The sequence below is a fragment of the Melanerpes formicivorus genome, unplaced genomic scaffold (genome assembly GCF_026170545.1).
Source record: "Melanerpes formicivorus ecotype bairdi unplaced genomic scaffold, bMelFor1.0.p_v2 SCAF_33, whole genome shotgun sequence".
NCBI lineage: Eukaryota > Metazoa > Chordata > Aves > Piciformes > Picidae > Melanerpes > Melanerpes formicivorus.
Window position 1 is genome coordinate 3,487,226 of NW_027142385.1, and position 257,978 is coordinate 3,745,203.

The 257,978-nt window shown below is 43.2% G+C and overlaps 4 protein-coding genes across 9 annotated transcripts; 1 reads left to right on the forward strand and 3 right to left on the reverse strand.

Moving 5' to 3' along the window:
• Positions 1–4,277: 4,277 nt before the first annotated feature.
• Positions 4,278–97,804, reverse strand: RALGPS1 (Ral GEF with PH domain and SH3 binding motif 1). 4 transcript variants are annotated; one of them, XM_068155695.1, is made up of 22 exons: positions 97,619–97,804; positions 92,113–92,233; positions 88,373–88,463; positions 84,598–84,724; positions 83,691–83,798; positions 81,375–81,425; positions 78,215–78,298; positions 77,653–77,742; positions 75,525–75,617; positions 73,008–73,134; positions 38,726–38,863; positions 36,681–36,774; positions 26,526–26,593; positions 16,742–16,868; positions 15,669–15,820; positions 14,368–14,419; positions 13,966–14,046; positions 11,785–11,890; positions 10,879–10,971; positions 10,603–10,708; positions 9,445–9,536; positions 4,279–8,075 (listed from the first exon to the last, which is right to left on the reverse strand). In XM_068155695.1, exons 4-22 carry the CDS (start codon positions 84,652–84,654, stop codon positions 8,046–8,048), a joined length of 1,749 nt encoding a protein of 582 aa, XP_068011796.1. In that variant the 5' UTR covers positions 84,655–84,724; positions 88,373–88,463; positions 92,113–92,233; positions 97,619–97,804; the 3' UTR covers positions 4,279–8,045. The 4 variants fall into 4 exon arrangements, with proteins under 4 accessions (XP_068011799.1, XP_068011796.1, XP_068011797.1 ...); XM_068155696.1 differs by lacking the exon at positions 88,373–88,463; XM_068155697.1 differs by lacking the exon at positions 13,966–14,046.
• Positions 52,281–69,749, forward strand: ANGPTL2 (angiopoietin like 2). The gene is made up of 5 exons (XM_068155699.1): positions 52,281–52,705; positions 61,698–62,554; positions 66,747–66,940; positions 67,173–67,443; positions 68,079–69,749. Exons 2-5 carry the CDS (start codon positions 61,747–61,749, stop codon positions 68,276–68,278), a joined length of 1,473 nt encoding a protein of 490 aa, XP_068011800.1. The 5' UTR covers positions 52,281–52,705; positions 61,698–61,746; the 3' UTR covers positions 68,279–69,749.
• Positions 97,805–103,950: 6,146 nt separating the features above from the next.
• Positions 103,951–118,278, reverse strand: ZBTB34 (zinc finger and BTB domain containing 34). 3 transcript variants are annotated; one of them, XM_068155703.1, is made up of 4 exons: positions 118,180–118,278; positions 111,794–111,916; positions 109,507–110,566; positions 103,951–109,224 (listed from the first exon to the last, which is right to left on the reverse strand). In XM_068155703.1, the coding sequence occupies exons 2-4, from the start codon at positions 111,832–111,834 to the stop codon at positions 109,045–109,047; spliced, it is 1,281 nt and encodes a 426-aa protein (XP_068011804.1). In that variant the 5' UTR covers positions 111,835–111,916; positions 118,180–118,278; the 3' UTR covers positions 103,951–109,044. The 3 variants fall into 3 exon arrangements, with proteins under 3 accessions (XP_068011804.1, XP_068011801.1, XP_068011802.1); XM_068155700.1 differs by having other exon boundaries at positions 103,951–110,566; XM_068155701.1 differs by lacking the exon at positions 111,794–111,916 and having other exon boundaries at positions 103,951–110,566.
• A 1,724-nt stretch (positions 118,279–120,002) lies between these two features.
• On the reverse strand, positions 120,003–130,450 carry ZBTB43 (zinc finger and BTB domain containing 43). The gene is made up of 2 exons (XM_068155704.1): positions 130,348–130,450; positions 120,003–126,687 (listed from the first exon to the last, which is right to left on the reverse strand). Exon 2 carries the CDS (start codon positions 126,662–126,664, stop codon positions 125,270–125,272), a length of 1,395 nt encoding a protein of 464 aa, XP_068011805.1. The 5' UTR covers positions 126,665–126,687; positions 130,348–130,450; the 3' UTR covers positions 120,003–125,269.
• Positions 130,451–257,978: the final 127,528 nt, after the last annotated feature.

The following is a 257,978-nucleotide window of genomic DNA, read 5'->3' on the forward strand; positions in this document are numbered from 1 at the left end:
GTTTTGCTCTAGGACCCTAGGAATCTCTCTCTGGCTGTGGATGGGTTCAGTACATGTGATGCTTCTGCAGAAAACAATCTATCCAAGCCAGCACACTAGATGAACTTTCAGATACAACATGTGAGGTGCTCAGCTTCACACTGTGGTCCCAAAACTGGCTGCAAAAAGGGTGTGGGTTTGACTCCAAAGCTTTCATAATCACAGTATCACAGTATCACTTAGGTTGGAAAGGACCTCGAGGATCATCGAGTCCAACCTATCAACACAGACCCCATGACTAGACCATGGCACCAAGTGCCACGTCCAATCTCCTCTTGAACGCCTCCAGGGTCGATGACTCCACCACCTCCCTGGGCAACCCGTTCCAATGACGACCGACTCGCTCGGTGAAGAACTTTCTCCTCACCTCGAGTCTAAACCTCCCCTGGCGCAGCTTGAGACTGTGTCCTCTTGTTCTGGTGCTGGTTGCCTGGGAGAAGAGGCCAACCCCTTCCTGGCTACAACCACCTTTCAGGTAGTTGTAGAGGGCAATGAGATCACCCCTGAGCCTCCTCTTCTCCAGGCTAAACCCAGTGGTTGTGCTAAAACATGCTTTTATTCTGCCACCTGTACTCCTCTCCTCAGGATCTAAGGATCAGTCCTCCTCAGCAGTTCCGAACGTACCCTCTCTGAGGCTGGTGGGTGAAACAGCCACCATTCCCTCTGCCTTTCCCAGTTGTTGAAAGAATTAAAATTAATTGCACTATACTAAACAATGCAGCCAGGACTAATTGAACTTCCAAGTGTGCTGCCCTTGGAAGCAGCAAAGAACATCTTGTGATTCAATGGAAGTGCTGGGTTTTGATGTTTGTTGTTGCTCCTTTTTAATCTGCGCCTGCTCATTTCTGCACCAGCTAGTTGCCCCTTCCCTCGATTTCCTGGAGGTTTTTGGTCTCTCTGCCCCGTGAAAGAGTATGACCTCACCCTCCCAAAGAGGAGGCTTACATTCATTATGTTCCAGTCAAACAGGTTCACATCAACAGCTTTGTATTATTCTGAGAAACGGTAACCAATTTGCTACACCTAACGTCAGGTGTTTCCAGGATTCTAGGGTGTGCCTATGTGTTCAGAAATTAACCCAATGTTGTATTAAGATAGTGGTGTCAATTAAATCAGATAGCACATAATTTTCATAGCTGTTCTGCAGAACTGGATGGACCTTCCTCTATATGCACACTAGGACAAATATATTTTTCTTCTTACCTTGCTTGTTTGCTGTATATTCAGTTGCCTCAAGCCTGCAAACCCAAAGCATGGATCATCTGAAGGAAGTAACCACTTGGAACACAGCTTGACTCTTCCTTAAAGCTGATTTCTGACAGTCAGAGCGCGGCTACAGACAAGAGTCTGGAAATATAAAGGATACTTCCTCCAATTCATTGCTATCTGCACTTTCTTCTGTACAACTGTGTTTTGCTTGACGCAAAAGGGGTGTTTTCATCCTTCCTAACAGGCTTATCTGCATTGCCCTCATATCTGAGCTCTGCTGAGACCTGTAAACTTGGACTTATTTTCTTTTCTCTTTACACAGTCCCTGAGGAAAGGTCCGGTGTATTTTCAGAGTTTGACAAACAAATATTCACAGTAATGGATCACAGCTATGGAAATACTCTAATAGCCATCACTGATTCCAGAAGCAGAACGAATGCAGCTTGCTAGTGCCATCGCTTCCAGCACAGCCTGGCGTCTGCAAGCTACTAACCGTCTGGTTTTGGGTGCTCTCTCCCAGGTTACAAAACAAGATGCTTGGGCATAATGAGCATTTAACGAGCTCTTCACAACGAATCTTTGTGCTGTATCACAAAAGCCTGTGCCTTCATTGTGAAATGCGGCAATGCAGGCAGTACTCGTCTTCCTCCCCAGCATTTTGCCTCTGGAACAATAATGGCAATTTGGACTGCTGGGATTGTTGCTTTTCCTGCCTAGTGTGCTCGCTTTGTTTAATTTTCTGTCTGGAGGAGAGGAATTCCACTCAGTTTTGCCATTTAAAAAGATGCTATCAGTGGAAAGAACCATTCTGTAGATGGAAGAGACACTTACTGATGCTTCCTTTATAAAATATTTAGTGAAATGCTGGACATGACCCTGGAGGAAAACTCTACAGATCCAAGTGATTTCCAAGACTGCAGAGTAATAAAAGAGTCTTGCAACAGCCTTCCTGTTTCTGAGGCATGACAGGAAAAGGAGCTCATTTCAGGAAAGGGATATGTGTGTATTTGGTTTTTTTACAGCTCTATAAGCAGCCATTTTATGTTAGTTCTGCTCTCACCTTCACATTAGGTAACATTTAATTTCTCTCTCAGGCAACTGCTCATGAAATGGTGTTTCTGCAAAAATCAAACCACCCTCCTTGCCAGTCATAAAGTGGAGCTTACTTACTTTGAATGAGCACAGCTCCATGGAATGATTTGGGTGGGAACGGTCATTTAAAGGTCATCTAGACGACCCCCCTGTAGTCAGCGGGGACATTTTCAACTACATCAGGTTGCTCAGAGGCACAAACAACCTGACCTGGCATATTTCCAAGGCTGGGTCATCTACCACATCTCTAGGCAACCTGTTCCAGTGCCTCACCACCCTTGCTGTGACCCAGCGGTGCATCGATGCGTGTGACCTTGGATCACCACTCATGCAATTCCTTCCTGAGTAGTGGGTGGGTTTCTGAATTTTGTTTGTCAAGGCACAAAGTAAGCTGTGGGTACACACAGCCTTGTGCATGCCTTTCCCATTGTGTGCAGTTTGACTATGAGCCAAACACTTCTTTCCCTAAATATGACAGTGAACCTCCTCTGAGCTGTCCCTGCAGGGCAGTGTGGCTGCATGGTGGTGATCTACCCTTGAGCCACAGCAGCTCTCAAGTTTGCTCCATGAGGCAAAACCTTTTTTAGATCTTTGGATGAGCCCAGTTTGAGTTCTCCCTATATTGCAGTCGGACTGCATGCCAGGAGGCTCTCCCTTTGAGTGGGGATACCTCTCAAGGTTTGGGATTCCTTACCTGAGACGGAGATCCTTCTTCACCCTTCAATAGATCCTTCTTGCAGGACTGATAGCAGGATGAATCTATGTAGTTAATTCCATCAGGTGTAAATCATTGACCAAGTCTGGGACTGTGTCTGGACCCAGCAACAGCTAGACTCCCCTCGGTGTAGTTCAGAAAGCAAGGGGGTTTTACTCTGAACCTCCTGACTCAATGTGCAGGTATCCCTTACCCTTTTGCCTCTTTGGTTGCTCATGTAAATCATTCTCACTTGATTCTAACTCGATTTGCTTTTTAAATGTTTCTTCCATGTAGTAACAGCTCTGTTAAGATGTGCTTTTACAAGCTCCTGGTTAACCACACTTCTGCTAATGCTTTGGCAGCATCATTCCACCACACCCAGTCCCTGCCTTGCAGTCCACCTACTTGAGCAGTGTGGGAAGAGGCTGCCAGTGCAGACCAAAGCAAAAACATGGAGTACTTGAGTCTTCCCTTATTAATGTTTACCAGTCAAGATCATTGATGGGTCAACACTTTCTTTGACCTTCCTTTTCTAGCTGACACACCTATAGCAGCTTAGTTAGTCCCTTTCAAATTCAGCTCCAGCTATGCCTTGGCCTTCCTGACCCCATCCCTAAATAACTAACCAATGTCCCTATACTCTTTCCAGCAGGTCTTTGCTCATCCTTGCTGGTCTCTTGCCTTCCTTTCCTCCTCTCTGGAGGTCACTTCCAACCCCTATACTCTTTCCAGCAGGTCTTTGCTCATCCTTGCTGTTCTCTTGCCTTCCTTCCTCCTCTCTGGAGGTCCCTTTCCAACCCCTACCATTCTATGTTTTTTTACCCCTGGGGATCAAAAGTCAGTATGTCTAAGAAGTTATCAAAGAACATGGACACTGATTGTTGTTTCTACATCCATCTTTCCCAACAGAAAGTTCTACTGAACACCTGATGGCTAGACTAGTCCTGTCAGCTGTGCTCAGCACTTCAAGGTTCTGACTGAACCTTGAATTCAGTACTGAAATCAGAAAGGAAACTTCAGGTTTTAATCCCAGCAGATACAACTACACATCTGCACTGCTGTGCTGTGTAAGGCAGGGCAGATCATTTCAGCAGGGGATGAAACACTTTTTCCTCGTGCTTTCCCTGGGTGGAGTTGACAATGTGAGTATGCAAAAAAGCTTAACTGCAAGTGCAAAGAACCTCACCTGGCTTTTCAAGTCAAAGGGCAAGTTTGCCAATGGTAAAATACTTTTCTTGGGAAAACAATAGGATATATTAATCTTTTCTTCTTTGGACTTACTAAATCCCACTTGAAAGAACTGCAAATCAGAGGGGTTTTCAGTTTTCTGCTAGAAATTTTGATTCTGTTGTACTTATAGATGATTCATAGAATGGTTTAGGTTGGAAGGGACCTTGAAGATTATCTACTTCCAACCCTTCTGCCATGGGCAGAGACAACTTCCACTAGACCAGGTTGCTCAAGACCTCATCCAACCTGGCCTCGAACACCTCCAGGGAAGGGGCATCCACCACCTCCTTGGGCGACCTGTTCCAGTGTCTCACCCCCCCTCACTGTGAAGAATTTGTCCCTAATCTCCAGTCAAAATCTTCCCTCCTCAAGCTTAAAGCTGTTCCCTCTTATCCTATCACCATTTCACCCAAAGGGTCCTGTTGCAGTAGGTCAATCAACACCACCAGCTAATTTTAATAGCTGGGGGGTGGGTCAAACAGCTACACACTGTGCACTGAAGTCTTGTTCAACTCCTTTATTGATCTGTCAAGTGTGTTCAACTCATTTCTTTTATTTGTGAGGACCATTCAGTACTCACAAATAAAACTTCTGCTGCCTTTGGGCTAAAATGTTCCTTCTGCCTCTCTGCTACTCCTCTTTTCCAGAGTGCTTTATTGGTCAAGAGCATACATACTCTGCACAGCTTCAAACTTACAACCAAATGCGACTGCAGCTGAAGTAAACAACCTTTTTTTTTTTGCCTTTTTTATATATTTTCCTTTTTTTTTTTTTACATTAAAGTATTTAATTAGTGAAACAATCATTATCAATGTAACAAACTGAAAAATACAGCAACTTGATACAAGACTGAGGTAACAAAATACTTTGCCAGAAAAAACCTAGGTTCCAACGCCGGGGTTATTTATGGGTGAGACAGTTCACAAGAGTCATAGAAAGAATCCTTACACAAATGGCATGCAGTGGACTGCTGGAAAATAACAGCCAAAAATAGTGCAAACCAGTTTTTCCACACATAAACAAACCAAAAAAATGTTGAAATCAGTTTACATTATGTGACAAGGAAGTCACCGTCTGGGGACTACTTTCTTTGCCTCGTTTTAGTGCTATTTGGAAAAAAACCAAACCCCCATGCATTTTGGCACTGAGTTCCAGCAACACTGCACATCAGCAAGTTCATGATATGGCCCTACAGACATTGATTATCTTCACAAGTCTGAAGAGAGTTCTGAGATCCTGTTTGCTTTCCCACAGTGGCTTCAGCTATTCTCTCTGAGGGATGAGAAGCTCCACGGTTTGTGGTATTCCTGTGAGAATGCTGTGTTGATGGGCGCTGATACGCAGTTATGTTGTACTTCAACAGCAGCTTTAGAGGTACCAGGTGACAGCAAATGGTACCAGATAACAGCATAAAACATTACATTGGCAGCTACTAACTGTTTAATACTCGTAATCCACATTTAAAATGGGTTTAAGGTGTTTTAGTAATAGCCCTACACAGCCTACACCGGGTTTCTGTTTTGCAGCAATTTCACAACTGTGCTGTACTGACAGATGCTTACCTGACTGGTGTGTAAATACTATTTGTTGTGTTCATCTCTCCCTGTGTAATGCTTTTTACATTCAAAAAACCCACCAGTGCTAGGGAGGTGAAGTTAATTTTGACATATTTTCCAAACTCCAAGGTTTTGAGTAGGATTTGAGCTTGAGGACTGAGTAGAACTGGAGGGTTTCATTCTTCACAGATTCATCTTCTGCCAGTGGTAAGTGCCTAGGGGTAAGAGTAATTCAGAAACACTGCTGCTCATTCCTGCCAGGCTGTTTTGGAGCCCATCAGCGTTGCTGGCGAAGATGCTTCCATTCTGTTGGGACTCTGTTTTACAAGAGAGTGGAAATGGACACCTTTATGGCTGCTCCAAGAGCATCTATGGGTCATAGTTTTGAGTAGAAGTATGTTTTTGAAGGCTGGAAGACTACCTTTTGTACATACAGTAACATATATAATGCTTCAGAGACCCTTACATTCTAAAAGCTATTCAATTCCAAGTGTACAGGATCACTCCACTGCTACTCTATCAGCCAGCAGTTACTGCTCCTTCCAAAGGAGGCTTGTTAAGCATAACTGGACATGGTTCCAGCACTCATTAGTTTATCTCAATTACAATATGCTGGAAACCATCTCACAAGTCCTTACTGGTGTTCCTTTCCACTACATCACATGAGTAAGCATTTATGTGTTTCTAATGCAAGTTCATTTCATGCTAGTAAGGGATCCATTTTAAATGTCCTTTATATTGAAGACAGATCAGGTTATTCCCTTTTAAAGGGGAAAGTTACATTAAGAAAACCTTAGTAATGTTACATTAAAAAACCCTCTTGACTTGAGCAGCTCTGGTTAGGGTGGCACCAACTTGGTCACCTTTCTGCACATGGTTCAAACCTGATGCTACTAATGCCAGGGAGTTTGTTCTAATAGAGGTTCTGTTCAAGGAAACCGATTTCCAGCTTTCTACAGTGTGTAAGACACAGGTTGACTTGCAAACTTCTCCTCTAGGCAATCTTGGGAAACTCAGATGAGGTTTTCTGGATGAATTCTGGTGCCTCATGGCAAAAAGAGTTTCAAGCAGAGTAAGTGCTGAACTTAGTATGGGAACAGAAAAAAACCTGACCACAGGAGCGCTAGGGCACAGCTGAGATACAGCTATGGGTGTAGAGAGTTCTGTCAGAGGAAAAGGCTCAGTTACATTCACTTTCTCCAGATGCTTTTGTGGAGGCTTCTGTGAACTTGCTCCGCTGTCAGTCTTCCTTAGCTTCCACTGCCAGCAGCAGTGGTACCATGTGCTAGTGCTGTGTATCACAAAGGTGATCATGTATGGAATTGAGCAGAGCAGAGTCAGCTGCAGAAAGACAGAACAGGAGCATCAATCTCCTCCTTCTGAGGAGCCAGGGCCTCGTGATACATAACACCCCAGCACCTGCTTCACTGCACCAAGGCATTTAAGATGAGCAACATTCAAACTGAAGAACCCCCAAACTTGTAAACAACTATGCCTCTAAGCGAGAGAATGAAAGACAGCCTTTAGCACAGCCTATGTTTAAATGGCCTTAAATCCACTGCCAGAGCACCCCCAAGAACTGAAGGAAAAGAAAACCAACTGTCCTGTGCCAAAATACATTTTTCCCAAATAGCTCAAATGTGAACAGCAGAAGTGTCCAGAGATTTGATACAAAATCTGAGGCAGCCACATTGCCAAGCAACTCAGTGCACTTAAGATTATAAAAATGTTGTTCCACAATTTTCTATCCTAATTGACACTTTGCAGCAAGTTAACACTGTCAATCATTCTGTGCATTAGAAAGAATTGAAACCCAACATGGGCCAAATATTGTTCAGTCACACAAAGCAGCTTAACAATAAAAAGAACCGTTTAAAAAAGAATTGGCAGAAGATGTGATGCTCAGTTCGTGGTCAAACGTCAGTTCATGGCAGTCTCTGACCACAAAAAGTCAAGGGCTCTACAATCCTGCAGGAGTCAGGATTAATCTTCTGTCCATCTAACTTGTCTGTTTTCACTCAGTGCATGAGACTACATCTGGTCCTAAGGACAACATTCACTTTCTGCTTTTAAAAGCGGTGTCAGAATCACTTTCAAGTTACACAGGAAAGTGCTGAAATATTTGTGGCTGGCTCATGTCAGGAAAACCATTCTCCTCTTCCTCCTCAGAGAACAACAGCCTGCAGTTTGGCACTTGAAGTCACACCAGGCAGGAGAGCAGATTATTCAAATGACATTAGATTAGCAGGTATCTGGAAGAGAACAGAAATTACTCAGCAACACAATGCTCCCGAGCCTCTTACAGCACAGAGAAAACTATCACAGTATCACTTAGGTTGGAAAGGACCTCGAGGATCATCGAGTCCAACCTATCAACACAGACCCCATGACTAGACCATGGCACCAAGTGCCACGTCCAATCTCCCCTTGAATGCCTCCAGGGTCGATGACTCAACCACCTCCCTGGGCAACCCGTTCCAATGACGAATGACTCGCTCGGTGAAGAACTTCCTCCTCACCTCGAGTCTAAACCTCCCCTGGCGCAGTTTGAGACTGTGTCCTCTTGTTCTGGTGCTGCTTGCCTGGGAGAAGAGGCCAACCCCTTCCTGGCTACAACCACCCTTCAGGTAGTTGTAGAGGGCAATGAGGTCACCCCTGAGCCTCCTCTTCTCCAGGCTAAACAATCCCAGCTCCCTCAGCCTCTCCTCACAGGGCTGTGCTCAAGGCCTCTCCCCAGCCTTGTTGCCCTTCTCTGGACACCTTCAAGTGTTTCGATGTCCTTCTTAAACTGAGGGGCCCAGAACTGGACACAGTATTCAAGGTGTGGCCTAACCAAAGCAGAGTACAGGGGCACTATGACCTCCCTGCTCCTGCTGGCCACACTATTCCTAATGCAGGCCAGGATGCTATCGGCCCTCCTGGCCACCTGGGCACACTGCTGGCTCATATTCAGGTGGCTGTCGATCAGCACACCCAGGTCCCTCTCTGTTTGGGAGCTCTCCAGCCACTCCGACCCCAAAAAACTGCAAGGTTACAAACCAGAGAGGGCTAATAATTTATTATCCAATGTGGAAAATTTAGTCAGCCCCAAGAAGATCCAAAAGAGGGCTAATCCCATACCAGAAAGGTAGAGACTAATGATTTTTCTATTAATGGACCAAATCCAGCCAAAGTATTCCAAGATGGCATCAGCATGCTTGGGGGCAAATGTGAGTGTGTGAAGATTCTTACGCTGCATCCTGGTTCAGGTTCTCTATGGATCTGTATCCTATTAACATAACCTTTGTAAATCCTTTCAAGAATGAGCATTTGCCTCCAGAGGACAAGGAGGCTGCTATGTAAAGGACAAAGAGAACATTTTATAGGATCCTCTCTTCAGTGGCACTTACAGCTTCAGTCACTGGAGTAAATGCAGGATGTGTGCTTGCTTTGACTGTGAGAAAGCCTCTCCTGACGTACAGGTGGGGTTACCTCCCTTGAAGCAGTGACTGTAGAGGTTATATGCTGTTAAGGTGATTGAATTTGCACAGGGCCTGATTTGTGTTACAAGCTATCTTTTTGTAGTAATGATTTTCTCGAAAACAGGACAGAAATGGGTAGAGAGAAGTTTCACAGCCTTACCTGAGGCTTGTTGCTTTTGCATGCATCATCCAAATGCTTATGCCATAATATTGCATGAAACCTTGAACCAGTCTGGAACTTGTAAACATTGCCTACAAAAACAAGAAAATCAAAGGCTCTAAATTTGCAGGCAGACATGTAGTGTAGCTTCAAGGGATTACAATTTCTGTGCAGAAACCAAATTAACAGTTCAGTCCAGGGCTTTAATTTGCACCTCAAATGCTCAAACAGGCTCTGCTGCTCATATAACAGAGTCCATGTGAGGCACATTATCCAACAGTCCTTGGGTGAAGGGAGTATGAGAACATCTGTGGCCTGCAAAGCTTAGGGGAGCATATAGGCAGAAGCCAAATTGCAGCCACAGGAAAGAGCACTTAGGTCACAACTAATTTACTCCTGGTCAGTGCTAAACTTCTTATGAATGGTTTTGGTATTTGTGAACTTAAGTTTTCTTCAAAGTCCTCTTGCAGGTTTCCTCTGTGCCTTGTTTTTGTTTCTTGCACAAGTTGTGCAGTTTAGTCAACACCCATGGATGTTGGACTGCAAATTCAAATCCATGTCCAGCCTCAAAGTTGAAAATGTCAAAGAAAGGAAGCATCAAAAAATCTTTATTTAAGCACTCAAAGAGCAAAGTACCTCTGGGGGCTTTCTGATATTTTGAAGTTTTTGAAGTGTAATCCAGGTGGGAGAGCTATGGCCCTTCAAAATTAAGTACTGAAAAGTAATTAGCAATTACTTAAAAGGCTTTTTTTTTGGGCAAATGGTTTGATGTGTGAATACTTTTCGTAATACTTCTTTTGGCCTCTGGAAATGAAGATTTGACATTGACCAATTTTAAGAAAGCTGCTCAGAAAGCTGGAGATCAGGCTGTGCAGGCACAGGGACATGCAGGAATCTCCCATTGGTTGGGCAACTTCTGCAAAACTCACATTAACTGTCAAGATGCAGCACTGCCCCTGTGGGCACCACAGCACACTGCAGAAGTAAGTTCCATGTCATTTGTACGCCTCCTTGAAAATTCGTATCGAAAGTCTCCCTCTTCTGTCTTTCAAGTGAGTGTCACTGCAAGTTCTGCAACCTACAAACTCATTAACAGAGATGAAACTGCTCCCTGTCACAGAAACAGAACACAGACAATGTCCATCCTGCAACATCTACCTTTGTCAGGGTTATTTAGATGGAAAATATCAGGATGCTCAGGGTCGTCCGGCAGCGCCACCATCCAGCCCACGATGGAGACTTTTTTACCCGGTGTAGATTTATACTGGAAGAGACAAATCAGTCACAGCTCAGACTGCAGCAGGGATTCACTTTTGACTGTACATGTTATGCAAGCAGATGGCTTAGCCTGGAATGGCAGATGCACTTCTGACACCCTTCCAGAACTGCTTATGAATGAGTATTTTTCGGTCGTAGAACAAATGTAAAGCTTACGTGTTTTCTTTCAGTGCCTCTTAAAGATTTTGCTCCAAAGTACAGGAGAGTTGATCCTGAAAGCATAACCCAGTATCTAGTCCATGAGGAGAGCTGAATGAGAGAAGAAAAAGGTAGGAAAATCTCTACATATATCTCCAACATTTCAGAAATCTATTCACAAGCAAGTCCAAGTGCTATCCAAGTTAATTTCAGAAGCAAGGAATGGAGAGTTAGATAAAGAGTGTCTCCTGGGGTAAATCAGCTCAGACACCTGAATCTGGCTGGCAGGCTGTGAATACAATCCATCTTATTTGGGGATCTCACAAAAGTACCAGGACTGATGGCTTCACAGCAAAGCAGTGTGCTGCCTTCTAATGGACAGATCTTAGAGTTTAGCATTTGATCAGTAACATTTATTGAGATGCTAGCTCTGCAATTCTTCAAATCTGAACAGTAGGGCTGCACATAAAAAGTATGAATGAACTCTAAAGAAAACAAAAAAATTCAGCAAATGCACAGGGACCAGAAGCATGTGACACCTGTGAATTCAGGTTAAATATGGACTCTGCTGGGCTTTTTCTGCCCTGTAGCCTTCTCATTTCATCATGCTACTGAATTTCTGCCCTCACAGAAATCTGCTGATTTACAGAGCTGCTTTACCCTTGGCTTTGCTGTCAGGATGTAGGAAGGACTTTACTTGTAAATGCAGGGAGAAGCAAAACTGCTGCAGCTCAAATGCCATACAAAGGTTACAACCTTGCTATAACTCACTCCAACTCTGAACAGCAAATGGCCTGACAATTGATAATAACAAGGGACACTGTTTTGTGTGGTGTCAGGCTGCAGGTTCAATTCAATCTTGGGAATGAAAGCAGCTGGCACTGAATTAGAATCATAGGAAGAATCAGAATTAAAATCACTTACAGTAGGTTTCTTGCCTTCTTTGAGCAATGTTTTTCTTCTTAAGGGCCCTTCCATGGTAATGACTCCTGTAGAACTACCCAGTGTGCAGCTGCAGGCCCCTGTTGGGCTGGAGAGACAAAACACTGCCATAGGTATTTGAGCAGCCAAAAAAGGGCAAGAAGCAAGCGATACAATTTATCTCTAAACATAAGCATTGCCATACATATGTTGTATCATCTGACACTTGACTGTGTGATATGTATTTTGCAGACTTAGATATCAAACAGGAACCAGGATCTTTGAAAAACAGCAAATCAATAAAAGGTTCTACTCTGGAGGCTTAGACATGAAAAAATAAACCAGAATGAATATTGAGGCTCAAAGCCTAAGAGGAAACAGACTGTTTACTGTTTCATTCTGGTAAGTTACACAAATTATTTAGAGTTCTGGAAACTTATGGCTTAAAACTTTGGCAATAAGAGCTCCTACAAATGTAATTCTATCTTAAAGCAATCTTTAGGTATCAAAAAGAATGCAAGAGATTACAGTGGTTTCTAAGAACAAAGTTGAATAAACAAGGTCATAATGTCAAATAATTTATTGTACAGTGACTAAAAGAGTTTTATTTTCCTTTCCCAGGATGAATACAGAAGTTCCCACATACAACAGTGAAAAAGTGCTGTAACTGAAAGAACCCAAGCACAGGCTAAGTTAGAAAAGTAAACAGCCATCAAGAATATAACAACCAAAGAGTGATTGGTAAGTGCTGATCTCTCAGAATTACCTGCTGCTCTCTTCATCACCGTGTGATCCCAGCCCTGATATTCTTCTAAGGGACAATGAAGTTCACCAGAGCCAACTAAATCATGTCAAGTAATGAACACAAGGATAAAAGGCATGTCTGTGATCTACCGCTCAGCTGTGCAGTGTGATAATGTCATATAAACTCGTGCTGGTGGAAGTGATGCACACATCAACACCACCTATGGAAGAGAAGCATCTCAAACTGGCTGGTGCATCATCTTCCAGTAAATGGAATTGTCTGGTCTGTGCTGACCTGTAATGTTGTCAGCTCTAGTTTTCTGAGAAGCAGTAGAAGGTTCCAGAAAAGGAAGAATGAAGACAAGCATTAGAATTACCTGACAGTAGATAAGAAATGTGTTTTAGGGTGTATTGTCCTTTGTGAATTTTCACACTTGTACCTTCTTGTGTAATTCTACTTGTATAGCTTTGTGAAACAAATCCACCATGGATGGGTTAGGAATATTTTCCAGAAGCAGGTATAAGAGCTGAAATACTCTTCCAAGATGGATTCCTTTACTCATGTATAATGTATGCATTTTAAATCCTGCCCAACTTCTACCTGGTGCTGCTCTCAGATGTTACTGCTCAAGTGAAACACTGCACTTAACACGTGCACATTATATCAACATTTCTGCAATGGCTGAAGCAAACTGATTTATACAAAATGAGAACTGACTGGATTTCAACTCCAACTAAATCTCAGTACTTGCAGAAGACTGTTTCAGGGCCCTGTTTTCTGTACTGTTCATATACACTTCTTCACTTCCCACCGCCACAGCATTTATCAAGTCCAGGTCAGGTATGGATGCAATGAATGAGTTTTATCCCTCTAGCTATACATAATTCTGCACATTACCTCTCTTTGGCCTGTAAATGGGTTACCTCTGAGAGGACCATGTCTCAGTGACTAGCAACATTGGGAGTGCCTGCTACATACAGCACTGCAGACCCTCCCTCTCTGACTCAGGGTCCAAGGTACACCTTTTTACCCTACAAAATCAACTTATCAGATAGCAAAAAGATGCTATGGGTAGCTGACCTGTAAATCAGGAAATAAAATTCTTGAGACAGGGCCAAGAGGATATCCTTCTAATACCATTATTTATCACAGAAGGCAAAGGTGGCCTTCAAGACAAAACTGCTCCTGTGATGCCATAACCCCCAAAGTAAACGCTAGTTTTCTGCCACGTGGCAGGCAAATATAAACTAAACTTCATTTGGGTGGGCCGTAGCCTTGCTTTAGCAGGGATTTTTACAAGCAGGAGGGAAAGACTCCCATGAGTTGATATGGTCATACAAGGATGCTTTGGGACACAGAATGCATTAGGCTAGGGGAGCGTAGAGACCCAGATGGAAGTTTAGCACCATAGACTGAGCAAGGCAGACCCTGAACTGTACCTGTAGACACAGCTTCGACTCCTAGGAGAATTCCGGATCGGTACCCTCCAGTTAGGCCCCAGCGTGGCATATAAACGACCCCTGTTTGTGAATGCAAATATCTGATGAGGGAAATTCTAGTCTGAGACTAGTTACCAAGTTAGGGTTTGGTAAACATGACAGAGATAGTTCCCAATCTTTTCAGCTCCATGGGAAGTAAACCACAATAACTTTACAGTGCTGTATTTCAAAAGTTTTGCCTTTCTTTTTTCTCTCTCTTTTTTTTTTTTTCCTCCCCCTAACTAATCAATGATTTGGTAAAAATAACTATTGATTTAGGGCTTACCTATGTTAGGGATCATTCATGAATGTCTTAGCTAAGTCTGTAGAGTGCTCAGTGAGTGTACATGAAGTCTAACTCACCTTTCAAGCCCTGACGGCAGCTCCTCACTAAATTCTGAGCTTTCACTGCTATCTAGAAAGAGAGTAGTACAGAGAAGGAGTGAGAAAACCACCCAAGGGAAAATACAAAGCCAGTGTATGTGGATCACCAGCATAATCTTGATACAGTACCATGGAAATTGCTTACTCAAACCATGTTTCAAAGTTGAAGCCTTTATAGAGTTTCATGGTAAAATCTCAAATTGAAAGAACCTTCCCATTTATGACATCTCACTGATGAATGAAGCATTCACTGCTGTGTTTAAATACCAGACATCTACATGTTACTTCATCATACTGCTTTTCCATCAAAAGCTGAGCACTTCAAGAAGACAAAATCCACTTACTTTGTAAGGCAATATTTCTACCCCAAAATGTGTCAGTCAGTTACAGTTAACAGACTTTAGCATTGTTTGTTTTCAACAAGGAAGCACACCTGTAGCACAGGACATGGCAGCTGTATACTGCTGATAGAAGCCACAACAAATCAACATGATGGTCTTCACTCCTTACATCTCCTCCAAGCCCATGAATGATTTGTCCCTTCCTTCCTGGCACAGCTGTTTAGCTCACAATTTTAATTTGCCCAGGATTGATCTTTTAATGCTCAGTATAACACCACAGTGAGCCATGCCTGTACTTGCAGAAGTTTATAGATCAGCTTGGTGTCAAACTCTTCTTGACCAAGTAACTTGGTATCCTTCACAGTCTGTTTGCTACTCCAGAAACAGCTTGAGTCACTTAAAAGGTGGCTTTCCCTTGCTAAGAATACAGACTCTCAGTCAGTTTTTAATTACAGTAATTAGTTGAGTAATTATATTACCATAATGTAATTGTCATGACACCCTCATTCACGAGTTCATTTTAGGTTTATTTTGAAGTCCCAATATAGCACAACTGAACCACTCTCCCCTCTTCTAAAGCACACTGTTAAAACTGAAGTTTGCTTTGTGAAAAGATGGCTTTCAAAATATAGATCCACTTTTCAGCAGCACTTTTTTTAGCTGACAAGCACTCTGTGTGACACACAGAGCACATACAAAGAGCACACACAAAATCCCTTCGAGCCACTCTTACCAAAACCACCAGTAGGTAACTGTGGAAAGCTGAGATAAGGTTGACTCAGCAGCTGAGCAGCAGTTCTGATCTACCTTCCTCCATGAAAGGAGCCAGTCTTTGCACAGGAGCTAATGTTCCTAATTCCCTACTTCTGGCTATCTCAGTGAGTTTCCAGAGCACCAGGACAGAAAAGCAGGGCCACAGGCTCCCCACCCAGACTCTACCTATGGAGAGGCCGTTGGTGAAGAGCGAGCTGAGCGGGTGGCTGCGGGCTGGGCTGTGTGACTCCAGGACGCTGTCATCCAGGAGGTGGCGTGGCTTCTCCGTCGGGAACGTTGCACTTTTGCTCTCCACCACGCTGAACTGACACATCATGCTGGAAAATCGGAGAGAGGAAAAAGGCAAAACCCCCTGATGTCATCTAATAGCAGCCCTTGGCTCCTGATATTTCCACTCAGACTTCACCTTATCACTAGGTCGTTAAGTAGCAGGCAACTAAAGGGCATGGCTCACACTCTCCCTCTGCTGTGCATGTACTCCTTGACTACCAAGTTTCAGATTTTAGTGGTGTTTGTAAGCAAAAATTATTAAATTTCTATACATAGGAAGCTTTAAGTTTTTTGACTCCTCTCTTGTAACACCCTGGGTGGAGGCAAAGGTAGAAAAACCAGAAGAAACAGACCCCAGCTAAGCCCCTGCTTAGCAGTGCATCACTACTAACACATCCACAGTCTGTGACCATCCAGGGATGAGCCATGTGTGTGAACTTCTTTTTCCATAACCTGTTAACTGTGCAACTTGGTAGGTGCTGAAACTGGTAGATATGGAAACCTTAACTGGGGAGAGCAGGTGCTCTCACTTGGCTGGGTAAATCAGAGAGAAAAATGTTTCTAATCCATATTACCCTGGTAAAATAGTGCAAAAGGTCACAACTTTCCTCAATGATCAGGTGTGCCAAGCAGCCAGTAAGCTTCCTTAGATGTATTAGCAAGATGTTAAAAAAAAAAAGAAGAGGAAAAAAAAAAACCTCAGTTATGCACACCAGGACTCCACAGACCAAAGTGCACACACAGCTTTCAAGTACTGCCAATGTCTGGCACTAGCAGAGAATACAGCCAGCAGAAATAACAAAATGTCAAGAGAAAACCTAGAGAATGCACAGTAAAGCCTGAAGCACTCTTGCAGTACATGAAATGGCAGAGACAAATACCAGAGTGCTCTCAAATGCTGCTGCTGCTATCTTAAACCTTTGTGGGGCGTGAAATTGCCTGAATGCGAGACAGCCTGGAGTACTCACTTGTTTCCCAGGCTGTGGCTCTTCCTGTGCCTTGGTACAGGAGGTGTAGGTAGACTTGCTGCTACTGAGGCATCAGGGCATGTGGGTCTCCTGCTGAATTTCATAAATGCTGACACATCAGATGGACCTAAAAGACACAGATCATCAAACACTGAACTTAGGCAAAACCCAAGAATGTCATGGGCTGGTTAAGATGAATTGTTCCACATCATCAAAAGGCTCATTTCTGAAGGACTGTTTCTTGTGTGTTAGGCTTATTCCATCCATTTCTGTTATAAATCCATCTTCATATTCTTGAAGAACTATCTGGAAGTAATTTTTAAAACAGCTTTGCACATACTCTTAACAATGAACTCCTACAAAAAGTCTTGGCACCCTTACAACAGCTGGATGTGCCAAAGTGTAATATGCAGAGCCATAAAGTCAGTTTGTGCTTCGGGTGTGAGCAGGAATGCTCACACATGTTTTGAATTTTGTTCACAACTCCATGTTGTGAATAAACTGTAAACAATCTGCTCATACTGACTCACAGCTTGAGCATGTAAGAGAAAGCAGGGGCTTTTCATGTGTCTAATGGCCAGACAGATGGATTACTTCTCAATCATCTATGAGCTCTAAAGTGCTTCACTGCAATTATTCTTCCTCTCATTTTACAGATTTTATGAGGCCTCATGGAAAACATGGACAAGCTGTTCTTGTTGCAGTTCCTTGATGCTGTTTGCAAAAGGCTGGTAGTAAACTCTGCAATACAGTGGAGAACACCGTGGCCTATCACCATCCTCAGTGAACGCAAGGCTATTCTTGGCTTCACGGTATATAGTTGAGATTCCATTCAGTTGGGGCACTGGTGCTTGTAACAGAAGTAAGAATAGTTGTCATGAAAGTGGCAGTCTGCCCTATAACTATCTCCAGACTTGGTACAACCCAGGTAGCTGTGAAACATTTCCCCCTACATTACAGGAACCACTTTGTGGAGGTTCCAGCAACCTTAGCTTAGTCAGCTTCTGGCCTCTAACCTGAAACCACCCCGTACCAGACTGACAGAGACAGAAACTGTGCTACATGAAAACTCACATACAACTATCATCAGAATCCCTACAAAAAAAATTAGAGATGTTGTCTACCAACAAAAAACATTCTTTCTGAGCTTTCACTCTCCACTCCTTTGGGTTGTTGTTGTTTGTGGGTTTGTTAGTTGGTTGGTTTGGGGTTTTTTTTGTTCCCTCCCCCCCTGAAATTAGGTCCCCATTTAGGAAGCATGGAGTGAAATTTGCACCAATATGAATACAACACAAAAATATTTATAAATTCATCATTATAACTTGACTTTAGCAATAGATTTTATTACCTGGACAGCTTCAGGAAAGAAAAAGGTTGTTACAAAACCCCTGAAACAAATGATGTAATGTGTCTAAAAGGACTGCATATCCCAGGCTGAAAATGGAAAACTACAGAATCAGACTTCAGTTCAGGTTAAAACACTGCCTGGCTAAAGTGAGAGATGCCAAGGGCAATGGAATTTGTGGAAATGGGTATAGGAGCCTTGCAACATAAGCCAACAGTTCCAGCCTGGCTTCCTTGCTATTATACATGGCAATCACAACTGCTTTCATCAGTCCTGTGAAAGGAGGTAGTGGACTTACTCAGAGTTAGGTCTCTTTAGTGAAGATTCTGATGACATAAACCAAAATGCTTTGTGGGATAAAGTGAAGACAGAAAGATCAGCTGTGCTGGCATTACTTTGTCTGAAGTGGCCATTTTCTATGGTGTTCTGCACTCTCCTTATCTTCAAGGCAAGAGAAGGAAATAGAGGGTGTTTGGCTTTGTGAACCCTGTGCTAAGGTAAAAAGAATCTGAGCTTAAAAATCATTACAAAGTCTTTGCATCTGTTGTGCTGTCAAATGTCCATGAAGAAGACCTGTGAAGTTCAGAGTTCTCATTAGATGTCAGGACCTCTGTTGCAGGCTACACTCAGTTCAGCAAGAATTGTGGGGTGCAGAGGATGTCAGCCTAAGTTACGGGGCACAGGGGAGATGACCTAATTTCTGTAAAGGGGTAAGAGATGAAACAGCCTGTGCCAAGAAGGATGCCAAAGAGGGCAAGTGGTGAGATACTGATGAAAAGTGCACGGCCCAAGGGATGTGACGGACATACCAGACTGCTGAGCAATTAGCTGGGGAAGCCGTGCCTGATATTGCTGATAACAAAATTCCAATATTGAAATTCATTTGAGATTGAGTTATTTTGCACCCTTTTTTTTTTTCTCCTTTCCAATAAGTGAAGTCATCTGCTACTGCTAACTCTCCTCTTTACTCTCCTGGCTCCCCTCCTAGTGCATACTGTTACCATGATTGCTATTCTGTTATTTTGCCTTTCATGGAGACAAAGCGCTCTTAGCAGGATTTTCCAGTCAGCTGGCATGAACAAGGGTGAGTTTGGTTTTCATTATTTCTCAGCATCATTCTCAAGACTGTGCTGACATACACAAAACTAATGTATAAAAATATTAAAGCATTATTAAGAATTTGTTTGCATTAGGGAACGCGAGACAGCTTCATCGGAGCGAGCCGAGTGCTGCTCCGAGATCTGTGGCAAGAACATTTGGAAAAGTTTACACATATCCCAAAGGATCTCACTGTTTTTTCCTTTGCATAATTTTTCCATGAATAATCCTTCAAATGTTATAAATGAATGTTACTTTTGCAATCCTTCAGTAGAACATGTGAACAGCTTACAGTCTCCAGAGCTTTTCCAGAAAGCAGCAGGGTGAAGGAGTTACAGTTCAGATTTATTTATTCCCTCCCCCCCCCCCCCCCAGTAAAAAAAGCTATCAATAAACCAACCCTAAGCATCCAAACAGAAGACTGACAATCAGTTGTATGATGAAAAATGGAACAAGTTTTCAGGAAGGTGTAACAGTCTCAGCTATTGCCTATGTTCTGGTGAACAGCTAAGAAGTAGAACTAATACTTACCAGCTCTCTTTCTCAAACTCAATAAAGACATTCCAAGCCACAGACTCTCCAGTTAAATCTTTGCTGTGAATTTTTACTGCTCTGTTGCCATTGTAACCAAAGTCAGTGGGTGACAATTAAAACTTTCAAACAGAAAGACCTCCTTACAAAACACACATTAAAGAACTTAGGAAGATTTTCTTTTTGTTTGTTTGTGCACAGAATCAAGAATGCTGCAAAAAGAAATTAATAAATCTAGAATGATGGCTGTTGTGAAAGCATTGCTTTAATTTTTGGGAGCACTGCTTTACTATTCCACTAAAGGCTAGCAATGCATGCAGCATGCAAAAGACCTCTATGTTATGGCTGCTTCTGAGACAAGAGTAAACCAAGAACAAGAATCGGAGTCTTTGGCTACCCCTTTGTGTGCACTTCCCCCAACTCCCCAAAATACCAACCCCTCAAAAAACCCAAAAGGTGTATATTTAGGTGTTCAAAAAGAGATTGGACGTGGCACTTGGTGCCATGGTCTAGTCATGAGGTCTGTGGTGACAGGCTGGACTCGATGATCCTCGAGGTCTCTTCCAACCTTAGCGATACTGTGATTTCTGTCTGACAAATTGAAGTCTGCCTGCTCTCTCTCTGGAAACAGTATGCAAAGGGCTGTTGCTGCAGAGGCCAGAAAGATGATTTTGGTTATTGAATGAAATGACTCTTTTTTTTCCAAAGGATTCAGAACTAATACCATGCTCTGGGAATAAAGGGAACATAAAACAGATTTTTGTATTTCTGCCACATGATTCCTGTTGCTGTAATTACTGCCCTATTCTAACCTCCACCTCCATTCTAACAGCAAAAGATACAGATATATTTATAAAAAATAATTTGGAAGCCTCTGATGGAGTCTTTGATCTATGTTCAGATTTGCATTAAGAAAAAAACCCTAAGTTAAAGGTGAATGCCAAAAGCGTGGTTTTCAGTGAGGGAATAAACACTGACACGTAGGTCAACCTTTTGTAAAGTCCATCAGTAACAGCAGTTATGAAAAGCAGAACTTTCAAACACATGAGCATATTAACTTCTATTTTTTTCTTCCCATAAATTTAAGTACAAGAGTGAATCATGCTGAGTTGTTATCTCAAGGTCCCTTAGTGGGCAAGTAGAGCTTAAGAGAGGCAAAGCTCCATTCACCCTGTGTCCCTCCACTGCTGGGTCAATCTTCCTGCACCATTCAGTTTTGGCTTAGTGTTTTTGCTGTCATTGCCAGAAAAGGACCAATGAAGTGATGTATCATAGTATCATTCAAGGTTGGAAGGGACCACAAGGATCATCTAGTTCCAACCCCCCTGCCATGGGCAGGGACACCCCACACTAGATCAGGCTGCCCAGAGCCTCAGCCAGCCTGGTCTTAAACACCTCCAGGGATGGGGCCTCGACCACCTCCCCGGACAACCCATTCCAGGATTTCACCACTCTCATGGTGAGGAACCTTCTCCTCACATCCAGCCTGAATCTCCCCACCTCCAGCTTCATTCCATTCCCCCTAGTCCTATCACATGTAGACACAGAGGGAAGTTTGTTGATGTTAATATAAGAAGTGTCAAAACATACAAATGGACCTTAGAGGAGTTTGTCCATCAATGCTCTATCCAGCACCTCCAAGAGCAGCACAGGAGAAACACATTAACAATGTAGTGAAAGATGAAATTGCAGTACAGGAAAGATCGCAAATTTAATACAGTTAGCAAGGACAACAGCAAGCCAGACAAGTGCACTAGAAACCTGGGGCACTCTTGCCTGTGCCACTCTGTCAAGATCCAGTACAACCAACCATTATTTCCCACGTACTTCTGACTGCACAGTAAGCACACTTGAGCGAATTTCCTTCAAATGCTTCCTAAACAGAAGTGATACTTTCAATTTCAAGTGCTACTTCTACAGAATCACTAATTGTCAGCATTTATGTTACCTATACTGCACCAGGAGAAATGTGCAAAACTCTTGACTTATGCTTCAGCAAAAACATTTTTAGTTTCTTGCAGCTGGATCTGCAGGGTAGTGCATGAGCTTGGATAACATCCATGCTGGAAGTGAAGACATTGTTAGAGCATAGCTGCAGGAGAACTGTGCAGGTGGGGTTCAACAAAATACATGAACCAATTAATCAATAAAATAACTTCTTGCAGAAATAGTTTCAGGTGACTGCTCTGAAGAAAGACAATAGATAGATAGGTAGATAGGTAGGTAGATAGATAGGTAGGTAGATAGATAGGTAGATAGGTAGATAGGTAGGTAGGTAGATAGGTAGGTAGGTAGATAGGTAGGTAGGTAGATAGGTAGATAGGTAGGTAGGTAGATAGGTAGGTAGGTAGATAGGTAGATAGGTAGGTAGGTAGATAGGTAGGTAGGTAGATAGGTAGGTAGATAGATAGGTAGATAGATAGGTAGGTAGATAGATAGGTAGATAGATAGATAGGTAGGTAGATAGGTAGGTAGATAGATAGGTAGGTAGATAGGTAGGTAGGTAGATAGGTAGATAGATAGATAGGTAGGTAGGTAGGTAGATAGGTAGGTAGATAGATAGGTAGATAGATAGGTAGATAGATAGGTAGATAGATAGATAGGTAGATAGATAGGTAGATAGATAGGTGGGCAGATAGATAGGTGGGCAGATAGGTAGGTAGATAGATAGATAGGTAGATAGATAGATAGATAGGTAGATAGATAGGTAGGTAGATAGATAGGTAGGTAGATAGGTAGATAGATAGGTAGATAGATAGATAGGTAGGTAGGTAGATAGGTAGGTAGATAGGTAGGTAGGTAGATAGGTAGGTAGATAGGTGGGCAGATAGATAGGTGGGCAGATAGATAGATAGGTAGGTAGATAAAAAGAAATAGCCCCAGCAGAAAAGCCTCTAGCTGTTTGGCATGTTAACATTCTGAGGGACTATCATCTTGGTAGGTAAAATAAGCATCAGTAGATGTTAAAGAGACTTGTTTGGTAAGGAAGCCACAGAAAGTAATAGAAAGTGTTCAAGTTAAAAACTTAGCATGATCATTCTCTCTGATAACTTTGTATGTGCTTTGACAGAATATTCTTCTACAATTTCTGTGAAGCTTTGCTCTGCTAAGGGAAAAAAAACACAGCACATGAATTCTGGCTGGATTTAGTGGTTGCTAATAACATGTGAATCCCACACATTTGTCTGGTAATAATTTCTTTCAAAAGTACTCAAATGGGTTGTAAAAAAAATTGTAGGGAAAGTACCACAGAGGAAGAGACTGGAAGTGTTCAAAACAAAAGGGCAAAGTTTTCTGGATGTTCTGTAAACCTCTGTGAAGAAAACTTCCCTTTCTACCTTAAGCGTGGCGTAAGAAAAAGCAGACACTGTGCACATGAGGCAATAACCAAGCACTTGCAGGAGGATTAGACAATCCTCATATCCACAGAGCGATTGGCTGCTAAAGCACTTAGCACAAACTATTTATTAGTTACCAAAGCAACCAGTAAAACAAAGCACAAAAGTAAATGTCAAACTCAGTGTTTACATGGAAAATGACTGCGTGGGGGTTTTTATTCTAAAAAGCCGGGACTGCTGTACAGTGTAGTACAGCTACTACCAAGAGGCTTACAAATGTGCAAACATCCCAGCCTTCCTTCCTTCTCAGTCTACATTTTCAGTTTCTACACCTCACATACCTACATCCAGTAAATGTTCTGCTTCTAAGAAATCAAAACGAGCATTAAATCTTCTTTAGCAGCGCTCAGAGCTGGACGGGCACAGCGAACTGGGCTGAAGTTTACCCCAGTAACAAAAACACGGAATACACCTGTTTCAGATTAATTACTCCAGATTCCTGGTAGGGTGGGAACATAAAACCTTTGATCTGCTTAGTCTTCTCTTGAGAATTATACCATCAACTACTTGGGGGGAAAAAAAAACAACCCAGAAGAAAAAGAAGGGGTGAGGGTCCACTGTAAAAATAAGGGCTGCCCACAGCTGAGGCCTGGCTTTTGCTAAAACAGAACTTGTAGAAGTTAATTTTAACAAAGGGGTTCATTAAAAATCACAGAATCATGGAGATCACTCTTTGATCACTTACTATTGGATCTAATTTTCTGGGCCTGGCAGTTATTTGAACATGATTTTCTCTTTTTATATCGTTTCCAAGACAGGACAAGCATGGTATGTACCTGTAACCATTTTTGTGTTCTGGCCTGCACTTTGCTCTGAACTTTCCTACAGAACATTCAGATGTTAAAAGAACAAGCGTCAAATTTTCTAGACTGAGCTATGCTTGGTGTGCAAATTCAAAGGAACTTTAGCTGCCTAGAAGGTTACCTTATGTGCCATATATATTACAGACATTTTTTCCTTTTGTTCTAGGAAAAGGTATTAAGTTCCAAAACAATCTAATAGCTGTACCATAAATGCTGGGTACATCCTAGCCAACACTGCAGGAACACAGATGGCTTTTACAGCTAATTCATTGGAAACTGTGAACAGTTAGCATACTATAAGCTCTCCAGCTACTTTCTCTCTCTCCCTCTCAAACCATAGCAAGGCAGAATGAACAGACTTAAGCTGCTGCCAAGGAAGTTGTGTGAATCATACAGTTCCTGAAAGCATACAATTAAACTGGTTAGAGCTCCTTTCTAAATGCTACTTGCAGGAGACAAGCAGCTCTGCAGCGTTATGGAAGGCATGAAATCTTCCTGTGAAAGCACTATTCACAATTATACATGCATTTGGTAATTAAATGAGACCATCTTAGCCACTAATATACAAAACATAGCTTGTTGTGAGACATTCACTTTAATCAGATGTCTGCCTCCTTTTGAATTTACTGGAAAACCAGCTGGCAACCAAAGTGGAAAACGGACACATGGTTTTCTCCAGTTCTTTGCAAATAGAAATATTAAAGAATTTAACTTTTTTTATTGAGCCTCATGCTCATAAAGAAAAAAAAAAGAAACCCACAGTGTCTCTGGCTAAAGTAAACTGTTAATCTTCTTTTGAAAGAGAGAAACTTGAAGTTGGATGGAAGATAAAGTCACAATGCTTGGAAGGAAAATCCATTTCCAACATTAACACGAGTACTTGTACTTTAGGACATGAAGACAACACTGCTCCCTGCATCTAAGCCTGTTATAGGACTTCAGAATTATTACCATGATATTCAGCCTTTTCTCCTTATTTGGAAATACATGGACACCTATACAAAGGCGGAGTGTCACCTGCAAAACTCAACCAGACTTACTGCCATTAGTAACATACTAAATTTCTTGACTATCAAGAGAACTGATGACTCTCCTTATGGGCCAAAACAATTTATTCTACCTTAAAATTATTATATTCAGACTCCTGTGCCTTAAACTGTTGATTGGGACATCAAACCACAGCTTGAAATATTTTGAGACCACTGCTTACTGTTATAGCTTGCTGACTGCAAAGGATTTACTCCTGGCATACAATAGCTGAAGTGGAAATAATCTCAAACTATAATTTGAGTCCAAATAAAGTTGACTTTAATACCTTTGAATGGGTTATTTTTAACTCCCCACAGTCAAGTATTTCATTACTGATATTTGGGTATTTTAGCTTGGACTGATTCAAGACAAACATATGGCTATATTTCTACACATTAATGCTGTGAAATAAACAATAAATTATTGCCTTCATGCTTAGTTAAAATTCAATTTGAATTCATGCTAGCTTACTGAGCTAACCTTTTCCAGGAAGTCATGTGTGTTTTTTATTTAAATAAAGCACACTGGATTCCATTAGTAACATTTTTGCAGCTACACAGGTGCAGGTCACTGATAAATTCATGTGGGTGTTACAAACTCTTGGTGGCAGGCATTGCCCTGGCAATAAGTGAGAACTCTCCGTCTGAGCAAGAAATGCAGCAGTCCATGAGCCTGTCAAGCTGCTGAAGGAAATGCTAACAGAAGAATGGAGCAGTAAGAATGACTCAAGACTGTGTTTCTATCATCATATTAATTCTCCCTTTGAATAAACCAACATTACAGAGCACTGTAGGCTCTAGAGGGGAAGTTCACAGCAACACTACTGTGAGTACTGGTCCTCAAGGGACTCTGATATGGTAATAAGGTTAGTTAGACTTGGTATCAATACTGACAATTTGGCAGCTTACACTGGTCAATTCCAGGGATTAATTTTAGAAGTACTGCCCTGTAGCTGAGTTTTTAATCTCAGCAGAGGAAAAGTCCAACAGGTTTTATGCTACCTATGTGAAATCCACGAACAAACCATCTTAAAAATGCTCCCTTTTTCCATCCAGGTAAGCCTGTTCTCCCCAAAGGCAAATAAATGCACATCCCTCCTTAAAAAAATCTCTGCAAACTCTTACTTTTGAAATCTAATTGCATACATTCATTTAAGATCCATGGATTTGTTCTGCCTAGTCAAATGAAAGCTGATACGTATGAAATCAGTCTTGTTGTGTGGGCTAGAATTTGTTGCTGTAAGAACCTCCAAGGGTGAGTGTCATAACAGAACAGTGCTGACCCAAGTACAAGCTGGCTATGTAGACATCTGCAGTAAAAATCAGATCTTTTTACAACCCTCAGAGGAGAGGTGTTCTAGATCAAGGATGTTTTGAAACCAGGCATAAGCATGGAAAAGGATCAATTCTCTGACAGCCCTTACAAGGTAACTCTGCAGCAAAAGCCCACATTGGAAACAGAATAATTCCTCCAAAGCTCTGATATAAAATGGGAGGGGGGGGGGGTTCCACATACTCCTGTAGAGAATTGCTGTAATTAAAACTATTTCCTTATGCAAATTTTCAAACTAAATTTGATACCTGCAAGATCTTCTTTGGAGGAAACCAGTCGAGGAGAGCTGTTGCCTGGCTCAATTCTTAATGATAATCTGGAAAAAAACAGAGAAGTTTTTAGAGACAGCAACAAAAAGTTCTCAATAGAAGTTGAAAGAAACTGAAGAAAGCCATTATTTGGGCAGTGGTGAGCAGAAATTTTGCTCTATTGCAAGGGTAGTTATTTATTTTGTTATGTAACAAACAATACTTCTTTTTTTTTTCTAAGGCAAATGACTACCTGCTAGAGCCAAGAAAGAAATTGTGAAGTAAGACTATGAAAACAGAAGTGAAAATTGATATTTCATACTCCCTATCAGTGTAAAATCTTGGGTTCCTATAATCTTTCACCTGAATAAAACCAACCTTGTAGAAGTTAGTAAATTTAGATACAAATGCAACAACAAAGATCTTATTTCTTCAGTGGATGAAAAGTGAATTCATACAGTTACCATGTGAACATGTGCACCCAGAAATAGCTATTGAGAAATATTAGTACAGAGCAGAAGCATAAGTGGCTAAAGTGACCAACATTTTATAGTCAAAAAAGATAATCAGAAGAAAGTTTTGATATTATATGCACCTCTGCCTCACTCCATGTGTTTTATGCACTCACTGTTGCCTTATCTTGGCACTCCATCATATCTTGATCTTCCAGTGCACTTGACTTCTTCCACCTCTCAAGTTTATGCCCTCTTAAAACTTGACATTCATGGGTCCTTTGTTCTGTACCAGTTCAGCAAAAAAAGTATGGAAAGCTACAGTGTTAAGTAAATGTTAATGGAACAGGGATAAACCCAAAGGAAGTAACTACTGGCATTGCACAGCATACAACACACTGGGAAGGTTTCAAGCTAGAGGCTGCAGCACTGCTGTACACAAACACCAGTGGAAGTGATAAACTTGGGATGAAAGCAAGCAAAGGGGTGGGGAGAGGAACCTATGACAGCACTCCCAACGTGGCTCAGCTATCACTTTCCTTCCTACCTTGTCTTTCCTGTACACAGAAATGTAGGAGGAATAACTCCCAGCCCATTCTCCACAGTATTCAAACACTGACAACTATGTTTTAGCTTCAAATCAGTCAACAAACCCACGTCCCTTTTTCCTGCTTTAATTGCTATTCTTGTAACGGTACTAGATCCTTTCAGCTATCCAAAGTAATGTAATTCAAGTAGGTAATGACTCATTCCTTTCCAGACTGTCTTTTGTCAACATGATTTCCATGACCACGAAGTAGGCAACATACCTCTCCTAGAAGTCAACAATGAGAAAGTTATAATAATAGAACTCTCTCTGCGTGTGTATACACACAAATTCAAATGTTTATTGTAAGAGAATTCCTTTCAGTATGAAAAATGGCAAAAACCTTTATGAAGTCTTTCCCTGTAAACAGGGCCCTACAGTGTGAATTTATCTTCCACGCCTGTAGAAGTGTTGCTCTTGCATCCCTTGCACAGTAGTTCCTCCTTTGTTCATTTTTTAAGGCTGATTTCTTCCTCACTATATCAGAGATTCATTGTTCCCATCCTGTGAGCTTGATTTTTTTGGAGAAAGCTGGTTCAAAAAATCTTACTGGTTTTAAGGATCTCCTGCAGAACTATGCTATTTACACACATTGAGAAATCTGAGTGTTAAGCTCATGAATACTGGGTTAGCTCACATTTGATGAGCTAAAGTCCTTATGCAAAACAGAACACTCATTTCAACTTGTTTCACATAGCAGCTGCTCTCCAAACAGAAGCAGACAACCCTTTGCCTGCTAACCCATCACTGTTCCACAACTGCTGATTTTTTCCTTCCATTTCTGTCTGTACAAGGGAGCTGTTATCTATCCTTCCCCACATGGGATAACCACATGCTTTAGTTTCTGCCAGCTTCCAGGAACTCATCTCTGATGCTCTTTCCTTATCCTGTTATCAAATAAATTACTCATTTTTATTAGTCCCCTGGGGCCACAGCCACAATTTATTTGGTCACTGTGGAAACATTTGTCTAATAACCCAGGGCTAAAAGAGAACTGCAGTTCAGTCCACATGAGCAAACAGCTTCTTGCTTTTACAACAGTGTGATTCGTAATGCACTCCTGGAAATTTCCTCCTTCGTTAGACTAAAAGGAGTTTCTGTATATGTAAGGATTACAGAGTAGCCTCTTATTTCTAAGTGTGCTCATTAAGCAGTCTGTCATTTCAGGTAACTATTTACAAATGTTTTTCAGAGCAAGTGTGGCAGGACTACCTTGTGTGCCTGAGGAGGCTGCCTCCCTGGGCAGCCTGTTTCAGTGCCTCACCAGGATCTCGCTAACTTCTTTACTGTTGAGAGTGGTAAGGCATTGGAACAGGCTGCCCAGGGAGGTGTGGGTTGGACCAGATGACCTTTTGAGGTCCCTTCCAGCCCCTAACATTCTGTGGTTCTGTGTGTGTTGAAGTAGCCATCCCGAGAAGTGTCCAAGAAGCTGTAGATGTGGTGCTTCAGGATACAGTTTAGTGGTCATGGTACTTGGGTTGGACTCAATGATCTCAAAAGTCTTTTCCAGCATTAGTGTTATCAGTTTAATTAGCTCACTATGTACCAAGCTCCAAGACCCAGCAGAACTCTTACATGTTTGAAAACAGTCCAGGTGAAAATTCTGCTTACTAGTATGTACATAAGGGGAAGTGCCATCACCTACTGTCAGATTTAAGCATTCTTATACCTTCTTTACCTGTCGTCAAAACATCTGACAACAGCAGTTAAGATCAACTTGCATGCAACTACATGTATGATACTATTTCTCTCTGTATCATAGTATCAGTCAGGGTTGGAAGGGACCACAAGGATCATCTAGTTCCAACCCCCCTGCCATGGGCAGGGACACCCCACACTAGATCAGGCTGGCCAGAGCCTCATCCAGCCTGGTCTTAAACACCTCCAGGGACGGGGCCTCAAACACCTCCCTGGACAACCCACTCCAGGGCATGGTGTCAATATACAATGCAGAGGGCACCTGTGGCGTGTGTTGCATGTGTTGCACTTCAAAGTTCACTGACAGAACAGTAAGTGAGTCTTCAATGCTATAAAAGGAGTTTACATCACTCCCCACTGGTCATCTCTAGAAACTGGCAAGTTAAGAGAATGTTGTTTATCTCTCTGGTTATGTTAAAAGAACATTCTGAAGTCTCAGCCCTTGCTAAATCTCTGACAGTTTGGTCATTGACTTCAACAACCCTAAGAATGTTTTCAAAATGTCAAAAAATGCAACTTCAGAAAATACAGGATGCACTAAAGAACAGGAAATAAACATGAGCCTAAGTTTGAAGTTTAGTAAATAAAAAACACTCATGCTGACCTGTTGAACAAAATATTTCACACAAACGGTGAGAAAAGAGAATATATTCTGACAAGGAGATGTCATTCCTGGACCACCTTCTCTCCTCTCCCCCACAGAAGGCTGGAAACAAATCAAAACTGGTTTTATTTAAAACAAGAGACACTGACAGTGAGTACAGTTTCAACCAGCCCTGGCTTGTTTGTCACCACCCAAATTAATCTTTGCAATTCCTCTGACACTGCATTTTCCGTTGAGCAGCACAGGTTACACGCGTGCACACGCATGCTCGTCTGCTTTCTCTGTGCTACACGTGCCAGCAGCATGAGCAATGCCTCCCAAATAGCACTCAGAGCCAGAATCTTTGGCCCCTCAGAGGCTTTGTGTGATACTATCAATAGGTCTGTGCAGACCTCAGACTAACAGTGAAGCCTTCCCACTTCTTTGTGCCTTTGACAACAATTCTCAGTAGAAGAGGTCTAGGGAATACAGCTGCCTGGGAGGTCTATTTAAGATGGACTCTGGCCAAGGTTCACTGCTACAAGTACTGCTACTCTAAGCACCTGCCATACAATTCCTGTTACCATAAGACTAAAATTAGTACGTTGCAGCTGGAACTTTTATAGTGCCATCACTGTCAGGAGTAGGTACAATGTTTTAATTGCCTAGTAATTTCTCTTGGATGTTCTCCCACAGCATCATGCTTATCTGAATCTAAACAGGAACTGATTTTTCTGTAAAACACCTTACTGGGATATTGGAATATCAGTGCCTCACCCAACATGCTCTGAAGAATGGAACTGATAGCAACCTACAGAATAGGATTCCAATCCTGACTGTCCCATCCAGATAACACAGTAATACAAATAGTAAGGTCTTCATACTGGCTTTACTCAAAGAACAACTGGAGAATACGAAGGCCAATGTACACCAAAACCAGAGGAGGATACCAGACCTGACCCAACGACACCAAAAGGTCAGCCAAAAAATTTGCTTGGGAACCACTGCATGGATGGCATGGCAGTTTAGGAAAGGATGTGGTACGGTGCCAGAACATTTGGATAGTGCTGTCTAGCTCAGAGAAAAACTGCATACCTGGGGACAAGCACTCTCCTCAGATCACTCCTGGAGGAGGAAGAAGATTCTGCAGCAGCTGCATCACAGTCTCTGAAGCCCACTGTCTGCCAGTGATGCCCTGAGATAACAATATTTACCAATCCTTTTTGGGCATAATGGGAAGGAATACTGATGCTTCAGGTCCTATTTCTGCCCACTTAGTTTTCTAACTAGTGAATGTTACAATTTCTCAGCCTCTGCAGAGAGCAGCATATGGGCTGAGCAAGAAAGACCTATTATTTTTAGGATATGACATCACTGTCAGGGGTTTGCTGGAGTGTTTCTACTTGCTGACAAGCACGAACCCAAAGCAAGCAATTGGACTGGCACAAAAATTGCAGAGAAAAGCTTTGTTTATATAAAGTGGCTGCCAAATTTTCCTTTTCAATGTAACTGAGGTTCTCATTTGGAGAAATGTGTGTTGGGATCCAGCCAATACATTTTAGGGCAACTATCTAAAAGCTTCTTTTCCTGACAGCCTGGTACTGAGATAGTTCTGTTCTCCCTGCCAAAGGTCAAGCATACATCTCTTCAGAGCACACTAATGCTGTTCCTGGCTCAAAAAGAGCAGTCAATGGAAAGAGAAAGAGAGAGGAGATTCTTTCCCACTATAAAAACTTAGCACTCTTTTCCTTTTTAAGGCTTACAGTTTCTTCTGGCATGGGACCAGAAAATGCTATGAAACTGAAGATCCATGAGGGAAAACTGAGAGGAAAATGTGAAATCAAACATTCAACACAAAATTCAAGAACTTCCTATCACACAAAGACAGAACAGGATTAGGAGTTCTCTTAAAGGACAGATGTGATGAGTTTTGATCAGCACAGCCTTTAATTTGCAGCTTTATTCTGATGCAACAAACAAGGCAGAAAGAGGACAAAATTCTCCAACGTTTATGAACTGTAGCAACTTTACTGTGCCTAGAATCAAATCCTTCCTTGTTTTTAATACCTTGTGACTGCAGTTTTTCCTTGCCATAGTGAATCCCAGAATGAAAACTGCTGATTTGGACTGAAATAGTCACACGAATAACTAAATCACAAGTACTATGTGATCTTTAAAAACCAGCACCTACCTTCCAGCAAGGCTGCTGCTGCTGTTAAAATGGCTTTAAAACTTAACACTGGAATTATTTACAGTTTTTCCAAATATTATGCTATAGTGTCATACTTACAGAAACCACTTGTTTAATCTATTTTTCCTAAGAAATTACAGTTCATGAAAGCTATTGCAAATAAACTGTTAACACTGATGTATCATCAGGAAACTCCATCTAAAAATCAAATTAAACAACATGACCAGTTTCTTGAATCCAATCCAGGGGCTACAGAGCCCATATGAACTGCAAGTCTTTGCCATTACCAGTTACTGTGTAGTTTTATTTTTCTCTCTGTGATGTTAACAAAATATGGATGTAGGAAGTGAGTCAACAATGACTATGTGCTAAACTTTAACATGGAGTTTCATCATAGAATGGCTTAGGTTGGAAAGGACCTTAGAGATCATCTACTCCAACTGCCCTGCCATCAAGCAGGGACGCCTCTCAACTGGATTTGGCTGCTCAAGGCCTCATCCAACCTGGCCTTGAATACCCCTAGGGAGGAGGCATCCACAACTTCCTTGGGCAGCCCATTCCAGAGTCTCACCACCTTTGTATTGATTAACATCTTCCTAAGGTCCAGTCTAAACCTACCCTCCATCAACTTAAAACCATTCCCCCTTGTTCTATCACTAGACAACCTCATGAAAAGTCCCTCTCCAGCCTTCCTGTAGGATCCCTTCAGGTATTGGACAGCAGCTACAAGGTCCCTCTGGAGTCTTCTCTAGGCTGAACAGCCCCAGCTCCCTCAGCCTATCCTCATGGCAGAGGTGTTCCAGCCCTCAGATCATCTTTGTGGCCCTCCTCTGGCCTCGCTCCAACAGCTCTGTGTCCTTCTTATGATTTAGATGTCAGACTTTCCTTAACATGTCTTGGACTGCCTGACCTTTTCAAAAGGCTGTGTGCATGTTGATGCTCACTGTGCATCTGCTGCACAATGCCTGTTTGTTTTTAAACCCTACACACTGTCCTGAGACAGAGAAAAGGAAGCACATACGTATTCCATCAGCAGTACTCTGGCAGAAATCCTAATTCCATGAAGCAGATAGATTTTGCTATGAAAACATCACACACATTCTTTTTATCTAAGTAACTTTCCTACAGAAATATGACTATTCTTATTATCTGTGATCAACCATCCACAAAAGCACAAACCTATCAAGCCACAGTCACTTTTGCAGTGAAATACCCAATGCTGGTTCAAATTATTTTCCTGAAGTTTACTCTAAACAAGAGGACAAATTCTGGATGTTTTCTGTTTCAAGTATGTCTTGAAAGTACTTAGAGAAGTTCCAAAAAGAATACCTTGACTGAATGGTTGTGCTTTTGGACTTACTCTCTCAGGAAAAGCAAAGTTCCACACGCATTTATCACAAGAAACCACACTGACAGACATGGCTGAGGAATAGTGCTGTGTGCACGGTGGCCTGAACTGGAGCTAAGGGGAATGAATTATCATCAACTACAGTTATGTTCAAAATCAAAAAGACAAATTGCTTGACTCATGCTATGCTCAAACAAGTGGGGTTTTGTCTCTGTTGTGGTGTGAACCTTTTTTTTTTTGAACTGCCCCAGTAGGACTTTGCATCTGTATAGAAGTAACAGCAGTTGTAACTGCAGAGGAAGGTAGACTGGTTAGGGTAGGTCATTCTTGTGCCTGTATGTACATGTATGTACATGTACACTGGTGACACATGGGCTTCTGATTCACTAAGTCTGCTCTTTTCTTCTCACAAATTCTATCTGTTAGCTGTCACTTCATTAACTGATCGAGTTTCAACTTACAATGATCTCATTATTTGTCTCACTACACCACTTAAGAGGCTGTTCCAGAATTCCATTACTCTGATAGTTAGGAACCAGATTTCCAACATTCAGGTTCTACATTTTTGCCTTTGTTTATCCCTGTCCTACCATTACAATTTAAATTGCTCTCTACCCTCCCCAGTTTCCCCCAGTTGTGTTTCTACGTAGCGATTCTATTACCTAAACTTCTCCTTTTCTAGGTGAAAGCCAAACCTAGTTAAGTCTGGGGTTACAAGACAGACTTTATTCACCTGACTGCAGCAGTATTTTTCTAAGACCACTCAAAGCATGGATGGCCAGAGCTGTGTACAGTACTCCACAGAAGGTCTCACCAGCTCCTTTTGAAGCATTACTAACAATTTTAATAGAAACAGAATTTTTGACAGGGGGTAGGGATGAGTTTGTCTGCTCAGGGCTGTATTTCACTTCTGACAGACAATTACCAACCAACACCATAAATTATTGTTAGAACAAACATGTAACATTTAGATTTTTGTGTCACTACCATTTTGGTGATCAGGCCACCTGACCTGTCCTTTGTGACATCCAAATCATCTGCTGCTTCAAAGAACATTTCCAAAACTCTTTCATTAGCATATGGTCTACGTGCACAAATTCTGAGACCAAGTTCCTAACTGAAGTGTTTGATAAAACCAGTTACAAGATTGGTTTTAATGAAGTTCACGAGCACCTCTGACCTCCCAAACACATTCTGAAATCCTCCATACCAACATCATATCATCTGTTTGCCTTGAATACTTTTAATTCTTTTCACCTAAACAGAGGTACTGTATTTGTTTGATAGCCAGTTAAATAGCATTGTACCTACCTGGGTTGAGTTATTTAAAACCTTGGCTGCTAGACTTAAGGATTTAATGTGCTAGTTCTTTCCAAACCATGGCCAAAGATTATAACCTCCTCTAACTGGAGCTCATTCACACGTTGACCAGAGTGCTCTATGGTGTCTGTTTCACACCACCGTGTGGGTTAGCTCTTCTGCATATTTTTTGTAAGCATTGCTTTGACATGCTTGAAATCCCCAAATTGTCAGGTTTGTAATTTAAGTATTGAAAGTATTAAAACCAGTCATTTGAAATGGGAAGATGGTTTTCATGGGTTGTTTACAGTAGCACAGATTCAATACTGGACATCTTGGAGATGGGTTTCTTCATGGTTCCTGAACAGAATTCCCAGAATACAAGCATCATATAAAAGAATAAAGATTAGATGTTCATCTATTTTTATCTTTTACAAAGTTGTTTTAGAATAGAATAAACCAGGTTGGAAGAGAACTTCAAGATCATCGCGTCCAACCTATCATCCAACACCACCTAATCAACTAACCCATGTAACCAAGCACCCTGTCAAGTCTCCTCCTGAACACCTCCAGTGACGGCGACTCCACCACCTCCCCGGGCAGTCCATTCCAATGGGCAATCACTCTCTCTGTGTAAAACTTCCTCCTGACCTCCAGCCTGAACTTCCCCTGGCACAGCCTGAGACTGTGTCCTCTTATTCTGGTGCTGGCTGCCTGGGAGAAGAGACCAACCTCTGCCTGTTTACACCCCCCCTTCAGGTAGTTGTAGAGAGCAATAAGGTCACCCCTGAGTCTCCTCCTCTCCAGGCTAAACAACCCCAGCTCCCTCAGTCTCTCCTCATAGGGCTTGTGTTCCAAGCCCCTCACTAACTTTGTTGCCCTTCTCTGGACTCGTTCCAGCAAGTCAACCTCCTTCCTAAACTGAGGGGCCCAGAACTGGACACAGTACTCAAGGTGTGGCCTAACCAGTGCAGTGTACAGGGGCAGAATGACCTCCCTGCTCCTGCTGGCCACACTGTTCTTAATGCAGGCCAGGATGCCATTGGCCCTCCTGGCCGCCTGGGCACACTGCAGGCTCATGTTCATCCTACCATCAACCAGCACCCCCAGGTCCCTCTCTGCCTGGCTGCTCTCCAGCCACTCTGACCCCAGCCTGTAGCACTGCATGGGGTTGTTGCGGCCAATGTGCAGAACCCGGCACTTGGATGTGTTAAATCTGATGCTGTTGGATTCTGCCCATCTGTCCAGCCTGTCGAGGTCTCTCTGCAGAGCCTCTCTACCCTCTAGCAGATCAACTCCTGTCCCCAGATTGGTGTCATCAGCAAATTTACTGATGACAGACTCAATGCCCTCATCCAGATCATCAATAAAGATGTTAAAGAGGATGGGGCCCAGCACTGATCCCTGGGTGACTCCACTACTGACTGGCCGCCAGCTGGATGTGGCACCATTCACCACCACTCCCTGGGTTCGGCCATCCAGCCAGTTCCTAACCCAGCTCAGAGTGCTGCTGTCCAAGCCATGGGCTGACAGCTTGGCCAGGAGTTTGCTATGGGGGACGGTGTCAAAGGCCTTGCTGAAGTCCAGGTAAACTACATCCACAGGCCTCCCCACATCCACCAGGCAGGTCACCTGCTCGTAGAAGGAGATCAGGTTGGTCAGGCAGGACCTGCCCTTCCTAAATCCATGTTGGCTGAGCCTGATCCCTTGGCCATCCTCTAAGTGCTGTGTTAATGCACTCAGGATGACCTGTTCCATGATCTTGCCTGGCACTGAGGTCAGGCTGACAGGCCTGGAAATCTGTATTGGAAATCTGGTTATAGTTGTAAAGGAAGACTAATTCTGGCTTTTACTCAGCCATCCTGGTGTTATCAGCTCCATTAATAAAACATTAAGAACACCAGACAACCCCCAAAAGATTCTCAGCCAATGGCTTTATGATCAAACTTACAGCTAAGTGATGGCTTCCCCAAACCTGAGGAAAAGATTAGCACTTACTTGTAATTGTCATCTTCTACAAATTTCTGCAGCTCTTCAATGTAACGGACAGACTTCAAATACTTCTGCACATGAGGAAGTGTTGTAAGATGATCTGTAGAGAGTTCACACAGAACAAAAGATCAACATTCACATAATCCAAAATTAATTATTCTTTCATTTCCCCCCCCCCCCCCCCCCGCTTTTATGGTTGGCTTGAAGCAAACAGAATTCGAAACTTCCTAAAGAATAAATTGGGCAGAAACATTACTTTGATTCCAAGATTTTAAAGATTTGATTGAGCAAAAGCAATGCTTAGTTGTTAAAGAACACACAGATGCATTTCATCACCACAAAAGCCAGGGGAATTTATTATTTGCCATCTCACATGTGGGAAAGAGTTATTTGCTGAAAGCCCTGCTCACATTTTGTGCTCACTGTTCTGGGGGAAATTAAAGCTTGCAGCCATGGCTATTAATGATTCTCATAAGAACATGAGGTGCACACCCAGACAGATGCTAATTTCAGAATGACAGAAAAATCCTTTGACACATGGTGCATGGACAGGAACATGCCTTTTAGTAGCTAACTTGTATGCTCTTGTAAAGACAACTGTTTTGAAGACAGCCATTATTCCAGACTACTGTTTCTGCAAAGTCATCACTCTGGGTTTGTATGAAAGCACTCAAACCTAAACCAAAACAGCGCTGCCAAAACTGCAGAAAGGGCCAGTGAAATAATGAGGTTTCTTTGTCCCTCAAAATATTCAAAGACAAAATGAAACTCTCAATAAGAGCACGATAGCTGTGTAATCTTGCTGTTCATAATCACACATGATTATTATGTCTAGTCCCTAACTTTGAATACTTTATAATACCAAGTTAACAACAAAGGACAAGGGATGGAGACTTATGCGTACACAAGTAATTTCTCCCCTACTTTTCCCACAATCTAGCATTTAGTTTTTTTGTATTCAAAGCTCTCCAAAACTGTCATTTAAATGTTCTGAATTTATTCTGAAGGTTTTCCATCCTGTTTCATGTTAAAGCAATGAAAAGTCATGCTAAGCCACCAACAGTGTGACGAGTATTCATCCAGACCCCAAAATGGGCACATTTTTGGACAGAAGACTCCACTAACAGGGCTCCAATTGCAGAAATGAATTTGAGAGTAAAATCTTCTTAACAAAAAGAAGCAGCCCCCTCACGTTCCTCACTTCATCACCAAGTATGGTACATGGAAAAGCTGAACATACAATTTACCAACTGTTGCATAGACTGAAATATTTGTATTTAGTTTTGTAAACGTTTCATCAAGACACTAACAACAAAATGGTAATGCAGCTAACACATTCTATACTTCAAAGACATCATATCTACTGCAAAGGAAAGGAAACACATTAAGAGAATTATGACTGCCTCTGGCCAGTATAACCCAAACACAACAGCTGTACTTGAAAGCAAGGCATTTGCGGTCCACTTGTAGTACTAACTTCTGCACAACCTCTTTTACAGCTCTTAAGAGTTTAAGCCAGATGCTTATTTGCCTCATTTACTGATAAGATCGAAACTGCACAGAAATGGAGGCTACATCACCACAGTATCACAGTATAACTAAGGTTGGAAGAGGCCTCGAGGATCACTGAATCCAACCTATCACCACAGACCCCATGACTAGACCATGGCACCAAGTGCCACGTCCAATCTCCTCTTGAACACCTCCAGGGACGGTGACTCCGCCACCTCCCTGGGCAGCCCATTCCAATGACGAATGACTCACTCGGTGAAGAACTTTCTCCTCACCTCGAGTCTAAACCTCCCCTGGTGCAGCTTGAGACTGTGTCCTCTTGTTCTGGTGCTGGTTGCCTGGGAGAAGAGACCAACCCCTTCCTGGCTACAACCACCTTTCAGGTAGTTGTAGAGGGCAATGAGGTCACCCCTGAGCCTTCTCTTCTTGGACTAGTATTTGACTCATGTTCCCTTTACACAGGGACGAAGCCCTCTTTCGCTCTCTTGTACTAAAGCAATTTTAGTTAAGGCTTAAAGGATATAATAGAAGATACTAACCATAGTTACAGGAGACTTGCAGATCAGCTATTATTCGGAGAATATTGTTCATTTGGTTGGATCTTTGCTCATTCTCCATAATGCTGCCTGAAGAGGGATACGCTGAATCAATGTAGATTAAATCCAGGAGATAAATTCCTGAAAGAAACAAATCAATCAAATTGATCCAGTGGTTCAAACAGAGACGGTTGCAGAATTTTAAACAAATGCAAGAGCTAGCAACTACTCATCCCCACTGCGGTCTGGGCCCACTAAGCAAAGGCGAGCTTGGGATCTGCGTGTTGAACAATTTCCTCACTAGCACATGACTTCTTAAAAAAGGCCAGAAAAGGTTTTGCTCATTGCAATTCTACAGGCTAGAGTCTACTATGAGCAATCTGCAGGACCACAGCAAGGACACTGAAAACCAAAGAGTCACAGTGAGCAGCGCTCAGCCCTGCACTGTTGAGCCTTCTCCTGCCTTCTCATCTGCCACTCTTTACTGCATCCAGGATAGCGCAGCATGTTTTGGCTGAGGCTCCAGGCTGCATTTGCTGGAAGACAAGAGGAGATGATATTTTGGTTTTGATTATGTGATGATTTTTAAAAAAGGGGTTTATTTATGAATTTCTTCATTGAAAAACTGGCATAGTTGTTTGCTTAGGCCCAGATTTCTCAGTAACGACAGAAAGATGATTATTTGCAGTTGCCAAAACCACTGATGGTTCTTATTTGTACTGCACTTTTCCAAGGCACTGGCTGACCAGATAAAATGTCATTTTTGGTTGGTAAAGAAGTATATTATACACAGAGGTTGTGTGTTGCAAGATGTCAGCTAGCTATCTTCATCAAAACTTATACCCATATCCAGTGCCTGGCGGGCAAATGTTCTGTTGAGATAGTTTCTGCTGTATGATACTTTTACCCTTACAAATTATATATGAATGAAAAAGGTAGGCTTAAGGCTGGAATTAATTCATAATACAGTATAGCATTTCTTGCATTGTACCCAACTGTTTTTTTTCCACACATGCCATTCGGTTTCACACATACCTTATGATTTGTAGTGGGCTTCTTTTATAGCCCTAGGAGTGTTACAAAGCAATCACAAAATGAAGGGAAAACTACTAACTGGAAAGAACATAAAACACACATTCACCAAGTCTGAGAAAACGGAATCATCACTGAGATTGTCTAGGAAGTTTTAATTTTTAACTCTGGAAAACCAAAAGATCATGCTGCAACAGTATAGCAAAGCTCATGGAAGTACTGTGGAGGTGTAAAGCAAGGCTCATTTATTTATTTCAGAAACTAACTGAAAGCTTTTAAAAGAAGATAAGGAAGAGTAAACACTCTTGTCTTGTGTGAGGACACTATAAGCAGTTTTAGTATTTCAATGGTATGAATGCAGAGAAGGAATACAGAGACTCTGAGTGGGTGAGTGAATTTATTTTAGGACTTCTACCTATGCTCTCTGCTGATCAAGCCTTGGGTGTAGATTGATCACAGGAAAGAACAAAGTCCTACTGCACAGCAGGGATGTGGAAGAATTAATCTGCTGAGGCAGAGTTATAACAATACACTTCATCATCTCCAATGTGCCCTTGGCTACGTGGACACTCTGTGACTAAGACCTCCTGAAATAAGTGAGGGCAATCGCTGTATAAAGGAGACTTGCTGCTCTTTTGCCTCCTCACAGCGCCAGACATACCCAGACCAGACAATACAAGAAACAAAGTGCAGCTTCATCCATTCTGAACGTAAGTTTTACTTTCCTTATTAAAAAAAATAAATCCCACAACTGCACACCTAATCTGCAGGAATTACTAAGTGCTTCAATTTGCAATCATCTAACTTTGAGCACTATTTGACAAGCAATTTATACCAAATTTACACAAACAAAGACATTGGCAGTAGTGATAAGTAACAGTGAAGTGGATGCAACTTAAACTGAACGTAACAGAACACAGTCTTTATGTTTGAAAATGTTTGTAAATAGACATCAAGCTGCACCTTTTCAATGGTGTTCCTCTCCCTCTCTCCTTTTAAGGTTAAAAGAACTACTAGTGTTTTATGGTGTTTTTTTTCTCTCCAGTGTTACCAGCCTTCATCTGGGCAGTGGCACTTTGAACACGTCTATATATATTAGGTGACAATAGAAATTGATGAGAATCAGTTTACTTCGCTCAGAGGAATCACAAAATTACTCCCTTCAGCAAAAGACTTTAATTTCTGCTTCTCAAAGGAAAGGCTCAGGGTTGCCACATGCCAAAGAAAACACACAGCACTGGCTTTTCAAACCTTGGCTTACATTTGTGCTACTGTGCAATGAAAAAAACTCTCTAAGATGTGAAGCCATCAGGATATTTTCCAGAGGGTGAGCTCATGGGCAGCTGCTTCCACAGGCAAAACATTTTCCAGTGATACTGACTTTTCTCCATTGTTACTAGAACTAATTTTGCAGCTGGATATTGTATGCAGACAACACACTATTCATTAGTCTATGGTATCATGGAAATAATAACACAGACGAAGGAAAAGCATAGCCAAATAATCCAGACCTAAATTTATCAATGGGAGATCACACTGTGTGAAGGGGACTGATTATTTTTAAATTGGCAAGAATTAAAAAAGAACTCTCATAGCCCTGTCTGAAATATTAATTCCAAAGTTCAAACAAAGCACTAATACTGCTGACAGTTTAAAGACAGAGAAGCTGGAGTACAATAAAAAAGTGACCTGGAAATGCCACCCAGGTCATGCATTTTGCGTGCTCCATCCACCAGACCACAACTTCCAAAGCTAAATTTCATTGAAAATGTATTTATGGAAAACTGCAATGTTCAAGAGGATGCAAACCTAAGACTGTGTGTTTCTGCCTTGATTCACAGTCAAGCCCCTCTTACTATTTATTTGTTCAGCATTGGTTTCTGAGAAAGAGAAACCAGCACTAAGGCAAACAATAAATCAGCACTTTGGGAGCTGATGGGTACTAACGAGATGCTCTTACGACAGACAATCCCAAGCTTTCTGAAATCACCCAATTCTGATGAACCTTGCCTCAAGCACTGAACGAACAGCTATGGTGTGTGACTTGTCCCTCATTAAGAAAGACCGACATAACATGCTATGAAAGACAAAATACTTCCAGATCAATAAATCACATGTCCAAAAAAAGAGGTAAGCTGGGATGGCATTACTTGAAACCGCACAAACAGAAGAAAATGGAATTCTGTTTTTAAGGCATTTGCCTGGAAAGTCAGAAAAATCTGAGCTCCGATTTTCTCTTCTGCCACAGACTTTTTTTGACCTGGGCAAGTTATTGTTATCTCCGTTCCATGAGCTCAGTGAGAGAGGGAACATTTCCCTGTCAGAATATCTGATGAAAACAGATACTATGACTGGGAAGATTTAATGAAACTTGGGTTTAAATGCCTAATCCAAAATACAGAACAATGTGCAGCCTGCAGAAGCAGCAGCACCATTTATTCGTAGCAACTCAGAATCACAGCTGCCTTTTGGGAGTTTACAACCATTTCCTAGCACAAGATTGCAAAACTGATTGTAAAAATACAGTGCAGAAAAAGACTGAAAACTTGCATCATTCTCAATTGTGCCTTTGTTTTTTTCTTCCCTTTTTTTGGTTGTTTTATAAGCAACCCTGTGAAACAGTAAAGCAAACAAACCCAAAGCTACATGGTTAAAGCACCCCACTACTGTATACTTGACATATACTTTAGTGACCAGTGCTCTGCTAAGGGTCTGTTGCAGTTCTGCAAATGCCAAGGAAGTTATGAAATAGCTGCTGTATGGTAGCTTTGTTAGTCAGACACGGACTACTTTGCAACAAAGAGTAATTAGCTGATGAGGAAGAATTTCACCTTAGCCTGGGGACTTCAATTGTTATTCTTACCTAACATTCTGATCAAATACTATAATAACCTTCCACATTTGTTTGGTAAATCGTACTGTTGCTGTGACAACCACAAACACATGCTAGAAGAGAAAATTAAAAAAGCTCCATGTTTTCATGGACAAATCCAGTTTCCTACTTAACATCACATACACTTTGTAAAGATATTCACAATCCAGCAGCCCCTGAACACATATCTGTTGCAGGGGAATAACACGGATGTCTGGGTACAGAGCATTCTTTCAGTACAGCAAGCAGTGTCTACAAGACACGCAGTAACTGGCACACATAAAAGAAGGGAACCCATGGAAAGTAATTATTTTTCCCTCTCTCTCTTTTTTTTTTTTTTTCTCCCCAAAAGTTGAATAATGGCACTAGTTTGATAGGAAAACCAGGAGAGACAGAAACGTTTCCAATATGTAGTCAGCTATATTTCTGAAAGCTTTTTCCCACATACAGTAGTGTGGTTGTATCAGACTAAATAAAGAAGAGGACAGAGAGAGAGCAACTTATCAATTAAGTACGTGGTAGAAAGCCCAAATTACTCCAGTCAGCAGTCTGTAAAACCAAAGACACCATTCTTAGGAGATGAGCTCATAGACAGAAAAGCCAACAGTTTTGTGGTATCACTGGTTTCATGTCGACTGGATATTTTCCATGGACTAAGGGGCTGGAAAATTTTTCTACAAAACCAAATGTATATACTGGTTAACCTTGGTAGGACTTGGAGTACTCTAAAAGCAACTGAAGACAAATCCTTGCCAAGGTAACAACATGTGATTTGTAATACATACTGCCAGCGCAGCGGCCAAGTGAATGGGATCACTCACAAGGGAAGTCAAGGCGGGATTACAAGCAGATTTATCACTCGTCTCTGATGCCAGCTAGGCAGAACATGGCATCAGTGTTACACACGCACAGATGCAAAACTATAGTGAGGCTGAGTCCAAAAGGAAAAACACCCTCACACTTACAGAATCACAGAATGGTAGGGGCTGGAAGGGACCTTGAAAGATCATCCAGTCCAAACCCCCTGCCAGAGCAGGATCACCTATACCAGATCACACAGGAATGCATTCAGCAGGGTTTTGAGTATCTCCAGAGAGGGAGACTCCACAAGCCCCCCTGGGCAGCCTGTAAAATCATTTGTGTCTGGTGAATAAGCAAGCATGTATTAACAACTCTTTCAATTAGAGATAACACCAATGTTGTACCTGAAGCAGTGTTACATCTTATGCTGAGCAAAAAAACCCTACAGTATGCACAGCATGAAAACCTGCAGTGTTTTTTGACCTGAAATCTATCAACCAAAACTCCATAGGTGTTCTGTATAGGGCTGTTTTCTAGTTTACATGTAATTTCTTAACCAAACTAACGTCTTCTCATATCAATAATCTTGCATATGATACTACACAGTCGTCAATTCCTCTCCTTTCTGGTCTTGGAAACAGAAAACGGTACTGGAAGGCCACGTTGCCACTCTGGGCTTGTCTATACCTGGAAAGCATAGACAAACTATTTTGCAATATTTACTCTGGAAGAGACAGTCTATTACAGGCCCAGCATTCCTCAAGAATGATCACATCCAAATTGAGACACTCACTGGAATAACTCCTTCAGTAAGTTTTCAGTGCAGACAGTATTCACCTGAATGAAACTTCAGGACCGTTCAAATATACTTCATGGGTTCAAAAACTGTCTGAATTTAATACCTATGTACAGCATAACTTTAATCTACCACTCCACCTCCATTAGTCAAAGACAACCACACCAATTAATTCCACAATTGGTGTGAACATTCTGAAAGTTACTTTATTTCATGGCAAACAAGATTTAATTGCAAACAACAAATAGTATTATGTATAATGAATGGAAAAAAAAAACCAGGGAGAAATAGTTGTAGTCTGTCACCTCAGTCAGAAGATAACCTAAAACCAGTTTGTACTTTAGAGAAAGAAAATTCTGCCATAAAACATTAAAAGATTTGTTCCAACCAACACTTACAGTAGTGGCAAATACTTTTTTTTTTAAGTGGATAACAATAGTGATGAAAACAGCACTGCATTACTATTACAGTATGTGCATGAACACGAAACTGCTTCCACTCACAAGAAATAGCTTCAAGCTGGGGACATAATGAGCGGCTATGTTACTCCTAAACCAAGACCCCTGAAAGGCAGGAGCACCTTTAAAATCAAGTATTCAATTCAACAAAAATCCAAACAAAATTCCAGCACCGATACATCTTGTAATTCCAGCCTCTGCCAAGAACATCTCTTACACTGCCCTGTTTCCTCGAAAAAGAAATAATGGCTCACCAGGTCCAGAAAAAGGGAACATTCAGATCACACATCCTTCTCAGCAGCTGCAACACCTATTTAAGCCTTAGCTGCTAGACGGAATACATTAACTGTTTAGACATCCCTGACCTGACATACAAAGAGAAAAGTAACTCCCCAGCCAGCGATGACTTTTAAGCAAGCAACGTATCAAATTTAACTTTAAGGTAGATTATAAGATGTATGTTGCAGGAAAGCCCTATGAGGAGAGGCTGAGGGAGCTGGGATTGTTTAGCCTGGAGAAGAGGAGGCTCAGGGGTGACCTCATTGCCCTCTACAACTACCTGAAAGGTGGTTGTAGCCAGGAAGGGGTTGGCCTCTTCTCCCAGGCAACCAGCACCAGAACAAGGGGACACAGTCTCAAGCTGCGCCAGGGGAGGTTTAGACTCCAGGTGAGGAGGAAGTTGCCCAGGGAGGTGGTTGAGTCATCGACCCTGGAGGCGTTCAAGGGGAGATTGGACGTGGCACTTGGTGCCATGGTCTAGTCATGGGGTCTGTGTTGACAGGTTGGACTTGATGATCCTTGAGGTCCTTTCCAACCTAAGCGATACTGTGATACTGTGAAAGCTGCTTAGTGGTCACCAGGTGTGCAGAAGTGGAAGCCAAACAGAACATGGTTCACTTTCAAAAAGGTTTTAAAGAGAAGTGTTTTTTATATCTACTTGGCAGCAGGGAGGCCACATCTGGACCACTGTAGTACTGTGCTGCTGCCCTTCTCTACAGGACAGATGTTAATGGGAGAGAGGTCAGCACAGGACCACAAAAATGGCCTGGGAGCAGGAGCTCTCGACAGATGAGGACAGGCCCCAAGAACTGGGCTTGTGCAGCCTGGAGAAGAGATGGGGCCAGAGGTGAACAACACTACTGTGGTTATTTCCCTAACAAAAGGAGTGTGTGTGGGAGTTGTACCGAGCAGATCTTTTTCTCAGAGATGCAATGTGAAACTGACACAAGCTGCAGCAATGGAAATTCCAATTAGAAAAAGGAAGAAAAAAAAAAACGACTTCAAAAAAACCCAACTACCCACAAAATACTACTTTAAGAAGGGTCAAGCACTAAACCATTGCCCAGAAAGGCTGAGAATCCCCTTCTCTGGAGGTTTAAAAACTCAGCTGGACAAGTTCATGAGTAACCTAAGCCAGTTCTGAAGTGAGCCCTGCAGTGAGTAGGAGGTTGAACCAAATGACCTCCACAGGCCTCATTTTCTAAGAGAATTTTTTCCTATCCCCTGTAAGCTGCTGATGTGGATACAACACTGGGCTCAGTACTGTACTGTACACCGACAAAAACATACCTAGAGAATAGCACTTGTGAGAGAGATGACAGCAGATGATGCCCTTACTAAACACTCCACTTTTTAAAGCAACAGGAAGGTGAAAAAACGCTATTTGAAATGTGTATTTAGGTAAAACAAAAGTGTGCTGTGGGGAATCTTTTCAGCATAGGTCAACAAAAACAGCTGCACAGCACAAGAATGTACTTGTTCTTAACACAGAGAAATTAATTTTACTTTTGATGTGTGCATCAGAAAGGAAGCAGCAGTCCTTTCATAAAATTTACAGGAAAAGCACAAAGAAGACTCTAACTTGGAAATTAAATGCTAGTTTAACCCTTTCACTCTAGAGGTCTAGGTTAGTCAAGCCCCAACCCCACACTGAACTTCCCTCTCACTTTTTGAAGAGTAAGAAACTTGTAATAAAGTGATTGTATTGTGTAACAGAAGAGCTGTAACCAGTATCAATGACAACCAACACTTAACAGAGACTTACACAAGAAATATGCCTCGTGTCAATAATAACAACACATTTTATCAAGACAGATTCCTCGAGCTGCTCATTTGGGCAATTCATCAAATTGATTCTGGCCTTACTGGTCCTGAGTGAGAACTGCCCCATTAATTACAGCTATAAGAAATCAGGAAATACTTATATAGCCACCTGATGTAAACCTGAAGCCCACATGTACTTCATCCAGTCGTTAGTACAAGATGAATTGGTTTCTTGTCTCATTAAAAATAACTATAGAGGCAATAAGTAAATCAGTCTTTACAAAATGCTACTAACTAAAGATTCAGTTAGAGCACAAAAATCCATTCCAGGCCATGTAATAGGCTGCTTCCCTTCTACTAAGCATTTTTTTTTTCCTGCTCACTCTACCCTAACAACCTGCACACATTTGTATATTCTGAACTGCAAGGCTTTTTTTACGTTGAGATGTTAAAAATGACCTTGTACTAGACACTATAGCACACTGTTAGGCTAAGTTAAAATGAGACATGAAGACAAATTAATAGAAGGGAAAATAAGGCTGGTTCACTGGATACACAAAAAAAAATTCACTTTTTCATTGAAGCTGGAAGTTGTGAGGATCCATCTTGATTGAGTTTGGAAAGAATTAGTCCTTTCCCTGGTCCAAGTGTGTGACAATGGCCTGTTCCTTATTATAACTCTATCCACAAATGCAGATTGTATAATGCTTACGTTTTTCTGTCTCAGATCTATTTTGTGTTCTAAGTCATAAGAACCAAACCAAAGCATAACACAAGGACATGTGTTTCAAACTGTTCCATCTAGCTCTTCAGCTCTTCACATATTATCAACTAATAAATAAGACAGAGTAAGCTTGAAACGAATTATTTGTCATCAATTAAATAAATTAGCCAAAAATGTGGGTTTAGTCGTCCCCAGACTATTTGGGAATTGAGCTTAATTCACTGAGTTCTGGATGGAAGTTTTTCTTTTCCTGAGCCTCCTTTGCTAATTGAGAGAATTGCTTCTTTAATCAAAAGATCAACACCAAGACATTTACCTCAGGGAGAGCACTCTGCTACTTTACACCATTAAATTGCACTTCAGCTTTCATGTTTAACTTTGTTCTCTACAGCTTTGTCTTCCCCCCCCCCCCCCCCCCCCCCCCCGAAATAAAGGAAATGCCTTTCTATGAAAGAAGATACATCACTTACAAAAGTGGCAATGCTTTTAATTGCAGTGGCATTATGAGTCCTGCAGATACAGACTTGCTTTTTCAAACTTCATGAAACCTTCTCAAGGTTTCTCAGATCTACCATGGCAGCATTTATTTGCAGAGTCTCCTGTTCTCCAAAGAGACTTAAAACTAACCTAATAGGTAACATCAGTCCTGTTAGGAATTCAAAGACTCAAGGTGACAAGTGTTTTCTACTAATGCTTGGCAGAGACAGCAGGAAACATGAGTGCTTCTACAGTGACATTTCAGCATGGTTAAAAATCCACAACTTTGAAAGGAAATGAAAGTAATACAGTTTCAGTGAAGTGACCTTTCCGTTTGACAGCTGATTTAAAGAGCTTCAGAGAAAACAGAACATTCCTAAAAGACATTCATTCCTACCTCTTGATATATCAAATCCTCAACTGAGCAGCCTACCATCATGGGGATTCATGCAAAATTTTTTAAGCCTATCGTTACCCAGTGTCAGAAAGCACAGAATGCTTCAAAAGAGAGAATATAGGAAAAAAGGCAAAGGTACAGTAGTTGTTTTCCAGATGTAGTTTCCTGTCAGCAGTGAATTGTGGTTTAGGGACTTCCTGAGACAGATCTTGTATAAACACTTTTGTGTTTAAGTCTGGGTGGTATTTTTCCTTCAGAACATTTCTTCTCTGAATCTGCCTACTTGTTCTTTTTTCTGCTTTTTCGTCCACACACACATTTAGAAAAAAAAAAGTTGGTTTTGAACGATCTCGTGGCAAACGAATTCAGAGACTGAAGCTCTCAGTGTCTGAAAAACTCATCACTTGGATTCCTCAAAGTCTGCTTTCTTAAGATCAGCTCATTCTTATCTATTTTGTTTTCCTTAAGCTTCTGATCACTGACTCAAAGTTAACTTCTATGACCAGCTGTTTTACAGTATTTTCACCAGATTTCAAAGCCAAGTCTAACATTAGACCACTCCCTGCTGACTGAATTACACCAGCGAAGACAATTTTCAGCTTTCTCAGCCAGAAATAACTGGCTATTAGCATCCTACTATTAGTAGGATTTGTTATTCTCCAATCACAGATTTAAATATTAGCTGATCTTTGAGATTCTCGGCATGAAAAGCAAATGGAACAACTCTGAAATGCTTTGAAAATCTTGCCATGCAGCCTAAAGCCTTTAACAAAAGCAACAAACTGCACTTCATACATCTACAAAACCAAGGAGAAAGCATTCCCATTTGGTCTAAGCAGAGGGTCCACACAAAGGCTAACCTAATTTTTCTCTTCAATCCTTCCCAAAGGGCAAACACACTTGGTGTTATCCAAACAATTCAGATATCCTACAAACACTTGGCAGATCCAAACAAAAACTCCCTATCACCTATTGAGTTAACACAACTTTATTTTTCCCAACAGACAAAACAACAGACTGAAGAAATCAGGCAACGTTGTCATACACTATTTGGAAGGGCCCATACACAAAACTTTCCAGGGATGAGCTATTTGAACAGCTTTGAAAAGACAGAAAAGCACTCAGCACTTAATCAGCAAGTTGTTCTCTGTAATATGCTGTTGTTCCTTATTCAGAAAAGAGGGTGATCAAAGAAATTTGGTTTGGCTACTTTTGCTCTTTCAAATATTTGTTATTTATAATGTGATTATCTGTAACAGAACATTAATAAATAAGAAACATACCACAAGAGAAGTCTCTATTTAGTCTCCCCTTCACTGGGTAAAATTTTAGGCATTTCACTGCACTTAATTAAGTGCTCTAAAATTAATGGAGCGTAAATATATGTTAAAGAACTTAAAAGCTGTTGTGGATCATTTATAAGCATGTTCCTAAATAAAGCACTTTGTCCTTAGGAAACCCTCTGCTTCCAAGAAGCACGGTGCTCTGGGGCATAAGAGGGAGTTAGAAATCTGTATTTTGCTATAAAAGGAATAAATCTGAAAATGCTCCTTTTTAAATGACAATGAAATTCTCAAGTAGTAATCTGGGTAGGGAGTCACCTTTCTAGCACTATAAGTAGCCAGGACTTTGAGAAATTGATCACACAGGAATCAGGCACCTCAATACCTTGGCAAACACTCATGGCAACCTCCTGCTCTTCACTCCTCCTGCTCCCCAGTTCCCTCCCTGGAGAAACTCCATCTGTCTGTAGGTTGAAAAGGCACCTCAGAAATGAAGGAGTGTGAATCTTTTGCAAGTTGGAGAAAAGTGTAATGGGCTATTGCTAAATCTGTCAAAAATGAATCGCATTATCACATTCTGCTTCAATTACATCAACTTTTTCAGTGTCAATGTAGTGCTCTGGAAAAGCTTTACACTGATTTCATCCCAGGCATCCACTCTATACTACTTAGCAGCACTGAAATAAGTACTTCAGTCCCTGGTTTGGTGTTCTCTCCCTTTAGCTACAGGGGTAAGCTTTTGAGGTAAATTAGAAGATAATGTAACAGCAGGAAGTAATAAGAGGTGCTGATATTCCCTGCAAGGATAGCAGACCATACAGTAAAACTACAAGAAACTTAAAAAGCCCAAGGGGTACTGAATTATTAGTGTCACAGACTGAGACATGTGTTCTCCTGACAGAGCAGACATTCACTTTTATCATGGAAGTAATTTATTATTATAAAAGCCACTACCTGTACATGTTTGAACTTGAACAGGCAGTTTGATTTAATCTGTAAGCCTCTTTGCCTTTTGATTAACCCAAGTGTTCTCACAGTGATTTCCACCGTTTCTTCAAAACACTAAGATCTTAATACTGCTTGAAAAACCACAAACACACACATCTGTGAGTGGAATGACTCTATTATGAGGAAATTCTGAGGGAGCTGGGTCATTTCAGCTTGGAGGAGACTGAGGGATGATCTCATTAATGTTTATAAAGATGTGAAGGATGAGTATTGAGAGGACAGAGCCAGGCTCTTCTCATTGATGTTCAATGATAAGACAAGGGGCAATGAATGCAAGCTGGAGCATAGAAGGTTCCACATGAACACAAGGAAAACCTTTTTTACTCTGAGGGAGACAGAGGACTGGAACAGGCTACCAGAGAGGTTGTGGAGTTTCCTTCTTTGCAGACATTCAAAACCCACCTGGATGCATTCCTATGTGATCTATTCTAGGTGATTCTGCTCTGGCAGGGGAGTTGGACTGGATGATCTTTCCAGGTTCTTTCCAACTCCTGCCATTCTCTTATTTCAGTACCATACAGCTCCCTAAAGATGACTATGATATACAATAACACTGAAAGGAGTTTGGTTTGCTAAACTGATCAAAAGGTAGCTTGAAGGAATGACCCTGGTTCCATTAGAGGTTTCACTTTTGGCAATTTCTTTGCAAGATTTCCAGCAAGTCATAAGTACATCTTAGACACAAAGCTTATAGTAATTGAAAGAACTCTTTTGTAAGCCCTGAAGTGATAGCTAATTGCCGACTGGATTTCACACACAAAGCTCTGTAACAGCAAATTTTAGAAAGGTCTTAGGGGAATCAAATTCACAGCAAACAAATTAGGAACACACTGACACGAGTAGCAAGCAGACATTAAAAAATCCACTGGTGTACAGCCAAATGATGGATTCTCAATCTGCATTAGATTAAGAGCTTGCTTCAATTTGGACAGTTTGATTTTCCTTTATTTATTTTTTTGAAAAAAATCTCTTTTCTCTGGGAATGTGCTGTTTCCTGATAGAGATGACCTAGGAAGTGCTAAAAACAGAGAGTCTGAGCGCTGCTCTGCATAAGGCAGCCTTTCCCCGTTGAAGAGCAGTCAGTAAGCGAGCAGAGCCTGCTGTAGCGGCTGTGATGACAAACATCCCATCGCTCCACATCAGGGACCGCTGTGGAAAGATGATTAAGCAGGAAGGACCCCGTACGCCCCCTTCCCGGCATTCTGGGGACGGTGCCATGCAGTCACACATTCTAACAGCTCATTGGGTCTAAAACACCAAACCCACGCTGCTAACACACGGCCTCCAGAATCTCTTCCCAGCTCTGAAGCTGAACGTTTTCATACACGGCGGATCGATAGCTTCGGGTTAGATTATCGCTAATCACTGAATCAAAGCGGCTGAGGCCGGCCGAGCTCTCACACGGTGGTGGTGCCAGGAGCGAAGAGGGAGTCTCTGAGCCACCACCGCACCGAACTGCCGGGCGCTGGGCCCGGGTCCCCCCGCGCCGCCCCCGCCCCAGCCATGAGGTCACGGGCTGCGGGCGGGCCCCGCCGGCCCCACTGCCTGGGGGGCGGCGAGGCATGGGGGGTGGCGGCCGCCGCTGGTGGATCCCCGGCGCTAGTGGGAGGGGGAAGGCGGCTCCTCCAACCAGAAGTTGTCAGTTTGCTGCACGCTGTGTTTTTTTTTTCCCTTCCCCTACCAGGATGTAAGTCACCACAAAGGAGCTGAAGTTCAAATGAGGCTGCCCTAGCCTCGCGTGAAGCGATGGAATCCAGGCTTTGAGGGAGCGAGCCTGAGCTCTGCCCTCCCCGAGAGCAGCTGGGGCTCTGCCTCCGAAGCAGCACGGTGCGGATGGGTAGCTGAGCGCAGGGAGCCACGCTGTTTAAAGTCTTGAAGAAGAGAAAGGGAGAAAAAGAAAGACTTTTGTCGTTCACCGAGTTGTTTCTCTGTGTAACTCCAGTACAGCACACAGGGCTGTTCTGGGTAGGCTTCAGGTCACGGAAGAGGTAGGCTTTGGCTAAGTGAGATGTCACAACTTCTGCGTCCGAGCTCTTCTCAAAGCCTCTGGTGAAAGCACGCTCAGGACTGAACAAAAGCCAAAGGAGACCAGGTAAGGGCGGTCAGTACCGAGGGGTTGTGTTTAAAGAGTTTGCACAGCCAGCCAGCCGACTACTACGAGCGAATGCAAGCTTGCCAAAGACGTTACTGCTCCTTAACAGAAAGCAGCAAGCCTGCCCCCTCCCCACCCCCGCCTTATTAAAATATAGTTGTAAAGACAGTTGAGATATTTTATGATGCCAGGCAGTGAAAAGTCCTCCTGCTTTTATTTTCAAGAATATGGAATATTGTAAAATCCTGTGAAATTCTGCATGTAACTTTAGGCTTCATGCTTCCTCAGATGCCCTGAAAAAAAGCATGCACTTTTCTTCTAGGTCATGCTGATGCCTATAACAACTTTTCTAAAGGACTACCTGTAGGAAAAATTAACAGTTCTCTCTTACACTCATATCTGATCAAGGAGATATAAAATATTGGAGGAACATTTTTTTATCTGTAAAATAAATATTTGAATGATGCTGCCAAAAAAAAATCATGTAACAACTCAGCATTTATGAATACCTTTGTGTAAGAATTAAATATTTACTATATGACCTAACTACTCTTTTTCATGGGCAAAATGAGTCAGAGTTATTAAAATGTGCATCTGTGCAAGGGCTCTCATGGACAATGTGCAGGCTCACATGTGAGCACACACAGTATGAGCACTTTTTGGTAGTGATTGGATTAAGTGAAAATAAGGTGAGGCCGCTGTTAAGGGAAGCAACAACAAAAGCAGTGCTCTCTTTCAATAATTGCATTCCACATCTATGACAGAACTTTAGTAAAGCACGAAGAACAATCCACAAACAGGACTAAAGTGCCTGGTAATCCAGAAAGAAAATTTGTGCTTCTTTCAACTAAAAATGCTCTTTTGCCAAAACCTGAAAAAAAGAGTTACATGGCAGCAAAAGAGACACAATCTTTTGAAGTTTCTTGCAGCACTTGAATAGTATTTCAAAACAAAAGTTCTCCAAGAGCTAATTAAGCTACTGTCGTTCTGAAGTGTTGCTTTGGTGATCCATTCCCCTCAGTGAACAAAGTGTTTTCCTTTTAAGAAGGATAAACTAATGCTTGAACCAAAATTTCACCAGAGTTTTAAGCAGACAGAAGAGCTGTGTATAGAAAGCATTATAAAAATGTATCCAAAGCAATTAATTGCTCTGTCAGTGTGGCACTGCTTACAATGGAGTCAAGTAACTGCTGGCAAAATACCAGGAACCATTCCCCTCATAAATCCAGAGTTTAATTTTTCAACTTAGTTTTACATCATGTTTTCAATGCTGAAAGTGCATGCTATGATGTATCAGCCCTTCCTAGCCACTATATTTACTTTAAGACTTCAAACACAGCTTTAAAGCTTTTCTTACTACATGTGGCATGCATACTGCTGTGCTGTAATTTCACTGTGAATTGCTGTTCCCTTTTGCAAAACTGGAAAGGAAAATAAAAATCAGTGTTCAGGTTTTTCACCCCAGTACTCTTCATCTAAACATCAAAAAAAACTGTACCAGTGGAAGTTCCTCTCCGTAGAAAAGGGCAAAATTTAACAAATCACATTAAATATGAAGGCATACCTAAAAACTGAGAGGATGGATTAATGTAATTCCATGCAAGAGAATGTTTGGGAGAAGTTGGAACAGAGCAGGAGCTCTGAGAAACGGGGCAAGGAATAAGAAAGCAGCTTCAGAAAAATCCATGCTTATCTATCTTATCACAATGGTGTTGTGAAATACAGATCATATTACTGGCCTGCTGCCTGGAACATGCCAGCTAACTGTAAGTCCACAAACACTGACTATCAAAGGACTCTGCAGAAGCAAAAACTGATGTTTGTTAACAAAAAAAATATCCAAACCCTCTGATCCTTTTATAGCAGGATTTTGCATTTTTGACATCCTTTCTCCATTTGCCTTTAGAGTCCAATTAAAATGTAGAGCTGCACTAATCTAGAAACCCCTTTTAATATCAAAGGCAAAAGTCTCAAAGACACAGTGAAGATTTACAGCTAGTTTTCCATGCTGCTTCTTTCCAGTGAACAGTTACCAAACTTGTATGAATTCACAATCAAACAAAAGACTTTATCTTTTCAAGAATAAACACTGCAACAGCTACCAAACACTGTGCCTTTCTGCTTCATTCATCTCTCTAAAGGCTTGATGAATGCACAAAAGGTACCACAGGTATGTAGGAAAAGCCACCCCATCAAGTGACTGCAAGCTTCATTCTACTGAATATGCCCAGCACAAGAACTGATTAGCTCACTGACCTGAATGTTGTGCAGAGTGACAGCACAGCAAACCAAACTCATCCATACATAGCACAGCACTGCTGCTTTTTTCTAAGTCAAAACAACCATACAAGAAAGTGTCAGAAAGCATCAGTGTTGTGTAAAAAGTGTGAAGCTCATCCTTCTTATAGATGTTTTGTCGTCTAGCTGGGTATTTCTAAAAGCTTCTGGAGTTAGCAGTTTAATTATGGTGCATTCAATTCTGGCATGTCCAACTTAGACCCAGTCCCTAAACTATCAAGCCTTTCAATCACAGCAATTTACAAGGATGGGAAGAGATCGTAAGCGTCGGACCTTGCCTATCCATTCTTCAATCAAAGTTACATAGTACCAAAACCAAAACAAACCCCCCAACAACAATCACCAAACCAAAGAAAGGAGAAAAGACGACACATTCATTAACGTGGAATTTTATGGAACTCACTTTCTCAAGGATGTAATACTCTGGGAAACTTTTGAGGGAGGCTGAATGACAGCAAAGGAAAATGGTAGCAGTTTGTTGGAAAAATAACAGCTGTTATCCCAAAGATACAATGACTTAAAGGAATCCTATTTTATTTTGACAGCTTACTGAGCACTCCTGCTTAAGATGTCAGATAGGAAATGTACTCCCCCATCTTGTTTACAAACATCATCATAACTGAAGCCCCATAAAGATGCCTCTTTTAGTTCCTGAGCTGTAACACACAGGACACTAAAAATCTAACTTTCTGAAGTGAGAATTGATGCTGTATTTATCAAATACCAGCTTCTGATGTTTTAGCTCCTCAAATCTAATTAGCAGGATTTTTCTTCCTTTGATTATCTTTGCAATAAATTCAACTGCACTGGAACTCAATGACTTACTCAACTCCCCAGAAAACTCCTCAAGTAACATCCTAGTTCCAGCACAGAAAATTGCCTTCTCTGTAAGGCAGTCTCCAAGAGGAGACACAGTGTCACGTATCACTTGTACAAAAGCTTCATTTATATAGCTCAGTGCATCATATTTTCATACCTACAGTCCAGTGGCTTAATAACATTTTACTATATATAGAAAAACAAGAGCAGCACCAAGAAGCAATTCTACTGCTTTTACCTACTGGGTTATGCTCCTTAGCTGTAGGAGTAACCCACACCAGTGTTATTTAAGATACAAAATCCGTATTGTGCTATGACATTCAGGTAATCATTTCCCACATTTACCTTAGCTAAGGCTTTCCACACAAGATTTACATAGACAATGATTTTGCTTTTGTATTACTCTGAAATGCTATAGGAGAGGTGATTCTTCCTTAAATGCCAAAACATTTCCTCTTTCAACTCATTTGTAAGCCAAAGTAAAACATAATAAATCCTCAGCCCCTGTCCAGTGGTCTTCCTACAGCCTCAGCTCTTTTTCCTGCAGAATGCTGAAAAGTTTAGTTGTAAAAAGAACAAACTGCAAACTTAGAGACGAGATTCTACTCTCTGAATGGTGGAAAGATTCAAGCCTGCAAAACCACTTCAGATCTAGATGCAAGCACCGACAATATATTCAGGCTTTCCTAAACGCTTTTCTTTCTAGAGTAATTCAGAAATGTCTACTTATGAAGAAATTCCATCTGCCAAACCAGCCATAGGGTTGAAAAGGCTACTCTACACAAAAATCCCAAGGAGAGGTATTTAACAAAATCAGAGAGAGACACTTAGCTAGTCTGTTCTGTAAAAATGAGATCCTCTGAAGCACAAAGCTTAGAACCAACAAAAACCCCTGAAAAACATTGGAATATCCACACCGAAATGTGTGAAGTAGCTTAAAAAAGGGAAAGGCCACAGTGCCTTAAGAGGAATCATTAAAAGCTAGGAAACTGATTAAGAAAATGAACATTTGCCAAATCAGTATTTTGCATGTAGAAATATTTTGACCATGTGTCAATGCAGGCTCAAGAGGGCGATTAAACTATGGGACGCGAAACATCTGCTTGATTTTAGGCGGTAGAATATTCAAATCTTGTGGAAGTGTCACGTATAAATTTCAAGATATTTGTACCAGGGAGATACTTGTAATATTTTTTACTAACTAGAAGTCCCATCTAAACATGACAGAGTACAGGCCAGGAAAAAAATTTCAAAGCAAAGCCAAAGAAAGATTTTATTTACTTTTTCCCCTTTAGCCGACAGGAAAAAACAATCAAATACTGCAACATCTGATAGCCCTTTCAGAAAGTTTATTTCCTCCTTTTTTTTTTTTTTTTATTTTCACCAGATCATGGGAACATCCTCAGTTGGGCAAACAATGAATGAGCAAACAAACCAACTTATTATTACCTACTTCCAATTCTGCATACAGATAGCCAAACATTTGGTCTGCAAACTGTAATTTTAACCAAAGTACTTACGCTGGCTGGGAGTATGAAGAATACTGTGATTACAGCCCACACAACAATGCTGCCAAAAGTTTTCTTACAGATGCAGTTATACTGGTAAAAGACAAATGGAATAATACAAAAACAAGCATTTTTCCTGAATAATTTATAGTGCCAAGTATGACAAACACACAAACCTGGGTTTAGGTTTGCACGAGGGCAAGTTTGTCCCAACTCAACTCCCATGAAAAGTGCTTTCACAAATACACAAGTCTTGAGCAGCCAGAATCCAGAAATTAATTTGCTTCTAACTCTTTTTTTTCCTAATTACATGTTCTACTTGAGTTGTCATTTTAATTACAGCTCTTTAAGCATGCCTCTCTCTCTCCCAGTTTTTGTTTGTACATTTGTTTTGTCAGCGTGCACAAGGATAGCAGACAGGTATGCTGCACTTCCAGTAGTAACAAAATTTGTACCAAGCCCGCAGGGAAGCTTTTACATAATGTAGTTCTCTACAAAGGTGAGTTAGAACAATCTACAGCTACCTAAGTGGAATTTGGCAGTGGGGACAAATGCAGCCTCAGTCATACAGTTCCCTCCTAGTCCTCTGCAGAAGAGCTACTGAGAGGGATTGAAGATGAGGGAACCTGAGAAACAGGAAGAACCAAGTGATCAGCGAGCAACAGCACTAGTTAAGTACAAGGAATATGAGCAATTACTTGGCATAAGTGCAACAGAAAAACTGAAAGGTAGTGTATGTTAGACACTGAGTAAGTAGGATCTTCCTCTCCCATGGGAAGGAATTCTGCTGTTTTAAGAATCTGATGTTCTCCTACTCAGAAAGGGGAGGAAGAGCTTAAAAAACATTAACTACTTCCTTAAAATTGTTTCTCTGGCTTCTCTCCCCAATTCCTCCAGCAAACTTTTTCCTCCCTGAAAGATTAATCACTGAGAGATGCTCAAGCAAGCATGTTGGTTCTGAACTTCGTTTGAATCCATCTGCAGAAGAGAGGAAATGCCATTTATGTCATGTAGTCCATCACAACATGCAACAAACAGGCTGCATTCTGAATAATGATTTTTTTTTTTCAACTAAGCAAGTACAGACCATGAAAGATTTGGAGATCACTTCATAAACAGACTCTGCAAGAAGTAGTATATCTGAAGCCAGCACGGCTTTTGTTTCCCTTTTCACAAGAGCATTCTCTTACCAATGTACTTTTCCTTTCAATGCTTTTTTTCCCTTACAGGAAGAACACCTTAGAAAAGGTGACATGCAGCAAGATCATGTGAGAGACACATTTCAGCACAATCTAATCACACTGATGTCATTCAGTGGTGGCTTACCTTCTGCAAACAGTAGCCAAACCCCGGAACAGCCTTCCCTAGAGTGGTGCTCTCAAGCCTGTCAGCACTGAATAGGCATTTGGACAATGCCCTTAATAACATGCTTAATCTTTTGGTCATCCCTGAATTGGTCAGGCAGTTGGATAAGATGATCGCTGTAGGTCCCTTTCAACTGAAACACTCTTTTGTTTTGAAAGATGTTAAGATGAGGCTGATGAACTCTGTTCCATTTTTTTCTTAACTAGTTCTTAAAAAGGGGGAAAACACCAAACTGTTTTATGTTGCTTTGTATTTCTTCAGTAGGGAAGAATGTGCACCTTGAATCCTGCGCTCAGCTAAAGATACGAGATACGGTAACAAAGACACAAGTGAATTCTAAGGAAATTAGTTTCTTTTCAGTGGCCATAATAATTACAGTTTTTGAGGGGAAAAATAAAACCAACACCCCAACCTATTTCAAAGGGTGAAATAAAACTCATTTTACACCTACATGCAAGAGACATTTGCAAAAACAGTCCATCTGTGCAGAAATATGAGGCTTGGAAAACTGCCAGAGTTTCCAAGTGTGACCTGCTGTGCAAATGCTGATTATGCAAGTTAAAGCTGTCTGGGGTGAATTTATGTTCCCTGTTTTCCAGGGCTCCAAATAACATTCCTTTACTTTCAGAAACCAAACTCCAAACTTTTATCTGACAAGTTTTCAAGACTCTCAAGTTCCATAAGGCACAATTCCTTACTGCTTGCAAAACAAGAACAGAGTTTATTCTGAATAACAAAGTGAGGCAAAAATGTGCATCCAAAACCTGTAAGAAGGATCAAGTCCTGATCACTTTGGTTTGAATAAATAACAGAAGCATTTACAGAAAGCTCTATGGTTTATTTCAGAACAACAGAAAAAAGTGAATGACTGACAACCATATCTCATGAGTAATGTTTTCAGCATGCAAATCAATCACCTTGATACTCTTAAAACAAAGTTCTCTTTATAGTCAGCAGCTGCCTGTATGACAGAACCATTGAGACAGGATGGGACCTCACCTTCACCTTGCAAAGCAAGGCTAATTTCAACATTAAATCAGACTGCTCCAGAGCCTTGCTCAATTCAACACTTTAGGCACTTGCAGGAACAGTGATTCCACCACCTCTTTGGTTGACTATTTCAGTCCTTGGTCACCCTCCTTGTCAAATTCATTCTTTCTAAAGTCCAAAATAAGTTTTCCCTCAGGCAGTCTGTGACCATTATAAGTTCACTGTGTACTTATAAGAATAATCCATCTTCTCTGCACACACTCATTAAGTAGTTGAAGACAGCAGCAAGATGCCTCCTTCACCTTGTCCTCTGGAGGCTAAAACACCTAGTTCTTTTTGCTTCTCCTCATATATCATCTCCTCCAGCCTCTAGCTGTCCATGTTGGTTGTGCCCAGCTGGACTCATTCCAATTTCTGACAGCTGTTCCTATCATCATGTCATGTTATTTAAAGCATGCCATTGGACTAAGATGACCAAGCAGTAAGGTGACAGTTATTTAAACACTGAATGGTGAAATGGTTTCCAAGCAAAGACAAATACGATGGTAACATCACCTTGACTTTAAAAAGCATCAAGCAGGCCTTGCCCACTGACAAAGCTCCATGCTGCATTTCCTCCCCATTTTATTTATTTTGGGAAAACCAGGTTATTATATACACATGCCTATTTAAATTCAGTAACAAAAAGCTGTTAAAAATACATGATGTCAAAGTGCTGTTGCAGCAGCTGATATGAGAGTGATCTGTGATGGGGCATTCCTGGCAGCAGTGACAGTGTTCCTATTTCCAAGAGACTGTTGCCTAGGAAGTTCTGGTATTGACATTTTTAACAGAGATTGTGATGGCCTCAAATTTCCATCTTGAGTATGAATCTGATCTGAAAACTAAGTGTAATTTCTTAGATTCATAGAATCACAGAATGGTTTGGGCTGGAAGAGACCTTAAAGATCATCTAGTTCTGACCTGCCAGCCACAAGCAGGGACACATTCCTCTAGACCTGGTTGCTCAAGGCCACATCCAGCCCAGCCTTGAACACCTCCTGGGAGGGGGCATCCACCCCCCCCACCAGGCAACCTGTTCCATAGTCTCACCACCCTAACTATAAAGAATTTCTTCCTCATCTCCAGTCTAAATCAGCTTAAAGCTGTTTTGTCTCATCCTATCACTATTTCACCAGAAGGCTCCTGTAGCAGTATGCCAATAAACACTATCAGCTAATTTTAATAGCTGGGGGCCATCCTTGTCCACCATGCACATATACATGTGGTTTACCCCTACCAAGAAGAGACCAGGCTGAGTGTAAAGGCAATGTCTCCAGTGACAGTCTCAATAAACATTCCAGTTGTAATTCCAATAGTCTGGAAAAAACCAACAGATTTTACACTGCCTACATTTGGGCAGCAGAATTTTCAATGTGTAACTTTTAAGGACTTGTCTTGAGTAACTTTTTTCCTTTTTATAATTATATGTATTTTTTTTAAACTATGAGGTTCAATACTGCTGACCAAAGCAAAATTGTACCATTGCACCTAAGCTGTGTCTCCTGCAATCTACATGCAGTTAGAAAACACTGCAAATGAGCTGTTTAATATTGTTAGAACTTTTAAGAGCACATATTAGCTTACACTCTGTCTACACTTAAAGGTTGTATTTGTAACTGTAAGAAATGAAAACATAACTCTCATTTAAATGAAAACACTAATCTTGGAAACTTTTGTGGTACTTGCCTGGAGGAGAAGACTTTTCAAACCCTGGTATTTAGTACTTGGTTCCTTGTGGTTCTTGGCAGGCTTTGGATAAACTAGTAACTAGTAACTACATATCTGGCCACAGAATGATAGAATGATGTCCCCTTTAGCCAACATAAATTCAGGTTACATAAGAAAAATCTTCTGTACACAGCTGTACTAATTACTGTGTGGTATCCTGTAAGTTTTAGAGCAGATTATCGGTTGTACACTTGGCATTGACTTCCTATTTGTTATTGACTGATACATTTATTTTAAAACAGATTTTTAGAAGTTCCTTGCAGAAGAATATTTGACCAGAACTAGAGGATCATGACGACAACAAGATTCATCTGTTTAATGCTAGTATCTGTTTTGGGAGCTACTGCAAGTGAAACTCAAGAATTTGAAGGCAACAATGAGGAAACGGAGCAAGAATTCATTTACATGAACAGATACAAGCGTTCCAGTGAGACGCAGGACAAGTGCACTTACACCTTTATTGTACCTCAGCAGAGAGTGACAGGTGCCATTTGTGTAAACTCTAAGGAGCCTGAAGTTCTACTTGAAAACAGGGTAAATAAGCAAGAGTTACAGTTACTTAACAATGAACTTCTTAAACAAAAGAGACAAATAGAAACTCTCCAGCAACTGGTAGAGGTGGATGGTGGGATTGTTAACGAGGTGAAACTCTTAAGGAAAGAGAGCAGGAACATGAATTCTCGTGTCACCCAACTCTACATGCAGTTACTACACGAAATCATCCGAAAGCGTGACAACGCCTTAGAACTTTCACAGCTTGAGAATAAGATTTTGAACCAAACTGCAGATATGTTGCAGCTTGCCAACAAATACAAGGACTTAGAGCACAAGTACCAACATCTGATGACGATCGCCAATAATCAGTCAGTAATAATCGCCCAACTGGAAGAACACTGTCAAAGAATGCCATCCATAAAGCCACTGCCACAAACGCCTCAGCCGCCGAATAAAGTCTACCAGCCTCCTACTTACAACCGCATTATTAACCAGATCTCCACTAACGAGATTCAGAGCGATCAGAACTTAAAGGTTCTGCCACCCACCTTACCAACCATGCCTGCAGTGACCAGCATTCCAACTTCAACCGATAAACCATCTGGTAAGTAACAGGTCTTCATTAGTTCATGCTCACGTGCAATGGGTCAGCATCTTAATTGTAGTATCAAAACTACAGGCAGAATGCATTTAGCAAACTAAATGCAAATGAGGTATTTTGAATCACAGTATAACTTAGGTTGGAAAGGACCTCGAGGATCATCGAGTCCAACCTATCAACACAGACCCCATGACTAGACCATGGCACCAAGTGCCACGTCCAATCTCCTCTTGAACACCTCCAGGGACGGTGACTCCACCACCTCCCTGGGCAGCACATTGCAATGATGAATGACTCGCTCAGTGAAGAATTTCCTTCTCACCTCGAGTCCAAACCTCCCCTGGCACAGCTTGAGACTGTGTCCCCTTGTTCTGGTGCTGGTTGCCTGGGAGAAGAGGCCAACCCCCTCCTGGCTACAACCACCTTTCAGGTAGTTGTAGAGGGCAATGAGGTCACCCCTGAGCCTCCTCTTCTCCAGGCTAAACAATCCCAGCTCCCTCAGCCTCTCCTCATAGGGCTTGTGTTCAAGGCCTCTCCCCAGCCTTGTTGCCCTTCTCTGGACACGTTCAAGTGTCTCAATGTCCTTCCTAAACCGAGGGGCCCAGAACTGGACACAGACTTCAGAGATCTGATGTTGTCTGTGTCCCTATCTTGTGTATTTTTAATATACTTTTCTGTAGTACAAGCATAGGTAAGAAAAAAAGGCAAATAAATTCTGAATGTTTAGCCTATTCAGACAGGTTAGCCCCACAGAAAGGAGTTGCAGATAAATCTTATGAAGAGTCAGTCATCTAAATTTCATTTACCTGTGCCCAGGAGGGAACTGCTCTAATTCATGACATTTGAGGAGGTTTGACACTGTGTGTGTAAACTTTCATGAAGCTATCACAGATTTGTTGAGCTAGCATGTGATAATTTTTGTGCCTGTGTAACTCAAAGGAATATAGATCTGCTCTCTACCTCACCTGGGACCCCCCCTGTGCCCTAAGACAGAAGCAAAGAGAAGCAAGTGATAGAGTAGTAAGGAATATTATACAGCCCTCCTAAGAGTCTTAGGAGTTCTGCCATAAGCAAGGTTAGAGCCATCTGAAATTGCATTAGAGGTCACTTGATCTGATACAGAAATATCAGCTAAAGAATCTAGTTTCAAGTATGGTCTCACATATTTACAAAGAATAGTCAAGTACTGTGTCCCATGTAAGAGAAATCTGTTCACCAGTGTGTGGGCAACAGGCACTTGGCTTCAGAAAACAACATAGGGAACACAGAGACATCTGAAACCAAGACTTGAAACACTGTAAGGCACATGGAACTGTACTCAGAACATATTACAAGAGTATTTGTGACATATTCCAAATGACATCACACTCCTTAGAGCTGTCAAATCATGCAACTTCCACATTAAAAGGAAACCAACTTATTTCTCCATGGAAATAGATGTAATGAAAGAAACTTGAGCAGGTGTTTCAATCTGAAGTACACTGCCACCAAACAGTTATTTCACAATCTTGTCAGAGATGAACTAGCCAAAGCTTACACTGTGGCAGGCAGAACCTCAGCCAAAAATATGAGTCTAATGTTCTATGTAAAACAAAACCCTTTATTTAGAATAAACCAAACCAGGTTGGAAGAGACCTTCAAGATCATCGCGTCCAACCCATCAACCAATCCAACCCACCCAAACAGCTAACCCATGGCACCAAGTACCCCATCAAGTCTCCTCCTGAACACCTTCAATGATGGCGACTCCACCACCTCCTTGGGCAGCCCATTCCAATGGGCAATCACTCTTTCTGTATAGAACTTCTTCCTAACATCCAACCTGAACCTCCCCTGGCGCAGCCTGAGACTGTGTCCTCTTGTTCTGGTACTGGCTGCCTGGGAGAAGAGACCAGGAGAAAAATCAGGTCTGTTTCTTTGGAGCAATACACTACAGAATGGCCTCTTCAATAATTACACTTTGATCTCAAAGTAGGTTCAAGCTTAGTACAGCATTTCTCTGCTTCTCTGTAAGTGAAATATCTTTCAAGCATTCTTTAAAGACCTTTCTCATTCCTAGTACCCTCTCCTGAAAACTCATTAATTGCTTCACAGCTTGCTTGTGCTTCTTTCCCTTTTGGAAAAAAAAGTTGTGGCCTCCAATATTTCACCATCAAGATCACCTGCACTGCTTCCTACTCCCCATTTTCAATCAGCTCTTCCCTACTTTACTAGGTTCAAATATCCCATGTATTTTGTTTTTTTCCCCCTTTCTCTATTTTAGTTATCTATGAAAAAAAAACCCTATCCCTAGTGAGTTGCAAAACCTGGCTGTATATTTTTTTTTATCTCCTGTATTCTTCTCCCAGCAGATTTGGAAGTTGGTAACCCACTGGAAGAGGTAGGCAACAAGTGTCAACAAACCAACCAACCAACCCACCCACCCCTACCAAAACAATCAACATTTAAGTAAATTATGCACATAGATCATGCCTGCCTGTAAGACTAAAGCTACTTCACTGCTTCAAGACAGATCTTGTCTTTCCCATTCATATTAATGATTTTTAATTAATTAAAAGCTATGTGGATCCAAGTTTCCATATGTAAGAAGTTGAAATATCACACCACATTTCCTTAATGTGCTACACAGCGTGAAAGCATCAGTGCAAAGCAGAACTAGGTAATCTCTGAGTGCAAAGCAGAACTAGGTAATCTCTGCTTCCTAAGAGCAATTACTGGAGGTGTTTAGGAAGAGACTGGATGGGGCACTTGTTGCTGTGGTTTAGTTAACTGATTAGATTCTGTTGGCTGATAGGTTGGACTCAATGATCTCAGAGGTCTTTCCCAACCTGGTTAATTCTATTCTATTCTACATGGACCTGTTGGAGTGGGGCCAGAGGAGACCAAGACTGATAAGAGAGCTGGAACCATTCTGATTTGAGGCTAGGCTGAGAGAGTTGGGGTTGTTCAGCCTGGATAAGAGGAAGCTTCAGGGAAACCACCTTCTGTACTTAAAAGGGCCAATAAGATGGGGATAGACTTTTTAGCAGGGCCCATTGTGACAGGATGAAAGGTGATGGTTTTAGACTGGAAGAGGGAGATTTAGACTAGATAGAAGGAAGGAAAATATTTTACTGTCAGGGCAGTGAGACACTGGCCCAGGCTGAGAAGCAGATGCCTGAACCCTGGTTGAAAAGACCAAAAGAAAATACCCCACCCTCAAAACACTGTTTCTGTAAACTTCACTTATTACTAACTCATTTACTGAGCACAAGAGAAACTCTAGCATTACCAGTACTGGACAGTGAAGTGTGAGAAAGGGTAAATGAACTGAAATAATTTAAAGAGAATATCTTGACAGTAACAGATGAGGGTTCTTGATGACTTCATTTCTGCTTATGCAGCAAAGCAACTAAGGGTCTCTATCTAAATTTCTCACTCATTAAAATGGAATCTAATATCTTCCCACTGGAGAAAATGTCTTGGAAAATCATAAACGTGAGGTACTTTCAAAAGGCCTAAGGTCTTTATGGACTCTATTAAACTTGGGGGGTGGGGGGAAGGCATCTGAAAACAGAAAAGCATTAATTTTTAATTAGTATATATTATATAATTGTATAATATATAATAATTTCATTTGTAATTTTTGTGAATGAAAAATGTTTTTGAAGTCTTCTCATGCACCTGAGATTTCACTCACTATGTAAGTGAGCAATTCATGTTACAAATCTATTTCTACTTTTGTGTTATCATTAAAGTAACAACAATAACAACTCAAGTCCTTAAATTAAGTTGCCAGTTCCACTGTTAGTATCTGTGCCACTGACTTTTTAGGGCATGTAAAAAGCTGAATTTCTCAAAGACAAAGCCAAGTTTACCATTTTTTTCTCCTAGAGGAAATTATTACTATTAATACTCATCTATGGAGTCATTCATAGTTTCTTTGAAGCTACAAACAGTAAGTGCAGCTGCCTCAAAAAAACCCAAACCAAAACAATTAACCTTTATCAGTACTTCATTGTGAAGTGTTCCAGAAATGAAGTTACAACAAACTAATGTTTGAAAACACTCAGTGGACACTGTATTTTCAATAAGAGGAAGCCCACACACTATTCAGAAGCAAACCTACTGGCAAAAGCTACCACTTCAAATCCCACCCTGCATTAAAGATACGTTCAGCTGCATTCTGATGCAGAGTCCTTCTGTTTTGACACAGGGCCCTGGAGAGACTGCCTACAAGCTTTAGAGGACGGCCATGACACAAGTTCCATCTATCTTGTAAAACCAGAAAACACAAACCAGCTTATGCAGGTCTGGTGTGATCAACGGCATGACCCTGGTGGCTGGACTGTCATCCAGAGAAGGCTGGATGGATCTGTCAACTTTTTCAGGAACTGGGAAACATACAAGGTCAGGACAAGTGAGCAGTGCAATGTTTTCTATCCTATAAAAATTATTGGTAAAAGTTCATTTAAAAGGGGAATTTAGAGTCTGGCTAACAGCTTGAGAAGGAATTTGTGTGTTCATCCTTCCAGAAGAGGAATTCTCTATCAAATAAGTTACTATGGGTGTCTACTTAACACAGATTTAACCACTGAAGGAGTTACATAGTATTAACATGCTGTTCTTGCTTCCTTTACAGCAAGGATTTGGTAATATAGATGGAGAGTATTGGCTTGGATTAGAAAATATTTATTTGCTAACAAATCAAGGCAACTACAAACTGCTCATAACAATGGAAGACTGGTCAGGTCGAAAAGTGTTTGCCGAGTATGCCAGCTTCAGACTGGAACCAGAGAGTGAATATTACAAGTTGAGACTGGGACGCTACAATGGCAATGCAGGAGACTCCTTCACTTGGCACAACGGGAAACAGTTCACCACGCTGGACCGGGACCACGATGTCTACACAGGTACAAGACCCCTTGATTTTTTGGCTGTTCCACTTCCCCTGTCCATCTGTCCCTTTTTTATGTCTTTTTTCCTTTTTTAAGGAAAAATACTTATGGCCATACCCACACAAATTACATTTTTAGAGATTTAGGATTTGGTAACATAGGAAGGCCCCACTCCTGGAGACATTCAAGATCAGACTTGATGTGGCTTTGGGCAGCCTGATCTAGTTGGAGGTGTTCCTGCTCACTGCAGGGGAGTTGGACAAAACAACCTTTGAGGGTCCCTTCCAACCCACTGCAATTTGTGAAGCACAACTTGGTGTATCAACCCTTTTGTCTTCTAACAAGGCAACAAAAATTGTCATTGAATTATCATTTACACTGAACAAGTAAAATATGCTGGGGAGCTGTAATTTGAGACAGTAAAGCAAACAAGTTTTCCAGCAAGGGAGAGAGTAACACTAACTTGTCCATCTGTACAACCTAATCACAGAGCTGGTTCCTGAGAAGCTCACATCCACCTCTACCATAGGGTAAAACTACATGTTCAGCACAGTTTAAAAACACGTTTGTACAAATGGGTTTGTGCTCAGCTTGCTTGCTGCAAGATACTTCATTTACTCCTCATACTGAAGCAGAGCTTTGTTTTGCAGGTAACTGTGCTCACTACCAGAAGGGAGGATGGTGGTACAATGCATGTGCTCACTCTAATCTCAATGGAGTTTGGTATCGTGGAGGCCACTACCGCAGTCGTTATCAGGATGGCGTTTACTGGGCCGAATTCCGAGGGGGATCGTATTCACTAAAGAAAGTTGTTATGATGATAAGACCTAACCCCAACACATTCCACTGAAATATCTCCTCTCTTGGTTTCCTTTCTTGTTCTAAAAAAAAAGCCAACAACAAATAAAAATCCCATAAAGCTAGGATGTTATTACCTGGAATTATCTTTTCGGAAATGAAGAATGTAAGATATTGTACATTTATTGCTAAGATGTGAGGGCTTGTATATTGTATAGTCAAGAATCACTCCAGGAAAAAAACAACAACACAGATGAAGAAAAAAAAACCTAACAGGAACTGAAGTGACAACATTCAGAACACTTCTTGGTACTGAAAGTAGTGATATTAAGCCTTTTAGAACTGGCAGTTTAGATGGGTTGTAGATAAAACTTTCTGGTTTTTTTTTATTCCCTGTAAATTAAGTTTGGATGGTAAAAATACTGCCACAACACTTAAAACTATTTGTGTATGTTATATTATGTATAAATATTCTCAAATACAGGAAATATTACAAACTGTACAGCAAGAGTTTTATTATTATTATAAGCAAGGAACTGACACAGGAAATCATATCCTTTGAACTGTGTAGCTGGTATATGTACATTAGTGTGATTATTCTGATTTAATGATAACTGCCATCAATAAAGTTAGTGCTAAAGAATTGGATTTTGAGAGCAAATATTCGAACCATTGTGATACATCCAGTCTTTCCCCTTCACACTTTGAGCATTTGAATAAGCTGCTCCTCTAAGAATTCACATTTGATTCCAATAGTTTTAGACTGAAAACACTGAGTTTTCCTACCTAAATGAAGTAGCTACCTGCATATGGAAATGAAACCAGACTTACAACAGATGTACTGTATAAGCAACATACTGTACTACACAACTGCCACAGTAGTTTGTACATTACTTCACTCATCACCTGCTGTGTAGCCTCTGTAATCAGAAATGGCTGGATATAAATTAAAGGGATTATCCACCTTTGCAGGCAAATGATGGATACCAATATATAAGATATTTAATATCCTTAGCCAGTAGATGAAAGTGTATATGAAAAGAAGTTACCTGTAGCCAGAAGAAGCTGTATTTACCATATTTCACAATTATACTACTGTCAAATTATCAGATAGATTTACTCATCTATATTTAGAGGTCAGTCACAACTTAGGAAATACAGACTGGGATTATTCTACTATTCTTCTGAGGTAGGTTCCTAGAACAGGTTGTTACAAACACCCATTTCAAAACAGCAACTACTATGAAAAACAGAAGTTAAAGAATGCATACAAGAGGGGAAAGCAAAAGGGGCCCCTGGAAGTTCAATATCTTTTTCAGTAAGCCTGTAAGACGTTTACTGTGTGTCCGTGTGTGCTTGCACACTTTTTCCCTTATTACCTCATCATTTCTTTACCACAGTATGATGTGCATTAAACTGACATGATGTAGCATGTGTTGTATATAAAAGTAGGGTTTTTAATATATTAGATTACCCCTGTAATATTGTAATCCTTTAATAAAGCAACAAATGTTATTTTGACACGTTCAGACTTCATCCTCTTTTAGTTCCGATTACTCCCGAGAATCATTACTCAATTTCACACCACTCTGCCTCATGACTCAAATCAATTCGGATACACAGCTCCTATTAACAGGTGTGAAGTGTCTAAATATTGCAACATCAAAAGCAAAGCAATTCTCAGCTGAGAAAAATAGTAGATTTCCACACATCCCAAGAAGGAAGAACTTTCTGCAGGTCCTACAAACCCCCCCAGATTTTCAAACAATTCAAGCTTTCTCTTCCATTGGTTTATCTACTGGACTCCAGAAAACCATTTTAGGCAACATTAAATGCATCTACTGCTCTGCAGCCTGGCAGTGCTCTAACAATCAGGATCATAGCATTCAGGCAGTAAAATTCCTGTTGGCATCTACAGATAACCACTACTTTTGACAAGACAACTCACACAGTAGACTGATGGCTTAACTCCACAAGATACAGAAAACAAGTTACATTCAAGAGACTATTAAGAGTACAAGAATAAAGGCAGGTACCTAAGAATTCTTATCAGGCACATACCTCATCCATGTAGAACACACAGTCCCTATCAGGTTATAAATTTGCTAAAGATAAATCAGTAAAAAACAGGATCTTGTTTCCTCAAACTTCCTGCTTAAAGATGCTCTCCAGACTTAGGCATTGCTCATTACAGATGAAGATAAGGAACAAGGTGTATTTAATGCACACCTAATGAGAGCACGCTACAGGGAAGGAACACAACTCTGCTTTCAGTGCTCACTGAAAAAAAAAAACAGGTACCAAGAGTTTTTTTCAGCCAAAAAAACCCCAGACATAATGCAGCATAAACAACAAAGCAGTAGAAAAGCAACCATCAACTGTTAGCACTAACAAAACTGCTGCCCTGCAGAAAGGCTTAGCGCAAAGAGGTTGCACAACATGAGAACTTTGTCCAGATGACAATTTTGAACATGCTTGAAATAAAGGGAGGTGAACTCTGGTATGCCATGTAGACATAGGCTTATTTGACCTATGCAAACAACCCTGAAGAGAAGATTAGTAAGAAAGAGAGCACTTCATGATTTTCACTCTGACCAAAATCAAACCAAGCCTGAATTCAAAGTTCATTCCTCCAAAGAAGGATTAGACAGCTGAACAGACTGACAGAACTGCTGTATACAAACAGTACACAGATGCATGAAAACTTTACACTCCTGAATTTATGCCAGTCTTCCACTCCACAAACACAAATACAGTAAATAAAACACTCCCAGAAGTTGTTCAGATCCTCTCTCTTTGAGCCTAAAAAGCTTCCATGACAATGTATTTGCCAGTAATTCTGAGGCATCTATTTTCCTCTCTTACAGTCCCTTGATGAAGAACAAAAGAAATTCTTCAAAGAACAATTTGCTAAGGATCTTACCTTCACAGAAACATGCTCCTTCCTTCTGGTGGTGGTAACAAAACCCCCCAAAAACCAAGTAACAAACCACCCAAACTATCTCCAAACCATTAAAATAAGCACAGTACCATGTCATGCTTTCTTCTCAAGAGTAGAATAGAATAAACCAGGTTGGAAGAGACCTTCAAGATCATCGCGTCCAACCTATCATCCAGCACCACCTAATCAACTAACCCATGGCACCAAGCACCCTGTCAAGTCTCCTCCTGAACACCTCCAGTGATGGCGACTCCACCACCTCCCCAGGCAGCCCATTCCAATGGGCAATCACTCTGTCTGTGTAAAACGTCCTCCTGACCTCCAGCCTCAACCTCCCCTGGCACAGCCTGAGACTGTGTCCTCTTGTTCTGGTGCTGGCTGCCTGGGAGAAGAGACCAACCTCTGCCTGTCTACAACCCCCCCTGCTCTAATCAACAGAATAAACAGCAAAAAAGCAAAAGGAATCAAGACTCTAAAAAGCCTACTGCAAGTCAGATGAAGTTACTGATGGTTTTGATTGCTTACACATTCCCCTAAAGGGGGTTTGTGTGGTCTTTTGAGTACTTTAAGGATGCTAACAAGCCTGAGGTGCTAGAAAGCCTATGCAAAAAGTAAAGTTTTCCTCATGTATCTTACTTGAAAGTCTGTGAATATGTCAGGATTGCTCATTCTAAGTAAGAGGTACCACACTGATGAGAAGCCTTCCAAGAACAGAGCACATTCTCCAAGAACTGTTATGCATCATTCCCAGAATATTTCACTTCTCTTCATGTGTGTGGCTGTAACTGTAGGTCATCAGCTGGAATTCCTATGTCAGGAATAGCAGCCATTCCTTTTAGGTAAAACTTGAATTAGAACTGGAGTTTGTGGCTGTATCAATACTTTAAAATGTTTCAAGACATCTTTTTATGATGTATTCTGCCACTTATACCTTGGTCAAACATTAGTAACTTGTGCTGAATATCTATGATGGGAATTACAGACTTGGGTTGACTTTTTTTAATGTATTTTTCTCTGGAAGTCATATTTATAGACTGTTCAAAACAATTACTTCAACAGGGCCATGCTTTGCATATGTAGGCTGCTACAGAAAAGGCAAACAACTATCACAGTCTTTTCTTGGGCACTTGAAAATGATTACACTCAATTATCTTGTTGCTTCTATTATATTACTTACAGAAGACAGTTAAATGCTGCTTAGATTAACTCTTTCTTTTAGAAAGCCCATTACTAGAAAGGCATTCAGTGTCTGAATATCCTTGTTTAACTGGAATCTGTTTTTTTGCAGTGTTCCTCAGGAATGCTGCACAGCTCAGTAATGGGCAGGAACTGCAAGTTAAAAGAGCAGTCAGGGAAAGAATGATCTAGTGTGTCTACAGGACTAACACAGGGGAATACTTGAGGAGACAAGTCAATCAACTGAACAGACTACAAACTTTGTACCTCTCTTTTAAGTATTTCTAAGAAACTGACACAAAGCTACAACTACACCACAGAGACATCACATTAGAAGGTATCTGAAACAACAGGCCAGCAAACATGAAAGCTACAGGAACAAGGTTTTTAATCATGTCGTACTCAAAGGTGTTTTAGAAACCCAATGCTCTGAAGACAAGGATAACACACACAGCCCACAGTTGAAGATGTGAATAATGCACAAAACTATTACAAATCACAGACCCTGAATAGTGTATAGCTCAAAAGTAATCCAACAGATCTAATTTTCTCAATATGAAACAAAGAGAATCATACCTTCTATAGGCAGCGTCCTCCACGTGTACAACATGCTGTATTTGTGCTTGTCAGTGAAAATGAGCTACAGAGGAAGATTTACACTCACCTAAATATGGAATAGTAGGAACCATTTTCAAGCTTCTGATGTACTCTCTTGTCCTTTTGTAATTATCCTCCTTGGACAGCAAATAGTCTAACTTCTCAAAGGTGGTCTTGTCTTTGCGATTCAACAGCTATAAAAGAAGCAATGAAGGAGATCATAAAATGTTAAAAGATGAAATCTGCACAAAGATAAATAATAACGTTTGCTAAATCACCCACAGCAAAGGGCAACATAGTCAAGTTAAGATTAAACTCCTCATCAGCCAAAGCAACACAGTTGTTTGAAAATGTACTACCTAGTAAGAATAAAAAGATCAAAATGTAATTCAATGTAAGTCTTAAGCTATGAACAAGTAGCTTTGTGGCCTTCCAGAGGAATGATCCAAGGGCTGGAACATGTCTGCTATGAGGACAGGCAGATGAAGCTGGGGCTGTTCAGCTTAGAGAAGACCCTGGGGGGACCTTAGAGCTGTCTTCCAATACCTGAAGGTATCCTAGAGAAAGCCTGGAGGGGGACTTTTCATAAGGGTATCTAGCAACAGGACAAGGGGGAGTGGTTTTAAACTGAGGGAGTGTAGATTTAGACTGGATCTTAGGAAGGAGTTCTTCAGTATGTGGGTGGTGAGACAATACAATGGGTTGCCCAGAGAGGCTGTGGATACCTCCTCCCTGGGGGTATTCAAGGCCAGGCTTGATGAGGGCTTGAGCAGCCAACTCTAGTGGAGAGGTGTCCCTGCCCATAGCTGGGAGCCAACAGTGGAGCAGATGATCTCTGAGGTCCTTTCTAAGCCATTCTAGGATTCCATGAAATACAGTAATTGTTTCTTTGCTATTTGAAAGTAGAAACAGCAATGGAAAGTGCTCTGAACAAAAAGGTGCCATTTCAACACAGCCTTATTGAAAGCAGGACAGAACTTTTTGGAAAGAAAAGCAGAGGGAAAATAAATTATTGTCATACTTAAACTTCTGTTTTCTACCACAGGACTTACTACAGTAAATCAGAAAAATATTTAGCAACCCAAGAAATCCGAGAATGACAGAAGACTGAAAAGCAAACAAACAAACAAACAAAGCCAGCCCCCAGATCTGTAGCTGTAAAAACACATTCCCTATTTCAGCTGGTTTTAGAAATACCAGCAATATTTTGGAGATTATTTTAAAAGCCAATTGAGGCAGAATGCCTGCAGAATTATGGCAACACACACTGGCTTCCTGCAGTTGTACTTTCTGACAACAGGCAGCTGTTCCACAGCACATTTCTTAATACACCTCTTCCTCTGTAAAATGCCAGTTCTCTTACTACAGAGCTCTTAAGCCTACTTGTTCTGCTTCTGGAGAATTGTGGGGCTGCTCACTGCTGTAAAAAACACTGCCATGGACATGCATTAACTGCTTCACTCAGCCTTGCTCAGAACAGGATGGACTTGACAGGAGTCATCAGTAAAACACTACTGGAAACAGAAGCCCTGAGGCCTTGAGCAATTCTGGAACAGTGAGTGCCACATCACGGTTAAGTAACAGCTGTTACTAAAAAGTAATACAAAAGGTACAAAAGATTTCAGAATAATTTTGCTGTTTTCTTTCTAAACAGCACTGAGAATTCCTTGAGGCCCTAACTCTGCACTGTGTTGCATTTTTGAACTACTGTGCCTTATACCTCTTGAGGCTGGAGTTACTCACACACTTAAGTTTCATATGTTAGCAATTTTCTCTGTTTAACTTCCAACTTCATGATGCTGCTCAAACCAGCAAACCCCTACATTGTTACTGGACTATAGCCTAATTCTGAGCAACTAAGCCATAAAAAAAGGTTACAGGCATTTTAAAGACATAATAAAATTAGGTAAAAGAATTAAGTACAACCTCCTTTATCAGTTCTGAACAGTTGTGGTGACCCACACTGAGTGGAATAAATAATAAATGAATGAGAATTAGCTAATTCTTTGTATATTTAAAGATAACATACAGCAGGTTTACATTATAATTGTGTTCTTCACTTAAAGTAATAGCAAACTAAGGAAATTTAAACGAGGAATTCTGCCTTCAAGAGATCAAATCTCTGAAAATGGAATTACAAATGTGTTTAATTTCTAGAAATAGATGAAAATTGAAATGCATCATGATAATCACAAAATTAACACTTCCATGCTGGGTCTTTTTTCTGGCTTTCCTTTTAGGCAATTTATTAATGACACACACAATCATTTGGATAATGTGATATGGTAGACAATGGTCTTCCAAGGTGAGCAATCAACTAAAGAACTAAAGTCCTCTTGAGGACAGAATCAGTAGACAGAAAAGCAGGAAACTCTTAGAGGAAAAAAAGTTGTTTAAAATGTGCAGCCATTTAAACTCTCCCTTTACAAAATATGTAACAGATCACCACTTCTGCTACCACAGTACCACAAGAAACACAGAAAGAATCTTCTTCCAGAGAATGCAATTCAGCATTTCAGTAGAGTTCAGAAAAATCTCAGAATTCAAATAAGACAGAAAAAACAACGGTCAAGGAATCACTTACGGCCCAGGTTTTGGTCAGTCTGAAGATAGGTGCACTTTGCAGGGCTGACACCACAGACATCAGTGAATGAAGGTTATTCAGTTCCAGAAGCTTCTAAAAAACCCAACCAAACACAAAAAAACCCCAAGAACTTTTAGCACATCAAAAAGGGATGCAGGATTAATCTCAAAGTTGCATTAGTAAAATACAACATTTCCAGTGACTGCAGACAACATTAGCCAGTGATGGCAATATGGAAAATTCTTAATACAGCTTTAGAAGTTGCAAATTTCCCAACCATAACCTTCAAAACAAGAGGCATTTCACTTGAGAATACCAGCTGCATTTAATATTAATTGGTTATTTTTCTAAGGCTGCTCCTTCAGCAACAGAAAATGTGAAAAGAAAAAAGTATGTGATGCAGTGTTCTTGAAAATTAGTCCACCTGTGGAAAGAAAAAAATATTGAGCCAAAAACAACCACCAAAGATGCTAAAGACCTTCTCAGACTTAATACAACTTTTTGTTTTGCAAGCTGTTTCACAGGACAATTTTTCCTCACTTCACCGTATTTTAAATTCACTGTGCTGACCATTACTCAAAGCACATTGATCAATGTGCTGTGAGACAGGTCAATGTGTTTTTGTACAGAGACAGTACTGTGGAATAAAGCTGTCTCAGATGATGAAGTTTCCTACAGCACAGTTCCAAAAAGAACTGCTGTCATGTAGCTTCTTTGTAAGTCTTAAAATAAGCCTGGATTTATCCTGGAGTGATTGATTTACTTGTAGTTCGGGAGTATTGCAGAAAGATCTGGAATTTATTGAGGGAAAGGAAGGGGGGGGGAGGGTGTGGAAGCCAGAAGAGAGGAAAAAGAGGGCATGTTCTCCTTTTTGTAGGGAGAAGAATCACCCCACTTCCTTTTAAGAACAACCTAGCACCTCCACGTTGACTATTCTCTTAGTACTTGGCACAAATGCATAGTCCAGAAGCTTTTCCAGATACTTTCTCTGCATAAGCACAAAATTGCTAAGTATCACAGTATCACTTAGGTTGGAAAGGACCTCGAGGATCATTGAGTCCAACCTATCAACACAGACCCCATGACTAGACCATGGCACCAAGTGCCACGTCCAATCTCCCCTTGAACGCCTCCAGGGTCGATGACTCAACCACCTCCGTGGGCAACCCGTTCCAATGACGAATGACTCGCTCGGTGAAGAACTTTCTCCTCACCTCGAGTCTAAACCTCCCCTGGCACAGCTTGAGACTGTGTCCCCTTGTTCTGGTGCTGGTTACCTGGGAGAAGAGGCCAACCCCCTCCTGGCTACAACCACCCTTCAGGTAGTTGTAGAGGGCAATGAGATCACCCCTGAGCCTCCTCTTCTCCAGGCTAAACAACCCCAGCTCCCTCAGCCTCTCCTCATAGGGCTTGTGTTCAAGGCCTCTCACCAGCCTTGTTGCCCTTCTCTGTAAACTGATTGGAAATATTCCCAATAAAAACAGAATAATTGTATTACCAGAAAATATTATTCTAATTACCTACTCAAACACCATTTCACACAAACATAGATCAGCACTCAGGCCTTTGATCTAGGTGCTGTCTTTTTCCTACTCTCAGTAAGCATCACACAGGGTCAGCCAAAACAGATTGAACAAAAAAATTACTACTTTTATAAAATATTCTTCAAGAATGACTTGTAAGATGTGAGACTCATACAATTCATTAAATAACTGAGCTTTAAGAGCAGTACCACATACCAGCAACCACAAGTAGAAAACGAGCCTTGCAATCGCTCACGCAGAAGTCTGAGCCTTCTTTTCACAAAGGTTAAGTTTCAACAGGAGGAGACAAAAAAACCCCAACAGTTTACAACCATGTTGGCAACATGGAGCCATTCACAAGACAAATCACTTTTAAACTTGTTAGGCAAAGGTACAAGCCAAGTCACACTGAAGTGGGTAGTTTGATTTAGCCAAGTAAAAGCAACAGATGCCATAGCTTTATCTTGTTCATGTGGCACGACACAGCAGTTATGCTAAAAAAGAACATTACCCTCTGCAATGCAACAATGGTTCATGGCAGTAGTGCAGAAACAAACAAGGAGGAAATAAGATTTTAAATGAGAGCACAAGAAATTTGCACTTACTTTAGCTATTTTCACAAAATGGCTCAATATTTCTGCCCTTATTTTTAAGGTCTGTGCCGTTAAGATTTCTCGTACAACCCAAAAACTGACCTAGAAAGTAAAGAAATGGATCTGAATTTAATTACAAAAGAAAGGATTTCATTAGATGAAATTGTTAGTAAAGTTTCAGGATGCTGCAGGGAGAAAGCAGGTTAAGGAGAGTTCTGATCCCATGAATTCTCACCTGTGCAGTTCCATTACCATGATATAAGGAGCAGGTAGAAAAGTGAGGCTATGCTGAGAACTGAATGAGCAGGGGAGAGACAGAAAAAGAAGGAACAGAATTGATACTGCCGTGCCATGACATCAGCAAAAATGATTAGTAGTTCCCAACAATTAGGAACCAATAGTCTAGAGAAACAACATGAAAATGAGGGCAAAGCAAGTAAAAACAGGAATGGTCACTTTAAACATCTTAATCCTCAGTTAGAAAAACCATTCTCAAATTTTACCTTGTGGGAATACTTCTGTTTAGCTTCACACTCAAACAATACTTGTTCATCCCAGTAATGAAATAATTTACCTGGTTAAACCTCCTAGTAAAGGCAACAATATTTGGAGCAAGGATGTGTTTTTCCTTCTTATTCCATCCACAGCTGATTAGTTCCTAGGAAACACATGTTTAAAAAGTTAAAACTGATACATGATAAAAGCATTTATCAGGTAACTTCTACAACCAATCCAAGGCACTGATTTGACAGTTAAGTCTAACCTGATTTGTATCTTCTCTAGATACTATGAAAAATGGACTTCATTATTAGTCAGATACAGAGAGACTACACATCACAGATTTATAGAATAGAATTAACCAGGTTGGAAAAGACCTTCCAGATCATTGACTCCAACCTATCACCCAACACCATCTAATCAACTAAACCATGGCACCAAGCACCCCACCTAGTCTCCTCTTAAACACCTCCAGTGATGGTGACTCTACCACTTCCTTGGGCAGCCCATTCCAATGGCCATTCTGGAAGGGACCTGAAAGATCATGCAGTTTTAACCTCCCTGCCATGGGCAGAGACGCCTCCCACTAGATTAGGTTACTCAAGGTCTCATCCAACCTGGCCTTGAACACCTCCAGGGCAAACTCTTCCAGACTCTTACCCTCCTCACTGTAAATAATTTCTTCCTAATCTCCAGTCTAGATCTGTCCTCCTTAGGAGAAGCAAAGCAGTCAATTTTAGCTGATTCCAGGTTGCAGCTGTGGCTCATGAGGGACTTCGAGCAGAGGTATCCACACCAGTCAGTGCCACCACTCAGGTACCTGACCTGTGTTCAAGAGTCACAGACAACAGGACCGCCACTACTGACAACAGCTTGAAGGGAGGTTGTAGACAGGCAGGGGCTGGTCTCTTCTCCCAGGCAACCAGCACCAGAACAAGAGGACACAGTCTCAAGCTGCACCAGGGGAGGTTTAGACTGGATGTTAGGAAGAAATTCTTCATAGAGAGAGTGATTGCCCCCTGGAATGAGCTGCCTGGGGAGGTGGTGGAGCCGTCATCATTGGAGGTATTTAGGAGGAGACTTGATAAGGTGCTTGGTTGCATGGTTTAGTTGATTAGATGGTGTTGGATGACAGGTTGGATGTGATGATCTTGAAGGTCTCTTCCACCCTGGTTTATTCTATTCTACTGCAGCTCTGCCAGACACCATCTCCTGGCAGCATCATTTCTGCTCCTTTGTTCCACAACCCAGCTTTGTCACCCAGCTACTTCTTTCTGTACAGCAACCTGAGCCATGCTATGATGATGATGACTACTTCAAAAAATCAATCCAATTCAAAACTACAGGAAAAATCAAGTTCTGTAGTATACCCACAACCATAACTAATCCATTTCAATGCATAATAAAATGCCAGTGTTCTCTGGCAAAAAAATAACCTTTCACTTAAATGGCAAAATAAATAGGAAAAATTCCTGTGAGAAACAGAAAATAAACAAAGGAGCTGAAAAGTAGATTATTTTCTCCTTAAATAAACTGTATTAAATTATGCATCTAAAGAAATTTGAAATTGTAACTACAACTGTGATTAAGCCAGAAAAGAAACTCTCCACTTGCCAATGGTTATTTCAGGTAGTTCCAAACATATTTACACAGCCTGGTTCTTTTCAGCTACAGATTCACGCTGCCACCTATCTATAAAGCCTTTTTATTCAGATCTGACAAGTGGCAGATACATATATCCTGGAAATGAAGTCTCCATCACACCAGTTCTAAATCACTCTTCTGTTTTTGGAACCTCAAAAAGTTGTTTAACTTGTCCAGTGTATGCTATTCACTTTAGACACCTTCACATGAAAAGGCAGAGAGTCAGCCAAAGAGAATTCTGCCTCTGAAAAGCACTTTGTACATTCTGATAAACAAAACACACTCTCAAGATGCAGAGAGCTGCATGTTCCTGTGTGACCATTTCCAGTTCCAAACATATTTTGTATCCCAATCTTCCAGCACTTAAGCCTTCTGCAGACAAAATTGCCAATTCACATCTGTCAAGGCACAGCTTCTCCACATGATCAGGCCATGTCTGGTCTTTAGAGGCTGGAAAATTATGTGTTTATGTGGAAAAATCTCAATCACTCTTCTAGGGACAGCAAAATTTACATTTGTCAGAAAAATGGAAGAGTTCAGCAATCTAAGGATATGAAGCAGTCGCCAGAGGACGAGGGATCAACAATGGAAAATCCTGTGCGTGGTAAAATCATTTGACTAGGTTTGAAATTTGGACTAAATAGGAAGGTTGATAAGAGTAAGTGATCCAACATCCCCTTGCTGAATGTTTTTATACTGCTGAAATGTACTGTGTTCTAGAATTACACTTCATCTTTTTGTATGGAAGGATGCAGGCAATTTCCTCAGTGCACACAGTCACAAGAAACTTTCCAACGAAGCGTGCAGGAAAATCCTGAAATTTGTGGAGATTGCAATTTCCAGGACTTCAGAGAAGAAACAGAATAAAGTTACACAGAAATCTAGAATGTAAGCATAGCTGTTTCTGCTGGAGAACAGACATCTTGCTCTGAAGTCTTGCAAAGTACCATCCAGATGTATTTTTCAGTAACAGCTCAATTAAAAGGCAGAAAAACACCTTAGAAACTGCTAGGTTTAAAGGGTATTTATTTGAGATAAGATTTGGCAATCAGAACTCCAAAGTCTTGACTCTTTCCATCCATGCATAAGCTCATGTTAAAGACTGAAGAAAAACTGATGTAACACTTCCCCCAAACACAAAATTCAGCAATAGGCAACTCACTACAGCAGTCAGCCCAACAGCTGCTGACAAACAAAATCTCCTCTATGCACAGTTCTGCCCTGGAACTCAGCTCTGACATCCAGCAAATCATTTCAACCTCTCCATGGATTTTTGCATGCCCCCTTTCTAGCACAGGAAACTGGAAGCATTCACTCTTATTCATGTGCCAGTGTATTTCATTTCCTGCATACAAAGGCTGATTCTGCTGAGCAGTTGTGACCATCTTACACAAACAAGTATGAAAGGAAAAGGAAGGACCATAACTCTGCCTTCATCATACTCACTGATGTAATAAAACAAGGGCAGCACATGAGACAGGTTTCAACAAGAATATTGGCCTTTCCTTCTCCCACACTCTTAAGAGACACCAAGGGAAGACTCTCTCTGTAATATGGACGACACGCAACTCCAAAGGTGTAAGAAAACCTACCTCAGGCTGTATAGCTTTAAATACTGGTGTATCCATCAGTGTAATCTGGCTCTGCAATAAAGAGAACATTTAAAATGATGTATTATCATGTATTCATATCTAACCTTCAGTAACTACAAACCAGTCACATTTTCTCCATAGACTAGAACTGACCAGTCCTGAATTCAGCCTCCCCTGCCCAGGCTGACATCCCAAAAGCACAAACCGAGCTGCAACATGACATTATATGCTCTTGAATTTATCAGCTGTGACTAAGTGAAGGTTTTCAGCACCAGCAGCAGTCTAAGAAGTAAAACTTGTGGGTTTAAGTCTTTCTGTTAAGATATCAAACCCAAAATTGACTAACACTGACAAGCTGTTGGACTTGTTATAGAGGTGATTACCGTCAGCGAATTTCTCCTCTGTTGCCTCTAAATTTAAAGAGGAACACAACATGCTAAATTTAGAAGTGACCTTAACTTGCTTCCATTCCCTTCCTCTGAGTATTTCTATTCAACACACCAATCCCATCTCCTGCTTCAAGCCTCACTGCCAGTCCTACAGACACAGATTTGAATGTTTGGTTTCTTTAGGTGCTGGTGGGGCTTGTTCTGCTCATTGCTACAGGTGTCCAGTGGAACTGGAGAGAGAGAAGATAACTGACAGAAGTTTGGACTTCAAAGTTACAATGACATGAGGGGTCACATGTGTGCACAAGTGTGATTTTAAAGTGCACCACTACATCAAGACCCTCATCAACAAGCTTCTGTCTCAAACCAACTGCACCAGGATTTATGAACATAATAGAAAACTGATGAGCTGGAAGTTAAAAGCAAGATTACCTTCACTTCATTTTATAAATACAGTTCTGAGACCACCACATTCACTTGTGTTGGTGCAGACTACACACTATGTTCTAAGCTCTCTCTGGGCTTGATATTCAGTCTCCTCCTTCTTGACCCCTCAATTTAAGAAGGACATTGAGACTTTTGAATGTGCCCAGAGAAGGGGAACGAGGCTGGGGAGAGGATTCGAGCACAAGCCCCTACAAGGAGAGGCTGAGGGAGCTGGGGTTGCTTAGCCTGGAGAAGAGGAGGCTCAGGGGAGACCTTATTGCTTTCTACAACTACCTGAAGGGTGGTTGTAGCCAGAAGGGGGTTGGTCTCTTCTCCCAGGCAATCAGCACCAGAACAAGACGACACAGTCTCAAGCTGTGCCAGGGGAAGTTTAGGCTTGAAGTGGGAAGAAACTTCTTCGCAGAGAGTTGTTAGCCCTTGGAATATGCTGCCCAGGGAGGTGATGGAGTCATCATCCCTGGAGGTGTTCAAGAGGGGATTGTACATGGCACTTGGTGCCATGGTTGAGTAGTCATGAGGTCTAGGGTGACAGGTTGGACTTGATGATCTTTGAAGGCTCTTCCAACCTTATTGATTCTATGATTCTAAGTTAAATATCTAAAAGTGATTTTACAGGTCTAAATTGTCACTCTAACTTCTGAAGGTAGTCCTTGGCTTATCTGAACTCAGATGAAGAGCAACAAAAGCACCAGGCCATTTTTTAGCAGTGTTGATACAGATTTGCCAACCAATTATTTCTGGTAACATTTCTCATCTGTGTATCTGTCTTGGTGTTAAAACAACTTCATCAGCATTTGTTCCAATATAAAAGAGGTCTAGGAATAATGTAAGTGTATCTCTAGGACTTCTTTGTGAACAGGTATTATACAATCTTATGAGGGAAACATTATTCTGATGCCCAGAATATTCATGGAAACATTGAACTACGTTCAATTGCTTTCATTCTCACTCATTCCTGCTCCCCAGCAAGTTAATATATAGGTTAAAAACAAAGGACCAAGCACAAGGAGTGTATTAGACTTTTGCCAAAACTGCAGCTCTGCTTAGGAGTTTAGTTCAGGAGTTCAGTTTAGGATTGAAAAACAGTTATTAAAGGAATGGAAACTGCTTCTCTCTACAAGACTCTTTCCTGCTTTAAGAAACTGATGCTTCAGCAGGAAAGATGAGTACTAGTGGTTTCAATTAAAAGAGAACCAGACTGTGGATAACTAACATCTTTAAACCTATGCCAGGGTCTTTTTAAAACACCAGAAACATTCAAATCACTGTACATGGAAAAACAAATACGCTGTGTCAGGTCAGTCAAATCCCAAGATGTGGTTAAGGTTTCTATACCCTGAAGTTAAAGTTTCTATATCCAGCAATTAATTTTCAATGAACTTGCAATGTTCTTGAAAAGGACCTTTTTTTTTTCCTTAAATATTCTGAAAGTCCTAAATCTTTTACAAGCTTCAATTACAAAAACACCACTTCAACTTACAGCAAACTCCTCAGGAGTTACTTTCAACACATCAAACACAACTGCATCGTAGCTTTTATTGGCATAATCCGAACTCCGCCCTTCCAGAGAATCTGAGCTGCTACTACCCTACAAAGGGGAAAAAAAAAGATCAAATAGTAGGCTTATCTGCAGAATGATGAATGGCATGTCAAATTCAGAAAGTGAGTCTAGAAACATTAAGAAATGACATGGAAATGTATGAACTTCAAAAAGCTCCAGACACTGAATTTCAAAGTTTCAGTTTAGCACAGCTCACAAATGTTTCCAGCTTTCTCCTGAGAAAGCTGCAGGGACACACAATCTCAGTTCCATGAAATTTCCAGCTTTAGAAAGCCATTTTTGAAATCAGTAGGGTAACTAAATCTCCAGCCATCTTCAGCTGGCTGTTCCGGACCTACAGACACAGGCTGTGAGCTGTGCACAGCAGCTCAACGAGGAACTAAGTAGTTTTTGGAAAGAGCACAACAGAGCTGCCTGATCTCCAAAGGAAACAAAGGGTTAAAGCGAACAAAATCTTACAGAGCACTTTCCTACTAAGAAACTAGTAAATTCCCCAAAAGGCTGAACTGGAGTACTTCTGGCTCCAGCTGGATGGTATGTCACATTGCTCCTAACTCAATAATAAACAGCTGCTGTAAGTTAAGAGAGCAATGGGTCAAAAAAGCTATTTAAAACCCATCTAAATAAGCAGTCATCAACCATAATAAAAGTGGTTGTGAACTCTGAGAACTATGGAGTGTTCTAAATTCACTCTGTTGTCAAATACTGCGCTGTTTGTAAGAAAAAGCACTGACATGACTGGTAGTGGGAAGGGCCTCAGTGAAAGCTGACACAAGCCAGCATTTCCATTTTGACCCAGGAGCTAAGAGAACCCAAGGAACTGTACCTCTGGAGTGGCGGAGGTGACCTTCACATTGGCCATGAAGTCATTCCTTTTATACATGCTCTCCCCAAGATGCAGGAAGTTTCAGCTCAGCCAGCAATGGTGAGACAACATGATGAAAACACAATTCCTGCAAAGCAAATGTATTTGTGCAAATGAATAAATAAAATGTCACCCCTTCACCAATACAAGAGACTTCACTGTTTTCTCAGAGCAAAAAAAAAACCCCAAAACTTTAGAAACAGATGATCTTGGGAGCTAGATTCTCTCTTCTCTTTCATTTACCAGCTGTGAAGGAGTGTTACTCAGTACTGCTGCTCCAATGTCTCATCCAACCTGACCTCCAAAGAAGGCTTAGAGAAGACTCTGGGGTTACCTGATAACTGCCCTCCAATACCTGAAGGGGGCCTACAGGAAGGCTGGAGAGGGACTGGCCTGCATCAGGAACAGTGTGGCCAGCAGGAGCAGGGAAGTCATTCTGCCCCTGTACACTGCACTGGTTAGGCCACACCTCGAGTACTGTGTCCAGTTCTGGGCCCCTCAGTTTAGTTTAGGATCTTTGAGAGACTTGAAGGTGTCCAGAGAAGGGCAACGAGGCTGGGGAGGGGGCTGGAGCACAGCCCTGTGAGGAGAGGCTGAGGGAGCTGGGGTTGCTCAGCCTGGAGAAGAGGAGACTCAGGGGTGACCTTATCACTCTCTACAACTACCTGAAGGGAGGTTGTAGACAGGCGGATGATGGTCTCTTCTCCCAGGCAGCCAGTACCAGAACAAGAGGACACAGTCTCAGGCTGCGCCAGGGGAGGTTCAGGTTGGATATTAGGAAGAAGTTCTATACAGAAAGAGTGATTGCCCATTGGAATGGGCTGCCCAGGGAGGTGGTGGAGTCACTGTTATTGGAGGTGTTCAGGAGGAGACTTGATGGGGTACTTGGTGCCATGGGTTAGTTGTTTGGGTGGGTTGGATTGGTTGGACACGATGATCTTGAAGGTCTCTTCCAACCTGGTTTGGTTTATTCTAAATAAATAAATAAAGGACTTTTCATAAGGGTGTCTAGCAGCAGGACAAAAGAAAATGGTTTTAGGCTGAGGGACAGTAGGTTTAGACTGGATCAGAGGAAGCAGTTCTTCAGCATGAGGGTGATGAGTCTCTGGAATGGGTTGTCCAGGGAGGTTGTGGATGCCTTCTCCCTGGGGGGTGTTTAAGACCAGGCTGGATGAGGCTCTGAGCAACTGCATCTAGCAGAGAGGTGTCTCTGCCCATGGCAGCAAGGTTGGAATAGATGACCTCTAAGATCCTTTCCAATCACTCTATGAAATAAATCACGCATAATTACAAGACAGCATATCCTTGAATATTTAGAGTGAAGATTAAGTATCCATAAATATTTATAGTGCAAAGCATTTCTAAGTTCTGGAGTTGCTCCTGTTAATAGTCCTTAGAGATACTGAAGTGGAAACCAATTTTCATGATGTAATTTCTTTAAAACGTGGCATTGACACCGAGGCCACGAGAAGATTCTCATCTGCTCCTTCCCTGCCTTTCTCACTGGGCTGTCCAGTGTGCGGGGGCTCAAAAATGCTCTGAAAGGGGAAAGAAAAATCCCATATGTGATCTTGTATCCTGGCCAAGCTCACTCTACTCCAAGTTTTAATGCTCACTAAACCAAAAAGAGGCAAAAAGTGCTTTAGTATCTGAAACTAAAAAAGCGCTGACACGCTTTTGCCTTCTGACATTCAGTAAACAGAAGTTCCAAGGTTAGACAACTTCTTTCTAAAAAGGCCCAAATGAGATTATTTTCTCCCCAAAGTGGTTTAACTATAACACAAGCATTACCAATGCACTGCTTTTTCCTCTGTGCATAGGTTTCTCCAAGATTCACACCCGTGAAAAATTACTTTTCTACACACACGTTGGTTTTGCTGCCTTGAGGAAAAGTCAGAAGGAGCAATGATCCTTTTAAGTCAAATCCAAGAAGTTTCTATTCTTCTGGTGATCACCTGGTGATGCAAAGTAATTCCACACCTGCTGTCACAGAAGGTATTACTCTGCAAATTAAGTAACACTGGAGCTACTACAAAGCCTGCAGTAACAAAAGGCTATCAGATTACATGCAAAAAGATACTAAATGCAAATCAATATAGTTTCATAGTTTCATTCAGGGTTGGAAGGGACCACAAGGATCATCTAGTTCCAACCCCCCTGCCATGGGCAGGGACACCCCACACTAGATCAGGCTGGCCAGAGCCTCATCCAGCCTGGGCTTAAACACCCCCAGGGACGGGGCCTCGACCACCTCCCTGGACAACCCATTCCAGGGTCTCACCACTCTCATGGTGAAGAACCTCCTCCTCACATCTAGCCTGAATCTCCCCACCTCCAGCTTCATTCCATTCCCCCTAGTCCTATCACTACCTGAGATCCTGAGAAGTCCTTCCCCAGCCTTCCTGTAGGCCCCCTTCAGATACTGGAAGGCCACAATTAGGTCACCTCGGAGCCTTCTCTTCTGCAGACTGAACAGCCCCAACTCCTTCAGTCTGTCCTCATAGGAGAGGTGCTCCAGCCCTCTGATCATCCTTCTGGCCCTTCTCTGGACACGTTCCAGCACCTCCACATCCCTCTTGTAATAGGGGCTCCAGAACTGGACACAGTACTCCAGGTGGGGTCTCACCAGGGCTGAGTAGAGGGGGAGGATCACCTCCCTCGACCTGCTAGCCACACTTCTCCTGATGCAGCCCAGGATCTGATTGGCTTTGCGGGCTGCAAGTGCACATTGAGAGCTCATGTTGAGCTTTTTGTCCACCAGCACCCCCAAGTCTTTCTCCTCAGGGCTACTTTCCAGCCAGACCCTGCCCAGCCTGTATTTGTGCCTGGGATTGCCTCGACCCAGCTGCAGGACCCTGCACTTGCTCTTATTGAACCTCATGAGGTTGGCTTGTGCCCACCTCTCCAGCCTGTCAAGGTCCCTCTGGATGGCCTCCCTTCCCTCCCTAATATAAAAGCTACTCCTCCACAAGTGCAGTATTTCACTCCAACAAAAAAACCCACATATTTTAAATTCTGAAAATTATCAAAGGTCCAACACAGAATCACAGAATGTTAGAGCTGGAAAGGGGCCTCTGGAGATCACCCAGTCCAATCCCCCTGCCACAGAAGGATCACCTAGGGCAGTTCACACAGGAACACATCCAGGTGGGTTTTGAAAGCCTCCAGAGAAGGAGACTCCACAACCTCTCTGGGCAGCCTGCTCCAGGGCTCCAGCACCCTCACAATAAAGAAGTGTCTCCTCATGCTGAGGTGGAACCTCCTGTGTTCTAGCTTGTACTGGTTGTTCCTCGTCCTATCACTGGGCACCACTGAAAACAGACTGGCACCTTCATCTTAACACCCATCCCTCAGGTGTTTGTAGACATCAATAAAGGTGCCTCATGGCTTTCTCTTCTCAGGTCTCTCAGTCTTTCTTCATGGGAGAGATGTTCAAGTCCCTTAATCATCCTTGTAGCCCTCTGTCAAGACTCTCAACATGTGGGCAAGAAAATGTAAAAGATGACTAAAAAGATGCAGAAGTTCTTTTTATTTTGCTTCTTAAAAAATCTTCCAACTTATTCAAGTTAATCATGACAATGATGCATTTATACAGTGCCAAAACCCAAAATAAACTAATACAAAACCCCAAAGAAAACCCCTTATCTGTTTGTATGGAAGGTTCCCAGGTACATTGCAGTAAATCTCATTCATAGATGGTCAGAAGCAAAGTAGGGAAGCCAGGAAACATACATACCACCAGAGGTTGTCTGTTCTTCTCTGCCAACTTAACACACCCATTTAGACACACAGTTCTCTCTGGAGCAGAAGTGAAGACAGTGCAACAACTAAATTGGAAAACAAAACCAAAACCACCACCATCAGAAAGAAGCAGAAAAGTAATCCTTATAGCCATTAATTTACCAGCATTCAAACTGTCATCTATGGCACAGAAGTGACATTCTCTGAAGGCAGAGGTGCAGAATGTACATTGTTGTTAGTACTATGCTGTAATCCAGTTGCAATAACCATAACCTAGTTATCATTACCAGTTAGCCAACTACTAAGCCACTAAAATACTCTTAAGCACAGACACCTCTGGCCAAGGGAATCCCTGTGCCCATTAATTTCCAAATGCCAGCAGAGCAACCTGGGTAAGTTACTAATTGTTCATGCTGCTCTCAGCAAGCACAAGAATAACCACTGATAACCATTATCTTCTTGATTTTCTTGTTGGAGGAAAAAGTTCTGAGCTAGACAGGCTTTTTATCAGACCTTGTAGAGCCATTCTGGGCTTCAAAACTTACATTTCTTAGCTGACTTCAAACCTCATATACTTACTGCTTTCACTAGTTCATTCTGGTTTCCCCCAGAGTCATGAGCTGACAGCTGCAGCATGCTATTAAGAAAACATACTTTGGTATTCTACCAAAAGATAATCCTTCTTTCTCAAGCTTAAATTGGCTGAACAACTGGTGCTCTTTAATCACCTTGACTGAACTAGGGCCCTGTTTGCACACTGACAAACTTAGCTGGAAGCAACAAAAAAGTTATCACTTGGGGTTTAGGTTTTGTTTAGAATAAACCTTTATTAGAATAAACCTTTATTAGAATAAACCAAACCAGGTTGGAAGAGACCTTCAAGATCATCGTGTCCAACCCATCAACCAATCCAACCCACCCAAACAGCTAACCCGTGGCACCAAGCACCCCATCAAGTCTCCTCCTGAACACCTTCAATGACGGCGACTCCGCCACCTCCCTGGGCAGCCCATTCCAATGGGCAATCACTCTTTCTGTATAGAACTTCAGTATTAATTAGTTTCAATTAATAAGTAACTAATTAATTAGTATCAATTCAGAATAGGATGGTTTCAGTTAAGTAAGAAAAAGGCAATCAGGCTGTACACTACATTTATATAACAAAAGAGCCTTCCAAGTGAAAATTCTTGTGTGTGTTTGTTCTGTTACCCATTTCACCAGGAGTCCCCAACATATTCGATTACACTTGAGGCAACACTACCACCTATAGATGAAATAGGTCATGAACAATTTAGTGGTTTCATGCAAACTCTTCCTAAAAAAACTTCTTACTACAGTTAATGAATAATAATGAAAACTCTATTTCTAGTTTAGCCTAAATCTCTATATTGGACTGTGATAAGATGCAATCATGATACATCTTTTAAAGGGAAACAGCACTTAGCTTAGTGCAACAGCTTACACCAGTTAAACCACCACACTCATTGTGAAGTGAACAAAAATGTCTCTCCACTAAAGCAGTCACTTCTAGTCCCACATTGCATTCTGATTTAAAGCTTTTAACAAAACCAGCTGAAATGTCATGTTTAGTACCAGTCTCACAATTAGAGAACATGCTGCCTGTCACATTAAACATCACTAGCCTGTTTTGAAACAGGATATGGAAGAACACATCATAGAGAGGAACTACTAAGGACTGGTATCCACAAAAGCATAATAGCCTTTGTGGCTTCTGAGTGTTCCATTAATAATAAACTGAGTTTGCATTCAAACCTTAGAAGTCAAGCAGGAACATCTCATGTTCTACTCTAAATAGGGGATTAAAGAAACCAAGGTGCATTCTTTAAATGAAGAACAATGACTGTAAGCCACTCCAAACAAAGAAACTGAGTATCCTTTTCCGCCACCTGGACTCTTTCTATGTCAAACAAACAGCCGTGGTACTCTTCAAACCTTATTCAAATGTTTTAGAACACTTCAAACGTTCCTAGCGCCACTGGGTGGCGCTGACTCTTAACAGCTCACAGACCTCAATGTGTCTTAGATCTCTTCAGCAACTCAGAAGAGGCACTCATCTTCAAGAGATTACAAAATAAAAATAGAAAAAAGGGCTTTCTTGACTTCAGGGACTTTATGCAATTACTCCAAGAACCTTTTTCACAGCATCCCTTCGAAAAATAATGGAAATAAATACATAGAAAGTGTTGCAAATCAGGTCGATGCGAAGTCACTCAGAAGACAAGGCTAGACTGCACTGTACTGTCCTGCATCCTGAAGTACAGATAACAATTTATCCCTCACAGTTTCCATCATTCCAAATTACTTTCATACTTGTATTAATTTGCAAGAGGTCTGCAAAGTGTAGGTGGCAGTGATTACCATTATTACCTTGCCCTTGGCCAAGATGCTCATTTAGGACTGTGATAAATACTTCCTCTTTAAGCGTGAAGTTATTCATCACAGCTATTGCCATGTTTCTTCACTGCTTCAGCTGCAGGAAGTTAGTTTAGAAAGCATGGCCTCTGACTCTCTAATACCCACAATCTCAGTACCTATCTTTACACAGAATCTCTGAGGCTGCAATGGCCCTCTTGAGATTAGATAGCCCAATGTCTCTGCTCAAGCAGGATAGGTTGCCCAGGACCACATCCAGTTGGGTTTTGACTATCTCCATGCATGATGCAACTTCTCTGCTCAACCTGTTTCAGTGCTCAACCATTCTCAAAGTGCTTTCTTCTGTTTAGGTGGAATTCCATGTTTTCTATGTATTCTATTGTAATTTGTGGCCATTGTCTCTTCTATTCAGTAAGTACCATTGAAGATTCTGGCTCCATCTCTTTTACATGCTCTCACTGGGTATTTCTGGTGAGAAAGGCAGCCTCAGCTCTCTCAGCATCTCCTCACATGAAAGATGTTCCAGCTCCTTAATCATCTTCCTGCATCCTTGATGGTCTCACTCCAATAAGACCTTAACTTCAGCTATGGAGAGCCCAGCACTACAGTGGCAGAGGTCAATTTACAATAGTCCTAGTAGCCTTCATCACTACAAGAACATGAGTCTGTGAGGCACAGCACAACCACCACCAAAACAAGAAGTAGCACAGTGTGTCAGGAATTCAGCTAACAGAATACAAACAAGAAACAAGCAGACTTGGAGACTGCAGGAAAATAGGAGAGCAGAGGAGGATTACATGAGCACTTCTGAGAAAACACTGCAGGTTTATTTCTTAGGAATAACAGGCAGTAGTAAATCTGGATTCTGAAGCAAAAGCTTTGATGATTACGTATTTAAGTTAACAAAGCAATGGTTGCTATTCCAAACTAACCAGTTCTTCAGGTCTGAATTCTTTAGATTGGCAACTACACAATTGCTGGGTGATGGACAAGTTAAAAACCCAAGACCATCTTGATCCGTATCAAGACAGCTGCAGCTCCCTCTCCAGCAGGGCTCCTCCCTCAAAAGCTACTACCTTTCAAACAGGTCTGCTGACTTGCATAGGTTAGAAAGACAAGAGACATGTTTAGTGGAGTTAGAGGTTAGGGAGATCTACATAAAACAGTCACAGGAAAAGAAATATTTATCTGCTGTATTACAGAAGAACACTGTCATGACCCTAACATGACTCCAGGTTCTCCCAACAGAAGAGAACTGACAGACACTTCCATAACCTCTGGTATGAAACAGGAGTGTAAATAGGAAAATACCTGCTACTTTAATTACAGTTGCATACTCACAGTACAGTAAGGTAGCTCTGCACTCACTCAACCCATTTTGCTGCAAACCTCCATCAGTCCGTTGTTGGCTCTAGCTGTGGGTATTCAGCAGGTTTATCTCTTGTTTAAAAGCATGACACTCCTGTAAATAAACAAACAGGATTAAGGTGACATCTGCTACATAACTCAGGTCCTGTCAAACTCTGCACTCCTTACCTGAACTATGCACTCTGGTATTTTTATTCTTAGCTCTCCCTCTCAGCTCTGACGGCTAGTTCCCCATTCCAGTTTCACAGGTACGTGACAAATGCCCCAACTCAAAAGCACTAAAGAATACATCACAGAGGGATGAGCAAGAGAGGAGGAATTTCATAACTAAATAGTCTCCAAATACTACCTGTAACTCTTCCTCTCTGGCAACCAACAAAAGCTGTTAAGGGTTTGCTTATTGGCTTCAATCGCTTTTCAAGTTGCTTTATGAATGGTCAACGTTACTCATTCTCACTTTGTTCTCCTCAACACTTAACTAGAAGCAGAATGGACACAAACCCAAATAACCACCACATTCTTTCTCTGTATCAGCCAAGTAACCTACAGCTTTTCTACCAAAACTGATCAACAACAAACCTGAGAATACACTGCTTTGGTGATACTTCAGTGCAACCCTCCCCTCTTCTCCTCTTTTGCTTTATGCCAACCTTAACAGCTAATGTTTAAGAAAATTATGCATCATGTAAGGAAATTCTCAACTATAGATGCTTTCATGTGGAAACTGACAAGTAAATCCCATTAAATCCCATGGTGCTTTCATAAAGTTAAAAATCACTATAGATGACAAGGGGTTAACACTGAGCCTCTACTATAGTCCCTACTGCCCTTCCCTTGGTAAGGATCTTCTGCTTTTAAAAATGTCTATCTTCTAGTCTTTAAATACATGTGATTCCTACTGGCACCAAAGAAAGCTAACTTTTCCTGGAGTAGTCTTCTCTTCATACCCTCAAAGCTCATCAAAACTCCAAGTGTACATAGAGCAGGCACTCCCTATATGAGCAAAAGGCCCTAGTTCGTAAGACAAGTTATGAACAAGTTAGCATCCACTGAAGTACCCCAACCAAAACTGCAGCCATAATGTATGTTTACAACCCACCTCACCTTTGCCAGTCTGATTTGTTCCCTGGAAATTGCATTTTTGCTTTGTGTGTTTGTCTGTGTGTGCTCTATTCCACTTCTTTCACTCAGTGGCTTTGAAAACTAACTTTCCAAGTAAAAATTTGATATATCTGAAAGAAAAAATTGCCTTTGCATACTCTGTGCTAGCAGTCTCTAGTGCATCTGAGCATTTCAATTAGGCAGCATTAATTCTTCCTGTTTCTACACCTCCCCCATGCTGCTAATAATCAAAGGTAACATTTGGTATTGAAGACAGACATCAATTAGGTGGATAGAAAGAATTTAAGAGGAACAGATACACATCCCACCTGATGGCAGCAAACAGACATCCATGAAAGCATTAATAAACAGAGAAGAAAATAGCCTTTTGTTGGCAAAAGCACACCACAATATTTGGAATCTTGTAGTGAAGACACACATCCACTGCTCACTTGTTCTTTAACTGCCTCATAAGTTCCTACCCCTAACACTTCTGATCACTTTGGCATTCTCAGGGATCTCTCTCACCTGTCTTTGAAAGGTAGACTGCAGTAAACATTTCTGTGCTCAAGACCTTCAGGCCAGGATGCTGTTGGCCTTCTTGGCCACCTGGGCACACTGCTGGCTCATATTCAGCTGGCTCTCAATCCTGCATTTCAATCAATTCAGATCATCTTGCTCTTTAGGTCTCTCCTCAGAAATTCTGAAAACATTTTTACTGCTAACTGTGGGGCACCTGGAACTTTTTACTTTCCTTTTAAAAATGAGGATCTCAAAACTTCAAATCTTCTTCCTAGTTCTGTTCACTATTTCCTTATTTATTTTGAGATAGATTTAATCCTTTTTCTCTGCAACACTGCACTGGGAGTTCCTGTTGCTTTGACTGCCTGCACCATGTGAAGAATGCCTGCTGCTCCAAGCACATTCCCTTGTATTTCAAATGGAGTTCCTCTTCTCCAACATAAAAATGTGACCTTAACTCAAACTCCACTTAAATACACAATGCCCTGTGGCCTGCTTTTCCCTGATCAGATAGCCTGGTTTAACTGCTGAACAAGTCCTGCTGTTTACAAATGTTAACCAGGGCATTCACAAACTTACTGCCAGAACACTGATGAAGCTGTGCACTGTCAAACACAGCTCCTTGTAAAAAATATGCTTAAGAAACAGTTCTTTCACAAGCTGCTAGTACCAATATAGCTGATAGTAAACTGTGGGTTTATTCTTTGTTACTAAAGGATAATACATGGTAATTTTTTAAACCCTGAGTACCAGATGGTATTAGACTGCTTGATTAAACACAAACAGAGTTTTTTACCTAGCAAACTTGGGTCAATTGAACCTGCAACTATATACAGAGTTAGGTTTGGTGAAAAAGACAAATTTCCCACAGAACCACACTGGTTAACTACCCTGGCATTTATGTCCAACATATTCTCCCCTATTATTTTTCATAGTATCATTCAGGGTTGGAAGGGACCACAAGGATCATCTAGTTCCAACCACCCTGCCATGGGCAGGGACACCCCACACTAGATCAGCCTGGCCAGAGCCTCATCCAGCCTGCTCTTAAACACCTCCAGGGACGGGGCCTCGACCACCTCCCTGGACAACCCATTCCAGGGCTTCACCACTCTCATGGTGAAGAACCTCCTCCTCACATCTAGCCTGAATCTCCCCACCTCCAGCTTCATTCCATTCTCCCTAGTCCTATCACTACCTGAGATCCTGAGAAGTCCTTCCCCAGCCTTCCTGTAGGCCCCCTTCAGATACTGGAAAGCCACAATTAGGTCACCTCGGAGCCTTCTCTTCTGCAGACTACGGACAACCAATGTAACATTAAGGAGTAAGCTTCATGGAGTGCTTGTCTTCCAAATCAAGACTGGCAGGGCAGAGATCTCAACCTGTATCTAGCCATTTGAGAAGCAATCTGGTCCTCAGACTCAAATAGTTTATCCTCAGGAGATACTGACAATTATTGTTTGGAAAACATTTCCTAGGTTGTACGTGATATGACGTACTGTTTCTTCCAAGACAGATATTCAAGGTTTCCCAGCTTGCCTAGCAACAGCCAAACACATCCCTAGGCTTCCTCCTGCTTCCTCCAAATCAGATACCAAGTTTTCCTTGCCGTCCTGAGCTCTAACAAGTACAACTGACTCCAAAATCTTTGGCTGCTTTTTCATCTCCAGTACTTCAAAAATCCCAATTCACACGTGTGCTACCTAGTTTCTCTACCCCCATTTTCAGTATCTTATTTTTGCTTCTAAACACCTAGATTTGTCAATTAAGTCAGTTGGAACTGCTGCTGAGAAGCATTACTCTTCTCCAGTATGATAGGAATGGAATGCATGTTTGTAACCAGGACAATTGTTGACTCCCTCCCTCCCCATGCCGTAAGGGCTAACACCCCAAGTACGATGAACAACGGGAGCAAATGTTCACAGAATAAAAGTTGCAGAGAAATGTTGTTGAAAACTGAGGTTTAATTGAAAAATAGTTAGTTACTGGCAGCTGAGAAAGATGGGCTTTTGCTGACTGTCAATACATTAGACAAAGAGATTTAAACCCAAACACAATTCAATTTCACCATAACCAAAGAGTTCTAAAAATAAACACAGCTCAATTTCATGACCGTTCTTCACTGAAAACACTGAATGGGGCAGAAAATACAGCAAGCATGGCCACTTAAAGATGGTTTTTTAAAGAAGAAGTATCTCAGTCTCTCAGTCTGATGAGAGCTGTGCTTCCTGTATGCTCGCTTTAAAGACATTTCCCATTTGCATACACACTAACTTAAAATAGCTTTCATTTCCCAAGGTGCTCATTAGTAATGCCCTTAAATACAGTATCATATCCACATGGGAAGTTTGATTATGCATGTGCTAAGTCCCTGAAAATAAAGTTTACATGGAACAAGCAAAGCTTGTTACTACTGCCCATCTTGAGTTGCCCTTCGTTGCCATTCGTGTCAGCCCTTCATTAAAATAAGGCAGATAAAAAGGAAAATGAATAACTTGTCTAAGTAATAGTTTTCAAGTGTTCCTCTTCAGTCTGGTACTGCCTCATACAGAACAGACAACATAGAGAGAATGAACAAAGAAGTGCACATAGGTCAGTCCTTATTACACACTCTCCCCCTTGTTCTCACACACTAACTACTGTGCACAGCATGCGTGTTCAACACAAAAATTAATCTGACATTGAAAGAATCTGTTGGATATTAAGAGATACAAATTGCTGCATTCAATTCCAAGGTCTTCAAGGCAAGGAATATTTTTCCACATGGTAAGAGAGACCAAGCCAGACCTATTTTTTTTTCAGTAATAAATAAGAGGCTACACATGTTCCATTTTCTTGGATTCAGAACAGACAAAAGGCTGTGGTTCTACCACTAAGGACCTTCCCCACTACCTACCAAAGACTTAGACATATTGAAACCTGCTCATGTCAGGTCAAAAACAATTTCAAGGGATTTGAGATCAGATATTAGCCACCCAAGGTTCCTTAACAGTTTTCTCCACAATACCATTCACAGGATATACAAAGAGGTTTTCTATTTCGTTCAAGAGTTCAGCGGAGGATATGGCCAACCCATGTTTCCATCTGTTCCTCCCATGACCCTACAGAACACACAGACCTCAGACGCTCGACAAGCACAGGACCCTCTACATCCAGGTGCCGCAAAAGCGACCACCCCGTTTCTTCACACCTGTCCAGCCTTCGACACCACGGATTCCTGCACCGCTGGCGCTGCCGACGCGCAGGGCTCCGGGCTCCGAGCCGGCCGCGCAGCGGCGGGGCAGGGGCGAGCAGCGCGGGCGGCGCACAGCGGCGGCGGGGGCTGCCCGACCCAAGGCGAGCGCGCAGCACAGCTGGCCGCGCATCGCCCGGAAGCCGCTCCCGGGGGGGCTGCCGCACCGACTCCACACCAGAAAGCCGTGTGTCGGCCCAGCGGGCACCAGCCGCTTGCCCCCAGCCAAGGGGCGGCAGACCCCGGGCCCGGAGCAGCACTTACAGGGAAGGGCCTTGCACCGGAGGCCGCAGGGAGCGGCGCGGCTCCCTACACCCGCGCACCTGCTGGGCGGTCCGCAGACGCAGGTTGCACCCCGCGCCGTGCTCTCCGCCCCTTCGAAAGGCCAGGAGCAGCGGCTTCCCGCAAGCGGCGCGCCCCTGGCGGGTGGGCTCCCGGCTGGGCCCGTCGCCGCAGAGCTCCGCCCGCAGCACACGCCCGATTCAGGGCCGGCGGCGGGCGGGGGGCTGCGGCGGACGGGCCCGCAGCCCGGCGGGGCGGAGCAAGGCGACCGCAGTCGCCCCGCGGCCGCGGGGAAAAAGCGGCCGGATCCCACCTGTCTTGCTAGGCTCGTTTGCGTCTCACCTGTGCAGGGACGGCTGCCCCCAGCGTCGCCCACAAACCCTTCTCGTTGAGGGAATCCCACCGGCACCGGGGCGGGGGGTCGCCCTCCGTGCCGCAGGCCGGCCGCCCTCCCGCCGGACCGAGCCCCCCGCCCGCCGCAGCTGCCGAGGACGAGGCCCAGGCCGGCTAAGGGGGATCGAGGGGAGAGAACGGGGCGCGCCAGACTGACGGGCCCGGCGGCCAATCAGTGCTCCGTGCAGGAGCTCTGGCCAATCGGCGCCGGGCGGGGCGAGAGCGCAGGCCCTGCGCAAGAGCCGCAGGTGCGCCGTCCTCGGCCGTGCCGACTGCCCCGTTCCGCCTGCGCGCTCGGCGGCGCGGCTCGGCCCGGTCTCGTCTGGCGAGGGCGGCGGCGCGGAGCGGCAGGAGGCTCCCTGGGACAAGCCGTGCGCCCCCTCAGCAGGATGGGGCCCAGCGGGCCGTAGCCGGGGCTCCCGTGAAGGGCAGCGCCGCCTGTCCTTCAGCCAGCTGGCGAGCGGCAGGTTCAAGTTGCTCCCCCAGGAGACGCGGCCAAGTCTGTGTGCACAGAAAGAAGAGCCCTTGCCTTTTATCTCTGTAGCACCTGCTGCAGTGCGGCGCTTTAACTCGCCTTTCCCGGGGTAGCGGAGAACATGTCAGAGCCCCCAAAACACACCTAGGGCTGGGCTCGTGTGCGAGCAATAGCGCTGGAATCATCGGAGGGTGACAGCAGTAAACAGTGCTCCGTGGGCTTCTTGAAGACGCTTGCAAATGAGAACATTTCCACTAGGCTATGTACGGTTAAATTTGCTTCATGCTAAGTGCTTTGACACTTAGGTGGCTGCAGTCACCTTCAGAGCTTGAAGCACATGGCAAGAGGAAGGTGCATCTTTCTCTGAAGTACAGCTTCTCTAACAGTAATATTCAGTCTGCAAGCATGACTACAGGGAAAACATTTTTGTGTAGCTGCATGCAGGGTTGCTTTCCAGCCTGTCATACTGAACTGAAGTCTTGCACATGAGAGGGTAAAAGCCTGGTGAGGTCACCCAGAGGATATGTGATGTCCAGAATGCGTTTAGAAGTTGTGTTTCCAATCTCCTAGTTACTAAAAGTCTTCAATGACTATCAAATCTAGAGCAATTTAAACACCTTCAGACATCCCAATTAAACATGTATAAGCTTTCTTACCAAAGCAGAAAGATTCAATCTGAGAATAAACCATAAAAAGAAATTTAAGCATAGATTCGAGATCTGCTTGTGAATACTGACGCTCACAACTCCAATATCCACATCAAAGCCAAATGCACTGTATGAAAAGGTAATTTTCCTGTGTTTCCCCTGACCCTGTGGACGTCTGAAGACTAAAATTATTTTCATACCAATCTCCAATCATTTAATAGGCATGGATGATTCTTTATTTATTAGAGTTCGTCCTATCAACACTGCCAAGCTACATACACTTTCCTCTAAAGCTTCTCAAATCAGCTCCCACTAGAGCAAGGGTGCAAGATTCTCTGGCAAAATGTTTTCCACTCTGTCCTACATCACCAAGCCAGGATATGAAAGCAGCAGTTCATGGGCTACAGTCCTCTTAAAAAACCAAACCAAACAACCCCAAACATACAGAGCTGCTGGTGTTTCCACAAGGATTCAGAGAAAACCAGACTGAAAGCCACTTATCCTAAAAGTGCTGAAAGTCTAAATCACAATTTCCAAAGTGATGCTTTTCAAGCCCTGCAGGGTGATACTGTTCAGTGTCTAAATGTGTCTTGTGCAGTACAGCAGGGCACCCTCTGAAATCCTGGGTAGAAACACCACCCTGCTAAGAATGGAATAACTCAGCAGCTGCTCCTGTTGAGGGTATATAACATTGAAGACTGGAAACTGCTTTAGTTCCTGTGTCAGGCTCCTGCTGCGTACAGCACCTTAAATTATTCCTACGAAACCTATAACGTTAATAAAAAGGGCAGCGCCCTCTGGTGGACAAAGCCCGCATGGACAAGATTGAGGGTTGCGATGAGCAAAACGCGCAGCCAGTAATGGCACTTCAGACAGTAACTGCAAGAGAATTTCCGCAAATGTTGATGAAATGTTTCTGCGCAGAGCCCACTCCAACCCAGCCTTGAATATTGCTAAGTATGGGGTGTATACCACCTCTCTGGGCAACCTGGGTCAACATCTAACCACCCTCAGTGTAAAAGAAGTAATTCTTTATTCTATCTGGTCTAAATCTCCCTCTTTCCGTTTAGAACCATCACCCCTTGTCCTGTCACTACAGTCTGTTTTTAATCTATCCCTTTAAGTACTGTAAGTTTGCTACAGGGTCTTTCTGGAGCCTTTTCTTCTCTTGCTGAACAACCCCAACTCACTCTGCCTGTCCTCACAGCAGGAGGGGTTCCAGCCCTTTGATTATTTTTGTAGCCTCCTCTGGTCCCAGTACAACACATCCATGTCCTTCTGTGCTGAGGAACCCAGAGCTGGATGTAGTAATTCTAGATGGGGCCTCAGCAGAGCAGAAGGGCAGATTTCCCTTCTTCTACCTTCTGCCCATGGTTGGGTCTGGGCTGTGAGTACATATTGCTGGGTTATGTGCAGCTTTCCATCCATCACTACCCTTAACTTCTTCTCTGCAGGACTGCTCTCAATCCCTTTATCCCCCAGTCTGTACTGGGGATTATATGTTATTATAAATAGCATTAATAATAGCATTAGAAAAAGCAAACCATCAAAATGCATCAAGAATATTCTGGCACTAGACCAGTAAGTACAAACTGACACTGAAATTGTCAGTAAGTCAGTATTCCATTCAAAGTAACAGAACTGGGCATCTCTTAAAGGGTTTTGAGAGAACCTCTGTCAAAATTTCTACTGTTGCTTTTTAATTCTACCATCCTCAATTATTTCTCCTGTCCCCACACAAAGCTTTGTATGGGAGTGGCCGCATCTTTCCTTCTGCTGACTCTGCTACACAAATGGTAATTTCCAGCAAAGGAGATACACAGCAGTGCTGAGCAGCTTCCTGTAAGGCTTTGTATTACAAGAACATCTGTACACAATAGTTGAGTAGATTTAGGATGGTGGACACCCACAAAACAAAAGATAAGTTCCTGCTTACAGTACTTCTTCTACTGAAATCAGAGGCCCTGTTAAAAGAAGCAAGTTATGCATGTAGGAAAATAAACCAAATGAAAGCAGTTGAGTGTGATAAGCAGTTCAGGCTCAGTGTTATCTTGGCTCTAGAAGTTCTGTTTGTTATTTAAAATGATGAACTCTGAGGGAGTTTCCACAGCCAAACTCTTTTGTGTGTGTGTGTGCATTTGTCTGTCAGGGTTGTTTAAAAATGTTTTAGAGAAAATATTTTTCAGGCTTTGCTAAATTAGAGCTATGGAAACAAGTTACTGCAGTTTACACACTACAAGTCTTTTATTGGCTATCTGCTGAAATAGCCTAAAGTATTTTCCATGGTATTAGGGACAAACTCTAAACAAGCAGAGAAGTTGAAGTTTAACCACACATACTGTACTATGGCACTGTAATTATTGCCATGGATTGCAACTTTAAACAAATATGAACTACCCAAGGTCAGTGGTGTATCCCCAGGTAGAACTGGATGAAATCAGAATCCTATGCAGGAAAAATGCAGCATGGTTAGCTAGGGAAAAAAAAAAGGGGGGGGGGGGGAGAGGGAACTTAAGGGAAGAAAAGAATAATTTCTAAGTGTTAAGTGCACAGAATGTCAGAATTATTCTGATTAAGAAAAAATCTTCAAATAATCTGATATACACCACCAGAGTTTCTCTTATTTTCACATCTTCATGTGCACAGAACAAAGAAGGGTTCATTTGAAGCTACCAGCCAGTTGGCACAGGCAACTGGCCTAGATATTTTTTCCTCTCTGAAAAGAGAGAAAGCAATCTGAAGAAAGACTACTCAAACACTGCGAAGTCTTCTGATGTTAGGACTGTCTTGCAGGGACATGAGGTCTTGGGTAATAGGTTGGACTTGATGATCTTTGAGGTCTTTTCCAACCTTGTTGATTCTATGTCTTTCCTACACAAGTCTGATTTATAGTACCATGGCAGTTTTTCAGAGCTCTGTACATCTGAAAGCCTTCTGCTACACTCTGTTGTAAAGAAGAGCTTCGCTGATACTATTCTAACTTTCCCCCCCTGGTGCCAGAGTTTAAGATGTTTGTTAGAAAAGATGACCTCTTGTGCCCACTCAGCATTATTAGCTCCTGTACACAGAGTTCTTAGAAAACTAGAAAAACAGCTCAGTTTGCACAGTGGATGTGGAAGTTTGAGCCTTCATGAAAGTGTAACTTCTCTCTAATGCCCTTGACCAAACTCCACTACCTTCAAGGACAGGTGACCAGAACCAGTGGTTTACTACAACCCATAATGGCATATTTGCATTTTGCTACTGCTACAATTGTGTGTTCTTTTTCCAGAGAGTATGATTTTTAAAATGAAAAGCATGCAAGTTAAAGGAAAGAATGTTTTGTTTTGTGACCAATGTAAGTTACTTCTGTAATTCACATTCACAGTGTTACCTGTGCTATAGGGCTCACAATCCAGATACTGCTGCTCCTATTACTCACGTATGTTGTGCTGACAGTTCAAAGCTGGACATCCCATTCTTACTGAAAACCACTTTTCCAGAAGCTCCTGAAGGAAGTTCCTAGTTACTTTCCCTTCCTGCCTCACTCCCAAAACCTTTGGTGCCCTTAGGAACCGGATCTGTTCTCAAGGGTAAATTTAGCTAGACCTCTGTATCTTAGATCGTACTTGCACAGCACTGCAAACAAAACAGTGTGTTTGTTTTGCTTCACTGAAGCAAGTCAGGAGCAGCCAGGCATAGCAAGGAGGAAACTTTACACTTGCCTTCAGACATAACTGAGATTCTGGGGCAGTGACTGACACTGCAGTGCAGCTCCTCTGTGCCTACTAGAAGCCATTTCCACAAGGTGCCCAGCGTTGTGTAACATCTGTGCCAGCATCCAGCACGCAGACTGTCTGCTACATACAGATCTCTTGACGTTTATAATGCTGTTTGGGATCGTGGCAGCTCACACTCTTCCCACTGCACAAGTTTGCAGAGGAGACAGCCACAGCTGCCTGTGTTACAGGTCTGTGGGTAGAAATGTGTAATGAAGGAAATGCAAATATTTTCTGAAGAAACTGGTGAGCAGCTTGACTCTAAAAGTTAACTGCATCAGGTTCCAGGGACACAACCTTGCTGCATCTTAATTCTAACCTCAATGGCTACTGGCAAGAGCAATTCTACCAACTCAAACAGAACAAACCAGAATAAAGGTGTGCAGGGGGGTGTAAAGAGTAGGTCATATTTTGTCTGTCTGCTCTACAGGTAAAAGCAACATTACATTTATTCTTCTAACAGTCATCTCTTGTTTATTCGAGTTTTCAGACCTTAGAATCGTTCTGAATCTTCACAGTATCTGTCCATAGAGTCTCAGGCAACCAAACCCCCAAACCCAGAACACCCCAGCACCGGCCAAGGTAACCCCATCAGCATTATATAAACATAACCTTTGCTGCCAGGTGGGTTTAAAACTCATTTAAATTTAATTCAGCTTTATCAGTGAACAAAAGTCTTTGCGGGCATACATCTCAGACACAATTGAAAACTGGCAACAACGTTGGTAATCTTGAACCAAATGTAATAGTATCAGCTGTTTTCATGAGTATAAAGCAAGAGTTCTGCAAAATTCCAGTAGTCCCAGGAAGGATACTTCTATCTCAGCAAATCAGTGATTTTATACAACTTGGTTTGAGGAGATATCAATTCCCAAGAGGTTGCTTGTTACAAAGGCACTTAAAAGAGCTGTCAACAGCCAGCTGCTCTGAAACACCTTAGGGCTGTGCTAGTGCTATCTGCAGCTGCTGGGTACTCTTAAATTCAAGCTTGTGGGCCAGCAGGAGCTGTACCCAAATCTTGCTAAGTATTAACTCCTGTTACATATGGCATCACAGAAAATGCAAATGCTGCTGTGGAAATTAAATGTTACCCAACAACTTGCCCCTGACTAGGTGTTAGGACACCTGGCCACCACCCAGCCAGGTTTTCTGTTTACCTCTGAGTCGTACAAAGTTTTGTAGCACAAAACTCAAATGATCATCTGTTCAGAACTAAACAACCAATCCTGGCAACAACAAAAAATAGAGAGACTTCAAGAATAGTTTGCCTCTATGGAACCTTGATTCCTTGTTGGTACGTTCAGTATTAAGCTGCAACTTTTTACAACACTTCAGAAAGAGCATCTAAAATTCAAGTCCTTTAGTAATTAGCCATCTAAATGTAGACACTGACACCATAGATTTGCTCTAGAAGCATTTTAATTTACAAACAGCAATTCCCATTGACTTTATACCATAAAAAAAGCCATTTACAAGCAGGAAACAAATTCATCAGAACAAAATAAAGCAGCACTGAAATATTCATGTCACAAATCTAAAAACAAAGTGAATACAAGAGTAAAATATCATTTGAATAAATATTTTAAAATCCATGCTATAAAATAATCCTTAATGGCAAGTTATTAATTGTTACAGCATCAGCTTAGCTAGCTTCATTTACTTCATATGGTGATGAAGTGTGGAGTTGTGAGGTTACCGGTTTATATTGCAAGATAATGACACCAAAGTCAAGTCATTCAAACTGTTCAATTATTTCTCATGAAAAACAACCATACAAATAAAAGTTATTTAAAAATACATTTTTTTTTCCTTTTTTGTGTTTTTTTTTTTCACCCTCCCTCCCCTTTTCCTTTTTTTTTTTTCCTCAGTCAGAAACAAACACTGTTAAAACCGTGCAACAGCTCTACCTCTAACCAGATGAACAACCAGAGGCTTGCAGCGCAAGGCCAGCGGCTGAATTCATAGCATATGTAAATGGGAGAGACAGCAGTTTATGGTATCAACCAGAGCAGGAGTTACTTGCACCAAGGAGAAGCAAACCTGCTCAGTTACTCAGCTTCACACCCCCTGAAGAAATACAGGAACACAAGTCCCAGGCTTACTTCTTTGTTTAGCTTTAGCTTTTTTTTTTTTTCTCCTCCTTTTCTTCTTTTTTTTTAACCTTTTTTTTTTTTTATTCCTTTTCTTAAATGTAAACTTGTGTAAGTCAACGCTGTCACAGGGATGTGCAAGTAGTATTAAATCTACAATATTAAATACAGCTATTCTGGCACTTGTTAAAATATATGTAAAATGCACACAGATTATAAACTTTGAACATTTTGAATGACTTTGCTAAACTTCCAATTCCGTCGCTGAGTATTATGAAATTTACAAGTCATGAAATAAAACAGATTCATATAAAGAATTTACATTAATTCCCCAAATACTTTCAAATATAAAATTTAATAAATAACCCTGACCAGTCAAAAAGCACCATTCAAGGGTAAAATTCCCCCTTGGAAAATAGATTAGGTGTTGCATATTTGAGTCCCTTTCGATGGTTTCACGTGAAACCTGTTTAGAAAAATGACAATAAAAGAATCACAGTAAACTAATACAAAAATTCAAATAAGATTATATATATATATATATATATTTAAAGGTAAAGCTCATTCAAATCTTTTTCCCAGCCCTTGATTTTATTCCTGCTGTTCTTCCCATAATTCAGCCTAACCATATTTAGAGGCCTCGCTGTTTTGTCTAAAAGTAAACCAAAGGCATTAGCATAAGCCATGACTTTATGCTTGGGAAGACTGCTTTAAGAACTATCAATTTAGGTCTACAGTATGATCTGCTGAACAGTGAACTGACAGTATCCTTTATGCTATTGACAGATTTCACACTCAAAAAAGCAGAGCCAATCTGGAGGCCTCGTTGGCCCAACTGAACTTCCAATAAACTGTAAGTATTTACAATGCTATTTTCTAAATGTATTTACAAGTTTAAAAGAAATAATATGGAAGATAACTGATTAAGAGAAAACTCAAATGCCTTTTAAAACCCACAAAACATTAGCAAAGGTAGGAAATCCTTTATTTTCACAGTTTGTCATTATAGGTTAAAACATCTAGAGGAAAGGACACTGTCACTGTTTTCACATTTGTCTAAAATTAAAAAGGTAGATTAAGAAGAGACTCAATTATGAACCAGCCTATGTAATTTCATGATTCATTTTGCTGTCAAATATTTCTTCACATATGTTATCAGCTTCTGCATTTATTGTAAATGAAATGTGTAACAGCTCTGTGCTAACTTCAAACTGTACAGACACCAGACACTGTACAGTACTTCCATAGCTTGCTTAAAATAACACAGCATACTCTGTTCTGGTGGACTTGTGAAATGAACTTCAATCAGGTAATGCTTCATGTTTCATGGCAATGTTCATCCTGGCATACCATTATGTGGCAAGGCACAATTTAATTGCTGCTGCCAGGTTTGAAGTTCGTTTTCGACCAGAGTCACACACGTTGTAAGTGTACATGTAATGCTCAATGCTGTTTTATGCTCACCTGTGTATGCATCCTTTGAAGCACTGCTGGACTTTACAGTACTGTGTTATGGCTTGATAATTATTAACACTGCTAGCAGTGGAGAGGGTAAATGGCAGATCCACACAAACAGGAGCAAGCAGAACTTGCAAACTGCTGAATCATGGTTTTGTAGAAAAAAAGTGATCACTTCCTGCCCCTTAACAGTCCTGTTACAATGATTTGAACCTGAACCTGTACAATCAAAGTGATGTTGGTTTGTTTTTCCTTTTCTTTTTGTCAGAGACAATTTTGGATAAGTCACTCTTTGGTAAACTCAAACCATTTAAACACATTTACAAATACAAAGAACTAGATTTTAAATAAGGTTAAGATTGTGACATGGAGAAATTCAAGAAATACAGAATCAGTTCCCATATCCTGCTATCCTCAACTCATACTTCCAGGGCAAAAATAAAACAAACAACAGAAGATCACACCAAAGGCACCACAGCACAGGTCCAAGATAAAGGGTTAAGAATAACTGTACATTTCTTGGATTTTGCATGTCTCAAACTTGTCAAAACACTTTCCTGTTTTTGTTTGTTTTGTTTTTTTTTTTGCATTTAATTACTTAAACACTTAGGAAAATAACAAAACAAAACAGTATCAGAAAACACCAACAAGTTTTTAAGTGGGTAAACATACAGACTACCTTCCCTAGACATAGACATACACTTTCCCTTACTGGAAACAAAAGTTCTACTGTTGCTTCAAACAGAGAAACACCTCTGCACCCTCTGCCTCTTCACTTAGGCAGATTGAGGACAAAGATGCCAATTTTGCACTCAATTTAACTGAAACTGCTCCAAGTGAAGCAGGTGGGTTTCATACTGTCAACCTGTATGATTTTAGTGAGATTAATTCTTATTGCAGACTGTCACAACATTAAGAACTAGTGTATTTAATAAAGCTACTGCACAAACGTGCCCCAACTTCATGGGAGCCAAAAAAGCTTTACAAGATACCTTTTTGCCTTCCCATTAAGCCAGGCAGGAGCTTTTATGGTCGAGATTTCAGGAGTCAAACGGCATCCTCACAGATTTATTTGCTAAACAAATATGTAAGGCCCAATTACACAAAAGCTGTATTTTAAAGGAGGCTGTGATTCATTTAACTCCGTTCTTCAGGTAGTATTTGACACAGTAGTGTTTGCCAGTTCAGGCTTTTGAGGTCTCTTAAGCTAGTGTGGTTTTTTTATTCCTCTACTGTAGTTGATTTGTTTGGGGTGGGGCTTCTTTTTGTTTGCTGTTGTGTTTGTTTGTTTGTTTTCCTGGATTTTTTTCATATGTTTCTCTTTTTACCTCATTATTTTTTTTTTCATATATTTCTTTATTTGCTTAACTCTATTATATTTCACATTTTCTATATTATACTGACCTAAAAGATGAAGTTAGCACCATATTGAAACAAAAAAAACCCCAAACCCCAACAACACAAAACCAACCCCAAAAAAACCCCCCAACAAAACAAAACCAAACAAAACCAAACCATTTGGTAAAACAAAAAGGTTTTAGAGTATTTTTAAAGTTGTTGGTAGTTCCTTTACGCAGAAAACAACCACTGAAAAGAGTAGGGAAGCCATAGCAACTCTGTAATACTCACACATGAAATAACAGACATATTGCTTGAAATTCCCATAGAGTATTTGTGTTGTTTTTGTTTTCTTTTCCCATACAAAAAAAAGTACAAATTCCAAGTGCTGACAGATCACTTGGAGCTTTAAGTAGGAAGTCAATGTGCACCTGAAAAGAGCTCTCTGTGAAAGAGACCTAGTAAAACACTGCTTGGAAATACTGTAGTTTAAACTACACCACCTCTCTCAGGTTGGAATCAACCTTGAAGAGCGATGAAGTTAAATTTAATTACCTGGTATGGTTCTACAGTACGAAATGAAGGTAGATTCTGAGGCCAGTAAAAACACATTTAAAACCACAATGCTACTTTAAGTTTGCTAAAGTTTTTTTATATATATATTTATATATATATATATATAGATATATCTATCTCTATATATATAAAAAGGTCAGCACCACAGGTTGTCCAGCTTGCATTCTAGACAACTAACAAAACCCCTCAACAATGTAACCATAATTTAATAGATTTATGGCATTTGGCTTACATATGTTATAAAGCAAAGCTATTAAAACAAGGTAATTCACTTTGCTCACTTTTGCACACAAAGTAATAGTTTAATAAAAGGAAACCCAAACAACATTCTTTAGAAACCAAAAACCATCCTCCCAAAGTCCAAAGTCCTAAATCCTCAGCAGAGAGGAGACCTAGCAGTTGAAAGAGTGGTACATGGTATAAACCTTGACATACTTTTACATTCACCTCAACCAGAATAGGAAAAGTGAAAGCATTTTATATATATAAAGCAAATTTATATATATAAACAGACTAACTACCAAAACCAGTTAGTGAAAGCAAACAGATTTCATCCTGACACATGGAAGAAACCAAAGCTCTAGCGCTGTCTCTCCCCAGGGCTGTGTAACTCATTACCAGCAACAAGATTGAAGAAATAAAGTAAGGGAGATTACAGCTTCTTGGTGTATCCAGCAGAGCTGCCAATCTTATTCTAATATCTTTCTCCACTGGAATCTGTGCCTTGCCAGATCAACCAGTAGGGTCACCTTAGCAGACTCCTCCTATCCTTTCCCCAGCACACTGTCTTTTATATTCTGAGCATCTTCAAGAGTGAAAAAAACAAACAAACCCACAACCAAACAACCCAGCTTCCTTCAAAAACAAAGAATACTTAATGTAGTCTTCTCCAGAAACCATTTCAAACTGGTTTCCAGAAGGTCAGGAAAATTAAAAGGCTGTTATACTGGTACTGAAGATTACTAAAAGAATAAAAGGTTTAAAAGATACATTAGAAATGTGCTTGTTTGTGTTGCACTTAGAATGTAGTATTTTAATCAGATACGTTAGACATTGCATGAATTTCCATACCAGAATCCATAACCTCAGAAACTGAAGCATCATTATCTACTTTCTGTTCCACAAATGCTTCTGTTCTGTCTGGAGACTCTACCCTGCTCCTTACTTCGGTTACCCCAGGGTGGTTTTTTCGCAAATGCTGGTTTAGTGTACCCTGGAAAGGAAAACATTTGCCACAGATCTCACAGCGAAAGGGCTTGTCATCTGTGTGACCACGAATATGATACTCAAGTTGGTCCTTGCGGGTGTATTTCTTCCCACAGAACTTGCACACGAAAGGAGTTATTCCCATGTGCAATCGCATGTGTCGATCGAGGCTCCCTTTCTGGTTGAAAGACTTCCCACAGTAAATACAGATCAGCCTCTCATTGTATGGATACCAATGACCTCTGGCATTTCTTTCCCGTGGACTATTTTCATATCCTGGGTTACTCACCATGGATTCACTGTCAGCCCCTTGCACCAAGCCCTGAACATCACTGTGCAAGTGACCGGTGGATACCCGTTTTTGGCGTGCACGACCCCCTCTGAAACAGCTCAGCATTGACCTTGAAGGACTTGTATTGCTCAGGCTTCCAAAGGTTTCAGACACACCTGTAGCCTGCGATGAGGCATGGGTAAACGAATAGACATGCTGTAAGACAGACCCATAGGAACCAACATTTACTGCCACCACTTGCTCTCCATCCACCATTTCTGTATGATATCCATCATCACCAAGGGAAGAGCTGTCAGAGCAGCTCGGCCTGTCAGACTTCTCCATTTTAACTTTCACCTCTGCAATCTGACTTTCCCTTACTATCAGGTCACCTTGCTCATGATCACCTTCAATCTGAATCTCATATTCAGAGATGCTCCCACTGCTTCCTCGATCTGAATGCCCTTCTTCTTGCAGACGACTACGTAGAGTTTTGCCAGGGGTAGTTTCCATCCTAAGGTCACCGCCTGCTGTTGACTGTCGCACCTGAGAGCAATAGGGGGGAGAGATCTCGATAGGGTTGGCAAAGTAGCTGCTGTCTTTAACTCCATTGCGGTTTTCTGGGGTTTCTTCAGCACCAACAGTGACAGAGTCAACCTCACCAACACTGATCTTTGAATGAATACTCTCCAGTATCTGTGTGCATTTGTCAATGACGCACTGCATCTGTAGAAAGCTAGCTGCGGTTAGAAAACTGACAACATCCTTCAGCTGTAAGGACATCCTTCCAGTGTAACAAAAAGAAAGCAACTGTTCAAAAACATTGGGATTTTTAATTACTGATATTGATAAGCCACTCATGGTGCTCAATGCTGAATGGTCACGGAAATAGGGAGAACTGGCAGCTAGGACAGCTTTATGGGCTCGAAACGGCTGACCCTGAATATGCACAATTATGTCACATAGCTTCCCTTGCAAGCGGAGTTCGTTTAACTGGCTCAGAACAGTGTTGCTGTACTCGGGCACATCAAACTGAATGAAACTGCTGCTGTCCATTTCTCCTGCTGCAAAGAGTAATCTGAAAGAAAAAAAGAACAAAAAAGAGGAGATTTACAACTGAGGATGAATGCAGAGGTTTTCCAAAAGAAATGCTTGCAGGTGTTGAAGTTAAATCACCAAACTGATCTAAGGTAGAGTCTTAATCTACCCATTTCTTGTATTTCTGTAATTTCAATTATTCCTCTGCAACATTCACAATTCAATAGCTCATAAGACATCACATACTCCCTGGGACAGTCTAGGTCCTAAAAGGAACATTGCGATTTCACTCCTTGGCAAGAGCTGCAGAATACTATCCCCACCCTCCCAAAATAAGATTAATTTCATAGTCACTGAGCAAGTTAACAAGTTCAGAGACTTTAGGAGGTCTTCAAGCCAGATAGAACCTCAGTATTTGCAGGAAATTGTGCCATTAAATTGCCCAAGAGTGATTTTGGAAGGTACTTCATGAAGTCTGAAGAACCTGGTAATGCAGAGTCACAGCCCCATACACAGTCTGCGTACACACACAAATATGTTAAACACACATTCCTTAGGTCTAGCTATGTCAAATTGAATTCAGAAGAGATGAATATATTATGCCAGTGACATTTCTGTTTGAGCATCTGCCTTCTTGAAAACTAATTTCAGTAATTACTTTTAAAAAGCAAAAGTCAATCTTTCAATATTCACAATGGAAACCAAGGAAATCCTAGTGAGAGGAAACATTTAAATGTGACTCGCTTCCAAACTATTCACCCAGTATGTCAGAGGTTCCCTGATAATAATGAATTTGGGTCAATATGTGAGGCAACATTTGAAGGAAAAGTTTTTTGAGCCACCCTTTTAATTTTTAAAAATCTCCTTTTGTGCTTTTTTGTTTTAGATAAACCATGATGTGAACTCTGAAGCTCAGCTGACAGAGCACTGAACTCCTGGTTGGAATGATTCAACACTCAAATTCTGACTCAAAGGCCATGGGTACTCAAACTTGCCTGACATTGGCAAGGGGTGTTCCAAGGGGCTTTAAAGAAATGCATACATTTCAAAACAAGAGTTAAAGGGAAGCACTTTAGCCATCTTTCATTGAATATGATCATTAAAAGCACACATACAGTTGTCCCCCTCAGGGTGTCTATCTGTAGCAGACATCACCTTACATTTCCAAGACTGGGCCCTAATCAATTGCCCAAGAACCTGCAGACTTTTATTGCTATGCTTGCTGTTATTAATGCAGAAGTCTAAACACATAATATTGCCACCATACCTGCTTTTCCAATTGAACAAACAGATCTCAACATCATCCATTGACTTCTGATGCAGGAAGCATGTCCAATGTATCACAACATACTAGTGGATTTTTGTTTCTATTTATGTCTTATGTTACATGCTGTAATGGGACATATGAACAATTTAAATCAAATGATGAAAATTCAGGCACTCTGAAAACAAAAATCAACAGGTATGTAAAAAACCTACAAGGAAGAACTGGAGCTGTATTAGCTGTCACTTAAAAGTAACATTCATCATCTTTACACAAGGAACTTCTTTTCAGCAGAAATTTTACAGTTATATATCAAAGCAGGGAAGAAGATGCCTTACATGCTCTTGCATCTGAGCAGGGAAATAAGGACTAAAAGGTGGTTACCAGAAGTGACACCATCGCAGCCATCTATACAAAGACAGCTTCAGCAAGACAGTGCTTTTATTCAGTGAACAATGCTACAAAATGATTCAGAGCTTGTGAGCTGATGCAAGTCAGACATAGGTCAGAAATCAAACATTACAATGGTCAAAAAAACCCCAGTCCAACATGGTGTAGTTAAATGTCACCCTGAGAATCCCTGCACATCATGCAGAGAACCACTGCTCAAGTCCCTAGCAGGTGCATCCACTCCACTGGGAAGACAGTTAGGACACGTTTGACAGCTTCCCTCTCATTTGACAGGGCAGCAGCTTCCTTACAAATCCAACAATTTTAATTTGTGGGGCTTCTGAGCTATGCACAGATGCAGCATCAGGACATTCCTGATTAAGCTTCTCTTTGCTAAGTGGAGGAAGAGCTTTTGGTGACCTGAAGTGACACAAACTGACAAGTTATCTAGGCTGAGGACTGTGTACCAACCAAAAGACCAGTCCCCAGCAGCCCTGATTTGCCATAGATCAAAGTGTTTAAGATTTTCATAGGTATTACATATCCAAGATATTGTCTGAAGGCTTTCTAGTTTTAAAGCACAGGCCAGAACTGGACTCTAGATTCACTAAGTCTTTGCAGGGCTCTGCATTGAGCCTCCTGTCTATTTTTGTAGCAATGATCCAGTCACTCAGAAGAATGATACCAATTCTCTTTGCCTCTGCATTACATTTATTCATCAGAGCTTTATACAGTAAACATAGCCCAGAGTATGAATTTACTGGCAGTGGAAAGCTGCCCTATGTCTTCAAACAAAAGTGCTGATTGAAACAACCTGTGAATGTGTGAGTGAGAGGCACTTCACATTTCTCATTAGATTTGAAAAGAAATTGGCTTCAAAAATTATGCTCTCTCAAAGCTCTTATTTCACTTAAAGCCACAAGAATAGATGGTGACAAAACACATTTGGTATTTAATTTTACTGACATCATACAGTAGCAGCAGGGAAGCATCATATAACTACAACACGAAGTTGTGCATCTGCCAACGCCGTATTAGTTTCTGCTTCTAAGTCTGCACCTGTTTCATTTCATTCCCTCACTGATGTACAATTTGCCATCCTCAGGCAGGTGAATGATACAAATTATGCTCATGTTAGCTCACACAAAGGTGTGAGAACAGATCCCTTGCGTTCTCTTTCGTTAGCTCAGCAACACGGGGTCCTTAGGAAAAGCCACGTCACAAATCACCACTATTGCAGTGTGTGTCTGAAAACAGGGATACAGAGAGAAGTTAGGAGGGTCATAATGCAAATTAAGGCTAAAATGGAAAAAAGTGGTCCATGACACCAAGAATGGACACCTCATATACTACTGGATCAGGTGTTTGTATAAAGAGTTGACTCCTCCCTTGCATTTCAGAGGATTCAGTGTCTACTACACCATCTGTGAGAACACAAAACATTATCACAAAAACCGTGTCATCGCTCAAGAGGACTTCAATCTTCATCATTCTCACTCAGCTTGCACTTGCCTTCAGAGTACAGCAGCCACAACTGATGCTAGCTGTACCAGAGAAAAACTGCAACCAGCTGTGTCCCAGCCTAGGGTCATTTCTAAGATGTTCTTAAATAATCTCTGACAGCAGGGAAGACACTGATCATATAATCTACTACTACCTCTCATAACAGCAAGGTATTATATCTCTTTTAAAAGTCATAGTATCATAGTATAGTATCATAGTATCATTCAGGGTTGGAAGGGACCACAAGGATCATCTAGTTCCAATCCCCCTGCCATGGGCAGGGACACCCCACACTAGATCAGGCTGCCCAGAGCCTCATCCAGCCTGGTCTTAAACACCTCCAGGGATGGGGCCTCGACCACCCCCCTAGACAACCCATTCCAGGGTTTCACCACTCTCATGGTGAAGAACCTCCTCCTCACATCTAGCCTGAATCTCCCCACCTCCAGCTTCATTCCATTCCCCCTAGTCCTATCACTACCTGAGATCCTGAGAAGTCCTTCCCCAGCCTTCCTGTAGGCCCCCTTCAGATACTGGAAGGCCACAATTAGGTCACCTCGGAGCCTTCTCTTCTGCAGACTGAACAGCCCCAACTCCTTCAGTCTGTCCTCATAGGAGAGGTGCTCCAGCCCTCTGATCATCCTTGTGGCCCTTCTCTGGACACGTTCCAGCACCTCCACATCCCTCTTGTAATAGGGGCTCCAGAACTGGACACAGTACTCCAGGTGGGGTCTCACCAGGGCTGAGTAGAGGGGGAGGATCACCTCCCTCGACCTGCTAGCCACACTTCTCCTGATGCAGCCCAGGATCTGATTGGCTTTGCGGGCTGCAAGTGCACACTGAGAGCTCATGTTGAGCTTCTTGTCCACCAGCACCCCCAAGTCAGCACACACTGCCCTAGGATGGCCTTATGTAGCATGACACAGAACTGCTGCTTCACTGAAAATCTGCTACTGTTTTTTATAGATTTAAAAATCAATCACACTAAAGGTTTTCCCACAAATACAATAATTAATGAAACTCGAGCCTTGTGTACTTCCAGCTCATCTAGGTAGTCTGTTTTGTGGTCTGTACAACACACTGCCAGAAGCATCCTCCTGGGAACAGAAAACACACCTAATGACACACTTCTCCATGTAATTTATGCACTAAAATCATAGACACATATAGACATTTATATTTATAAATGCAAAACAAATCCTTTAAACCACAGAAAGCATGACTGGGGGAATGTTTCCACTGGGTGCTTAAGGGAACACTTGGAGCTTGAAAGAAGGGACACATACAGTAAGGCTTTGTGTACTAACTAGATTTTCCTAAACTTTAAATGCACCATGTAGAACTAATGTGCACACCCTGAAGACTCCAGCTAGAGACTGAAATTTTGCTATCTCAGAATAAATAAGTGACTGTCATGGACTCAGGGGGAGGTTTAAAAAAGAAGTTGATACGCAGATCCTAAGAGATGCTACAGCACAAAAGAAAGTTGTTACAATTTCCATTGCAGCCATGAAGTTTCTTTTGTTTGCAGCTCCTCCAATAGGATCAAATGCACTTTATGGCACCTTTTACATCTAGAGTGATCTTAAAAGCCTTTCCAGTTCAGTCCAACACATCAGTCTGTTAGATTCACCTCTAACAGGGAAATAAAACTGCCAGCAGAATTGAAAACAGCTAGCACAAGCCTGTGTTTACATACAAACTCCTTGTCCATACTTTTGTGAAGCTCAGTCCTGTGCTGAACAGTCCAGAGTACTGCTGATTCCTGATTCAAAAGCCATCAAAACCACACCATAAACAGGAACCAAATTACCTTTTTTCTTAGTCTAATAACAGAGTAATGCATAACATTGAAACAACTTCATCTCTCAAAAATAAATGGCTATGGAAGCAATGAGAAACAGGATTTCAAATCCTTATTCCTCTAAATGTCAACCATTCATGAATCACTCCAGATTTAATCCACAGTGTCTTAAATTATGGGCAAGTTGGAATTAGGCTTAAAAAGGTGCCTCCTGAAATCAAAGGAAATACAGACAGTTCAGCTAAAACTTGAAATACTGAACTATCTGTCAGGCATACAGTAAGAGGTGACTGTCTTATTATTCACAGGAAAACAGCTTTGAAAATGAGTCTGCTTCACTTCTGTTTCAGGCTAAACTACAGAATCTGTTCTGTGAAGACAACACAATTTAAAGCTTTGTTATATTAACACACAAAAATGCAAGAAACCCCCAGTTTCCTCCCAAACTGAAGCCAATTAGCACAGGCTGAAATGCAGTTACTAGAAAACTTAGCTCTTGTATTTTCACCAGAAGATCCCAGAACACTACAATGAAAGTCCAACTAATTATTTCTTCTCTGCAACACCCAACGTGCTAAACACCTACAGTGAAATTCAAGAGTGAAACTTGTCTGTCAGGCAAACACTCCTACAGTGCTGCAGGACACAGCCCCATCATTTGCAAGGCTGAGCCACACAGTAAAGCACTTGCAGCAGGAATCTTCTAACTAATTCAGCCTTTTGTCTAACAAAACTTGACAAGGATTTATTTTCACCTCACCAGGGTTCACATCTTGAGTAGAAAACCACTTGAAGGAGTGGATGATTTTCACATCAAAATGTAAAATAATTAGTTTCTCTATGTATATATATGCACACACACATTCATGCAACACATGCTAACAGTGGTAGCACTACAAACTTCTTTCCAATGCTTAGTATGGGGCAGCAGGGAAGTTTTTGGAACTGTGTATTTAGTGTTTCATAGAAAAAAAACCCAAACAACAGGAGCCTCTTATTAGAGCAAACACCAAAAGAAAAGCAGTTGAGAAACTCAAATCCAAGGGCCACCTTCATCCCTTATTCTCAAATTGTCTTCCTCACAGTTGCCTGTCTGTATGGAAGTGATTAAGAGTGAAAATGAAACAACTACTGAGGCATAAACGAAGTTTTACCCAGCAATTAGAAACCTCAATACAAATAATCTCTAACTTCTGTTTCTAGAAGTTACTAAAAAAAGCAGCTACAGGTATGTATCTGTTAGTGAATACAGAAAAAAAAGGGTACTAGAAGGCAAACTGGAGACAGCCAAGATAGTATTGCATCAGACAAATAAAACAAAGGGGCATGCTTATGACACAAACACTTCAAAATCAGCAAGATCTTGCAAGTAACAATCTCAAACTTTTATCCTGTGCATAAATTTCACCATATGCCCATCATGTAATCCTAAATAGTTCCTGTCCACAGTTTTTGAGTATCTGACAACTTTGAGATGCATGCTTTAAGAAGGCACTGTCAGTATAAAAAAAACCACCCAACTGACAGCATGAAACTTGCTGTTTATATGCCCCAAACTTCAAGAAGTGGGGAGGGAGAGGGCTTTTGTACCTTCTGCTATTACAGTAATAAATGATTTGCTACCAGAGGTAATTCCTGGCTAGTATTATGCATTTTTGGTTTTGAAAACCTCAGTCACTCTTCATCAAATCCTAACTTTTTGGCTCCTGTGTTTCATTTAAGCAGTGAGGCAGCTGTATTTTCTAGGTATCAGCAACATTCTTTTGTACTATACATATAAAGCAGCTCTAAAGGACACATTTCCATAGTATTTTCCCAGTCTGTCACTTCTGACAAACTGGACAGTTTGTAGCTCTCACTGAGCAGGGAAGGAACACATCCTGACTCCAGATGCTGGGAATTCCTTAACACGTAACAACAGCAGAGCTAATCCTATGCCACCTTTTTGCTCCTGGCAACCAGGCGCTCCCACATCGATGTTTCTGAGAATGTTCGGGCTTGTTTCGAATTCACTCCCAACTCTAATTTATGCTGAAATCGATCAGATTCGGCACGCTCTGCACACCTGCCGGGATTGTGAGGGGCCTGTGCAAGGGCAGGGACTGGGGCTCCGCTAGAGCTCTCAACTCTTCTAACCGAGCGGCAGCAGCTGAAGCGTTCAGCCAACTTCTGGCAGCGGCACTGCAAGCGGGGCCGGGCTCAGCCCGTCTCAGCCGGCCGAGCCCCCGTGCCAGGTATTTCATGCCTCGTTGGGTTAACAGCAGAGCGAAACAGACGCGCGTCCTGCTCTTTGCCAGCCAGCCAAAATTACTCCGGAGGCTCAGACTCAGGTTACGCGACGACAGCTTCTGACGAGAGGAGGCTGTAAGCAGCGCAGCCTCGCCGGAGCCGGCATCGGTGGCGACAGCAGAGCCACTGTCGCCGCTCCCAGGCGGCCCGTGTCGCGGCTCGCCCCCGCGGCAGCCGGCCAGTCGCAGAACCGCGCCCTCGCCCGCTGGCACAGCACCGCCGCTGAGCCCTGCGTGGCGACCGGACTGCCCGGCCGGCCGCCGGCCAGCGGCCGCCGCCCCTGCGGGGCCTGTCAGGGCGCTGGGACCCCCTTTCCCCAGAACGGCCTCCGTCCCGCACGGGAGCGCCGCGCCGGGCCCTGGACAGGCGCCCGCTGCAGTGTCCCGGCCCGCCTGCTGCTCACCTGGAGCTGTCAGGGTCTCTCACATGGCGGGTCACCGGCCCGGCCCGGCCCGGCCCGTCTCCTGCCCGCTCCCACCGCCGCTTCCCGCCCGCTCCCACAGCTACTCGCACCCGGAACTGATTCCGCAGCAGCGCTTCCGCTTCCTGGCGGCGCGCCCCGGCAGCGGGCGGAGCCACCGCCCCGCCCCGGACGAGGGCGAGAGGGGGACTCCGCGTACCGGCGGCGGCGGCAGGGGCCGGCCGCTCCCCCCGGGGCCCCCTTCCCGTTCTCTGAGGCGCGCGATGCGGAGCCGATGCCCCTGAGCCCGGCGCCTGTACCGCGGCGGGGAAGGCTGAAGGTCCGGCGGAACACCCCCTCGAAGACGCAGGCAAATCGGTTCCTGGGATCCTTGCGGTGTTCGGGTCCAGAACATGCGCTCAAAAGGACCATAGTGGAGAGCGTCAGAAAATTCAAACAAAAGAGCTAGAGATGGCAGTGGACAGATTAGCAGCACATCATCAGTGTCCCTTCAGGAACAGCACTATCTGCCTTTGGAAAGACCCATTTTTGTGATCCCAGGATTACACTCATCTGGGTGCACTGATGCAGTCAGGAGGATGGGGAGAGGCACCTCTCCCAAGTTGTGAGCCACCACCTTTACTGAGCAGTGTGAGGTACTGCTGGGACGTCCAGAGGGTCTTTGGACATTTTCTGGAGGCGTGTCATTCTCTATAAAACATACAGCAGTCTTCAGAATTGAGATTTTACAGGGTAATCAGATAAAAGTAGTGGCTTTGGGGGAGCATCCAGACCAGGGCATCAGTAACAAGGTTAAATAGCAGACACAAATGGTAGTTTGACAGACAGAATACTTTGGGTTTGTTCTTACATGCATTCAGCAAAGTGTAACCAACAGCAATAGGAAATAAATGTGCTTGTACCTTACTTCATTTACAGTTGCCAAAGACTGACGAGTGTGGTACACAAATACTGATTTCTCCAGGAATTAGCTGAATATGCTTTAAATGACAGTGAGCTCATTTTCTCTGCACATAGCAAGCACTGAAGTGCTGAGTAAGAAGCACTAGCTATGCAAGTTCCATGAGGACTCAATAGATGGTGGCTGGACAGAGTTAAGTTCTTTAGTAAGAGCACCCAAATTTAATTATTTATTTTATTCAATTTATTCAATTTATCTCCTTGCAGGGAGATAATGTAAACAATTTTCAACACTTTCAGTATTCCTAAGGTTGGAAGAGACCTCAAAGATCATCCAGTCCAACCTGTCACCACAGACCTCATGACTAGAGTAGATAGGACACTACTGCCCGCTGCAGGCTTGAACTTCTTACAGTATGAAATTTCTTTCATACTTAGAGAAGAAAAAGAAATCCCCACATTATCTGCATTTACTTCAAACCTACCTGCAGGCTTTTTGGATATGCAGCTGCACCTTCTATGAAGTCAGTGATGTGGGAAGTTCTTAAGAGCCTGGTGATCTTCCGAGACCACCATTCTGCAACAAGCACTGAGAAGAAATTTGGACTAATGTGGCAACCAATGACCTAAGCAACAAAAGAAATAAGCCTGGTTCCACAAATTGATGAACTTACTGTTGCAAACATCAGATTTCAGTTTAGTGTTTTCTAAACACTAAACATGTTCTCGGTGTTACAAGAAGACGCATTACTAGATAAGACTTTTTCTTCATATATTTAATAAACTTATATATCAACAACTTTTGGATTTGTACTTTTGCTTGAGCACTTAACTGTTTTGGCAAAAGTGAAATATTAAATACTAGTACTAGACATGCATTCCTTTCATTCAAGCTTAAGAAAACATTTACAAAGTTGACAGATAACATTTATTAAAACATGTTATACAAAAAAAGGGGGGCATGGGACTCTTCTATAAGAAGAAAATATTGAACAGTAACATTAAATTAAAACCATGCTGTACAATTAGGACAGCAATATTTATAGACAAAACTATCCAACCTCTGCAATACAGGCATAACATCTCACAAAATATCAAGATAGGCAAATTTACTATTATAAATGACTTGTTTAGAATAAAAACTTATACCTCATTAAGGAAGATTCACTTGACTTGCATAAACAGTTACATTTCTGGAAGAAATGTGGAAACTCATGAATAATAAAAAAAGGGAGCAGCAACTGACAGACACAGACTTCAAGCAAAAAAATCAGAACTTACAATTTAATCACATTGAAAATAGAGCATTTTGTTTTCCAGCATCTTCCCCATGGGCACTGACAGTTTACACCTCACAGCTGAAGAAGCCTAGCTATCCAATGAAGCATTTAAAGGACAAACCCCCAACTTTCCTTTGTTGTTTTGAGAAAGGTTCTAATTCTCTTAAAGCAAAATACTCAATATACTGCTGTAGGCTCTCATAATTCAGAGACAGGTCACCTTTCTGGCACCAGCACAGAAGTGTGGAAATTACAAGACCTGATGTGCCTCCTTTCTTTCAGGCTCAGTGATACAGGGACATCAAGGGAGAAACCAAATACATCAGCCTTTGATCATCCGCCTTGCTTTTGATACAGGAAACAGTTTCGCAACCCCAGAAACTCCTCAGATGAAAAAAAGCAAAGGGCAGAAGTTGTACTGACAGTACCTCCTACAGTCTGCCTGCTTGCTCATAAAGCAAACATAACAAACCTCAAACAGTGGTGTGTGAAATAGGAACCTCCTCCCTCAAAAGGGCCAAGGATACAGAGCTAAGCAGAGATCTTAACCCTGCTAAGAGCTGGATTTATGAGAACGGCAGTTCCAGATTCCATGGTAATTATGTCTTAGTTACAAAATGGAATGAGAAGGAAATTAGCTGTAGTATCATTAAGTGTTCTTACCACTCACAGGACAATAGGTGGATTCACAGCAGTAGGAAATTCTGAAAGCCTCCTGTGTGTACACTGATTCAGTTTTTCAGAAGACATGCACTTTACTACAGCAAACAGCAAACAATATAAAGCTGCAGAGATGTTTCTAAGCTCTGTCACTAAAGGTGATGAAGCTTAAGGGAAGATTAATGAATTTTATCAAATACATATGAATTCATTATATATATATATATATATGGATTGCTTCTCTCCTGCCCACAAACAAGAAACAATTCCTTGTATCTTGAACAAGGCCACTCCAGTAACAATGTTTTAGAGCTTGGCAGAAGCTGCACCTGCATATCTTGGTTTATTGTGTCAAGCCATACAAGTTGTACAGTTTCAGTAGCAGGGGGCTGCAAGGGTTAGATGTGGCAAGAAGTTGTAGCTGCCCAGTGCTACTCAAAACAGGTTTTAGCCTGCACTGAAAGGTTGCAAATGATCCACTGCATGCCCAAACTTCACCCAGAGGTACGCACAGTGCCTCTGCTTAAAACCAATTAAGAAAGAGTGGCAGTTGTTAACAAGGGGTGTGGGGAGACACACAAGGAGAAAATACTCCTGGGGAAAGACAGAGAAACCAAAGAGCTGCTCTTGGGAAAACAGATGTCAAAGATGCTGAGGACATGTACAGAGACACACTCCACACCTCAGGAGATTAACTTCTCAGGGGACTCTGGGCTAGAGCTAAGCCATGCCAGAGCAAGGACACCTCTGAAATGACAGAGGCCCACAGAAGACCTAAGCTGGAACAGGCACATGCCTGAAGAGACCATCACCTGGTGCCACTGTGAACAGCAACACTGACCAGGCTACAGCTGCACACAATACCCAGGATGAGGTGAAGAGCATCAGACAAGTCAGTATGCATATAAGCCCAACCTCCTGTGTGATTTCTCACCTCACTAAAAAAAAATCGGCAGGGGCTGACAGCAACTCTCAGGGATAACAAGTGAAGCAGACTACAAAGGCAGGGAGATGAGTGTTTAAGTAATTTTGTTATCTTACCCCCCCCCCCCCCCATACCCGATTAAGTGATGAGAAGTTTGTCAAAGGGCAATAAATTAAAATCAGAAAAACAACAAAAGTCAACTGTTTTGCCTGTATCTCAAGCTTCTCTTAAATGACCAACCCTCTCAACTAGATCTTGTGAAAAGATCAGCGTTTTCCTGCAATCACCTGGTGTAATATGAATTAACATCAGAAACTTGAGTGCTACAAAATCAGCGAAGGAACATTTGTTGGACTTCCAAGACAATGTCATAATATGGGGTAAAACAGTAAGAGGCAAATACTAAGAAGTTACTATTCATGCTAAGTCATTAAAAAAAGGACATGGTTCTATAATATGATCTACTGGACCTGTTATAAAACCTTTAAAGTGTCTCTCGCAGTACATTTTATTTTAAAGCTTTATTTCAAAGTAATCTAACTGTAAAGAGGAGTAATGTTTAACTTTGAAATGTCCTATATGAAAGTCATTCCAAGCTGGTAAAAGAAACAAGTTTTGCTGGCAGCTCTGTAGGATGGTCTGGGTTTAACAGAAATTGTTTTTTCGCTTCACCATGGGTTTCAGTCTGGTGTTTCTGACCAGCCTTTTTTAGGGTTAAACGGGAAGAGGCACCCTTAACCTTTTTATGCAACACTGAAGTGACAATTTGAAAGGGGTTGAGAACTAATGTTAACATACAGATCGTTCTGGAAATGAGTATGAGACTACCTTCCCTCAGATGTGACGATGGTACTTGCAGAAATGACACCCTGTATGTAGTAAGGCCTTGGAGAATGGAAAAATAGGGCCACTGAGTGCAAGAACCCTTTTCTCTACACTCATGTAAACAGGCAAACATTACAATAATAATAATTATTATTTTTATATTAAAAAAGACAGTGTTAGCAGTGTGTAAACAAACCATAAAGGGAATATAACTTCTAAGTTTAGAAAACATACTTATAAAGTTTTATGGTTTGCCTTTTTTCTTCTTTTTTTTTGCCTTTTTAAAGTTTTTAAATACAAAGTGCTTCTATACATTAAGCAGGTTACAGTGTTAGTGAGGAAATCCCTGTTCAGTTTCCTTGATTACAAGGGTTATATTTGGCCACCGTGACGTGTCGGCGAGTTCAATTAAGTGCTAAGAGTAGGAACTCTGTGGCGCTGACCATCTGTGCCCATTGCCAGCAATGGGTTCATCATATTTGGGAGTATCTGTTTTAACAAAATTCCATAGGAAAAATATCTGAAGCATTAGAAGATTAAGAGCCTCTTAAAAAAATTAAAGTTTGTTAAGTAGAATGCCAGAAAAAAAGTTACAGTAATTACAGCCCACTGAGTAATAAACCCCCAGCTTGTACCAGACATTCATATTCAAGATACAGTTTGGCTGCATTTTAAGACAGTTAGTAACTGGTGTTCAAAAAAGCATCAAAACCAGTAATTACCTTCATGTGGTTTTGCTTCACCATACAGGGTCATCTGTTCAAGTACATTATCCTGTGTATTGCAGCAGCTAATACACAAACTGTGGCCAGACAAGCTTAGGCCTTTCATGCCAGTTAACTTTTTGCCACTGTGTTACCAGCATTGTACTTGGACATCACCCCTTTCTAATATAGTCTGTGTAAGCTCTAAAGGCTCTTTCCTTATTATATTAAGTTTCAGTAAACTACAAAAAAGGGCCAATTGCTTTTGCACAGGACTGTATTAAGATTTCAACCCCCAAATCCTGTTGCCATCTTTACAATTGATGTATTCACTCTACCTGCAGAGCTGGCAGCATCTCTCAGAACTAGAGACACTCCTCCATCTATCTCCAAGAGTGAGAGCCTAGCACTTAGATCCTCATCCTAATGAAGCAGACGTGCCACTCTCCAGCAAAAATCCAGCCTTTGGACATGAGCATGGTACCTTGTTCTGCAGTACCATTAAGAGATCCAAATACCATACTTTGTATTTTTGTCCACAAGCAACTTCATTTGAAGAGGTAAACAACTCTGGCTGCTTGTGATCACATGTAACCAGTCACAGTAGTTCAGTACCGAGAATCTGTAATACAGTTCTTACTATTCAAAGAGTAAAGAATTGAAAATATAAATACCTATCAATGACTAAGTAATTGTCTTGAAGGAGGTTTCTAAAACTAGAGAGAAGATTTGTACCAATAAAAAGTCAATTCATGAATCCACCAGGTTTGGTACTTGCTACTGTAGTGAGCCACCATACAGTTTAAATGTTAGGATACTTTGGATAAGTACCAAATTTTATCTCTTACTTTTTTGTTTGTTTTGGACAAGACTTACTTATGACACACACTTCTAGAAGCTCTCACGATGCAGCAGTCAAAATCAAGTCAAGCCAAGAGTCATACAGCATTAGACCCTAGAGCAAAGACAAATTATACCTAACACAGATTGAGGTTTTATATAGTGCTCAACTCTAGTTAAGTGCTTTACAGACTCTATATAACAATCAGCACAAATTAGACATTTGTTGTACTGATGATGGATAAAGAATGAAGGATAAAGGAAAGCCAAATTATCTTTAACACAGCCTTTCACTAAGCAATACAACAAAGGCTATTTAATCAGAGAATGGTAGGGGTTGGAATGGACCTCTTCAGATCTAACCCTCCTGCTAACACAGGTTCATTTGAAGCAGGTTGCACAGGACCATGTCCAGGCAGGTAATGATGCAGACTACCTAATGATGCAAGTTAAGTATGCTGGCAGTCTCCAGTTAGAGGTGGAATTCTAGTATTTTGGTTTTTTTTTCATTAAAATATGACTCTTATAACCTGGTTTGGTCATTCTACTTCTCTTTTTTGTAAGAGGGTTTCTTGAATTCCTGCTCCAACTAAGCATTTGCAGGATTCAGGTCAATTTAGAGCTGGGTTTTACTGTGAATTTGTAAGACTTAGGAAAAAAACCAAGAGGGTTTCTAAACACTGCTGTGATTACAATTGATGTTACTAAGACCATACAGACCTCATTTTGCAGGAACCTTTCAGATTAACCATCTGCACTTCACACATTGACCACCTGGAGTAATACTGTGGAAAATAATAGAAAAATTTGGTCTGCTCATACCAGCACAATCAGCACAACTTGTTTTTGTGAGAGTTTACAATAGCAAGTACCAAGCTTTATTTGCATAATTAGTTTATTCTGCTTACTCTACTAAACAAATGTAAGCATGGATCTCTTTAGTTCATCTCAGTAGTACTCTGCTCAGCTTTAGAGGCTTGATATGACTTGGTACAAGAGGTCACATGCCGATGGAAACTGTCCCGCCACATGAACCTTTTCCCACAGATGTTACACTCATAGGGTTTTATGCCTGTATGGATTTTCATGTGGCCCACAAGATGGTGTTTCATTTTGAATTTCTTACCACAGACACCACAGCCATAAGGTCGAAGACCAAGGTGCATACTCATATGCCGATCTCTCTGACTTTTGTGTGTAAAGCTTTTTCCACACTGACAAGGGTACAGCTTATCAGCATGTGAGAATCCAGTAAGAGATGTTTCTTCTTTAATTCCTGTAGCCATTTCAATGCCTTCACCATAGCCTGCTGCTATCATTAGATCCTGCCTGTGGGCACTAATATTTCCATCTGCCCTCTCACCAGAAAATTCTTCCATAGAAGAGCCATAGAAGTCAACTTGTTCATCATAATTACTTTCATCTGCCTGCTCATCAAATTCTGCTTCCATCTTTTTGTCACCTATATGAAAGTCTTCAACACCCGAAGACTGGATTGAATGGTCAGCCTGAATGGCATTCATGGATTCAGAAACCTGGTGTTCATCATAAGGATTATCAACTCCTTCGCAGTCTTGTTCAAATCTTTCCGGTTTCACATGGATCCACCGCTTGTGAGACATGATGCTGGGTTTGCTATACAAAGGTCTGGTGTACTGATACTCTGCACTATCACTAGTTCCTTCTTCACCATCCTGGCTTGTCATTCCAGTGCTAAGTCTATCATGTTCTGTTGAAGAATTACTGGGAAGGTACTCATGTTCTGTCAGCTGACACGACAGTTCATCCTTAGAGCCCTCTTCTTCATTTTCGCCATCTCTTAGCTCCTGCACTTTGTGGAATTCCGTCTGTCCTCCAGAGCCAAGCTCAAAGGTTTCAACAAGGCCATTGTAACTACTACTGCTCGGGGACTGATGATCACTGCCATGATTCATCTTCTGACACAGAACTGTTGGGTTCCCCTCTAGCACTTCAGTGCATTTATCCACCACATGCCACATCTGCAGGAAGCTTGCTGCTGTCAAATAACTAACAATCTCCGGAGCAGGCATTACCAGCCGGCCTGTGTAGGTGGACAGAAGAATGTTTTCAAATACTCTGGGATTCATCACATCAGGCAGGACTATTCGCCTGCTGTTTTTCAGGAGAACCTGGTCACAGAAGTAAGGTGAACTAGCTGCAAGAACAGCTTTGTGGGCCCTGAAGAGATGGCCCTGAACTACAATGGATACATCACATAATTGTCCTTGCTGGCGTTGCTGGTTCAACTTCTGCAGTATGGTGCTAGAAAAATCTGGAAATTCCACTCGAAAAGAGCTTGACCCAGACTCCATTTCATTACAAATTTAGTGTTGTGCTGCAAGAAAAAAGAAGAAAAAAAATCAGAAATTCTGTTTAGTAAAGAACTGATCTTGCAATTTCCTTCTACACCATTTCTTTAACACTTAAGCAGACTCATATGGAACTCAGTGTTTTCTGGAACCTGTTACTACTGTACAAGACTCTGAGGTGACCTAATTGTGGCCTTCCAGTATCTGAAGGGAAGGCTGGGGAGGGACTTCTCGGGATCTCAGGTAGTGATAGTACTAGGGGGAATGGAATGAAGCTGGAGGTGGGGAGATTCAGGCTAGATGTGAGGAGGAGGTTCTTCACCATGAGTGGTGAAACCGTGGAATGGGTTGTCCAGGGAGGCGGTCGAGGCCCCGTCCCTGGAGGTGTTTAAGACCAGGCTGGACGAGGCTCTGGCCAGCCTGATCTAGTGTGGGGTGTCCCTGCCCATGGCAGGGGGGCTGGAACTAGATGATCCTTGTGGTGCCTTCCAACCCTGAATGATACTATGATACTTTCGTTTCTCCCAACCCATCTCACTTCTCTCTTTTCTGAAAGTTGTACTGAGGCCACAAACTGCTATGCCAGCACATTTTGTTTCTCCTGTCCAAGAGGACTCATCAACTATGGCAGGAGCTACAAACAGCATACAGTGCAACAGAATTCCAGAAGAAACAGTGAGCAGTTTTCCTGTGTCAAATTCTGTTTCTCTTCAATGGGAAAGCATCAGAGTTTTAACAGATGGGGCTGCACACCCAAGAGAATACCTGGTAAATCAGTAGGCAGTGCATATGCAATTTAAATCACCTTGTTATTATGGTACAAAAATAGAATTTGCATTACAAAGAAACAGTTGGAAGACTCTGAATTAAAAGCACAGCTATGGAAATATGGAATTGAGAAAACATGATTATGACTCCCAGCTATGGAGAGCCTGTTCAAAAACCAGAGTACTTTCCATACAGTTATGCCACCCTCAATAGAAAGCTGCTCATTTGGTGCACTGTGTTAAAATGCTGGCACACCAGCACAGACATATGACTGCTAAGTGCAGGCAAAGCAGCAGGGTTAGCTCACAAAATGCAGGCTACAGAGGAGTGATTACATAAATCACTTCCCTTTTAATCAACAGCTCATGGTTACATAATCCCTTTCTTACCATTCTGATCTGTTTCCTAGCTCCTATTTTTGACAACTATCCTCCATTCCCCCCCAGAAAATCAGTGTTCCATTCCCCAAAGATTCAGAACCAGAAAAGGATGACAAGCATAAGGACCACAGGCAAACACTGACTGTTCACTGTCATCCTACAAAATAGTGAGGTTTTCCATAGAAAAGAGAGCAGAGGAGTCAGCAAGCCATGAATATTCTTCAATTAATACAGTCCCAAGCTCCTTGTAAGCAATGAAACTGGCATCTTCTGCAGAACCCTGAAGATTATGCTTTTACATTTCCTTTTAATTTTTCACTAGAAGCATGGTATGAAACCAACTCTTTTATTAAGGTCTCTGAAGAAAACACATTGGGAAGAATAACCTGTCATTTATGAAACCCATCTGTAACCAGAAATAATCACAGCAACACAGTAAAACCAAAACCTCAAAACGTTCTTTTTATGACCACAGTTACCTTCTCTCTTCAAATTTTACACTGACTTTCAATGCTGTGGAAAGGAGGACAGGAAGGACTGAATAAAGCTCCCACTGGGGGACAGTCAAATGACTAAAAATGTTATAGCTGAGCACCATAGCTTGCTATATAGAGTCACATTGGCTTCTGCATTTTCATAGATCATGACTGTTTCACTGGTTGAAAAATCTGTTAAGAGGCATCTTCCAATTACCTCGGTATCCTCAGATACAAGAAGCAGTCAACTGTAATTTCTCTTTCAAACACTTGGTGGCACAGGGCAGTTTTCCTACAAATATCACCTCACATACATCGTGGGTGAGCAGTCAGTGCATCTTGGTGAAGATCTTGGCAGAATCTGACTGAGGATGCAACCTAAATCCAGCACACCACCACTTCAGGGCCTTTGATTAAGTGTTACAACAGAGGAAAGCCCTTTACAGCGCAAAACATTACTCCTCAAGAGTCCTCACCTCCAGTCCTCACGGATCACTTTAAGCTTCTGATAAGATACACACACATCCTTGAACTAGCTTCTTGAGATCTATTTACAGAAGTGCATGGAAATTTACATGAAGGCACAAACCAAAAAACAGCACCATCTCCCAACCTGCCAGGTGAAATAAAAAGTCTAAGGACAGTAATTAGCTTATCAGAAGTGAATTATCACAAACTGTTGTACCTTAGGGGGGAATGTGGAACTTGACCACTGCTACATTTATAACCCAGCTGTCACATAACCACTTTTAGCCAGTCCAAGATCAATCTGTGTGATTGTCAATACACATTGTTCAGTGGTCTGAACGGTTCTCAATTTAATGAGTCTGACAGAGGATTAGAAACAGCAGACTTTAAAATTATTTCCTTGAAAAAGAAACCTCTGAAAAGCTTGTGCTTCAGCCGATCTTCAAGTTGTCACCCACACAACAGCAGAAGACCACCTTTAAATTACAGTCTTCAGCACTCCTCAGTTTTTTTCCTCAGCACATGAGTCCTGCTACAAACCCACACAACCAATCCACTTCAGGAGACCAAGCCAGCTACTGATGTTTTTCCACAGAACAACAGAATACTAAGCTTGCCAGTTCAGCTGTTTATTTTTGTACCACTTCAAACAAGCTGAGAACATTATTTCAGTATTTCACATAGCTATCATATGCCCAGCCTATATTCTACTTCTTTTATCTTTTTAATCAGATTTTGCTATCCAGTTCTTTACTACCTTTCAGGATATATTCTCAGATTTAAGGTGCTATTTTTCAATACTGGCCTACAAAAGATGCAAGCCTTCAGGATATGTTCAACTGAGATTTTTAAAAGTGTCTATAAACCTTATATAATTACTGCTGGTCTACACTGTCATGTTCCTGCAAGGCCTAGGCGTGCCACCCCTGAAAATGTTCTAGATGGGAAGACACTTGAACATACTTTAAATTCTCATAAAAACCAAAGCCATCAAAATGTAAGTGAAGGTTTGTGTTAATAAAGCCATACGAGGCAAAGAAACTTCGTTTTTCCAGGGAAGTTTCATTTCCTCCTCTTACAACCTGTTCTGTTTCTGCGTTTTTCTTACCCTGAAGAATAAAGTTGGCATATTATAATGAATAAAAAAATATATTTAGTCTTCATGCAGCAACATCCAGTGCATAAAATAAAGAATTACTAGTAGGTAGTTACTTCAGTACCCTAGCTTCTGAACTAATCACTCTCCTATCTCCCCTGGCAGTGCCTCAGAACGCTACAGCCCAGGCTGCCCCGGACGCACCGGTGGGGCCCTGCCTGGGGCGTTACAAACCACGGCTGCAGGCCCAGCCTGGCCCCGGCGCTCCCCGCAGCCGAGCGGCGGACAGAAGAGCAGATCGGCCCTGTCTGGAGCGGCCCGGGCCCAGCACCAGCCTCCCGCGGCTCCTCGGCCCGTCGGGCAGTGCCGCCCCGGCCAGGAAGCGGCGCGGCAGAGAAAGGGAAGGCCTCAGTCGCCGCCCCGCCTCATAGCGGGCCCGCGGAACCAGGCCCGACGGCTGTGCGTCCTCCCGAAGATCATGATTGGGCAACGTCTCACCTGCGGGCTTCGGAGTCTCTCGCATAGCGGGATGCGAGCCCGGCCTCAGCGCTCGGTGCGGCCGGCACTACCTCCGCGCTCCAGCCCGGCCGACGCCGGAAGCTGCCCCCCCTCCCATTGCAGAGCTTCCGCATCCCGGTCACATGACGGCCCAAGTCGGCCTTCCGCTTCCGCCAGGGGGTGCGGGAGGGTGGGGGGGGGTCACGAGAGGCTGTTCCGGCTCCCTCCGGGGTCGCTCAGCGGCGGGAGAGCGACCGGGCGCGACTCTTCCCCGGAACCGTGGCGGCGCCCCCTGCTTGAGCAGCTTCCGCCCCGGGGCCACTTGGAGTCCCCGAGGCCCGGGATCGGGTGTCGCTCCCTCCACCTGGGTGGGGCTGGCGGGGCTCTGGTGCGCCCCCTCGCTGCCGGGCGGGCGGCTGCAGCAACTGCGGCTGAGCTTCCCGGCTCCCTGCGCCCACCGTAGCTCACTGGGCCCCTGGTGCCCGTCTCCCGGGGCAGCGGAGCTACCGCCGCGCCTGACAAATAGCCTCTCTGCCCCGTGCCCGAAGCACGTTCCTGGCGCTGCTCGTGTCCCGTGTTCTTAAAGGCCGCGAGGACGTGAGGGGTGGCCGGTGTCCTCACCCGCCCGAGGGACGTCTGGGGCTATCGCCAGCGGCACCGACGGCACCGGGCTCCTGGAATCCCTCAGTGAAACGTAAACTGATCTAAAAGGTGGTGGTAAAGTGCAAAACCAGGTGTGTTACAAACATCAGTAAAAGAAAGAGGCAGGCTTTGGGAATGTGAGTGCTGCTGAGAAATCCCTTGCAAGATATGTAAATGGTAACATTTATTGCGACATCACATCTTCAGCTGGTGTCTGAACACAGCAGGTGGGTTTTGAACACCTTTCTGGAAAAGGGATCTGGCTGCAGATGGGCTGTAAATGGGCATCCAGCTGCCCTGCTGCTGCTCCAGTGGTGCTGCTGCCAGCAAGCGAAGTGATTCAACAGAAAATCCAAACTCGTGTTCGGTAGCAGCAGCTAGAGGGTGAGGCCACTGCATCAAAAATGCCTAGTTGTTGAAAAATAGTGATACAGGACTGAGGCTGATGTGTCTTAGGAACAGTATGGAAAACATTCACTTCCTAATGAACACCCGCTCCTTAAACAAGTGGTTGACGTTGCTAAGAAATGACACAATCAAAGGAGCCATCCAAAGCAGGATGGTTGCTTCATGCTTCTCACAGAACAAGTGCCTTGGCAAGCACAAAGTTGGTACAGTTTGGAGCAGATCAATGATCTTCCCCAGCTCAGTGTCCCTGTTTTTTTCCTTGGCAAGTTACTGTGTTTTATGGGAATGGGAAACAACATCTATCATGCCACTTTGCAGGAATTTCTCCACAAGGAAATGTCAAGTTTAAGTTGCCACAAGTCATTGTCTCAGTGTCCTCAAAGCATTATTTTCCTATTAAAAACCATCTCTTTAAAGCTAAGACTTCTTCTTACAGCTCTTGCAGTATTTCCTGTTATTTTCTGCGTGGGAGTTAGTGCAGCTCCATAAGGAGGGATGGAATCCCACTGTGCCTCTTCCCACATTCCAAATATGATTTTCACGTTCTTCAGGGCCATTTCTATAGATTCATGTAGCATTCACATCTGATTTCCTGGTGATTCGGAACCAAGACTCATTCAGCAAGAGCTCCATGTGTATTAATACTGCAGGAGATGAATGTGTGGCTCCTCTTGGTTAAAATCACTGTTCAACAAACTCTTCTGTGTAGAGGCACTGAAGGGTGTTGGTACTGTAGAGACACTGGAGGTGCTGTTTAAGTATTGCCAGAGGAAAAATGTCCTTTTTTTCTGGCCTGCCCTTAATCTACTGGTATGTATGAGACACCTAAGGATGGACAGATCTGATGCATCCTGCTACAATGCATTCTTTTCCAAGATCTTCCTTCCTGCTGATGGATGATGCACCTTCAGTCTGCTTGCAGACACCACCAAGTTAGGTGGGTGTGTTGACCTGCTTGGGGCTAGGGAGGCTTTGCAGAGGGATCTGGATAGACAGGATCAATGGGCTGAGGCCAATGGTATGAGGTTCAACAAGGCCAAGTGCCGAGTCCTGCATTTGGGTCACAGCAATCCCGTGCAATGCTTCAGGCTTGGGTAAGAGTGGCTGGAAAGCTGCCTGGTGGAAAAGAGCCTGGGAGTACTGGTCAACAGCCAGCTAAACCAGCGTGTGGCCAACATCATCCTGGCTTGTATCATCCTTAATGGCCAGCAGAACCAGGGAAATCCTTGTCCCGCTGTAATCGGCAGTGCCACGCTTCAGATAGTGGAATCAGTTTGGGGCCCCTCCAAGAAGGACATTGAGGCGTCGCTGCGAGCGGGGCTGCCAGCCGTGCCGAGCCCAGCAGGTGGCGCTCCAGGCTGGGGCGCCCGTTCTCAGCCCAGCGCGGGGAGCAGGGGCAGTGAGCGGCTCCGGTGCGCTGGGTTTACGTCGGAATAAAGCGTCTGAAAATTAACGCTTATTGTGGTTAATAGTTTTTTTCAATAAAACATGATAATCTCTAGATGTTTGCAGTCAAAAACTAGATCCGGCTCCTCTGTGAAATGCAATAATGAATATTGCATATGGACAAGAGAGGTGCTAGGTGTCTGTAATGGCGCCTGCCCTCACACCATAAGGAACCTGGCATTTTCCTCCCCTTTTCACGGTAAATGCTCTAAATCAGAACTTTGCTTTACTCTTAAAGCAAATAGGCCCTAGCAGAACATGGCCAAGCTCTTGTGCTCAGTAGCATCACATGGATTTGGGTCACACAGGCTGGGAAAGTCTCCTTAAAATTTCACCCAAGCTAAAGCAACAGAGATTTTCCTTGCCTTAGAGTTAACAAGAGAACATGTGAAAACACAGAAAGGAAGAGAGAGGCTAAATGAGTTCTTTGAGATGGAAACCATACTAATTTTATCAAGTTTTACCTCTGAACAAAAAAATTGGTCTGTACATGTATTTTCAAGTCTAATAGTGCACATTCACAGGATGTGAAATTCTGCATTAACAGAAACCCTATTAAGAACCTTACCACAAACACGAGAAAGGGGAATGCTAATATGTCACACAACACAAATATCTGGCTGTCTTTTGCTGTTGTTATCAGACTATGTTAGCTAATTAAGCAATGTATGAGAAAGATAAGCACTAGGGCAAGGAAGTTTTGGATGAGGAAACACCTCTTTTGAGATGAAATTTGAAAAGGAAACCATTACATAATATTGCATCTGCTACAGAAGAAGAACCTCTAACAATTACATAATATTGCATCTGCTACAGAAGAACCTCTAACTCTTGCAAAGGCAGGGTGGGGGAAGGCAAAGCCTTCTTCTAATGATGATCAGAATTAACCAGGGACAAATAAAACAAGGCATAGGAGAGACTTTGAAGCATTTGTTAGAAACTTGGCTGAAAAAAGGATTATCAGAGGAAGATTGTACAGTACCTCTGCACAGGCTTTTTGGAAACTGTTGAGCTGAATTTTTGTCTCACAAAGGAAGCAAGTGAAAAAAGCATTGACTCTTTTTTGGGTATGTTTTACTTTTTCCTGAGGTGATAAATATTTGGATCAAACTCATGAATATAAGCTATTTATTACCATTTGGGGCATTTTCTTTGTGTTTCCAGACACCTGTAAATAGTGAAGCTTCAGTTTGGGATTCACAGCCATAACAAAAACTATAAAAGCCTCATGGATACCAAACCAAATGCTAGAATTTTATTGTCTATTACTAGCATGTCCAAGTTTACTTTGCATTTTAATTGCAGTGCAAACAAGGGCCTTAAGGCCAGTGGTTCTTATAACCAGTGGTTGTTATAACCAGTATTAAAATGGGAATAATAGAATTGTAAAGTATTACACAAAAATGCAGTTTCAATTAGCGAGATGTTTGTGTTAAGAGGTCTAGCTGAAGAGGTTTGCTTGTAGCTGGGGGCACTGGAGCTTGCATGTTTGACAAACAGTGTTTGGTCTTTCTCCTGATTTTGGTGAATGCGGGTCAGAAGACAGGTATTTGATAAATATATCAGATTCTCATCCAGGCTGGTTCTGTTGTGGTTGGTTTTGGTATCTGCTTTTGTTTTCTGTAGTGCTCAGAAAATGAATGCACAGAGAAGGCGAGAAGCAGAACAATGACTGAAAGCTGGTTGGCAGCTCAGCCGGCCTCTTTCTCCAACCAAGGATCTTCTGCAGAGATAAAATAACTGGCCCAAGTTACAGACTGATTATTCCTTGGATACCAATTGCATGGAGGCTGCAGGTGGTTCATAAGCTTATCTCTCTTCATGTGTTTTTAAGAAGAATGAACTTAATTTAAAAGAATGTTTGCCTGTTGGCTTGCTCCTGCTGTCAGCAGCCTTCGGGGATGCTGCCTGGTTGCTGCTCATGTGCTGAGTCCTGATGGTCACAAATGTCTCTAGGGCCCACTGAGCTTAGCAGGAAATCACAGATGGTGTCATTCCCAGAGCTTTGGCTGCACCATCCCAGAAGCTTGTGCTTCTGAAGGGACCCTTATTTTATTCCCGTGCGGCACCATCTGGCCACTCTTGACATTGAACTGAACAGTAGAAAATGTTTGCTTTTGCCTACTTTTAAAACATCCAAAAATAATAGAAAGCACTTCCCTTTACTACTGGAAAATAGAACCACCATATCTGTACAAAATAAATTATTTTGAAGTGTGATGCTTGTGATCTCCAAAGCCAAATACTTGAAATACTCCTTTTGTGGAGTAACACTGCCAACTGCTGAGGCTCTTTAAAAGGAAATACTCATTAAGTTCTCTCATTGCAGAATCAAATCCTTTATAAGTGCTTCTTAAAACTAATAAAAAAATAAGACACCTCCAATTAATTTTCCCAGAAGGAAAGCCTGATTTAAAACTCCTAGTTGCTTGGCATAGATTGCTGGACCAAGTTGGACTCTTAGAGAGTTATGAGTTAGGGCTTCGTGTCCTGGCACAGAGTTGCTCTGATGTTATTTTACACTGCTGAGAGAATATTGGTGCTAAAAATCACTGTTGCCTCCATCTTTTGCTAATGGAATTTAGACCCGTGGCTGAACTCCAGGTAGGGAAAAATCATGTGCCTCTGGGAAGCTGTGTTCTTTGGTGCAAGCTGTCAGTGACTACAGACAGTTCTTCATCCTGTAAGATCCATTTCTTTTCAAGCTGAGGCAGGCAATTCACATGCAATTACAAAATGAAAAGATGAAGGACATGTGCAATTGCACTTCATTAGAAGCACCAAAGGTTTTGTTTGTGTCAGGGCAGGTGTATTGAGCTGGCAGACTGGATCTGTGTTGCCACATTGTCATCAGCGCCTTCATGGTTATATACAGTACTTCCTGATGGTCTGGTCACTGCTATTAGAAGAGGAACTTTTATTTGCTATTTTTCCCCATTCCCCCCTCCTTTTCTTCCTAGGACATGGCTTTATTGATTCTTCCTATTTGAAACTGCTCCTTTCATGCTTTTTCAGATACACTGAATACAATTTGTTTAATGCTGTGGAGGACTCTAGAGGCAACCAGGATAAATCTGATGATGATGAGAAATTCAGTGTGACACTGCCAGCCTCAACTTATTTCCATATCTATATTTGAGTATTGGAAATGTGCATGTGTAAGGGGTTATAAAAACCCTGAATGAATTTGAACCAATTGTTGTAAGATCTGGTCCAGTGAAAATGAGCAACTTCAGAACTGCTGCAAATCCACACAGCTCTCCCCATCTCAGATGATGCCTCTCCTAGGTGCTCACTAGCAGGCTGGGCAAAGTTTATGGCAGTTGTAATTCTTACAGTAAGCACAGCAACAGCTTTTCCTGCACAGTTATGGGGAAAAAAAATGTATTTAGGTCTGTCCTATAGTGTTCAGATGCTTGAAAGGTTTGTATCCTCATTTAATGAAATAATCACAGAATGCCAGGTGGGAAGGGACCCCAAGGATCATCTGCTCTAGCCGTTTTAGGTAATAGCTGGAACACCTTTGCTATGAGGATAGCTGAGAGAGCTGGGGTTGTTCAGCCTAGAGAAGACTTTGAGGGGAATCTAGAGCTGCCTTCCAATACCTGAAAGGATCCTATAGGAGAGCTGGAGAGGGACTTTTCATGAGGATGTTTAACAATAGGGCAAGAGGGAACAGTTTTAAGCTGAAGGAGAGTAGATTTGGACTGGATCTTAGGAAGTTCTTCAGTGTAAGGCATTCTGGAACAGGCTGCCCAGGGAGATTGTGGATGCCTCTTCCCTGGGGGTGTTCAAAGCCAGGTTAGGCGAGTTTAGTTGAGAGGGGTCCCTGCCCGTGGCTGGGAGGTTGGAGTAGAACCTAAGCCATTCTATCATTCTATGACAATAAGTTATTATATAGTGATTAATAAGATGACAATAGTTAGTACAGCGATGCATGCCCAGACTTTAACTAGCAAACTACTCAGAAGGGCAAACACAGGTGAAAAGTCTCCTTCTCCAGGAAACCTGAGTTTTGATGCCACACTTCCTGCTCACATAAACCTCCCCTGATTTTTTTTTTATTGCTGTAGAATTTGTCCTACAGACTGGGAACACGCAGCTTGTTTTTAATTCAGCCTGAGTCCACATTCTTTAGAGTTTCATAGTTCCATAATTTCATAGTTTCATTCAGGGTTGGAAGGGACCACAAGGATCATCTAGTTCCAACCCCCCTGCCATGGGCAGGGACACCCTACACTAGATCAGGCTACCCAGAGCCTCATCCAGCCTGCTCTTAAACACCCCCAGGGACGGGGCCCCAACCACCTCCCTGGACAACCCATTCCAGGGTTTCACCACTCTCATGGTGAAGAACCTCCTCCTCACATCCAGCCTGAATCTCCCCACCTCCAGCTCCATTCCATTCCCCCTAGTCCTATCACTACCTGAGATCCTGAGAAGTCCTTCCCCAGCCTTCCTGTAGGCCCCCTTCAGATCCTGGAAGGCCACAATTAGGTCACCTCGGAGCCTTCTCTTCTGCAGACTGAACAGCCCCAACTCCTTCAGTCTGTCCTCATAGGAGAGGTGCTCCAGCCCTCTGATCATCCTTGTGGCCCTTCTCTGGACACGTTCCAGCACCTCCACATCCCTCTTGTAATAGGGGTTCCAGAACTGGAGGCAGTACTCCAGGTGGGGTCTCACCAGGGCTGAGTAGAGGGGGAGGATCACCTCCCTCGACCTGCTAGCCACACTTCTCCTGACACAGCCCAGGATCTGATTGGCTTTGCGGGCTGCAAGTGCGCATTGAGAGCTCATGTTGAGCTTCTTGTCCACCAGCACCCCCAAGTCTCTCTCCTCAGGGCTACTTGGTTGGTTGGTTTCTTTTCAAATGAGAAGAAAAAAATGTACACATGTATAGTTATGCAGGGCAATTTCTTTGCATGTTGTTTGTGGTTTATGTTTGTATAAAGCTTGATATTTCAGCACTCAGGCACTGTTACTAAATCCTTTGTAGCACTGCTGTTACCTTGTATTCTTTCAGAATTAGAACCAAAATCTGAGCATTGATGCAAGTCTAAGAAATAATTGTGTTTGTTTCAAATATTTAGTGTTTGCTCATTAAATAAAAAGAAAGGGAAAAAAAAGAGAATGCCACCATGCTAAGATAGATGTACTTTACAATGTAACAAAAGATGATATGTAAAATTTTATAGCACTAATCAAGGAGAGGAAAGGATTGAGTTCCACAACACCCCTAAATTTCAAACAGACACACATTGCAAAATCCCTTGAGCAAAACCTCAATAATGCATTATAAAGATATAAATTTCATCCTGCTTCTCCCCCCCAAAAAAGGAAGACTGTGGGTTAAGAAGACCAACCTGTGTTGAAAACAGACTCCAACAAGGATGCTTACAGAAAACAAACCAACCAAACAAAACCCCATTTATGATTCAGCTATAGACTTGTCTTTATTGTACTTATAAAATATACATAGCCTTTTATTGAATTGCCTGCTGTCGAAATCTGCAAGAATTTTATTGCTTTTTACTGTCCTGGAGAGGAATAAAGCAGCAGCCTCTGTGTAATTTCATAAGAAGCAAGGACAGTAAATCTAATTTTGCTGGATATGGGATCGATGATAAAAAATCATGCAATGACCAAAATTTAGAAGTTTTGGAATGCACAGTATCTGTGTGTTTCAACTCGTTGGTGTTTTCAAAACGTTAAAACCCCCAAATGTTTGTATCTGAACGCAGTTCACATTCTAGTGCCTTGCATGAGCTATTTTGAGCTTTGTATTTGTATGTTTCCCATGATAAGTACATTATCCGGTTGGAGTATTAAATCAGGCTTTGACTCTCTGCAGTTCACAGCAGCGTGTCCTTTCTTTCACTTTGAAATGGGATGTAGTTGACTCTGCAGTGTTAGGGGAACAAGGGAGACTTGACCATTTAAGAAAGTCTTTTCCTTGCCTTTTGTTTCCCTTCCTCTGAAATGAATGAGGGATCAAAGCACAACCTCTCTAAACTCTCTCCAGAGAAGCCATTATGCTGGAACTTGAAAACTAAGATATAATTTTAAAGTAAAATATGCAGTTTAGGTAATTTTTCAGCAAGATGTACAGCATGTAACTGCTGGCTGTCTTTCTAACCCTGGGAACCCTCTAAGTCCTTCCCAAACTTGCCAAATACCCAAGACACCTTTGGACTGATATATGACTAGTTGCTTGTGACATCCTGTCAGGAGTAAAATAAAACTCTGAAAAAAATATTTGCCCTTCTATCTGCCAAATACTAACCCTAACCCTAGCCCTAACTCTACTACTCATCCTAACCCTAACCTTAGCCATTCACCCTAACTCTAACCTTAACCTAAACCCTAATTTCTAATCCTAACTCTAACCTTAACCCTAACCCTAACCCTAACCCTAACCCTAATCCTAAAACTAACTCCTAATCTTAACTCTAACCCTAACAGTAAACCCTAACACTAGCCTTAAATCTTACCTCTAACCCTTCATGGCAGAGCTGTTGTGGTCCCTGTGTAGGTTTCACATTAAAAAGTTACAGGAAAAAAATATGTGAACAGTTTGAAGTGGAGCACTTAAAGTCTGGCACTCCTTTCCTTGGACTGAATTCTTGAAACGAATGCTGATCTTTTGGCTCCAGGAGCAGTACTGAAAATCCTTTCAGTTTATGTGATGGACTCCTGCTGCCACAGACTTCTACCACAGGGAAACTGAGGCAATGTGGATGCTCACACAGGAGTCTAAAAAGCTCCCTCATGGACAGTAGCTGTTCTGAACAAACTACTTTGAAACATGTCCAGAGACAAGTCCTAGAGCAGCTTGCCAGCCTGGTGAGTGCTGCCTTTGTGACAATGATATTCCTGCCAACCTTCCCCTGGTGTGATGCTGGCTGTGGCCCTGCTGTGCTGAGCAACTTTCCCTGAGTGTGGCAGTGCAGCTTGATGGGCTGAGCACGCTCCGGATGTTAACAGCCAGCTCCTGCACATGCACTGCTGCAGCTCAAGTAACTGAAGCTGAAAATCACTACCCTGTTGCTTCTAGATTTGCAAGTTTCCATATCCTACCTATATCAACTTTAGTATGTTTTTTGGTGTCAGGTATTGATGCAGCCACCCAGAAGTGTGTTGGCTTGCCAAAAGCAACTGCTGTAGTTTATGAGTACTTTCAAATGGGTAAGAAGTGGCAACTTCTGGAAAAGAGAAGAGACTTTTCTGTTTTGTTTACAGGAATTAAAAAGAAAAGGCATTGTTATGCTGCTGAGCTGTGTCTTCTTAGCTCTTGATGAAAGAAGAAGATGAAATCTTCCTGGAAAATTTAGGTGTCGCTGATCCTCTTGCTCTAGCTTCTTTATCTCTGCATTCTCAGGAGCATTCGGAGGTTGTATGCATTGATTCCTGCTTAAGAAGCTTGAAGTCCTTTTTGTCTCTAGAAAATTTGATGTGTTTTCACATTTGCTTCAATTTGCTTGGGTTTTTCTTGGGGAATAAAAAACCCCAAACAACAAACAGCTTTTGATTGCTGTCATGTAAAATAGTTGTTTTGTTAAACACAAACCTAACAGCTTTGGTTAACAGTTAACTATTTTTTGATGCAAAAATAGGGAGTTTCATCCTAGGGAGGGACCTGCAGAAAGTTCCCAAGGCAAATAGGTGGGTTTCATTTGAGCACATAGAATGAATTCTCCCTAGGGTGAATTTGAGCATCGTCACAAAATTCTAAAGTTAATGTCTGGATGGGAAAAGCCATTAAAAAAAAAAAGAATCTATAAAGCAGAAAAACATTTTAGCTCAGCTTTAATACAGCAGTTGGGGGGAGCATGTGGCTTTGCTGTCAGGATGGTGTCTTTGACTATATCTCATGGCCCTGCCTGTCACTGGTGATGAACAGAACTCCCATCTCAGGGAGCAGCAGCCCCAGTGCCATGCAACCCAAAAAAGCATGTTGAGAAGCTGAGGGGAGATAGGTTCTGCTGTCCCACCCTGCTCCAGCAGTAAGGAGCTGCATGGAAACTCTAAATGTGGCACTTTGAAATTCACTTCTGAATTGCTGTCATTACAGAGATTTTCAGAGAGGGGGAAAAAAAACCAAGAAAGTCCTGTCTCACATGCCTCAAGAAATGTGCCTTATCCTGAGGCATCCTGGCCAGAACAGTGTGGCCAGCAGGAGCAGGGAGGTCATTCTGCCCCTGTACACTGCACTGGTTAGGCCACACCTCGAGTACTGTGTCCAGTTCTGGGCCCCTCAGTTTAGGAAGGAGGTTGACTTGCTGGAACGAGTCCAGAGAAGGGCAACAAAGTTAGTGAGGGGCTTGGAACACATGCCCTATGAGGAGAGACTGAGGGAGCTGGGGCTGCTTAGCCTGGAGAGGAGGAGACTCAGGGGTGACCTTATTGCTCTCTACAACTACCTGAAGGGGCGTTGTAAACAGGCAGAGGTTGGTCTCTTCTCCCAGGCAGCCAGCACCAGAAAAAGAGGACACAGTCTGAGGCTGCGCCAGGGGAAGTTCAGGCTGGAGGTCAGGAGGAAGTTTTACAGAGAGAGAGTGATTGCCCATTGGAATGGACTGCCTGGGGAGGTGGTGGAGTCGCCGTCACTGGAGGTGTTCAGGAGGAGACTTGACAGGGTGCTTGGTTACATGGGTTAGTTGATTAGGTGGTGTTGGGTGATAGGTTGGACGCGATGATCTTGAAGGTCTCTTCCAACCTGGTTTACTATTCTATTCTATTCTATTTACACAACAGGTCACTCTCTGTCTGAGTTTGTTCTGTTGTTTTTATTCACAGCTGCCCTTATGAGAAGGTGCTTACCAGGGGCACCATGGGCAAAAATAAGAATGTTAAAAAATTCTTTGACATTGCATGCTGTATCCTGATATTTTCAAGGAGCAACTTGATGGCAAATGCCTGCAACTAAATATGTATTTAGGAATAAACTGATACCAGGCTCCTGTAAGAATCATTTGTTATCAGATGCTGGCTCCTTAAACCTCTTAGATACTGAATACCTGCAAAAATTCAATTCATTCTTTCTTGTGAAACAAATCTTGTTTTAAGTGTTTTACTGTCTAAATTCTGTCATGAGGCCAGGAATGAGACAGAGAATTGTATTAATACTGGTGCTGTTTCTTTTCTTTCAGCATTCTTGATGGAAAAAGGAATTCTAAGGAGCACAAATGGAACTTAGAAGTCTGGTAATTGGAGGGAAAGACACACCAAGTTATTTTCCTTAGATACATAGTCCTGAGAACCACCAATGTTCAAGGTGCTTTGGCATGGCACTGGCAGTGAGGCAGTGGCAGTCACAAAATCACCTATATGAAGGAGACTTTTGCTTGAGTATGAAAAGCACATCTCTGCTGAATTGCATGAACTGCAGCCAATGCTGGGAGCTGCTCATGCAGGACCTGCTGTCTGTGTCAATGTGCTGTGTTCTTGGGCAAATATGGGCTGTAGAGAGGCATCAGCTGAATGCCTATGTGTAGGGGTGAGTGGGTCTGATTCCTGCAGCATTGCCAGGTGTGGTGTAGGGGAACCACACAAGCAGGTCACCCACAAAGCTAAACAGCTAGAGAAGCCAAAAGTGGCTGTAGGCAGGAAGAGGTTGGTCTCTTCTCTCAAGCAACCAGCACCAGAACAAGGGGACACAGTCTCAAGCTGCACCAGGGGAGGTTTAGACTTGAGGTGAGGAGGAAGTTCTTCACCGAGCGAGTCATTTGTCATTGGAACGGGTTGCCCAGGGAGGTGGTTGAGTCATCGACCCTGGAGGCGTTCAAGGGGAGATTGGACGTGGCACTTGGTGCCATGGTCTAGTCATGGGGTCTGTGTTGATAGGTTGGACTCGATGATCCTCGAGGTCCTTTCCAACCTAAGTGATACTGTGATACTGTGAAGTGAGTGTTGCCACTCAGGCATGGCAGCTGCCCTTTGACTTTTCCTTTAGTTTTTCTAGAATATTAAATACTGCCTTCAAACCTGGCCCATCTGGGGAGTGGTGGTGGTGTAATTTTTGCTTTTGTGAGACTTATACCTGGCCTACAACTATCCTGCACATGAGGAGCTGTTCTAGACATCTGGCTGAGTCCTAAGCAGGGCAGCATCCAGCCACTGCTAACCGCAGTCACTTCACTGATTAACTCAATAGATCACTCTTGCTGTGCTGGAATCAATGACAGTGGTTAAAGGTCTGTCCAATTGCTGGTTTTCCAGTAATGAGTTTATAACAAAGCTGCCACCAAATAGTTTAGTGTCATGTGTTTTCTCCTTTATTGATTTCAATAAAAAGGCTAATTTGGAGATATGCTGGTTTGTCATTTCTGGGTGGAGGGTAGTTAATATAACTAATGGCATTGCTGTAGCACAATGGGAACATCAAACCTGCCTCACAGAAAACAGGCAGAGTTTAGCAGACAAAGGAGGATGTTCCAGATGCACATCCTAGGCTGGGCAAGATGTGGCAGCTGCCAAGATGCACATTGATTGAACTAGGCATGAAGAGCATCAGCAGATCAGTCAGCATCTTGCGCTTGATCCTTGCTTCCAGAAAGACAGCGCCTTTCTCCAGACCTTGTTTGCATATGGCCATGCTGTGTCCCTGGCAAGGCTGCAGGCCTGCTCTCATCCTTGAGTACAAAATCAAGGGATTGGATGATTCAGGGTGCTGTGCTGTGGTGGACATTGCTGCAGACATGTGTCAGGGTTTTGGTCTGGTTTAGGGCTGCAAGGTGGCTGGTACCTGACACTCTGCTGAAGCACTGGTGCAGGGGGGCTGAGGCAGGTCAGGCTCTGCTGATTTAGGAATCCTGTGTCCAGCAAGCACAGTAACTGTTGGGGTGCAGGGCCAGCTGCTAGTGAGCCTTAGTGTCTGGGATCACTGCCTCTCTCAGGTCAAAACTGCCCTTCTCTGTGCTCCTGAACCAAGGCAGCAGTAGCTGGGTGAAGCAGTGTCTCTGCAGAGAACTGCTTAATCCTCTGAGCCAGGAAATCGCAGAGGGCCCCAGAGTGCAGCTGGGGTGGTTCCTTTACCTTTGCATGCTGCTGGCATTCAAAGGGATTATTTCTTCCTGGGCTCACATTTCCTTGGGTTTAGATCCCAATCTGTTCACTGCATCCTCTCCTGAGTGTGAGGATTATAAATGCCCATGCTTTTCAGACTGCCATGACGGATGCTTAGGAAAAGGCTGCAGTTGCAGCAGTTGATGCAAGAATTGCCACAATAGTTTAAGAACACGGAGCTTGCCTAGAGAGAAAAAAAGCTGTAGTGTCAGACTTTGTGGTATGTGGCTCTGAGCCATTTGAGATTGTGCCCTTAGCTTTTTAAAGAATTCTGGCTTTGGAAATATTAGCCTAAGCAGTTCTGAGTAATATTTCGGGAAAGTATTATATTGGCTTTAGCTACTCTAAGTCCAGCATTAGTAACAAAACTCCAGTTAAATACCTGATGGAAACAAAGCCATTCTCAAAAGACTGGATCTGTTTAAAGGCAGCATCCACTTTGGCTATATTAAAGCTTGCCTTATTTCAAAAGAAAAGGATTAAACAGATTTTTTATTTTTTTTGTTTTTCAAACAAACCAAACTAAACATAGTTTGACCATGAAAAAAACCTGTTGAGCTGTGTTCCTCTCTAAATTCTAAACTTCATTCAGTGCAACATCATGGGAACAGGCAGCTTCCTTGCTAAGGACTCTGTGGTTTGCATCCCGGATTTCTCAGCGTCATGATGAAAGGTAAATAAGTTCCAGTACCAGCTACTTAGGCCACACTTCGAGTACTGTGTCCAGTTCTGGGCCCCTCAGTTTAGGAACGAGGTTGACTTGCTGGAACGAGTCCAGAGAAGGGCAACAAAGTTGGTGAGGGGCTTGGAACACAGCCTTATGAGGAGAGACTGAGGGAGCTGGGGCTGCTTAGCCTGGAGAAGAGGAGGCTCAGGGGAGACCTTATTGCTCTCTACAACTACCTGAAGGGAGGTTGTAAACAGGCAGAGGTTGGTCTCTTCTCCCAGGCAGCCAGCACCAGAACAAGAGGACACAGTCTGAGGCTGCGCCAGGGGAAGTTCAGGCTGGAGGTCAGGAGGAAGTTTTACACAGAGAGAGTGATTGCCCATTGGAATGGGCTGCCCAGGGAGGTGGTGGAGTCGCCGTCACTGGAGGTGTTCAGGAGGAGACTTGACAGGGTGCTTGGTTACATGGGTTAGTTGATTAGGTGGTGTTGGGTGATAGGTTGGACGTGATGATCTTGAAGGTCTCTTCCAACCTGGTCTATTCTATTCTATTCTATTCTATTCTATTCTATTCTATTCTATTCTATTCTATTCTATTCTATTCTATTCTATTCTATTCTATTCTATTCTATTCTATTCTATCAATAGTTGCCTTCAGCTCCAGACTCCAGTCACATTGCAACCAGTGGGAGGACTCCTTCCAGCTTCTCAGGGCTGGAACTAAACCCATGGTGACAAGGGCCTATCCTGATTTCCTTTCTAGACCAGGGGCAGAGAATGCATCCAGGAGAGCAGTCAGTGAATCAATCTGTTCACCACTCTGCCCTGCCTCTCTTGTCATCTCATCAGCCCTGGACCATCTGCTCCTTGCAGGGTGGTGCCCCTGCCAGGGCTAAAATCAGATTCCCTCCCTCTTTTCCTAGCCTGAGGTGGAAGAAGAAAAGATATTCTTCCTTTTTCCCCCACCAAGGAAGTGAAGCTCCTGGAGGTGGTAGCCCTTCATGTCCTCTATGTCTGGGTAGAATTGAGGGTGAGTCCTTGACCATCAGCTTCAAGAGAAAAGCAGTTAGTGGAAAACCAGCATAATAAAGGTGTTTTCTCCAGATAGCACTGAAAATGTGCTCTGAAATGTACCTTCCCACTCTGACACTAGGGTAGAGATCCCATTTCCAGCCTTGGTGCAATGTACCCTGAGCAGTAGTTCGAGCTACTTTTAAGTGCTGCTTACTGATAGCCCAGCACTGCCATTGGTGTTTTCCAAATGTGAGTTGAGAGCATGGAGATGAGTCAAAAACCTGCATGGGGACATGGCTTTCTTGCCTTGTATCACCAGAACAGGAAGACTTTGTGACTGAACACACACAGGGGTATGGATCTCAGTGACACAGGGGTATGGATCTCAGGGACACAGAGGTATGGATCGCAGCAACACAGGGGTATGGATTGCAGCGACACAGGAAGCTCTTCATATGCAGATTTGGACAAGAGCTGTAAACTGTTGGTAAAGATTCTTGTGGAAGACCTTTAAATAGTGAATAACGTGATTTAATATGGATCTAGAAACATATCTAGTGTGGGGTGTCCCTGCCCATGGCAGGGGGGTTGGAACTAGATGATCCTTGTGGTCCCTTCCAACCCTGACTGATGCTATGATACTATATGATGTCTCTCCTGTTTCTCAGTGCAAAGCTCCTGCCCTTCCTCCAAAACAGGTGGTGCTGGACACTGGGATGTGTGGAACCCAGGTTCAGACTAATAAGTTCTGAGATTGTGTGGTACTAAAAGAGGATCCTGTACAGTGTGCAAGAATTTATGCAGTTGCACTAGTCTGTCCCTTCTGCTGGTGGTCTAGTTTGCACTGATTATAAGATGGCATTATGATGTGTTTGCTCTGTACCTGCTTTTTCCACGTTGTTCACCCAAGGAAACACAATAACTGCCTGGAAAGCAGTGTGTGTGTGATGCATGCGTGTGCAAATCTGTGGATGAACATGGCTGCTCTCACGTGTATAAACATGAGTAGCACATGGAGACCTGCTTTCTCATTTCACCTCATTTTGCTGTCAGGTGAGTGGACACAAACACACAGGTGCACATTTCCAGCTTCCATGGTCTGATGGAAGCGTTCTTAAGTTTTCATCTCTGCTTATAAACGAAATTGGTCAAATCACGGTGGTTTAAGATAGAAAAACACAACAAAACCTGCTCAGCTGAATGATTTTTGGCACAATATGAAGAAAAAAAAAAATAGATGCTGGCTTCTCTTTCAAATAAGTGCTGTGCTCTGCAGAGCAAAGATCAAGCCAAAGTTCACATTATCAGCTCGCGTACCTCACCTGGGGCTCTGTTATTGATAGGTCTGTCATCCTCCCTAATATTGGAGGGGTAATAGCAGCCGATGATTAGGCCACTCTCAAGCTATTAACTACATTTCTTATCCCTTTTATAAGAGCTTCTTAGTCAGCTGGGAAACAAAGGCTGCCTTCAGCGAACAAGAGCCCAAATTGTGGGGCTGCATCCTGCAACCTGAAAGACACAACTGTTGCACTTAGAGGAGCCTCCGAAGGCAGCGAGGGGGTGGATGTCAAAGGTTACCCTGTGGTGTTATCTGAAATGAGCGGGCTCTGACTGCCTCTCCTGCTGACAGAAGCTCGCAGAGAAATTACAGAAAATTGCCTGTTTTGTCAACATTTTCTCGGGAGGTTTAGAAAAAAAAAGGACTCTAGTTTCAGGGAGTTAAAGGGGCTCAGTCAGCCTAGAAGTGACTGACAAACACTCTATTATTCATCTATGTAAAAAAGTGATATTTTATATCATTTCTTTGAGTGATTGTTAAGTGACTGGATAGTGACATTGACATGGAAGGTAATCCCAGTAATATTTCCAGTTCTTATTTGAAGGCAGACTTACACATTTGTCAGCGTTGACAATAGAGACTCAAAAATCAGTGATGATGAAGAGCCAGCTCCCAGTGCAAACCCAAAACACTGGGAGGCATCTGCACCCTCAAATCTTAGCGTAGAGTGGATGGAAAGTGGACTGTACTGGGGTGGAAAAGACAGGCACACAGCCTCCTTAGCCACTCATTTCACCTTGAGTAAAGCTGCAGGTATGCCCAACAGGACTTCTGCCACACTGCAGCTAGAAAAATAGCTTTTCCTGCAGGGCTCTTGTTTTTATCACAGAGCAGGTTTTTCTTCTGTATAGACTGTTACTGAGTTGGAGATGTCTTTGCAAGCATGAAACAGCTGCTAGTAAGCTTGAAGGGAAGTGGCTTTGCTAAAAGTTGGTTACAGATGGTGGATGGATGCACTGTGCAAGAGCCCGAGCTGTAGCCCTCATTGCTTTCTCACAAACTACAGAGTCCTGGTGACTTTTGCCTTAGAACTGTTGTAAGGAGACTGCCCTGTGTAGTTTGACTTTGGTGGTTCATTGTTGGTATCACAGGGAAGAAAGGCATGTTTAGCAGAGGAAAATTCTAGCTAGTTTCCCTTATCATCTTGTTAAAGACGAAATGAAAGATGAAATGAAAGATGTCCCTGCTCACTGCAGAGGGGCTGGACAAAATGACCTTCGAAGGTCCTTTCCAACCCAATGCATTCTATGATTCTATGATGATAAGCCTGAAAAGTAGTCATGTTACCATTTATAGCTGATCCCTGACATTCTACTGAAACAACCCTGTCATGTCTTCCAGCATTTATTCATTACTCAGGGTAGCTGTTGGCATATGCAAATGAGTATCCATCCTATGGCAGTATCCTATTGCAGTCATTGCCTGCTGGTAGCCCTGTCCTGTTTCTGTGGCAGAGGCTTGGGACTGCGATGCCGTTTGCATTAAGTAGAGCAGGTGCTAGAGGTGACTTTATGAGGCCCATGAAGGCTATTTACACCTTAGCTGAATTGATGTCTCTTAGCTACAACTCATAAAACCATCAATAACTTGTTGGATTTGTAGTGTCACTGCTGGTCAGTAGGTGTTGTCAGATGGCCAGAGAAAATGCTACAGAGCAACTGGACTTAAAGGACAATTTGGAACCAATGCAGATGAACTTCCTACGGGACACTATCTGGGATCAAGTATGAATTTTATAATAAATATGGCTTTGGCATATTCTACTGCCATACTTTTGGAGAAAACACAGCTTTCTTTTGGTGATAAGGTTCTGCTGGTGACAGTGAAGGAAATAATAGATGCAAAAGAACAACAGGGAATTGTCGTTATTTAGACCAGGACTGCACCCTTGGAATGCTCAGCAGGTGTTAGTGGCATTCATGGAAGTCTGCAGAGTCAGTGCAAAGTAAAACCTCTGGAAGTGCAGACAGTGTAGCTGTAGGATGCCTGGGCGCCCTCAGACTTACAGAGGAGTTGGAACATATTTTGGATGCTGGCAAGAAGCAGAACAGATGGCTTGGGAGAGCAAATTCTGCAAAGATAGTGCAATCCTCAGTCAAAGTAAAGTGGTAAATAAAAATTAGGCACACAAACTAAAAACTGCTATAATTACATTGCCCACATCCAAGCTCTAGGGCTACTCTGTCCATTTCTCATTCTTAAAATTATACAATAAATAGACCAGTGTGTCTAGAGGCAGGCAAAAAAAACCAAAGGGTTCAATTTTACTGTAAATAACTTGGTTTTGTTGAGAGAAGAGATGAAAAAGAGAGAATGTAATAATGAGAAGTCAAAAAGAAATCCTCAGAAAGTCACGGTCTCACATTTATCCTTTCTCATAGTGTAAGAACAAATACAGCTGGGGACAAGAAAGGCTTTTCTTGGTGGTCATCCTCTGGAATTCATGGGGTGCTGAGCAGGTGCTTAGCAGGTTTTAAATAGTGAAAGAAATGACATCCACAGTTTCTTTTGCATCTTTAGAGATATTAAAAACTGACAGGAGAAACAGTAAGCAGTGTGCTTAGGAAAAAACTGGCACTGCAAAGTCAGGTGAGACACATGGAGTGTGTGACTGCCAGGATCATGCAGAGGAGAAGGGTTTGCCTCACCTTGCCTCTCCTCTCCCGTTTGAATTTCTCTCCTTTCTCATACGCTGCTATTTCAGACATGAAGAAGGCCTGGGCAGCCAGAAGCTTGCCTGACCTTATTGTATGAGCTGCCACAATAAAAATACAATCTTCCACCACAGGTCTTGGCTTTGCCTTCACTATTGTGCCTAGAGAAGTGTTGTTCTTCACCACCCAGTGAAAGATTTTTCAGGCACCTAAAACCACCACACATCAGCAGGGTGGAAAGGGAGTTTTATACTCTTGGTGTTCTTGCATGAATGCCATCTGTAACTGCACAGCAAGAAGTCACAAAAGAAGAGGTGAAATTAGGTGATATTTGAGGGCTGTCCCCAGCAGCTAGGTTGTAAACAGCCTGGTATCTATAAATTCATATTAAATAAGACAAACTGCTCAGTCACATGATTCCACATTATCACGGTTCAGGCAATGACTGTATATCAGCAGAAACTCCACATCTAGCTCTCTGCACTCAGTGCATCTCAGAGCCAACTCCAAATATATGGCTTTAAATTTCCCCCATGAGAAAAGCTGAATGTGTTTCACCTTGTGTTGGTGGTGTTGCTGCTGGTTTGACTTCAAAACCAGGGGTATGAATGGGGGCACAGCCATTGGTGTCAGGCAGCGTGGGACACCCGTGGGGCACAGGGAGGTGCAGGGCAGGTGGAGGGGTGGCAGACAGTGACTGTCATTGCCAGCTGAGGCCTTCACACCAAGCCATGTCTGGTGCCTCTTGGCTTGCTGCAACATGCTGGTTTTGCTCTGCAGCACATGAGTATTCTGCAGCTTATTCCTCCTGTTTAAACACTGTTAAGAGCTCAAAGAACTACTTACATTTCAAAAATAGTTTCCACAGATAATGCTTCTCTCTTGGTACCAGTTTTGCCAGGTAGATGTGTGGATGAAAAGAAGATTTAAATAAAAAGGTGAGAGAAATTGTCTTTGTCTGCCTTGGTTAGTCACCATCTACACCTTGCAGGGACTCATTATTCATTCATAGTGAGCACATTGCTTTAAAAATGTATGGCTTTCAAATCTCCTCCAAAGCAGGGAATTTGCTGGGAGAACCCTGTGTGTTTTAAGTACTGCATTCAAAGGGAACTGCTATTATGACCCATTTATAACAGTGGTGATGTGTATATGACAAGATGTCAAGAATATGCTCAGAAATGTGATACTCTGTACATGAAATCTCCTGGTTCATTTTATTCAGGGACTACGCAACTCACCTTGTGACCTCTGCAGTAACATTCTTGGCTCTTTCGGAGCACCAGATGTCAGTTTGCTAGTTAACCATTTTGCTTCTCTGTTTAGCAAGGCAGTTCTCAGCTACACAAAGTGTTCTTTGGAGAGAGCAAGTCGGAGGAATGTTCAGTTCATTTAATCTCTTAATTTTGTTGGTACCGGCTCTGTGTCCATAGAAGCTGACATCAGCTGTCAGAGATCTAGGTCTTGGAAGCTGCTGCTGCTGGACTGTATAAACATTGCCAGCAATATTCAGTTGTAAAACTACAAACCCAGATGTTTAATCACCTCATATGCAGTTAGTATTTAGCAAACACTGCTGATTGCCTACTGTCTTAGAGTTCAAAGCATATGAAGTTTCTTGCATAACAGGATTAGGATAGCTGTCCTTAGATTTTTCTCCCTCAAGTAAGCTACATATTAATACTTTCAGATTTGTTTGCTGCCTGCCACATTTTGGGTGCTGGAATAATGCATACACAAACAGAAGCTCTAATGGCAATATAGCATGCCATAGTCTACTAGTCTTTGTTCAGTTTTGCAGGGGATGGTTTAGTTATTAAAATGGATCTCCCACCGAAGTCTGCAGTTTAAAGAGCTGCAGCATAAGATTTCTCACACATCTGGGCTTTTACAACTTGTCTGCAGAGTTGTTTCCATCAGATCAAGGAGCTGGCCTGGGCTTTTACAAAAGTGCTCTTTTGGTTTTGTTTTACATTACAGAGTCTGGATGACACAAGAAAACAACAAAACTGGCTTCTGATGGTGACCTCTGTTGGGTGTGATCGGTTCACATAATTATTTGTAATCACTTGGGTAGCTATGTAAATAAAAAAGGAAGACAATAACTAACCAAGGAATGATAAAACATAGACTCTGTCTAGGTTTCGAAACCCTGACTACAGACTGCAGCCAAGGGATACAGCATAAATGTGATTTTACCTCAGTTTTCTTCTTTCATCAAAAAAATGAGAAAGAATGGACACTTGGTGTCTTGGGGAAGAGGAGGAGACACATGCCCCGAGTTGCTCCTCTTGCCACCCACCCACTGAAGCTCACTTGTTTCCAAACAGGTAACACCATCCTTTCTTTGGTGGGTTTTTCATGTTTTTCAAGGATCTGAGGCACTCTTTCCCTGGACAGCTGGCCAGAGAGGGCTTGCACACCCTCATGTGAGCCTGGAGTGTTTTTACAGTGCTGCTCCTTCATGGCATGGGTTTCTCTGTGTGCTTCCAGCGCTGTTAGCTTCAGTGGCTAGTGGAGGATGTGGTAACAAATCCTCATAATCTTCAAACACAAGAAGTATGTGTAATGCATCCACAGCTGCCTCATGTTTCCCACAACAGTTGAGAGATGGGAAAGTAGTTAGACTATTACTCATTTTGTAATGGCCACTGATTTATTTCTGAAGTGGATTTTGCTTCCAGCACTTCACTAAGTGCATCTTATTCCCTCCCTGGTTCCTCTGGGTATACCATGAGACCTACTGACTGATCCTTCCCAGCTTTGCTCCTGTCTCATATCCTGCTCACATTTTCTGTCCTGAGAGAGGTAGCAACAGTATCTGCATCAGGAATAGCCATGAAGTCCACCACTGGAAGTCCCATCAAGGATTGCTCTATTTTCTTCTGTGTATACTATGCAGATAATGATTTGTGACCTCTGCAGAGTTGTTGTACAAATGTTAGAATTTTTAATAGCAGCCAAAATAATTCATCAATCCTGCCACACCCCCATGAAGATCCAGAAATCCTAGGTTAGAATCAACAGCAAAGAGGTAGATGAATCAAGCATTGATGATCTGTGGGAAAGTCATTGTTAATATCCCTGAGCTACCACAGCTTCCACCCTTTAGATATTGATCAGCATTGAGATGATCCCCTCTTTCTCCAGGCTAAACAGCCCCAGGTCTCTCAGTCTTTTCTCCTCACAGAGATGCTCCAGTCCTTATAGCCTCTGCTGGACTCTATCCAGTGTTTACCTGTCTATCTTGAACTGGAGAGCAAGCAATGTCCTTGATGTTTCCACTGCTGTGCAGAGGGACCACTGTACAAGCAAATGTCTGCCTAAGAAAACAGGCAGCAGAGCAAGGGAAACACAAAGTTCCAGAATACAGAATGAACCAGGTTGGGAAAGACCTCAGAGATCATCCAGTCCAACCTCTCACCCAGCACCATCTCAGCAACTAAACCATGGCACCAAGAGCCTCATCCAGGCTCTTCTTAAACACCTCCAGGGATGGTGACTCCACCACCTCCCTGGGCAGCACATCCCAATGGCCAATCTCTCTTGCTGGGAAGAATTTCTTCCTAACATCCAGCCCAAACCTCCCCTGGCACAGCTTGAGACTGTGTCCTCTCAAAAGGAGTTTGTACTGTACAAGTAGCTGTACTGCTGGGCAGGTGAATCATGTGCCTTAGTCACCCCTTTGTAAAGATTGTAGGGCACTATGGTGATCAACAGCTCCAACCTCCCACATGGGACTTCCTGAAAGTCATGACACCGGAACCAAAGAGTTCATTTTGGTAAGAACACATAATCTCAACAGAAAAAATGTGCTGCTAAGGAAGGTCCACGACAGCTCTCACTAAGTTACTCAGCTTTCCTCACAGTAAAAGGAAAAAAATAATCTGAAAACTGACACTGACTTAGTTTTAGCCTGAATTTACAATTTCAGCTCCTTTCTAGAGCTATGGCTGCTAAGCAATGGTTTCCTGTTAACAAACACACTTTGATATTAGATATTAGCCGTTAGCCATTTGCAGTCTGCTTTACATGTTGTATATCCTTTTGTCTCAAGCTTTTTTTTTTTGGCTTCTAAATTAAAATTCTGTCTTATAACAAGTCAGTTATTGTAGCAAAGCCTCTTTCAGCAGCACTTGGGTCAATCTTAGCAGCCCATGTGGAAAAAAGATGGATTTAGTCTCAGAATTATTCTCCATAAATTTAACTTTGCTGGCACTGATTCTAAGTCTACCTTTCAACCATTGTCAAAATAATGGTGAAACTGAAGACTGGTTTTACTGGCTTACAAACCCTTGGACTACTTAATACACTCTTTCTAAATAAAAATTAATTTTCTTCCAGACTGCCAAACGTTCAAAGGCCTCTTGAAAGAATTAGCATAGAAAGTTCGAGTCAGTCTTTACTTACTTCTCCTTGACTGCTTGGATGCAAATGATTTGGATTTGCTGATTTAAAATATCTGACTTTAATTGTTGCTCTTTAGTAACCTTCAGACTTGCTCTCATGAAATTTGCTTCATCACCTTCCACCACTATAACCATTTTTGCTGATTTTTTTCACACATTGGGGAGAGAAATAGAGACCAAACACTGATTTTTCTGTCTTATCAAATAGTTTGCCATTTCCAATGGAAATGGTACAATCTTTAAAGCACTTTGTAGCCTTGCAAGGTACTCCCTCCCTAAGTGTCCCAGTTAGACAAATACGTAACAAATTCTGAGCAACAGGGAAGGGCAAATCATTATCTTTTGAAACCACAGAAGTTCAGAATGTAGCATTTTACCAGTTGGTTATATTCAGTAACGTGTTTTCACAGGATCACAGCCTCACAGGATATTAGCGGTTGGAAGGAACCTCCAAAGATCATCTCATCAAACCCCCCTGCCAGAGCTGGACAGGAATCTAGCACAGGTTACACAGGAATGCATCCAGATGGGTCTTGAAAGTCTACACAGAAGGAGACTCCACCCTCTCTGTTCCAGTGCTCTGTGACCCTCATAGTGAAGAAGTTCCTCCTCATGTTGAGGTGGAACCTCCTGTGCTGTAGTCCTACCTTGTCCTACCACAGGGTACAACAGAGAAGAGCCTGGCTCCTCCCTCTTGACACCCAGCCCTCAGGTATTTGTAAACATTTATTAAATCCCCTCTCAGTCTTCTCTTCTCCAGACTAAAAAGCCCCAGGTTTATCAGCCTCTCTTTTGGCAAGCATGCACAGACTCCCATGTTGGTGAAGCAGGAATTGTTTATTGGTACAGAGCAAGCAGCTTATATAGGAAAAATCGAGCAGGGTAAGCAATTCCCTGACATTCTTGCACCACTGCTGCTAATTGGGTTTTCCCCTTTGATATGCAGCTGTTCATTGTTATCTTCATCCCATATCAGGTTGGTCTTCTCCAGCATGGAGGCAAGTGTCCTCTTGTCTGACACGTCAGGTTGTTTACCACGGTCAGCTCTTCTTTGTCATCAAGCCATCCTTCCAGTATCAGTGGCCTGTTGTTCTTCCTTTTCCTGAAACCTTCCATAGATGCTTTCTGCTTTCCTACATCTCTCCTCATAAGGCAGTGCTCCAGTCCCTTAATCATCCTCATGGCCATCTGTTGGCCTCTCTTGATTTGATCCCTATCCCTGTTGAACTGGGGAGCCCCAAACTGCTTTGTTCATATCGTTCTCTTTCCTTCTCTCCCTTAGCTTATCCTCTCCATTTGGAATATTTGTACCTTTAAATGAATTTGATTTCTGCCTTCTGTGTAGTGAACTGGCCAGTGCTCCCTTTAGAATTTTTCATGTACAGGAAGAGTCTGTACATAGAAATAATGTAAACATGACTGATGTTCACTGACATCCCATAGTGTTGTGTATGATTTGATCATGAGAACAAGAGGTTCTGGAGTTTGTCTCAAGATCACCAGCCCTTGTTCTTGTGGATGACTTTAACCTGCCAGATACCTGCTGGGAACTTAGCACAGCAGAGAGGAGGCAATCCAGAAGGTTACTAGAGTGTATGGAGGATAGTACAGGAGGTATTAGGTAATGGCTTGGACTTGATGATCTCTGAGGTCTTTTCCAACCTGGCTGATTCTACGATTCTATGATTTCAGTGCAACATCAGAGGGTCTGGTAGCATTCTCAATAACCACACAGTCATGCACACAGTGAAGTCATGACACTCTCTCGAAGGCTGGGCTTCCTTTCTGGTACTTCTCAGCAATGGTAGTTCAGATTTACCTGCTCCAGAGCACTGAGGGGTTTCTCAGCAAATATCTTTTTCCCTTTTTCTTTCTTTTTCTTTTTTTTCAATAGAAACTTTAATGTGCTCTAAAAAGTCTTTCGAACTTGAGTTTTCTCTCAGTGTTATTAATTTTTTTATTGCAGATCTTGTTATTTTCAGGGTCCCCAAAGGGCCTATTAACAGCAGACTTTTATGGAAAAGAAGCATGGTTAAACTGGTGAAAATAACTGTGCACAAGTCATAAGTAAGTAATATAAGCTGCAGCAAGGATACTGTGTGTTGTTTTAATTTCCAAAATAGCAACAGTTCAGACATTTAATTGCATTTTTTATGACTTCTTTTTTTTTTTCATGGCTGCCCAGTGTAAAATATGTTGCCAGTAATATATAACTGCTAACAACTTTTAAGTTTCTTAAGCTGGCATTAGATTTCTTATCCTATTGGAAAGGAAGGTCACTTAATGTACTCTTCATCCTTGTGAGGAAAAAATGTGGATGGTGGATGTAGATCTCTGGTTTTATGTTCATATAACGTCAGCACTGCCTGAAATCTTTTCTGCAGTAAGACAGATACAGCAGGACAGTGAATTATTTATGTCTTCTCACAGTCTTAGCTGTGTAAAGGGAGCTTTACCACCAAAGGGATTTTCTGAGGAGCCAGCTTAGCTTAATTTTGCAATGATTGGCTCCTAGTGCCATGGACATGCAGATCCTGCAGTCCCTTTTCCCCCCACCCTATTGGTGTACAATAGTGCTGCACCAGTGTGCCCCCTACCCAGGGATAGGCTGGGACCTTGTTCCCCTTGGAGCTTTTGAGGTCCTGCCAGCACAGACCCTGCTTGTAATGGAGGTCCAGGAAGACCAGAGTCAGGTGCTTGCCCTAAAGCTTTGGCTCAAGCATCATATTGATCTGTTTGATCTGAAATGAAATAAATATTGGGTGAAGGAGGGGTGTGTGCCAAGAGAGAGAAGGAAGCAGCTTTACAGCCTTTACAAGGCTGTTGGTTATGCTGCTGTGTAGCAATGTTCAGCAGCAGTGAACTTTTCTATCAACATTTGAAAACACAGCAGATGTATACAGTCCATGGAACACATGAGAGACAGGAACATTTCCCCAACATTGCCTTTGTCTTTTCCATGCACACAGGCTCTGAGCTTGCTGAATGGCTTGGTGAATCTGACAGGCATGGGTTCAGCACTTTTTACATCTGGCTCATAATTACTATAAACAGGATGACAGAAAATCATTTACCTTGTACTGTAAAAAAGCAGATACAAGGTGATGCCCTAACACACAGACTTGTAGGAAGATTCAGCAATTCACTTGTTTCAATTGCTCTAGCATTTAAAAGCTCTTACTAAAGCTCTCACTATTTTATGCTCTGATACTGCATGCTGCTTTTCTAGACTGCCTTTCTCTGCCTTCCTGCCCAAACTGCAAATACAATTTTCACCTGAGCTCTGGATTCATCTTTCTACTGGCTACCTTCACTGCCTCAAATATGTGCTACATGACTTCCCTCCATGGTCCATCACAGTTTATAGCATCTTGCTGCCACATCCTGCTTGCTCTTAGGGCTGGAAAGCTACCTTCAGTCAGTCAGTTTTGCCAGTCACTGGCCGTATTTTCCCATTTTCAAATATGCTTTCAAGTAAGCATGTCTACTCCTATGCTATCTCTGTCCTAGTGTGCCTACCAGCTCTTATTGTGCAGGGATACAGACTGTACAGTGCTTAATTGCTGTCCAGAGTATCTCTTGTGTGAATTATCCAGCCAGATATGTTTGGATTGCTTCAAGGATGGAACTAACTAGCTAAATAGAAAGGAACCTAAATATGAAATATCATGACTGAAGTGCCCATGTGAAGTGTGGATTATGTAGACACCAGCAGGATCTGCACTAAGTAAGGAGTAAATCAGACTGGTAGGCTAGCAACAGTGAGGGCTAAATCCCTTATCTAGAAACAATCTGATCATTGAATTTAAGTATCTCCCATCTCTGCTTCATAATTTCAGTCTTAATGCCATTAAAGAGGTAGATGAATTTTCTAAATCCATAGCAAGGTGTAGGCAACAGCTACCCATACATCTTGCACTCTCTCTTCCTGTGTCTTCTGTCCACTGACTCTTTTCTAAATCACTGGCAGTATCCAAGGGAGTCTTCGCATTTATTAGGGTCCAGTAATGCATTACACATTCCTCCATGTGATGCTCTTCTAATTATTCCCTTGGGGATTATTCAAGCAACACTGATTTGGGAATATACATTACAACTGTTCAGGTTAATAGCCCAGTGATTCATTAGACAAGACATTCCTGGAAAGTAATTGATTGCATTAATTGTTTCACTGAACAGTGTGAACCACAGCTGCTGCATGGCCTTCCCAGCACTGGCCCAGAGCTTCTGCTGTGGCAGCATCCATGGGGCAAGTTGCTGCTGGCTGTCGTGCTGTAGGTGCATTTGATCTTGTTTTCCTTTGCCCAAGGCTGTTTTCTGCTGCTGTTGTCACTCTTTGACTCTAATTCCTTCAGATGTCAGACTGGAATCGGTGCTGGGGTGTGGGGAGGGACATTCAGCAAGCAGTGCTGAAGGCTGCCTGCACCTTGGCACTGACCATGTTAGGTCACTGGATAGTGAGGTTATAAAAAAAGGCATTTTGCAAAACTTTATTGTGCTCAAACAGCAAATGACTTGATGAAAGCAATACTGCTCAGAGTGAAAACAGCAGGGATTTAGATGGTTCTCACAACTGTAGCAGAGGTGAAGACTAAGTAGCCTGGAATAGTGAGAGACAAAGGAGAATGGCATGGATGATGCTATGATCATCTCTTATGTTGTGTACTGCATTTTTCACATGCCAATGTCCCCCTTGGTTTTGCTGCAATGACCTAAGGAAGACAAATAAGAACAACAGAGTTCCTACTATACCTCGCATTTAAAGCAGGGTGTTGGCGTATGCAAGCTGTTACTTTTCCTGCCCTCCCCTGCATCCATTATGCTCTGCAGCTTGAGGTGAGAAAGCTACCTTCTGGAGACTGGCTTTAGGGTTAGCACTATAAAAGTCAATGGAGCAGAACCTGTGGGTGCCTGGATGGGTTTCTGCAAAATCTTCCAGTTTGTGGTTCTAGTTGTCTCTGATCAGAGATTTATAATCACCCTTTTCCTAGCTGACATTTGCATTCAGTGGCATCAAGCCTCTACTTCCCCTCTGAGGGTGATTTAGCCAAACACTTTTGTGCAGCCACTCCGTCTGTTGTAGCTCTGAGGGCCCAGTCTAACTGCTCAGGGAATTTTGCTGGAGCAGAACTGATGCTGAAGGCTGTATGCAAAGATCTGCTTTTCTGACATGGGGAATTGCTGCATCCAGGTGACAAAAGGCAAGTTTCTTTTTGGAATTAGCTCACTGTAGAATGGCTTGTCCCAGGATGAAGAGTAAGGACTCCCCAACTTAGGGGCAGGAAATAGCTGTGCTTCCAGCAACCTTTCCAAAATGGCATCACATGGCATGGCACACTTGTGTGTAACGTCCCTGAGATGTAAAGGTTACCGACCACACAACAAGAAAGGCTGTCACAGTGTGCACAGTGCAGCCAGCACACAAGGGGAAAGTGTGTGCCAACAATATCAGCATTTACTAGAGTAACAGCAATGCAAGCCATAGCTGCTCACCTCTATGGCAGTGATGCATCCCTGATTACTAAACCACCATTTTGGCAGTGGGGATGATCATCTGGCCTTACAAAACATAGAATTTGTATCAGGCAACACAATTTCTGAGCATTTTAGGGGTCGGATCAGAAAAATTTGGCAACTTGCAAGACAAATGTACCCCAGGAGGCTATAAATTAAAGTTACAAATTGTAGGAGACTTGGTGATAAGGCATACACAGTTGAAAGTGTCATAGATAGTAACCTTTTGTAATTATAGTTTGCTTAAATACCCCCTTGGAGACTCCATCATTATAATTTACTCTTGCTCAGAACGTTATCTTTGTGAGGAGTCATGGTGATTGATTACTTGGTGAGTATCTGAGCAGTCAAATGGGGAACAGTTGGGCAACTTCTAACAGGGAGGGAAGCAGAATCCCTAAATCCTGCAGATTCCTGACAAGACAGTCCTCTAGATGTTGTGTACCTGATCCAACTGCATTACCTGCTGTATGGTGTTGCTATGTCTATGGGTGTAGCAGAGCAGTGTTCGAAGAAGTGGGCAATGTGCTCTGTAATGTGTGCAGGTGTCAGTACTCTATTAAAAAACAATAAATATCAACCTCAAACTGGAAGACACTTTGGAATGTAAAGCTACAGCTTCTGAAATGCCTCATTGTAGATGAGGGTATTTTTTTCATGAGAAGATATATGAAACTGTTCCTTGCTAATGGAAGTGAAGTAACTGCTACGTATCAGAACAGTGCCTGAAAGCAGGCACTTACAGCTTCTGGGTTCAAAAATCTGTCATCCTGTTTCTGACAGGGAAGACCATGAGACTAGAACATGAAAATACCAGTTCTTCCCGAGGTGTGCCTTCTCAGACTTCAAAGAGAGTGGTCTGGGACCATCCCAATCTGGGAAGAATCAGAACAGCTCCTTTTGTCTTAGAGTCCCTGTTAGCCACAGGGAGATGTTCAGGGTGTGAAGAAGCTGAGTCTTCTTTGCTGCTGGATGTACATGCCTGTTTGTCTGTATGCACAAACATTCCATGTATTTACCTGTGGGACATGTAAGATGAAGTGGGACATGTGGGAGAGAGGCAGTGGGATGTGTAAGATGAAGTAGACTTTGGGAGAGATGCAGTGGGACATGTAAAATGAAGTAGACTGTGGGAGAGATGCAGTGAGACTGACTTTAGGGAGAAGTCAAAAAATATCCTCAGTTAGTCTGAATTTGGAAAACAGAATATTGTCATCTGAAAATGTAACCCACTGTCAAGAAACAAATACCACAAAGAGCATACCATTGTTTTTTTTTGGGGACTGAAGGAAGTTGTTTGTTACTTTGGAATCAATAAATTTGGCTTAAATGATGAAGCTTGAGGCAATCCTAACTTATCATTGTTTCAAAAAGTCTGTAAAATTCAACAAAAAGCTTTAAAAAGAGATATCTTAGACACAATATCAATGTCAAGGGAGCGTAAAATCTTCTTTGAACTTCCTGCCAACTGCTAGTCACTTACTGAAGTTTTATAGCATTAGCTTAGTAGTGGCAGCCTTCTGTATCTGTCACATCTTGTTTTATTTGCATCAGAGGCTATAATTATATTCATACAAACTTTACCTTATTTTAAAAGCTGAAAGCAGGCCCTGATTTATGCTCCCTACAAGGCAATTCTTTCTCTTCTGGATGTAATATGTCACAAAAGAGTGAAGCTGCAGTACTGCTGCTATCCCTCTGCCTCCTCCATGCACGCCTCCAGGATACTGCAGATACATTAAACAGTGACAGCAAGCCCTGGCTTCTTTCCTCTCCCATGCAATGCTCACACTCAGGGGGTGCTTGTGCCTTTACAGTACAGTTTGTAAGTGATGACTTCTCTGAAATGCTAAAACATGTTCCCAAGAAGCCATACATGTCTAGTCCTCTCTATTCACAGGAAACCCCTCTGGGGTACAGTAAGGCCCAGAAGGTAACCAGTTACTCCATCTCATAAGTAGAAAAGTGAAGAAAAGGAACAAACTCAAGCATGAGCACACACTGGAGACCAAGAGAAATAATGTATTTGACTGAACTGGGGCTTTGGGGAAAGGTTCTGCTCTAGCCAGGAAGCTGTGGGTAGCCCAGGCACTAAGTCTGCTCTTTAACAGACCCCTGATGGCCCTGTGTTTGCCAGCATTTGAGTCCTCACCTTTCTCTGTCTCTCCCAGTGGGGAAGAAGTCCTTTGTTCAGGGAAAATCACAGTGTTGGGGTGAAGGTCCGTCAGACATCCTGCACAGGTCTCAGGCTGGGTTTTGCCAACACAGGCACAGGTTATTCAAGCCATGAAAGTAGCATGCTTCTACTCGAAGGCAGTGGTCCAGAGTGCAGGGAATGGCAGAACCAGAGGTGGCCCAGGGAGGAAACTAATGGTACATGAGGACTGATGGGAGCACTGTTAAGGAGCCCTTACGGATCTGGGGACAGTGCTGTGATAGCAAAGGGGCTGCAGGCTTAAATTTTAAAGTACAAAGGATGGGAAAGGCATGAGGGCATTGCAAACCCTCTGCCTGTGTCCTGTCTGCTTTTGGCTGAAGAAATGGCATCCTTGTTTGATCTCTAACTTGTCTCATAAACATCTAAGATAAGCTATGGACAATAAAGCTTTTCTGAGAGAGCAGATGTACAACACCAGTGCTCCCATTTCAAAGGCTCTGGTGTGAAGAATTTTGCCTCAGAACTACTGAATCTTCCTGCACTATCCCTTACTTCACTCTTCCAGAAATTCAGCTGCACACCTTGTCAAAATGCCATTAGCTGACTAGAAAGATATGGCTTTTGGCTAAAAGATTAAAATGAAGATTTATGGCCTGTAATGCTTCTCCCTAGGGTCATTCCCCAAACTTCCATGCAGGAGGAGTGTGGTGACACTGTCTCCTTTCCATATGTATGCTCTGACAATTGTTTTTTCTTCAAGCTTTCTGCTTATTGTCTCTCAAAACTCCTTTAAAAAGAGCCTTCTGAAAACTCTTAGTCATGTCAGTAGATGTGAAGCCAGCTTTCAATGGCTGAGCAAGGACTTGCCTGAGGTTGGCTGGTATGTGAGAAACAAACATTCAAACAAGGAAAAGAATAAAGAACCTCTAGAAAAAAAGTCCGAGCTGAGTACTCACAGAATGTATTTCCTAGGCAGAAATGTTGAATGGCTTTCAGTTTTTAAATGAATTGGGTTTTTTTCACATTACTGCAGAAGCAACTGGGAAAGGAAAACCCAACCTCAGAAAGCACTGCAGTCAGTTACAAGGTCTGGAAATAAGAGGCTTTGTGGCATTTTGCTTCTTTTTATTTTACATTGCTAACATGAGATTCGTGGCCTACTCAGCTCTCAGAATTCACAAGTAGAAATCATAATAAAAGCAGAATTCAGCTTTCCTCCCCTCTGGTTCCTATTAAACGTAGCAAGCCTGATAAGGGCATGATTTTATCTGTGATTTCTATGCATGTACAGAAGTGAACATTCGGCTTCTTGTGGATACACTTAGGGAGCAGTTAAGAATGCACAAGGAGAAGGTGATGATGGGGTAGAGCATGGTGAGAGCAGGCATCCTACTGCTGGGCAATGAGCCCTTGAAGCTTGGCCCTGCACACACCTAGAGTACATTTAGCATCATCTTTGCATAAGTCACTGTTGAATGAATGATTGGCTATGTGAGAAGGGTGGCCAGTAACCCATTTGGCAGGTTTCCTCTGAGGTCATGACAGAGACCTTTGGATAGAGAGAGCAGCGCTTGGACACATGTCAAAATCTTTGCATTTCTGAGCCACCACTGGACCTTTGAGCCAGCAGGTGGCTGAGGAGGCCAACAGCATCCTGGTCAGCAGGACCAGGAAAGTGCTTGTGCCCCTGTACCCAGCAATAGTGAGGCTGCACCTCAAATACTGAGTTCTGTTTTGGGTTTCTCATTACAAGAAGGACACTGAGGACCTGAACTCTCTGTCATCTTCCTAGGCAAAAAGGTTCCCTTCTGAAATCAAGCACAAGCCCTATGAGGAGAGGCTGAGGGAGCTGGGATTATTTAGCCTGGCGAAGAGGAGCCTCAGGGGAGACCTTATTGCTGTCTACAACTACCTGAAAAGAGGTTGTAGCCAGGTGGGGGTTGGTCTCTTCTCCCAGGCAATCAGCACTGGAACAAGAGGACACAGTCTCAAGCTGCACCAGGGGAGGTTTAGGCTTGAGGTGAGGAGAAAGTTGTTCACAGAGAGAGTTGTTAGCCATTGGGATGTGTTGCCCAGGGAGGTGGTTGAGTCACCATCCCTGGAGGTGTTCTAGAGGGGATTGGACGTGGCACTTGATGCCATGGTTTAGTAGTCATGAGGTGTTGGGTGACAGGTTGGACTTGATGATCTTTGAGGTCTTTTCCAACCTTATTGATCCTATGATTCTATGAAATCCCTGTTCGTGCTTCCAGCATGTCATTCCCCTAGCAGCTTCCCAGACCTTCTGCGGACGTGGTGAGCTTTCTGAGGAAACGTGGGTCACGGAAAGCTGCAAGAGGAGCAGCCTCGGGAGCCGGTGCCCGGCGAGTGGGGCTGAGGAATTTACAGCCCTTCTAATGCTGACACTTTATTTCTCTCCACAGCCGCTGTTATTGTGCAGCCCTGCGAGCCTTCTGCGTTGTGTCAGCCGGAGAGCTGGGACGCAGGCGGAGAGTTCGCTCCCGTGCCTCGCTCAGTGCTATTATTGTGAGCTTCCCATCTCTGAACCCGGGGAATATTTCAGCTCCCTCGCAGGGCGTGTTGATGTCACGAGTTCAATCGCTGTGGCTGCAGTGAGCTGCGGGGGGGGAGGGTGGGATTTGCTCAGGGGGGCGAAGGTGTGTGTGGCTGCCATCCGTCCTGGAGGGAGGCATAAACCAGAGCCAGCCGACCTGCAGCCTGTGACCTCGGGACAGGGGGAGGGGGACTGACAGCCCTATGCTGTTGGGCTCTGCCATCCATAGGCAAAATGCATTTCTGCATTGCTCATAAACAAATGTATCTAAAACACCACACTTTATGTCCACTTACAATTCTGAATACCTTTCCATTTATCTAAAGCTTGCTGAGGTGAGTTCCTATAAGGGAAGACTTATTTCATTTCCATGAAATGTTTATATTTTCTGGGAAGTTTCTCTCTCACCTCTTTAAATTTTACTGCAGTTGGCGTGCAGCCTGCAGCAGGGTCCTCCCAAGGAAGCTGGTGAGGCAGGGAGGTTCAAGAGGGACTATAAATTTCAAACTCTCTGGGTTAGAATAATTTAAGTGCACCAAGTTCTTAACCTTAAAGGATCAATACTGAGGGTATTTTTTTTTTTTTTCCTTCTTGCAGTGCTGTAAAATTCAAGGTAAGAAAAAAAAAAGTGAGGAAAAAAAAAAATCACACACAAAAAAGTAAATAAACCCAACCCCCCAAAAAAAACCCAAACCCAAAGTAAATAAAGATTGCATGTGAACAGGGGACTGATCCTGAACTATGTTTCTGGAGTTTCAAGTTATATTGTCAGAAGGATGTCTGTTTTGGCTGTTCATGAGAATAACCATCTCAGGAAGGTTTTCTTTACTAAAAAATATAAAGACCCATGACCCAGTACTCATCCTGGCAAAATGGATGCAGTTCTCTTTCTGCATCTGAAGTCTTTGTTTAAAACCCAGAAGGGACTTGGCCTTTTCAGCGCTGAGTTTTGGAGTGGATTAGGGCTGGCAGATCTGATCTGTCCCCATGGGTGATGAGGCTGTGGCTGTACAGAGCACTTTTCTGCATTTCACCCTGCTGTAGTTACATTTTCTTTCTAGTCTGCCGAGTGTCCAACTTAATGTCAAGCATATATATGCAGGTTTTACACCTTACATCCTCTTGTATGGCATTTATATTAAAGAAGGTATTGGCTACCCTGGTTTCTTCTCAGAATATTAATGAATTGCCTCAGTGAAATCCCTAGCAGTATACTCAGGCATCCATATTTGGGTTTTTTTTGGGGAACAAAAAAGGTCTAATACTGTCAAACATGAACCAAAAACCACACAGAGAATGCTGATGCAGTATGAAACCTCAGATGTGGTTTGTCCAGCAAGCATGCAAGGTAAATGCATCTTAAAAGAGAGATTTAAAGACCATATCCTGTTTACTGTTTCAGCTAGAGCTTGGGGTTAGGACTTTCCATATTTTTCCTAGTGACATCTCAGGCACCTAAACCAGCTTTTAAAATCTTATTTTAGCAGAATGTGTGAGATTATCAATCTAATATGGGATATATAGGACTCTGAGGTCAATATTTGGCATGTCAGTGCAGGAGAAGCTGCTTTATAAAATACAAATTCATGTTTAACCTCTAACCCTATACACAGTCTCCAATAATAATTTTCAGGCTGAAAGAGTTCTGTCATCTGGCACTTCCACAGCCTCCAAAAATCACACTCACTTTTTTATATGCACTGAAGACAAAGATTCCTCATCAAAGACATTGCTAGACACAACTCCCAGCTGTGCTGGTGCTGTGAGCTGTGCCACATATTGAGGCAGTGCCTGCTGCCACTGGGGAGGATGATGCTGAGTCCTCCTGTCGCTGAGGGAAAAAGTGTCAGGGGCTGGAAAAAGCCAATACAGGCTACACCTAGGCTGGTGTTTAAACACTTCAGGGTGCTGGAATTCATTCATCCCTGCCACTGAACTGCTGGCATGGTCCTTGTCCCAGTACTAACTTGGCCAGGTAGCGTTCTCCAGTCTATTCCCAGGTATGGTTTTGAGTCCATCCAGTTGCAACCATTCTCTCAGTGTTTTCCATGTAGTCAGTGGTTCTTCAGACTGAGATGAACAATGCAGACACTGGTGGGCAGATGCCACAGAGCCATTGTCACTGGTGTTTTAGCGATGAACCTGTGGGTTCCCTGAGATGGATGCTCCTCTCTAGCATAGCTACTCCAACTCAAATGAGCCTGTGCTTGGTTTCATAACTGGCACCACCAGCAAGCCCTTGATCAACCAAATCTTCTCAGCAGAAAGTCATCTGACATGAGAGACACTACTGCCAGTCCAGCACAGTGGAATAAATTTGTACTGCTGTGCTAAGTCAGTTACCCTCAGGTGCTTCACAGCCCGCTCCACAGTAACAATGGGAGACCTAAGCAAAGAGAGCAATTCAGAGTTACAGGGTGTGTTTTGTGTCTCTCCAGGAGCAAACCTGTAGAGAAAATTCCTAAATTAATCTTCTGAATGCTCTCACTTGATCCGGGATTACAGAGATTAAGTTCATTTTGGCATTTTACTCAGAAGTTCCATTTGTAGATGCCAAGAAGCTGCTGGGAAGAAATAAAGGATACCTTGTGTGATAGAGACAAGGCTCCTGTATATAAAGTATCATCTTTGCAAACTAGATCCACAACACAGAACCACCCAGTCTGCAGATCCACCTGCTGCTTTCCTGGCAGTGGTCAGTACATACCTAGTGGAGCTATGTGTGCACCACCTTGCTTTGCCTGCTGAGCAGCAGCTGCAGGAGTGTAGTGTTGATAGCTGCTGATGGTGCTTCCACTGCTGTCTCACAAGCCCAGTGCTGCCAGCACCACTGTCTCAGTAAAGTACCTTCCTTTGCAATGACAATCTGAGCTCTGCCAGGCTTTAAGAGACATAACCCAATCCAGTCAAATCTCTGTAAAAGTCTGGGAACAAACTGTTCCAACACCTCTGTTTTCTAAGAACTTGGAATACAGGATAGAAGCAGCAGGGTTACTCCTGAGGGAAACATTTCAACTGGAAGAATTCATCCAGTGCTGAAAGGGGACAAAAGAAACCAGTGTATCAGATTTAGCTGTTATCTAGTAATCCTATTCTGTGTATTTTCTGCCAATTTTTTTTTCTGGCATAGTTCATAACTCCCAGAATCATCTCTGAGCAGTGAGATAAACTACGAATTCATACTCAGAAATCCCCACTTGACCTATGAGTGGACTTTCTGAGGAGCCAAAAAATACCAGAGGTAGAGTGGAGTTAGTGTTCGTGGTGCTTCTGGTCATGTCAGCTCCAGATGAGAGTGGTCTTCTCTGCCATCAGCCAGCTGAAACCAACGGGGAGCACATACCAGCAGTAAGATCCAATGTTGGCTCCTCAGCATGCTTACAGCCATTGTCTCTATTTCATCCACAAAAAATACCCCAAACACATTCTAGCTGAGCATGTTCAAGCCTGCCACAGCCTTTGCAATAGCTGAGTGACAGCAGAGCAGGGCAAAGGTTTGTAAAACTGCAGCCTGCTGTTCTGCAGGAGCATGGCAGGAGCCAAAGCAGAGATCCATGCTAATGTAATTTGTCCTCCCGTAGCTTTCAAGATAAGAAGGGAAATGTGGTATTGATTTACCTAGTAAAAGTGACACACCCCAACATGCGGAATCCATCCCTGCTTGTCACTCAGTGCTGCTCTGCCTTTTTGGACAAGGCTGCTTGTATGTGTGAAGTTATTAAGCAAAAACATATTGCCCAGCCCGACTTTCAGAGCCAGCCTCAGGAAGGGCAGTATCCCACCAACTCAAAGAGCATGGGAAAGACCAAGTGGCTCTTGGCAGTGAGCTGCAAATCAGGCTGCAGGAATGTGTACAGACACCTGACTCTAAAGAGACATATTTCTGTTACTAGACACAAATCCCATGAGATGGTTTAATTAATAATTAATTCAAGCTGCTTCTAATCCATAGCTTTTTTTATCCAACATGCCTGAGGAGGGATGTGCTTATGAGCATTATGGAGAAACCCTTACAGGAGAACAAGCTTGGGAAACTTACCCACAGTTAATCACAGAGGGGAGTGGTCACTGACTCTTGCTATAGAAATGTCACAGTTTTCAAGTGTATCTGGTGAATATCAAGGCTGATAACAGCTGGTTAGTAGTTCCTTCCAGGGTGTGGGGACTTGTAGTAATTAAACCCTGAGCAGAATGGAATGGAGATTTGCCCTCTGGTGATACTGGAAAGGGTGAGAGCTGGTATTGTTTCTGGCACTAATGTTAAATTGGCTTGTCTGTATGGCCAGGTTGCTCAGTGTCCTACTCAACTTTCCTCTTTCTTCTTCCTGTCTCCATCAAACAGTTTAATGGAGAGGTGGTGAGGGGCAATGCCTGTCTGTGAACTCATCAGGAAGCAAAGCAAGGAGGCTGCAGCCGGCTCAGATTGAGTAGCCACAGCAGGTTCTGCAGGGAAGTATCTGAAGCTAGATGATGGTAAGCTCTATACTAATATGGAAAGCAATAAATCAGTGGAGTTAGCTGGGTAATTTACAGTTCTATAAGCCTGGCAACAGCCACAGGAATCAGCTCATATGAGAGTCGGTCAATAAGGTAAAAGACAAAGTTGTTATTGGTGCTGAAAAAGGTTTGTTGAGTATCTAAGATTTTATTCTTTTAAATCTCTTTTAAATTATGAGAAAACATGGAAATCCACAACTGAGGCTTGCTGTGGAATGGGGATTTAGCCTGGGGAAGGCTGGTCAATATATTTTACCTCAGCTTTTGCTGGTGCTCATGGCTGGGCAGGGAGTGATAGAACAGAAGGAGCCTTGGCCACTGTGGCACAGCTGCTGTGGTCTGCGTGGGCAGGGTAACAATGCAGGCAGAGCAAACTCTAGTGCATCATCTGGCTTGGTACCATCTGCCATTTTGTTCAAGAAAGCAGAATGTCATAAGTATGCACAACATGGCAGATGCTAAGTGTGGAATCTGGAGAGGGAAAGGGGAATTTTTATTTTCCTTGTGTTTGGCACTGCAGCTGAGGCTGGATATCTTACTCTGGTGTTTTATTTCAAAGAGTCAAAATGTGAAAGAGCAATAGAGAAAATCACTGAGGTGTGGAAGTATTCTGAAGTGTGTCTTGAACTTTTGTACACCAGTGAAATCCTTTTGGTGCCTTACCTGCCCAGAAAATTTGCCTCTTACTTGACAGGTCCTCAGAAGCACAGCTGTAGTGGCAGGTCCTCCTTCTGTGGAGCTCCACAGCAGCAGAGTCCCCACAGGGCAGGCTCTATTGTCAACAGAGAGGATTTTCCTAAGGTTTTACAACTAAACATAGCATTGGTAAGAGACAGAAGATGGTACTTCAGGTATTCCCTATCTTTCTTTGTCTTTTGCAGCTGCCATCTCCTGTCCTAATGTTCATCATAACTATGCACAGCAAATATTTATGGTCACTTCTGGCACTAGAGAAATAGTGATCTTCAGTGGGAAATGTCTTTCTTAAGGAAGAATCATTTGAGTCTTTCTAGTTCACACTGGGTAGACCCTCTGCTTCAAATAATTTTTCATCTATGAAAGCAATGATCTGAGTAATCACAGACTGTGGCCATTATAGCTGCAGTGAGGAAAAGCTGTTTGAAGCCCTTTTCTGGGTAAAAGAGATTTTCTAGGACAATCAACAACAGTGCTACTTGCAGAGGCCTTGCTTACATGAATACCTGAATAACTCTCTAGTGAGAAGGAAAAGAGAAAGGGACACAGAGGAAGTATTATTGTGACCAAGGTTATCACTAAACCGAATGTTTTTCATACTTGTTAGGAGGCCCAAGGATCTTACATGAGCAACAGCCTAAATGTTCTTGCACAGTACTTACTCTAATAGCAAAAGTTTCCTTTGCAGTGGCAAATAATGTGAGCTCCAGAGCAAGATGCAGAGTGTTCTCTCAGGTTACCTCTGCTGTGTGATCTAGCATAGCAGAATGAGCAAGGCAAACAATAAATAATGACAGAATCAAAAAACATGGGAGCCCTTATCCTGTAACAATATATATCTTTTAGTGAAACACTCTGATCTTACAGAAGTAATGCACCATTATGCCCTGGAGGCCACTCCTCTGATTCCACATTTTATGGACTAGCTCTTTATTCCTAAATTCAGCAGATGCATGGCTTATAGCTGGTCCCAGCATGGAATGCATCACAAGCAGCTTGTCTATTACAAGTGACCTGCAAAAGAGAAGAAATAATGTTTGTATCCTCTGTAGCCTTTCTGAGACTGAAAAAGAGGGCTTGGAAGATTTCTCTTTTTTTCTGGATCCTGCATATTTCTCAATACTAAGTATCAGGAGTATGAAAAACCAAACCTGAAGACCCATCATTGATTATTTATTTTTCTTCCCCAGTTGGAGAGGTGAAAACAGAGGTTGAGCAGTGGAAAACCTTGGGAAGGACTCTGCTTGAACAGTAAGACAACTGGAAATTATCTACAAATGCTCTCTGGAATTTTGGTTGAATAATCTTTACATGGAATATTAAAGGCTTTACTAGCAGTATGGTTTAAAAAATAATCTGTTTAAACTGCTGTGGAAAGTTTTATAGGCTTTTTTTTTTTTGGTTCAAGACTTCTCTTCGAACAATCCTCAGTCCTCTTCTTTTTAGTAAGAGATTATTGTATTGCTTATTATGATAGCATAGCATACATTAAGTAACCACGGAGGCCTTCTTATGTCCTTAAAATGGTCTGTTGTACATCTGTTCTTCCAGATTACAGACCCCTTCTATCTAATGATTACTTTAGGGGTGCTGTGGAGGGCTGTGTGCCAGGTTTAAATTGGAGTGATGGAAGTGATGCACAGCATATAATTCCAGCTGTGATAATGTCAGGCAGACCTCTGTGTGTTTGTGTGTGTCTGCCTATACACACACACACACACACACACACACACACTCATATATATATATATATATATGCATCAAGTCACTACAGGAAAGACTGAGGGAGCTGGGGTTGCTCAGCCTGGAGAAGAGGACACTCAGGGGTGCCCTTATCACTCTCTACAACTACCTGAAGGGAGGCTGTAGACAGGCGGATGATGGTCTCTTCTCCCAGGCACCCAGTACCAGAACAAGAGGACACAGTCTCAGGCTGCACCAGGGGAGGTTCAGGTTGGATATTAGGAAGAAGTTCTATACAGAAAGACTGATTGCCCATTGGAATGGGCTGCCCAGGGAGGTGGTGGAGTCGCCGTCATTGGAGGTGTTCAGGAGGAGGCTTGATGGGGTACTTGGTGCCATGGGTTAGCTGTTTGGGTGGGTTGGATTGGTTGATGGGTTGGATGTGATGATCTTGAAGGTCTCTTCCAACCTGGTTTGGTTTATTCTAAATAAATGGTTTATTCTAAATAAATGCAGAAATGTTTTGGAGTACATGGTCAACTTGATGTTAGAAACCACCTAGATCACCTAGAAGCACTCTAGACCAATGGAAAGCAAAGACTACAGGTTCCACTGCCCAAGAGCTGGGGATTTGCTCATTTGACCGACAAGTGCCCATCTCCCATGGAAAGGAATAAAAGTAAATTCCTGGTCACTTTTGAGTTGTGCTTCTGGAATGATTTGGCCACGAACAGCAAAGCTATTCTCCTGTATGCAAGGTCATATTGCTTTTTGGCAGATAATTCTGAACTGGCCATTGCCAAAAGTGTAACAAACTCCAACAGGACCTAAGCAGCATTACTTCAGGGTCTTTTCACTTCCAGTATTTTTCATGTTGTTCCAGTCCCAGAATTCTGCAGCTTAATCATTACAATGTTGGTTGATTTTGCTCCCTCCATATTTTCTTCATCACACCCTTGTCCATTTTGTTCCCAGAGCTTATTTACAGCTCAGTTTTCTCTGTGTTCTTGAATAAGTATTTCAAACAAATGTTCTGGAGCTGCTCAAAACAGAGACAGACCTGTGAGGGGAAGACTAAATGAAAGAGGAGCCATGTATGCATATGCTCTGGTTAAACACCACCTGCATACTGTGTCCTGTCTCTGTTGTGGCATGGCATGGGGACTCTGAGTTCCACTGTAGGCTGACTACTCTGTAACAAGACACCAAAGCATATGGCACAAAGCAGAGCTAATATTTTCTTTGTCTCTTGTTTTCTTCTGCTGGCTCCAGCAGCCTTCTCTGGCCTACCCACAAAAGCCAGCTTTGTATGTGAAGACACAGCAGTCCAGTGGTTTGCCTCTGCAATTCCTGCATGGAGATAAAAAATGCAGAAAGGGTGGGGAGTTGTGAATTAAGGAAGACACTGTACTGTGGTATGCTTACTGAATGACCATGGGCACCTGAAAAATGTGTCTTCAGATTTGATTGATTCTGAGGACAGGCAGAACAGAGAACTGGTACTTTTGATTCCTAATCAGGAAACACTGGAGCTGTGTTTCACAGTTAAGAAATACTGATAATGTACTGAGTATTTAAAGCTATGTTTCTTAACTCCCATTTCCTCATGAAGAAGTCAAACCATCCTAAAACAAAGTCTGTATTACCAGGTCACCCAACTTGCTCAGAGTACTACCTATGTCAAAGAGAATCTGAAGTTCTCTCTACTTGCAGGATGTGCACTGCAACATACACAGCAATGCTGCTGTAAGAAAGACAACATCATGGGAAGGGAGAAGGCATTGGAATGACTGGCTCCCAAATTATGTCAGAGTCTGATCATGGTTACCTGAAACCACAGGGGCATCCAAACACAACAGGACTGCAGAAGGAAAAGGGAGGGATAGCTCATTTCTTGGAATGGAATGACATCTCTCAAACTAACACTTGGCTAAGAAGCTTTATTATTGTTGGTGTGATTTCAGAGTTGCAAGGGAAAAGCTCTGAGTGCTGATGGGGAGGACTTGCACTCTTGCTTCATGGTGCTCAGCATTTAAAAATAATCCCTTGAAAGAAGAGCACAATTGGAATTGCAGTTCAATGTGTTGATTCTTCTCCCTGCAAAGTCTGCAGAGAGCCTTACTAAAAGGGGGGGAAATCGTCTGTGTGGCCTTGAAACCTTATATAATGTTTCTGTGTTGGGCCAATAAAAAATATCCTAACCATTATTTTGTCTGAGCTCAACTCTTGAAGGAAATGTTGGGCTGAGTAGGAAAAAAGTTCTACAGTTACAGCTCTTATAATTCTCAGAGCTTTCCCCCAAATACCCCCTACTTCCAAGCCCTGTCTCCAAACACTCAAACTGTGGAAGTGATAACCTGCAGACTTGGCAGTGTACATGACATTTTACTAAGGGAGCTTACACAAATATTATCTCAAGTGAAATGAGGGTTTAATTCTATTATCTGTGGCTTTTCTTTCCCTGGGGTCAAAAGTACAGAAAGTGGTCATGTTGTCTTTATAGCCCAAGAAACAAAAGACCTGTTTTTAAACCAAATAATTAGTCATCCAGAACTAATGTCCCACAGCACTAACCACTAAGGGGGCTTTAGAGTGATCTGAACCAGTTTGCAGTTCTCCAGACACATCATTTCAGAAGTGCTGGTAAGAATGCATTGCAGGGGATTCTCCTGAGGTGGCTGACACTACATCCAGGGAAACAGGGAGCAGGGACTCTGAAGGTACTGGGAAGAAACCCTATGGCAGCCCATTTCCTGAAGAGTGCTGTTGCACTGAAAATATCCATTCCCTGTGCCTTTGTCTTTACACTGTGCAGGTTGCAGGTGTGTGGATATGCATGGCACACCCTTGTGACAGCTAGAAGTCCACTGCAGAGAGGGCAGACCTAGGGTGATGCCTGTGGAGTGCAAATGTGAACAGTGTGTGGTCCAACATCCTGCAAGGCATCTTAAATTCTGCAGCTGTGATTAGAGCTGTTTGGAAGAAGAAACATTCCACCCCAACACCCAGAACTGAGATTAGCATGGATCTGCAATTTGGCTTTGACTAATCACTTGCTTTTAGCAGTTCTTGTGTGGAACAAAAAGACTCCACACCCAGTTCTCTGCCTTTTAAACTGTTTGTGAGTCAGCTTTGGGAACGTTGAAATCTGCAAAAGGCTGAAAAGCAGCAAATGAGATTTTCTATGTGCAGATCTGACTTTAGTAACTCCAATGCCTGAATCCTGTCTCCTCCACTTTTGCTGAGGATAGGGGTTCCAAGGAGCTCACAATCTAGACACAAGAAGCATTAAGGTGCTGGAGCAATGTATTTGCTGGGCCCACTGCTGTAGTCTTATTTCTCTCTAGGTAATGATTACTGTAAAGAAGAGTGACACAGGCTCTCTCTGACCAGGATTTTGGCAGTGGATCAGGTCAGTGGTTGCACAAAAGAGCTTTTGGAATGACCTGGAGCAATGAATTGGAAAGGCTGTGTGTCAGTAACACACACATCCATCAGCTGTGCCTTTGCTGTCAGGTGACACTGCAGAATAGAGCTGTGCAAGCCTAACCCTTGAAGCCCTGAGTGAGTCCTATCAGTCATGATGTTGGCTCAGGGACTTACAGAGTTAATTACTTGCTACAATTCATATCCCAAGTTAATTCTTTTAGCTAGTCATTAATTTACAAGCAGTGCCCAAAGTGCTGATTATTATTGCTTAGAAGAATGACCCAGATTTAGTCAAAGCTTTCATAAGGGTATCCTACACCGTATGACATCGTGCTCAGCAATAAAAGCTGGGAGAAAGAGAAGGAAGTGTGTGTGTGGGATGTTCAGAACAATGATGTCTGTCATTCCCAGGAACCAGAACACATGATGGAGCTTTCCTGGAGCTGGCTGAACACCTGTCTGCTGATGGGAAGCAGTGAATGCATTTCTTATTTTGCTTTGCTGTGGCTTTTGCTTCACCTATTAAACTGTCTTTTTTCTCAACCTATGAGTTTTTGCACTTTTACCCTTCCAATTCTCTTCTCTTCCTCATCCCACCGTGGGGGAGTGAGTGAGTGAGTGGCTGTGTGGGGCTTAGCTGCCTACCAGGGTTAACCCACAGCATTTATATGACACAGCAGCTGAGACTTTCAACTCACCTCATCATTTGTCAGGTAAAACCTGCAGCCCTCTCTCAGGATTCAAGAGATAGTCTCCACTTTCTCCTTCCCCCAAAGTCATCTTGAACCTTTCTTGCAGACTGTTTTTTTCCTCAGCATTGCTCTGGGAGCTCTGAATGAATGACAAAAATGGTTGTTTTAATAAAGAAGGAACTGAAACGTGTTTTGTTTACAGTATGTCCTGGAATAATAAGATCCAGAGATGCTGCTGCTTGTGAGTGAAGTAGTCCTGCACCCTGCAAGATACTATGCAGACTGTTTGTTCAGATGGCACGCTGTCCTTTTGGTCTAAAGCTATTACTTAAATTTTCCACATAACAACTTCCCAAAGATGCCTTTGAAAATTTCTAAAGACAACATGTACTTAATACTTTAATATAAGCAGGTTTGATTCAATGCAGATTGTTCAGAAGCACCAAATATCTGTGGATGTATCTTAGGTTGTATCTAAATCTGTACTTCCGTGCATAGTTTTGTGTCTGAAAGCAATCCCAAGCCACATGGTCTGTGAAATAGCACAGTGAGCTTAGGAGAAATACAAACCATGTGAACTGTGATGCCACTAAACCACAGATCTTCCTTTTGTCTGTTTTGATAGCCCTTGATCCTCCAAGGACGTGGAAGTATTTTTCAGTCCAGTAACCGAAAAATAAGGCCACTTTGGATTCTGGAAAGAAAAACATTCTGTTTAAATCCATCCCTCTCTACTTTTGTTTTCAGACACTGTCTGTCAGTCTAGCCTTTGAAATTAGCACAAATACCCATGAGAAATATAATCCTGCTCAAGGCTCTGAATCAAATACATTGCAGCCGATAAATAGTTGCCCTTTGACTTCCAAATGATGTTTAATCTCTGAAGCAGGTACAGTAACCTTGGGTAATCTGCTCATCAGTTTTCTAGGTTAAATAAGTGGATATATTAGTTTCCTCTAGATTTCATTGTTCTATAGTAGTGATGGGGACATAGGATGAGCACCACAAAAATGAACCAAGAGCTGTTGCACTTTGTGAAGTCTATTAATGAGCCTCAGAAAAAAAGGATCTCTGTCACCCCTAAAGTGACTCTGTGCTGCCCAGTGAGACAGGAGGCATTTCTGGGGTGAGGGAAGTCCACTGCAGGAATGTCAGGTCTGGCTTGATCAGGTGTAACTGGGTAGCAAGTTGTTGGTTGTTTGAAATAAGCTGTGCTTAGCCTAGGGCCACAGAAGACACTGAGACTGGCAGCATTACTCTGCTTGAGGTGGAAGGTGGCAATGGTATCACTGAGTTTCTCTTTTCAGGGTTTGCCCATTCCTTGCCTGTATCCCAATGTCCCTGACTTTGGACAGTAACTCACTGGAGACTAATTTACTTAGAAGAAAGCACAGAAGAAGTGCATGATTAAAGAAGCGAGATAAAAAAGACTAGTTATTAGAAACTTTTTACATAACATTGGAAACATCTTAGGAAATAAGGATGATTCCAATGTATTAAGAGGAAAATACTTTCAGAATTCAGATTCTGCTCAAAACTCTTATGAGAGGTTGACAGAACCCACTGCACAGTCAAAGCAAATCAAGCCACAAAACCGAAGCCCACCTAGTACAAAGTGTTCCCAAGGAGCCCTATGGACACAGCAGACCCAAACTCTGTGAGCCTCTGTCCTCTTGAGATGGTGTCCTACTGAATTCTTTTTGGGTGGGGGACTCCTACACAATGTTCTGAATGCAAGTGATGATATCATCTTGGCTCCTTTGTCATACAAACCATCATATTGGAGCATGTACAATTACCTGCCTCAAATCCATCCTTGTGTCGGACAGACAGTCAATGGGGAACCTGTGTAAAACTCACTGTTTCATGCAATTTACAGATCATTTGGAGAGATGATTTATGGAATTATAAAGGTCTGACATTCATTGACCACTGAATTACCCTTTAAATAATTCAATGCTTTGGAGATTATTTGCTGACCTGCTGTGACCTAACTGGAGTCGACTGTTGCAGCAGTGAGGAGCATTCCTGCTGCTGCAGTGCAGGCAGGTCACAGGAAGATTTTACACCTTGTTGGTAGTAAAAACAATTCATTAAGTCCCAACTGGTTTTGCCATATAAAGCTATAAAAAAGCATTAAAGTGCAGGTCAGATCAGGTCAAGAGTCCCCAAATCCTGTCCCAAAAAAAGAGCAAGCTGCCCACACCTCTACTTTATTGAGGCTGAAATCAGGTTAGGTCTCTGTTTGCTCCACATAGCAAGCAGAGCCAGGTATTTTTCAAAAGGTGGTAGAAGTACCTCATGCTTCTATCAGTCAGAGCAGGCAGAAGTCATCTTAACCTGGCTACTAAGGAGGTTTTGTGTGAAAGAAAGCAGATCAGACATGCTTAGTGGCAGTAACAGTGGCACTAGCTCTGTACTCCAGAAGCACTTGCTTGCTGCAATACTGGGTTGTTACTCTTGGTTGACAAGTAGGTCTCTGAAGCTGAAGAGGAAAGCAGCAGGAACTTGTCAGCTGGTTTTGTTAGCCTAATGCTCAGGGGTGAAGTAGTCTCTATCATATGTGTTAGCCCAGCCCCAAGAGACAGAGTAGTCTCCTGGTTTGTGACAGTATCACAGTATCACAGTATCACAGTATCACTTAGGTTGGAAAGGACCTCGAGGATCATCGAGTCCAACCTGACACCGCAGACCCCATGACTAGACCATGGCACCAAGTGCCACGTCCAATCTCCCCTTGAACGCCTCCAGGGTTGATGACTCAACCACCTCCCTGGGCAACCCATTCCAATGCCGAATGACTCGCTCGGTGAAGAACTTCCTCCTCACCTCGAGTCTGAACCTCCCCTGGCGCAGCTTGAGACTGTGTCCCCTTGTTCTGGTGCTGGTTGCCTGGGAGAAGAGGCCAACTCCCTCCTGGCTACAACCACCCTTCAGGTAGTTGTAGAGGGCAATAAGGTCACCCCTGAGCCTCCTCTTCTCCAGGCTAAACAATCCCAGCTCCCTCAGCCTCTCCTCATAGGGCTTGTGTTCAAGGCCTCTCACCAGCCTTGTTGCCCTTCTCTGGACACGCTCAAGTGTCTCAATGTCCTTCTTAAACTGAGGAGCCCAGAACTGGACACAGTACTCAAGGTGCGGCCTAACCAGAGCAGAGTACAGGGGCACTATGACCTCCCTGCTCCTGCTGGCCACACTATTCCTAATGCAGGCCAGAATGCTATTGGCCCTCCTGGCCACCTGAGCACACTGCTGGCTCATATTCAGGTGGCTGTCGATCAGCACACCCAGGTCCCTCTCTGTCTGGGAGCTCTCCAGCCACTCCGACCCCAGCCTATAGCTCTGCATGGGATTGCCATAGCCAAAGTGCAGCACTCGGCACTTGGACTTGTTGAGAGCCATCCCATTGGACTCTGCCCACCTTTCCAGTCGGTCGAGGTCCCTCTGCAGAGCCTTTCTACCCTCTAATTGACTAACATCTGCCCCTAACTTTGTGTCATCTGCAAACTTGCTGATGACTGACTCTACCCCTTCATCCAGATCATCAACGAATATGTTGAAGAGGACAGGGCCCAGCACTGATCCCTGGGGGACACCACTGGTGACTGGCCTCCAGCTGGATGCGGCACCGTTCACGACCACTCTCTGGGCCCGGCCCTCCAGCCAGTTCCTAACCCAGCACAGAGTGTAGTGGTCCAATCCACAGGCTGACAGCTTAGTCAGCAGTTTGCTGTGGGGGACGGTGTCAAAGGCCTTGCTGAAGTCTAGGTAGACCACATCCACAGGCCTCCCCACATCCACCAGGCGGGTCACCTGATCATAGAAAGAGATCAGGTTGGAGAGGCAGGATCTGCCCTTCCTGAATCCATGTTGGCTGGACCTGAGCCCTTGGCCATCCTTCAGGTGCGCAGTTATTGCTGCCAGGATAATCTGCTTCATCACTTTCCCTGGCACTGAGGTCAGGCTGACTGGCCTGTAGTTTCCAGGTTCCTCCATCCGACCCTTCTTGTGGATGGGGACCACGTTGGCCAGTTTCCAGTCATCTGGGACCTCACCAGTGAGCCAGGACTGGAGGAAAATGATGGAGAGTGGCCTAGCTAGCACATCTGCCAGCTCTCTCAGCACCCTAGGATGGATCCCATCTGGTCCCATGGACTTGTGGATATCCAAGTGGCTCAGCAGGTCCCGAACTAACTCCTCATGGATTTCCACGGTATTACTCTGCTCCCCCACCCCAACGCCCAGCTCCGGAGACCACTCGTCCTGAACTCCTGCCTTGCTGTTAAACATTGAGGTAAAGAAGGTGTTCAGGACCTCAGCTTTATCCTCATCCTCAGTAACTGTGTTCCCCTCCAGGTCCACTAGGGAGTTCAGGTTCTTCCTGCCCTTCTTCTTATTGTTAATATATTTATAAAAATGCTTTTTATTATCTTTGACTGAGGTGGCCAGCTTCAGTTCCAGCTGGGCCTTAGCCTCCCTAATTTTATTCCTACATAATCTAACAGCTTCCTTGAACATACCTCGAGAAGCCTTCAGATGCCATCAGGTGGCAACTACCCAGAGAGGCAAGTCTGGGTATAGAATTAGACTGAGTTAGCTTCTGGGTGTCCCTCAGCTGCTTATGTGATGATACAGTGAAGGTGGCAGTTGCTTAACAGAAACTGGGTACAGAAAAACACAGAACTTGTAACATTTCCTGTGAGAAATCACCCTAATCAATTAAATCTGCTTTGCAAAAGGGTGAGGTGTTAGAAAGCTCCATTTCCATACTAAAGCAGTTAAGATGTTTTCGGGAGCCTGTATGTTTACTTTCAAAGTTCCTGGGGGCAAGAGGAGGATCTCACTGTGCATGCACACAGCTTTCAGCTAGAGGAGCCTGCTTGGTCCTGCCCGACCTGTAAAAACCATGTGTGGTTCTGTCTGGGTGGTAAATGGGTTTTCACACTTGTGAGGACTACAGCTTGCTAAAGGCAGGCTGTTCAATCAGTTCTTGCTGCTGTGCCCTATGTATTGAGGAAAACTATCAAATGCAAATTTTTTTTGCAGTGCCAGACCAGTTCTGACTGAAGGAACAAGAACTAGTGACATCACAGCACAGTTTACAGAAACAAAGCAATGACTTCTAAATGTGTGGCCTCTGCAGACCATTAATCAGCTTGGGCTGGAGTTCCACATTGCATCCTTTGGCATTTGCAGAGTGAATGCTCTTTCTTTAGCTCTGAGATTTGTACAGCTGATGTGCAAGAATGGCAGTCTGTCATAACACAGTAAGCAGAATCTGTCCTGTGATACCAGGAGGAGACTTGATGGGGTGCTTGGTGCCATGGTTTAGTTGATTAGATGGTGTTGGATGATGGGTTGGACGCAATGATCTTGAAGGTCTCTACCAACCTGGTCTATTCTTCTCTCTTCCCTCTCCTCCTCTCCTCTCCTCTCCTCTCCTCTCCTCTCCTCTTCCCTCTCCTCCTCTCCTCTCCTCTCCTCTCCTCTCCTCTCCTCTCCTCTCCTCTCCTCTCCTCTCCTCTCCTCTCCTCTCCTCTCCTCTCCTCTCCTCTCCTCTCCTCTCCTCTCCTCTCCTCTCCTCTCCTCTCCTCTCCTCTCCTCTCCTCTCCTCTCCTCTCCTCTCCTCTCCTCTCCTCTCCTCTCCTCTCCTCTCCTCTCCTCTCCTCTCCTCTCCTCTCCTCTCCTCTCCTCTCCTCTCCTCTCCTCTCCTCTCCTCTCCTCTCCTCTTCCCTCTCCTCCTCTCCTCTCCTCTCCTCTCCTCTCCTCTCCTCTCCTCTCCTCTCCTCTCCTCTCCTCTTCCCTCTCCTCTCCTCTCCTCTCCTCTCCTCTCCTCTCCTCTCCTCTCCTCTCCTCTCCTCTCCTCTCCTCTCCTCTCCTCTCCTCTCCTCTCCTCTCCTCTCCTCTCCTCTCCTCTCCTCTCCTCTCCTCTCCTCTCCTCTCCTCTCCTCTCCTCTCCTCTCCTCTCCTCTCCTCTCCTCTCCTCTCCTCTCCTCTCCTCTCCTCTCCTCTCCTCTCCTCTCCTCTCCTCTCCTCTCCTCTCCTCTCCTCTCCTCTCCTCTCCCATTCCAATAGAGGTGCTGTGCTATGGACCACCAAAACCTGGGCTGAGGGCTAACCCTTCTCTCTCTTTAACAGTGTCTGGAGCTGTTACACAGTAAGAATTGGAACTCTGTATTCCCTTGCTGCTCCACACTGGATTTGCACCAAGACTAAGTGTAAATATCATAGATCCTTACATGAAGGTGTTTCACCCATCATTTGAAATGTAGCTGTATTTACTGTAGAATATTATGTGGGGTTTGGTTGGTTGGTGGTTGTTTTTTTAAACCAACAGTTCCTGCAGTCTTAGGTAAGCATGTAAAAGAGGCTTCTACTAACTTCCTTCAGATTATTTGATTTAAATTGTCACATTGAGAGATTGGAAAATGTTGGGCTGTTGAGATTTCCCCCCCAACTACATAGGATATCATATAAACAACACAGGATATCATATGAACAACATATGATATAAACAACATAGGATATCATATAAGCAACACCATTACCCTTGCATTAAAATAGAAATATTAATAATCATCAAATTGACTGTGGAAAAAAAATTCAAATGAAGTTTGATTCCGATAATAACTTTTAGTCAATATTGCCTTTGTCCAGCTGCACATCCTGTCTCCAGTGGGGAGAGCAAGGGACAGAGTTTTCATCATAGACTCATAGAATCAATATGGTTGGAAGAGACCTCAAAGATCATCAAGTCCAACCTGTCACCCAAGACCTCATGACTACTAAACCACGGCTCCAGGTTTCCCTTTCCCTCTCTCCAGTTGCATCGGATGAAGTGGGCATTGAGAAGCAAGGGCTGTGGGTGGCACCTGCTACACAGAGAAGATTGATTTCCCAAGCCAGCTTTGGCAGCATCAGTGCCTTGGTTTGTTTGTTTGTTTGTTTGTTTTTAATTCTTATTTTCATAGAAATTATTTTTTAAAACCATGCTTCAGTTCTGTTTTGCTTGTGCCACCTCTGAGGTAAGTAGGTTGCTCAGGTTATCTTTGGCTCACCAATGACAGCTTTACTGTTTTATTTGGTCAACATGTAAGGACATTAAGGATGTGACCCAGTTTGTCTGGGATGGAATCCTCAGCCAGTCATGGGCTGCAGGCTGTCAACAGTGTTGGGGCAGCTGCCCTGAGCTGGCTGCAGGTGTATCCCAGACCAGAAACATCTCACCCAGTCTAAAGGGGGACGTTTGCTGAGGCTCAGAGTTTCTCCTGCTTGCCCACCATTCTGCTCTCAAAGACTGCTTTCCTATTTACTCTGACTGCTCTGCACTCACTGGGCTGAGTGTAACTCTGTCTACTGTATGTTGGCACTGATATTAATGTTTGTTTTGCTGTTTAATTAAATCCATTTCATTTCAATCTGTGGACCTTCTCTTCTTTCTCTGATCCCCCTTCTCAGCTGGGGAGTGGTCGTCAAGTGATAGAGCAACTGCTGTAATTTAGCCTTGGACTTGTAGTGATAGGACTAGGGGGAATGGAATGAAGCTGGAGGTGGGGAGATTCAGGCTAGATGTGAGGAGGAGGTTCTTCACCATGAGAGTGGTGAAACCCTGGAATGGGTTGTCCAGGGAGGTGGTTGAGGCCCCGTCCCTGGAGGTGTTTAAGCCCAGGCTGGATGAGGCTCTGGCCAGGCTGATCTAGTGTGGGGTGTCCCTGCCCATGGCAGGGGGGTTGGAACTAGATGATCCTTGTGGTCCCTTCCAACCCTGAATGGTACTATGATACTATGATACTAAATATTTTGCTCCTGCCTTCAATTTCTCATTCTTCTCACTCTGGAGCTAACAGTGGATTTTGCAATCACAGGATTACAGCATGCATAAAGTTTCTCTGCACTGCTCTGTGTTCAGTACAACACTGCCTGTGTGAGCCCCTTCCAACCTCTAACATTCTGAACACCTGCTTTGATGTTAATTTAACATTTTTAAGATGACTTTCCAGAGGATCTGTGCCTGCCCCTTTGAAAGTCTCAAGCTGAAATATTGCTAAGGAGAGAGAGAGAGAGGCTGGATTGTCCCTACAAATTCTGGACCACAGACAGGGCTTTCCCCCCTTTTTTTCAGTCTGCACTGGAGTAGCTTAGTTTCTAGGAAATTAAGTTTAATTTATCATACCTTGGATATAAACTCTTCATTTTCTTTCTTAAGCTCAGTTATGTGCAGGGTCTGAGAGAGTGGGTGTGTGATATTAGGTACTCTGGTCAATCTTACCCGGTGTTTTGGGTTCAAACTCAATGGAACAGTTCAATTTTGTGTCTGTGATGTCAGTGCTGGTGTAAAAAATCAGCCAGATGCAGGAAGAGGCAGCCCAGGTTCTAACTCACCATTAGGTGGTGCCCCTGCATTTTAGTAACATTAGGGGGTGGGGGGGAAAAAGGCACACAAAAGACTCCACTATCCCCATTTTAATTATGCAAATAGGAACAGCTCTAAGAAAGAATCTGCAGGGGAAGATTAAGTTCTAATGTGGGGATAAGTTTTACATATATATACACACACACTTTTAATGAAAGAGATTTAGGCTGTTGAAATGGTTGGTAGAGAAGAGTAGCTTCTTGACCTGAGCTCAGTTCTGATGCTGTCTGCAGACCTGGAAGGAGTGTTGCACTGTTTAGTTTGCCACCCACCCTTACCAAGGCGCTTGTCCAGTGTGTATCTTCCACCTAACCTTTCTCACTGCAGTTTATGCTGACTGCAGAAAAATTACATCCAGGAGGATGTCTTTCTGACCCACAAAGTCATTTTCCACACCAAACCATGCTTCCTTCTGAATTATGTGTTTGTCTGTATCATTTAGGGATTGCCCTGTTTTAAATCCTGTTAATGTGTCTTGCCTTGTAACCTGCTGATAGGAATGTCACACAAGAAAATGACTTCTTCTCTATTTCTTACTGACTGATTTTCGTTTTGCTTTTACCTGCCCCCTTGTTCAGTAGTTGCAAGATATGGATATTGTTCAGTAGTCTCTCTAGTTGTGGGTTTATGATGTCTCTTTGTATGTCATTATAGACAGCTGGCATTGTTTGCTTTCCTCTGAGGCTCAGCTCATGGGATGAGGTAAACAAGCCAAATACTGAACCTTTGATTGTGACCAACAGTGGAATGGAACTCGGAGCACCTGATCACTCCTTTAATCCTGGTCCCACAAGGGCACCTGAACAGCTGGCTCAGTTGAAAGAATTTTGGCTGTAACCAGGGAAGGTTTTAAGAAAACAAATGTTCCCTGACTTAGCTATTTTTGTTACAGGTGATTCCTAGATAAACTCCAACTGTAGAGCTTAGGAAAATGGCAGGTGGTGTGGGGGTACTGTTCAAGGTTTTTGGTGCTGGCTTGATTTAAAACATTTGACCTTTCTGAGAAAACAAGCACCCCCTGTTTCATGTCCACGGATCCAGGGCATTCTGACCAGCTTGGCAAGAGCACCTGGAAAGAGCAAAGACCTGGGGAGGTGCCTGGTACTCCTGAGCTCCAGCAATCCCAGCAAAATCAACAGCCTCATTTCTGCACATCAGCTTTTCCATTAGCATAATTGAGAATAATGAACTGAACCAACAACCCCAAGGTTGACTAATAACTACAGCTTCTCTGATGATGAAAAGCATTCCATATCCTATTATTAGCAGATCAATGTGAATAATTGGCAGGCAGACAACAAAAGCTACTGGTCACAGAGATTTCATTATAGATTTGAAGTAAAATTTAAGCAGCTACATTTTTTGTGATGTAAGTATTATCTCTTTGATTTAATCTCTTGAAACATTCCAAATTGCTATTATTTTTGTAATTTGCTTACCTGCAATTACAGAAACCAGAACCTTGTGTTTGTCCTATTCCCTTGTTTCTTACACTTGCATCACTCACTAGCCCTGTGATTGCTGTTCTAAAAGCTGCCATCCCAGCACTGAGAGTCTCCTCTTGGTATCAGCAGCTGCTGCTGTGTACTCCCTGTCTCAGTGAATTGCCCACTGTGCTGGCCTCACTCTCCTGGAGTTTCTGCTCAGCTTTAATCAGGAAGTGGCTTAGAGAGATTTTCTGTAGTTCTTCTGGACTTGTTGTGGAGGGAAATTATTTTCCCTCCTGCATATCTGCTGAGCATAAAGATGCCATATTCAGCTGGAGTAAGGGAGCAAAACAACTGCAATTTTATGTTTAAAATAGAGATCAAACCACCTGTAAACTTAGAGAAGCTTGCAATAGAGATTGGTGTTTCCTTCACTTAGCAGGATGCTGAAGAAGGTATCTGGCTGAGTGGGCAGCTCCTGTACCTCACCACACACCTCAGTCAGCAGATCCAATGGCTCTTGCACTTGTTTTGTGGAGGAAGCTGCACAAGGAGAGAGGACTCAATCCTCATGTGATTGCAGAGTGTTGTTGGTGTGTGTTGTGGTAGCCTTGGGACTGGAAAGACAACATGGGTTTGGATTGGGCTGGTCAAGTACATGCATTGTGGGTGTAGCACTGTGCTGAGCTCAGTATAGTCCTTGTGCTGGAAGTAAGGCATTTTAGACCCCACCAGCTCTGGAAAAGCTGGTACCTATGGGCATGGCCAAGGAAGAGTGGAAAGAAATATTCTCTCTGAGACACCATCACTTTTATCCCTCTACTTGTCCCTCCACATTTTGCAGCATCTGGCCTTTGTCTCAGCATTTTATATGCAGAAGACATTTTATGTGCACTTTATGCTGGCCATTCTCCTGACCCTCACCCTGACTGGAGTGGGACAAGGGCTGAGGAAGGTGGTGATCAGCATGTTTTATATGTTTTTCATTTATCCTGTCTTTTTGTTTTGTTTTGGTTGGTTGGTTGTTTTTAAGATTATTTTTTTATTACAACCTCTTTGCTTTGGAGTTGATATATTATTTTTTTCTTAGCTTCCCCAAATTAATGTTATTAATATGGAAAGTATCTTGCACTAGGAGATTTGCAGGTGAAAGCATGTCTTTGATGATTGTTAGCTTGATTGGACCTGACCCTGACTTTGTGGCTTGACCCTGAACCTGCCTTATGGCCACAGACTTGCCCCACGATTTGGACTCTGCTGACATGGGCTGCTGTCCCTGGGCTTGTTCTGCTCCACCCACCTTGCTCAGGTACTCCAGGGCAGGCCATGGCTAAAAAAGTCTCTGACCTGCCAGCCATGCCATCACGCTTGGCTCCCATCCCTTAGCACACCACTGCCCTTTGCTGTTTCTTGACACCTGCTGTATTTCTAGTCTGCATCATGTTGTCTCTAAACCATGCATAAAATCATGCTGCCTAATCAACTCTGTGTAGCTGGTAGTGCTTCTGACATCTTCTGTGCTTCCCAAAACTCAGTTTGATGTTCCTGTGTGCCACTTTCTTCTATTTCAGTTTTACCTGGGAATCCTAACTCAGCTTTTGCCACAGGAGGTTTGATGTCTGATGCTATGGTGTTTGGCTGCAGCCTCATAAGACTGTCCCTTTGTTCCCTGACTGTGGTGAAAAGAGTGCTTGGGAATGTGGTTTGCACCTGCTTCCTTTCTTGCATGTCATATTTGGAGATGAACTTTTAGGCTGTGTCAAACATTTGAAAAAAGAAAAAAAGAAAAGGAAAAGAAAAACACAAAAAACTCCAAACAAAAGCTGTAGTCATTGGTGTAGGATTTTCTTTCTTGAACCCGTTCCAAAAATCACTAGCTGTGTGTTACTTCATCTGCAGGTGAACAAGAACATTCTCTGGGGCAACAGCACACTCCAAAGACAGAAGCAGATGTGTTGTTACTGCATGTCTTTAACAGGAGGATGTGAATCCACCCTGATTCCAAGTGAGACAAGAAAAGTGCTGGGACAGGAGGACTCTGAGTTTGCTGTCAGTATTAGTCCCAGCAGGGCAGCTCCAGATCTAACTGGAGCCACATCCTTGCTGTGGATAGGGAGGAATTCAACTTCAAGAGGTATCTTCCTTGCCTGAATACCAGTTTTCTACTGAATGAAGGCATAGGACATAGTTGAAAGGAGAACAGACTAATTTTAGATAAGCATGGTGCCATTAACATCTGGCTGCTGTTCCTCTGAAGTTTGCTATTTTCTTTTGTTCAGCATAATTGTCATCCATGACAAGTTCTGAAGTTTGTCAGTGGAAATTGTGTTTAGCTCCTGTGAAGATGGGTGTTTGTTTCTCCTGCTCCTTACCTTGGTTTTAACCTTTCTTCCTCGTTAATATTTCTTTGACCTGAGTGAAAAAGCTGACCTTGTACAGACTGCCTTTCCATCTTAATTTCATCTGGTACTGTGGGCACCTCGTAGAGCTGTTCATACAGAAGCTAATCTGCACTACAGAGACCTTATCAGCTGCGTGCCCTGGGCAGGGAGGAAAATGCTGGTGGTGCCACTCCTACCATGCAGCCTGCAGAAAAATTTGGGAGTGTGGTAGGTAAGCTCTGAGTATCTTAGCTAGACTTTATGTCTAGAGCTTTCCAAGGAGCAGTGCGTGGATATTTGGTTATTACAATCTAATCTGTGGCTCTCAGACCAAGTGTATGTGCTTGGGTGTGTGGAATCTGCTCCTAAAGTCACACAAGCAATCAGTTTGCACCTGTAAATCAGCCAAGCCAGGTGTTTCCTCAGTGCTTTCAGCTTTTTCACAATTCAAAGGGTTGGCACAAGTTGCAGTGTCTTTGACTTATGCACAACCATGTCCTGCTGGGTTGGAGGTGGAGGAAGTGGGAAGAGTTTCTGCCAGCGATGTCCCTAGCACCTCTGGGTCCCAGGAACAACCTGCTGAGTGCTCAGGAGTGATGGTGCTGGGGGCAGTGAGAAAAAAATCAACACAAAGAGCTTCTGTGGTCACTGAATTGAGAAACTTCTCAAAGGCTGTGGAACAGCAACAATCCTGAACTGAAAGGCATACCTTGTTGAAAAGAGAAGTGTCCAGGAGGAGCCTGGACATGGCAAACAAAACTTTCCAGGGCACAGGGATATTTGAATTTGAATCTCTACCCAGTGGACTGCATGTATCTTGAAAGGGTCAAGGAAGCCTTTACCTGGTTAAGCAATCTCAATGCCATCCTTGGCAGGTTGGAGAAAGGTGACACTGGTGCATGACTCTTGGAGATCTGGCTTTAGAGATACTACAGACCTTTACAGAAAACGGGTCTGAATGGGACAGGGCTGTCCTCGGTCTCATGTGTGTCCATCAAGCCCAACAAAGCCTCTGAACTGAGCCACCTCCTCTGAAATGTCACTTAGTTGTTCTCACTGTCTCTCCCTGTTGTGTGAGTGTTTGGCTTTGAGGATGTGATAACGATGCAGTGAAGGAGATAAACCTTTCTACTATTTTTAAACTCACTGAAGACAGTTGCTACTTACTTCTAATAAATACAGCAACTTTTTTTTTCCAAGAGGAGACTGCTTGCCAAATTGGTTCTTCCTGGGCTGTGCAAATGGTAGTTTGTTGCACATTACTTCTACTAACTTGCATAAGAGATAAAAAAAGCAAATAGCAACAAAAAAAATTAGGCAGTCTCTATAAAACAATGAAAAGGAATTTTTATTTCATGTTTGGAATTGACAGAACTCTACAATGAGAGGTTTTCTGCAGGAGTTTTTGTCCTTGGCGTTGGAAAAACCTTGACAGAAAATATTGAAGGTTTGTTGGCACAGCCTTTTTTTGGACAAAAAGCTTTGTTCTAATAAAAGTCTCTCTAAGAAGCATCACTGAAGGGTCTTGTGTGCATGGTGGCAGAGACAGGTCCTGTTGTTGTGGCCTCCCTGGCCTCCAGCATATCTTCCATTTCTACAAGCACTAGCAGGAGGGGAGATAACTTCTATCAAATCTTGGCTTTCTGCAGGCTGACTGTGCTGAAGGTTGACTTGAGGAAGTAGGGGGGGAAAATCCACCTCTTGTGGAAATTTTTCACGTTCAGACATAATATATTGAAATGTAAAATGCATTCAAATTAGAGACTAGGTGTAACAGCGTTAGTGGCTTACCACAGCTGGAATTCAGTGCTGAGCAAGGGAACCCGGCGCAGGCCGACTCTAATTTGGATCAGGTGGCGTGCCAGAACATGTGCACTGAGCTGGGGAGGGTTCCTGTAGCTATGGTAGTGGGGAGTCTACACAACAGCAGCAGAGATTTGCAGTGGCCAGTGCTCTCTTCCCTTTGACCTCTGCACTGAACGGATGGGGCAGCACAGTAAGCGAGGTTGCTCTCAGCAGGTTGGTTTGGCCAAAGAACTGTATGCAAGTACACAGCAGCAGTATAATACCTTCTCGTTTTACCAAACCCCCCTGGGCCCTCACAGAGTGGGGCTGGGGTGGGCTGGTGTAGGAGCTGTAGGCTTCAGTGGCTTTTGGTACTCAGGGGCAGTGCAGGAAGGCTGGTGGCTGTCAGTGGCTGTTTCAGGAAGTCGCCTTTGGGCAAAGAACTCCAGGTCATGTCAGGTCATCCGCAGATGTGCTAGTTTTACACAGTCAAGAGCTCTGAGTGTTTTCCAAGACACATCCCTACCATGCCTCAGTAGCCATGGTGGTCCAGGCCTGTGGTGCATCTCCCCTCGCTGCTCATTCTGCCCTGCAGTCTGGTGGGAAGGCTGCAGGAGTCTTTGAGCCTTTGACCAAACTCACGTTGCCTCTCCAGTGGCTGAGGCTGCTGGCCCCAAAGCTGAGTGCAGCTGGTTTTGGTGAAGATACCTTGTGTTTCTGCAGAGGAGCAACTGCCCATCCCATCAGGACTGCAGCACAGGTTGTTGGCCAGCTCTCTCAAACGTTTGCCCAATTCTGAATCTTGCTGAACATCCAGCGGATGATTTCCATACAACAGCGTCAAACACTGCTTTGAATTACCAGGAGGTAGAAGGAAAACTCTTCAGTGTCCTTCACAGAATTTTGTTACAGTCGTGATGTTTCACCAGCCTCTATGTAAAAATATTACAACTGGACCATGTTGGGTGAGGCAAGGCAGCAATGCTGGATTTGAGGGGTTCCAGCAAGGCAGAAGATTCTGAGGCTTTTGTTTGGCTCAGTCTCAGCAGCCTTTCCCTCAGCGTGGCTCAGGCTTTTGTCATTGTAGTTACTTCTCTTTGATTTTCCATTGCTGTGTGTGACTTCCGCAGAGGATGGGCTGTGCTGTGTGCTGCCTGGAACTGGAGCTGTTTTCAGTCCGCTCCCAGCACAGCTACCGAACACAAACTGTGAGGCAGCACAGCAGGAGCTGCGTGGTGACCTGCGATCAAAGGGAGATGCTGCTCTGCTGGCCCAAGTGCCAAGTGATCTTGTTTTAACTTAAGAATGTCAAAATAACATAGAATAAAATACGTGAGGAATGATCTCCCATTGCTCGTGGAAGGGAGGAGGGATTCCTTCTTGCCTTCCCGCAGAGTCCTGTCAGAGCTGAGTCCTGCTGTGGGAAGGAAAAGGCAGGAAAGAAGAGGAAGGGCAGGGAGGAATCAGATGGATGGGTGGTGATCTGCAAAGAGAAAGTGTTGCTGCTGCTGAAGAGCAACTACAGAGGAAGCATTTCTGAAGGGAATTGCCTCACTCCCGTTTCATGAGGCCAAGTTTTCAGCAGTTAGGAGGGCAATGGTTTAGTTGCTACTGACAAATGCCACACCCTGAATGAAGTAATTTGTAATGGGATACTGCTGCCTGCTATTGCGCTGTCTTTCTGCTGAGAGGTGCTGTGGGACATGGACTTACTTCTGACAGGTTGCTAGCTCTTGCTAATTGTAGCTCATGACCCAGTTGGAGCAAGCAACAGAATTATCATGAAGGCAGTTCTTGTGCTCAGAAATCTGGAGTGGTGCTAGAATAGTAATGGTGTGTGTATGCAGTGAAGGAGAAGCGTTTTAAAGTAGAGAGGAACTACTCGTAAGAAACACTGAGTGAAAAATGCTTTTGAACCCCCTGATAGTGCTTTGGCACAATTGCTGAGCTTGGCTGGACAGTTGGGCTTCACTGCTCTCTGCAGATGTCCTCAAGAGGCAGAGAACTGCCCTGACGTGAGGGCAGTAAAAGAAACTCATCTGACTAAATTTCATATAGCGCTCCACAAAATGGCCAAGTGCAGCTATATCTAGCTGAGAGCTACATGTCTGCGTGAAATGGGAGAAATCTGACCACTGTCCCTACCCACAATGCAATAAAACCTCTCCCACTAGCAGAGCAGAAGACTTTTGTGCCATAATAGCTAATTACAGGCAGGAGATTCATTCAACACTATTGATAACATATCACTAACTCTACTTGATACTTGTCAAGAATATACTGCACCCAGCTTGGGAAGGAATTTCACCACATCCATTTACCCCATGGTAAATAAATATTGGTACCAGAACCTGAACTGAACATTTTTTTTTCTTAACTTAATTTTATTTTCTTTAGCTAGTAGGAGGACTCTGGAGAATAATTTCCAGCAAATAATTTTGCTGAGAATTTCTGGTGTTTTTTTTCCCTGTGAAATGCCATGAATATTTTGTGTTTTCTAAAGACTAACCCATAAACTTTTCCATCTTTTGCTCTAATGGTTATAAATATTTGGAATTCGAGCTATGCTGCTTAACAGGGAGTGGTCAGACAGTTTCTGAGGTGCTTTTGCATTTTCTTTCTCATAGAGATTGAGTTAAGGACTCTGGTGCAAAGGCTTGTTGTATATGAGCATGGAGGTTCCCTTCCATGCAGTTTAGAGTTCCCTCACCAGAAATCTTCTTGTTGGTTTGGCTGCTGCATGTGGCTTCAGAAAGGGAATGAATGTGCCTGGGGCACATGAACTTAGAAAATGGAAGGGTGTCTTTAAAGTGGGTTCCTCACTCTCCTGAGCACAAGCATCAGCAACCCATGAGTCCTGCTCTTCTTGATGGAGTGTGTCAGGCTTGTGGCAGTGATGATGAACCGGGACCTTGCAAGAAGCTTGAAATGAGCTTCTCCTGGCAAAACCTGTGTCAGTGCTGTCTGACCTCGGAGTGCCCAGCCCTTGTTGGCTGAGGATAAAATGGTGTCATCAAGATGCTGTGCAAAGTGGCCATTTTCTTTGAGATGGAGTTAGTACAGGCTTTGTCATTTCCCAGAGGAGACCATCAGTCTGTACCCTCTGCTATCGCACTTTTGTCAGGACTGGTGCAAAGATTGTTGAGACTGTCTAGTCTCAGCCCCTGGGCAAAGATATTCAGCTTCAGAGTGGAGGAGATTTCTCTGCTCTGGAAACTTCTTCATGTGGAAGAAGGGCATTGAAAGAAGACTATGCAAAGAATCTGTCTGAGAAGAAAGAATAAAAATTGCTGAAGTTTTAGCAAATTGGCTTACTTTGAGCTTAACTCCTCCCTTCCTTGATCTGGGATCCCTGCTAGCTGTTAGTATAACCACAGCTGATGCTGGTGGTAGACTCTCTGACTCTGCCTTTCTTGGTCTCGAGTATCCCCTGTAACTTCACCTTTATTCTGCTAAATAATACAGCCCATTGTCTGCAGTTCCCCTCAAGACATTTCAAGCAGTTCTTAGTGTCAGCTGTAATTCTGTCAGTAACTCAATCCAGGATGGGCTCTCACTGTTTAGCAATGCTCTTGAACTCTGTAGCTCCTTGGAAGCAGTTGCTAAATTAATGTAAACAACGCCCTTGGGATAATAGACCATACTACTTTTTTATTTTTCATCTGTAAATAAAATAAGGCTCATTTCCACTGGGAATGCAACTGACCTGGTAATGTGATCCCAGCCTGGGCTAGCTTCAAAGTCCACATTTCTTTATCAGGAGTCAGTCCTGAACGTGAACCTAATCAGGGTCCTACTCGAAAAGCACAGCAGATGGGATAATATAGGGGACTAAAACTCTGGGATGAGATGTCATATTTTCTGTTCTTGAGAGGCCAAGTGTGATCAATAGATGTTTTCAGCAAAACAAAGAATGTGCAGAGATGCCAGCACTTCTATGTCAGCTGCTGAGCATTATACCTCTTCACCCAGCTGCTGATGGATTTAATAGCTTTGATCAACAGGTACAGAACTATCCCCTTGGCACCCTTCTCTTCAGAGATGAGTGGTCTCTTCCTCGTCAGCCCTGGTCGGGGTGGGAAGGGATGAGATGCACCCAGGAAACTTAGCTCAGGAGGTGCAGACCACTGGAAAATGGAGTGAGCCTTGTGATACCCTGTCACATCACTGAGGGCTCTTGTAATCCAGGAAGAGCCTGGGAGAGTCAGATGCATCATGTCAAGGAGGTACAGTCCTGCCTCTGCCTCTTGTTTCCAATATTCAGCCTGTTCTCATTGTGTGACATCTAACCCATTACTGTAGATACATAGCTATAGACATGGAAAATATGGCTACCTGAGTAACTGTGTTATGCAGCACAGCAATAACCTAATGCCAAGATAAAGCTAACACTGCTTTAGGATATATGTGTGCTACTGATGAAATCATGCCTGCAGCCATAGCTCTGTCTGAAGACAGCATATAACACCTATGGAGAGACATGCCTTCCCTTGACCTGAGCAAGCATATATTAACCCCATTGGCTTTAGAAAATTACTCTGCAGCAACATAGTTTTATGTAAGAGCAGCCTGTGGCCTGCTAGGTCTAAATCACTCTTGGCAGAAACAGAATTCTAACTGTTGCACACACACACAAAAATAAATTGTCTAAAATGGCTTCTTTCTATTCCAAAATTACTCTGTGGCTCCTTAGTGTGACACCTGGAAACTGCCAGCTTAAATGGATAGGTAAAAGCCAAAGGTGCTTGAAGGATCTTCAAAAGAGTTCTTCTAATTTCAGGGTACAGAAAGGTGTTCTGGGGTGAGGAGAATACAGTGGAATATAGCTGACCCTGAAGGAGGTCTTATCTTTGGCAGAATACTTCTGTTGGGGTAAGTAATACCCTGGAACCTCTCCCATTCTTCCTGTTTCTTGGATGCTGGAAAGAGTGATGCCCAAGCTTCCTCAGCACAGTGCCCACACTTACTGAAAGAGGATTAGGAAGATTTTTTTTGTATAGCTTCCTGAGAAATTGCTCTCCTATTCAGTAAGTTTTTACAAGTGTCTTGGATGGAATTTTTAGGATTTTTCAAGGTTCTTGAGGCTGTTAATAATACTGCACAGGGCCTTAGGGAATGAGCAGGATGATCTAACAGGTTGTTTCCATCTCTTATTTCTGTGTCTCTTTGATTTAAGGATTTTCTGCATTTATTGGCTGCTGCTTCTCTTGGCCACTTTATACACTGTCTAGTGATTTTACCAATCATAGATAATGGCAGAGGCTACTTGAAACACCATGTTGCCATAGAAACACAATAGCATCCAGTTGGGTCTAACCTCTCTCTCTCTCCCCTATCAGCCCCCATGGGAAGCAGAAATTCAAGCCTTAAAAATTAATCAGTTTGATGCTAAGTTTTAGAAGTGATTTTCTTTGGGTCACCTGGGTTTCCTGCTGGATCTCCTCATGCAGATTTAATTATTTACACCACTACCACTATATTAAAATTACAGCAACTAATTACTAGCACCAGTAACACTGTAGTTACCAGAGCCATCATAACTCCTTTCATTACTCCCATTGCAATTATTATTGTTTGTTTGCTCCAAAGACTGATTGGATTCCTGTGTCAGCCATCTACTGCTTCAGCCATGGAGCGAAACTTGCAGCATAATATGGGAGATGTGAACCCAGAGAGACCTGGGTGAGAACCCTGGGGATGAGTGAGGATTGTGAATCCTGTGCAGGAATGTGGCTCTCAGCCAGGGGCCCTGCTCACCAGTGCTTGGCTCCATTACACTGAATCACATTTCTTGCTTTTGCAGATGCTGGCCCATAATTGCTTCCCAGCCCCCTGCAACCCTCCTTTAGAACACAGTGCTATGGCCTCATGTTTGGAGACATGTGACTCAAGACTCTTTTACTTATGGTTTGCAGATTCTTTCCCCTTTTCTAGGAAAGGGCTGACCAGCTCATGGACTGCAGCCTCTATGAGTTCCTTGTGGTGGTCACTGTGGCCTGTAGAATTCTGTTATTTTCTCCTCTTACCCCCATTTATAAATGGCAATATCTACAGGTCAGAAGGGAAGAAAACACCTTTGTAATACAAGTGCTGGGAAGAGCTGTTCCTACAGTACTTGTCTCAGGCAATGTGACTTTATAATCAGGTGCACAGAAAGCAGTAATTTCAGGTAATCTTTAATAATTTGCTGCTTCAAGGTATTCCTGGGAACCAGAGCTGCAGTGCTTGTGAGTTGTGATGTTTGGATCAGTTTACTGACATTGCACACCCTAGTGAGCACATACTCTGGCATCAAAGAGCGGGCTAGTGCTGTGATACTTCAAACAGGGGGGGAAAAAACCATACCACTATTGTTTTAAATAGCCATTCCTGATTACAAAGAGATACCAAAGGTCTGTGCTGGGTGAGTTCTGCATCATTAAGAGTGGAGCAGATCCATGCCCACGGCAGATGTACCAAGAAAAGGGAGTTACTAGAACCGCCTGCTGCTTCCAGTTGCTTTTCTACAGCAATTGCTGCTGCCAAAGAAGGCTGGAGAAGTTAAAAAAAAAGTAAATTATAAAGGGTTTGCCATATGAATGGCTTCTGGCAAACAAATACCACATCTTAGCTCACTCAGAGATGACATCAGACCTTGCAACCCCTTTCTTGTCCTGATCTATGGGAATAGGAAGTCTTTAGGAATTTTACCTAAGAGCTCAGTCAGAATGCTAACAGACTTATCTCTGGTTAAATAAAGGAATTCAGTGAGAAATAGCCCTCAAAGAATGACTTATGCTGCAAAAGCTTAGTCTTGCCAGGACTGGATTAGGAAATTACAGATGTGACCATAGGGCCCCTGTCTCATGTGCAACCATGATTAGATCAGGCTGTAACCTTTCAATACAAAAATTGGAATCAGTGAGTAGCTCTAAAGCTCTAAGAGACAACTTGAAATCATAATGGAATATAATCTGCTGTCTCAAACTACAGGGAGAGCTGCCCGTGGTTGAGGGGAGTTTTAAGCAATAACTTTGGCATGGCAAGAACTCCTTATGTATTCCCCAAGAGTGTTTAGTTCAAGACCAACAGCTTGCCCAGGCTATCTGTGCCCTTCCAGCACAATCAGTGAGAAGAGTTCTGATGGCATGGACACGATCTGAAGCTAACTGCTTGTGGCACCTTCTTGGGAACGCAGGGAAGATGCTGCTGTGCCTGGGAATGGTATGGAGCCCAGAGCCCCACGGTGACATCTTAGTGCTGAGCTTTGCTGACAGTCTCATTTCTGTAACAGAAATGTAGATGATTTTCTTTTGTAAACAACAACAGCAACAGCACTGATGTCCTTGGTCTTGTTAAATTGAGTTTGCCTCTGTAAAACCTGTGTGCAGTTCTGGAGCGTGCAGCTCGTCTGCCTGCTCTACACTTTTACATATTTTTGAGAGCTCCTGTTACTTTACTCTTCCCTTCCCTCTCCTGGCTAATGTGTTTCTGATCTGTACCAGCCTGTAGGAAAACCCAGAGAGGAGAAACACTTTCTGCTCTCTTTCCATAAACTGGTAAACCTCTTCCTGAGGCTTCACAACCCTTTGGAAGCACACAAAGTACATTTCATACTTTCCAGGTACAGTGCATGAAAATTCTGCTAAGTAAACACCATAAAGTAGGTTTTGAGAAAATATTAGTCACCATTATGCAATTCCAACCCCAAAACCACAAATAAAGTGCTAGTATATTTTGCTTTATTGGTTGTGACTGCAAATACTGTGTACACAAAGGAAACCTTTGAAAACCAACCAGCCTGCAATTGTATGCATTTTACTCTTACAAGGCAATTTGTCTAGTAATCTCAGTGTTAATTTTTTTTCATCTGGGATGCCCAGCTGATCCAGAGGGCAGTGCTTTCTGTAATACCTCTGGAAAATCCACAAAAAGTGGGGTTTTTCTCCCTTTTCCCCCCCCCCCCCCTTATCTCATTCTTCACGAATAATCCTACCTGCCTTTCTCCTCTTCTCTGTGCTCTTAAATGTAGCCAAAAGGATGCACTCATCCCCTCCCTGTCTTTTGCCTTCAAAGTTTTCAGAGCAAATACAAAGCAATGTGCACTCCATTAAAAAAGAAATGTACAAAGCATCTAAATCCTGATTTTTCAGGCCTGCCAGAGCTGCATCTGTTTAAACATGTTACTTATATTGTGTGTGTGTGTGTGTGTACAGTACAGGAAGCTGGAGTGCTTTTCAGAACCGCCTGGAGTTGTATCTTTTTTTCTCCTTCTTCTTCTTCTTCTTCTTCTTATTTTTTTTTTTTTTAATTCTTCTCTTTCTCAAAACAATTTTAAATCTACAAGAAAGGTCAGAGGAGGTCACGATTCCTGACCCAAAGCTGAACTGAGGTTGCCTGTACTGTCTGTTTGATGCTCCGACCAGGGTCACTGAACTGGGGGTTATTATTGGCTCCCTGTGTCTACGAGGCACAGCCTATCCCAAACAATTTTTAAATTACCACTGGCATGAGACTGTCAGGAAGGATAGTAGCTGGGAATGTCTAGACACTGCCGCCAAGACAAGCTCCCCTATAGTGGAGACATCGTGCACCAAGGGGGGTCAGCGAGAGGGGGCCGGGAAACTGCCCCTGGAGCCCCCAGGCTGAAAGACAAAACTCTCATCATGCGCCCCGCAATTTGCTCCAGGGGTTTAGCCAAAGAATTTAAGATAAGGAAATCTATAGGCCTTACAACTGAGAGAATTTTTAACTGCTTTATTGCTTTCCATAGATTCTAAAGCCAGCTGTCTGCTTTTATGAGCTCTTTAAATCAAACATCACAGCATCTCTCAGCTTCAGTCACACTAAACTCTCTCTGAATTTATACTGATTCTTCTTGACTTTATTCTTTAGAAATTAACGCTGAGGTATGATTTTAAGGTTGTATCAAAGAATTCTCATCCTTCCCAGCCCTTCCCAGCACAGGTCAGCTGTCTTTTCCAGTGTGCAAGGCACAGAGAGGTCACAGGAGCCTTTAAAAGGTCTTTTTCCTGTTCGCCACCCTGCTTAAGCAGGCAAAAAACAGAGATTCAATCCAATTCTTAACCTTTCCAGCTCTGTATTTTCACCTTGGGTTTCATTGTGGTATTTTAAGGAAATTTCATCCAGAATGCACTGGCAACTTACTTAATAATGACATAGAAAAACTTATTAATGTCAATTCACACATTAATAAGCACCATATTATTTGTAATAGCAATACAGATGTTTTGAACTTTATGCTGAATGATATTTTTAGCAGAAAAATGCCCTGCTTACACTGCACCTGGTATTCAACTTGCAGCCAGACTCGAAACAAATCTGAAACAAAATTTTGAAATAGAAATGATTAATGTTAATTTCATCTTTGATAAGCTATTGCTTATCATTAAAAGCTCTGTCAGACATTTAAGATGTTTAATGGTGTCTGTAATGCCCAATTTAGCTGCAGAGAGTGGAGGTATCTGCCATAATGCTGCAGTTTGGGAAGAGCTGCTGAAAGCTGTCTGACCTGTGGCTGTATGTGGGAAGTAGCTGATGTGACCCTGTACAGAAGGACTTCAGACTTCTAGCATGTGACCCCAGATAGAAAATGCTGCACAAGTGACTGCATCTGTCAGTTTGTTCCAGGGATATGGTCACAGCTGGAACCCACCCGTGTGTGCTCCAGCCCACCTGTGCCACTGGTGAGGCACGTTCTGGGATGGTTTTTGGCTTGTTCTGTGTGGTGCATTGAACCAACCCCCAGCCCAAGTGTGGCCTCTTGGTCTTGTCCCCAGGGCCTCCCAAGGCAGCACAGGCACCAGGGATGCCCCAGTGGCAATCTTGTGGGCGTCTCCTTTCCATCCCCTCCCGGGGATGAAACACTGGCCTGGGTCAGGAATCCCAAGAGGATGCTTTTCAGCTGCCCCTTCCCACTGTTGGGAGACAGCTCAGGCACACTGGCAAGCAGTGCTGGTGGTGGGTGCCCAGCCAGTTTAGAGCACTGGGCTGGTAACGGGAAGCAGACCCTTCCCCAAAGCGAGGCTGGGGGTCAGGGTGTGCTGGGCACCCTGTGGCTTCCTCTTCTGATTGCTGGATGCAGAAACCTCCTCACAAAATCCCTGTGTTTCTCTGAAGACAGATGAATGTTTCTGATTTCCCTAAGGAAAAGTAAAGCTGTATGAAAACTGGAGAGCTTTCCCTTATGTCCCTTGTTAAGAGTCACCAATGTCCAGAGGGAAAATTTTCCTGCTTTTCTAACTTTTGACAGTGTGTTTGGGCCAATCTGCATGTCAGTGGGATATCAGTCACACCCATGCCTAAGCCACAGGCTGAGCGTTGCCTGGGAATTTATGGAATGAAAGGAGAGGTGCTTCCACTCACCCACTGCTGTCCCTTGGACCATCCATAGCATGACTGAGGTGGTACTACTGGGAAGTGGTTCACAGTTGCTAAAATCATTGTAATCCTTGAAGGTCACAGGTAAACCTCTGCTTTTGAGGCTGCATCTTTGCAGCAAGTGCTGGGCTGCAGCTGTGATGTGGCTACGCTGTGTCCCACAGGCTGCTGCCCAGGAGCTTCCCCTGCTGTCAGCAGTCTGCTTCTAGGGCAGCACTGGTGGGAGCAGCAAGGAAGACAGCCTGCTGCAGCCTGGTGATGTTCTAGGAAGATGTGTCAGACAAAGTTTAAAGGCACTTTTAACCTCTTCCTTTTGCTGAACTATATTGGAAAGTTCAAGTGTATAATGCACTTCAAATTCCCCATGCAAGATTAGCTCCTGCTCTGGCCACAATTCTTTTTCCTAACAAGACAGTCTTGTTCCTCATGTAGCTTAGTCCATTTGTAAAACACCTCTTAGCTGCTTAGGGAAAAGATGCTTTTATATCCTTGGAGGATGTTAACCAAGAAGTTGAAGCAAGTTACTTGATGCTGGCTAGCTTCAGGTGTTGGCCTCCTTCCGCTGGGATTTTCATCCTGGGTAGGACTGCAGGTCACTGTACCTGGCCTCTCTTTTTCTTGCATCCTGTAGTGATTGTGTAACAAACCTTTATTTTATTTTATTTTATTTTATTTTATTTTATTTTATTTTATTTTATTTTATTTTATTTTATTTTATTTTATTTTTCCTAAAGTTGCCTTTGCCTGTGAATAATCCTGTGTCAAACCAAGCCACTTTCTCATGAACTTGTGTACAGCTTTGTGTGACAACAGCTCCCATTTCAGAGGATGCAACAAAAATCAGTCTGCCTCCCTCGAGGCAAATGTTTGCAGAGAAGTATGTTGCTCAGCTATGACCTGCCTACTACTGCTTCAACCTGCCAAGATGGGGATGTAAGTGCATGTGAAAATAAGGAGTCATTTGTGACTGACAGCTTCTCTCAGGTCCATTTGTCCTGGGATGGGCCCAGCTGTGCCTGACTGGGCTGGTCACCTAGGACTTTCCTGTTCTGTGGATAAAGAGAGTGACAAACTACAGGTGGACAAATTGATCCCACATGAGGGGTGGGCCACAGAGTATTTGAAGGGGCAGGATTTAACTTGCGCTTAGCCAGCTGGGATAACTGATCTACAGGATAGTTCAGTCAGCAAAGCAGTTGAGAATGAAGTGGGACAAGAGCCCAGCCAAGAACAAAGATTCCCCTGAGGTCTCAGAAGCATTACCCATGAGTGATGTGAATTATGTAGCTTGTGACAGTCCTGCTAGTTCTGCTGAAAGTATGACACCTGCATATGGCATACAAATGTGTTTTCTCAGAAAAATCAGTGATGCATGTAGATGATGTCAAAATTAGTGAGCAGAAAAGTGGGTCTCTTATTTAACAGATAGGCTTGCCTTTTGGGAATACTCTTCTGAATATTCCAAGCCACAAAATGTTGTGGAATGTTAAAATGCAGCAGCTGAATGCTGATAATGACAAATGATAACATTTAGAATGAGAGAAAGGAACCGTATTAGCCCCACAAAATGCAAATGGAAAAGAGATACAGAAATAGTGCTCCCCAGAAATCAAGGGATAGATATCCCACTATCTCTGGCCACTGGGCTTTGCTCACTGTATCATTATAGCTCTATTTTCCCTTCATACTTCTTGCAACTATCTGCTATAGACCTTTCTAGCTTTTAAGTATTAAAAATGTGTTTTGAAGAAGAAGTGGTAGTGCTTTGGTTGTTCAAACAATTTAAGTCCCACAGTACACCAGAGTTAGAGAAGCCCAAGTAATAAAATCAGTGCTGTTACAAACCAGTGTGGATCAAGTCATCATCCAGTTGATAGGAATACCTGAAAACCTGAGATGTCAAGTCTGGTTTTCAGGGCAGTTTTTTTCTGTTTCCCCACGAGATGAAAACCTGTCATTTTTCCTGTACAAAACTTTTCCCTTTAAATGTGTTGCACCCAGAAGGGTTAACTCTTTCCAGGATTAAATGTTTTCTCGCTCCCAAAGAACACAGCAAAGCATTTGAGGCAAAAGCACAAGAACTCTCTCCGTGGCATACAGACGCTTCCAGTTTAAAAGCAGAGGAACTTTAGCCAGCAGAGATCTTGTAGCTCTTGAACCTCTTTACTAAACAGCCAGGTCCCTCCCTTGCAAAATCCCCTGGCCAGCAGTGTGCTGGGTGCTGTGCTGGTCTGCAGGCATTTTCTAATCAGGCTGCAGAGCAAACAGATTATCCATCTGTGAGCAGCACTACAGTGCACTGAGCCCTTGGCAGTGGGGTGGTCACAGGCAGGTTCCTCAGCTCTATCAGCCCAAGGTACTGTTTGCTGTTTCTGTCCCTCCTTCTGGAGAAATCCCCATTCTGGAGAATCTCATCTACAGCTAGCAAGGTAACTTGAGAATAAAATGAGTACCATGAGCAAATTCCCCAAGTAAGTGCAGATTAGCCTAATGAAGCAAGTTTTTATATCCCAGCAGTGGAAAGCATTAAATATTTATATTTTTAGAAAGTACAGAACAAAACATGGAAAGAGACACAGTTTGGAAGAGCTAATTCACACTGTCACAAAAATGCCCTCAGGTCTGTGTGGTGGGAGAGGGAACACTGTTGCTGCGAGGAGCCAGGAGTGTTGTTTGTATTGGACACAGCTCTAGGACGCTGGTAGGACCTGTAGGACAATCACTGTGTCTGACCTGTGAGTAAGCTCACAGAGAAGTGCAGAGTTAATATTTACTGTGATTCTTCTCTTCTTGTCTTTTCCCAGACACATGTGAGGTGTAGGAGTGAACTCTGAGCAGATGCCAAGAGAATCCCATGCTCTACCCATCCCAGACAGGATGGTGATATCAGGAGTGGGCAGTGGGATTACTCAGAGGTAAGCGGTTGGCGTCATCACTGGGGCTGTGGGAGAGAGAAATGACTTCATCTTCTTCATGTGCTCAGAATCAGTGACATTAAAGGCAAGACATTTGAGTAAAAATGACCTCTTTAAAAAACCCTTTATTATTAACCCATGAACTCAGTGCCACTGAAGATTTTGGCACTAGGGCTGCTTCAGGTGTCAGAGGGAGATTTGAAAGGTGTGTGTATAACCAGAGCATCCAGGCACAACAGGAGATACAGACCTCCAGCCTCGGGCCATAGACCAGACTGTCTGCTGGGAGCTGGGAAGAAGCTTCTCTGTGGGACAGTGCCTGGGGGCTTCCCCACCCTGGCTGTGATGCCCAGTGTTGAAGGGAGCAACTGCTGATCCTACCTGATCTGGTAATTTTATCTACCTATGGCAAACACCTCAAAACTCAATTGTAAGGGAAATTATTTGTGGGGCTAAGGAAACATTCATCTTACTTACCTTTTTCAGCTACATAGCATCTCTCTCTGCAGCAGATGATGCAAAGGAACACCCCAGAGCCCTGTACTGCCCAGGGAGCTGTGGCATTGCCTTTTCTGCTGCCTCTTTCTTACTCCCCCTCCTTTTTTTCCCTTTTCTTTCTTCCTTCCTAGCTTTCCACGTTCTTGTTTATGCACAGCTTTACTGTGCCTCTGATTTGATGCATGAATAATATACTTGATGGGATGTATGTGTGTGTGTTCTCTTTCCTCAGAGGCTGTAGCCTGCCCTGATTTGTGTCAGCTCTTGGGCAAATATCTCAGTGTTATGGATGGCTCAGAAATTCATTGTGGAAGTTGCAAAATAATTGTAGCAAGTGAGTGAAATACAGCAAGCAAGAGGAAATGAGCATTTCTCTATAGCTTTCTCAGCCACAGGAACACCATAGGTTTAGTGATGAAATACAGAGCAAAAAGTAGAATGCTACAGGCTTGATGTTAATAGATTTTTTTTTTCCTTTTAAAGAAAAAGAGAAATCCTCATAATGAACATGGAGAACAAAGTGACAATATCAGCTGGTGCAAGAACAATTGGCATTTAAAACAGAAAATCAAGAGGAGGCTTTCACAATTACATCTTCCGTCTTGTTCATAAAGCCACTTGCTGAATGCGAGCATGTGTATATAAACTTTTGTCTTTCCACCCAGGCTGCAAAGTAAATACCTTTTTTTCTTTTTCTTCTTATTATTTTTTTTGCCTAATCAGATCAGCTGCAAAGCATCCTTATTGCAGTGATAATTCATAAACAGAGTCTCTTCATGGGAGAGCAGAGGACTGTATAGCGCTGCCATAGTGTAATCATGCATCTCCGTTGGGCTTCTGTATTCTGCTTTTGACTTTTAAAAGCACTTCAGTGTCCAATGATATTTTCTATCTTATGAAGAAGAAGCCAGGACTTCAAATAACCAATTTTCATTCTTTAGATCGTAAGAGCAATTCCTGTTATAACGCAGCTCATTAAAAAAAGGGCTAGCAGTTAGGAGATTGCTAGGAATCTAATCCATAATAATTGTGCTGAGTGTGATTTAAGGAACATATGTTCTATTATTAGCATGTTTAATAAAAAGAGCCTCTGGATTCTTCCTGTGCATGATTATCAAATCTGTTTGCACTCAAGGTTTTAGTTTCAAGTCTAACACACGTTTCGAGAGAATTTGTGTTTACTGATCTTTGTGCCGAGCTGCATTCATTCAGTTTTATGCTTAACTTCTATGATACCTTTCAAAGCAAGGTGGCAAAAATCTTGTTAAATGCTGATTAAATGTACCTAAATTAGAAAATTACCCTAAATTAGTGGGGATAACAAATTTCAGACGCTTGCCCTCTTATCCCTTCCTCCAAACTCAGGCAGTAGAGGCTGATTTCAGCACCTAATAGGAATATGTCTGGGAAAATGAATTCAAAAAGCCTGCAAAACTGGAGATGCAATTTTGACACCTAATCACTCAAGAGCAAGAGTTCTTTATACAAAATTAGGACAATAAATGAAGGAGTTTTGTCAACAGTTTCTTGTCGTGCTGGTACTCCATAGAGGAACACTCACCCTGCAGGGTCCAGAAACAAATGCTATTTCAATAACCCTTTCTTTCAACTTTTCATCACTAATCAGCTGTGATTGTGTGCTTCTACGTGTGTGACTCATCTCAAACCCCACTGCATTTCCTCAGAGATGATTTTAAGCTCTGAGAAGATTCATTTGACTAAACTTGTGTTTTCTAAAATCACTTTGAGAAGAGCAGTGATGTTTAAAAAGAAAAAACAGTGGCATTAAATATTCTACTCTGCCCTTCAAAATATTTTTTTCCCCCCTCTTTTCACTCATTTCATTAAGATAAATTCTAATGTAATTTGCATTGAAGCAGATTCTGTGGTGGATTACTTTCCATCAGCTAATAAAGAGTAAACTTCAGCACACATTGTGCTTCTAAATGTTATCTCCTTATCAGAGCTATAGTCCAGCAGATAAATTCACGTTCTGATTAGTTTTCAGAGCATTCAGTTTCTAAAATCTAAGCATTTTAAACCATTTAAATAGTCTAATGTCTAAAACTTTAAAGTATCTTATATATATATATGCATTTCTTGGGAGGGGAGAGCAATAATATAGACACAGTTTCAGCCCTAAAGATTTTTACAGCTACATTTTTCATTATGCTTTAGTATCTCAAACAAGGTGTATAAAGCATCTGGTTTGTTGCTCTGTGCTCAATTTGAATTTAATATTCTTTCCTATTGAATCAGCTTCTTCAAAGGCTGTAATAAGCTGATTCTTTGTTGTTAATTTTAACATGGGCGAACTTAATTTTTCAGTGTACAAAGGAGCTTATGATAAGTAGTTGTGAAGTTAAATAGACAACCCAGGGAGCGATATTTATGAAGAAATGTGGCCAAATGCATTGAAAATGCAGCATATTTAGGACATTGCTAACCGGTAAATCCTTTTCTATTCTCTGTTTAGCTACAGCAGCTGGTGATTTTTCAGTTTACAGGTACAGTATCAGTAGCATAGCATTTATTTTGTGACAAAGGAATATAAGTTGCCTTGGAGATTTTTAATTAACTCTTCTCCTGCAGCTCTGCCTGCTTATCATTTCAGCAGTTATTTAAGCTTCACATCAGATTTTGGATATTGTTCTTCAGCAATGTCTCCTTAATCTTCCCCAAATTAGCATTTCAGCAAAACAATGTTTCCATAATGCACCATTCATTCCACTTTCTTTTAAAGGTACAGTTAGTATTTACAACCTTTAATTCAGCCTTGAAAAGTAGAGGAATCCTAAAGTGAGAGACCTGTATGAATTCTGCAACTAAACCAAATGAATATTCTTACTCTGAACAAGAGAAATCATGGTGATTACTTGCCTGCCTTTAATCAGACTAAGACATTTCTTAATCACTTTTGGTGATTTGTTCTTGTCAATAAGTTAAGGTGATTACATAAATTTTTGAGGAATTGGAATTGCTCAGGCTATTTAATGCAGTATTATTCATTTAGCAAATAAATTCACCTTGCAGAATCTACTGAACTCGCTTGTTGCCTTTTTGGAATGGCTAATTCTCTCAACCCAGTGAGCAAAGAGATGTATTTTTATCTCTGTATTAAAATAAAAGAGAACAAAGCTGGATGAGGCAGAGAGCAGTGCTTCTGACAACCACATCCCCAGATGTCAGGGTTTTTCTCCTCTATTCTGTTCTTTTCTAAGGTCTGAAGTTTATTATCATCAGACCTGTTAAGGTCATTCAACTAGCAGCTAGGTTTTAGTATTTTTTTTTTCCTTTTCTTTTGTTTTCAGGTGAATTCTAAGTGTCATAAATGCTTCCAAGAATACAGAGTCGGAAGCCTTTTCTACCCTGAAAATGGAGGGATGAGTTTAAGCAAATATGATTTACAGATACAGGGTTAATGCCATAAGCTAGAGGGAGCTCCACCACAACGAAATACAAAGGTTCGGCTTCATTTATCAATGTGCTCTCCTGGCTTTGTCTGCTTCTGAACATAAAAGACCCAGTTTTATTGCAGATATTATCTACACCATTCTGTGATATGAATGTTATTGTTTAAACTGTTGCTGAGACATAAAACAGCTGAAACCCTCTACCAGCGCCATATTTATGCCAAACCTTTTGATAAATATACAATCCTTTTTGTTCACCATCACTGTCTTTGTCTTCATCTTAATACTCAGCCATCTTTAATGAAAATGCATCTTCTATAAACCCAGAGCACAGATATGCTTCAGGAACTGATCTTGTACCCTTAATTGTGCAAGTTAATGTCCATTAGTTGTGCAAGAATCCTGGGCAAGCCCCAAGCTCTCTTTCTGCAGGTGCTAATATCCTCCTGTTTCAATTATTTCACAGTGCTCATTCTGAAGTAATTTACACCACAAATTCACCCGACTAACAACCTGGTTTATTCCATTCCACAACTGCTCTTAAAGAGTGATCAGCAGAGTGAGCTTAGAATGATCTGCTTTTAAAGGGAGCGTGGCTGTTACAACTGGAACATTAACAATCTGTTTGCTTCTATTGAGCATCTCGGAGACAAAGTAAATAATTAACAGTCCAAATAATTCTGTAGTAAGCTTGTTACCCATTCTGTAATATTGGCTAATGGGCAGTGTTTGTCCACTACTATTATTAGGTACAATTTCCTTGCAAGAATGCTTTTTAGTTTATTTGCATCCCTGTCTCACCTCTATACTCTGAAATTTCCTAACCCACATTTGAGGTCCTCCTTTCTTGCCTCTTGGTCCTTGATGTAAACAGATGATATTGCTCTAGTCATAGAGATAATAAGAAAGCACCTAATATCTTCTCATTGATTTTTGTTAATGAAATACCACTTCACAGAGAAAGCAACAGCTGAAGCCATCAAGGCTGGGTTGTGGCTGTGTGAATGAACTTTATTCTTTTTGTCTGGTTTGGGTGTTTAATTCATGGTGAATCATTTCTCAAATGACTCCGGCCTCTTTCCTGTTTGTGGAATACCCACAAGCAAATTCTGACCTTATTCCACTGTTTAGAAACTGTATTACTGTTCTCTTCTGTGAATTTAAACAACTTTCAGGTGTAATTGATCAGCTCCCTTGTCCTTCCTCAGCAGCACGATGAAATGCATTGGCTAGGCACAGCATTCTCCTCTCGGAAGATGGGGATAAGCTCTCCAAACAGCTCTGCTGCAAATGTTCTAGTATGAATGTAAAATTTGGTTTCCAAATATGCTGCAAAGAATAACTCAACATTTCCTGAGCCCAAAGTCTCTGTCTGTCTCCCCTGTTTTATGGGAGACACAAATTAATTTCTGCTACTCTTATAAGTTCTGGCAAATTAATGGAGTTATTCCTTACAAATAGGAATATAAGTGTGCAGCATTTTTGTGCTCTGAAGAAGAAGTCTGATTGTGAGACTCTGTAGGGGAAACTAAAAATGAGCATATGAAACCTTGAAATATTAAAGTTTTCTAAGAGGCTGACCAAAAATTGCTGCTCATGCAGGCATAGACTCCTTCTCTCCCTAGGAAATAAATTTGACTAAAATTGTCATTAAAGCTCAGTGGAGACTTTTCTGCAATGGTTAAAAGACCTGAAAGTTAAATGAGGATTCAATCTTGCAATGAACCTCTCATGTTGGAGGTACCACCTTTATACCAGCCTTTTGTGAGTGGACATTCAAGTGTTGCATTGGTGCAGTTTCCAGCATCTTGCGGTGCCTGGGGTTGGGAGATCCATCCAGTTACCTATACAGGTGTCTAATGGATGCAGAAAGAAAAGTGACCTCCATTGAGCATGAGAAAGGAGCCCTCCAACATGTTTGTAGTCTTTAGTGAAGATGTGTGTCTTGTAAGGATCCTCAATAAGTCAAAAATCTTTATAAAGACATCAAGTAAGAAGTCTATCCTGAGAAACTTAGTAATGTTGTCATCATCATCTGCTGTGCTCATGTCACTGATACTAGCAAGGACTTCCATGCATAATTAAATTACAGTTCTATCTTGCAGTGTTTTCAGGGAGGAGGCTTTTGAGGCCAGGTCACTGAGGTACATACAGCAGATCCATTTTGTGTTGCAGGCTTACAGTACTGATGTAGAAAAGAGCTAAAGACTACCATGGTTTGTCAGGAATAGAAGCTCAGGAGCTAAGGAGGAACAAGTACAACACAGAATTAGAGTTGATGTCATCCCTGTGTCAGGAGGAGCAAGATGTCCCCTGAAAGCTTTCCTGCCTTTCTTTACTTCCCATACAACTCTTTATAGGCTTTTAAATTTACGTTTTGATAGGGGTCTCTTTTTCCATGGACATTTCCTTTTGCATTGCCACCATGTCATTTACCTGCAAGGAAAAAGGGACACCCACATGTTCCTCTTTCAGGTCTTTTGCCTTGCTGTGACCCTGGCCATCTGTGTACATCCACAGTGCAGCACCATCTGGGCTGAAAAGATGGTAGTTGTGAGTAAGCTCCTAGAAATTTCTGGACGCCTTACTTCTTACAGGATACTTGTAGGAGGGCTACATGCTTCACTGGCAGTTCTTGAGTAACCTGTCTTCTTATCTTCACTGCCACACCCCAGTTATTTCAATAAGCAAAGGAGAGAGTACTGAAGTATCCTTCCCACTGGCTGCCATACTAAGGATGCTTAGAGGAACTGGCTGAGTTCAGGTGGGCTTCTGTATGTGAAAGCTAACTGGGAATCTAATAGTTACAGATTTGTCTGACTGATGTGAAGACACTTTCATTTCTAACTGAAGACACAAACTTCATAAAATGTTCTTTTTAATGGGGCATCTTGTTCTAATTTGAGCCAATAAGAGTGTTCAGAATGAGGTAGCTTAGACTGCTACCAAAACTGATCAAACAGGTTTACCAATGTAACCGACATCTCATTCATTTTGCAGCTCCCTGCATTCCCCTACACTTCCCTCAGAAAACATTGCTAGCTGCAGTCAGCAGTGTAGAAATGGTGATGCTGAATTTCCCCTCACTTCTTTGTGTCTTTTGAGCCTTAAATGTGCACTAATGGCTGGAAAAATCTGATCAGAGCACTGGGGGAAGTAGCTTTGCAGAAAGCAGCTTGTTCCACTGCCTAGCATGGTTAACATGACTATTCTTGGCCCTTTCTCCTCATTGATAACCTGTAAAGGGCAAAGACTAGCCAGGGACTGATACATATAGAAGAGTCAGTCTTTTTCTTAGCTTGAAGTTCATTAAGAAAAGCCTCAAGTTAGCAGGGTGCAATCTTACCTTCAAAACAACAGGAAAGAACAATAATGCCTTTTGTTGTCCTTGGATCTCCATTGGTAGTCTCAGCAGAGAAAACACTCTTTGACCTCACTTGCAGCACTGTCAGATGTGAATAACTAAGCTTAGCTTAATTCGGACCTCTGCTGATGCTGTCCATTATCCTTTTTGTTGCAGTGATTATAAATTAGGTCAGACTTGGATGCCAAGGAACAAACAGATGAAAGGCTAAACCAGTTTCTGTGGTCCTCAGTAGGCAGGGGGAACATCGACTACCCTTTCCTGGTCTCTTCCTCTACCTAGCAGCTCAGGGGAAATAAGTAACCCATAGTCTGGCACAGCCCTTGCAGAACCCTGGCCTTTCACTGTGTAGGTAACAAGAACCTCATAAGGCATCTCAGAGGGATACTTCAGCCCAGGACAGTGACTGCTCAGCTAAAAGTGTCTGGTGTTTTGTGCTGCTGAAATATATGAGCTTTGTGATAGCCCCTTCCTCAGGGGAAGCCCAGGAGGCTTCTTGATCAGAGCTCAAGCCAATAAAAAAGCATTAAATGTCTGCTTAATGTGCTATGTCTTATAAGCAGGTGAAAAGAATACAATGCTCTTGGCATCAGTTCCTGAACTGTTTGATGATCCTGAGCACTATTACCAGGCAGTCTCCAGGAGCATGCATTTCTACTGGATTTATACTGCATTCATTACTCAATTGCAGAGGAGATACAATGCTAAATAGGCCCTTCTAATAAAGTGATATCCTGGGTTTTTTTAAGCCTTGTCCAGTGGAATTCAAACAACTAGAACAAAAGAAGCCATATGCAAAGCAGTTCTCTTGTTCTTGAGTAAAAAGGAATAAAAACCTATGATATGCTTTCATTTGGGAGAAGCACAGCTTGCTTTTATCTGCCTGTACCACAGAAGGTGTAGAGCCACTGTTGTGGTACCACAATGTGTTTACATGGAAACATGATGTCAGACAGCAGCTCTTGTCTCAGGAAAGCAGAGAAACATCCACCTGAGGATGATGTTGTACCAAAGACGTGGAACAGCTGCCCTGGGAAGAGGTAGGTGTTTCTTCAGGGAAGATCAGCTCTTGCCTACCTTATTAGTAGACACATATAATAGAACCATAGAATGGTTTGGGTTGGAAGGGACCTTAAAGATCATCTGGTTCAACAGGGAGTATTGACATAGCAAAGGGCACAGGGGCAGGATCTCAGAATGTTCTCTCTCATGGATGGGCATTTCTAGATGCTGAATGGTACAGCTCAGATCCTGGTGGAAAGTGCTGAAAGTTTTAGCAGTGATATTAGCAACTGCAGGCCCAGTCTGTACAGTTGGCTGCATATGGGCCAGCTCTTCAGCTCGTGGGGGTTAATGGGAAGAGTATTATCTGCTTCAGTGGGCTCTGGAGCAGGCCCTGGATGAGTGGCAGATCCTTCTCAATAAGTATGCAAGAAATGTTTATCCTTCTGAGAACTCCGACTACAGAACTGGCATTAATTTGCAGGTCAGGGCTTTTGTTTCCAGCAAAATGCCTGAACTTGTTTCTTAAAGGATTTTAATTTCTGTAACACAAAAGCAAAACACTGAATAATTTGTAAATATGCTCAGAGATCACACTAGAAAAAGGACTGTGCTTGGAAGCATTTTTTTTTTCTTTCACTCTCTCAGCTTGAAATAAACTTTCCAATGTAGATGCTCTGAGAAAAAAGATGTTATGTTGCTGTTCAGAAGTGGCAAACCACAACTGGTGCTTTCCCAACAAGTCAGCTTACACAAATGTTTACCAGCATCTGTCCTGAGACTGTGGAACTGTTCTCCTGTGTTTCTTTTAAAGCATCACAGAAAGGCAGAATGTGATTTCTCAGTTCTGTGCCTCTGATAATGCTTAAAGCTTTTTATCTGAGAAATGCTCCCTTGAAAATGTTGAGGGTTTGGTTGGTTTGGGATTTGTTTTTGGGTTTTTTTTTTCTTATTTCCCATTTAATATTAAATATTTTGCTATTAAGAAGTCCTTGCTGGTTGTATGAATAAACATGCAAGAAGCAGCTTTCAGAATTTGCTCTCCAAGCACAGCCAGTAACCATTGCTTTGGTGTCACAGTAATGGATGGCTGGAGGAAGCAAGACAGTCTGAAAGGCTTTCTAAAAGGTAATTTTAGAGGTAGCTGTTTGACAACCTTCAGTTTGTTTTCTGAGTTTGCTGAAAAGTCCTGCTCAACACCTTTGTGAACTGCCTTAAAACAATAAAAGAAGCTTTTAAACTGTGTTTGTTTCTTTGGCATATATGATACTGCCTTCGCCTCCTGATACAACCACTTGGGATGCAGCCTCATAATGCAGGTTTCCTGTCATACTGGCACCTAGCAGGTTGCCATAGTGACAGACATAAGAAACATTACTTCAGAAATGTTGCTTTATTGCAGTTAAAGTGCATTTTGAAAAAGGATCAAATTGCAGGTTACTCCCTGCGTTTTATACAGGAATAAGCAGAATTATTGGCTTCTACTAATAAGAATTAGCTTGCACCTGCCCATCCCCCAGCATGCATTCAGAAGTATGTTGCCATGTCCTGTATGTGCTTCCCACTACTTTTAAGTAAAATAGGCCAGAGTGCCTGCCTCTCTCTCTCTCTCCCAGGGCATGCACACACACTTTGCTGCTGTGCTGCATTCAGAGCTGCCTCTGCTTTCAAGCAGACTGAGAAGTGCTAAGTCACTGCTGCCTTTGACGTGCTCTATCTTTTATTTATAAACAGCATCTTACTTCAGGCTCATCGATTTTGTTCACATTAATGTAGAAGAGACACAGAGGGGGACATCTGTGGAGATTTCTGAAGTATTCCTGGCTATGTTGTGTTCCAACAAATTAATCAAATAACAAGCATTTTGTAAGCAGCAGAGCTGCCTAGCAGGCCTTTGCTGAGCAATCTCTCAGATCTAAGAGGGGCTTCCCCACGTGAACATGAAGCCCATGGAGATTCAAGCTGAAAAGCTCATCAGCCATCCTCTCCCCTGCAGCGCTGACTCCATCACACAGCTGGGGCAGCCCCGGGGCTATCAGCATCCCACCTCTCTAGTGATTAAACCTATCCCCACCATTTTGCCTAATAAATAAGATTAAAGAGTGTGCTGGCACAGGGGGAGGAGCTGGGGCACAGCTTAGAAACAGGTGAATTGAAGGTTTGCAGAAGGAATGTTCAGCCCCCTGAGAGCCTTCAGGCCACCAGGCTCCCTGCGCCCACACATGGATGACTGGATGCCAGAGACACCCAAGAAGCACAGCTGGCACAGGGACAGGGTGCCCAGCCTCCCTGCCCAGGCAAGCAGCACCAGCAGCATTATCAGCCAGCTAATGAAAAGCATTCTTCACTGAGGCACCACTGAAAGACCTAAAGGGCTTCATTTTAGATATTTGAAAATGTACATTGAAAGTGATGTCCAAGACCTGCTCTGCTCATCCAGCTGAGGAGCAGTTGCACTGCAGTGCCCCGGTGCAGGCATTCCTGGCTGTAGAGGAACGTGAAGTCTTCACTCTCCTGAGAGTTTTACCTTTCCATTCCCTGTTAAACATCACTTTGCTGTACACACACGGTAAGCAGTTCAACCAGTTTGGAAGTACAGTTCACATACCTCATGACCATTGCTGCCTGTGTGTTTAAAATCCCAGTCTGAACCAAACACACAAAAAGCACAGGTTACTTACTCCATGGCTGACAGTTGTCCTGTTCAGAAGTTCTTTTATTAGAATAAATAAACCAAACCAGGTTGGAAGAGACCTTCAAGATCATCGTGTCCAACCCATCAACCAATCCAACCCACCCAAACAGCTAACCCATGGCACCAAGCACCACATCAAGTCTCCTCCTGAACACCTTCAATGACGATGACTCCACCACCTCCCTGGGCAGCCCATTCCATAGCTCAATCACTCTTTCTGTATAGAACTTCTTCCTAACATCCAACCTGAACCTCCCCTGGTGCAGCCTGAGACGGTGTCCTCTTGTTCTGGTACTGGCTGCCTGGGAGAAGAGACCATCATCAGCATGTCTACAACCCCCCTTCAGGTAGTTGTAGAGAGTGATAAGGTCACCCCTGAGTCTCCTCTTCTCCAGGCTGAGCAACCCCAGCTCCCTCAGTCTTTCCTCAGTCTTTCTCAGTTCCTTTGTAGGAGAGCAGTTGGCAGTTATTGGTACCATTGTGATTAGCTGATTGATGTCCTAACATAAGAGGAATACAGGACAGAAAGATCCCACTACTTTTCCAAATGGAGCTTAGATCTATGACTGGTTTTCCAGCCTGTTCTTTGACATCTTTTCCTTTCTGTTTCTGTAACTCCCAGACAGAAATGATTGCTTTCATAGCAAAGGCACTGTTCAAATCCTGTGCTCTTGTGTCTCTAGTTATAGTTATGCTAAGAGTTGATACTAACAGCACAGTCACAAAGTGCTGATTTCAAGCCCATACAGGGCATGCTGTCCAGGTCAGATGCCCTCATAAGAAAATAGCCTTACTGTTCTAACAGCCCCTTCCTTCCCAGCTGCTGTGACCCCTTGTTCCCTGGGCTGGGAACTCTAAAATTCCCTCAGTGCACCCCATGCCGTGCATGTTAATGGTCTTCCTATTAGGGAGATTAGACTTCTTATTTTACTTCTTGCTCATTCCTTGTCTTTCTACTTAAGCAGACATGACTCTATTTCCATTTATTTAACGCAGATCTTCAATTACCAGGACAAGCAACAAGCAGCAAGCACTAGCACTGGATGAATTCTTGTCTTGTAAAACTTTATTTTCCCGTCCTTCAATTAGCAGCTGGGGAAAGGGGTAGTTTAAAGTGTGCTGCTGCAGCTGTCTTGTGACATCACAGAAGAGTTAAAATCGTTAACATGGGTAAAACATCCATATTTGCTCATCTGAAAAAGATGGAACCTCTCCTCCTTAAAAATAAGAGTAAAAATAGGAGCAGAAAGCTGGCATGGAGAGCCAAAGGCCAGAGCTTCAGTTTGGCATGGGGGTAGTGGTCTTAGTGGGATGTGAGTGCAGCTATGACTGTAGGTGACCATCAGTGGTTCCTCTCGGGGATGCTCCATGCTTTGAACAATTTTGTGAATGAGGAGGACAGAGGAGCCAAAGGACATGATTTGCTGCAGCTTTCAACAAAGCCTATGGAAGAAAACACGTATCAGAAGGAGCTACAGCACTGGCTTGCTGCAAAGAGCAAAGGGTTTGGCACTGGGAGAGATGAAGTTAGCTGTGGATTTAACTCCTGAGCCTGAGTTAAACTGCACTCTGGCTTTTCTCAGGTGTGGGAAATGGGCTGAAAGGAAGCAAAAATGTGGCAGACTTTATGTCTGATGGCATTCTCTATGCCCTCATGCAAACACTGCCTTTTCTTTCCTTATATCCCTGCATGAAACCACACACTTGTGGTTTGCTCTGTAATTAGTTTTGGTACTGAGAGAAGACAAGAGAACTTCTTGTTAGATGGATTAAAGGGATCTGTGCACTACGCCATTTGAGTGACAAGAACCATGTCAGACCAGTCTGCTGTCAGGTGAAAAAAAGTGACAGCCCAGTCTGAGCAAGACAAGTTCTCCCACTTACTGAGTGGCAAGAGGCAGGCAGAAACTAGCCCTGTCAAAGAGCAGCCACAGGTGACTGGGTCAAAACAACTGGGGCAGAGCCGATAGAAGTCAGTCCTGAAAGCAAACAGCATGACTCCTCTTTGGCTTACTTGAAGCTCTCCTGCTGAGACTTGTGTCTTCCTACCAGGAGAATCAGAAAATGCTTTCAGGTCAAAAAGGGGGAAGGGGAGGCGGTTGGCACCAGCTTTGAATAAGTATCTCCTATGTTGCAACTGCCAGTTTGGAACAGTGTTTACATGCAATGTGCAAACCCAGTAATCCTGAGATGGAAAGTAAATTGTGATGAGAAGAATGGAGCTCCCCTTGCCTGTAGCACAGTGTCAATGTAGCTGAAATGCACCCTTCGAGTCCACCAGCTGCTGAAGCCAGAATAAAGACACAGGAGTGAGTGAGATTCCCTTTCAGTTTTCAGTTCCCAAGAGTTCTGCTCACAGCAGATGTGGTTACAGCAGATAGCATGGGAGTGCTGCAGAGAGGGTGACTGGCCACAGGGCTTGGTGCTACTCAACCCCTTGTAAGTGCCTGTGAGTGGGGTCTGGTTACCCAGATTTTTAAATCCTGCTTATTGCATCAAAATTATTGTTCCAAATAGTTCAGAGACTCTAACAGCACACCAGCAGTGTCACAGTTATTCAAGAGCCACATCCTTCAGGTGCTGCAGAAGTAAACTGGCGAGGAATGAATGCTCCAGATTTGGATTCACAGAATGAATTCCATGCTGAGAAAAAAAACACCTTCCTGTGGAATTCTCCCTTAGTTCTGAGATCTCAAAACAAATCAAATCTGCCTTTTCTGTCTCTAACATGTATAAACATAGATAATTTAATGCAAATTTTACCAAGTATGAACATCTTGAAATTATATAGCAAAGAACAGCCCATGAAGTTTGTTTAATTTCATTCTAAAGGACTGGGAAAGGGACTCAGAAGCTCTCATCCAGCCAACCACACTTGCTAGTGCAAGACAGGGATGGATGTGGGCACACAAAGAGCTTCCCCCTCCATCTCATGAAGCACTAATGCTGCAGCTTCTCTGTGGTTTGAGGATTGAGCCCAGCTCTCTGCAGGATAGCACTCTCTGCACTCTGTCTCCATGCATGTGTGCAATCATGGGCACAGGAGATGTCAGATCTGTGGCTGTGGCTGTAAAAGTATCGACAGTGCCTACGCTGCAGATGTGCTGTGACCACGTCTGGATCATGTGGGCTAGCATTGTCTCATGGCTGCCTTATGCTCTGCAGATCTTTGTGATCTTTACCTGTTGTGAATCATCTTATACCTAGACTGTCAGCTCCCCAGGGTAGATAATAATGATGATGGTAACATCAGTAAAGCTGCAGCTGAGATGGGTTCATGTGTGGCTCAAAGATGTGTGGCTCAAAGACGTGTGCCAAAGCAAGGGCGAAGCTGTCATGAAACGCATAAGGAGTAACAGGGCAAGAAGGGTACAGAAAGCGACCGAAATGTTCTGAAGAGTGAACAGCTGTGCAATCCTGATGCAGGAGTTGAGGAAATAAATCATTTGGTGATGATCAGCAAAATAATGGCATGAAAATAACCAGCAGGGTGACCACAAAACCAGACATGTGCTGAGGGTGAGGCGCCACACAGCAGCATCACAGCCATTTGATCAATAGTGAGAGTGTTGAAGTTGAGAATTGCATGCAAAGCTGTCAGGGCACATATAAGCCATAAAATCTACAATCTCTGGTTACACAGTGACAATTGTCCTTTCCTCCCCCCCTCTCCTCCCTCCCCCCCTTTGTTGTTGTTTTATTTCTGCACCTTACTCTCTGACTCTGAAATGTGGACAAGTCAGTACAGGAACATCAGAGGAATTAGAAATCATTAATCAACAATACCTCCAAGCTATCATGCCTATAAGTGTCAAGACAAAAATCATGAGTAATGATTTTCTGCAATACCTTTCCACAAACTGCTGGTTTTTTGGTTGTGGGTTTGTTTTGTTTTGTTTTGTTTTTAATTTAGAAAAATACCAGCTTTGCTGGACTGCACTTTTTCCAGCTGAAAGAAAGGAATACGTTAGACTACAGTGATATTTTAAGGGCCAGCTATAAAAATGCATAAAAGGGATGGGAGATCTAGGAGGAAGAGCTTGTTTATAGTAACTCAGAACCCAACAGCAGCAAGAAGTCAGTAAGAGCACATTGAGGCAAGTTAGTTACAAAGCAGAGGAGGGATTCTGCACTCATTTACCATGATGTGAAGTAGCCTAAAATGAAGAATCAGGCTCTTTAACTGTCTTGCATATCACAGAAGCCTTTGAAAATTTGAAAATCATGATGGACAACTGCTACTAGAACTCGAGCACAAGCCCTACGAGGAGAGGCTGAGGGAGCTGGGATGGTTTAGCCTAGAGAAGAGGAGGCTCAGGGGAGACCTTATTGCTGTCTACATCTACCTGAAGGGTGGTTGTAGCCAGGAGGGGGTTGGTCTCCTCTCCCAGGCACCCAGCACCAGAACAAGAGGACACAGTATCACAGTATCACAGTATCACTTAGGTTGGAAAGGACCTCGAGGATCATCGAGTCCAACCTATCAACACAGACCCCCATGACTAGACCATGGCACCAAGTGCCACGTCCAATCTCCCCTTGAACGCCTCCAGGGTCGATGACTCAACCACCTCCCTGGGCAACCCGTTCCAATGACGAATGACTCGCTCAGTGAAGAACTTCCTCCTCACCTCGAGTCTAAACCTCCCCTGGCGCAGCTTGAGACTGTGTCCTCTACACAGTCTCAAGCTGTGCCAGGGGAGGTTTAGGCTGGATGTTAGAAAGAAATTATTCATAGAGAGAGTGATTGCCCATTGGAATGGGCTGCCCAGGGAGGTGATGGAGTCACCATCCCTGGAGGTGTTCAAGAGGGGATTGGACGTGGCACTTGGTGCCATGGTTTAGTCATGAGGTCTGTGGTGACAGGTCGGACTTGATGATCTTTGAGGTCTCTTTCAACCTTGGTGATTCTGTGATTCTGTGATTCATCTTTTTGATGACTGGGTTGTCTCTGATTTAAGAATACTTGCAGCTTTCCTAGCCGGGAACTCCAACTGAAGGCATGCAGGCATCTGATATTTTCCTGTCGCCTAGGGTACTCGCAATGTGATGGATGAACGTTCAATGCTTTGCATACATTCTGCTTCTGTTACCTCCTTTTTGTCGTCTGAAAATAGAATTTCTTATTAAAATTTTCCACACCAGGAATTTCTTCATTGCATTCAGGATGAACAAACACCTCAGGAGAAATAGTACCGTCACAAAAGGTCAGAGTGGCTGCTCTGTAAAACTTCTTAAGTAGAATCTTAACAAAAATATTGGGATAAGTCAGACAAACTTTTCAAAACTCAAATAACTGGGAAATTGTCAGCCCACTTCAATTAAATGATCCCACACTTACTTTATCACCTGAAATAACACTTAGTTATTAGTATTCTGTGAATTTTAAAGTCTGTATTTTATACTTTTAAAACATAGCACTAGGAAGGGAAACTGTACCTGGACACAGCCTTTCATGCAGACCTCACTGTGTGTGCATGGAGGGTTTGGAGATAGGGGGCTGGCTGTCCTCTGCTGTTCTCACCCTGCCCAGTGCTGCCGTGGGACCTGCTGTTGTCCCCTGGTCTGGCTGCTGCCGCAGGAGTAGCCTGGGGCATGGGCTGGCAGCCACAGCCTGACACATCAGCAGATGCTGGGCACCGGCACACTGGGGGAAGCAGACGTGGTAGTGCCTGGCACAGGAGGTGTGTGCCAGCTGGGGAGCAGCCAGGGACCCCACAGGAAAACCCTTCACATTGGAACCCCGGCAGCTCCTTGTGCATGTTCTTCTCTGTGAAATGTCACTCCTTCATGCCATCCCACAGATGAGGAGCCCACATCCTTATCTTGACATTAAAGAAGCAGATTTAATTGTCAGTCCTCTTAAACAAGCGTTTAATTCCATTCTGTGGGGACTAAAGACACTCTTAAATAATTGAGCGGCTAAGAGATTGGTTATTTCTGTTTTCATTGCCCATATTGATTTAAGTGTAGTTAATCCTTTCAAATACCCATGTCACACAGGGCCTGATGGCTCTCTTTAGGGCAATATTGTTCCTCTAGCTAGATTATTTGACATCAAGCATTGTAATGTCACAATAAATCCTTCATGTGGGCTGTTCTTTTCAAAGAGAAGTACCAGATGGGGACTTTGTCTCTTACATTAAACTCTTGGTTTTACTAGTCAGAAGTTGGGCTTGTGAATAATTTTCATTAAATTTTCTTTTGTGCCTCATAAAAGCTACTTCTGCAGCAGTGACATTAAATAATCAGCAGCCCAATTAAACAGGCATGGGGGCATAAAACAAACCAAGGTGTTCCCCTCACTGCAAATTAGATATGGTTGTATGTAAAATAATCTCATTTGGGACATAACCCAATGCAGAGCTTGTGGAATGGATGTTACAGACAGGAGCAGAGATGGCTGAAGCCAAGAACCAACAGACACATTTTAGAAGGCATTGCAACTCTTTTTACTTCTAGTTAAGTCCTAAATCTGTCTGTCTACCTGAGGCACATCTAATTAGTATCATAGAGCCATAGAAGGGTAGGGGTTGGGAAGGACCTGCAGAAATCATTGAGTCCAACACGACTGACAAAGCAGAAGCACCTAGGGCAGCTCACACAGGAATGGGTCTTTAAAGTCTCTAGAGGAGACTTAACCTCTCCAGGCCCTTGTTCCAGGGCTCTGTCACCTTTACAGTAAAGATTTTCCTCATGTTGAGGTGGAAGTTCCTGTGTTCCAGTTTGTATCCATTGCCCCTTCTCCACTTACAAATGGATCCAAATGGACTCAAACTTCCCTTGGTTGATGAAGTTATCTTTGTTTCTTTCTTTACTGTGCCTCTTTTTTTTTTTTACTATCTTGCCACAGAGCTGTCCTAAGCTCTTTCTGGGTGGCCATAACAAATGTGGGCTTTGCAGCCAGGCACAGATGAACGTGCAGTTCAGTCCTGTCTTTCTAACGCACATTGAATCACCTCCCCTCCGCCCCCACACAACCCCCCTGCCCCCCTCGCTTAATTTTAAGAAATACATGTTACTGTCAAATCCCATCCTTACTGAGTAAGAGTTTACATACTTGATGCATTTTTAAATGACATTTTGAAAGAGGTTTTCTTAAGATTATAATGGAGACAGTCTGTCAAGAATGCAGCGAGCAGCAGCGAAGGGAAGCATTCCAACGGCATTACCAGAGCCCTCTGCAGCCGCACACCCAGCACGCAGGCTTTGCTTCGTTATGCCTAGAGGTGTAAGAATAGCTGTGAACAGCTAATAAGAATCAATGCTATTGGAGACATCTGTTTCGGTTTTCATTTTTCAGTGTTATTAGTGCTTATTGGTACAAGGCTCAGGAATGCAGCCAATCCCTTTGAAGTGAAGTGTATTGTAAGGCTAGAGGCATTGTGAGCCTTGTTGATGACCTTGTGTGTAACCTTTCAATTAAACATCCCCTAATGCAGGGAATGAGAAAAGACCTCCTGAAAAGAGAAGGCTGCTATCCTGGAAATGCTTTTCAGTGTTCATTTTGGGGTTTATAAAGTAATCTCCAAACGACAAGTTCTTTAATACTTCAAGGATTCTTTGGTTTTAAAGAGAAATTGTGACTCTGGTCATGTGGCCATGCCACTGTTCTTTAAGTTATTAATATAGATCAAAAATCCTTCCTCTGTGCACAATACAAGTAACCAGAGAAAGGATGGCTCTTTTCCCTAAACCTAGAAAATGAGACAGAGACCAAGTGGACCTGAAGTCAGCTGCCAGCTAGGTCCTGTTCCCTCAGAAAAGCAGTGCTCATCACATGCACCTACAACAAAAGCCTGCATCAGGAGGACAATTTGCCTTGTCAATAAATTGATCTGCATAAACCCCACAGATTAAAGTGAGGTTTCCACAGAGGCATTTTGCTGATCACAAGGAGGTCAGTGCAGCCTTGGGAAACTCCTGTGCAGGTCAGACTCAGAGTGGCATCATGGTGCGGTCTGGTGGTCCTGCATGCACAGTGTTCTCCTGAAGCATCTCAGTGCAGAACTGGGTTGATTAAAGACATTATCCCAAAAGCAAGGGTAACATAATTCGGAGGAAGTTGAGAGAGATTAACTATGTGGGAACAACCACTATTTCGAAGTCAGAGCTAGCATGCTTTAAATCCATACACAGGAAGAGGTTTTGAGCCCCTCTGTCCAACCAGTGCCTAATACTGTGCAGTAGGCTCTGTGCAAGGTACTTCTTTCTATGAAGAATAAGAGAAATGTCCCCATCTGTTGAGTGCTTTTTGCTGGATGACAGCTGGCTGCTGCTAACTCATGGGCCACAATACAAAGTTTTGCTTGTCCTTTGCACAGATCTAGCAAGACTATTTAGGTATTTATCTTACCATGAAATGATGAAAGTCCTCTCTCCTCACTGCCTTGAGAGAAAGCTAGTGATAGCACCTGCCTGCTTGTTCTGAGTGGTGTTTCTGGGCCATGGAGGAAGCTGAGGTTCAGATGGCATGGTGTGACTCCAGTACCTGGTATGTTCTAGCTGAAGAGGCTGATGCTGACTGAATGCAATATTGATGAGTGAATGTACATAGACAGAAGTGGAACAGCATTATGGCCTGGACAAAGAAGCAGAGTGGGTGAACAGAGGCAATGGCACCTCCATTACTGTTCTCTCACTAGGATTGGGGAGGATCAGCTCAGGTTTTTCAATTGGTGTGAAGTTTGAATTGATTAATATATGGTGTTTTTTTTCACAGAGTGATTAATACAATTACTTTATTGATTAATATTGTTTTTTCACAGAGTGATTCATACAATTACTTTATTGAACTTAGAAAGAGTTACAAATATTAGAAAGAACCAAAAGGTTACAAAAATGGGCCAAGAGGGAGATGAGTAAAGTGGCAGAAGTTAGTTGGCCTCAGAGATGAGATGTTGCAGCCTGCACACAAGTGGGAGAGGAATTACTTAGGGCTGTAAAAGCAGGAGTTGTGGAAGGAATGAATAATAGCAAACCTTGGGCTGGCAATGAGCTCTGCAGGGCGGTGAGAAAGTCTCGTAAGCAAAGGGTGGGGTACATCACTAAGGACGTTTAAATCAAGTAGAACAAGGTAGGGTAGAAAATGCCTTATGAAAAACCCATCTATCTTAGTTCTTTGGGATGAGATACAAGATGTTACAGTGCCAGCAAGTTCAATCAGTGTTTTAGAATAGGCCACCAACATTGCTGCTGGGACACAGCTTGGCCGCAGCTGTAAAGAGGACACAAAGAGTGGCTTCAGGGCTGTCAGACATACCCAGGAAAGAGTCCTGACAAAGCCTGCTCCTATGAGACCTCCTACAAGACTGTGAAGGTCTCCTGCGGTGAAGCAGCAAACATATGTGTGCAGAGAAGCATCATCAGGATGTAAAAGTTTTTTGGCTGTTTAAAGAGGCCCTTCAGGGTCAGCTTTACAGAAGAACGTGGATTTGAGTGAAGGGTAAGGAGTGGAACCAGCTGGGTCTGCCTGTGGTGCCCTGAAGGAGAACATCCTTAGGTCTCATGCCCGTGGGTGCTGTAGCTCATTTTAGCTTTCTGCAATGTTTGCCTACTGCACAGAGAGCAGTTCTGCTCTGCTGCAAAAATAGAGATTTGTTTAAAAGCTGTCCCTGTTCAATGAATGTCTGCAGGAACCCTTGACTGGCAACAACAGCAACAAATAAGTAAAGCTACTGTCCTGGTTTGGCTGGGATGGAATCCTTGGCCAGCCATGGTCTGCAGGCCATTAGCAAGGTTGAGTTAGCTAGGAAAGCTGCCCTGAGTTGGCTGCAGGTGTATGTCAGGCTGTAAATGTCACACTAGGTATAAAAGGAGAAGTTTGAGGAAGGTGGAGCACCTTTTGATCCTCCTGTTTCTTCTCCTTGTTCTTGGAGAGGCTTGTTCACCATTCTGCTCCTGAGGACTGCTTTCCTGTTTATTTATCAGCCCTGTGCACTCACTGGGCTGAGTATGCTCTTTGTCAGTGTTACACTGGCTTTGCTGTTTCATTAAATCCATTTTCATTTCCATCCCTGGATTTCCTCTCCTCCTCATTCCCTTCTTGCCTGGGGAGAGGTCATCAGGTGATAGAACAACTACTGTAGTTTAGCCCTGGATACAGGCTAAGCCTAGACTATTACCAAGGGACTTTTTCTTCACATGGAAAGAGCCATCTGTGACTTTGTTTTTTACATCTTCCAGACCCTGCTGAATTGCTGTTTCCTGGTACAGACAGTAAGTGTATGCTTCAAGCCAGGAACATTTTTTTTCTCTGATAATTCATACAGGAATGGATTTACATTCTTCTTCATCTGATGATTAGTTACAAAGAAGTAAGGTGGTACATGGGGACAATGGATAAAGAAAAGTGGAGCAAAGAAATCTAGCCCACCATGGAAGTGGAAATCAGAAAGCTGCACATTCCTGTGCCCGGGGCTTCTTCACACCTCAGTATCCTTAATTATGTTCCAGGGTATTTTGGCATTCCTTCTATTTGCATTTAGATCTTTCATCAGGAAGTTAATGTTCTCAGAGCAAGTAAGATCTCAAACCCCATAAATCCTAATGTTTAATACGTTAACGATATAGAGATAAGTGTTTAATTTTACTTTTTGCATGACAGAGAAGCCAATGACAAATAGCACTGAGTAATATTTATGAGTTGCATGCCTGGAGGAATAAGAAGTACCTTAAATTATTGTAAATTCTGACAAGGCACATACATTGAAGACTTTATAAAACTTTATTCTTTGTGCATGTAACTACAACACTGTTCTTCTCCCTGCCACAGCCCAGCTCCCAATACTCTGAGCTGATGTGATCACAGAGCAGTAGCTTCCCAAGCTGGAACAGTCTGTGGGAACATCTCTAACTGTCTTGCTTCATGCTGCTCTGCCCCACAGATTCCAGCTATACTCTGAGATGTGCTATGGAAAGGGCAATAAGGAAACAGCATGAGGTTACTATATGTCCATTGTGGCTAGAAACAATATTGGGGTTCATCTTTCCTTCTTTTCTTCCATTGTTGCTAAATTAGTGTCGCTTGTTCTGAGTCCATCATCAGTAAATTTGCTGACGACACCAAGCTGGGGGCAAGAGTTGATCTGCTGGAGGGTAGAGAGGCTCTGCAGAGGGACCTCGACAGGCTGGACAGATGGGCAGAATCCAACGGCATCAGATTTAACACATCCAAATGCCGGGTTCTGCACATTGGCCACAACAACCCCATGCAGTGCTACAGGCTGGGGTCAGAGTGGCTGGAGAGCAGCCAGGCAGAGAGGGACCTGGGGGTACTGGTCGATGGTAGGCTGAACATGAGCCTGCAGTGTGCCCAGGCAGCCAACAGGGCCAATGGCATCCTGGCCTGCATCAGGAACAGTGTGGCCAGCAGGAGCAGGGAGGTCATTCTGCCCCTGTACACTGCACTGGTTAGGCCACACCTCGAGTCCTGTGTCCAGTTCTGGGCCCCTCAGTTTAGGAAGGAGGTTGACTTGCTGGAATGAGTCCAGAGAAGAGCAACAAAGTTGGTGAGGGGTTTGGAACACAAGCCCTATGAGGAGAGGCTGAGGGAGCTGGGGTTGCTCAGCCTGGAGAAGAGGAGACTCAGGGGTGACCTTATCACTCTCTACAACTACCTGAAGGGAGGTTGTAGACAGGCGGATGATGGTCTCTTCTCCCAGGCAGCCAGTACCAGAACAAGAGGACACAGTCTCAGGCTGCGCCAGGGGAGGTTCAGGTTGGATGTTAGGAAGAAGTTCTATACAGAAAGAGTGATTGCACTATGGAATGGGCTGCCCGGGGAGGTGGTGGAGTCGCCGTCATTGAAGGTGTTCAGAAGGAGACTTGATGGGGTGCTTGGTGCCATGGGTTAGCTGTTTGGGTGGGTTGGATTGGTTGATGGGTTGGACACGATGATCTTGAAGGTCTCTTCCAACCTGGTTTGGTTTATTCTAATAAAGGTTTATTCTAAAGTATCTCCCACTCTGGAATACAATGTGCAGACCCTCCCTGCCCGCAACACTGAAACTTCGTGGGGTTCTCAAGGTTTAGTGCAGTCAGTGGTGGTTCTTGGAATGGGACAGCTATGATGGTGGACATAGTGTTTGCTTGCTGAATGACAGCTGTCGGAAGAAACCTTACACATCCGTGATCACAGCAGCAACTTCTGCAAACATCTCCACAGAGTTCAGCTATGAAGGATGAAGAGCTATAGGAACAGAAGATGGAGTAGAGCAGAAGAAATCCATAGGAAGCCACTTAATTTCTTGGATCTTCAAGTGCATCTTGTAACCTGATTCAAATAAACAGTCACAAACGTACCTTAACTCTTACCACACCTCACAGGGCTTAAAAGTTCTGGAAGTCTTTAAGAGCATCACAGTAAGGAGTAACTGCCAGAATGAATGGAAAGGAGCCTCCTGCATGAATAAAAAAGCTTTTTTTTTTCCTCCACAGTGTTCTAAAACCCATGGAGCAACACAGAATGTTGTACTTTCATTCAAACAGCTTTCCTTTGAAATACACATGCAGAGCAGAGGTAGTGGTTGGCACATAAAGGAGAACAATTGTGTCACTGGGTTTCATGACATCATTGAACCAAGCATGATGACAGGAAGCGGGGGGGGGGGGGAGGGGGGGGCAGGAGGCAGGAGGTTTCTTGTCTGGAGTTGTTTAGACTGGTAAAGTGGCCTCCCCATCTCTAAATACCTATCTTACCATCCCTCTCTCCTACCAGGGCACCACATCAGTGTGAATAGAATAGAATAGAATAGAATAGAATAGAATAGAATAGAATAGAATAGAATAGAATAGAATAGAATAGAATAGAATAGAATAGAATAGACCAGACCAGACCAGACCAGACCAGACCAGGTTGGAAGAGACCGTCAAGATCATCGAGTCCAACCCATCATCCAACACCATCTAATCAACTAAACCATGGCACCAAGCACCCCATCAAGTCTCCTCCTAAACACCTCCAGTGATGGTGACTCCACCACCTCCCTGGGCAGCCCATTCCAATGGGCAATCACTCTCTCTATGAAGAAATTCTTCCTAACATCCAGCCTAAACCTCCCCTGGCACAGCTTGAGACTGTGTCCTCTTGTTCTGGTGCTGGTTGCCCGGGAGAAGAGACCAGCCCCCACCTGTCTACAACCTCCCTTCAGGTAACTGTAGACAGCAATAAGGCCTCCCCTGAGCCTCCCCTTCTACAGGCTAAGCAACCCCAGACCCCTGTGCAGCCCAGAGATGCTGCACAGAAGGAGGTACCAGACACGTGCATTGGATCTTTCACTTCTGCTTGCAGAAGAGTTGTGCTGGCAGGAAATGTAGCACCAGAGCCAGTGTCCCAGTCCTACTTGGCAGGACTCCCTACTCTCCTCCCTCATAGTAAAGTCAAACTGTTGGGGGGAAAAAACCCAAAAAACACAAAACCCAACCAACCAAACCTTTTAAAAAGCCCACAGCAATTCCCTGAAGCAAGCATCCTTTCCCCTCATTTCCTTAAGGGCAACTTACACAACCTATACCTCGGATGGGACCTCTTCCAACAGAAGCCGAGTTTTGTTTTTACTCCGTTAATCAGGCGTGGCAGGAAACTGTTACCAGTTGTGCACAATGCATCTAGTTTCTTCCCTTCCCTGTTCCAAATGTGCTTGGATTTATTAAGGTACAGAAGACTTTGAGAAATGTGATGTTGTGGGCTTGCCAAAATAAACCACAAGCGATGATGAAGCAATAATGTATTTAACAAAGTGTCATGGAAAAGACAAGCTGCAAAATCTTATTTGCTGGGCTGCTATCTGCACTTTACTGTCTGCAGCTGCATAAAACAGAATCCTGAGTATTTGCTGAGCACTCTAAACACACAGGACTGCTGCAAGAATTTACCCAAGTTCACATGCTTCACCCAGACTCTCGGTTCTAGGTCTTTAAATAGCAGTGCCAGCTGTTAAAATGTTGGCTAGAGAAATCTACCTGGTTTAGAAAAGGGATTTCGCTTGTGTCAAGCCTCAAGGCTGCAAACTGCACTTGCAATAGAATCCTAGGTTATGTCATTACTTCTCCTTTTGATTTCCTACATGATTTTCGTGGCTGGCTGTTCCAAATGAAGATGGGGAACTTCGCTAAGGGGTGACCTCATCGCTCTGTGCAGCTTCCTGGGGACAGGATGTGGAGAGGGAGTTCTCCTTGCAATCCGAGGACGGAACATCTGGGAATGGTTCAAAGGTTCAGACTACATATTAGGAAGCATTTCTTTACCAAGAGGAGGATCAGACACTGGGAGAGACTTCCTAGAAGCATGGTTGATGCCTCATGCCTGTCAGGGTTTAAGAGGGATTTGGGCAATGCCCTTAATAATATGTTTTAACTTTTGGTCACCCTTGAAGCTGTCAGGCAGTTGGACTAAGGTTGTTGCAGGTCCCTGCCAACTGAAATGATCCTATCCTATCCTATCCTATCCTATCCTATCCTATCCTATCCTATCCTATCCTATCCTATCCTATCCTATCCCATCCCATTCCTGTTGTATGCATTTATATTTATTTGTATTCTATTTCCATTCTATTCCAAGGACCTTTCTCTGCCCCCACTGCATTGGGCTATGCTGCTGTGGGGACAGGTGACAGATTTCACAACTACCCATGAGGGCTGCAGGTGATGCCAGGGCTTTGGGGCAGGCTGTGGCTTCCAGACTTTGTTGTGCACAGTGTTGTTGGTCACACCTAGAAGCTATGACCATGATTAATCAATGAAAAGCAACTGTGCCTGCTATCCAATTCCTGCGGAAGTCCTTCATCTCCCAGAGCTGTGCCACTGCCTCTGCACGTGTGAGTGCCCTGCTGCTAGCGATGGCAATGCTGGAACCCAGGAACCAAGCTTCTAGAGGGAGGTGGTGATCTCAGGTTATGGTGGCACAGGTCCTCATAGCACTAACGCACACTGGCACAATGAGCTATGACTCACCACTCCAGTTGGATATCACTGTGAGATGCATGGGGCAGCAGGGATTTGGTGGGTTGGGCTGAGCAAAGCAGGAAGGACACATTATTGAAACACAAGGTTTAATGTTGCAGCATGTGCTGGCTGCTCAGCTGACACAGCAGCAAACCCAGCCTCTCCTCTGCTTGGGGATTGGTTTCTGCCCTTGGCATCTTCCCTTTCAAGACCAGATTCTAAAAATCAGATACAAGTATATGTATCTAATTCTATTAATGCATTTCACATTCTGTTTTTTAATTGGGCAGTGGAGACTGCCTGTCTCTTGCCAGCTCTTGCTATGGTTTCCATTTTGGATGAGAGACATACATAAAGGGTCTTGAACAAATAGTAGCATTCTGCTGTGCTCAGTGCTCATCTGTAACTCATTTTCAGCTCATTCTAAGGCTTGAACTAATGAGTGTGCTGAGGACACTCAGCAAAAATAAAACAAAATTCAGAAGTTGGTGAAACGTTGTTTTTCTTGGCAAGGGAAGGAGCATGGACTGCCATGGGGAGGTGCCTGGAGAGTGAGGGAATCATCCTCCCATCGCGGCTGGGTGGGCATCAGTGGGTGAATGCCTGGGTCCCACTCATGGGAGTGGGACTAGTATGTGGGCAGCCTCCACCTTAGCTTAATGCTGGAGGACCTGGGACTGCCACTAGTGTGTCATATGGGGACATGCTGCCCTGGGCTTGCATTCCCACCCTGTTCAGCCAATAGCTGAATGTTTTCTGATGCATTATTTCAGTTGGTGTGTTGCTAGCACAGACAGTGACTCTGGTTTCTTGAATTTAGTAATGCTACCATGTGAAAGAGTTTTAATGTGGACAGGAACCTGTACTGCAGAAACAATGGCAAATATGGAAGGCAATAATGCAATTAACAGTAACAACTCCCTTGTGAGGACAGCATAACTTACAATCACAATGCTAATTTGAAGTGCATCTACAAGGTGAAGATGAGGCAAATTACCAAAAGTCACACAGCACCAAGAGCCCTCAATCTGTGTTATTATTCACTCTGCCACCTTTCAGAGCCCCATTTAAATATTTTCTCTTTTGATGTCACCCTCAAAGGGCATCTTACTGAAACCAGGGGCTGTCCAGGGCACTCAGAGGTTCAAAGCAGGCCTGCCTTGAGCTTGGAAAGTCAGGATGGAGACTGTAATTACCCAAATTGTTCTTAAAATAAACTTTGCTCCTTCCTTCTGCCCTTCGTCCCTGCTCCTACTTTTCTGTCTCCACTGTTGTGCTGCTTCCATCCACTCTATACAAGAGAGTAAGTTCAACAGGCAGTGGGGAACAGAAATAGCAATACAGAGAGAAATCCTGGAGTATCTCACAGGGAACTTTGGGCTAAAATGATGTTTCATTACCAAGAAGAAAAGCTGCCCAAGGGTAATGAGGGAAAAGGGAGAGAAGCCAAGAAAGCAAGCTCTGAAAAATAAGCTCAATTCTCAGGAATTAAAGTGTGCTGCAAAATCCTATTTTTTTTTCCCCCAGAATAAAAGGTGATAAGCAGTTTTCTGTGGTAGAAGAATTTCCAGACTCAAGCTGCTTGCTTTGCAGCCATGATTGTTGTGTGCTTATCTTACACTGTTTTTCGGCCAGTGCTGTTTCCAGTCATTCCTTTATCAAGACAACAAAGACAAGGGACCCCTTTTACAGGGACAGATTTCCAGAAGCTAACTCCTTGGCTTCAGCTTCTTTGTGGTGGATTCATCGTTTTCAGTGCTCCCAACTTAATATAACCTGCCTAGAGCTAGCTTGCTCTTTATCATCTCTAGATCATTATCAGAAATAGGGAAAAGCATTCAGAGCCATAGTAAAGGGTGTGTGGCACTAGCAGGCTCTTTTAAGCAGGACAGGCAATGGGTGCTTCCAGACTCTGGGCTCTCTTAGTGGCTGCAGTGTGCGAAATGGGTGCTTTAAGTCACAACAGCCTTTGGAGCTGACACTCATTTGTGATAAATTATGGTTTATATTGTGAGGTCTTATAACTTTTGTCCCCTTCTTATTTAGCAAAATTAATTCACACCCCTCTGCTGTTCCTGAATTGTTGGCATCAATGAACAGTGAAAGAGCAGTGGAAATGTCAGGGTATCTTATTTTCACTTTGGTTTTTTTTTTCTTAGTATCAGGGCTGTATTTTTCTTCTCACATGATGAGTTTTGCTTCAGTGTGTTTTCAAACCATGAGCTGCTAAGGAGGAGGTTAGGGATCAAAGAGCTATTGAAAAATGAAAAATTTTCATGAAGAAAAAACCGAAAGCAGAATGGTGGAGGAAATGGATGATGGAAGACACAATGATATTTTCAGGGATAAGCAATGGTGATTGCACTGCTAGCAGCGGTTCAATCAAACTGATACTGATCAGACATGTGTCTGATCAGATGCAGGTCGCTGGGGGAGCTTGCAATGAGTTGGAAGCACTCAGATTCCCTGCCCCTGTGCAGTGCCAGCCCACGTTGCTGGAACATCTCCTTCCTGTTGGAACAGCTGTGGGTGGAAGCTGCTGGGCTGTGCTGGTCAAGGTCAAGCACCTCAGAGATTGCCAGCTCCTATGTTGCTGTCTGATGCCGAGCATAGGGACTCACCAGCGGGTGGTGGTGGGCAAGGCATTGATATCAGGGCAATAAATCCACATTTGGGGCTGTTGTCTAGTGCTGTGGGAGGTCAGGTCCAGGCTGTGGGTCAGTTTTCACTAGCATCCATTTAATTTAAGAAAAATGAATAACAAACCATCAAGCACCTGGTTTGTCACAAGTGCTGCAAAAAGGACTTTTAAAACCTATTCTGAAGCTTTGCTTGTTAAGGATGTGTGGCACTCGCCTTTCGTCACTGCTGTGACAGGATGCAATAGGATGCTCTTCCTCTCCTGGAGTGTGGTCCTCGACTCAGGACCAAGTCACCTGAATGCAGAAGATGTGTTTTTAAGCGCTCAGGGTAGGGGCAGGCTGCTAACCAAGGAAGGTTGCAATCTTACCAGGCTGCATTTCTCCAAAGTAATGAAAGTATTTCTTTGCAAGGAGAATTTTCCTGGACTCCCAAACAAGTGTTGCAAGAGAATATTTAAAACATTGCTGTCGGTGCCTCCTAGCACTAAACCTAATTAAGTTCCTTTCATGTCTTGGAGGACTGCACATGCTTGCTTTCAGGAGGATGGCAAAGCGCCGGCACTGCCAGGAGATCTGTGTCAATGTGTGAGGTACCTCTGCAGTAAAAAGTAAATGACAGTCAGGAATTGGTAGCTGTTGCTTTGCTTATAATATAGACCCAAGAAGCTAAGATTGACAGTTGCTGGCAGCAGGTTTGTTGTGGTTAAATATCTTTTTTCTTCAGCCAAGGAAAAATACTCACACAAAAATTACTTGATCCGCAGCAGAAGAATAGGATTAGCGTCAGGAAGGGGTGTCTGGTGGCAGGCCTCCATGGTGTGAGCCTCCTTCCCTGAATGGGATTCATTCTTCCCCAGCTGAGCCGCTGGGAAGTTCTTGCTCTTACAGGAAAGTGCACAGCCCGCTGCAGTGGTGTTGTTTTTGCTCTCATGTTATGCCCTTTTGCAGGGGTCAAGAGTTCTTCCATAAAAACTCACTCCCGGCTATAGGTTCTAGCATAAGTAGCCTATGTTGCCTGTCCTCCCAGAAGGGGTTTTATAGATGGGGTGCTGGAGCCCTGCTTGTCAACCCAGCACTGTTTGCTTATTCCAGGTTCACTGGAAGGAGACCTCGCTTCACTCTTCGGCCTGTCCTGGCAATTTTTTTCACACATTTTCTCTCTCTCTCTCTCTTTTTTTTTTTTTCCATAGCCATCTCTCAGTGAGATCTCTCCACCACTGCCAACCAGCTCTTCCAGGCTGTGCAGTCTGGCACAGAAAGAGACAAAGCCAGACTGAGTCATTTACAAAAACAAGGCGCCGCCCATTATTTTAGCACGCTGGAGTGGCCGACTGCTGGGAGATCTCGAGTGCCAAACAATAACTGAATCCTCTCCGGTTAATCGTCACCCCTGCCAATGAGACGGAGGTTGGTCGCTCTTGCAATAAAGGACAAAAGTCTTTTCTTCTGCTCTTTGTTGTCTGTAACAAAGCTGGTTGGATGCAGCTGGGATCAGGCCCACAGCTGATCCTCCTCTCCCCCGCCCCTGGGCCATTCCTTTCAGCTCAGCTGGGGTAGCCTGGACAATAGTGAAGCTGTGTTTGCTGCATCTCAGGATGTTAGGTCTATAGTTTGGACAGCCCGAGAATATGCGTGTATTCTCCCCATTGATGTTCAGGGGCTTGATACCTCTTTGTTTGGTTTGCTTTATTGAAAGGTAAAACGGAAGAAGGGATAATGCCCCTGCTTAGAAATATAGATGCATGGTGACATAAAAGGGACAAAAAGGGAACATTTCAGACATGCGACCTGAGTCCACCCTCTTTGAGGGAGGGGGTGGCACAGGGAGGGGAGGTGGTGTACCAGCTGTGCTGCCCCACTGCAGGATTTCCCAAGGCAGGATCCTTTCCACAAAGTAACGCCCCGGTCCGTGGTCAGGTAACAGGCTGCCCAGGTGTAAGACATCAAGATAACCTGCCAGTTCCTCCTGGCCTCTGGCAGGTAGCTCTCCATGCAAGAGTGAACAGGCAGGTCTGACTCAGCTGCAAACAGACAAACCATCAGAAAATGATGATCAGAAAATAGTACTCTCCATTTTCCGGTGTTGGAACTTGGCTTCCCCAGTGTGTTTGATGTAGGTGCATTCAAAGCACAGGATAATTTTTTCCACTCTCTGTTTCTGTATGATTTTTTTTTTTGTGGTTACCTTTCTGCCAGCTTGGGAGCCAGGAGGCAGATCCTAGCATGTCCATTTTCTACCCACTTGTGCCTCAGCAAGAGCCAGAGCTAGCTGTGCAAGCTGTGCCTGTCTCATTAGGACCTAACCCTCTTACCTGCTTCCCCACATTTTGTCCTGCTGGGCCTTAAAGGAAATCACCACACAGCAACCTCATTTCCATAAAGCATGCTGCTACCAAGAGCATCCCAGCATCTAGCTATCTTTCCCACAGTCTATCATACCTGATGGCTAAACTTCACTTACTCTGCACATCAGCCTAAGAAGCTCTCTGTGTTCACATCAGAACTGAACACCCAAGGGACACTGTCCACTGCTGTGGATTAAACAAAAATATGTTCTTTTCTAGATCATACCCAAAATGCTGCAGAAAGGTCAAAACTGCAGTGGTCTCCTTCCCCTTTCTCCCTGCTGCTGTTTTCAGGTCTTGAGTGCAAAGAGTAGTGGAGGCTGATAAACACCTTTAAAGAGATTTAAGTTGTATTTACCTATGCACACAAATAAAACTGGAGCCAACACAGGCAACATCCCATTCTCTGGCATCTGATGTTAAGGATATGAATGCCTCTTACTCCATTTACTCTTTTGGAATAATGCATTGCCTGATTTTTCAGGTGCCATTGAATTATTGATAGCTATTGTGTTCTATCTGCATATCAATGCTTGTACTCCCTCCACAGAAGATGCTCACCCAGAAGCCTGTGGAAATCGAATACATATTCAGGACTCAAAACGATTCTTGCCTGATGTATTCAAACACAGCAGCAGAATTTCATCACCTACCTCACCACCAAATTCTTTGCAGATCTTATCTTTTCCAGTCATAAGCTAAAAAAGATGCATGATACAATATCCTACCAGCGCTGCAGGGGATGTGACTCCATAGGTAATTTGGGAGATAGATGTTGGGAGTGTCCCTAACTAAAATTGAGGATAAAATTACTGAGCCCAGTGCTGAAAAGGTGGATCACCCACTGGACTGCTCTAGAATTTCCAGAGGGCTTCTGGGATCTAGGTGCCAAAACACAACTGAAGATCAATTAAAAGTGTAATTCAATTCCCCGAAACTCAACTAGTCCTTCCCATAACATTTCTTCAGCTTTTGGGTGGTGATTACATTAAGAAACCTGTAGACTTTGATCATAACAGACAGCATTGCTATAGCAACCCCAGTGTAAAACACTAATAACACTGCTAACTGAAAAACTCTGGCAGCTCTGGTGTACAGAGGGTAACTAGATCCAGAGGACAGACTTGTGCCTGTGTGTCTGACCAGCTCACAATGTGTGGATGGAGGCTCAGTGGAGAGCAGGAAAAGGAACAAGTCAGGCCACAGGCCTTTTTTTTTCCCCCCCTCCATAGAGGGTTTCTTTTATGGTTCTACTTGGAGGATTCTGAGAGTGGCAAGAGAGGAGGGGAGGTCTGGAGATGGGGCGTGTGGTTGTTATCTCAGTTTTCACTGGAGCACTGACCGTGCATGTATTTCAAGAGCCAGCCTCTTCTTAGTGTATGCTCTCTCAAGTCTGAATAATGCTAGTTCTCCCCTAGCCTGCCACTGTGTTCACAAATAGCAGGGATTGAAAAACAGCTCAAAACCAGCCCATGTTTTGCCAGAATGCAAGGAAGGAAGAGTTAGTCCATGAAAACATTAGAAGAAAGAAAACTAATTTCCTTATGGGAGAAAAGAAGTTTGTGCTGGGATTCACAGCAAGCTCTGTTGAGTGCCACGTTTTAAAGGTTCCTTTTCTCAGGTTCAGTGGAACATTAGATTCTTTTTCAGATTAAAGGTATTTCCTTGGCTCAGCTTCTTACCTATGCATTTGTTTGCCAGCCATACAGAAAGTGTTTTCTGAGCTCTTTATCCTGTTTGGCTTCCATCACAAACAAGAGCAGGATGTAATTAGTACAATGGTACTAATATTCTAATAGTTAGTGGTACTATATACTATTCTTTATAGGAATTCCATGCATGCATAAAAAATTCACTGTGATTGGTTATAGCAGAGCACTTTATAGTTCTTTATTGCAACCTAACACTTTATTCAAAAGGCACTTTTAAAAAGGGAGAAAGATTACAGACATGCTGGAGGGAAGGGAGGCCATCCAGAGGGACTTTGACAGGCTGGAGAGGTGGGCACAAGCCAACCTCATGAAGTTCAATAAGAGCAAGTGCAGGGTCCTGCATCTGGGTCGAGGCAATCCCAGGCACAAATACAGGCTGGGCAGTGATTGGCTGGAAAGCAGCCCTGAGGAGAGAGACTTGGGGGTGCTGGTGGACAAAAAGCTCAACATGAGCTCTCAGTGTGCACTTGCAGCCCGCAAAGCCAATCAGATCCTGGGCTGCATCAGGAGAAGTGTGGCCAGCAGGTCGAGGGAGGTGATCCTCCCCCTCTACTCAGCCCTGGTGAGACCCCACCTGGAGTACTGTGTCCAGTTCTGGAGCCCCTATTACAAGAGGGATGTGGAGGTGCTGGAACGTGTCCAGAGAAGGGCCACAAGGATGATCAGAGGGCTGGAGCACCTCTCCTATGAGGACAGACTGAAGGAGCTGGGGCTGTACAGTCTGCAGAAGAGAAGGCTCCGAGGTGACCTAATTGTGGCCTTCCAGTATCTGAAGAGGGCCTACAGGAAGGCTGGGGAAGGACTTCTCAGGATCTCAGGTAGTGATAGGACTAGGGGGAATGGAATGAAGCTGGAGGTGGGGAGATTCAGGCTAGATGTGAGGAGGAGGTTCTTCACCATGAGAGTGGTGAGACCCTGGAATGGGTTGTCCAGGGAGGTGGTCAAGGCCCCATCCCTGGGGGTGCTTAAGACCAGGCTGGATGAGGCTCTGGCCAGCCTGATCTAGTGTGGGGTGTCCCTGCCCATGGCAGGGTGGTTGGAACTAGATGATCCTTGTGGTCCCTTCCAACCCTGAATGAAACTATGAAACTATGAAACTATGAAGCTGTCCATGGCATTAGGTTGGACTTGATGATCTTTGAGGTCTTTTCCAACCCTGTTGATTCTATTCTATTCTATTCTATTCTATTCTATTCTATTCTATTCTATTCTATTCTATTCTATTCTATTCTATGATTCTATCTGGTAACACTTTATTACTGGTGGATTGCATACAATTCTTCACAGAAAGTTATTAAAGAATAAATTGCTCTTTAATAGGAAGTTGTTAGACCACTCCAAATAGAATCTTAATGGGAGGTTTTTGCAAATGGATACTTCAAATAAATATTTGGGCTATATAGTGAGTCCACACTACTGCACCTTTCCATTTTGAAGTCAACATTTTTGAAGTTGAGACTATTACACCACTGAATCTCTTATTGGCTATCTCAGTGCCCCGTGCAAGAGTGCATCAGCAGTGATCAAAGCCCACAGATGCTGATATTAGCATCAATTTCTTGTGTCCATGCTGAAATGGCAGGGGAACACATCTTCACATGCCTTCCCAGCTCATTTGCCTTACATAAATTTCACACTTGAATAGCAGCTGTTCACAGATTTGCCCCTGTTAAGCTCTGTGCAAAATGTTGCAGGATAGGGACCACTGCTCTCAGTTTCTCAGGAAAGCTCCACTATCTCTACCTGCAGCTTTGTAAGGGTTTGGAGAAGATTCCTGGCTCAACTCCGTGGGCTCAGGTGCTGCTTGCAGTAGAGCCACTGCTGGGTAGAATAGGGCACAGTCTAACTACCCATTTAATACCCAGCCTCATGAAGGGCATTGCAGTCCACAAAGAGCCACAGAAATCACTGATGCATATCTAGGGATGACCCAGGCAGGCAAACAGCTGGTAACAGATCAGAGACAGAAGGAAAGAGTGTCATATTGGCAGGTACAGGTGGAGGGAGAGCAGATCCCCATGGCACTGCAGATGCCAGCCCAGTACTTCTTGAATAAATCAGGTACTTCACGTGGCGCTTCATTTCTAATGTGAGTCTGCTCATCTAAGGAGCAATCATCACAGAGCAGATCACTAATGTTATAATGTGAGTCTTCCTACTGCATCCTCAGAGTGCCAAGACACTCATACGTGCTGTTTGGTATACACAACAAAAAAGAACATCCTTGATGTTACAGTGGCACTGTGGTAACACACAAGACTCAGAAGCCAAAGCTCAGAGACATCAGGTAGGGGTCAGGTATATCCTTGGAAAGGGCAAGAGGTTAAATCAAAGCATCACCTCAGCCAGCTCCTTGAGCAGCCTGTTCTTGCATGTGACATACCCAGTCTCCTCCTGGCCTGAAGGGTTCAAGTCCTGAGTGCTTTCCAAAGCACGTGGAACTCCTGAGCATCAGCCCATGGTGAGTCAGCCTATGGGCACGGCTGCAGGTGCTCCACAGGCACTGCTCAAGAGCAAAACCGGTGCCATTAGCAGGTAGAGCTCTTTACCTTGCTGCTGCACAGTCTGTAATCTTTTGGGAAGAAACACATTCAGAGGACTGGGAATGAACCCATATTTTATTGTTCTCACTAAGGATTCACTGCACTAATTGCAGCTGAGAGCATTCCTCACATCCACACAAATACCCAGCCTCTTCTCAGGGGCCTCAGATACCTCATATTTTAATGATCCAAAGTTTGAAAGAAACGAAAAATAAACCTACCTGGACAGCAGAGAGTTTCCTCCTTCTTAGCACTCGTGAAGAGGAAGGGCAGGTCTTGTGTGCTAAATTCAGACTCTGTACCAGTTCAGGAAGAATAAATCTAAAATGTCTAGACTTACTCACAGTGAAAAATAGACCACAAACACTGCAGTGTAGCAGCAAATAAGAACATTTAGATGGGAACTTTGTGCAAAGAGTATGGACACTTAGAAATGGACCTTTTCCTGCCCCTCCTCCCCCTTGTTTTCCTCATGGAAACATAGACATTTTATTCATGGCTCTGAGTGACACAAAATGCTCAGACTATGGTGGGGTTGATGTGGTTGAACATCAACTTTTTTTTTTTCATCAGCTTTGCCTTTCTAGAGACATCACAAGCAAGAAGCACAGTGACTGATGAGTGAGTACGATGCTGGAACAGCAACAATCAACCATCTTACATGGTACACGTGCTTGCAGCTCTGACCTCACATCAAAAACTAATGCAGCAATGGAGTTGTGTGAAGAACATAGCTCAGATATGGTCTGATCAGGGGTGGGATTTTGGAAGCCACCTTTTGCCAGAAGTACTTCATCCATCAGGGCAGAGAAGCAAGCCTAAGGCTTCTTTCTTACCAACAACATCACAATATTAATATGAGCAGCTTCACCAAATGTTGCTAACTATGTTGAGAACTTAATGGCCAGATCATACAGCAAGTCAGAACATCCATTTGGAGGCATAAGTGTGATGCCCCCAAGATGAGTTATCCTGGAGACATGCTGTTTTCTGACGTTTGAACAAGAGCCAGGCTTACTTGTATTTGCTTTGATGTGTGAGAGCTTTGATACCCACATCAACATGAAATCAAATTACAAGAAAAATTTAGAGATTTGTATCAGTTTATTATGGCACCTACTCATAAAAATCTCTGATAGAAAGGAGCACACAGGCAATGTTTGTGTGCATTCTTAAGAAGCCAGTGGACAAAGGTCTGATACAAGGTCAAGGTGTTCATGACAAAAACCCAAGCAATTTGGAATGATGGAAACTATGACACCTGTGAATCCCTGTTCCAGATATGGATTGGGAGTTGTCATCTCTATTGCTTGCCACTACAGATGACAACATGAGTCTTTTTAACAGAGGCAAGAAACATCAGTTGGTTTTGTGATGGAGCATCACCAACATTGATTGTGAGCTTGGGACCTGTTCAACTAGGCCTGCTGTTTCCTTAGAAAAGGAAAACATCTCTGGTACAGATTTGCCTCCCAAGTGGAAGTATGTTGAAGGACCATCTAAGGACAAACCCTTTCATTTCTTTGTGCTAAAGACAAAATGCAAGAGTTAGTGTCTCAATTACCTGTAACATGCATTGTGTCCAGTTCTGGGCTCCTCAGTTTAAGAAGGACATTGAGACACTTGAGCGTGTCCAGAGAAGGGCAACAAGGCTGGTGAGAGGCCTTGAACACAAGCCCTATGAGGAGAGGCTGAGGGAGCTGGGATTGTTTAGCCTGGAGAAGAGGAGGCTCAGGGGTGACCTTATTGCCCTCTACAACTACCTGAAGGGTGGTTGTAGCCAGGAGGGAGTTGGCCTCTTCTCCCAGGCAACCAGCACCAGAACAAGGGGACACAGTCTCAAGCTGCGCCAGGGGAGGTTCAGACTCGAGGTGAGGAGGAAGTTCTTCACCGAGCGAGTCATTCGGCATTGGAATGGGTTGCCCAGGGAGGTGGTTGAGTCATCGACCCTGGAGGCGTTCAAGGGGAGATTGAACGTGGCACTTGGTGCCATGGTCTGGTCATGGGGTCTGTGGTGTCAGGTTGGACTCGATGATCCTCGAGGTCCTTTCCAACCTAAGTGATACTGTGATACTGTGATACTGTGATGCATTTGGCTGAATCTGAGTTTTCCAAATTGTGTAAGGATGACAGAGCTGATAGGCCAAGAGCTGCTGAAATGCTGGCTGCAGAGGAGCAGAATAGAGGGTCAGCAATACTCCCTTCTCCCAGGGGACACATGAGAGAGAAGCTATAGAACAATGTTAGAGGGAAGAGGAAAGAGCCACTGAAGAAAGGCAAAAGATCTTCTCAGGCTGAAGAATGCGATACCAGAAGGTGCCTTATGAAAGTGAGGGAGTTCAGGCCAGCAGTGATGTCTCTAGTACCAGCTTTGCTCTCCAGATTTTATTTTCCATGTGAAACAAAATCTTCTCTACAAAATCACCCATTGTTACTCCTCCTGTGCTGGCTTTGGTGAGTCTTGACTGGAGGGATCATACTTGCTAAAGATAGCTTTCTTGCTGTCATACTCTTTCTTATTCCTCCATTAGGAAGGAAAGGACTTGCCCTGAATTCTTCAGAGCTAATTATCTGGAGAATAAACTCACACAAAAGCCAGGCTGTGTGAGAACAGAAATGTGCCAATGTGCCCAAAGTGCTGGAGTGAAGGCTGCCCTGTGGAACAGGGTCCTGCCCTCCATCAGCACCCACACAATTGACTAGAGGCTTGTTGGAGGCATTTTGTGTAAGTGGAGGAAAGGATTGCCCTTTTGCTGGCCAGTGTTTGTACTGATTGAGAAGAAAAGAATGTTTGTACCTCATATATTGGAGAAAGTGTTCAAGAACAGCTAAGCCTTGGGAAAATCTTGCTCTGAGATGCTGCCAAGAGTGGTGGCTATGTTGTTATCTGCCATGCCAATGCCAGTCTGTGCACAAGCAGCTTCTTGCCATACAGTATGTAACTAACTTGGGTGTCTGACAAAAACAGGAGGAATTTCTTCTTGCAGAGGGACACGGCAGATCCTGCTGTCAATGCTGCCCATCCCCTGAGCACAGCCTTTCCTCCTCCATACGTATTTGCTCCGCACTGCATAGCTGTGGCAATGCTGGTTTCCTGCTGTCCTACAGGTGGAGCACATGGGGCATGCTTCTCAAATATCCCTCACCTGGAAAACCATCCCAGGCTGTATGAACAGATGCATGCAGTGGGCATCCAGCTCATCTTGTTCATCCGTTCTCTGGCAGCAGTGTGAACCCTAGATTCATCATCAGATGGATTCTGCATCGGTCAAAGCCAGGCTCTTCTCAGCCTGCTGCTGTCAGACAGGATGTACCAGCAGACTCTGTGCACCTCACTGGTGATGCTCATCATTTAACATAACCTTGTGCTCTCCTTCATGTTTGGTTTTTTTTACACTCCTAGTGGCCATAAGAAGTCTGAAAGGTAAATGATGTGAAGACACAAGTGCAGAGGGAGAGATATTTTGGTTCTGCTGCAGAATTGAAAAGAGATGCCACAAACACCTTTGGATTCTCATGTATACAAGGCATGGTTCATGTCACAGCTATGCTTGCTTCAGAAGGGTAAAACATGCTATTCCCTTTTTAAGCTGGTACTTCCATTTTTTTTTCCCCTAGCTACACATACAGTCGTTACATGTAAACCTCCTTTCAACAAGAGTATTTTTCATTCATGAAGCATTTCCCTGCCATTTCTGTCTTATTGGAATAACCATCTATGCTCTCTGGCACTCTTTCTGAAAATAACTGACTCCTAGTGCCTGTAAATGCTGCCTCTGACAGGAGCCCATCATGGTGGGCAGCCACCACTTCTCTCAAAGCTGCTGCTGGATTTAACTTCTTAGAGAGTCTTAAGGAGAACACACTAAAGATATTTTGCTCTGCTTTTTTCTAGACCTGATATACATCAGCACTCAAATTGTTGTGCAGCGCCTGGTTGTTCATAGTCCCTGTTTTGAGGGTCCATTTTAGAGTGCTGTCCTGTTTGCTTGGGGCTCTGTGACTCTGCTCTGCTTCTCTCCTGGTCCTTAGCTGCTTCAGCTCCCAGGGCAAAAACCCAGTCAGAGCTCAAGGACAGCTGTCCCCACCCCATGGATGTCATTTCTACATCCTGGCACCAGGGGTACAAAAGTGTTAGAGACCATCACTGGTACTGGGATGTCACTAGTGGGACCTAAACAGCCAGATGGATAGGGAAAAGCTGTCTCACTATTCTTTGGGAAGCCGTGTGCTAGCTCCAGCCTCCATTCTGCCCCAGATAAGGATCTAGGTCAGACTTTGATTTGGCAAAATAAGAGATGGATATCTTTTATTCTGGAGGAAATTAAGTGTAAGAAATCCTCAGATTGTTAGGGTGAAGCAAGGAGCCTGCTTTTTCCATGGCTGCAAGGCAGAAAAGAGACAGGAAAATCAGGACAGCTATTTGCAACATAGTGTAGCTTTGCAAAAGCAGTTTTGGGGGGGAGAAGTGGCCTTATTCAGGTATTCTTCATTTTAGTTCAGCAATAATAAATTTGTGATTGCACACAAATATAATGTGGGATAACCTTTTAATTTCATTCCAAATTATATGGAAATATTAATGTTCCCATTGTATTTTCATTAGCAAAAGCTTTAATCACTCATATGTCTATTTGCTTCAAAACTAACTGCTTAAGGATTATCTCCCCCCAGCTTTTAGAAAGTTAACTTTTCATTCCAGTCTGTCAGATTTTTCACTAGAATAGTAATAATAATAATAATAATAATAATAATAATAATAATAATAATAATAATAATAATAATAAACAACAACCCCCATTTAGCTCCAATGTCATAAGGTAAACTTTGGCAAAGCACAAGAATGATGATTGATAAAATATTATTCCATTGTTCTGATTAAACCTGTTCGGTTTTATCTACTTAGTCAGCGGAGGTTTGTTTTCCTTCCTGTGGTGTAATTGTTGCTTTTGGTACAGAAACACAAATATTCCAGTCTTGCAGATACCAGCTCCAGCTTTCAGAAACTCCTGTCTGACAGTTAATTGAGGCATTGCTTCATTAGCACTATTAGCAGGAGCTGCATGGCTTTCCTTATCCCTGTGGTATCCTTCCTTTTGCAGTGGCGACTGAAATAATGTAGGGGAAAGCAGTATCCAGTAAAAGCAAGGACTGGTGAACCTGGGTGAGTTTGTCCCAGCTCTGGACTGTTAAGTTCTGGTTGTCTGGAGATGTGTTTTGATGCCCTGTCTCTTCCATGTGCCCCTTCAAACACCTGAATGCTGCTGCATGTTTTGAGCAGACTGGAAAAGAAAAAGGTAGCGCATTCTTTGATGGAAGCTGAAAATTGCTGAAAGCTGTAATAGGTTTGGTGTGCAAGTTTGAATAATAGTTTGAACATGTGAATTAAGGTCCAGAAATTTACTGTGGTGCCCTCAGGGGCATGTCTTTGCAGTAGCTCTGTGTAGAGATAAGCAAAGTACCATGAGAATGAATTCGTGCTTTTTGTAAGTACAGTAATTTGGGCTAATTAGGGCAGGCTCAGCACCACCCTGGTGCAGAACAGAAAGCTGTACAGAAATTCAAAGGAGCTAAGCTGTCAACTTCAGTGAGTTCCTCATCCAAAAGACCTCACTCACAATCACCCATGGAAAAAAGCTACTTGCACAGGCAGGCCGTCCTGAAAGCAACCAGATCCACAAAATAATATTTCAGTACTGAAGAAGGTGAGATGCTTAGAGCTGCCTGCCAAAACTCACTAGTGATGCTTGCAGGTATGTAGGCTGCTGACAAGCCACGCAGGAGAAAAGCTGCTGCTCAGTGGACGACTGAGAGCCTTGTGAACCCTGGGATGGCTGTCTTGTCTCAGTGGAGGCAGAGAGTAATTGAGTTCACTTCTCATCTCTTCTGCCCAGCACCCGAGCCCGGCAGTGCTTGGCCAAGCTTCCAGCAGTACCTGCAAGATGAAAGGCAAAGATCTGCCCTTGGTTACGACACTTTCCTCCAACCCAGCCCAGCATCAGCAATGCCCCCGGGGCTGCCTGAATCATTGCTGCAGCACCAGTACCTGACACTTTGCTTTGCAAAGCATTCCCTGTTTAATGCCTGTCTCTGCTCCAGTTCCCACTTGGTTGAAATGACGAAACCCTGCACAACATCAGCCTGACACGGCTCCTTTCTCCTGGAGAGGATTCGTTCATTGTATTGACAAAGTTGCCAGGTATGTGGAAGGGGAAGGGCTAGGGCTGTGCTCACATGCTCCGAAAGCAGTTGAGAAACCTGAAAACACAGCACAATCTGATGTAAACAAACAAGTTCTGCATATTCTCCTTCTCCCAAATATTCAGAAGTCTTAAAAGAATTGGGTGTGTAATTGAAAGTAGCCAAAGGCAGCTTTATCCTGTGCTACCAGCACTTACACAGCCGATCACCCGAAGTTTCACTTGGCAGCTTGACAGGGTTATGCATTTTCACATGGGTGAACAGTTCTCTAGCAAAGCATTGCAGCCCAAACAACACAACCCCCCACATTGTCTTGTTCCACTGATTCTTATTTCAACAGGCTGGAAGAGAAACTGTCATTTTTTCACTTCGCCCCAGTCTTGCTGTCAAGCCCCTTGCCAGACACAGCAGCTTTCCAGCACCGGGAGGCAGCTTTCTTTCGCCTCTTGAACCTGATGTTTTCTTTGAGAGGTTGTAGGAGTGATCTTTCCTGCGTAAAGTCTCTTGTGCTTATTTCTGTGCTCTTGGTAAGCACTTTGGAGACGTCGTTCTTGATGTCACGGGATCCCGCTCTCGGGAAGGGCTCTGGAACTGGCAGCTTGGGAGCTTGGAAGGCAATTTGTCAGAAAATTTGGCACTTGAAGGGGATGTGTTGGTTCTGAGAAACAAGGAGCGTCTCCCTGTAAACCAAAGCGCTCTCAGAGCTCCTGCTCCAGGGAATGGTGCTGGCACTGGTGCCAGAATACCAGGTTGGCTTCCTTGCATGCTAAGACCTGCACTTTTTTCTCTTACGGGCCGGAGAAGAAAGTCAGTCCGTGAGAGGAAAACTCAGTAGGCAACACGTTGCTGAACAAACCAGTGAAGAAGATGAGTCTCTTCTAGTTCTGTATTGAGGAAACAGAGACACTTGTCCCTTCTACCATGGAAATTCAATAGCTCCCTTAAAAACACTGGATTTTCCATCTTTTGAGGAAAAAAAATCTCACTTCTCATGACTTTCTTTCAGGCTAAAAACAGTTTGCTTGTTTTGTTTGTTTGTTGGTTGGGGGTTTGGTTGGGGGTTTTTGTTTTGTTTTAACTGAAATATGGGAAAATTAATAGAAAACCCCATAATCAACCACACAATGTTAGGGGTTGGAAGGGACCTCCAGAGATTGAGTCCAACTCCCCTGCCAAAGCAGGATCACCTAGGGCAGGCCACACAGGAACTCATCCAGGTGGGGTTTGAAAGTCTTTGAAGAAGCAGACTCCACAGCCTCTCAGGTCAGCCAGCTCCAGGGCTCTGTCACCCTCACTGTGAAGAGGAGCCTCCTCATGTTGAGGTGGAACTCCCTGTGTTCTAGCTTCTACTTGTTGTTCCTTGTCCTATCACTGAGCACCACTGAAAGGAGCCTGGCACCTTCATCTTGACTCCCACTCCTCAGATATTTATAGACATTGATAAGATCCCCTCTCAGCCTTCACTTCTCAAGTAATATGGTCAAATACTACACAGTACTGAAACGCGACACCTTCTTCCACCAGTAGCACCATTTAGATCCTTGTAGCTGCCTTCTCCTTCCTACTCTGCATAACTTAGAAATATAGGAAAGCAGAAGAGTGGGTGGCTGTCCTGAGAGGTCCATCCTGGAGAAGGCATGTGAGGTGCTGAGCTCAGATGAAAAAAAAAGGAGTAATTCCCTTGATTAAATTCATAATGAGCAAGTCTCTTTGTGCAGTTGATTTCTGTTATTGGGGTGGGGCTTGGGGGGGTCCTGGGGGGAATGTTTTTCCTCAATCATTCCCCTTGTGAGAGACAGATTTCCACCTACAATACCAATCATATCACTTACCAAACCCACAAGTGAGCGCATTTCTGGTTCCTTCTGCGGCAAGCTTTGACGTCGAGTGGCATTCCCAGCATGGAGACAAATTTATTTATTCATTAATTTAATACATTCAATAAACCAACCAGCACACAGACTTATTCTTTACAAGTAATTAGAATGTATTACAAGCATACAAATGTGCCTAAGATTGAGAACTTGGGTTATAATCTAATGAAAATATTGTCGCTGAATTAATTTCCTATGTGGTGCCAGAGCCATGGAATAAGAAGTATATTGAAAGTCTTCAGAGACCTACTGTCAACAGCCTAGCACTACCTCTAGTTTAAGCTGGAGAAGATTAGATTTCAAAAGCCTGTTCTTTTTCATGCATGTTCCAGTTGTCTTACAGGATTCTCCCATGCTTGGAAGGCGTCGCAAAATGTTTCAGGGATTAAGTGAAGAAATGAGCAATTTCTGCTACAAATGTCATTAAAATCATGGAATCATAGCGTCATAGTATGCCCTGGATTGGAGGGGACCTTTAAAGACCATCTAGTCCAACCCCCCTCCAGCAAGCAGTGACATCCCAAACTAGATCAGGTTGCTCAGAGCCCCACCAATGCTGACCTTGAATGTCCCCAGGGATGGGTGCTCCACCACCTCACTGGACAACCTGTCCCAGTCTTCCACCGCCCAAATAGTAAAGAACTACCCAGTGTCCAACATAAATCTACCCTTCTCTAGTTTAAGGCCATTGCCCCTGTTCTATTGCTATATGTCCTTGTAAAAAGTCTCCCTTGCTGGCTTTCTTGTAGGCTCCCTTCAGGTACTGGAAGGCTGCTATTAGGTCTCCCAGGAGCCCTCTTTTCTCCAGGCTAAACAACTTGAACTGTCTCAGCCTCTCCTGATGCTAAAATGCATCAGACTCAGAGCAATGGAGTTCAAATGCAGATTTACCAGGAACTTGAGGCAGTCACAACTTCAGTCATAGGAGCTGCAGATTGCATCACTGCAGCACTGAGAGGGGCAGGGGCTGGCTGTAGCTGTGGGCTCCCTGTCAGCACTGCAGCAGCAGTGTGTACCAGCAGCACAGGGAAGGTCAGCACTGCTTCAGCCCTTCTAAAAGGGACCAGATGCCTTGCTTGCCTAGTGCCTTCATTTTCTGAGCATTCTGCTTGCTAACTAACGAGGTATCAATGAGAAAAATGAATATTTTAAGGAAATTAAGTTATGCAGGCCTTTGTGGTTATATTTTGTTGTGAGATGTATTTTGCCTGCTCCAGTAAGCAGTAGGTTTCCATTGCTGGGTCCTGCATGAAAGGCTATTGCCACCGGGAGTGTAATTATCTGGTTCCTCCTCTCAGTCCTAAAGCAAAAGGCTTTCACATAGCACTGAGGTGTAAAAAAAGATCAAGGGAATGCACCGGCCTCACTGGGAGCACTTCTGTGCACCACTTATCAGCAGCTCCTTATCAACCTTAATCTGACAACACAGGTGTGAGGGAATGCCCCAGCTGGGACAGATCACTGGTAATCTGATCAGGAGCAACTCATTGTGCCCTGCTGGACACCAGTTTACTTGTTACCAGTTGAACAAAGGAACAAATTAAGCAAGCCTGATTAAGTCGTGTTGGTAACAAGGGAGGTGTGGTGGGGAGAGCTGCATGTCTTGGCTGTCTGTGGGTGTGCAGCTAATAACCATTACACAACACCCACAGACACGCTCCCTGGGGGGAGAGGGCATGGTAATTAGAGAATGGGTGTTTGGAAGGAAAAGGCATTTCATATCCCATGTTCTTCATTTTAATAATACAGGCTGCTGTGTTGTGAAACACCTTCCTCAGTAAAGCATTAAACGCTGTGACCCATGTCCTCACCCAGCCAGCACAGCAGCCAGCACCTCACACTGTACCTGGGGAAAGGTCCCCATCCTGCTGGTGAGCAGTTTGTCCCCAGGGCTGGGTTAGGGAAGGTCATGGCTAAAAGGGTTTGGCTGGAGCCAGGGTAACAAAGCAGAGGAGTGTTCTTCCTGAGGCACTCCTGAAAATGCCTTGCACAGAGGTGGACCTCAATGCGCTGTCAATTCTGCTCTTCTGCAGACCTTGTCTCCGTTCCCCTTCTCCCACAGGGGCCCTGAATGTGACTCCCAGAACCCAAAGGGAGGGGTCAGGACACTGGGCTTGCCAGAGGTGCAAGCTCAGTCCTCCTCCTGCTGTGGTCCTACCTTTGCTGGCACCTGCCCAGACTTTTCTCTACCAAATATCTGTCAAGAGTAACCACTGCTGGTGAATCTGGGCCTCTGCTGGGAGCCTGAAGCAATGCTGCTGCTCCACCAAGACTTACTTGGTGGAGAAGGAGTGAATGGACTCTGTGCACTGTCTTTCAGCAACTGTACAAAGTTGCATTTGTGATCACAGAGAGGAGGAAACATAAAGACCCTGAATCCATTCTCTTCTCAGTCCTATCTCAGAAGACCAGGAAGCATCCTCATCGTGTGAAGATAAACACTTTGGTCACTGTCACCTTCCTTGTGATTATGTCTTTCAGCTTCTCAAATTCATTTGGTTGCCTCTGCCTTTTCACAGTTCCCAAACCAATGTCTTGAACACTGAACTGAAGCAGCAGAAGAGCTGTAAGTATTTTTGGAAAGAACTGTGTAGAGACTTTCATAGTTCTGATGCTCCAGGAGGAGCTTGATTGTTTATGCAGGAAATAATATTTCAGACAGAAAGCTGGTAAGAAATCCTTCTGCACCTTACCCTTTTCTACAGTAATTTGTATGACAAAATGGTTCAACTCTGGCAAAACCACTTGGATTCTGAATAAGGCTTGTAAGTAAAATACTGCAGCAAATGGCATCTGTGTGGCACTGACAGACAGCACGAGTGGTTTGAGCACTGAAGCTCCTGGGCTGTCCAGCCTGTCAGTCTTGGTTTCAGCTATGAAATGCTTGTCATGGTCTTTCAGTCTCCTTTTTCCTTTGGACATCACCTGACTGCCAAGGTCTAATCAGACCCTCATTATCTACTACTGCTAGGAATGGATCTTGTATTTGCCACCAGTTAATCGGTGGCCCACTGGCACCAGTGGTGGGCAGGAAGATTTCCGAGGAAGCAGATGCTGTGTTAGTCCCCTACAGAGTTCCTTGTGGCCACACCATCCCAAAGGCATGCAAAAATATCGCTCCATTTCCTCTTTTAGGCTAAAGAAGAGAGAATGTAATGCCCTCCCATTAACTAAAGGTCAAAAGATTATCGGTTAATGTAAATCCAGAGGGTAGAAAAGAGCAAAAGGGTAAATCCAGAGGGTAGAGAAGAGCAAATACTCTCTTAAGAGCCAGTGAAATGTGTGTTCATATTGTGTTTTACCTAATTCTCTGCTTAGTGTTGCTTGCTTTCTCTGCAGTACAGGGTGCAGCTCTCATCACATCTACTGTCACCTCTTGCTCACCATGTCATACTCTAGGAGCCTGGTAACCTGCAGAAGCAGTGAAGCCAAGCCCCAGGGCTCAGTGTGGAGCAATGAGGAGGTAGTCCAACCCCAGGCATCATTGATGGGAACTCCCAGAGCCAAGTGAGGGCCAAGGACATGGCTATGTGCAGATCATTTCCAAATGTAAGGTCTTCCACAGGTACAGCTGGTGGTGTGTCTTCAAGTATTTCTCACAGAGTTCTCAGAGTATGAGGAAAACCCAGTTTGAGAATGCAAGCAGTGGCTGTTGCTTTGATAAATACCACAAGCCAAATTCATTAGTGGGCTTTCAAAGAGAATTGTTTTGTTTTCCCATCATAAGTAAACAAAGAAATAGCATTCTCTCTATCATCTCCTTCATTTCAGTACATACCTGCTGGTTCTAGTGCTAATTACCACGTTGCTTCTGTGATGGAAAACAGCCCCACAGCATCTTAACTGCAAAAATCTGGCTTTTAGGAAAGAAAGGTTTTTCTGAGAATGTAAAAATGTGTTTCCTTCTTACTGAGTAATTGGTTTATATTTGAATATAAATAAAGGAGAAGCAAGTCTGCTATTTATTTAACAGCATTTAATGTACAATCATTTTATACAGCGGGGCCAGGCTCCTAATGTTTCTTTTTTGTTATTTAAAAATATTGATAAAGCACTGGGCATTCATTAGTCACACCATTTCCAAGTGCACAGAAGGATGAACAAATGTGTTTTCATTATAAGAGGTAATAATAATTAAGAGTGACAGCACCTTATCCTCAGGATCTGCCTCCCAGCAGCAGTTTGGCTGATAAAAAACCAGAAGTTAAGATAAGGCAGCAATTATTAAGACAAATCTTTTGAAGGGCTGTTTGAACTCCCGTGTCCAGCAGATAATCTGATTTTACAAGGTGCTCCAAGCAGGGGGGGGGTAGACTGCATGGGAAGCAGTACCCAGGTGCAGGCCTTTAGCCCTTTGCACCGGCATTTTTACCTCTAGCCATTTCCCTGGTCTCTTCTTCTTTTGTTTGCTACAGCTGTGGCATATAAATCAGTCTTCATTCTCTCCCACTGACACCAAAGAGAAACACAGCACAAACAATGCAACAACACCAAGCCCCAAATGTATTAATCATCTTTCTTTTTTTCTTTTTCTTTTTTTTTTTTTCCTGATCCCTTTCACCTATGGTTTTTTTTGGGGGGGAGATCCAGAAATGGCTACAGGCAACTCAGTAATTCTTCCTTCATAAATATTAGATGCACACGGAGCATGAATATTTGAGCAGCTAACTCTGACTTAGGTGAAACCAATTGCTAATGGCAATTCATTTTTCCTTAGTGACATTCCACCAATAACAAGCATGAGGGGGACAGGATGATGCAATTTGGAGCTGGGCAGCAAAAGGGAAAGGTGGAGCTGACTGGGAACAAAGATGCTTTATTGATCAGGCCTTCAGGTTGAACTCAGGGCTATGTCTCCCTCCCTTACCTTGGAGAGAGATTTAGAAGAGACATCCATGCTCAGCAGTTATGTGTGGATCCTTAGGAACTCAATACTGGGGGGAAAGTTTGAAATGCTCACAAGTGGTTTTTATTATGTCACTGAGCTGCTGCCTCTTGATGTAGTGTGCCCTTCGTGACATTGCACCTGTGATGTCCAAACTGCAGTGGGAAAGACCAGGTAGTTCTCCAACATCCCTCATCTGGGGTGCACCACATCCCCACTGATAAAGCTGTGACTTGCCCTGTGGAGGGGCAGTCAAGGTTCCTTCCACCCAACCCCAGTTCCCCAGAGAATTTCCTTTCTCTCATTGACTCTTGCAGCCCTGTAGAATCATAGAATTGTTAGGGTTGGAAGGGACCTCAAGGATCAGGGGACAGGGATCAGGGACACCTCACACTAGATCAGGTTGTATAGAGCCACATCCAACCTGGCCTTAAAAACCTCCACGGATGAAGCTTCTACCACCTCCCTGGGCAACCTGTTCCAGTGTCTCACCACCCTCGTGGGGAAGAACTTCTTCCTACCACCCAATCTGGATCTACCCATTTCTATTTTTGTTCCATTCCCCCTAGTCCCAGCACCAGCCACATAAAGCATCTGTTCCAGGGAAAATTGTTTTGGTCCTTAATGGACTCCTTTTCAAGCCAGATGAACTCAGCCTGCCTGCACCAGTGATTGGCAGCGGTGGGTGGGCATGGGGCTGCCCCTTTTGGTGGCATCAGATTAGCTGTAAAACTCTGTGCTTTGATTTTTAATTAAAAAAAAATAAAAATAGAGATTGTGACTTTATGCCTGAGGCATAGGGAAAAAAATGTAGTGTCTCTGGAGCTGGGGAATGGCAATGAGTAATCAGATGTGACCGGATCAAACCTCAGCTGAAGTTCACGTTCATGTTTACATGGCCCAAGAGACACCAGCATGTATCTATCATTTTATATTGGTCTCAAATTTGCCATTACTCAATGAATACTTTATAATCCATTGCTAATACTTATAACATTTGTCTGTTTCAGCATGCAGCTCCTCTTGGATGTGTTTTGCCTCAGGAAAAATCCTGTTAGGTCTCTCCAAAAATCACTCTGGCCGCCATGCACCATTGTGCCAGGGCTTCTGCCATCTCAGCCCATGCCAGGGCAGCACTGGTGGTGGTGGTTTGGGCAGAGAAGATACTCTGGGCTCGCCACAGGGCCCAGCAGCTGCCTGTGCCAGTCTGTGCCCAACAGATGGTGCCCTGCTTGGGCTGGCTGGTCTGCCCCCCAGCATGTCTGCTGCCCACTTCCTTCACCAAACACCATAGCTCCAGCTCAGGGCTCTGCTCCTGGCTCCAGACAGATATGCTGTGATCCAGGCACTGGAAACACCAAGTGCAGCTCCAGCAGGAGCCTGTGCATCAGCTCAGGAGAAGATCACTTCTGAGGCCTATAGGGTCCTTGGGCAGGGCTGTAATGCCAGCTGGGTCGATGTGTGCTGTACATACCAGGAAGGACTGGCAGCATGCATCCAAGCACTGAGGATACCAACCCTGTTTTCCCCTATGAGCCCTCTGTGGCAGTGAGCAGCAGAGCTCCCTGCCAGGGCAGGCTGTTTGGGTTGGCTCCCTGTCCCCAGGCACAGCCAGCCTGAGGAGCTGGTTCTGCTCTGGAGACATCTGAAGCACCAGGAGGATGGACAGTTGGGACTTTCTCATTCCCCTGCACCTCTCTTATCATGCTGCTTCTCCAAGTCAGCAACACTGCTGGCTTTTCACTTAAGGATAAATGGCATTACTTAAGACAGTAAAACAATAACCACATGGACACTTGTCTGCCATTTCAGCAGGAGAAAAGTGCTTAAAACCCCCAGCCCAGCTTATCTGGCTGCCTAGCTCTGGAACTGGTTCACTTTCCACACCTGCATTTGTTCTGCTTTGCTTCCCTTCAAAGAATATCTCTTACAGAAAGTGTCCTTTTCTCACAGTGTCCTTTGAAAACCTAGGCTGGAGGTTAGGAAGAAATTCTACAGAGAAAGAGTGATTGCCCATTGGAATGGGCTACCCAGGGAGGTGGTGGAGTCACCATCATTGGAGGTGTTTAGGAGGAGACTTGATAGGGTGCTTGGTTGCATGGGTTAGTTGATTAGGTGGGTTGGATAATAGGTTGGATGCGATGATCTGGAAGGTCTCTTCCAACCTGGTCTGTTCTATTCTTGTTTTCTCAACTGTAGCTTGACTGAAGTCCTTTAATAGTATCTAGCAGTTTCCAGTGGCTGTTTTTAGTTTCCATGGAAACCATTGAAGTTATTTTTCACATAGGACTGAACTGCTGCAAAAACTACCTGTCCACACAGAGATGCTGATACTCTTGAATGAGGTATCTACTGCTTTAGCTCCAGAAGTAAAGGATTTGCTAGGTGCTCTAGGACCATTAAATATCCCAGAATCCAACAATTGAGGTGAGTAAGAAAACTCAGAGTGCCATGATAAGTTGTAACACATTCTACTCTGTCCTGCAGATTGATCACAGGATGTTAGGGGTTGGAAGGGACCTCTGGAGATCTTCCAGTCCAGCCTCCCTGGCAGAACAGGGCCATAGTATCTAGCAAAAGTCACACAGGGATGCATCCAGACAGGGATGGAAAGTCTCCAGAGGACTGCTTCTCTGAGCAACCTGTTCCAGTGCTCTGCAACCTCTACAGTAAAGAATTTCTTCCTCATGTTGAGGGGGAAACAAACAGCCACCTGAGGAATCAGACATGGGCCACAGCTGCTGCAAACAGGCAAAGCCTTCAGCCTTCCAAAGGGTATTTTTCTGCATATAGGTTGTGTAAGTGGTCTGCACAGTGCAGAAACATGGAACACAACACAGCTGCTGCTGGGGTAGAAGGCAGTTACCTGAAAGACACACAGGAGGCAAAGCAAGGCTGAGCTTGTGAAAAATTGTGGGGTTTTTTTAATATATTAAATATATAAAATTAAATGGTGAAAAACCAGAAGTCTCCAAATAAAATTGTTGAAAAAGGGATTTTTAATACCTGAATAGCTGAGGGAAAAGCAAACAATGCTTGCAGAATGTAACATATGAAATTACAGTCCTGATCCCAAACCCTTTGCAATGGGCTTCTGCTCTGAGGTAATTCCAGGTTCATATGATCATGATCTTATAACAAAAACCCTTAAGGAAACATTCCCAAATTCTGTGTGAATCTTCATTTACTTTCTCTCCAAGAATGAGAGAATGGCTTCAGCTGGAAGGGACCTTAGGGATCATCCCCTCCAACCTCCCTGGTATGCCCAGGGATGCCTCTCCACTAGAGTCAACCTGGCCTTGAACACCTCCAGGGAGGAGGCATCCACAACCTCACTGAGCAACCTGTTCCAGTGTCTCACCACCCTGGTACTGAAGAACTTCCTCAGATCCAGTGTAACTTTGGCCTCCCTCATCTTCAAGCCATTCCCCCTCGTCCTGTCCCTAGACACCCTCATAAGAAGTCCCTCTGCAGTCTTCCTGGAGAATCCCCTCAACTATTGGAAGGCAGCTCTAAGGTCTCCCCCCAGAGTTTTCTCTTCTCCAGACTGAACAACCCCAGCTCCCTCAGCCTGTTCTCACAGCAGAGGTGCTGCAGCCCTTGAATCATTTTTGTGGCCTTTCTCAGGACTTGCTCCAACAGCTCTGTGTCCTTCTTATGATGAGAACACCAATGCAGGATCTCAACCCCCTCTCTTGCCCTGCTGCCCACACTCCTCTGGATACAACCCAGCACATGATTCGCCTCCTGAGCTGCATGAGGGCGCTGCTGGCTCCTGAGAAGCTTCTCCTCAACCAACACCCCCATGTCTCCCTCTTCAGGGCTTCTCTCAGCCCACTCTGCACCCAGCCTGGATTTGTGCCACCACCTTTCACCTGCCCCAAGCAGCCCCTGCTCCTTCCTCACCATCTTCCACCCTGCCTAAAGAGCTTCTGCTCCACCACCACCATTTTTGCACCATCCCAGAGCCTAGGGCAAGACCTTCAACCAGCCAAGATACCACACAGAGGAGCTCAGCCCCAGCAAGGAGGCCCAGCCAGCACACATGGATGATGTTGGAGTAACCATCAACCCTCTTCCTAACTGACCGGGGGGCCACCAGGCCCCCCGGCCTTTGTCCCCCCCCCAACATGCACCATGGTACTCACCAGAGATGCCAGGAGGAGGATCCCTCAGCCCAGATGGGCTCAGCTTGGGGCTTCTGCCTTTCCTGGGGGCTATTAAAAAGGGGAGTGGGCAGGAAGGGCAAAATGACCACACCTGGGGTGGGAGGAGACTCCACCAGAGCCCAGGTGCTCTGGGATGTTTAGACTCGACATTAGGAAGAAAATGTTCACAGAAAGAATGGTCAGGCACTGGAATGTGCTGCCCAGGGAGGTGGTTGAGTCACTGCCCCTGGATGTGTTTAGAGGTCATTTAGATGTGGTACTTGGGAATATGGTTTAGGGGTGAACCTTGTAGAGTAGGGTTATCAGTTGGACTTGGTGATCCTGAGGGTCTTTTCCAACCCAAAGGTTTCTGTGATTCTAGCAGGCTTGGGGTGGAAATTTTCCATTTGAGACATTTATTTCTATTTAAGAAATAAAAATTTTCTCTGGAAAACTGAGCACATGTAGGTAAAATACAGCTTTTAGCTGGAAATCATAATCCTCAGCTTAAAAATAGTTTAAATGGCAAACTTTCAAGGGAGCCTACTAACAGCATCTCTCTTGCTTTACAATGAAACTGGACCAATAGGAGCAGGCCACATCTCACCAGGTGAGGATCCCACCTCTGGCTGTCACCAGTGGGGCTGCTCAGGGCATGGGCACCATGGGCATCCAGTCAGATTTGTCTTGCCAGGTCACTGAGACCTGACAAATGGCAGGAATGTGGAAGGCTGTGCCCAAAGTGCTGCTGTTAACAGCAACAAATAGCCTTTAACCTCCACAGGCTTATCTGGCTCTTGGACATTGCCACAACAAATGATGGTAATGAACACTGACATCTTCCCCAGGAGCAGCTCATGTACCATTTGAAATGCTGCTCATCCTCCAGACCTCTGCTGCACAATAGATGAAGCAGAGGCCCAGAAGATGCTGTGTGTCAGCTGTGTGCAGCAATGAAGATATTTCCTTGATTTCTTTTATAGCTGTGCCTGTGGCCAGTGGCAGAGGAGTGGTGCACCAAGGCTTGTCATGACCCCAGGTGTGCCCAGAATGCCAGCAGGTTTATTGCAGTTGACTACTCACACCCATGTGCTTCAGAGTCAGCCTTCCTGGCACTGCCAGGAACAAGAAGCACCTGCCCCAGCCACATGTTGATCCTGACCGAGCTCTGTCTGAGTGGCTGGTCTGGTTGCACCACCTCTAATTCCTACAGACTCTTCCTGTCTTTAACTAGTCCATGCAAAAAATGGCTGAGGGCCACAGAATCATATAGACTTGTTTTGGTGGGAAGACACCTTTAAGATCATCAAGCCTAACCATTAACCCAACACTGCCAGGTCACTGCTAAACCATGTCCCTAAGCACCACATCTACATCTGATGATGTGTAAAAGACTGTCCCCATCCCTACAGAGGAGCTCTCAACCAGCAGAGGCCAAAGAACAGCGGGAAAGGAGACTCTGCCATTGCCTGTGCTGTGTCTCCTACTGGGAGAACAAAGGGCACCCACTGAGCAGCCCAGGCTGCTGCCCCATGCTGCTAGAACTTCAGCACAGTGCTTGGTGGTCACAGTACTGAATGACTACAGTTCCCTGGTTTTCCTGCCTGGGAGAACCATGGTGCCAACCCCTTGTATACCCAGAGAAGAGAATAGAATAAAATAAACCAGGTTGGAAGAGACCTTTGAGATCATCGCATCCAACCTATTATCCAACCCACCTAATCAACTAAACCATGCAACCAAGCACCCTATCAAGTCTCCTCCTAAACACCTCACCACCTCCCTGGTAGCCCATTCCAATGGGCAATCACTCTCTCTGTGTAGGATTTCTTCCTAACCTCCAGCCTAAGCCTCCCCTGGTGCAGCTTGAGGCTGTGTCCTCTTGTTCTGGCGCTGGTTGCCTGGGAGAAGAGACCAACCTCTGCCTGTCCACAACCTCCCTTCAGGCAGCTGTAGAGAGCAATAAGGTCTCCCCTGAGCCTCCTCCTCTCCAGGCTAAGCAACCCCAGCTCCCTCAGCCTCTTCCCATAGGGCTTGTGTTCCAAGCCCCTCACCAACCTTGTTGCCCTCCTCTGGACTCGTTCCAGCAAGTCAACCTCCTTCCTAAACTGAGGGGCTCAGAACTGGACACAGTACTCAAGGTGTGGCCTAACCAGTGCAGTGTACAGGGGCAGAATGACCTCCCTGCTCCTGCTGGCCACACTGTTCCTGATGCAGGCCAGGATGCCATTGGCCCTGTTGGCTGCCTGGGCACACTGCAGGCTCATGTTCAGCCTACCATCCACCAGCACCCCCAGGTCCCTCTCTGCCTGGCCGCTCTCCAGCCACTCTGACCCCAGCCTGCAGCACTGCCTGGGGTTGCTGTGGCCAGTGCGCAGAACCCGGCACTTGGATGCGATAAACCTCACACGCTTTCAGTCTGCAAAAGCACAGAAAGAACTGCACGCTGAAAGAAAATCCTGCTTTGTTTACAGGTTGCTTTTATTTACAAATATACTGAAGTGGAATCTCTCTCTCTTTTTTTTTTTTTTTATCCTCTTTTTTTTTGTTTGTTTGTTTTAGTTTAGTGTGTGTGTGTCTGTGTGTGTGCACACGCACGTGCACACGGGAAGGAGCACAATGGATGAGAAACTCATGTGTCTTAGCTGCCAGGCAATGGTGGCGGGGGGGGGTGTGGGAAATAGCAGTGAAATGAAATTGTCAAAAAATCTAATAAATAATTTAACAATGACAAGTAATTAAATTAAAAAGGGGAAAAAAAAACCAAAAACCAAACAGAAAAGAAAAATAGAAGAAAGAAAGAAAGAAAAATCCAATCTACATACATTATGGTGGTTTGTTACCAACACAGAGGGCAAAGAGCAAAGGACCTAGGGTGGGAGGCAGCTAGTTAAGCGTGAGAGAGCATAGTCATACTTTGTACAAGTTAAACAAATCGTAACAGACAGCTACAAAATACTACATTTCGATAACATAAATACAGAATATATAAATATACAAGTAATACAGCCATACACAGCTAAAAAATAGGGTGTTCACTTAAAAACAGAGTTCCCAATGCAAAGTATCTGGCAGCCCCTTCACAGCCACTGCTGAGCAGAACCAGGGTGTGCAGAGCCAAGGGCACCCGGCCGCAGACACGAAGAGGGCAAACAGCTCTCGGTTCACTCAGGTGTGCCTCACAGGACGAAGCTCATGCT

Bases quoted from the DNA above. Each gene is read 5' to 3' on its own strand.
- ANGPTL2 (XM_068155699.1), top strand. From the start codon at position 61,747: ATGACGACAACAAGATTCATCTGTTTAATGCTAGTATCTGTTTTGGGA. The intron at 62,555-66,746 runs GTAAGTAACAGG...GTTTTGACACAG, and splicing joins TTCAACCGATAAACCATCTG to GGCCCTGGAGAGACTGCCTA. The intron at 67,444-68,078 runs GTACAAGACCCC...TTTGTTTTGCAG, and splicing joins GGACCACGATGTCTACACAG to GTAACTGTGCTCACTACCAG.
- RALGPS1 (XM_068155698.1), bottom strand. From the start codon at position 84,654: ATGTATAAAAGGAATGACTTCATGGCCAATGTGAAGGTCACCTCCGCC. The intron at 36,775-38,725 runs GTTAGTATCTTC...AACTCTCTACAG, and splicing joins GCAAGTCTCCTGTAACTATG to ATCATCTTACAACACTTCCT. The intron at 16,869-26,525 runs GTATCAAATTTA...TGTGTCTTTTAG, and splicing joins CTCCAAAGAAGATCTTGCAG to GTCCATCTGATGTGTCAGCA.
- ZBTB34 (XM_068155700.1), bottom strand. From the start codon at position 111,834: ATGGATGATGTTGAGATCTGTTTGTTCAATTGGAAAAGCAG. The intron at 110,567-111,793 runs GTATGGTGGCAA...TTTTTCTTTCAG, and splicing joins TTGTTCAATTGGAAAAGCAG to ATTACTCTTTGCAGCAGGAG.
- ZBTB43 (XM_068155704.1), bottom strand. From the start codon at position 126,664: ATGGAGTCTGGGTCAAGCTCTTTTCGAGTGGAATTTCCAGATTTTTCT.